The sequence below is a fragment of the Lycorma delicatula genome, chromosome 3 (assembly GCF_047948215.1).
Source record: "Lycorma delicatula isolate Av1 chromosome 3, ASM4794821v1, whole genome shotgun sequence".
Classification (NCBI taxonomy): Eukaryota; Metazoa; Arthropoda; class Insecta; order Hemiptera; family Fulgoridae; genus Lycorma; species Lycorma delicatula.
Genome location: NC_134457.1, coordinates 174854442 through 175142799, shown reverse-complemented (window position 1 = coordinate 175142799; position 288358 = coordinate 174854442). Strand labels below are relative to the sequence as shown.

Sequence of the window (288358 nt, the reverse complement as noted above, 5' to 3'; positions counted from 1 at the left end):
TGTGAATTATTGGTAATATAGAAAGTGTCATCAGTCTTGGTGATACTACTGTAGCTGCACAGTCAGTGCTGTCGTGTACTGTTTTATTTTTGGAGATCTCACAGTTAGACAAATATTACAATACATATCAGTTAAATAAATCTTCACTTATATAATTTAAGACTCTTTTGAAACAAATTCTTATAACTAAACTGGTTGCTGGATAGAAACTCACAATTATCATTAACAAATAAACTGTTGATCTACAGAGTTATTCCTAATCTTATTTTGACATATATGTTAGCTGGTACGGCAGCTAACAACAATATTGAGATAATTCAAAGATTCCAAAATAAATTTTTAAGGACCATAACGAGGCCCCGTGGTTTGTTAGGGGTAGAGAAATCCATAGCTATCTAGGATTACCATCTTGATGAAGGCTTTCTGTTTATGAAGAGATACAAAACATTAGCTCTTGGTTCAAACACAGGTTAGACAAACACATAAATCACCTATTGGTCAACAACGATGACATTAGGTGACAAATGTTTTCTTGTGCTGGACTTGGAAAATGGAACCAGCGGAGGGACCTGGAGAAGGAACCCAGAAGTGGAAACAGGATGACTCTTCACTGTTTAGTGAACGTCAATTTGATAGTATACGAATTACAACAATTACTATTTACCGAAAAATATTCATTTTATCTATAGTGTTGTTTTCTTATATAGGTATTGATGACATTGTTCTATTTCTTATTTAATTTTTTTTTACTGTAATTTATTTCTAGTGTTATGTTAAGTATTGAATTTTACTTGGATCAGCTATACAAGCACTTTTCCTATATTTGAGGTGGTGAACCTTTGCATATTTTAATGAGGAATTTTGTCAGGGACTTCTGTTGGCATGATTAACATGAATCAAACTTACTTATGGTCCGCTATGAGGTACCAATTGTAAATGCTAACAGATAGAAAAAAAATCATACACCGGTAAATTTTCTTTACTGGGGAAATAGGAAAAAACAGGGTAACTTTTATGCATTGATGATCATACAGCCTACAATTTTTTTCTGATTAAATCAAATTCTCTGCAGAAAATAGCAATGTTCAATAGTATGAAATTCAGTTCTTTTCATCAAGTATGCTGTAAAACGTTACTCTTTGTAGAGAATTTTTCCTTTTGTTGGAATCTGTAATAATATAGGGATTCTAGAGATTATATAGTTTTTGGAATATTACTGAAATTTGTTTTTCATCATCACTTCACTATATTCATTACATAATTTGAATTTTGAAAATATCTAAATAAAATTACTTCAGGGTATGGAGTTTCTCCGTTCAAAGATTTAAAAGAGAAAAAAAATTTAACTGAATGTTCTCTCAGAGTAATCGTTATGTTCCGCCAGTTTTCTTTAACCGAATAAAAAACAAGTAGAAAACCTATTTCACACCTGTCAACCACAAATAGAACCATCTGCTTCCGAATCTCTTGCCTACAGGGGAAGATAGCTTGTTATAGTGTATATAAGAATTTACATCACAATGAATATGCTTATGTATTTATTACTCTATTTGCTAACATTTTCTCCTTTCTTTTAATCAGGGAAATTTAAAAAAAAAAATTAATATAATTGTTATTTATGAAATTTAAATAAATATCATCATTGGGCAATGCGGTTAGACATAGTTCTCAGTTTTTCTTTTTCTTATTTTATTTGTTGGGTAAAGTTAACTAAAAAAACACAGCTCGTATTTGCCAAAAGAAATTGGACTTAAATGAGAATGAACAAATGAACTTATTTTAAAAATCATAACCTTAAAACTAAAAAGAAAATTATGAAAATAACATAATTTGATGATACATGAGAATATCAACAGAAATCAGCCTCTGAACAATGATAGTTAAATGAAAAAATACATGAATATACGCTTTAAATACAGATTTTGACAATATACATTTTTGACAAAGCCTGAAAAGCAAGAGAACATGAAACACCCTAATTTTAATTGTAAATTTAGAAAAACATAACATCAATAAACATAGTATGTCTGAAAAACTATAGTAATATTGAAAATTAGGAATGAACAAATGTCATCAACTAAGAAAAATTAATTACAATAAATCTTAATTGGCACTGGCCTTTTCTGAATTAAGAACATCAACAAACTTAACGTTAAATAATTAATTACATGTAATTCTAGTTTAGTGTAGAAAAAAGGCCACAATGATATTCTAGTACAAAAGGAGTTAATAACAATAATCAAATTGTGATAAGTAAACATAAAAATAAAGAGTTAATTACAATATAATCGCATTGAAAATTAATTGTAGAGTTAATTATCATAACTACAGAATTGAAATTAATAAAGCACGTGAAATAGGTTGCAGCTGAACAATGACAACCTTATGTAAGTAACCTGTCGTGACTGTACTTAAGTGAAATTGAAACTTGAAAGGCATAGGTATGATGAACTGAATGTTCCACAAAGTTTTACTGAAAAAATAACTGTTTAAACGTAATAAGTAATGAAAAACTGAACTTACCTGTAGCACACAAATATTTGTAAGACTCGTGAATGAAGGTAAAACGAATATATACAGTAAATTCCTGAGCGTAGTCCGCCGTGGTGTATCAGGAACGCAGGGGTGAGACGTGGTGTAGAGTCAGACTAATACGTAGTAGATATGTAGTAACGAGGTTGGAGATTCTGGATCGAGGAAAATAAAATCTGCGATTCGAGAAGATTCGACGTCGATAGAAATGGCAGTTTGTAGTAATTGAAGCACTTTCAGGCGAAACGTAATATAGTGAATTTGAAGAATAACTTAACGAAGAAACGAGGCTGGACGAACATAGAAAAACTGTGAAATCACGAAAAACTGACGAGTTGAACTAGAGAATATTTTTGACACAGGAATACCGCATCGTGCATGCGAGTATGGAGGTGATGATGAGATTAGCACAAATCTTGAGAGCGAAACGTAAAGACGTGTTTACATTTTGGTCTAAACAACTCTGCAGAAAAAGATGGCGTGAACGAAAGGAGGGGGAAACCACAGCTAGGTAATGAACAGGGAGAGTGTGTGTTGGCAACAAGAGTAGTGTCTTAGTGTTAGTATAAGAACGATTAGAGAGAACGTGTTGGGATTCAAAACAAAAATAATTCTGAATACGCAAGTTGAAGAAATGACATCAGAGCCGACAAAGAGAAATAGACTTCTAGGAACTATGACAGTATTGAAATTGGTTGAGAATAAAAAAACACTAAGCCTAATATATACATTAAGATAAAACAGCAATGAAATAATGGGTGATAAAAATGAGCTAACACCATAACCTTGAATTCATTGGAATGAAAACTACTTAGCTAAACGGCGTAAACACTATTATTTTTTAACAAATATTTTTGAGTGCCTTAAAAGTCCTGTATTTTAAAATAAAAACAATAAATCTGGTTTTAATAAACAAGATGAAATGTTTGAGAAAAAAGTCATACGTTAAACATAGGGAAACCTACCTTTACCTTATTTTTTCCTATCCAGAACCGTACTTTATTTAATTTAAAATACCATCATAACCAGTGTCCTGCTGTTTAGCAGGTCCTTACACACAACATTAGCTCTCGATCCTTTTATATTTTCAGCTAACTTTTCCGTATGAACATATCTTTCTTCTACGTTAATATCATCGAGCAGTTTACATATTCATCTTCCTCTCCCTCTCTTACTAATACAAACTTACAAAATTCCATTAAAATCTATTCTCGAACACAAAATAATTTCATTTTTTATCACAAGTGATAATAAATTTGCCCACTTCACATCAAACTAAATAAAAAATTGGTAGAAAAATGGAAGGAAATTACAATTAGCTTCAATATTTAACTATATTATTGTTTAATACTTTCAATATCATTATTTGCTCTACAGATTACCTTTTAACTATTGTTAATGAGAATTTATTTTAAACAGAAGAAGGTGCTCCGACTTTATTTTCGTATTATTATCAAAAGTTTAGCTGAAAGAATGTGGCTTTGAATTACATTAAAACCTTTTTATACGGCATATAATTTTTAAATGAATAGCAAAAACTTTTTTTCAGAAAAAACTATAAAGCTCAGAGAAAAATCTTATGATCTGCTTCAGCTTATTATTTACATAAGGTAGCTTGAGGTAATCATTCTTAGAAGTTTAATTAGAATTGATTGTTTAGTTTTTGTAAATCATATCGGGACAAAATCAGATTAGGAATATTATAAAAGGGTGAACTCAAATCGTAAAGATCGCCAGAAAGTATCAGTATAAATGATTAAAAAAAATAATAAATAATAAATGAGTAAAATAATTAATGTTTGGCTAGCTGCATTTCAAATATTTTTTTTAACACTGAACATTTAATCATCTTATGTAACTTTTTATTAAAATATTATTATGATAATAATAATAATAATAGCATAATCCATTTGTTGTAAAAAGTAAAGAATCCAAAAACATGTAATTCAATTATGCACATATTTACGAGTTTAAATAACTTTAGCTCGTTTATAAAATCCTACAAAATAAAATATCATAGAATTAAATTTAAATTTTCTCAAAGGAAAAATTCATAAATGCAATAAGGAAGCAGTAGAAACTTTTTTTACTTGAACTTTAAAGTGTTTAGACTATTTTTTTTAATAAAAGTAAAAAAGAACTTTAAAAAGTTTACTGGAATCGTTCCAACTTGAATAATAATTTATATACGATGACTTACAAGTATAATTTAACTTTGTAATTTGTTTATATTGAAGATCAAATTATTTATTTAAAAAATAATGTTTTTCTTTAATATTACTAATATTCGTATTATATACATTCTTTTCTTGAACGTTTAATCGTTTAGTTATTCAAATAAGACAAACAATACGAATAAAGAAAATAATTTAATTAAAATATGTATATATAAAAGTTAATCAAAATTTATAATGATTTCATTTTGTACAATTTATTTAAAAAATCTGATGTGGACTCACATGCCTTTGTTGTACGCCTGTTAAATTACGTATATTTTTTATTACATTTTTTTTGTTGTTATTATTGAATTATTTTTTATTGTAAATATTTTTTTACAATCAGAGATTAATAATTATTAATAAAATCAATATATTTAAATTTAAAAAAAAAGGAAATGAAGTCGCATTCGAACTGATTTCATGAATTAAAAGTTTATTGAGCTACAACTCCGGAACTACTGAAAATGAGTACCACTTATAATAAAACGTTGAAAAACTGTAATTAGTGCCTATTACTGCAGTTGACAAAAAGTCTAAAATCCAAATTGGATTTTGGGTTTTTTTGGAGACTTTTGGTCTAGTCGATTGCTATCAAAAGAAGAGATGCACAACTACAATAGTCCTAAATCCAAAATTTCAACATTCTACGTCTAATCGTTTTTGAGTTATGCGAGATACATACGTACGTACAGACGTCACGCCAAACAAGTAAAACACACTAAAAAAGGAATAACCACATTTGGTTGTTTTGTTTAGTCAAAATGGATTCAGGGAACGGTCAAAATGAATATTTCCGTTGAAATCTGAAAACCGAAATTTTTCGCTATTACAATACTCCTTGTACGAAAAGTAAATAAAACTAATCCCCACTCAAAAAAAAAAAAAAAAAAAAAATACATATATAATGAATAAAAAACAGCAAAAAACAAAAGAAAAAAATATATTTTCATAGAATATTTATTTTATCGTTAAGAAAATTATTTAGCAAAATTTTCCCTATTTGATAGAATAGGTAAATTAAAATTTAAAGATATGTTTTTTTTTTGTTTTTTAATAGGCTAGTGTAGTGTTTCTGGGGTCGCGATGATATGAAAGGGGGATCGCGAAATTAGCCTACAATTTTACACGTAAACAGTAATGAAATAATTTTATGAGAAAAAAATCATTTATTATAAATGTTTTACACACATTTACAAGTACAAGAGGAATGAAAAGAGATTAATAAGATGGTTGCGTTTTCTTTTAATTAAAAAGTTTCTCAATACGTGGATCTATTTTACAAACCCGCTCTCACTTTTTTTTTTGTTTAGCCTCCGGAACCACCATTAGCTATTACATCAGAAGATGAATGAGGTTGACATGTATGAATTTAAACGAAATTTAGTCTTGTACAGTCTCAGTTCGACCATTCCTGACATGTGTGGTTAATTGAAACCCAACCACCAAAGAACACCGGTATCCACAATCTAGTATTTAAATCCGTATGAAAGTAACTGCCTTTACTAGGATTTGAACCTTAGAACTCTCGACTTCGAAATCAGCTGATTTGAGATGATGAGTTTAACCACTAGATCAACCTAATGGGTTATGTAAGAAACCCACGAAAGCAATTTAGACACCCACGAAAGTAATAAAAGATGATTCCTATATTGCGTTCTTAGCGCAATCACAGACGAAAAACCCTTTTCACAGAGGTAAGACTTTACGGAAGGGATTAATTTCAGTTTTTCTGTGACTAAATTTCCATATTCACTTGGACGAGCAAGCCAAAATGTGCCTAAATCTTCAGATGTGTAAATTTTGGTGAACTTTGACTATACAGTAGTTGCTGGAAAGTGAAACCGAAGATTTATTTTACTTAAGTTAGAATAAATATTTTTAATTTTCTCAAAAATATTAAAAATGTATAAATTTGAAAAATTAACGTCTCACTTTAATAATACATATATAATTTATCTTAAAAATGTACACTTAACTTTTATTTAAACATTTTTCCATCATATTAGATCACAGTTATATGACATGTCATTTTGCACGGTACAAAAATTGTCATTCATCTCATCCTCTGAAGTTATACCTAACGGTGGTTCCGCATGTTAAAAAAAGAAAAAAAAAAGGATTTACATATAATGGTCTTAAGTAATGCAAGACATGACGAAGATAGTTCGTAGTTATTTTACTTTTATTAGATCATCCAGAATTTAAAAGCAATTTATATGAATTCAATTATACACATGTTATATAATAATCATAACAAGAATTTTTATAAACATTCGAAGAAAAATTAGGATCTAAATCTGTTTGCAAGAGAATAATAAAATTACACAATTAAAAAAAAAATTACGGAATAACAATATTCCGTTTTATAATAAAAAAATACATTTATAATAAAATATTTATATTAAAAAACATTTATAATAAAATATTTATATTAAAAAACATTTATAATAAAATAAAAAATAATTAATTTTTTATCTTTCCCTAACTTAAAGAAATAAAAGTTATTGGAGAACAATAATTAAATAAATTTCACGGAACTGATATCCAGCACAAGAAAGATGATTGTCTCTTGGGTGCAGTAGAACGGTTTAGTTCTTAATCTATTAGGAAATTTTTTCTCCTCTTTCTTGCTTTCTATGAATCACAGAACTCATATAGCTTTTTCTTTTCTTAAAGATTAAAACTGCATCTGTAAATTTTTATTTAAACATGAAATTCAGGGAAATTAATACTTTATAACTTTTCATAAACAGGTTTGAACAAATTGTTAAAGTTTTACAGATATTTAAGAGTTTGATTATTTCTCATTCATTGTACCCTGATTGATCTAGATGAGAATAGTTAAAGCCATTTAATAGAAAACAGCACAAAAAGACAAAAATTAAATCGTTTAATTTCGATAAATGGTGTTTAAAAGTTATACCGAAATTAAAATAACCTCAAAAGGCGCTATAATATGATCTAAATTTCGATGAAACTGCTATTTGTAATTATTAGCTGTTTGCTCATTCAATTATTATATTTCGTTGTTAAAAGAAATTAAATAATTTATATATAAATTTATTTTCAAAAAATTTAAATTTGCAACGTGCGAATCTTGCACTTGGTACATTAAGAGGTTAATTGCACCATAGAGGTGCTGGATCATCAAATAAATATAGAAACTCTTCATATGAATAGTTATTGTTTTATTTTAATATTTAAACCATTATTTAGGATTAATATATAATTTTACACACATTATATAAATAATTTAGCTAGACCGTTCGTTAAATTTTAATGTTGATTTAAAGGTTACAAATTTTCGACTAACTGGATAAAATATTCCTAAAGTAAAGTAACAGTTAAAAAGAAGCAATTTATAACAGACCAATTACATGAGAAGAAGAAGAAGAGTAGGAGATTTTGTGTTAGTCTTGTCTTTTGTACATCGGAAACTTATTGGACAGCTTTTATAGATATATTTCTTGGATTTGGACATTGATTACTGTGATTTGTGGTTATTGGACGGTTACGAACTGTTGTCCAGAGTTTTGAATAACGGTTTTACTAGTTTTTTATAACATTTAGTGACTGACATTAGTGAAGTGTTTTTTCTTCGCCTTTCGACCCGTGAGTATTTGGCTATTACAGCTAACTAGCGTTTTTTCCACTTGAGTTACCGTATCTGGATATACGGAAGTAGTAAGTCCTGACTTCTAAAAATTTAATATTAAATAGGTATAGAAATTTTTCTAGGTTAACTGGACACGACAACACTGGTTAGTGACGTCATTGGCCATCGTTGGAAATTATATTTTTCTGTAGGTAGGCTGTTAGCGGGACGTATCGATTTTTTGAGATTAACCTACTTGCGTCCGCCAGATGTCGTTAGCCGTCTTTTTCCGACGCTTGTTTGGTTTTGAGGTTAAGCTGACTGCGTCGTCAAGAATTGGCGCGAAGCTGGTTATTCTTGCGCTAGTTTGAATCAGCTGGTAGATCCCAACTAGCTTCTGTTAAACAACTGTCTAGATTAGAATTAGCATTTCCGGTTATTTCTAGACCTTTTATATTGTTGATTATTGAAGCCTAGGACTTTTTTTAAGGTTTTTAACTGAACAAGTGGAAATTAAACCCATTGTAAAGGAAAACTAGAAAATGTCTAGAGAACCCGACAAATTCAGAAGATTCAGAAGTGATTCCCGGGCGAGATTCCATGTTAGCCGAGTCCCAGTTCACTACGATATCTTCTGGTCCTACGGATTCTGAGGTCTCCAAGATCAAGGCGGAGGATGGGGCGGCGAAGGGTCCAGGAAGCGGAAGTGGGAACCCAGTAGTGGTTCGGAAGACTAATGTAGATCTAAAATTGAAATTCTGCTGGGATAGGCCAAAGCATTGGTAGCATTATGCAAGTTCCTCCCTAGTAAAAATAAGGCAATTAAAGAGGCGGCCCAAAGGATCCTGTTTCAAATCAAGGACGTGGCCGAGGTCCTTGCAGAGGCCAGTAAAAAGGCCAGCTTGAGTACAAGATTACGGAAACGACAAGAATGAGCACGGGTCTTGTGCTTACACTGCTAAAATATGGCACTGAGGAAGAACTATTACACGAGGTTGAAAGGAGGTGGCTCAACCAGGCGTTAGAATGCATGACCCGGATTCCCACAGGAGGAAGACGACAGAGCGAAGGTTTTTGTTCTAAATTGCTTGAGTGACAAGGATGCCCTACTCACGGGGCATGTTTGCTCTGTGTTCCAGGAGGCGAGACGTAAATTAAATAAGGGTAAACTCTCCCCGGGTTCAGCCATATGTAAAATTTCTGTGGACGCCATCCTGGGTGACGATGAAGACGTAATATCCAAAGGAAATATTTCCGTCATTGTTGTTGACGGAAAGGGTCAGAATGCGGCCAGGTCTGTAATAAGAGACCTAAACAGGATAATCAAGGCCTATAATCATAGATTGATGGTTTCTACCACCAGAGGTAAACTAGGACAACTGGTGAAGAACTCGTTCGAATTGTGGGCAAGGAGACAGGTTACCCCAAATTAAGCCCGATAGCAGAGAGAATAAGAAGACTGCGACTGTAGTGGTGAGGCAGCATGGTGCCTCCTACGCAGATCTTTTAGAAAAGTCAAAAGGTCTGTAGGTGTCTGTAGGTGACGACTAGCAAGAGACATCTTGTCAGTAAGGAGAGGCAAATGTGATGATTTGGAGGTCAAATTCAAGGAAGGCCAAAACGCCCACCACGCTCGCAAAGAAAAGATTATGACAGTAGTGCCGACTGTTACAGTGGCGGACAAGAGCGCCCTTAGGCTAACGGCAGTCCACGTAAAAGAACTGGACGCGGAAGTCACCGTGGAAGAGTCCTGACTGCGGTCAGGAAGGCCCTAAGTGGATAGACCTCAGCCAAAGCGACATCAATGAGGCCGGCTTACGGCGACACACAGAACGTCACTATCATGCTGGCTCCCAGCGAAGCGAACCAACTGACTTCTGTAAAGACAATTTTAGTTGGATAACAGTAGTAATGTTGGAGTTACGTACGCACGATACTAAGTGTTTCAAGTGTTGGAAGAATGGCCACTTGGCAGCCCAGTGCAAAGTGCCTGATCGAAGCACGTATTGCTTTAATTGTGGAGCCAAAGGTCACATGAGGAGAGAATGCAGAGAGCAACAGAGATGCGTAGTCTGCGGTGAAATCGGGTATTGGGTGGGGCTCGAGACTGCAGTGGCTGTAAGAAATGACTGTATTATAGGTCAATGTTAACAGGAGTGTAGCCATTCATGACCTAGTCTGGAAGGTGGCCATGGATCCATGGCGTTGATTTCCTCCTCATCTCGGAACCCAATGCAAGGACTCTTACAGCGGACGGTTGGCTTGTGAACCGTGATGGGGATGCTGCCTTTAGGGACGCCACAGGCCTACATGTACTCCATAGTACAACCCGTGATGATGGTTCTGTTGCAGTGAAAGCTTACATCTTGCTTGCTACTTTCGACCTATGTCTCCCCAAATAAAAATTTTGGGCCTAACCCTGCCCTGGTTATTTAGAGTCCAAATACTAAGAGCGGCTGTAGAGCTGTTCCCTGCTGAGAGGAACACTAGGAGAGGATTACCTGTGAACAAGAAAATCACTTTACTATTGGGGAGCTTGAGTGGACTGTCAGCAAAATCAACATAATTTTATTTTCCTATGGAAATACAACATTTAATATAGTATGTAAGCGTAGGTAAGCGGTGTTGTGCCACATAATTTTAATTATAAATATAAATCATAAAATAAACCAAAACACATTTTTTTGCTTTATTTGCAGTCTTTAGTGGTTAAATTTTAAAGTGAGCAGCTCATGAGACATCATAATCTTGATATAAAATCTCCGGATTTTTTTGCTGGTGTAAGATGTGAGCAACTGCTTAAAATAAACAGCTGAGATTTAGTTTTTGAAAGCCGATAATCATTAAAACAAAACGGTTTAAAATACGGTAAACATATTTTAAGCGAAGCCTTATTAGATCATAACTGTGAACGTCAAACCATAAAACTGTATATTAGTTGACTAAATTTGCAAGTTTGTTTAATTATACTTGGGTTAATAATCGATAAAAACGATACATCATAGACTTATAACAGCATCTGTATAACAAGAAGAATCTTTGAAACATAAGAAATATTTTACTTTCTACATTTAATTGTGGAGTAAAAATATTATTAACCATTAAAATGAAATGAAACTGTTGACATTCATGTAATGTTTTCATTAATAGTTCTATTAATACATTTAGAATACACTCCTGCCTTGAATAATGTCATTAAAAATTTAACAATAAAAACCGGATTCTTATTCATAATACCTAAATTTCATAATGACCTGACTAAGTATAGGATCTTTCATTTTCAGCACAAATAGTAAAATTGCAATAAACAAAAAGTATTTGAAATATCAACTATTTTTAGTTGTATTTTTAAAAAAACATTTATTATTTCGTATAAGTACGAAATGTAAATAATAAATATATGTAAATATCCATTTTGCCCATCCCTGAATCCATTTTGACTAGTTTCAGCGTAACGTCTGAACATACGTACGTTTGTATTTCGCGTAACTCAAAAACGATTAGCCGTAGGATGTTGAAAGTTTTAATTTAGGACTGTTGTAATATCTAGTTGTGCACTCCCCTTTTGATTGTAATCGACTGAACCAAAAGTATCCAAAAAAGCACAGAGTCCAAAAAAATGTGGATTTCAGACTTTTTCTTAACTGCCGTATTAAGCCCTTATTGAGAGCTTTTCAACGATATATCCATAAGTGGTACTTATTTTCTTTGGTTTTAGATTTATTGCCAAATAGAATTTTAATTAATGAACTGTTTGGATCTTACAAGGGTAAGGCACATCGGTTCGAATCAGATTGCATCTTTTTTTTAGTTTTTTTTTTCATTTAAATATATTGATTTATTAATAGTTATTAACGTCTCATTCTAAAAAAAAAAAAAATTACGATAGATAATAATTCAATAATAGCAAGAAAAAGAAAATGAAAAAATATCAGAAGTTATTAAAAAAATAATTAAATGTAGTAAATAATAATTTAATAATGAAGAAATTATTTATATACTTTTCATTTTAAAAAAATGTTTGTATGCAATTTAATAGGCGTGTGGTTCCACATCAGATTTTTTTTCTTTTTGAAGCTTATAGCGTTACATAACGAACGAAAAAAAATATCATTCACATAGTTTCCACGGCTTTTCTTAACATAACCAAGGTTATCAAAAAACTTTTGTGTGGCTCTTTCGCACCAATCGGCATAAATTCTGTTAATGACGCGTTGAAATATTTGTTTTTAAGTCACCAATCGTTTGTCTTTTGTTGCTACAGGCTTTTGACTTAACATAACCTTAGGAAAATAAGTGTAAGGGAGAAAAATTACATGATCTTGTGGCCAATTGACATTACCATTTCGTAAACTTATCGAATCGTCAAACAAAACCAAACAAAATTTTGTTATTTCAATTGCAATAACTGAATTGTTTCAGCAGCTGTGTGGCAAGTGGGATCATCCCGTTGAAACCACATCACATTCAGATCAAAATTTTCTAAATTTACAAATAAAAAATCACGAATCATATTCAATAGCGTTTAGCAATTACTATAACAGCATTTCCTTGCCCATTTTCGAAAAAGATTAATGACCAATGATGCCACCAGCTCATAATCAACACCAAACAGTGATTTTTCGGATGTAATGGTCATTTTGAATCATTTTTTGTGAATTAGAATCCCAAAAACTGCAATTTTCCCTATTTACAAAGCTAAAAACTTGAGGTGAACCTCATCAGAAAAGATATTTTATGAAAGTTTATATCCACTTTGAGCTATTCTAGAGTTCAATCAGATAACTATCTACTCAAATAATGGTTCTGTGCCTTTAATTCTTCAGTTTGAGTCAGCTGAATCTTATATGGGTGTAGACCATGGTACTGAAGCAAAATTCACTATGTTGTTGATGAAAGGCCCAGTTCTTTATGTGAACGATGTGAAATCGGTATATTTTGATTTTCTCGAACTCCTGCACTTAAACGAATTCTCTTGACTCCTTGCATATTTTATTTGTAATTGTTTTTTCAACATCAAGTGGAGAAAAATTATCTTTGAATTTCTTAAACAAAAGATTAATTGTGTTTTTGTTTGGCCGATTATACATACCATAAATATCGCTACGATACGTTGCAGTAACAGATTCCATATTTCGACAATAAATTTTTATGATTTGTCAACGTTTTTGAGACGTGTAGCATTTCATGATAATTTGTCATAAATTATTGAAAACAAATAAAAAAAAAAAAAAATGTCGCCACAATCTGTCAAATTTTTGTGCTCAATTTAAAAGACCTCCTCCCCCCCATATTACATAATACATAAACGTGATCGGAATACTAAAGAAAATAATTTTGGTTTTAGTTATAAACTTTAAGTAAAAAATATTAATATCAAATATTAAATCGTTTATTCATACACCTATGATAGGCTATAAATCATATAATATTTTTAAATAAATAAATAAGTTATTCGTTACTAATATTTGTTTTAAAAAGGAAAGTATTTTCATATTAATTATTCATTTCCATAATATTGTATATCCATTTTGTTTATTTTCAATTATTATAAAAATGTAAACAGGCTATTTGAAATTACTTTTGGTGCATATGTTTAAAATTATTTTTAATTCAGTTTGTCAATATAATATTTATTTAACGTAAAATATTAGATAAATGCTGACGAATAGAACAAAACAAGAGTTAGTAAAAACTTAATTTATATTTATTTTCACGTTCATGTTCAATTTAAATTTAAATTTTAAATTGATTTTATTAAGCGCTGCGTTAGGTTTAATTAAAAAAAAAGAAACGAAAAAAATTTGATCAATGAAATTTTAATTGTTTTTATAATTTAATTTTATTCCGTTTTTGAAACAATATAAAAAATAATAAAAATAAAAAAGTAAATAACATACTGCGAAAATACTTCCCAAGGTATACTTTATAGTACATATAACAAAGTACAAGTTGCTCCAAACTTTTGTTCTAAGGAATATATATAAAAAGGATAGTGGAAAATCTACCTTAAGGGGAAGTAGGAAAAGGGAACTAGAGCGGGAAAGTGTGTGCGGGAGTATATAAGTTTTGTAAATGTATGTACGTATGCATGCATGAATGTATATATGTGTGTGTGTGTGTGTGTGTGTGTGTGAATGTGCGGGTAAGAAAGATTGAATGCAATGGAGAAGGGAACTAGAGAAATTACAGAGAGAACAAAATAAAGCGGTATTTTACTTGGAGACAATTTACAAAACGTAGGAAAGAATAAAAAAAGCAGCAAAGCTTGCCGAGAAAAAAGACAAAACAGAATCTGTTCAGGCTGGATTGAGGTTGTATTAACACACTAGCAATACAATTCTAACAGAAACCCCCATCTTATCAAAAAGATACCTTACAACTTTCAAAGAGTAAAAAAGAGGCTATCTCTCCTCTTTGCACGCATGCTTTTACAAACCTATACCATTTTTTGTTGTTGATGTCAATGCATCACACCAAGTATAACCGAACTGTGTTGTTAAAGAATTCTTACTACGTATACATGTATATGACTACTGTTTTCAGTTGTAGAATTGTAACTGCACTTTATTGGGTTATACAACATAAAAATGAGATTAAATTTTATATTTTTCGATATATATATTTTTTTTATCACGATTCCTTTATTTACAACAAGTTACATGTAAGAACCATTAGTAAATGAAATTATAATAAGCATTTAATGAGGGGTTTCCAATAAATCCCCTCAATAAAACATAAATAACAAAAGAATAGTTCATTTTCATAGATACACTCCACTTGTGTAGTTTCAGATTCACTCCTTAAAAAGGACTAAGTTAAAATTAACAAAAAAATAAATAAAATGATATAAATATCAGACAACACATAAATAGTAAGATAAAAGAACAAAAGTACGGAAAACCCTAACAAAAAACAAAAAATCAAATAATATTACTACAAATGAAAAGAAAAAAAACAGTAATATAATTAGCTTATGAAAGAAATTTAGTCTCTTCATCAAGGCATAAAAAAGATGTTCATCATTTAACGGATGTCGTCTCAACCCAAGAGTCACTCAGACGTCCTCAGGTCCAGCACGTGAATCTAACGGATTGGTCTAGTAGCAAACTCGACATCGCAAATCAGCTGATTTTGAAGTGGAAAGTTCCACGGTTTAAATCCCAGTAAAGGGAGTTACTTTTATACGGATTTTAATACCTAATGGTGGATAAAGGTTCTTTGGCAGTTGGGTTTCAATTAACCACACATCTCATGAATGGTCGACCTGAGACTATACAAGACCACATTTCATTTACATTCAAACATATCCTCATTCATCCTCTGAATTAATACATTACGGTAGTTCAGGAGGCTAAACAGAAAAAAATTGCAGCACATGAAAGTGTTTATATCGCCGGCCATTCCACTGTTGTGTAGGAGATTCAGCGCTAGATAGTTCACATGATTACCTATCCAATGTTTTTAATGTGAACCGAATCCCTTGGTTTCCTCGCAGACAAAAGGAAATTCCGCATAGTTATGAATTTCTTCGTTCCGTGCAAACCACATCGCCTCTGTAATGATTCTCGCCAGTTTATTCTGGATAAGTTTTATAACCTCAATATTTCTCTTTCTCGTCCTGCCTCATAGGAATATGTTACGTCCAATTGGGTTTCAGAATTCCTTGTTCATTAAAAGTTTGTTGGACAGCGAAAAATGTTAATTCCTGTTTAGTAATCAGTATAGCTCCTTAAATCTGATGCTGTTTTCTTTTCTCATTCACAAGGTTCTTCCGTGTCAAGGAACGATCAAGGAGAAACGCGAGGTACCGTAGTCAGAATGCAGGCTGAAAATGCCGCCGAGGTTGACCCTTTATGTTACGTCCCTTTTTGTTAATATGTAATATTTACGTACCCTTTATGTTAATATGTTACGTCCAATTGGATTTCAGAATTCCTTGTTCATTAAAAGTTTGTTGGACAGCGAAAAATGTTAATTCCTGTTTAGTAATCAATATAGCTCCTTAAATCTGATGCTGTTTTCCCTTCTCATTCACGAGGTTCTTCCGTGTCAAGGAACTATCAAGGAGAAACGCGAGGTACCTTAGTCAGAATGCAGGCTGAAAATGCCGCCGAGGTTGACCCTGGCATAGTCACCCCTTTTTAACGAAAACGTGACATAACTCGATTTATAGTGATTTACTTTTATATCCACTTTGTTAGCCACTCGCCGATCAGGTATTCTGCTGAATGAAACTTCCTCGATGCCAGTCGAGGACCTTCATCAATAGCCACTGGGTCGTCATCACTAGATCACTGGGTCATCAGCAATTCATGTGATGGTTAGATAGTCAGGTTTTAAAGAGTTTTTTTTTTTTAATTAAAAAAATATATAAAATATTAATTTTGGTTTTCTGAATAGAAATTTTACAATCACTATGATGTACTACAAGTAAATATTTATGTTAATCAATCTACGTTCACGCATTTTTCTGTTTAGACTAAAAATATCATACTTTTATCTAATTATTTTATATTGTTTTCCATAAATACTTAGTAGAAGATTAGTGATTTTTAGTTAATAAAAATTATAGTGATTAAAAAAAAATTAATAAAACAAAGGATGCATTTTTGATTCCGTTATGCTACGATAACCTTTATTTCATTGTACGAGTATTTTATTCTTAAATATGGATATTATCATAAGCCAATTATTCATACTGATATTTTGAATGAATCAATCGTTTTATATTTCTAACCGTATAATATAAGCAAATAAAATATACGCATCTGAAATATTACTGTATTCTACAAGGTGTAAAATTATAACGAGAAAATATATTGAAGGAAAAAGATGACTACAATATGTAGTCGTATCAGTAAACAAGATACAATCGAAGAGTTGGGTTATAGCTAGAGCTATTTCCTGTGGTGTCTCCCTCCTCTTGGAAACATATATGTAATATAAAATATGCTTAACGAGAAGACATTTATAAACCACTTACACATGTTCAATATTTTTTATTACTTTTACTTTAAAATGGAAAGAAGTAACATACCATTTATTAATATAGATTCTAGCATCATATCACAACAGTTTTAGTTAATATTTTTTGTTAATCTAATATATACTGTATATTCCATATATCAAGTTTTTTATTTTTAAAATCCAATTTTAAGACGTTTCAACCATATTTTCTGAAGGCAGTCAATGAATATTACATTTCGTATCGTATTTTAATATAAAAGTATGTTTATCATACTTTCTTTTCAACTGAAAACTAATCAATCATATTAGTAATTTACTATTTTACGAATATTTAAATAAATATTTGAAAAATATTAAATAATATTACATAAAATTCTATAAAAATTAATATAAAATAATATTTGGAAATATAAATTTGGGAAATTAAATACGAAACTCTAATTAAATAGTTAACTGTTCCATCGATTATTGTTATTATTACTACATTTTTAAAAATTATTTTGTATGAAAATCCAGATTATATAAGCTTATATATCTGTATTTTTTATTATATAATTTTATTTATATAGCTGAAAGTTTATCTGTTTGTTTTTGCATCACGTGAGAACCAACCGACCTGTTGCTTTCAAATTAGCAGGATACATTGGTGTTATCCCAGGAAAGGTTTAAAGCCTTAGAAAGTGACCCTAACCCCCTGGGATATTCATTATAACAAAAAAAAGAAGATATTAAAAGAAAAAAAAAAGATTAATTCTTTTACTTTATTATATTTCTGTCACCATAGCAAAAGAAACAAGTTATGAATTTTTTGTTGTCAGTGGTGTGGGTACTTTAGTTACCATAGTTATTCTGTCTTTTAGATTTAGTTTCTTTTTCAAGTTTCTACAAAGCCTTAATACTTTGTTATTTATCAGTATTATTCTCACGCCATGAAGGTAACGAACATTGCGGGGGTTCAGGGAGCGGAGCTCTCTGCCTAGACTTGAATGGCGAACGAAACGAACTCTGGATGTATGATATAGTGGATGAATGACTTTTTGGTAGTGTATGATTTTCTGAGAGAATGAAGTAGTAATCCTGTGTGATAGATATAATTCTTAGCATTTATTCAATTTTAATTAGACGTACGCTTTTTTAGAACTGCATATATCCTATAATGTAATTTTGTTCTGATCAAAAAGCAATAACAACAAAATAAATTTTACCTAACAAAAAATTAGAAAATAATATAAGTATATAATTTTTCAATGATATAAAAATAATTATTTATCAACAATCAGCAAATTAAATAGTATAATCATCATCTTATCAAGTAATAGTTAGTAGAAAATAGAATTGTGTTACTTAATTGTATCTATTCTATTTATTCCTTATCTTTCACTTTATTTTTATCTCCACTATATTTATTTACTTTTTATATATAATTGAAAGAAAAATAATATTTTCCTTCTCGATATCTAGTAACTATTCGAGAATTTAAATACTGTTTCCCAATTTTATCATATTTCTAAAACACTTAATAAGTTTTTTCAACCGATATTTTTCTAACGTATTTCAATTTATTTCTCTTCAAATAAAATTATTCGAAAATTGTCGCATAAATTCAATTTAAATTATATATAATATTATTTTAATTAGAAACGTAGAACAGAAAGTGTAAAAGTTTATAATTTATATTTTTCTACTCTAAAAAAGGTTGCAGTATAAAATTATCATGTAAATCAATAGGCACAGTTATAATAAGCGTGAGACAATTAATAAATCTAGTAATGATAATAATACTCAATAAAATTATTTCTATTAATCTCGTCAAATTGTAAAGTTTAAGATGTATTTATAGGATATTACATATATATATTTTTTAAAATTCTAATTACACATTGTAAATGGAAAACATCAAACAATAAACAATGCGGTAATGGTTGCAGCGGTGAAAATCAATTTAGTTTAAATGTTGTTCATATTAAACATATAAAATGAAAGCGGTGATTCTCCTGATAATAATACTGTACAGTAATAATGTCGACAGTGAAACACATGATTGAAACTCATAAATTCAGAGAACTAAAGTCTATTTACATGCCTGATTACGTTTTAATTTATTTGAAGATAATTAAAAACGAATTGTTTAATAATAATCAGTTAAGTATAATAGAAATTTTTGTCAGTGAATTTATTCAACTGTTACTGTATACGTATAACATACAAATAAATTATATGCCAAAGGAATAATTTGTTAGATTTCAATATCGAATTTATTTATTAAATCTATAACAAATAAAGATGTATAAACAAAATTGTGCATAAAATTTATTAATTTGTCATATATTTATTCCTAAATAATACCTTTGTAAATAGTTTAAAATTGTAAAATTCTTTTTTATGTGAACAGCTATTTTGAAATTTATTAGTCCTTACTAAAAGAATTTAGAAACAGAATGAATAATTTCACTAATTAATAACGACTGTCGAAGATTAACAAAAACCTAAATAACAATAAACAGGAAATTAGTATTACTTTTATTTATTATTTTTACTTACCTTTCTTATCTTTTGTTTGTTAATAATTAATTAACAAACATTAATATCATGTACACCAAAAATATGTTTAATATTTGGAAATAAAAAGGTATTGAAAAAAATTGCAAAGATGAAACTCTCAATTTCTAAAATCCAAAATTAATTTAATATATATTAATTATTTATATATGTCCAATTATGGAATAATTTTCACCTTTTTTTCTCCAACCAGTTTTCCAGCTACTACCGTGTCTGGGTTTGTGTATATGTTTGTGTGTGTTTGTATATATAGATTAGCTACTGCACTCACCGTTGTTGGTTTGCTAGACGTGATGTAGCTACAGACGTAGTGTAAATATGCCGGTAAACATGTAGTATTGAACAGACTCAGGTCGACCACTCTCGAGACATGTGATTAATTGAAACCCAACCACAATTAAAAACAAAGGTATCCACAGTCTAGCGTTCAAATTCATTAAAAGCAATTTTCTTTACACGGACTCAAACGTTAGAACTTACTACTTTGAAAATCAGGTGATTTTGCGATGACAAGTTTTTAACAACTATACTAACCCGGCGAATTTGTAGAATAACTTTTACCCAAAACGTAATAATATACTTAAATAATAAAATGTAAGATAACATTTATATGGTGATTATTCTTTTTACAAAACTTTACGAACTGTATTAAAAAAAAGGTGAAACAGGACGAAGAAAAGAGGTTTTAGTTTTTTTTATCAATTATTACCCCAATTATTCAATGAATTGAATTAAAAATTTAAAGAATAATCAAAGCTAATATGCAAAAGTTTTTTAAAGATTTTTACTGATTTTAGAAGTTATTTTTAAGCAATATGAATTACAACTCTGTAATTAGTGTATGAATAATACTTCTTTGTAACTTTAGCAGTTCTTTTAATCCTTTAATTCTCACTGTATAAAATCAATTGATTCAGAAAATAATTCTAAATCAGTACCTGTCTATCATTCAATACTGTTTTTTTTTTAAAAAATAAAACAAAAAAAAATCATATAAGCTTTGGGACTTCTTATAATGTATTTACAATCAGTATTATTTTTTGTAGATGTACAAAATATTGTGGGAAAGCTAATTCATTGAACAGCATGACAAAATGCGATAACATTTTAAAGTGATTAAATATCAAACGATTTATTTTTAAAGTAATAAATTTATTTTTTTAAAGAATTCTTCTGGGTTAATTAGCCGGACTTTTATCTGCGCTGATGTTGATGGTGGCTATAATTAACAGGTTAAGAAATTCCTGAAGTATCAAATGGAACATTATGTTTGTTTGACCTTCTTCTACTTTTTTAACATGTTTATTGTCAAATTTTGTTTTGTAAGTTTTTAAATAGTTCATGAGTTTACATAAGAATCAAGATCTTATGTTGACTCTTATGTAATGTGTGAAATCTATTTATTTTTATTAATTTATTCTTTGTAATACCTCTACAGTTTCAGCTTTACAATAACTTTATAAATTCTCAAATTCTATACAAAAATATACTTCTTTTTTTTTCTTTTTAATTGGTGGAGGAACCTCATTTACGGGCGCCTAAGCAGTGTCAGGCTCGCTAACTGGTTCCACCAGTTATAGCCAAGGGCGTATGTATTCCTACGCACTACCGACTAAACTTCAATCCCTGGCTTCCCCCTTCCTGGGACTGCTTATAAAAACATTTCATCAGAAGAAAGGGGAATCGCCCACACACACAGTCATAACAAACCAAAAAATGTCACACACCACACAAACAACATCACTGGAAGCAACACATACAAAGCGTCAAATACAAACACCGACAACCACACCACCTCACAAGAACCCTGCAGAAAACAGGACAAAGCTTCTAACATCTACAATATCCACGCGTTACACACCCATACAGCAGTCAAGACAGAAATCTCAAATAATCACACCACTTGCTGGCCACCATCAGACACACGAGCAGAGTATTCCCGGCCTCATCGCGCCTAAGCAACACTCTTATACCATGTAAAACAATGCAACTAAAATATATAGACATGCATCACTGTGTTGATGAAATTATACTTTTTTACACAAGAAACCATAAGAAAAAGTCACAAATTCCTCACATTCATCAGTAAATAACGGTTTAAATTATATTTCAGTGCAGTTTACTGACGCATCAGCCAGGTTTTCTACCTTACCTTATCGAAAATAGATGCTAAAGTCACAAATATAGTACAATAAAATATATAAACGGCTACATGTTAAATGCTACTCACTTACACTTATGGTTAATAGGACGTATAAAATATAAAATAAAACCAAAAGCACATATAACAATTATAAAAACCATTAGTCGTAAACATTGTAAAAGAGAAGGTTACTGTGTCACTTTTAATACAACAAAAAATGCCCAAGATTGAGGGAGATATTCAGATTTTTGCAGAACACACATTGAAAAACACAGAATTCTAAAAGTTTAAACATTTAAACATTTCACTGGAGTGAATATATTAAAGACTGCATTGAATAGACTGGATGAACATTTGTCCAAAAACACAAACAACCACAACACACTACAACACTGAATAAATTTTGGGAATGGAATGGTTACTTGAAGAAGCAGAATACAAACATAAAGACATTAATGGCGAGTTGAAATATACAGAATAAAAATACCAACATCTCAAAACACACTTAAACTATACAAAATTAATAAACAAATTAACAAAAATTACATATATCAAATAAATTATTCAGTCAAACATGTTTTCTACGGGAAATGTAGCTGATTATATTTGAGAAGTAATTTAAAAAGAAAGAATTCTATTTTTTGTAAGGAAATGGTTTGAAGAAAAATAACCCATCACTACTTATTTGTAAGTCTCTACAGTTAGTAATTTACTTATTGACAGTTGCTTCATTTATAAACCATAAATTTTCTACGTATCCTAAGTAGCCTAGAACTTCTAAGTTTTTCATATATTTTTCAAATATTTAGTGAATGTTTAGGAACATTTACTTTTTTATAGCCTGTGCAATGATTTTTTTTAAAAAATGTTATTTAATTTAATCAACTATGGTTAAGATTATGTTAAAAAACTGAAAATTTCTTATTTTCCAGGCAGTATATGTATATATTTTAATTTTTTTAATTGGTAATATTTTAGGAAGTTATGAGAACAATATCACTACTTTGACGTTTTCAGTGTTTATTATACAATGAATATTTTACACGACTGCCCAGAAAGGACTGTAATGTACTTGGAGTGTATATATGTAAGTTTGTTTCAGCGTAGCAGCTGAATGACTGAACCGATTTAAATATATGATCCTGCGTTGGGATCCTTACGTTACCAGGAATTTCAAAGGCTATATAAATATCCGGTTGAAGCACAGATTTTAATAAATTGTGAACTGTGAACCTCTATTACTGTGTGAGCTGGGCTTGAACTGAATGACTCGAATCAATCGAATGAATAATATTACAAAAATAATAGAATTAAATATACGTTAAATAGAATAAAATAATATTAGAAAAATTTAAAAAATCTCTTTAATAGTAATAGGCTTTCCGTTGAACTGCGTGTGAGGCTAGAGTGGTTAGGTTATGTAAGCATTTCCTGCGAGGCTAGACAATTTAACTGGTAGCAAACGGAGTGACCCTGAGGCGCTGTTTGAGAGGTTTAATGGGGTGCTCTTATAATGTTTCTGCAAACAATCTTTCGATTTTCAAAATTCAATCGGGGAATTTACTAGTATAACAAAAAATCAGGATGGGAGCAAATTATGCACCTATTTCTATTCATTTATTTTTATCCTACATTAAACAACAATGTTTGTCAGCAATTTTTTTTTTGGCATTCCTGTCGTTTTAATTTTTAATATTTATGTCTTGTTTATTATTTTAACTTCCTTAATTGTATTACTTCTAATTTTTGTTTAAAGTTAATATTTTCTTTCATTATTACAATAAAAAATATAAAGGATTTTTTTCAATAATGAGATGAGTAATAATTTACTAAAACTACACTATTAATATTCTATATGAGTGAAGTTACATTATAATCTTTGAATAATTATGAGGTACTGTAATCACTAACGTTATATAGATATTGTATAAACAATAATTTTAATAATAATTATAATTGATTTTGATATCAATTATTGTTCAAATTGAAAAAAAAAAATTATACTAATTTGATTCATATAGTTGAACATAGTGATTTAGTATGGAAATTTATTCAAATTCCTCTTTTCAAAACATTGCTTTAAATTGCTAATTACTTAATAATAATATCCTTTCAATTTTAGAATCATTTTTAGATTGATGTATTAAAACACCCAATTAAAAAAAGTATTTTAGGTATGACATTACTACGTTGAAGCTAGATGATAATATTTACTAGTATTTTATTACAAACTAAAGATGTTTTGTAACGATTACTTAATCCCTTTATCTGTTAATTCGTTGCTATTGTTTTTCTGGCTTTTCTATTTTAAATATCGATTTATTTAGTTTTCTTAAACAGAAATGTATAGGGACAAGTATAGTATAGGGACAAGGGAAGCAATTTTAGGCCTCAGATTAATAGTAGAAGGAAGATTAAAGAAAAACAAACCAACATACTTGGCGTTTATAGACCTAGAAAAGGCTTTCGATAACGTAGACTGGAATAAAATGTTCAGCATTTTAAAAAAATTAGGGTTCAAATACAGAGATAGAAGAACAATTGCTAACATGTACAGGAACCAAACAGCAACAATAACAATTGAAGAACATAAGAAAGAAGCCCTAATAAGAAAGGGAGTCCGACAAGGATGTTCCCTATCTCCGTTACTTTTTAATCTTTACATGGAACTAGCAGTTAATGATGTTAAAGAACAATTTAGATTCGGAGTAACAGTACAAGGTGAAAAGATAAAGATGCTACGATTTGCTGATGATATAGTAATTCTAGCCGAGAGTAAAAAGGATTTAGAAGAAACAACGAACGGCATAGATGAAGTCCTACGCAAGAACTATCGCATGAAAATAAACAAGAACAAAACAAAAGTAATGAAATGTAGTAGAAATAACAAAGATGGACCACTGAATGTGAAAATAGGAGGAGAAAAGATTATGGAGGTAGAAGAATTTTGTTATTTGGGAAGTAAAATTACTAAAGTTGGACGAAGCAGGAGCGATATAAAATGCCGAATAGCACAAGCTAAACGAGCCTTCAGTAAGAAAAATAATTTGTTTACTGCAAAAATTAATTTAAATGTCAGGAAAAGATTTTTGAAAGTGTATGTTTGGAGTGTCGCTTTATATGGAAGTGAAACTTGGACAATCGGAGTATCCGAGAAGAAAAGATTAGAAGCTTTTGAAATGTGGTGCTATAGGAGAATGTTAAAAATCAGATGGGTGGATAAAGTGACAAATGAAGAGGTATTGCGGCAAATAGATGAAGAAAGAAGCATTTGGAAAAATATAGTTAAAAGAAGAGACAGACTTATAGGCCACATACTAAGGCATCCTGGAATAGTCGCTTTAATATTGGAAGGACAGGTAGAAGGGAAAAATTGTGTAGGCAGGCCACGTTTGGAGTATATAAAACAAATTGTTGGGGATGTAGGATGTAGAGGGTATACTGAAATGAAACGACTAGCACTAGATAGGGAATCTTGGAGAGCTGCATCAAACCAGTCAAATGACTGAAGACAAAAAAAAAAAAAAACAGAAATGTTAAAGGAGATATGAAAATTAATCCTAAAGAGTAATCTTGTATATCATGATATGAAATATTTATTATGTTTTTATTACTTATTTATGTTTAAGAATAAATATAGCTATTTAAATATTAAATATTACTATTTTTTTTATAAGAATGTTATCTATTTTTTAAGTAATTTATATTAAAACCAAATAAATTAATAAACAACTTGTTTTCTTTTAAATAAATGTAAATAATTTTTGTTTTGATCGGCACATAGTAATAAATTATATACAGATCACATTATTATAATATAAATTAAAATATAAAGATATGTTATGCAAAAGCAAATAAATAAGCCAAAAGATACGCAACCCAATAATTAATCTTCAAACATTTTTGATAACGTAATATATTCTACTGTACTTTGTAGATGAACAAAATGTATATTTATATTTATTTTTCTCATAGTAGATGCTGGAAATATCCTCCATCTGCTGCTACACATGCCTCAACACTTTTCTTCATGTTTGTTGCTACATGTTTGTAGGCCGCTGCACTTACGCAGGATATTTCGTTTTCGATGTTGTACTTGAATCGATCGATTATATGAGGGTTGTTCTTATAGACATTATCTTTCAGATGTCCCCAAATAAAAAAGTCTTGCTGCTGCAAGCAGTCTCATTCATCAGCCTTTAGCAATGCCTCGAATTTGATGATGATGTCCTGGTAATCTTCAGCTGTTATCGTTTTCGTGAAAAAGATTGAGCCTACAATTCTTTTTCGCGAAATCGCACATGAAACTCCAACCTTGTAAAGTATCAGGGTCTCATGGAAAATGAGAGGGTTTTCTGAACTCCATGATTTATTCTGGCTATTTACGTCGCTACTTAGGTGAAATCATGCTTCATCAGTGTAGAAAATATAATCCAACACTCGAACACTGCTGCGAATAAAACGCAAAAACCATTGTTAGTAATGTATTGTTTTTCCCCTATCAGGTTCTCAAAGTTCATGCACGACGTGAATGCGATACGGACGGAGTATTAGCTTCTTTGTGGTTCTGTGAACATTCCGTAAGACATTCCATTTATTGACACAGTTTTCTTATCGACTTTCTTCATAAACGTAGCAAGGATACACGGATACCTTCCAAGAACGCATCACTTAAAACCGTAGGTCGGCCAGACCGTTTACATTCATTCACATTACCGGTTTCTCTTAAATGAGCGACTACGCGTAAAATCATTGATTTATATTGCACTGCAATTCAGGAAAAGCTACCCTAAAGTCTTCCTAACATTTTAAGAATCCATCGACGATTTAAAGTAATTTTTAACAATGAACGCACGTTGAGCCTGGGAGACACGCTTGCCTGTCCGCTCACAGCTTATTCACCACTGTCATCAAAAGGAAATTGCTTGGATATCGTGTGCTACTCTTCTACAATAAGGTCACCCGTTGCCAACACATACACTTCCGCCGGCAAAATACTAAATTTCCCTCCGCAATAACTTTTCGAATTTAGGAATGGGCAACTTTGGGCTCGCTCATCTATTATTACAGAAAATAAATACATGAAGTATACGAATAAATAACTACAAAAAAATTCACGATTCAAAAATTGGTGTTATTTTCAATAACACCAATTTTTTTTTGCTTATTTATGAACACTAAAAAAAATCCTGAAATTTCTACATCCCGTTCAGATGAAGAAATTTCAGGATTTTTTTCATATTCAAATATACAAAATATCTTACTTTATACATAAACCTGGGCATTTGTAAAGTACTTTTTTAAAATATACATTTTATTTTAAATTAACAACCTCCATCATATTGACTGACTTACGTAACTGAAATTTCTTCAAATTTGTAAAAGTTAAACTCACAATTTTATATAATTTTAATAAAATATCTTGAATTATTTTATTTTATGCTGTTCAAACGTAAATAAAACTCCAAACATACAAAGTATATAATAATATGAAAATTTTTCAAGCCGTATCACTATCGCATACAAAATATATAGACTAGAAAAAATTTCCGAAGGAAGTTCGCGTTTTTGAACGTTTCACATCATCTCTATAAATAGAAATGCTTTAATTTTAATGATTTACTCGATTTTTGGGAATTTTGTTGCGCCTGTTATGTTATGCCTTTTAAACGTTCTTTAGCCTCATTCCCAATATCCTGTTTCTTATTTTGCATTTACTTTTTATCATATTTGTCGCTTAAAAAATACTTGGTGATTTTAAATATGCTGTATCGTTATATAATTTTTTTGAGAAAACAAAACTACAAAAAAACTTTTTAGTTATAAAACATTATTTGTCAGATTACTATTTACTGGGCCATTGTTGTCTAATTTTGTATAAGTTTATAATTTTATTACCAGATCTGTGTTGATCTACTCTTTATATATATATGTACATAAATCAAACTGTTTGGCTGAAGTTTCTGATATTTTGTAATTAATGTTCGTAACAGCTTATAAAGATTATCAAACATATGCGTAATTCTAATTGATGTAAGTACACGTCTAGAGAAGAATGTCAAATAAATAAGTTAGGTCTTAATCTGTACATGAATTTCTGAATTTTGTTAGGCCCTTCTTGATAGGTTTAGTCCTCAGGAGATGAGATAATCTATGACAGAATTTTAACGACAGTTGGTCTTTACTCTTCATCTCTTTCAAACAGATTTTCTGTACTACGCTATTTGTTATCAACTACGTATATATTATTTTCTCTGTACGTATCTATTATCATACAAAATAATATATACATGGATCCCTTGTTTAACGCGGCTAATTAATCCCTGAAAATAGTTGCGTAAATCAAAACTGTTTTCTCAAAAAAGGTATACAATACAGTACTGTACTACTGTACAGTATAATATCTGTACATGTACGTATTTAGTACGCTAAATTCGTAATTCTTTTTACACAAATAGAAGACAAAGAATTTTTAAACAGTTTTGCTAAACATGCTTTAATTAATAGAATATAAATCGAATCCAGTATAATAAATACGATTACATACAGTTTGGTATTGAAAAAACAAAGTAAAATGAAACATCATAAAACAATACAGTAGTATTATTAAAAAAAATAATTACCTTAAAATAAACGTATATAGGCCTAAATACAATAAGGAGTATTAAAAAAACGTGTGATTTAGTTCACCTCTGGTTTCTTAAAATAACTGTCCAGTTTATACTGCTTTACTGATAGTTGCAACTGATATAATACTATGTTGTTCCATTTCGTATCACTTAACAGTCCATTTACAGCTTTTGTACTTCGTTCTCGATCAGAATCATTTTCAGTTATGTAATCACAAAATTGTTCGATGAATTCTAATGCCTCCTGCGATCATTATATCGTTAATTGTGGCTTAAAAACGGAAGACGAGGTTGAAGGTTCACCACTGTCGATTTTTGATGACCCTGATTTAATTGTGTCACCACTATTTGAATTGTTTGTCATCTAGCTGTTCGTTTGGCAATTCGGATAGTGCTAACATGTCTACGTTTTCTAAAAGTTGTTTTTCTCCTTCCACAAGTTCATTTTGTATTTTCAGCATCGAATTCGAGCCCTACATTGTTGGTAAGTTGCATAACTACATTATTAATAGTATCTGTAATTCCTTGTCATCGAATGCAGTTTGATCTTGATCATCACCTAGATACAACAAAGCGTTCTCTCTTTCATTTCTCTCCAAGTTTTGATGACATTGTTTACAGCATGAAGGATATTTTTTAAGGATAATTTATTCATATTTTTTCCAGATCGTTCGCAAATCACAGACTTCATTGCTTGAACTGTTAGTCACAGAAACTATCTCAGAAAATGTTTTTTTTTTTTTTTTTTTTTAAGAGTAAAAATTGAATGCGGTTATCAATCCTTGATCGCATGATTGAATGATGTCGTATTTGCAGGCATATAAACGACTTTGACGTGTGGATTAATTATTTCCAATTCCTCGGAGCTTGGATGTCCAGGAGCGTTATCGAGCAGTAGAACGGCTTTGTGTGCGATATTGTATCTTGTGCAAAAATCTTTGAGTTTTAGGCTAAAATAATTCTTAAACCGGTCAGAAAAAATGCGCTTCATTACCCTTGCTTTTTGGTTGGATGTCCAATACACGGGAAGAGATTGTTTGTTACTTCCTTTAAAAGCACGGAAATTTTCTGAGTGATACACGAGCACCGGTTTTAGTTTTCAGTCTCCCTTCGCGTTTCCTTCAAGTAAAAGTGTTAATCGATCTTTAGATACTTTAAAACCGGGCATATGGCGTTCTTCTTTTGCGATAAAAGTACCGTTTAGGCATTTTTTCCCAAAAAATCGCAGTTTCATCAACATTAAATAGCTGCTGTGACATGTATCCTCCTTTCATAATAATTTGTAGAGATTTTTTGAATTTTTCGGCTTCTTCTTCATTTGTATCGGTTGCTTCACCTTGCTTCAAAATGTTATGCAGGTTTTGTACGTATTTTAAATTTTCGAACCGTCTTTGTTTGCATTGATATCTTCAGCATGGTATTTAGGTCTTAATAGTTCACGCAAAATTAACGCTCTTCACGAATTATAATAGCTGTCACGGGAATACGACGTTGAGTTCAATCTTCTATGAAAATGTTCAACAGTCTTACTAGTTCAGCCGTTAAAGGACATCTTAAATAAGACATTCGTGACACCTGAAGAGGAATAGCATTTATTCCATCGATCACAATTGTATCCTTATTTTTAATTATTGAACTAACTGTTGATTCGACAAGGCCAAGATGATTTGCGATATCAATGTTATGTAAATCATCATGATTTTTATCACCTCCAACTTTGGTCACAAGAGTAATAGTTTTCCTTTCCATTCCCGTATGTTTAAGGTCAGACATAGTTAAAAACACGAAAAATATGCAATAAAAAGGTAATACGTAAATAATTCATTATAAAATCCTGAAATATCTCACACAATAAATTACAAATATTGTACATAGTGTAATCGTTAAAATGTTTATCAACCAAACACTTCTGTATTACCAACCTAACACCCTTCAGTATGCTATTTTTAAAACGGAAAACCTGTTTCATTGTTTATTGCATTACATGTGTATTGTTTACCGAAAAACCTTTTTAAGAACTCTTTCGTGAATATTATTTTATACCTTATACACAGTAATTATGACCGCGTTAATTCGAAAAGGGACAGTGTTATTAAATCAAGCGTCCAAAATCAAAATCGATTAATCAAATCGCATTAAACCAAGAGATTACTGTATACATAATAATAGATTGTAAAAAGTAATCATATTTTTATTGACACTTTTGACAATACAAAAATAACTGATATAAGTTCAAATTTAAAACTTTGCACTGTTTTATAGTTTTTCATAACATTTTCTTCCTTTATAAATACATAGTCTTGCATCTTCTAAATCTGAATGTGCTTATTTGTAGGTTTTTTATACATCTGCATTTTCCCCGCCACCCGGAGCCAGACCCTCAACCAAGCATAAACTCAGCTCCCTGGGGTGGGTGCCATCATCTCAAGCCACCTCGAGAGAAACAAAGTTCCATCCAGGTAGCCGGGACACGGTCTTTAGTTCCGTGCCACGCCTCTAATAAGGGGACCCCTCATTAGTAGGACTACGGTCCTACATAGACCGTAGTTCCCCGAAAGTGCTTGCTACGAAGGAGTCCCCGGCCAATCATTGACGGTGGGACGCCGGAGCCTCCAACCCCTCCTGGAAGAGGCTGTACCCCACAGACACCAATCAGCGTTAAGCAACCGCCGCATCTTATACGCAGGTGAAGTCTTTTTTACGTTCCAATTTGCCGTCGGGTGCTGCTACCTAGCGAGGACTAGAGTCTCCGCGGCAAGCTTGGTCAGGCCATCTGTCACGTCATGTCCTACGTCGTAATGCCGCAGGGAGTGGTCATTTATCAGGTAGCGACATTCATTCAGCGTTCGAATCTGATCCAAGGCGGTCACATCATACTCTTAGTCCGGATGGACTCCATTCTGTTCATTCAGTTTTGTCCGGATGAACGTTAGCTTTAATGCTGTATTTAATTTTATATTTTTTATTTCTATGTCAAGTTATATGTTACAGTTCATTTCATTAACTTTCAAGACGACAATTCATTAAACCATTATTCAACAAGCAACAAGGCGTTGTCTTCATTCATCACCTATGAACATACAATCCAACCTCGCTCTAAAATCTACCACAACGTGTTAACGATCTTCAAGCAAGATCGTTCATAACAGTCTTATATTCCTTGTAAGATTCAAATATTTCATTAATTAAAGTTTTATTTGGCTATAACTCTGGAACCAATGAAAATAAGCACCACTTATGACATATCGTTGAAACGTGTTTTACGCTCACGTAGTTAATTCCATCTTACTTTACGGTATACAAGTCTGGGAAAGAGCTCTGCGTGCCGACAAGAACAGAAGAGCCCTTGAAGGAATTCAACGGCGCATGGGCTTAAGAGTGATATGCGCATATTCTTCAGTCTCCACCTCCACCGAGGCAGTACTCGTAATTGCAGGAGTTCCTCCGCTTAAACAACTGGCGGAGATGCGAGTGAGTATAGCATGTGGACAACCTTCTAAAGAAGCATATGAAGAGATGCTGCGTAATTGGCAACATCGTTGGGATGCAGCCAACACGGGACGATGGACACATCGTTTGATACCTTTGATCCGACCATGGATAGAAAGGAAGTTCGGGGACATAAATTACTGGATAACGCAATTTTTTACAGGGCATGGGTCGTTCAGGTCCTATTTATGTGCGAGACTAAGGGTAGATAACAACAACTGTCCTTACTGTGGGGCTTATGATTCCCCTGAACATGTAGTATTTGAATGTAACCGTTGGACTGAAAGCAGGCAATCCTGTGTAAGACGTATAGGGCCATTATCTACGGAGAATGTGGTGGATAAAATGCTACTTAACGAGGATAACTTTAACGTGATCTCGTCGTTTATAACCGCAGTTATAAAGAAGAAAGATGAGGAAGCTCGTCAAGAAGAAACCGCTCGCTGATGACGGCTTGTATGTGGAATTTCCACCTACGAAATAAAAGAGCTAACCGGTGAACTGACCTGCCGTGCCGGACATACAGCCGGCGGGCGGGGAGGCGAGCTGGAGTAAAGGACACTCCTCTGGCGCGAGTCAAACTTGATTGTAGAAAAAAAAAAAAAAAAAACTTTCAAGACGACAATTCATTAAACCATTATTCAACAAGCAACAAGACGTTGTCTTCATTCATCACCTATGAACATACAATCCAACCTCGCTCTAAAATCTACCACAACGTGTTAACGATCTTCAAGCGAGATCGTTCATAACAGTTTTATATTCCTTGTAAGATTCAAATATTTCATTAATTAAAGTTTTATTTGGCTATAACTCTGGAACCAATGAAAATAAGCACCACTTATGACATATCGTTGAAAATCTCTCAGTGAAGACATATTACTGCAGTTAAATAAAAAGTCCAAAATCTAATTTTTTTTTTGTGCACAATTAGAAACGTTACAGCAGTTCTAAATTCAAAATTTCTACAGGTAACATCCTACAGGTTCTACAGATTCTACATCCTACAGGTAATCATCTTTAAGTTATGCGAAATACATACGTATGTACAGACGTCACGCCGAAACAAGTCAAAATGGATGCAGGGATGGTCAAAATGGATATTTCCGTAGAAATCTGAAAACCGAAACTTTTCGCGATCACAATACTTCCTTTACTTCGTACAAGGAAGTAAAAATATAATATTTAAATAAAAGTAATAATTATACAATTAAACCAGAGAATGCAAAACGTTTTTGTTTATCTTCAAAAAGATTTTTCAGAAAAATATATTTGTTTAAACAAAAGACACATTTAATATCTTAGTTGTTGTCAAACATTTTTTTTTGATTTAATGTTAAAGCAGTTAGTATAATTTTTTTATGTCATTATGTTTATTGTTTATGAACAAGAAGTTTTAAATACGATTTTTGAACGCTGTATTATTAAACATTTACGTTTTCTACGGGTGTAAGTTCCCGTAGAATACAATACCCTTCTCTTTTCATACAATTACATTGTATGAAAAGAGAAGGGTATTTTTTAGAAATTATTAACGTAATTTTATTTTAAAATGCTACAGTAAATAAGAATTTTATTGTTAAAATAAATTCCTTAAGTCCAGTTTTTAAAGTTAAATAACACTTTTATCGAAAAGAGGTGTTTTATCATTAAGAATAATTCCAAAAATGAATTACTTTAAAGAGAAATTAGTCACTTTTGTCAATAATGAAGCTACATGGTATATAACATGGTTGACATACTTCAAAAAAATAAACCAGAAATTCCCAAAGAAATGATCGATACCTAAGGAAGTCCAGCCAGTATATTTATTTTCCTTTACGAATCTCACAACAAACAACAAATTATTTCTAATTCTCCGAAAAGGAATAAAGTCAAAATAGTTTCCATCAATTCATTACCAAAACTTTAAAACTTACAAAAAAAATTATACAATTGAAACGGTGCTAATTGAAATTGGAAACCTTCCAAAATCTGAAAAAAGGCGAAAAATGGCAGGGAGAAATGAGGGCCCAAACAAGAAAGATATACACATTTTAATCAAAGTGACAAAAAAATTTTTATGTGCTTAAATAAGAAATAAATCATAAGTGCTTAAACCACTTCTATCGTAGACAAAATATCTGAAATACCATTGTGATAATTCATATATTTTATTTTTATTTCTTAGTCCCATTTTTATCGATTTGACAAAAAGTTAACTTTTTTTAGGTAAAAGTTTCTAGTTTAATTTTTGAAGTTTATCCCCAACATTTTTCTGTGTCTAACTTAAAATAAACGTTTGTATAAAACTTATTGTTTTTGTTATAAATTTACTGTTTCCTTTCTTTTAATTAATCGATGAGTGAATTTTCTCCCAGTGTAGTACACAACGGGGCAAAAAAGTGTAATATTTAAGTGTTAATAACATATACTAGACTGGCGATTCGGGGACTAAAACTTTATAGGTACTCATTACACTAACAAAGAGCTCAGCTTGTACGAACCCTGATTTAAGTAAGATGAATTTCAGAGTTTCATTATCGAGATTTCAAGAGTGCCATCGATTCTGTTAGCCATCAAACATTGGGTAAATGGGAATGTGTGTCATTATATGTTTTTTTTTAATTGATAATTAGTAAAATATTTATTAATAAGTTTTTAACTTTGATAAAAAACCCAATAAAAAATTTAAACAGATGTATATTCCATATCCATTTTAAATTGTGTGTTCAGATAATTTACTTCTAAGTAATTAGGATAGTAAATAAATTATAATATAATTGAGGCAAGACATTTTCAGTTTTCATTAGGTAAAAGTCATCTCTGGAAAGGTCGACCTGAGACGTACATGATTACACTTCATTTACATTCATACATATTATTCTCATTCACTCTCTGAAGTAATACCTTACGGTGGTTTCGGAGGCTAAACAGAATAAAAGAGAGAGATAAATAAAAAGGGAATTAGTAAAAGAAAAATGAATTAATTTTTGAAACAAGTATTTAATATAAATTTTTTACTGGAGTACAAAATTAGGTGAACAATTTCACTTAAATAGCCGGAATAAGAGAAAATATATATAAAAAAAATCACCAAAAATTGATTGCTTATATACTTTTTTGCTATCATAAAAAAATATGCATTATTAGAACCATTATTATGTTATTCCAGTAATGTATATTTTCGTTTCAAGAGAAGCCGTTGAATAACGACTTCTCTTTCTTTTCTTTTTCTCTTTCTTTCTTTTCGTTTCAAACGCTAAATTACCTAAGTATTATATTAGTAAATATCAAATACAGAGGATATAATAAAGAGGTTATACTGCTAGACTAAACAACAAAATAGAGAGAAAAGAGAAAATCAATATCTACATTCAAAGTTTGTTCGGGTGTATATGGAGAAAATTTTAACTGTTAAATTACGAAGTGATAAAAATAAATAATAGTTTCAAATAAAGTAATTTTACATTGGTAACTATCTCGTATAAAGATGCTTCTTATAAAATTTTAACTGTTAAATTATGAAGTGATAAAAATAAATAACAGTTTCAAATAAAGTAATTTTACATTGGTAACTATCTCGTATAAAGATGCTTCTTATAAAGCCGTTTCCGCGCATACAAAATTAATGACGATTCCTCACACTTATTTTTAGGTTAACTGAGGGACAAAATACAACTAATCGTCTTAACTAAAACAAAATTAAAATTTTTGTTACGTTTGTAGCAAACCCAGAGGTGATTTTATAAAAAAAAATAACGATCTCTTAAAATAGATTTATTTATCAAACAGCCAGTAGCAATGAATTATAATTTGAAATTATTCTAACCCACATATTCCACAAATATTTTAGTATTACGTAGATTAGGTAACATAATAAATAAAATTTAATTTATATACCTAAAATAACTTCTGACGAATTATTTAAACGAGTAAAAGTTTTGTTTGAACGAAAATGTTTCTCAGAACTCCAGTCAATACAATAAAGTGACCTAAAATTAATTGCATCGAACTCATTTATCTAAACCATTATTAGTGAGAACTATACAATTTATTCATAATAAACAAATTTTCAAAACTAATTTAGTGCTTCATACAGGATTTTACATTTTAACTAACGGTATTCCTTTAAGCGTTATTCTTGTAATTAAAGCTTCTCACCTCATTTCTCTCGTCCCGTTTATTTCTGACCAAACGAGGTGAAGTTAATACATTATTGTTCTGCGTTATTCAGTTCCATTTTATCTTTGATTACTTCTTTTAGTTTTATCTGGTTAGAATAAAAAGTTTAAGTAATTTCATGAACTGAAGTTTTAAAGATAATATTTATCTGAGTATTTTAAGTACCTCATATTCATCTGTCGGTTTATAAAGCCGCATAATTAAAAAAAAATGTTTATCTGGTAGTTTTCTTTATTAAGTTAACAGTAAAAATATACTACTTTTAAAATTTTCTTCTCATGTTCTAATAAATATTTCACTAAATTTGTGTTTTTAAAATTTGAATCTTTTCATTCAAAAAGTGTATTAATTAATAAATAAAATTAGTCATTAATCTTTTTCAGCCTATTAATATTTCTCAGATACTGAAATTATAAAAATATTAGTTTACAAATATTCCTGGGTGAAAAATTCAGTTCTCATAACAATTGATGTTTAAAAATCTAATCTAATCACCGACATTACATAATTTAAAAAAAGTTGAGTTATGAGTTAAATACAGCTATGAGTGATCTACTGTCTCCCTCGTTTTGCAATATCGGATATCATGTTTTTCAAATACTTTGAGACACTGTGTTAATAGAAGTGAAACATGTACTGTAGGGATCACGTCTCATAATTAGAGTTCCCTTTAATTCTTTTCAGAGCTGTGCGCAGAAAAATAATTTTTGGCCAAAAAAAATATTCAAAAATCAATTTGTGCTAAACTTTTTATTGTTATACACATACTTTCTTCTTTTTTTTTTGTCTGTCATTTGACTGGTTTGATGCAGCTCTCCAAGATTCCTTATTACATATGTATATACATACATATGTATCAATTATACAATACATTCATATATGTATACGTAGTTAAATGACAAGAATTAAGTAACTCGTTTTTTTTTTTTAGATTAACATTTCTCTTAATTTTTTAAATTTTGTGCCTTCTGTCTTTCATAAAAATCCATTCTTTGAAAACTTCATTTTTTATTAATTTCTTGACCATTGGCTAAATGTAAGTTAATTCTCATAAATTCTTCCAAGTGTTTAATTTCCAGTCTGTTTCAGTATTTTGTTTTTCTGAAATTCATAACAGATAATCCACGTTCGCAGTCTGCGCTGGATGGTTGAAAAGTCCCCACAATGTTATATAGAAAGGAAAGGTTAGTAAACTCAGGGTTAATGTATTGCTAAGTCTTGAACAATCCTAGGTTAATTTTCTCGAGAATTATAAATTTCAATTCAAAATATTCGTTTCATATTTTATTTACATTAATGTTTTTATTTTCTATAAATTCTGAATATTTTATGGAAAGCTGTATTATATTTTACTTTCCTAAATCAAATTTTTTCCCTGAATTTATAATAATTTCATTTACAAATGCTTGCCAATCTTTTAATTCTTCATCTATAAATCTGCTCTCTAACAGCAAACATGCACGTTTAATAAATCAAATTATAGGTGGTGTATCAGTATCATTTTGACGTTGTGATAATATTTCTCATAGAGAAATCAAGACTCCAAAAGATTTCGTGTCTGAAATATACGTTTTTAGTTGGATAATTTTAATTTTTATATACCAATGAGCATAAATTATTGTTAAATTATTTTTTTTATGGATATATTCACAAGGTTATAAGGTCGTCTGTACATCTTTCAGAGCAAATATTGCTACGCGATATTGTGAATTAATCAGAACTTTTTTCAAAATACTTACAAATAGGAATATTTCTATAATTTGTTATTATATTTTATTTATCGTATGGGCTTATATTATTAATAGGCTAGTAATGATTAATTATTAAATTATATCGATAACTTAGACGGTGGTTTGATGAACTACCAATAACTGAATAGAATGTTTTTATTGTGAATAATAAACTCCCGTAAGAAAGTCACATTTTATACTACGACGTATAAGACTAGCAAGTTAAGAACTAAATGTGTCATTGAGTATAGTTGCATAATTGCAATAGCCGATTGTAAATTCGCGGGAAATAAATTTCTCTGTGTGCAATTTATTGCAATACCTCAAAAACCATAGCGCTGCCGCTCACCTGCGCACCATAGAGGGAACTATGGTCATATGCTCATAACTGATCGTGGAACGGCCCTTAAGGAAACTATCGAGAAGATGCGCCTCAACATTATTTCTGGTTTACAACCAACCTATCAGTCTTTAGATCCTACGAAAGTTCCTGATCCGTAAAAGTTTTGTTAGATTAGGAGTTTCCTCCTTTAATATTGATGAGAGGAATAGTTACGATTCCACATTCGATCATTCACCAGTTATCTTAACGATTAGCATGATTCCCCAATCATATATAATAATAAGACAGACTGGGAATCCAATTAATGATGGGTAGATAAGTGTTGTCTTTAGAAGTACCTTTAAAATGTGAAAGTAGACGTTGCACATGACGTTTGACTTTGACGATGCGGGAAGTGGTGTGGCGCTCTATTCCTGTCCCATGAATGTCAGGAAGGAAGAGATTATTCTAGGGAGGTGGTAAATCTTATTACCACTAAGTAAGAATTAGAAAGAGGTGGCAACTGCTACAGGAGGTCTGAGGACAGAACACTTTGAACAGGAATGTTCGCAGACACAGGCTGCTGAAGGAGATCAAGAATGAGAGTTACAGGGACTATATAGAAAATTTATCCTCTCTTAGGAGAGATGAATTCATTATGGGGGGCTACAAGGATATTTAACAATCTTCCTCCTCATTTCCTCGTTTGAGGGCATCGTATGGTTGGGCTTGTAATGAAGTCAGAAAGCCAAACTATTTGCTGCGCATTTAAGTGAAGTCTTCAAACCTAATTAGATTCTAGGGGCTGATGATGTGGAAATTACTAATTTCTTAGATAACTCGATTCCACTACTGTTGCCGAGCAGTTTATCTCTATAGCCCTTCTCTTCTGTAGAGATAGCACATAAAATTTAGAGAATAGGGATATGATAAACGATCCCGGATTTGATTATTTTACTCACAAGATGCTCCCAACTGAACCTGTACTGTACATACGACACCTCTTCAACGCGATTCTCCGAACAACATATTTCCAACAGAATTTCAAGGTTTCTCAAATTAAAATGGTTCTGAAATTTGGTTTTGTAATCATGCAATCCCATCAGGTCAATGTACCGTCGAAGAGTACCATAGGATTACTACTCATCACCAAGTGACTAGAACTGACGGAATGTTGTTCGGAAGCGTTCCTAGATGTACAACAGGCCTTTCACAAGGTTTGATTATATGAACTTCTACACAAGTTGAAAAGATGACTGCTCCAGCCTTTCTATTTAGTGTTGCGCAGCTACATAGATGGTTGATTCTCGAAAGTTAAATTTCTACAGCAGCTGTCTGGTTTTTTTTTTCACTAATTAAGGTGTTCCACAGGATTCTGTTTTGGGACAGATTTTGTACCTGGTGTTTATTGTAGATCTTCCTACCCCGATCTATGCTACTGTTGCATCTTTTGACGATGATTTACCAGTTCGGCCGTTCACGACAACCGGATCTGGCTTCATAAAAATTTCAAAAGCGATGGATGTTGTCAATTTATGACAGAGTAAATTGAAGATATAGATTAGCCCGGCAAATTTCATGCACATAACGTCTACGATGAGGAGGAAAGATTGTCCACGGTTTTCGCCATCAAAATGTAATTCTTTCGCATTCCAACAGCGTTCGGTATCTAGGATTACACCTGGATCGTCACATGGCATGGAGAAACAACGTACGAGAGAAACGAAAGCAACGTTAACTCAGAATAAAGAGAATGTATTGGCTAGTAGTCAGATGGTCTCAACTCTCTTTGTCGAACAAGGTGCTTCAAGAACACTTAGTATATGAACGTTTTGTATACATAAGGTGTTCTTGAAGCCGACCTTTACATATGGAATTCAAGTAGCTGTACTAGTGACAGCAACGTGAAGGTTATCCACGTTCTTCTTAGAATTTTTCTAAGAAGCATAGTACAACTACCGTAAATAATTCGTTCGTAAATAATTCTGAGATTCACGATATTTGGGTTCCGTTTGATCGCGAAGAGATTGGACGGCTGAGCACGAAATAAATATCTCGACTTAACTCTACGTTAACCACCTCGTTTAAATTTGTCGGACAATAACGGGATCTCAGACGGCTCAAAAGACTTCACGTGAAGGACCTAGGGATCGGATCCTGATGATAAGCCTCAAGTTGAACGACTGTGAGGTTACGGAACAATTCAGGAGGATGGTAAATGTCTCGAACGGGTTATAATAGGTTAATTATGTCGGTTAAATATTTGCGGCTTATTATTATTCTGATTGTGTGTTGTTTACTTTCTGGGCTCTACAATTATTTTTTATTCATTATTATTTTGTTGTTATTTAATCATTCTGTTTATGTATAGGTTATTTTTGGACTTTACAATTATTTTGTATTTAAAATTAAATTATCAGGGTTATTTATGTATTGTTTATTACACGTTTATTTGTTTTATTTTTGAGGAATATCACTGGAGGTTTCGATTAGGGAAACCGATTGTAAATAAAGAATTACAAGGAAAAAAATTAAATTTTTTTAAAGCCAAAAAGAAAAATGTCTGTTGGTTGATTTTCTTCTGTTATTTTTGTAGTACTTAAGAAAACCTGAAATTAAAAATAATTGCGGCTTTGGAGAATATTTATTTTTTCCTATTTGAAGTTATATTTGAGTGAAGTTTACTATCAAAAGGGAAATACCTGTTTTAAATATTGTTTTAATCAAATAAAGTTTTAATCACGACGTATGAAATATCTTTTAACTAGTTTGATTCAAATGTATGAAGAAAAAAATGTTTAACATTACTAATTATTAACAAAAGAAATTGTTAACACCGAAAATAAAACATCGTTTTCTGTTAAAGATAACCGTATTACAAATACGTGTATAAAAAGAAATAATGCAGGTTCGCAATAATAAAATGATTGAAGTAAAGTCTAAAATTAAAATTCTTAAATATAAAAAAGTCATAAAACTCATCTTAAAACTATGCAATCATCCTTTTATTGAATTTCTCATCTCTTTTCTCTGTAATATAAATGTAATTTTGAAATAATGATTACTGAAAAAGAGACTAAATTACTACTAAATGAGAGTCGCCTTTTATGTCTACTACTGCTTTAATGTATTTTTTCAAAGGTTACGCATTTCAGCCTGTGAATAATTTAGTATTTCAATATCGAGAGTATTAAATCAACCATAGGCAATTCTTTATAAAACAGAACAGAAGATAATAGAAATGTCAGAGATAAATGATTGTCCTCCTGAATGATTTATTTTTAAGTAATAAAAATTAATTATATCTTCCATTTGAGATTGTTGTATGCATTAATATTGATAAACAAATATATTATAATTGTATAATTGTTGATTAGTACAGTTAATATAATATGATGGCTTACACTATAAATAAAAGAGAAGGCGTCAATGAACAACTTATCAACAGTAAAAAAAAAACATTGGTAATAATTTTTATCAGAATCAAAGAATTCAGTTACAAAATCTGTTCATTCTGAGTTTATAAAAAAAAAATTAAACGATCGTATCCCTACAGGGAAAACATTATTGTTTTACAATCCTTTCTTTTTGTTATATTTAGAGATTACTTTTCAGCTATAATCGACTATTCTCGTGAAAAAACAACAGTCAATGTCTATTACTATCAATAATAAAAAGTAGCTTGCGACTTGTTAATAAAATGTAACTTGGGGTTGCATTTGATCTGTATAAAAAAAGTTCTACATTTTGATATTTTACACACACACACACACACATAAATAATAAAAATCCTATATATATATCCTATATATATATATATATATATATATAGGATTTTTTTTTTTAGTGCACGTAAGTAGTTTGTTACGTAATATTTGAAATATGCTAAACAGTTTTCTGAAAAAAAAGTCAAATACCCAGTTTAATGCACGATATTTTACATACAGGACAAATTTGAAAATGAATTTAAATTTCGCTTTAAAAAATATCATCATAGGTTATTTTAGAGGGACTGGGTTACTAATGCTAAGACATAAAAAATTTTTATTTATTTTTTGCGAATGCTTTGTATATAAATATTTCTACTGTTAAAAAATTAAAATTCATACAAAATGTAAAATATAATGATGTAGATAGGAAAATGGAACTATTTTTAATTTTCTTTTAATATTTCACTGAAGAGGATTAATTAAATAATATTTTATTATTTTTAATATTAATAAAGTGCCCAGAAAGGAAGATTTTTACCTTTTATTACCATAAAATTTAAAAACATCACTCATTTTTTAACTTGTTAAATTATGAGTATTAGATTACGTTCAATGTACATAAATGTAATATTTAAAAAAAAAAAAATATTTACATCAAGAAAAGAGTTTTATTCTTTCAGTTAACCCTCGATTTAATAAACACACCCTAACCGACGCAAACCTAAAATCAATAATACACATTTATTAAAACAGCGACATGATTTTACTGCCTGTAAGTTGTAACATTAATTTACCACCATAACACGGTAAATTATAAACGAGTAGATGGAGAATTAAAATAATAAAATAATCACAAAATTACATTCTTTTATATAGAATTTGTTTTAAATAAATATTTTTTTTATTTTAAAATACAAATAGTGGTTTAGTCAAAACAAATTATACTTAAAAAAAAAATTGTTACCTGGACTTTTATAAGTTGAAATGGTAAAGGGACTTATAATAAAATTAACAAAAATAAATACGTGAGCACGTAGGTGATGGTGAGGTGATTTGATGGGTTGCAGGGTTGAAGAAACAAAGTTTCTTTACAAAAGTTGTAGATCATGAAAAAATCTATAACTTTTATAAAAGTCACGTTTTAATATAACCTCAAAATTTCCGAGAAAAATTTGAAAAATCTTATTTTATTTCATTTCCGCAAAAATAATTTAATTTTGACGAAACTTGGTGAAAATATACCTTTCTGTGTCTTAAATAACCACAAATTTTTTTGACATTAACTTTTGCTGGAAATCGCAATAATACCATTTTTCACCCCTTTTCAATCCTCCACCACCACCGCTCACGCATTTATTTTTTTTAGTTTATTATAAGCCCATTTACCGTTTCTACACAAAAATCCACGTAACAATTTTTCCCCCTCTAAATGAGTTATTTCGATATTTTATTTATTTATCTTTAACTTCATTGTAATTTAAGCATTTTGTTTAGTAATAATTTAGTTCAATAAAGTACAACTTTTAAAGTTGAATGTAAATTGTCCATCTAGGCAAGTTTAATTAGATTTAACCTGAACTGTTCATCCTTTCATTTAATACTGTTATTGCAGGTTACATTTAACTAGCGTGCAGATATATTCGCTTTCATATATACAATGTACGCGAGCGAAAGGCCATAATATGTCATATGTTCATGTAAATTTTAAATTACCCACAAATTTGCGCATAGGTTAACTAAGCTGGAATAAACATACGCGTATATAGGTAGTTAAATACAGGCCTACGCATATATGTATCATCCTAGTATGTAGAAATATATATATAGATATAGTATGGTTTAACACTCATACCACGTCTGCTTTGTTTCATGTTATTAGATAACGGCTAACATGTTCTTTATGCATAATTCATCAGTTCTGTGTTCAATCAAGTTGGATGAAGGATCAATCAAGGGAAATAACCATAAGCCTAAATATTAATAATAGTGTAGGAACGAAAATTATTTCAAATTAAGAATTACGTTTATTTTCTGTTTTCTACAAAATTATGACTACTTCTGCTAAACTCTATTATGTTATTTTAAGACTATTATCTTAACTATCATAGACTATTACTGTTATCGACTCTCATGATTAAAGATTTTTTTTATAAATTAAAGAAAAAATCATTTATTAATGATTAAAAAATCAAATTTTTATCTTTGCTAACTATTAAAATATAGCTAAAAAAAAAATCAAACAGAATTATTATGTGAAGCACAGTATAAACCACATCTGTAAAATTGTGGTCATACTTTCATGTAAACAGTTAATCACGCTAGAGCTTTGATAAACGTAAAAGAAATTCTTAAATATGTAATGGTTTACATATTTATTAATGAAAAGAAAATTGGTTTAGATCTAAATATTTACCCGGTTAAGTATTTTACAAATGAATTGAACTTAGAGGAAAGTATGTTAAAAAAGATGGATGATGTACTTTAAGTTATGAAACGTAAAGAATGAATGGTAAATAAATTGCACTTCTGATATTTATTCTTATAGCAATATGAAAAAGGAATTCAAGAATGTATTTATTTGTTTTGAGAACTGGTGAAAATTTAATGGAAATTAAACTCCAGGAAAAGTAAAGCAGGAAGACTTAACCGACGGTGTACAGATTTGAAAGGAAGGGCCCGTGTCTTTATAGAGAACTGAACCGTCCATGATGATGGACAAATGAAGTTGACAGGTAAAATTCAGTCCTGAGTTCCTGCATGAAGTTTAAGTCACAAGAAAAAGAAGAAGAAATAAAATTTAATTTATATAATGCGGTTCCCATACACCCAGAATAACCCGATCGCATTTTCGGTTGAACATTTTGGAGAAAGATTAAAAAAAGTATCTTTATTTTTTCTTTGAATTTTTTCTGGGTCCGATGACACTAATATTCATCAAAATTTATATAATTTTTCTTAATTTTTAGTCGTGATTAAAAAATATTATATAATAAATTAATCCATTGTTGCAGCCGTCATTGCTGGTACATCATCAGTAAATAATTGCTGATAACTTGTGCAAAGGCATATTAATATCTGTTGAGTAATTTTTAAAGATTTTATAAATATCTTCACCCCTTGTTCGCTCTTGCATTGATAATAATTTTAATAGTTCTTCTTTTACATTAAAATCATTGAATATCATTCTTAGTATTACTGCCGATTGTGTTGTATCTGATATATCTATTGATTCGTCTAATTGTAATCAGAAATATTCACATTCTTCCAAATCATTTTTCAATTGACTTCGTAAATCTGTTGAAATCGCTTGGATTCTTATTTTTCTTGTAACGTTTGATAACGGTAAATTTTGTATTGCTGAAATAATCTTACGCTAATCAGAAAATCCTTCAAAGAACATACTGACTCCGACGAGAAGTGCTTCCTTAATTAAATTTTCGTTTTGCCAACAATTAAGAAATTTTAAAGGAAGCAATAGTGGCATTTTTATTTTTATTTATATGAATGATGAATAATGCTTATTGGGTAGATAACCCCGATTTTAGTTGATTAAATCTTATTCACCTTACTCGGATTTAGGGGATAATTAACCTCAAAAGAACTTTTATTGGTTTTGTATTACGTTCGACGTTGTTTTTTTCTACTGATACAATACTTTTGCATATTAAGCAAATACATTTCTATAAGAAAGTAGTCTTCTTTCCAATTTTTGTTAAAATGATAGGTTCGTTGTTTTTTTACTTGAATTACTAATTCTGGAATGAAATGTTGATATCAAAAAAATCTGATGTGGACACCACATAACTTCCTTGTATGCCTTTTAAATTACATATACGCATTTTTAGAAGTACAAAAAATGTTATTTCACTAATAATTTCTGTTTTTTTTCATATTTTTGTTATTGGAATTTAAATATTATTATTGGATTATTATTTATTGTAATTTTTTTTTACAATCAGTGGTTAGTAATTACAAATAAATATATATATTTATTAAAAAAAAAGTTGAAAAATAATAAAAATGAAAAAAGGAAGAAATTGTTGCAAAAAATAAAGAATAAAAAGATAAAGAGAAGATGATAAATATAAAGAGGAAGAAAACGTTAAGACCAACGAAAGTATAAAAACATTAAGAGAGGATGATGAATATAAAGAGAGAGAAAATTTGAAGACTAGAGAACGTGTAAACAAATAAAGATAAGAAGAATTATATCAAACCGAAGAGAAATTAAATGATTGGCAACAAAAATCAAATAAACGTAGTCAATAAACAAATAAACGGAAGTCAACTCCGACTTCCGGAGAATATTGCCTGACAATATCAGAGGAGTAATGAACTAAAAGATATGAATTTTTACCTCAGTATACCTCAGTGTATTATATGTTGTTGTTGTGAGGGTCTATTTTTCAGTCACTCTGTAGTTAACTTAAATTTAGATAAAATTAAACAGAAATTAAACTAGAAAATCCAAAAATAATACGATTCTAATTTAAATTTTCAATTAATATTATATAATCAGAAGGTTCACCAAATGAATTGCATATACAAATACGTAATAATGCCTATTAAATTACATATACAAATTTTTAAAATGACAAAAAAATTTATTTGACTAAAAACTTCTGATATATTTACATAATTTTTTTTTAATTTTGTTATTATTGAATTCTTATTCATCGTAAAAATGTGTTTACAATCAGAGGTTAATAATTATTAATAAATCAATATATTTAAAAAAAAAAAAAAAAGTTGAAAAAAGGAGAAGTCTTGATTCGAACCGATGTGTCTTCCCCTAAGATCCAAATATTTCACCAATTAAAATTCTATTTGGCTATAACTCTGGAACCAATGAAAATAAGTACGCCAATCGGCCGTCCGTCTAACAATGACTACACGTCGTGCGCGCGGATACCCGTTTAAATGCGACCGCCACTTCTTCGGAGAGGATGCACTGGCGAAACCGTAACAATGGTCGAAATCGCCGCGGATTGTAATAAGAGGGTATATCGTTGAAAAGCTCTCAATAAAGGCTTATAACTGCAGCTATATAAGGCACATCGGTGCCTTACAAGGGTAAGGCACCGATGTGCCTTACACTTGTAAGATCCAAACAGTTCATTAATTAAAATTCTATTTGGCTATAAATCTGAAACCGAAGAAAATAAGTACCACTTATGGATATATCATTGAAAATCTCTCAATAAGGACTTAATACGGCAGTTAAGAAAAATTCCAAAATCCAAATTTTTTTGGATTTTGTCCTTTTTTAGACACATTTGATTTAGTCGATTGCAATCAAAAGGGAAGGTGCACAACTAGATGTTACAACAGTCCTAAATTCAAAATTTCAGCATTCTACGGCTAATCGTTTTTGAGTTATGTGAGATACATACGTACGTACGTACTTACGGATACATACTTACGTACGTACATACGTCACGCCGAAACTAGTCAAAATGGATATTTTCATTGAAACCTGGAAACCGAAAGTTTTCGCGATCACAATACTTCCTTTACTTTGTACAAAGAATTAAAAAACACAACACATTGATATCATGTGACAACAGTACGAAATTACAACAATAGCACGCGGTGATAACTAATACCATACAACTAAACTAATACAAAAGAGACGTCGCTAAAGGCATGATTATGATAGGCGGTCTGTGTAGCCAGTTTAGCGAATCTCCCACCAGCAAGATTTTAAAAACTAAAGAATCCTTTTATTTATTTTCTTTAATTTTAAAATTTAATTTTTTCATTATTTCAACACTTTGTCGCGACCGCATGTACATAGCTCCGACGGCGTATGTGTGTCCGTGGCCACAAGGTGCGTGGCACAAGGTTAAGAAATCCTGCTTTATATTATTGTATAACGATAACATAAGACTTTTTTGAAGGTAATACGGCTAACAATCCCTGATGGTTGACCGTATTACCTTCAAAAATATGTAAGTTCGTACGTGTGAATTATTAGAATATTTGTTCGTACAAATTCCAATGTAACATTTTCTGCTGTTTTCATTGGTGGAGTCAAAAATAGGTCATTACATTTGAAAAAACCGTGTTAACCTTTGAATGAAGTTCAAGGTCAAGGTCAAATCCAAGATCACAATGAGGTATTACTATCCAATCTGAGTAACCTTTATGATATTTTTTAATATTTTACGTAGTTTACGAAAAATCGCCTGGGGCGATTATTAAAAACTCTATATATGTATGTTATGTTACCATTTAACTTTTATTTCTTAAAAGTTGTTTATCGATTTGTTTTTACTTTGTTATGCTTAGTTATATTTTTATTCATTATACTTTTTATTGTGCTGTACTTTGTTTAAATCTTTATTTGTATTGGAAGGTATCACTATTACTGTACAATTACTTACAGTTCCATTGTTAAGTAAACAATTAATTTACTGATTGTAAATAAAGCAATACACCAAAAAAAGTTTTCAACAGTATCGTATTAGATATTTTTAATCTTTTAAACATGTAAAAATTATCATAAATTCAAATTAAAAGTGTAAAAACATTACTGAATACTTGTACTAATTTATAGCTGTTTTTTTTTTTAATTTATATCATATAATTATATTTATTATATATATATTTATGTAATATATATATAATTTACTAATTTATAGCAGTCATTTTAGCTGTTCTGTTAAACATAAAAAAAGACGAAATTAATGAAATACAAAGTAGCCTTTGTCTTATTATTTTCATCCTGAAGCTTATTATTAAAAGATACAATTTTTTAGCAACGTTTGTGGAAAAGATCTTGCTGGTTGTTCGCCCTTCATGGCCGAAACACAATCAGCAAAAATATAAATACTTTTTAAAAATCTTTGATATTTGTTATGTACATTTATATTCTGTAATGGTTATTTGAATATTTTGAATAATTTATATTAACTGCAATGAAGTAGTGATTAAACTAACGTGTAATTTTATATATTGTCTTAATTTTAATTATAATTTTCATTAAATTTTTGTAAAGAAAAATTTAAGCTTGCAACTCTTTATTAAAACTCTCCATTTTTGAAATCAGTTGTAAAATATTAAAAATCTTTTGAATTATTTTTTAGTTTTGATAAATGACATTTGTCTATTAACATTTAATAATTTAGTATATCTGAAAGTGTCTTTTTTCACTACTCAAAGTTACAACTTTTTTTTAATCGGATTAAAATATTTTTGAAAGCTACATTATTCATTTGTGTGTGGTATGTGACATTTAAAGTGTACTATCATTATCTTATAAAGATAAAGTCCCATATCTTAAATTTCAGACAGGTCAATGATTAAAAAAAGGTAAATAATCAAACAACAGGTTAACCAGAAATAAAAAAATTGGGTTTCAAACATTAAACCCATTAAATTAGGATTAAAAAATGTTGATTTAAAATTTGAATAAATTTCCATTTAAGTGGTGTCGAAGTTTTTATAAATAATATTGTTTCTTTTTTGTTCTGTGTTTTACAATTAGATTATTGAACACCGTAACTGAGGTTAAATCAAGAAGGTTTTCATTGTTCCCACAAAAGACGTAATAACCTCAAAACCAATAAGAATTCCACATAAAGTGCAGTTGGGAACACGCTTTGATTATTCAGAACTTCAGTTTGTTTGTAGATAGTGAATCAGTTAAACAAATATTGAATTTATCTCCCGAATTCAAATCTTCTTACCAATCTGACTTCGTATTCATTGAAATAAACTTCACGAAAATCTCTGATTTAGCATACATGATATTCTTACGAAATTTAATATTATGATAAATGTTTTTATGTACACGATATTTATTAAAAAAATATTTTCTTTGCTGTGGAGTATAATTCAATATTAGTATTAAAAATCTAACAGTTGATAAATAACTATGAATTGTATGCTAAATGTAAAAACGTAATGAAAAATCCCCTATTACAAACCTTTAGTAGTTTGTACAACTCCAGAAAAACAAAGAGGTTTCTCTTCATTACTTAAAATATTTGCTTTAAAACTGGTGTTCTGTCAAATTTCATACTTATCTTTTTCGGTTTAGTTAGTTTAAAAATTTACTTTTTTGATCCTTTAAATAAAATATTGTGAAAAAAACACGGATATAAATATAACCTGAATAATAAATTCGATAAAACAAATTAACATCAATCCACTTAAAGATAATAATTTAATATTAATTTCGCATAGAATTTATAAAGTTTCCTACTCTTTGTTTACACTATCTTGTAATAACAATCTATTAACATCACTAAATTGATAATCTCAGTTACTACGGTAAAATATTTGATACCTATTTCTCTAATTTTCTCTTTTATTATTTTTATATATTAGGTTGTGGAAGATCAACTTGTTACAACAGTAATGAAAATGTAGAATATGTTTATCATTTAACTTTGTTATTATTAATAGACTATGATAATTAAATGAATTCTTAATGCAATAATTAGGTTTCAACATAAACTTATTTTTGGACAACGTAATCATTTAATCTAAAAACAACGAATATCTTATAATTTTTGTATGTATTAGAAATTCTACAGTCTCAATTAATAGATCTTTATTATGAGTCACTTTATTTATCTGAGTAATTTCATTAGTTTCAGTAAAGCTAGTTAGTTACCTTCATTGAAAATCAGGTTATGTTTAATGAAAGAAGTATTTTTCATTGCGTTAATACCCAATTTATACTGAAATATTGGATGTATAAACATAATAAAAAAAAATTATCTTCAATATTTGTTGAATATTTTTAAATGTTACGTAAATTTTGTTTTAATGGTTTGATTAATTTATGACTTTAATTATTTTTATTGTTTCAAGTTTTGTTTACAATTAGATACATTTAAATAAACCTTTAGTAAACTGGATCATAACCTAATATGATACAGGAGTTCTCAGCGAAACTCTTCAAAAATTACACGCTAGTATAATAAACACTTTTATAAGCATATACAATTAGCAATTATGAATGACACTCAACACCACTAGAACAGTAGAAAATAAAATAATATATAATAATAAGAAATCATAAAAACATGATGCACCAAAGTAAAAGAAAGAAAATTATATGTAAAAAATGTTAAATTAAGAGTCGAATAAATAATTCACAAATATTCCCATCCGAGTTTACTTTAGACACCTTAAGACACTATCCCGTAGAATGGGATATCACAATCACTGGCCTAGAATGTCCAGTCAGTTCAACCTGTTAATGTCATCCCCAATGTCTAATAGGTTTACTGCCGACTGATATGTGTTATATTTAAGTTGAAGTTCGTAGTTTGAACAGAAATGATGTATCACCTTCCGCAAGCACAGTATTACTAAATTATCCTGGATCTCATTGTCCAGTGTAAACCAAGGTGTCTCTGTTATTCACCTAGCTAGTTTATACTAAAACCGGCGTAAGATCGCCATTGCTTTTGTTCATGATGCCCCATAGTTCAATTTCGTGCCTTCAAATAGGTTATTAGATAAAGCAACATAAATCAAATCATTAGATAAGCAAAGCTTATTAGATAAGGACAAACGAGAACGTCTGCCTAGAAACCAGAACATTTCCTTGAACTTCAGCTCAACTTTCCTTCTCTTCTCTCTTATATGAACTTTCCACGTTAGTTGACGATTAAAGTGTAGACCTAGGTACCTCATACTCTCAGTTTGCGGAATGGCAATGCAGTCAAGGTGAACCCACGGGCAGAAACCTCTCATTATCGTGAATGACAAATCGTTCGATTTTGCTTGGTTAACGTGTATTCTCCATGTACTCAACCTGATTAAATCCAACCTAAATTGTAGGCTATTTGATGCTATTGTTGGGTGGGATCAACAGCGAAAATAGCTGTGTCATGCGCAAAGGAAGCAACAGTAACTTTGCCTATAGTTGGAATGTCTGCAGTAAACGTAGAGTATAATATTGGTCCCAAGACAGAGCCTTCAGAAACTTTCGACTTAATTTCGAAGAACGTAGACGACTCCTGGTTACATCGCATCTGAGAGAAACGTCCTTCTTGGTAATCACGTGGAATAAGGTAATATGGTTGAGGAAAGCTCATCTTCAAATTGTACAAAAGACCAGGGTGCTAGATCTTGTTAAAGGTCTGTTGGATATATAAGAAGGCTGCCGAACAGTATTTTTTCTCTTCAAGGCTTTGGATGATTATGTTTATAAGCCTGTATATTTGCTCGATAGTGGAATGCTCAGAACAGGTACCAAACTGATGATCAGGAATTATACACCCATGCTCCAGAATAAATCACATCCTCCGAAGGAACAACTTTTCGAACACCTTCAATAGAATAAGTAACAGACTTATTTACCTGTATGGAAACCATATTGTGTACCAGTTTGACTTGTTTCGGGAACATGCCTATTTGCGATGATTTCCACTCCGTTGGGAAGTATGGCCCCATTAAATAAGTGTATTATATACATGCTTTGGAAGCTAGCATAAACAACATTTTATTTGGGATTAAATCAAAGTCAGGGCTTTTCAGTGAGCTTTTCCCACTTCTTGATCACATTAATAACTTCAACTGCACAGAAAGGCTTAATAGAAAAACTCATAGCATGGGGCTATTTAATAAATCAACTGTAAATATGATCATAATTATTGTTGTATGTACAATTTAAATTTACTTATATTATTCTGTAGTAATATATCACGTCATAAAATTATATAAAAAAATAGTTTGCTAAAAATGTGACTTTTTTAATGTTAATTAAAAACACAAACATTGAACCCCTCTAAATAATTTTCTTTTATCAACTTCAGAATTTTGCGCTAGTTGTTGTATACTTATTATTAATGGATCACTAAAATATTTATATTTATAGTAACGAAAATTCTGAAAAACGTTTTGAGTAACGTCAAAAAAATTTCTATTATACTTAGATACGCTATAGAAATTAGTACAAAGAATAAACTTACGGTTAACAATGAAAGGTTTACATACATAGATTATTGAAAAAAAATTGTTAGTGTTCATCAGAAGTAAGTTTTAGTGAATTTCAGTTAATAAAGTGTAGTAGTAAAATATTAGAAATTATTAATCTTATTTCAGTATAAACCAATGCAACTTAGTATACGAGTAAATAAACACCACAATCCCTGTACTAAGTTTAATTGATATTCAATTAATCGCTAAACTGAGTTTCGAGTAATGGGATGAGTAACTATCATGTTAACATATAGATATAGTCTTTTTGTTACTACTATCTGGGTTAACTGAGTAAAATCAGTAACAGTATACTGATTGATTGCTCTTACAATGTCAGTATCTTTAGTTACTGTATTTTCTCCTTCTACTTAATGTATAGTGTAAATGAAGTGAACAAGATTATAATTTTATGTTTATTTCTTTGTTTACGCTTTATTATTATAACAAAACCTTAATCGTAATTAATATTTGTATATTTTGAGTAGAGTTAAAATATTATTTGTGATTACACAATCGACGCCAGCAAACTATAATGTAAATTTAATTAAATTACAGTTTCAAAATGTTATTTGACTGAACGAGTTTAACTAGATTTATGTAGGTTTAGTTATAACCTAGGTATTTTGTTCTGATTTTATACAAATGTTGAATACTCACCTGCATGAACGTACGAATTTTAATGAAACATATTATAATTAATGTTATGAGATGAAAATGCTCGTTAGGATGATAAATATAACATTGAAAACCACTAACTCTAACTGAATAAATCCATTTAATTCTATGAATATATTTAGAAATGTTCCATAAGCCTTCACGAATGTAAATAGTTAACGTATATCTGATAAGGTAATTGTCAGATACCTTATGAGAATAATTACGTAGAAAAATAAATATTTCCTTCTTAGAAATACTGACAACCTACTCGTATACACACACATATATATATATATATATGTCGTAGGCGAATTAAAAAATCAGGCTGATTGTAAAGAGCTTACAACATTTTGTAACTAGCCCGGCAACTGGAATACTATATAGGAATTTTTAATCAGCCTGATATTTTTCAGACTAATTGTAATAAGCCCGTGTAACTTTAGGCTAACTAGAAAGTTGTTTCTGCAGTTGTTTGCTCATTAAAGAGAAATAGAGATCCAATATAAACATTATTGTTTATAATTATAAATATAATATAAAGAAACTTAACCTACGCTCGCTAACCTTGACTAGTGAGCGAAGCGAGCGTAATAATAATCTCTCTTCAAATATCCACTGATTTTAAGAAGAATGTACAATATTTTCTAATATTTCTAATTAGCCTAAAGTTGTATGGGCTCATTACAATAAGCTGAAAAATATCAGACCAATTAGAAATTGCTAGATAATTTTCCAATTTGCCGAGTGCATTGCAAAATGACGGCGCTCTTTACAATAAGACTGATTTTTCAATTCACCTACGATACAGATACGAAAAAATAAGAAGTTAGTTATAATAATTTCCGTGATTTTATTCATGAAGTGCTTGACAAAACAATATGAGTTTTTGAATTTCTTTTTGAATGGAGGAGATATGAATAAATAATTTCAGGATTTTTTAAAGAAACTGTTATAAACTAAAGAAACAAAGTACAAGGTAGACATTTAACATTTTTGAGTGTCATTGATGCATAAAGGTTCATTAAATGAACCTTTTTTTTGCTTATGTTTTTTTATGCCCCCTCCACTGTGCCAGACCCACAGTTAAGTATAACGCAGTCCTTTAACTCTATCGGGCCTTCCCGCCTACCAGCTGAACATCCGGCAAGGCAGGTCGGCCCGCCGGTTGGCTCTTTTACTTTATGCCTGCCTCTAACCCCCAGTGAGGGGACTCCAGATCCAGCAATGCCGTAACCTTCATCCCCACTCCAGGAGCCGGGTCTCGGACTTTTGAGTGCCTTATGCCTCAAATGGGACGTCCCCGAGAGTATCCCCCGCTGGGACTTTGGTCTTGCCTCCCCCCTATAAGAAGTCAGGTCCAGATGATCATTGTCACACCAGAAAGCGTCACATTTCACACATGGAGTCCTCATGTACCAACCAGAATCCATCGCAACCAACTGTCAGAGGTTTTGCAATTTATTTAATTAAACTTAAAACAATTTAGTCTGTACTTTATGGTAATTTTCTTTTAATGATTTCATACAGTCAAGATTTTGTTACTATTCTTATAAAGATAATGCCAAGAGTTTTATTATAAATTTCCCAGATTGAAATAACCATTTATTTCAACTATTAAACTTATGTCGCATTGTCAAAACATTACAACTAATTGTAATAACCATGCACCTTGTTCATCACTTAATGTTTTAAAATTATTATTATTTTTTTTTAATACAGGAAATATTAACTCTAAAAGCGTACACATTAACGGAAAATTTAGGAATAAAAATTACCTTTAGGAATAAAAATTAGGAAAATTGTGTTTACCTCAAAGTGAAGATAAAGACGCAGTTATTTAGGAATGAAACATTTTAACAGAGAATTTGTAGGAGGAATAGTCTGATGCAAATGTGCATACAGCTATTATTTAAACACGCTGAAAATCCAAAGTACAAATTATGCCGCTAGAAAATTGAAAAATTAACTGAACTCAGAATTACTGAAAAATGACCAGAGTTTTTTAAGTAATTAAAAAACATACATATAAACACAGATATCAGGATAATGTAAAGAAGTAACCTTGTAAAACATGAGCTCAATTATTATTAGAAAAAATAAAGTTGTATTTTTAATAAAGAAAAATCTAATAACTTATTAAAATAAATTATAAATATATGAAGCACCTACTACTACTACTAGTAATTAAGAAATAGTATTTACATAGGTACCTTTTTATGTTTGTGAAACAATACATCTATATCTATAGTTAAAAAAAGTTACAGAAACTTAATGAAAGTACGTTTTAAAATCACTCGTATTGATGTATTACAAAATTTCGACTATAGCTGTTATATATTTAACCACGTTAATTCGTTTGTTCCGTTCCACGTCGAGCCGTCCGGTGCTGCGATCTAGTGGGTGCTAGCGCTCACCGGAGAGTTTTACTCGTACTAGCATTCGGCGCTCGAATCTGATCCAAGGCGATCACGTCATACCCTTGGTCCGGATGGACTCCATTCTTTGTTCTGATGAACGTTAGGTTTAATGTTTTATTTAATTTTATATTTTTTATTTTTATATGTCAAGTTATACGTTATGTTGCAATTCATTTCATTAACTGTCAAGACGACAAAACCATTATTCAACAAGCAACAAGGCGTTGTCTTCATTCATCACCTATGAACATACAATCCAGCCTCGCTCTAAAATCTACCACCGTTAATTAACAATATTTTCAAAGTTGCTACCATACTTTAGTTATTAAAATTGCGTGAAACTTTTAACCACCTTTTATAGTGTTTTTGTGCAAAATAATATTTTAGTAATAAATTTGTAGGTAGAAATCATTGTAATTCAATACAAGACAAAATCCATTCTTTACAAAATAATTAAGTTTGTAAATTTTATGTATGAGATTAAATTTAAGTTTACGATAAATTCTCCTAAAATTTATGCAATTTTAAGATTATAAAGAAACTTGTGCTTCACAATATTCCTGAAGAATCGTGAATAATGATGGGTATAGTATAATTGTAACAGAATTAAGTAATATCATTGCAATACTAAAAATTTATATTAAAAAATATATTAGGCGTTAACCAAGATAAAGCAAAAGTTATTTTAAATTATTAATCGCTGCCCTCCGTAGCGCGAGTGCTAGCGTCTAGGCCTTTCATCCAGAGGACCGGGTTTGAACCCCACTCAGGCATAGCATTTTCAGACGTTACAAAAATTATCATTCATATCATCCTCTGAAGTAATACCTAACTGTGATGTCGGAGGTTAAAAAAAAATTATTAGTCATCAAGAACCAGTTAGTTTAACAGGAATGAGTCATAGTGAATGGTAAAATTAATCAACTGTTTAATTTTTCTACGTAAATGGATATCAGCCTAAATTTACGTAACAAAATAAATTTACAAATTATAAAGTTGAGGAGTGTTTTGTTCCAGATGTGAATTTGTGTTTGTGCACTGTGCATGTATAAACCAGACACCAGAGTACGGCATATATAAACAACGTGAAATGAGCAGAGAAGGGTGGTACAGAGAGAGGTACAGCCCTCCAGAGAACAGTAAAAATGAATAATAACTCAGATTAGCGGCCTCGAAACCGGCTCACTAATATCGCATCGCTCTACTGGGCTACAGTTCAACTCTTGTGTACACACAGTGATGGTCTCTACACCAGTAATGCCTCTGTGGTTGGTTGTGGCTTTCGTAAATGTAGCTGAAAACTGGATATGTTATTCATGACAAAGTTGGGTCGGAGTAACAATAATAATATTTGGTCATTTTATTATTCACGATTGCAAAAATTAAGATAATTCCCCATTCTGATATATAATTTTTTCACAATATAATAAAATATTTCTACATTTAAACGAGTAAAAAAAATATTAATACCATAACTAAGGCAAAAATATGTATAAGTTAATTTAAAAGAGTAATTAAAATACAAAACCCATCAAATCAACAGCATATCTTTTTTTTTTCCTCTTTTTTTTATTAAGAAAAATATTGCATAACATCATTATTGCCTTTCATCAAAAGAACGATTTGCTTTGTAATTAATTACTGTAAGTTTCTACCAAATAATTAAGCTAAATTATACAAAGGCTAGTTTTAAAACCACTAAACAATTTGCAATTATTAGAAAGCTTAAAATAATCAGCGTTTAATTTTGTGCTAAATTACTAACTATAAAAAAGCGTAGCTTTTCTTTTGATGCTTTTAAAGATGCTACTTAAAACGTTTATTTTCTTAGGTCTATTAACATATTGATATTTTGTTATTTCCTGTTTTAAAAGTGAGAAGAGTAAATACAGTAAATAAAAGAAGTTTGTAGATTAAGTTAGAAACATTTTAACCAAATATTTGCACATGATTTAGGGTTTTATTACCGTGAAACAAGAGCATTGTTAAAAATTCAGAAAGAAATATATTGGTGTTTCTGATATGTGTTGACGTAAAAAAATACTGAAATTTAAAGTTGAATATCAAAAAGTACTAAAAATATAAACATGTTTAATCTTTTTAGTGAAAAATTACAAGTGAGAAAGTTCTAAAATAAAATGGAAAAAGTGTAAGTACTCTTCTCTCTTTAGATGAAAAAAAAAATTGATTTTTGGGTAGTTTGTAAAGGAATTAAAAATTATTATATTAATGATGCAAAATGTCTAGATTTATACTGCATAAGAAAGACAAAGAGAAAATTGTAAAAAGCAAATAACCACTGCATGCATCACATTGCTGTCAAATGATTAACACAGATTGATAAGGTTTAAGGAAATAGAAAAATGGATCTAACCAGACGTAAAACTAATAAAAATAATATATATTTGTATAAATATATAAACCATGAAATATTCAGTGTTACTTATGTAAGAGCAGATTCATAAAATGTAGCCCAACTGTAATGAAATGCCAAATTTTGTTAGAGTGATCTTTGGAAAAATATTTTTTTCTCACTCTGTAAGAGTGTCAGCTGATGTGTAGCAGTGTGGACGTGTTTCCCTCTGGCTTTTAATATATTTCGTTTTTGGTTTTCTTGTTCTTGTTCTTCTTTTATTTTGTGTTTTTTCGTGTTTTGTGTTCTTTTTAGTTTATTTTTTAGTTTCTTAAGTATTTCATTTAGACTAATTTTATTTATTTCACTAACGCGTTGCTATGGGCCAGATCCAAGCTGTAACTTATTGCAACGGCGGTTCAACAAATGTAAATAATATGTCACCTCACGTGAACGCGAACCCTATCAAGTAACGGAATACAAGAGCTAAAATGTCCAGACATGGTCCCTAGAAAGCCGGCGCGGCATAATTTGATTAGAGATGGAATTGTCGACGGCATGGGTGACGTATCAGGAACGGACAGTGAAGGTAACATTACAGACCTTAGTGAGACGAACCCTCCTGCCACGGTGTACCGTGCATGCAAACCGAAACGATCAGTTAGCAAGCTGATGAAATTCCGGTGGCGAAAAAACGCCAACGAATTCATTATACAGAACCTACTACTCGCGTTCCATCGACCGACCAATCTAGTTTTACAGTTCCTACATCTAACAAATTTAGTCTTCTTGAAAACATTGTCGGAAGTGGAGGTTTTCATGAGAAAACATTGAAACCAGAGCCTATTTTTGTGACAGGTGTTAATTCAATAACGGAATTGAAACGTTTTTTAGCACGCTTATTTCCTATTACTACTGTGACAAAATACACTTTGATGACGATGAAATCGGGCCACATAGTAAACGTTCTGCCTATAAAGTCATCAGGTCGAAAATGCTTGAAAGCAATGACAGCCATTATACATACCAGCTTAAACATAAGAGGGCATACAGAGTGGTCATGTGAGGCATGCATCACTCGGAAGACATAACGGTAATCATTGATAAGTTGGCTAAATTAGGCCATGAGGTTAGAAATGTCACTAACGTTCTCAATCCTCAGACGAAGGAACCGCTGCCGCTTTATTTTATTGATTTAGAGCCGAAATCTAATAACAAGGAAATCTTTAACGTGAAATCTCTGAATTATACAATTGTCCTGAGCCGCACAGCGGCTCCTGAGCCGCTCCACTATCCGCTTCATTGCAGTCAATTCCCGAGTCTACCAACCAGCTACTTTCTCTTGACCCGTAATTCTGGCAATAGAGTGTTCAGCGGCTTCAACTACCGTAGAAGAGAAATTCTCTGCCAGGTCGTCTAATGGGACCTCGTCCAGACTTCGAGTAAAAAATCGTATTCTCGCCGCAAGAATGTTAGAAAACTAAAGCCAATCCATCCGCCTGTGCAGGTGGACGGGTGTGCAGGGGAAGCGCCCCTGCTGAACAGGAACGTCACACCTAAAGACATCGTGCAGCCCACCTACGCAATCAAAAACTATTAGCCAGTGATCGCTTTCGCAATTATCGACTACCGACCAATTCAGAATCCTACCTGGAATATCCTTATCCATGGTAACATCAATGTTGCAAAACATGAAGGCCCTCCGCAAACCAACTGCACCGGCGAAGGTAGTCAACTCGCCGGGTACATTGAAAATATCAAACTGATGCTGCGCGATGAAACCTTTGATTAATTCGCCGCCGTCTTCCATGATCCCACTGTGCCAAAGAAGTGATTTGGCGTTCGCATCAATTTCAATAAGAATAGGACGACCCGCTACCAACCTGACAATTCTAGCCCATCTTTCCAAGTGCTGTTGAGTGGGATTCCTCTACTGAAAGTACGAACTAACAACGACAAGCTCCAAACCATTCACGGCAAGCTTAACAACGACGTGATGTGTGTCAGAAGCCTGCCGAATGAAGACACTATTTATCGACTTCCTGCACAGTACGGTGGATTTGCTATCACCAGTGAAAAACTTATTCCAGCCTGAAAAACCTGGTAGATCACCCTTAACCACATACGGGTGTTGTAGAAGAAGAACGTCGAGGCTCTATTTCTCAACAACCTCACCTAAACTAACACAGTAACAGCTACTTCCACCGTTACTGTATATGTGACTGGTTCCACCTATCTCCGGTTACTTGACTAAAAAACATAAAATAAAAAACTGACCGCTACGAGAAACGTAAGTAACCATATAGCTCAAACGAAGATGCGACGGGGAGCTAGTTTATAAATAAATTTAAAAATATATATATATATATATATATATATATACTAGTTGTGTACATACACAACTGTTACCCGCACACTCTTTAATTATCCCATATTAAAGAGTAATGGTTCTTTTTTTTTTGGCAATCGTTTTTATTAATTTTTTTCTCTTGTTAACTGTCTAATTATTTTTGTTATAAAATCAACAAATATACATGATGCTGAAGAACGTTTTGAATAAAGAGAGATTAATAAAAGTTATGAAATTCAAACAAAGTATCGGCATATTAATTTATTTAAATCAATATTATATCAAGTTGTTAGAATAAAATTATTTTAAAAAAATAAGAATATATGAGTTATTCTTTGACTTTTTTAAGTATTTCTGCCCGCGTACTCATGATGACAAGCATCGTTATGGAGAAGATCCATATAATCCTCAGATTAAAGCTATTGTTATTCTAAGCTAACTCCTTCTGCAGTAGTAAGGTATGAATTACCAGAGTCACTCAACATACCAAACAGAAATAATATTATTGCTTTCCCTTTGAAAACGCAAACAAAAAACATACTAAAGCAGTATTATTTCAGATCAAATACAAAACATTACCTTAGAAATAAATTTAAGATGTGGAACTGCTAACAATAATTTTAAATGAGAGATAATAAAGAAGGGTTATAATAGTCTATCGCCTATTTCCAACCTAATAATAAGTTTTGAAACTTTACGTAGTATAATCTTGAATTCAACAAACTTAAAATACGTCAACACAGACTAAAGATAAATCAAGAGTTTCTCAAAGTAATAAATGTTATATATTTCGAACAAACTCAAAAGTAGTTAAGGAAGCTATCGAAGAAAATGATATTAATATATTCACAGCTTTTAGAATATAATTTAGAGATTTAATGTGTAATAAAAGGATCGCACAATTAATTATTTAATTAAAATTAATTAATTATCATATAACCAAGTATTGCTATGTTCATGGATACGTAGTATTTCGGAAGAAATATTTTCTGAAAAAAAAAGTTAAAATCTATTATTTCCTGACAAAATAATTTTTATAATTTGCTGTACAATGTTCTGTGAAGAATTATTTTTTATTTAAAACTGTAAACAGTTGCAACAAATATTTTCTATTATGCTCGTACATGTACGTGACATATTCAATTTTTAACAATTAGTATTAAGGCTGCTACAAAATCATGGGATAAAAAGTTAAATGTTTATGACTCACTGGAATAATGCGTGAATAATAATTCAGTTGAATGTGCTATTTTAAACTAGTACATAATATTTTTACGTCTACTACTATAGTATGTAAAATGTGTAAATTCTTCTTAAAGCCACTTCGTTAGTGGCCCTTTACATTTGGATAAAAAGGTAATGTTCTGCAGGGTTATTTGAGCTCGTTAACTCATAATTTGTTATGAACGTTTCTCATATTGGTTATAGATAATAATTATATTAAACATTCTTGGCTGGAAAGTCGCCTAAAATCTTAAGAGGCATTGCAGTACTTCAGATAAGAGCAGTCTTATTTTATTTTATTAAAAATAGATTGAGAAAATTTTATTCCTGAAGAACAACCTTAAATCGATATATTACACGAGGAACGATTATCCAATTGATGACATTGAAAAGAAAGAATGAGGTTTTCCTTCTTTTTTTTCTTTTTTAGAATGTGTACTGTAACTCTTCTGAGGTTAGATCATGTTACTTACGCCAGGAATAGATCCAGGAAGGATCTAACAGATATTGAGTTCTCGGTTTTAGTAGTTAAGATAGGGGGGAGGAATCTGTCTAAGGAAATTAAGAGGAACTTTCCTTTCAGTTGTTCGAAAATCCAATCTGACTCTCTGTCTTTAGAGTACAAAAATCTACCTTATTTTAACCCAGCAGACTATGCCGAAACTTCCCTAAAATGTTTATTATGTAATATTATTTTTGTTTATTTATTTTAATTATTGCCTACTTTATCAAAACGCTTAGTTAATATTTTCATCTATATTCAGTTAGCTTATAGAGTGAAGAATAAACGTTGTGTTTGAGCCGATTCACAACGCGGCCATATCTATATACAACATTAGTGACCGGGTGGTTTTTGGATTTTTATATTAATTTTTATATTGTTTTTTGGATTTTTTTATTTATTTTTATATTAATTTGCAAGAGACTATCATAACGAAATGAACGGGCGCATCTTGTAATAATAGTTTCGGAATATGTTATCTCTTCCGGAAGATAATTCGATTACTGTTTTACACAACACCCCTAATCATTTAGTAAAAAGGAAAAAATTCCAGCCGCGTCTTGGAAAAAGATATCAGACTGTGGCTTAGTTCAAAAGTGATTTTGAAGAGGATGAATTTAAGGTCCAATTATTGCAAAGAGTTTCACGTATTAAAAGTAATTTTAATGTGTAAAAAATTGACGTGTTAGAAAGATCCAGTGGTAAAACCGTGCTTCGATTACCTCCTTTTCAATGTAAATTTCAATGTAAACCGGTTGAGTTAATTTGTAACAGACCAAAAGTTATCTAGCGTCAGAAAATACTGCTTTTAAAATATTTGATGTTAAAAATTTATGTTTAAAAGCCATCGATAAAACGGGCCAACCCACGGAGAGGAAGACACCCGCCTTGTGACGATTCCGGTTACCCTCCACCCACACGGTTAATTGCCATGATGTTAATAAAACGGCCCAGCAGGAATGGAAAAAAACTGAATAAAATATGTAACTAATACTGTTGAACCAAATTTCTGGGAACTGGATAATAGAAAACAAAATTGAACTTCTCATTGTATTTCTTAGTACATACAGCACTACCGATTTCTCGCAATCAGATGATGGAACTGAATTGGATTTATTATCTGTTAATTATCATAGAAATTTAATCTAAAATATTAGAGTGAACTTTTATTATTAGTGGACAATTTACAATTTCATAACTCTTAAATACTCGAGGAAACTACGTAATTATAAATAATTTTAATGATTAAAATACTCATAGGTATTTTATTGATAAGATGTGCCGAACAAAGTAAGAAATATTTATTGATCATTTAACATGTATTTATTTATCAAAATTTAAAATATATGCGTAATTTTTGTTAAACATAATACGCGTGGTTATTGAATGTTAACGTCGGGTAGTTTCTTTTAAATGCATCAGATTTTTACAGAAGATACTTGTGAATTGGCCACTTGAACACTCGTACGCGCAGTCTGTTTACCTGAACTCTATAAGCTAACTGAATTAGGTAGAGTGAGTAGAAAATTTTTCTCACATTTAATTTAGACTCCTATTGAAAGTGAATACTGTGTATAAATATATAACATAAAATATAACGAGATATATGTCTACATAACATAAATAGATGTTAAGAATTTTAAATTAAAGAAATAGAAAAGAGGGAAAATGGTAGTTTTATACCTGATTGCTTCCATTTTGTAAAAAATTGGCTTATAATTTTTATTTCTTTTTTTTCATAAGATTGATGTATGAAAAGGATTCCGAACATAATTTTTCAGTCACAATACGTTAAGCGAACATAATATATGAAACTATCACAATTACTTGTATTCCAACTTTAATTACTAATAATACTTAATTTGTTATCATAAATATTAGAAATTTCAAACTGTGTATAAACAATCAATGAATTATTAAATAAATATGATGTTTATAAATTTAATCTGCGAAAACAAACGTACAAGTACTTAGCGAATTTTACAACGAATTACAATATTTAATATCTACATTTTTGGAAATTTATTATAATTGTTCAAAAGTTCAAATCTCATTGTTTCAAAGGATTTAAATATTTTAAGCCCTAAATATTTAATAGTGTTTTATAAAATTATTATTGAACTTTTGTTTTTTTAAAAACAGAACAAATTCTATTTTACTTTTAAACGTCATGAATTGTTGGACAGTCGTTTCTTTTATATATCGATTTACAACTTATCAAATATCTTTGGTCCCCGATCAGGAATACATTTTTCTAAACCGTTTTTCTTTCTAAAATAAAAACTTGTTTAATATTAATGAAATTTTTTGTCAAAAATTTTCTTTAATTGTTATAAATTATCGAATGATCAAGCATTTTGATTTAACATAAAGTGTTGTTATTACATTGAAATCTAGGATGAAAATAATTTTTTGTAAAATGTATTAAAAAATTATTTTTTAATATTTTGTCAAAGATTGTAAAACTTTAAAAAAGCATTACTATATAATTATAATAATTTTGTCATCCACGATTTTTTGTTCTATAACGATTGATGGGAAAATTTTATTAAAATAGGAAATTTTTAAGAGAAATTTTATCTAATATGTTGAAATTTCTTCGTTTAAGTTATTACGTTTTCAGCTAATGTTTGTTTTATCAGACTTTTCATCTTCATTAGCTAATGAAAATAATTAAAGCCATTTCAGTGTTGATGAAAAAATCTATTTAATAAAATCCTTCCATTATATTTTCAGTTTAAATTAATAATAATAATTATTTACATAATTAATATAATTACAGTAAATATATATATATATATTTATAAAATAATTTTCATCCCTAAACATATTCTTCAGAATTATTGATTTTTAATCTATTGATTAAAGGTCACACTATCTAAATAAAAGGTTTATATTGTAAAATTTCAGAATGGTCATTGCAATACGATTAGTTTGGCATTACTGACAGTAATATTCTTCTGGTACAAATCAACAACAAACTTTTATTTATTTTTAAAGACTGATTCTTCCTTTAATTTTCCCAGATCGTTTATTTAATTAATAAATCTTTCTAGTTTGCAAAGATTAACTAAAGCACCCTATGATAGAGATAAATAAGTTATACGAATCAGAATTATACTATAAATGAGAGGATTGGCGTTTTATATAACTGAAATTATCCTGAAACACGTTTCCATTAATATCATTGCTTTGTATCACTAATATCTAAGAAATTTATTTTACCGTAAAAATTCTACATTGTAAAATAAAATATGTAAAGTAGAAGTGGAATTGCTATCGTGACTTGAAAGTGAGTGCTCAATTATATGTGCTACAATCTGGTTTTCCCAAGAATTGTTGTTGTTTTCTTTGTAAATGGAGTTGGAATGTAGAATAAGAAAAAAATATTTTATACACATGACATCACCAACCACAGAAAAGAATAATGTTTCTAATGTATCTTTTTTTTAAATTAAAAAACTGTACGTCCTTCACCATATAAATGATGTTTTTTTGAAAAAAAACACATTGTTAAACCATTGTAAAATCTGGCTTTTGGGCTTGATTCACATAATTAAGAGAAATATTAAAAAAAGTCACTTGTGCAAATAATAAAGAGAGGATCGTTGGAAGGTTTTAAATAAGATATATAATTAAAAACAAAAACGTTGACTTCAATGAATAGGCTGAAAAGCTGCATGAAAATTTTACAAGAAGGTTTGGAGAATCGCTTGTTAGAAAATCACATGTCCGATCGGTGTATGTTCTTTAAACAAATTACATAAATATAAAATATAATTTATATGTGAAAATTTATTTCTTCAATTCAATTGTATTTCTTTAGATTAAATTTAGGATCATTCAACTAATAACCATAGTGAGAAGTTTCGTAATGAATTTTCTAGTATGAAAAGCGAACCTGGATAAGTGGAATCTGAATATCAAAATCTACTACTTTTGAAATCTTAAAAAAGATCTTCCTGAGATAAACTTAAAAAAAAAGTCCTTCTTTTCTGGGTTTTATGTGTAAGACCGTACACGTGTTATGATCATTAGACATGATAGCGTGAATATTTCCATAATATTTAGACTGAAATAGTATGTTAAATAATTAGAGGAATTTTGAATAACTTAAATATATATTTTAAAGTAATTTTTAATCATGCTATAAATAACAGAATATATTTCTATTATTACTACTAACTGTGATAAGATAGGGAAAAATGGGTAATATTTTTTTAACTCTATTAAAAACTATTTATATTATAGTAATATTTTTATATTACATACCTCTGTTCTTACCAATTCATAATTTATCTTCTTTTTCTACTTGTATTTATAATTTTAATTTCTTTCTTTAGATAAAGATGAATATTCTTTAAAAATATAGTCCCAATATTTAGAGATAGGTTTCTGGTTTTAACAATCAATTTCAATGTGTTTTTCTAAAAAAATGTTTTTTAGTCTGAGCAATGGATACCCTATTATATGATAAACATTTTGTTTAGTATACACCATTATTCTGATACTATTTTCTAGTTTTCCAATTTAAATTAGGAAAAGTGTAGTATTTTCAAGCTGTTTTTAAAGATGACTTATTTACCTCTTTCGAAAAACTGATGCTGTTTAATAAATATTAAACTCTTTTTACGTGTCAGTGATCCGTGTGTTGTACGCTTAATTAGGTTTTCATTTGTTATTTTTAATTAATTGGATTTCCATTATATGAATAAATCTATCGTTTACCAATTTTTTTCTTTTTTTATTGTAATTAATTTTCGGTTATAAATAACCATACCTGCTGTTAAGTATTCCTTTTCTACCTATTAAATAAATATGTTTATCGCTTTTATTTTCGTAATATATGATTATTAGATGCAAATAGAATTACTGCGCTGTAATTATTCCATTTTTTGTAGAATTTTATATATATAGAATTATGATTATTAGATAATTTGTATTTAAAAAAATGCATGCTGTTATTCTTTTCTTGTTATGTAAATTGAAATTTCTTATTTAATCCGTTTTTTTGTTCAAAATTTATTTTTATTTTACATTATTATAAATTAATTAGAAATATTCTTTTATCATATTTTACTTTGAACTTCTATTGAATCACTTAATTTCTAAAACAAAACAATACATAAATAAATCAAAACTATATTCAAATATTACAATTATAGATTGAGATAAAATTAACCATACCTTCCATTAAGTATTCACTTCCCTAACTTTTAAATAAATATGTAAGTCGCTTTTATTTGCGTAATATATGATGATTAGATGCAAATAGATTTACTGCGCTGTTTTATTAGATTTTCTGTAGAATTCTATTAATCTAATTTCATAAATTAGTAATGCATTAATATATTCATTAATTAATAATATAGCGTTTAACCTTCTTTTTTCTCGATGGAAGAATGGAATTTGACTGCGCCCTTAAGGTAACACATCCTGCGCCCTTAAGGTAGCATTGCAGGGATTTCACCGGCAAAAACCTCTCCCCCTTCAATAACATGATGCCGGATCCATCAAAATTGGCATAAAATAGCATCATGAGTGTATATCTCCGACGAGATGTAACGTCGTAGCAGGTCACCTAGGAGTCCGGCAGGCATCATTATTAGCAGCTACTTTCGCAAGCTGACTAGTCTGACTAGTCTTACAAGCTGTCCTATTCCTGTATTTCTTCTTTCTTGGAGTTATTGCCACCATTTTCGTCACCGCGGATCAATTATCCTTCCGTTTCTGCATAGAAACGGAAGTTTCCATGCAGTTTCTTCTGTTTTAGAAACAAATTATTAGCAGATATCCCGCCGATCATCTCTAGACAGCCCTCTCTAAACGATCTCCAGCGGTCACAAAAATTGTATCCTTCACCTATCGTACTATCCACAGTAAATGCGTGCATCCGACGAATGCTTTACTCTCCTAAATAAGTAGGAGTTAAAACTTCCATGACCCGTTAAAAATTAGGTTATTTCGGAGTTCAACTTCCTCCATTTCCTTCTAACCTACGAAAAGTTAACCGAAAAGTTCACCTGCTCATCGCTGCATCCTCTTACCCCCTTTTGCCATCCGATTAAAAAAAGATTTTTAATAGATTAATATAACTGATGATAGCGAATTTGTTGAAATGCGTTTTTATCTCAGATTTAAAAAAAAATATTTAAATAAAAAAATAATCGAAACTATTAAATAGATTTTTTTTTAAGAAACTAGAAAAATTAATCTTCACTAATAGTACATTTTTTTATTTTAATAACGTTTAGTTACAATTTCTACGTTATTTAAATAAAAAAAAATGGAATAAATATACTCGTACATAGCTGAATTTTCTCTGTTTATTAAATACAAGCTGTAATAAAAACTAAAATATAATCTGAAAACGACGACTTCTTTCCGTGACCAAAGATAATTTTATGTTTTTTAAGCTTGTGATTCATGCGTTTCACAGTAAATTTAAGATAAAGAAAATACATAAAAAATGGAAATTCATAAATATACTTTCTAGTTTATCTGAAAAAAAAGAAAGTTAGTCATAAAACATTCCTTTAACATTGAACAACATTTTATAATGTAGGATATACTTCATTCAGCTAATCTCTTTGCATAACAAATTACATATGCATCTTTCTTATTGTTATTTATGTCTTATGTCTTTTTGTGTTTACTTTGCAATCACGCAGAGTATTAAAGTACGCTACACAGAATATATTTTTATCAAGAAAATTTTAAACACGTAAAGTAAAGAAGATAAATTACATTTCTACACCTTCATAAATTTCAGTTAAATCAAATGAAATTGATTAAATGTTTAAAAAAATAACATATAATCAGGGTACTAAATTAGAGTTCTTTTTGTATATCCAGGAAGAAAACATTAATATGTTGATGAAACTTTCAGAAAAATATAAAATTAAAATAAATTGAAAATAATTTACGAAATAGGAAATTTGAAATATGTATGAAAATGTTCGCTGTAAACGTTTGTTTGTAATAACCAAAAATGAGAATAAAGAAATGCTAAAAATCATTATTAACAATGAATTTAAATCTTAAATAGCAAGAGTCACATTACACAGACTGAGCAACAAAAAAAACCGAACCCGTAAAGTAAACGCTGCAGAATCGGTAGGTTATGTTGGAATGACATTTTATGAATGATACGGATAAATTAAATAAGAAAAACATAAAACATAATTTAAATGTTGCATTAATTTATTGTTAAAAAAGATGTACAAAATGACCACCCTAGACGTCGATGCTCTTTCGTGCTCGCTGATCATATTGAGAGTCGTTTGATGCAAAATGTTGTTGTCAATCGCGTTGATTTCTTGTCGAATGTTCACCTTTAGTTCTTCAATATTGTGGGGAATAAATTCATAATCTCTTTCCTTTAAGTAGCCCTAAAGGAAATAATCGCAAGTAGACATCTCTGGGGAACGTTGATGCTACCGTCCTCTGCTAACAGCTCGTTCATTTGTGAAGATTGCATGAACGCGACTCAGTTAAACGTTTGATCTGTGACACGTTGCTCCGTCTTGTTGTAAGAAGATATATCCTTTCAAATTATCAGTTAATTTTGTATAGAATTCTTTGAAAATTGCATCTGTAATTTCTGGCAGTAATTCTCGTTTCAATATCGGCAATGGCCTGTGGAGTCATAACAGAAGGTTGCCTATTTCGTTTTGCATTTGAAACCGAGCCTTTTGTACGCCATTTTTTAACTAAATCATGTATGCTACTCTTTTCTGGAATACAGATAATCGGAAATTTTTCTACGAATTCTTGACTTGATTCTTCAAACGATCCAGAACGAATATAGACCTCAACTATAGCTATCCTCTCCTAGATTAAATAAGGCCTTTTACACACAACTGCACTCACAATACTGCGCTGTAACAAAAGGTATTCTGCACTAACACGTATTCTGACACGTAACCACCTGACAAACCGTAGCAATAATCAGTAGTAATATATACAACCACCAGTCGAGCTAGTTTTTTTGTGAATATTTCATAAATAGTGTTGGGTAGCGTTTACATTATGGCTTCGGTTTTATGTTTCTCATTCTGTATAATAGTTTAAAAAGTCTTAAATTGTGAAATAATAAAAGATGGTTTAAGTAAAAAATACAACCAAATAAATTATTTTATCAAACCGCTAACAGATTATTTATATAAAAAATAACTGCTAGTACAGATAAATATAAATACAGAAATGGGAATGTTTTACAGAAATTATAAATATTTGTATAAGTTCGGCACTCTTTTACAGCAAAACATTAAAAACAGAAAATCTTGAAGAAAATGATGGGTTTGAAAAGATTCTTCAAACGTGTAGTGAAATCCTGTATTAATAAGAAAAATAAGAATTATGTTAGTGGTTCTAAATGATAGTGTTACGACAATTACATTAAAACTAATTTAATTTAAAATATTACTGACAGTTAGATTCTATTACTTCAGTATAGGTGACTTTTAAACGGAGAAAATACAAAGATTAGAATTAATAAAGTGGATAATTTAAGATGAAATATGATATAAATGTTTTTAAATTAAAATGTAAATACAGAAGGAAAACGAATGACGAATATTACAAAAACAATCGATTACTGGTGATTAAAATAAAAAGAGATTCCTTTATATGCACAATAGATCTAGAAATATCTATCAAAAGCAGATCATACATTTGCAAATACTGTAACTTAAGAATTTTAGTCTTTAAAGGGAAAATTTCAATATTATAATTTTAAAAATATAGGTAGAAAACATAGCTTAAATAACTTGAAACCAGCAACAGTTATAAACATATTTCTTCATTCACTCCATAATAAAACCAAACTTTTTTTTTTTTTTTTTTTTTTACAAATAAAAACTAAATACTCTAAATTTATTATTATTCCCAATCATGAATTATTTAACTGTACTTTTTATTTTTATTTTATTGAATTTTTTTTTCTTAATTACATCAACAATGTTGTTGTTGCATCAACAATTACAATCATTATCGACTAAAGTAACAGTATCATGTAGTATTAAATTAAACACCAAAATCATAAACAACAAAAATAAACAATAAAGAATAAACATAGACAAGTAACAGTAACAAATACAAACTAAAATACATAAATCAGGCAAAAATCACTAAATCGTATTCTTTCCACTGTAGGAGAGGAACCGCAACAGACGTTTTATACCTTCTTTACGGTTTAGTAGAAATTTCATATCTGAATCCAGGTCTAAGTTTTGTCAATGGCTCCAAAGACTGGACAATCAAAGAGAAGATGGTGGACGGACCATTTGACCTTGCAAGTCTCACAGATCTTCTAAAGAAAGCCAAATAGATGAGCGTGGGTAAGCCTGGTGTATCCAATCCTTAGCCGAGTTTAGATGACTTGATCTCTTCTGTTGTTCGGGGAAAGAGGTTTCTCGAACACATTCTTCCGGATGTTTTGTAATGCCATGGGAGGACTCAGCAGCCAGAACCTATTCCACTGAACCCGCACTTTTACACGGACTAATCTCATGAAGTCTCTCTCACATGTCGATTGTACTCGGATGTCATTTATTGCAGCTGTCTTGGCAGCCTCATCGGACCGTTCGTTCCAGAGGATACCACAATGGCCAGGGACCCATACCAGTAACACAGTCTTATTTATCCTTGAAAGGATATCATGAATAATCTGGACGATGGATTCAGAACGTCTGCAGCTCAAGCTCTCAAGAACACTTACAGTCGGTAATTACTAGGAAGTTGTCATCACTACGGGTTTCGATAACATTCAAGTTGGAATAGATTGCGTAGGCCTCGCAAAAGAACACAGAAGAACTGGAAATTTATTAGCACGTGTAAACAAAAATAATTCCTTGAAAAAGAAACAAGTTATTTTGATTTTTAAATAAAAAATTTTTTTATACCAGAGTATGATCATTTTACTTCCTTTAATTTTTATTAATTTTTAAAAGTTCTATAAGCCAAGTAGTTCAGTTAGGATTTATTAAAATTCCCTCTTTAAATAGCTATTCGGCTTGCCCTTTGAAATTCATTTTTTACTCACATAATTCTTAATTTCAATATGTATGCACTATATTAAGTGTATTGTAACAATTTGTAACTAAAGTTTTTTAGTTTTTATATCGCAAATTGTTTATTTACAATCGGTTCCAAAAAATCAAATAATATAACAAGACAAAGAAAGAAAAACGAAAATAGTAATATAATTATCTTATGAAAGGAATGTAGGTCATCATCAAGACAAAAATAACAGCAGATTTTTTTTTTATCAAATTAAAGTGAATTTATACATTGAAATAGTTATTCAAATTGTTAAATCTTAATAATTTTTATTTTTTTAAATACCAATTATTATTTTTAACTTTATAAAATTTCATGGCAAAAATATCTATAATATTTTATGGCGAAATATTATGTATTAAGTCCTAACAAATAATTCTTCTATTAAGTGGTCACCTTTAATCATGGATTTAGTTTAAGAAAAAAAAATAAGAATATTCAGTTTTGCATTTGTTTATTTATTAACCACAAGATGAAACTTCTTTCTTTTTCTTGTTTAGCCTCCTATAATTATCTTTCAGATAATACTTCAGAGGATGAATGAGGATGATATGTTTGAGTGTAAATGAAGTGTAGTCTTGTACAGTCTCAGGTCGACCATTCATGAGATGTGTGGTTAATTGAAACCCAACCACCAAAGAACACCAACAAGATGAAACTAAAATGAGTTAATGTGACGTGAATTTTTGTCATATGTGAAAAATGCTGTATCTGATCGAAACACCAACTACCAAATTAAATGTAGAGATGTTATAACTCAGCTACGGAGATCGAATTTCATATACAAGTATAAATTCCGTTACATGTTCATTAACAGTAATAAAATAACAAAAAATAATAATAAAATGTTATATAAAAGTCAATTATTAAATTAAAAATTAATATGAAAGATAAATTATAATATTAATAATTGTATTATGTAAACAAAACACAATTCATTTTGAAATGGAATTATATTAAAAATTATTATTATTATTATAAAAAAAAGTTATGGAAATTAAGTGGAATACATTACAGAAGTCTGTAGAAAAAACTTTTCAAAGGTTGTGAGTTTTAAAATAGGATATGAAAAGAATTTTTATTAATTTTATAAAATATGATAATAATATTTAGATCAATTGACATAAAATTCAAAAGCAAGGAGAATCGATTTTAATTTAAAAAATGTTATTAAATAATTCATTTTCGTTTTCTGACGTTTGAGTTTTAATATATACTATATAGGCTTATATACATAGAATTTATTATCATTTACTCATTTATTATGAAATGATTATTTCCTATGAATGGACAATGGTTATGAAATATCGTTTTTAATTAATATTTTCTAAAAATTATTTTACTGAAAAACAAACAAATTTTCTGTATTTATTTTATATAATTTATTTATTACTATTGAAAAATAATGATAAAATATTATAATTTACGTTAAGTAGCTTCTTTAGTAATCTTTATTAGTATTACTTTTAATAATAGCAATTAACTGTCACTAATTTTTTTTATATCGTGACTTTTAAAAATTTTTGTCTTTCAATTTTTTTTTTACTCAAAAAATCTAAACAGGTTTTTGTAAAAACCCGGGATGCCTTTCTATTATAATAAATTAAATATTAAATGCATACAACTACCCTCTCTGGGAAAACTCCCCTCATGGTTAAAGACGAAATTTTTTTATGTATTCTCACATGGGATACATTCAAGGGAAAACTTTTGAATAAGTAACTGAGTAAAGTTGAAGTCCATAAAGTATGCAAGAATATTTAGCCTAAAGCGTTTTTAAAAATTTGAATGGTTTTTTCACCCCTATCTCATTTGAAATATGTTTTCATTATTTTCTCTCTTGGGATATATCTATTTTCAAAAACCTCTGTATGGATATACAATTCCTATTTTTGTAACATAAAGTACACAGTACTGTACTGAGGGGTTTTAGTACTTTTTAAATGATAATAATCAATTAATAATAAATGATCTCTCAATAATAATTACAGTCAATAATAACTGTAATAACTTGTAGTTTCCATGTATTTGTTTGAAAAGTTGTTTTATACGTTTTTCAAATGAAACTTTATAAAATCATGGGCTTAAGTGTTTTATAAGCTGCAGACTTATACTTATTTTTGTTTAAAGTTAATGCTTTTACAGTCAGGCTACACCCTTCCCTTAGTTAAAAATAATATTTGATTTCTTACTCTATTTTTCCAAATTAAGTAAGAATTATTATACTTTTCTGCATAAATTAAACAGGACTGGTATTTGGTGCATAATGCTTTCTCGTTCTCTCTTTCCTTTTTAGAATCTCCTTATACAGTTTACATTCTTTATTGTTCGCAGGATTGTTTAAATAACACAATGTACAAGTAGCTGGAGTATTTCTACTTTTCTTCTGACAGTCCGCGGTTCTGTGCTAACACGCGGTAACGTGTCTTACACTTATTTTTACAATGTCAATATTGCTGGCATCGCATACATTGGACATTCCCAGGAGACCTCCTTGGTTCTTCAAATCTAACACTACAGTTGGCAATGTATCTTAGACAGAATATTTCTTTGTTATTATCTTGTGGTTTTAAGTTAATAAAAAAATAGTTTTCGGTTCCTTTGTAATCCGATGACAGGGTGATAACAATTCTTCGAATCCTTTGTTGTTAATTTTCAATCCTTCTCTTTGATCACAATCTTCGATCGGCATCAGTAGTGTAAATTCTATAGTCTTAACTGAACGCCCTTTCGTTCTTTCTCGTATAAGTATGTTTTATAAGGTTGCGTTCTCTTATCAATTGAATAACCCTTTTACAAGCGTCTAAATCTTTCGAGATTATTTTCAGTTATTTGCTATTAATCACAAGCACTCTGTAGTCGGATTTTGGTCACGACTGTTTCCAAAAATTCATAGATATTTAATGTGTCAGTGATATTATACAAAACTATTGGTTTGGGTTTGACGTTGTTCTTCTGGTTAGTTTACTTGTCAGCCTCTTCCGTAGGAAGGTGTTCATATTGATTGACAGTTTGGGACATCCTTGCTGTGCGCGAAGTCGATACAGTTTGCCATGGTATATTGTCTGTTTGGGAACCCACAATGTAAACTCAAAAGTCCCTGAGAAATCGCTAATACTATCAACAATATTGTCTCCAATCTGTGGCGGGTTGCTTTTCGGGAGATTTTTGCTTGAAGTCATTATTAGTTCTCGTTTCTGTTACTTTGAAAATTATTGTTTACAGTCGTATCGCCGTCATCATTATGAACAGCAAGTAGATTTTCCATGACAGCGCTACAGACAACAGGTTTTCTAGGTTAAGCCCTTCAAACGATCGATTAAAGACCTATAATATTTCTAAAAAATACAATTCAAGCAAAAATTATTTGTAATACTATTATGATTAAAAATCTTAATTCCGCTCTATAACTTGGTACACTATTTTCATTATTCACAAATAAATTTGCATAACATTATTAACAAAAATAAAATAACAATATAAGATCAATCAAGTTTTATAAGTAATATTTTATAGTAATTTTATTTTATATGTATCTCTGTTTTAATTAGTTTTAATAAATTTGTTTTGTCTAATAAAAAGTGGAGATGCTTCTTTCTATTTATATTGGTATTATGAAATTGAAATGTAGTTTATCATGTTCTTATATAATAATATTTTTAATTTTTGTTAAAATTATTGTTGAGTTATTTATTGCCGTATATTGAAAAGACTAGTAATTTATAAATCTAAGAAAAATATAACAAAATTGATAAACATGAAAACTAGAGGATGATGTTTCATAAAGATGAGCTGTTATGTAATAAATTTAACTCGTAAATTTTACAGAGAAAAAAGTGGTAAAATATAAAAATGAAGGATGCTTTTTGCTGTAAAAAAATTTTAGTTTAGAAAAATGTTTCTAACGACACAATATCGAACATTGTTTCTCAAGTCTTATGCATGTTAAAGAAGGATATATACTTTCTTTTCTTTAAAGCTTAAGTTTGTTTTTAAACAAGCTGTATCCTCTGAAGAGAAAAGGTCTGGGATTCTTTCATACATTATGCAACACAAAAGTTTCTGTATTAAAACTTTGTGTTATAAGTATTCTGTGATATACATACGTCCGTTCGTAGAAAAGAATCTATGCGTTTATGTGCACACTATATCTCTGTAATGTAGAGAATATTTACCATCTATATATTTCTTCTTACTTGCAATTTGATACTTATTTATCTTTGTACATAAGTTAATAAAAATTAATCGATAGTGTTACGTAATGTTTCATGTGCAAGTAATCTTGCCAAGATGCAGATTATTTCATGAAAGTTTAGACAAGCTAGACGCGCTCTATAGAACTATAGATGTACTTTTAACTATAGATGTACTCTATAAGAATGATATACCAAGTCACTCCAACGCACCGGGTTTGACATCTCTCTAGACTGGTAAATAAATTGTTTCGTTGAGATAAATAAAATTGTCTTGGGTAAAATCGGATCTAGGTTTAATTTTTATAACTTTTCTCATTTATACAATCTCTACAAAAATAAAACTATAATAAAAATTATCTGAAAGAGAGATCAAAATATTAAATAAAATGTAATCAAGCTTCAGTTAAATTATAGAGATAAATATTGGTTTTAAATCAATTTAGAATTCATTAAGACTATTTAAATATCGTAAGAAATAATATACATTTTTTTTAAATAACAGCTCATTAATTCTATATATGAACTTATTGTTTATGTAGCCGGATGGAAATTAGGACAATTGAAAATAAGTTACTTTCACTAAGATTCTCATTTTATTCAAGATTAAATCACTTTCCTCGAATCGAAGCTTACATGTCGGAAAATAAAAATAATCGAAACAAAATCAAAGCACGTCACGTTCACCCTTCGTAAGGAGCACCATCCTCCTGTTTCTATCTTCAACGTTCCGATACCGAGATCTCAAGACTGTAAATATTTCGGTTTTTATCTTGATCGACGACTTACTTGGGCGAAACATATCACTTCTAAGCGGAAACAGTTGGATCTCAAATTTAAACACGTGTACTAGCTGGTAGAACATAGATCTCGGCTTTCAGCAGAAAGTAAATTATTGATTTACAAATCAGTTTTGAAGCCTATTGGACTTACGGCTTGAATTGTGGAGTACAGCGTGCAACTCCAATATTGATATACTTGAACGGTTCCAAACAAAAACACTGCGGAAAATGCTCAACATATCCTGGTACATAAGCAATAACCTTATATATTTATATATAATGACCTTAAGTTGCGAACCGTTCGGCAGGAAATCTCTCTGGTCAGCCTACGGTATCAAAATCGTTAGGATCGGCACCCGTATTATTTGGCGGTCAATTTGCTAGATAATGTGATGAGTGATTTCTAAAGATTGCTCAGAAACAATATTCTTGGTTTGCCTTATCGCTTCAGTTAGGTGACCTTATGGCCTGGCCGTACTGATTGCTCGTCAATTCAATTATTAAGTCGCTAGCCGCTAGGTGTGTGGCAACTCAGTATTATCAAATACATATTATTTACTTAATATTCTATGAACCGATTATAAAGTCGCTGTATCGTTATAATTAAAAAGAAAAAACTAAGATTCTCTTTGACTGAAGATTTATCTAATTTATTATTAATGTTCTAATTAAATTTTATTATAATTATGTTATTATTTTATTACTTATTTATACATAATTATTTTATTACCGGTTAATTATTTTTTAAACATCTAATACTTCTGCATAAATTTTTGTTTCATCAGAACTCTTTTGGAAATTATATTAAAAATTAATTAAAATATTAAACGTAACAAACGGTATGTATTTATCTCTTCAGATACATATATAAAACTATTCTGTTGCTACTACAATGTGTTTCGGATAATGGAACTACTATTCTTTGTACCATAATTTATGTATATTCCAATCTAAATCTGAATAATTTTAATCAAATTTATTATTTCGTTAATCCTACCGTCATGTTCAAATTTTATTTATTCATAAATTAATTTTCGTTGGTGTATTTTATTAATACGTATTTTATAAAAATTGATTTAAAAATGTTATTATTTTTTATATTTGCATTATAGATGTATTTTATTATCTCTAATATGATCAGCGTAATGAGATTTCTATTTATTATATTTATATACTAATAAATCAAAGGTACTTAGATAAGTGAAATTTATACCAAGAAAGAATATGTGGAAATTAAACAATTCATTAGTAGTCAATCTGATTTAATTCCTGCACTGTTAAAAAGTTGATGCTTCAGTATGATAGGAAATTACTAAAACCTGTGAGTGAAAACGTAAAGTTTTCTCGTTCTGTAAATAAATACATCTTGCTACCAAAGATTAGTTATGATTTTGTACACTCGTTTAAATACGTATGTAAAATTATTGTTAAAACTTATTAAAAAGATTATGCTCTAAGATATTTATTTAGAAATAATAATAAAAAAAATCACCAGATAGTTTGCCATTGTTTTCCCTCTGATATGAAAGGGCAAGTTGATACATAGAAAAATTATATAAGTATCTCTTTTATAAGTGCAAATTTAAACGTTTTAAAAAGTTGTTGAAAGGCATTGTCGTTAAATAGGATTAATAAATAAGTTTAAAAAAAACGATATTTTAAATGAGTTGCAGGTCGATTTCCGGAAGTTGTAATCTACCGCTGAAAAAAAAACTTAGATTTTCTTTTGTAGATCTTTTCCGCCGAATTTGTTTCAATTGGTAAGAAATTTTTTTTTATAAATTATCATAGTGTTTATGATTGCCAACTAAAATGATAATTATTTTACAAAGTTTGAATGATGGGAAATAGTGTTTGGTGTACAAACGGGCTATCAAAGAAATTTAATATTGCAATGAGGCTGCGGCAAGGGTGCTTACTCAGTCCACTATTATTTTTTTTTCTTTTTCTTTTAAAAATATTTACATGAGGTATTAGGGGAGTTTTAGTGGTAAGAGGGGAAAGGTTAAGAGTATTACTATACACGATTCAGATAGTTATGTTAGTGGATACCCCTGTAGGGATTCAGTACGTGATTAATAACTTAATTATTGTGAACAATGAAATTTAAGGATTTAATTATAAAATTAAAGTATAATGATTTTCAGAAAGGGGGAAATGGGAAAGAAAGAATATGGGTTTTTAGGGGTAAAGAAATAGAACGCATTATAAAATATAAATATTTAGGTGTAATTTTAACACTCACATATATTTATTTAAAAATAATAATAATAAACAGATTGTTTTAAGTTTTCATTATTTTTCTGCTTTGTAAGATAGAGGAAGTTGACAGAGTACAAAATTACATAAGTATCTCTTTTATGGATACAACTGTGAATGTTTAACTACATTTAAAAGAAACGCCAACTGAAATATGAATATGTAAATATAGGAAGATAAAGTGCGTTAAAAAATAAAAATTAGTAGCTAAAAAATCTTATTTAAAGCTTGGTGGTGTAGGACCAATTTGCTATTATAATATTTAGGAGCATTATGCTGCGCAGGTTTGGAATTTGATGCGGTACGATTAAAAATCCATTTTGATAATTTGCAATGTTGAAGATGAGTGAGAATAGGCTATCGAAATTTACTGTAATAGAAATAATACAGCAATTGCTTCTAGTTTAATGAACGGTTGGTGTAAGCTCTAAAATTTTATATCAGTTTAAATTTTGAATTATATGTTGTAGCAACTAAAATAGGCGAGACGGAGAGATTGTTGGAAAGCTATTTAGATATAAAGCAGATCTGATTTTGAATTACTCATTATAAACTGAGTATAATGCATAGGGGGAGGGGAAATAATTATTTTACTCGGATAAATAAATACGCTTCTTTAATCGGATTATTAAAGCAAGCTGTTGGCAAATCGATTTTATTTATAAGCCGTAGGTTGTAGATATAAATTTACTCTTTTCGTTATGTAATAAAGTAGAGCAAGAAAATATTTTTCATTTTGTTGTTCGATAGCCAGTTCTCACCGAGTGGAGGCGTCACTGGCTAAGGTCAATCGAGCTGTCACGTGACTTATTTATAGACTTTTTGAACTGAAACGTCTGCGACAAGTTGGAAGCCTATTTCACGGGTGCGTGAAGTTATAGATGGGAACTAGTTCTTGAGTTCAATTATTAACTGTTTAGGGCTTCATTTCATAATTATTTTAATGTTATTTATGATGGTGCAGCAATATTTTACTTTTTGGTTTCAATATTGATATCGATATTTAAATCACTTTCCGTCAGAGTTCCGGTTGTATAATTTGAAACTACATGAACGTTAATTTATTAAAGGCATTAATGTTGAATAATTAGAATGTAAATTTAATATCTTAATACCACATACTCAATTCGATGTTAAATTACATAGTAGCAATGAATTATGTTAAATATGAATAGCTGTTAAGTAAATTTACCTTTACTACATGTCATGTTACTTTCTGAAATTTATTCTAATTTGTTTGTTTAATTTTGTTTTCTATACTTTTGCTTTTTAAATTGCATTCTGTTAATTAAAATAGATTTGACTATTTATTTTTTAAACTTTGACTGTTTATTAAAGTTTGTTCCTACAAAGATTATAATAGCATTATAGTACTAGGTGTAATATGGTATTATTTTGTATTTACTACTATTTAAATATTTAAATGTTAAACTCTCTCTAGTTTTGCTGAGAGTATTATTTTATCTTACCTTACTATTCCAACTTTTCAACAGATGAAATTAAGCTGTAGAATGTGCACTTATCATTCAGTTTGAAAATTACACGTTGCAATTAAATATTGTAAAATTACAATTACAGTAATTATTACTTTTATTACGAAATGTGTTATCTATGTATTATTAATTTTTGTTTTTTACACTATAATATGCTTTCTGTAATATGCAAAAATAGCTTTAATTTAGATTAGGCATGTATTAAAAATTTCCTTTACGTAAATTTTTTTAAATTAATTTAACCTTATAATAACTATATTTTTTTACTGAAATCTATTTAATGTAATTTTATAAATTAATCTCATTTAATTAATATTTATTTACCTTTTGTTTTATTTTCTGACGCCACCTTAATTAAGTATTTGATAAAATTTTAACTATTTACTGAGGATATGTATATTGTATTTTTTTTGTTATACTGTGTAAATAACTAGTATTCAAATTATGTTAATTCGGGAACTTGCTGATAAGTCTTAGCGGGACCCTATACTATACAATTTTATGAACATATATAAATAAATAAAATAATACTAATTATTATTAAAAAATTTTAATCTTTTTTTCATATTAAGATAAAAAAAAGCTGACATCTGTGGGTTGTCAGAAACAACCCACAGTTGATGCTCGGCTTGCACACACGACTTAATTAAAAATATTTATCATTTTATTTAAGTATAATATTTTTTCGTTTATTTAATTCAATGATTCTACCTAAAGTGCGTGCACATACCGTATTGAATTTGCGCGGGTGTGGCTGTACTAGTGGCGAAGTCGGCACTAAATAAACTAATCTAATTTCACAACCTGCATAGAATAAATTTCGCTTTTACGGTCGGCAGACTGGTGTAGCCGCAAGGCTTAACGCACTAGTTACCGAGTCAACCGAGCGAACGTGTTCGAGACCCAGCCAAAAGCAGTTACTTTTTACACTTAAAATATTATTCACTTATTTAATTCTACCGCTAACCTGTGACGTTAGCAGACAACTACAACAGCATTTTTTAGGTTGGGAGTGTGATTTTGCAAAAACGTTTTTTATGCAGATATTGTTAGCTTTAAATTAATAACAAATGTGCATAAGAAAAATATAATTTTTATTAAGGTAAAATCTAAAGATACTGAGGGTGACCTTGCTCTACAGCCTCATCCCGTTGATCTTATAAGTTGGAAATTTAACGACATTAATTTATAAAGCCCCATACATAGAAAAACTCTGACCACATTTGGTCGAAATCGGTCAAATAGTGCAGATATAAGACGATTTAGAGTGCAACACCGAACACACACACGTATATAAGAACATCCGGAAAATTTCCGTCCGGTTTTTTAGATTTTGGGTTCCTTAGTCGTCAAAACGTAACGATCTGGTGAAAAGCGCATATGTCCAAATTAGACCGATACAATACTTTTCCTTTTAGCGCTATAGCTCTGCTACCGCTGCTATTACCTAGATGGAAAAGTAAAACAAAAGACACTTCTTGATAGTACTATACTTTTTTTTTTGTCTTCAGTCATTTGACTGGTTTGATGCAGCTCTCCAAGATTTCCTATCTAGTGCTTTCTTATGTTCTTCAATTGTTACTGTTACTGTTTGGTTCCTGTACATGTTAGCAATTGTTCTTCTATCTCTGTATTTGAACCCTATTTTTTTTTTAAATGCTGAACATTTTATTCCAGTCTACGTTATCGAATGCCTTTTCTAGGTTTATAAACGCCAAGTATGTTGGTTTGGTTTTCTTTAATCTTCCTTCTACTATTAATCTGAGGCCTAAAATTGCTTCCCTTGTGCCTATACTTTTCCTGAAACCAAATTGGTCTTCTCCTAACACTTCTTCCACTCTCCTCTCAATTCTTCTGTATAGAATTCTAGTTAAGATTTTTGATGCATGACTAGTTAAACTAATTGTTCTGTATTCTTCACATTTATCTGCCCCTGCTTTCTTTGGTATCATGACTATAACACTTTTTTTGAAGTACTATACATCAAGTATAAACTATCAAAAAATCTTTGTAAAATATTTAAACCGAATAGAGATTATTAAAAAGTGAATGTTGATTTAAAATATATATATTTGAATTATTTATATATACATTAAATAAATTGATACGTAACAATTTTTTTTTTAATAATTTTTTCTCTAAAATACCTCTGAAAAACATTGAAATTGTTTTTTTCGCGAAATCCCTCGGAGCTCTTAAAGAATCTTGAAGAAAAAGATGATCAACCTCTCATATATAGAAATATTTGTTCAAAATTTGAAAATTTGCAAAAAAACTCATATCCAGGTTCGATTACTGTACTTTCCCGGTAAATATAATTTTTCTAGTTATATTCACCGGGAAAAATTTTCTTCCAATTTTTATGTGATAATCAATATTTTTCCTTAACTGAAATATTATTTATTATACGTTTTACAGCGAACAATATTTAATTTCAGCATAAGACCTAAATAATATAATTGATATGGTAACAATACTAAAGACGTAATTGTCTAAATATCAACTTGTTTTGATACTGAAACGTATATTTATCAGACACCTATCTGATACAGTAATCAGTTCTGCGACTGCGCACTGCCTACTGCGTTCAGCCTGCTTGCGACTGACCGCCTGCTGCTGCTGCTGCTGCGCGGTCATTTGTTACAACAGGCACCAAACCTTGTTTGAGATATCGTTTCATTTATTGTACGTTTTGAACTTCTGTTATCCGTATGTATATAAAATAATAAATTCGTTGTAAGTAAAAATATTTTCCAATTATTTTTATGATTGTTAAATTGTTTTTTATTTGAGTTTCTGTGTCTACATGAAAAAAAAATAATCTTTTGGAGTATTTTATGAAGGCCAGCGTTAAGTATTATTAATAATAATAATTTAAAAGTGCAGTTACTTATATTGTTAAATATTAAGTATCTGTTTGCTTAGTCTTTTCGTTACATTAAATTAATATAATACACCCTGAATTGACATTGTAATTTAATCATTCAAAACGAACTGGTTTTGAATTTGGAGTAAGTATTTCAAACCAGTATTAAGAATTATTAGTATATGTGATATGTTAAATTTATGATTCATTATATGTAACAGTAATTACACACACACACAATATATATATATATATATATATATATATATATATATATATATATATATATAGTTATTTATTTATTTATTTTAAGTTTATATTATAAAATTAAAATAGTTTATGTGGAAAAATTGAGATTACTTGTAAAAATATTTGACTAATAATAAATGAATTTGTATCCCAATATTTGAATAGTAATGATTAGGTTTTTAAAATCTGTTTATAGACATTTTTTAATAAAACGAATACAGTAGTTGATTTTGAAATGAGAATGGTTTTGATAAAAATATAAGCATTCATTTTTATAGCTTATAAGAAAATCGATACCTCATACCAATACGATTGTAATTGTCATTGCAAACCCCAAATGGGGGATTTTAGGGTCCGGCCGATAGTGTAGGTTAGAGCCCCCATTTTGTGAAGAAAAAATGTTTGGGCACAACGAGAAGTCAATAGAAAAAACTGCAACGAAATTCACCCCTTGCATTGCCTTCTATAACTCTTCAAATTTAAACCATTTTTCAGGGTGGGGGAGAAATTTAGAAAAATATTTTTTACAAAACTTTTTTATTAATATTCACTAAATTATCAACAAAAAAAATAATATAACCTTAATTATGCAAAAACTGGAGACGATTTAATTCCCCCCTGTAACCCCCAACCCGTGACCTTTAAAATGAAAATTTAGTAGCGTCAATGGCCCTACTGTAGAAATATTATAGCCAAGTTTGGTAAAAATCGGTCAAGTATTTCTGGAGCTATAAGGCTACTTACACGCCAACATACGTATGTTTGCGTGTAAATAGTCTGTATGTGTGCGTATGTACGTATGCACATTTTGTCGCGGAAATCTCGATGCCATTTTTCGGTTTTCTGGAGCCCTTATGGGGTCAGTTCGTCAAGATTCGGTATAAACCGAATATGCTCAATTTTAACCGATCTATCTATAACTAGATACCCTTCTATCTAGTTATAGCTGCTATATAGATGGGAAATAATATATATAACGCGTTAGTACCTATAATTATAATTTTTTTCTTCTGAGATAGAAAACGTATTTTAAAGATTTTTTAAAAATTTATTCCTATGTTTCTCATTAAATTTTAAATATAAACCCAAAAAATATATTTTTTCTAAAAGAAAAATCACGATAAGTATAACACATTAATTATATAATATTTTATTGAAGCATGTTCTATTTTAAATATAATTAAATAAATGAAAAGACGCGTACACAACGCTATAGTAGAGCGGAAAGTTGATGAAAGACAAGTAGGTAAGGAACAAGTGACGATACGAGTAGGAAGATAAAAGAGACAGGATCGATGGAGAATTACGAACAATGACATTGTATTCTTTAGATGTTTTTCATTCAGTTCCGATATTAAATATTACGTTACACAATTTTTTATCTTTTCTTTTTATTTTTTTTTTAAATGTCAACGATATTTAGGAATAAATTTACAAAATTATAATAATAGATTACAGTTAAGCCATCATAAATCATTTTCTTTAACAGTTGTTATAATTAAAACTTTTCCAAGTAAATTTCGGATAACATTATTCACGCAATATCTTGTAAGTTTGTATTAAGAAATAAATTTCTTAAAAAACGTAACACTTTCCACGAGTTTTCTTTAATTATTATCTAAAAATAGCTTTTTGGTATCGATTTATTTAAGTGTAATTACAAAGATAAATAAAACATTTAAAAATTAAAATCACTTTGATGTTTTAAAAGGTAGTGAGGATAACAAAATATAAATATTAATTTCTTTAAAAGAATTTTGTTATTCAGTATCTATTTGCAGGTATTTAGTTACGTATAGTCAAAAATAATTATACACAATAAAAGCTTAACAACATTCTATATATTTACGTTGTACATCTATTTTTCCCCTATACTTTCAAAAAATTACATTTATAGACATTTTAAAACAATAATCTGGTGAATAAAAGTTTAACGTTTTAATATTTATCTACAACTCTGATATGAAATTTGTTCACTACGTGACGAAGCAAGCCGTACTGTAACATCTTATATTATATATCTTATATCTTGCTCTTTAGCCTTAACCGTAGACATAGTTGTTACCTGCAATTATAAGACACGTAAACTGGTTATATACAATCCACTCGATATAATAAAATGTTATAACTGAGACTTGACTGTAACGAATTTAGTCAAAATCAGCAGAAGTTGATTATGACTATTAATAACTTTATTAGGCCAATTTTTATTTATTGGTCTATTTAATATTAAACTTCACCAAAAACTAAAAAAAAGAATAGTAAACTTTTACCCTAATATATCATTTCAGTAACTACTGCCGAAGTCAAAAATTAAGAACGCGGTAATAGGTAGAGGTATTGCATAGATAGGTTGAAAGCTTATCTACACTGATAGCTTTGGTTTTCTCTCGAAAGTAATGTGACCCCGCACGTACAACTGCAGAAATGAATGAATCTTTGTCAGAAAATAAGTAATCCGCTCTCTGACAACATTTCCAGCATATAAAAAAAATGTTGTATTTAAATTTTAAGTTTATCATTCATCGTCCGTTTGTTTCCATTATTTTATGTGGTAATGCATTTTAAAACAGGCGTTAATTTTAGGTTCCATTGGTTTTTTTTTTTTAATTGTCGTAAAATAAATTTATAATAAAATAATTAGGATTTAGGATACAAATAATAATAATTTTCCTCTTTCGTTGCTATAATATAATGAAGTTAAATAGTTTTTAATCTTTTACAGTTAACAGAAAAATTAACAGGTATGATCCCAAAAATCTAATTATTCTGATATTAACTAACACAACAAAAAAATAATAATTTTGCTAATAGCAATGATAACAACATTTCCGATTAAATTCAAGAAATAAAGTTAAAATAAATGAGTGAATAAAGCAATGGATTTTCCAAATGATTATGTGTGACGAACTTCATTGACAAATGTGAGTCGGAACAAAATTTATAATATGAATTTGTAATTCATCTAACTTTTATATTCTATTTTCATAATTTTTGAAATTATAGATTGGAGTTATTTTTAAAACATGTACCGAAGTACTCTTAAGTTTACGGTTTGTATATGATTTAGTTTTAGTTACATCAAAATAATTTATTGGCTAAATAAATAATTTATACGGCTATTTTATTATATAAATAATTTTATTTCTTTTGCTTTTCCAAAGAACACCCTAAAGAGAACAATTTTCAGTATTATATGTATTTTTGGGGAAATTTCTCATAGTTTTCTTTTTATTTCTACTTCTCTGTCAAGTTTTGCTTTTGAAATTTCTTCATTAGAATGTGAAAATCAGTATTAATTAAAAATGGCCAATCATGAAACGTCGTATTTTTCAGTTAAAATTCCGTCACAAAAAAAAAACGAAAAGGAAAACCGTGTCAACTATTTATTTAAATCGACCAAATATTCTTTAGCTCAAATAAAATTAGCTATTTTAGATTTCTTAAAACAAATTCAATATTATTTCCATACAGTTAGAATAAAATCAATAATAAACGCATTTTGTGGAAATTAAAAGAAGGATTTTTTAAAGGTATAATTTATTTACAACTAAAACATGTTTTCAACTTCAGCTTCAAATTCTTTTAAAAGTCGTCAGTTTTTATTCAATATCAGGAGTATCGATTTTAATAAACTATTTCAGTACGTTATCAATTTTTTTTTTAGCTGAAATGCTATTGTCACTATTAAAAAAAATCGAAAGTAGATTTCCTTACTACTACTCTTCTTTAGATTGGCTTTTATGATGTAGCCAAAAGAAGGATAATAGGATGAATTTTAGAAATATTTTTTTATAATTTTTAATTGAATATATATTTTTTTATTGATTGTATTATAGTATATTCTAATAACAATTAAAAAAAACTCAACATGCGGCTCAATCAGCTTTAGGTATTAATCATTCTTCTTCAGGGTTACCACCGGTTACCCTCGATAAGTTTTCTATTTAGAATAATGGAAAATGTAGCAAGCTAGAACTACGAATGTTAAATATTTGTTAAAAGCAAAAGGGTACAAGAATATTATTGGCAAAATTCAAGATTTTCACAGTTATGATAAGATTTTCACAAACATTTCAGAACAAAGAAAAATAGAAAAACTAATAACAGAAGTTTCATAAACCTCACTTATATTATCTTAAAAAAAATTATATAACAATAAATTTAACATTTAAACAAATAGTTCCATTAATAAAACAACATACAAGTTCTCAGTAAACCTCACGTAAATAATCAAACGCATTTTAATTATTATAGGTCAATAAGCTTTACTATTTTAACTGTAATACGTTATATATAAGACAAACAGAGCGTAGACGACGCAACGATACAAAGAATACATAAAACCACTTTGCTCCATCATTGGATCCACTTTCATAAACTCGATAACCGGTTACTTGTTAAAGTACATTATTACAAAGCGTGCAAACACATTCACATATATCAACAACATGAAAATAGTATTCTATAACAATAAATGACACATTTGTAAATTATGAATATTCACTAGCACATGTAAGCTAGATACATTTTATTGTTGAAATCAGAATAAACACGAATATACATAAAATCATCGTAATGAATAAACACAAGTTTAATCACATACAATTCTGAACAGATCGTTCAAAATCACCTCCTACGTAATTCAAACGCGAATTTTACGTTCTGAAGTGCGATAAAACTCAGCGTTTCCAGAGGTACAACTGCAGTCACTGAATAAATAGACAGAAAATTAGCTCAGACCCATGCAAACTTAAACAATTTTTACTTAAAAATGTTGTACAGAAGTTCACGTTAAGAATATCATTTTTTTTATTTGTTTGTTGTATATCTGTTTATAGATTTTTTTAAAAATTAAGTTTAAATATTTCCATAAATACTGAAGGAATTACTAAAAAGATTACAAAAACAAAAAAAAAAAAAAAGAATGTAATATTATAAAATAAAAATAAAAATTGAGATAATTTAATTTTGACTGAAACATTTCTAACATACTCTTTATACACTTAATAAATAATGCATGATGTTATATTACTTAAATTTTTTCTCTATTAATTAAACATTCATTAAATAATTTTTTTTTATAATTAAACTAAATAATAACTGACCTTTAAAAGCTGCAACAGTTTTATGTTAAGGTTTCTAATTAAGCTTCTGTAAACTTCTATTTTATAAAGTATTTTATAAACTTATTATTCTGTTCCTACATTTTTATTAAAATATACTTATTACATAAAGTTGCCTAAGAATTCAGAGTACTTTTTTTCATTGAAATTCAAGAAAGAAAGTTTAGAAAGACATGTTTTACTTACTCTTCTTTCATTTTTCCATCAGCTTTCTGTTTTTTTCATATTCAGTCTGTTTTTTATTCAGTATAAAAGAAAGTAGAAAAAAAGAGAAGAACCTGGTGAGTTCTCTAAAAAAAGAGATGGCAAATGTATTTTAGGTACCTTTTATATATACTGCAGATAAAATCATGCTTGTCATCTGGCCGCAGCTGTGTCTGTAAAGTGCGAATATTGACTAAACAACTTAATAAAAATCTTATTATGCTAAATCTTTATCTGTCTTTTGAAAACAAATGTTTTTATTATTTAAAAGAATTTTATATCCATACATATATAATAGCTAATGCCTGAATCTTTTTTTATTTAATAAAATTTGAATTGTTGTTTAAAAGTTACGTAAATAAAACTGTGTGTATATATAAAAATATAAATAAATGGTATGTGGTGAGCAGTTACTGAAATAAAATGGAAATCAATATTGGCCGTAAAGTAAAATTTTTACTAAATTAAAAAAGGTATTAAACTAATAATGTGTTTTTTTTTGTTTTTTTTTTATTAAACAGTCATCATCAGTAAAAGATGAGGAAAAATTACAGCAACAAAATATGTTATAAAATTAAAAAAAGTATAATAATAATAAATTACTAACAGAAAAATTAATAATACTTCGAGACACGATAAAATGAGAATAATGGTTTTCTAATTAGATTAAAAAATACTTCTACAAAAATTTAGTATTTTTTTTGGAAATTTCAATAATAATCGTTAATTGAGTTTGAAAACACCTAAACTACTGAAACTACCAGTTCAAATTTTCCATCAAGACTAAGTGCACGGGTCTTAGGGTCATATATAAGCTAGATAAATAAAACTTACCTCATAAAAGATATATGACAACATGAAACTTAAGGAGATCAAACAGACATCTCTGTCCATGAACAAATTTTAAGAAAGAACGTTAACGTTTAATGGTAATTTAATGCAATTTTTTTTATAAAATTACTAAAATGATTTAAAATTTTGAACGGTTTATGATGTTGGTCTCCTATCGTTAATTAGAAATGAAGTTTCTGCATCATCACTGATGAAGTAAGTTTTCTTACTATGTATTTCCTGTTTATTATTACAGACAATTTCTTTTTAAGTTCACGTTTTATTGAACTAATTTTTTGGTAAATTTTCAGATAATATTCAGCAACACCCAATTTCAATCTTAAGTATTAATAACCGCCTAGCTTGTCCGGCGATTACCGGACCGCTCAGCGTGGAGAACATCATCGCCACCATGTTGTGGCGCCTCAAGAGCTTTGACATCATCGCAGGGTTCGTGGCGAGGGTCCTTCAGGAGAAGAATCGGGAAGATCATGGATGAGGGACAGCCCTCTGCCATTCGCACTTGCTTGCACGAGTAGGCGGTGAGGCACGGGGACTCTCGAATACCCGAACGAAAAAGACTGAGTCCCGGAGGGGATGCCCCACTCGGGATGTCCCCGTCAGAGGCATTGGCATAAAGACCGAGTCCCGGCTCCAGGAGCGGGGACCCAAGGACGGCATAGCCGGGCCTGGTAGATCCTACTCTGGGGGTTTGAGGCGGGCGCAAAGTGAGATCCGACCGACGGGCCGAGACGTGGAGGTCCGTTAGAGTAAAGGACACTCCCCTGGGCTGTGTAATACTTAACTGTAGGATCGGGCCCAGGGGAGAAGAAGAAAAAAAATTATTAACAATATTGTTTAAAATTTTATCCACCATCAAACAAAACAAAAAATATATTTGTCAAACCTGTTAATTTACGGTAATAATAGTGTTTCCAACGATTAACTTTATTTTTGTTTTTGTTTTTTTTTTAACCTCCAGGACCAATGCTTCAGAGGATGAGACGAATGATTTATAGCTGTGTGAAAATGCCATGCCTGACCGGGATTTGAACCTCAAACAAAGAACTTGGCTTTATAAAACTAAACTAATTAAATACTAAAATAAAATTAAAGATAATAACTAAACAAAACAATAACATTGTTATCCGCAAAAGGAAAAAATAACAGGGGCAATTATTTCGTACGAAATGGAAGCTGCGCTTTTGAATCTTAATTACTTGTAACAACAATAACGTGTAAAAGTTTCCTTTTTTCTAATCAGCCAATTTCCAATAAATCTTTTCGTTGTTGTCATTATTTTAACGTATGCGCAAACACAACTGAACATTCTTACATAATGAAATTCCAGAATATTTTGTATATCTAATTTTGCTTTGACGTCCTTCTTCTTAATTACTGAAAATAAAAATCTTAAAAAGTCACTAATGACGACATATACATAAATGATGTATACATATGATATATATTCAATGGAATAAATACATTTTTATTCAAATTACTTTTTTCGGAATTAAATATAGGCAAAATGTAGGGCAGTAAAGATAATTGATAGCTAATTTGACCATATCAACAACAGGTAGTTAACGGTTTCGACCAATGTTACTGTGCTTACTGCTGACTTATTATTTAATAAGTCGGTTCGTTCTCTTATCCTACTGGTAGAGACCACAACAATAAAGTTTCTATATAACAAGTTGTACAAGTACTTAGTAGTTAGTTACTGTTTTGTTATACAACACCTATGAAAACAGTGATGGATGACTTCGCTCCAGGAATTTCAACTTATAATTTCCTTCCCAGTGGTACCTTAAAAAGCGTACTATAGACTCAATATCAATCAAAGCCGCTTTAAAAAAATCCTTCAATATAGATAATAGTTTAATTAATGAACTTTCGATATAACGATTATCCAATAAATTAAAGCTGAAAATTAAAAAAAAAAAATACATGTCTATTTAATAGTGTTATTAATCAACACTAGAAAAATACAAACTAAGTTTCCATCATATATGACAGAAACCTAATTTGTATTTTTATGTGAAAACACAACTAAAAATAGAATATTTTTTAGGTCTAATTTTGCTTTGACGTCCCTCTTCTTAATTACTAAAAATAAAAATCTTGAAGTCATTAATGACATGTACATATATGATGTATATATGTGATATATATTCAGAGGAATAGATACATTTTTATTCAAATTACTTTTTTCCGAATTAAGTAATTTTAATAAAAATGTATCTATTTCTTTGTATTCCTTTTATTTATATTTTTATGGTTTAAAGTCAACTTCCTGATGTTATTCCACTTCAATATAGGAAATTGTTTTGTTTACTCGTTTACATCGACGTGTGTTGAATTAATCGCTGTTGATTTTCGATTTTATTTTTGGTTTATTTTAATTTGCTTTTGTTGTTGGAATCGTGAACAACCCAGAACGGTCAGACCTGATTCGACCCGATGAGGAGGGATTTTCTCCGGTAGTGGGACGAAGTCCCCCAGGAAGGGAGCTTCTCGTGTCCAGGTGCGGGAAGTCGTCTCCGACAGTAGTGGCTATGAAAGTCTTAGCGGAGATGGTGATAGAAGAGATTCGACGTGCAGATCGGCTGGTGACTAGCCGGAAAGAGAAGAAGAATGGAGAAGCGTAGGCACGGCGATGACAGAGGACTGTCGACTCACCGGTTCTGGCCTCTGTGGTGCCTCGAGTAGTGGGACCCTTGATTGGGATTTTCCGCCCCTACCAATGAAGTTGGATGACGACAATGAGGACGATGTACCGAGACATTTGAGGACAGTGGGGAAACACAGTCGGCAGCTTTCTCTCCCAGGAGAAGAAACACAGAAGAAAGAACACAGGAGAAGAAAAAATCTAAGGCTGGTAGTAAGATTTCCCTGTCCTCCTGGAAGGACGCCTTCCTCGAACGTGGTTCTATCTCCCGTACCCAGGGGGACAGAGGAAGCGAAACCAGAGGGTTTCGCTTCACTTCCATCTCGATGGAAGTGCGGACTTCCAGAAACGGAAGAAGTGATTGGTGTTTAAAACTGGAGTTTTACTCCGCTATGTCAAAGAACTGAGCTTACTTGTCCGTCGAAACGAGACCACTAAGCTGGAAATAAAGGAGTGCTTCCGCAATATGGAAGATATTGCTCGTTTTTCCCTTGGAAATATTTAAAAACGGGTTTGACGATACGACTGTGGGGCCTGAGGGGAGGCGGTCTACAAAAGTGGACATGGTGGATGAGGCCATACAGACTTCTTTCGTCATGACGGATGTGGTTTCACAGACACAGGTCAGGGAGCTGTGGCAGAGTATGGCTTGGATAGGTGAGGATCTAAGGCGGGCAATCGATGATGACGCAGACCTCCACCGACGCAGACTTCAAACGGCTGGTTTTGAGGGGCTGGCCTGAAGACGTCTTCAATCCAACCTTCAGCCCTGGTAGAAGATTGATACAGAACTGGAAGAAGGTGTTGGATCCGTTTGGATTATTGATATGGCGGTTGGAGTCGACAACCCTCAAAACGCTATGATCTTCAAAAGGGCTCCGTGGATTCGGGTCTTGTTTTGTGCCGGTAGACTAAGGGTGGGTCAGGTCCTTGTTGAGCGATCGATTGCCAGCGATCTATCTGGTTGGGATGATGCGTGTAAGTTAGATGTAGGAAGAACGGATTATGTTTTAGTAATCGACTCGAAGTTGGGAATTGTGGGATGGCCTCTGTCATCTGCAAATCAGTTCCCCAAGTGCTGAATGATGAACAGAGTCAACTGGTCTGTTTCTACGGGCCGCTGACAGATTTTAAGGCGCACCGTTGTGTATAAGTGTAGACGGGTAGGGAAGCGGCATTTTGTTCATTTTTTGCGTCCATCGTCAACATTGTTGCCGCAAAGCAAGAAGCGGCCGAACAGTTCAGCAGAGATATCGCCGAAAATATGGAGGATGCTACTACGACCCTGGCTGACAGGGATGGTAGTAGGGTCCATCTCCTTGTTAAAGACGTGGATGCTCTCACGTCGCAGGATGAGTTTCTCAGGAAAATTCATAAAATAACTGGTGAGTCGGCCACTATAGATATTTTATCAATCCTGCCGGCCTACGGCTTGACGCAAGTAATAAATGGGTGGCTGTGCCACCCATCATTACGGACAAATTTGCTGTCTGATGGGCGTGTTTGCGTTGGGTGGGTGGCTGTCGGGTGACGCGGCTTGCCTCCGACGAAGTCTGCTGTAGATGCTGGAGTCCAGGCTACAAGGCGAAGTTCTGCATTGACGTAGATAGAAGTAGTCATTGTTTCACGTGTGGTAAGGCCGGCTATATACGTAAAGATTGTAAGTAGGAGCTTCGAATAATTAATACCATAGGCCTTTAATAATTTTTTACCATAAAGTAAAAAAGAAGATAAAAGTAAAAATTAATAAAGGAATGTTATATTTTAATAATTTTTTTTAAAGATTTCTTTTTACTTACAGTCAGGTCCAAGGTCATACCACACTATACGAATATATAAATACCACTTATACCATACTATATACTACCACTTATTATACTATAAATACCACTTATACGAATATATAAATTTTCGTATAATTTTCTGGTGCAAGGTCATATGTGTGACCCACATATTTCAATGTATAATTTTCTACTCTTTTCATTGGTGGGGTCAAAAGTAGGTCATTACTTTTGAAAAAAATCGTTTTAACCTTGACATGTCGATCAAGATTAAATCCAAGGTCACCATGAGGTGTTCCCCTCGATCATAGTAACTTCTGTTTAGGTCATTTTTTTTTGCGTACTTTCCACAGAAAATACTTGTTTAAATAGATTTTAAAAAAATCGTTTCAAGAGTGATGAGACGTTTTTAAATAACTTACGTCTCGATAAAACACTTAATTCCAAACGATTCGGAAACCTCGTATCTGATAAGTGTGAAGTTATTGTCTTAATAGCAGCTCAACGGCCGAACCGTTTTAGATGTATCACCCCGCGTTGGAACCCATACGTTACCGGGAGTGTATATATATATATATTGTTAATTTACCACGGACAAATTTTGGGAACGTAAAATTAAAAATATTTTCTTTATCACCAGCCATTGAAAATCCTCTTACACAATTTTTCTTTTACCGTAAATATTTATGTTTAAATCATACCGAATCGTTTGTATAAAGATATTTAATAACTAGAATGGAGTACCTTTAATAATTTAAGATAAAAGTAAAAATTAATAAAAGAATATTATATTTTAATACATTTAATTTTTTTTAAGATTTCTTTTTACATACAATACAGAATAAAAATAAAATGCTAAGAAGCTCATTTTCATTAATTTCTTGGTTAGTTGCTCTCCATTAATAGCTGGAGATAAAATGAAATATTTCAATTAGTTCCTTCAGATTTAATTTTCTTAGAATGAAAAATACAGTAATACAAAATTCAAAATTATCTTTTCTACATACAGATAATCTGTAGTATTTTATGTTGTATTAATAGTAATCAGGCTTATTGCTAAGAATGTAACTTATTTGTGTTGGAAGTACAAAATATTTTTTTTTTGTCATTAATTTTTTCTTGTTTCAAAGTACAATTTAAGCGTGAGAGCAGAAAATGTGTTATGTTTAATCTCACAACGTTTGGCAAAGAATTTTACCAAATGAAGTAAAATATTAATGTAACATTTTATAAAACCCTTTTTAGAGTTATTTAATCAGTCACGATGTTAATGAAATACGTTATAGATCAGATGATTTTATTAATTTAGAGAAGTTTTGTTCAGAAACTATTTTAAGCAATAAAGTCCTTCTTTAGCATTAATTCTAATTTCAAATCATGTTTCGTATTTTTCAACCACTCCTTTTCTATTTAATAGCTTTTCTTATTTTATTTTCTTTCTTTTGTATTTTTCATGTATCTCTAGCACAAAATACTGCATTCCGAACAATATCACCAGAAACGACTTTCTAATTGCCAATTCTCTTATGGAAAAAATAAATTCTTTAAGTAGAAAAGTTCTCTTTTTTGAAGTAATTTTCTTTTTTATATCCGTCTTAGTTCGTGCATCCTTTGTTATTTTACTGCCTCAATTCCAAAATTTTCCTCTGCTTTTTTCTGCTCTGATATCCTTTACTTCCGCTTCTCAATGTTTATTACATCGTAAATTCTACTTTTATTTTATTTCATTACTTTTCCCCTCTCATTTTTATTTTAAGTTAATTTTTTTTTTAGAAACGAATTAAAAAAACTGCATTTTTGTAAATTTCTATAATTGTTTGATTATTCTATTGTCAGATTATTATAAATATTTATTTTTTAATACGTTTAAAGTTAAAATAAAATGAAAATGATACATACGAGATAATTAAGAATTTTTTAGCAAATTAATAAACTATCAGTAGAATAAAAAATTGTTATTTCAAAAAAATGATATTATTTTTAAGAAATCCATCAATATACAACGCTAAAAGATGTGAAAATCTCAAGAAAATTGAAAAAATATCCAATTACTTCACTCATGAGGTATAATATGGTGTTTGTTGTAAAAGAACGGGAGGATTTAGAAGAAGATACAACTAGCTAAAATACGTTAGTAACATATAAATCCTGAAATATGAACTAGGGATAAATTGTCCTAATAACTACAGGAATTTGCAATGTAGAAGAAAAACTTACTAATGATGTAGCTTGATATAATCTATCAATATAATGTTACTTAAAAAATAGACAAACCATCCAGCAATCCTAAGATCAAATCAGTACTTAAAAAGATAATAATTTGTCTTTAGATTCATTCGCATATAAAAATAAAACATTCCCTTGAAAGCGAAATTTTTTTGTAATCTACTAAATATTTTAGTAATTTATCCACGCAGTTTCGTATTATTTTATCTAACAAATTATGTTTCCTTTGAATTATTTTTTGAATATTTAAAATAGTTTCTTTCTATTGTAGGTGAAGCGCATATTGATTCGTCTCACGGCCATAACGGTGATTACTGGGCGGGTTCAAATGGTGGAAATGGTAACGGAAGTCTTTTTCCATATTTTGATCTAAACGTACCTAGAAATGTAACTACAGCCGTGGGACAGAGCGCCTTTCTACACTGTCGCGTTGAACATCTGGGTGACAAAGCTGTAAGTATGAAAACAATAAGTTGACAATTTAAAGTTTAATTAATAATCAATTTTAGTTTATTAGGACCTTACTGATTGATAGTCAATAGATGTTTCCATGTAATTAATTAGTTTTAAATTTATTTTTAGATTTACAATATAGCGTAAAATCTTACAAAATGTAGGGCGGTAAAACATGAAAATGTTGGAGTTTGTTAAAATTCTTTTATATAATAGTTTCCACTTACCAACAATCTCTAATAGTATGTTTAAGCGCTTTCGGATTATTAATACATCCTCAGGAACATTATATGTTATAATTACTGTTATTTACTTTACATATCATTAATTGTACTAACTTGAATTTAAAAAATCTTTTGTTTTTAAAATTCAAGTTAGTATAATTAATGATAACTGAAGTAGGTAATTATAATTATATCAGATCAATGTTCCTGAAGATGGATTATTAATCCGAAAGCGCTTGAACATATTATTAAAGATTTTTGGTAGTGGAAACTATAATATAAATAAATTATATATCAATACCAACGGGCCATGATTAATAAAATTAATTTGTTAAAATTGTAAAAGATAGCTTATAATTAAAGTAATATTTTATTCTTAAGAACTTCTATCTAAAGTCTTCAGTAAATTGTGTTAAACCAAATATTATATAGTGACCATAGCAAACTGCCAAAAATTTTGTGTTCTGCTACAATTCTGGTGACACGTTCAAAACAATAAATATTTATGCGAGTGAATTGATATATCACATTTAACTAATTCTTTTATCTGATGCTATTTTCTTAATATATCACCGGTCAGAGTAATTGCATCTCAAAAGTACGATAAGTACAAGGGATAGAGCTGAAATACTCCTTGTAGCGACAGATAAAAGGAGGATTTAACGGACAATTATTTATTTTTATTTATTTTTTTGAAATCTTATCGTTCTTGGTGAAATATACTGTATGTTTTGGAAAAAAAGACTTGGATGTCATAGAAGTTATTAAAGCACTTTTAAAATGTTTGTAAGGGTGGCAGATATTTAAGTTTTAGTTGGATGAAATAAAAAATATGTAATATTGGTTAGTCTTAATACAATATTTATCTTTTATATTAAAAGTTTTATTTTTATTTTTTTTTGTAAGTACCTAAAAGTAATGAAGTAATCTATTTTACTCGGTGAGAATAAGTCACAAACCTTTCAACACACCGACGACCAGATCAGCCCAGCTTTTAGTTTAACGTGAACTGCTAAATTTCTTGTTTTTGATATTTTATGTAACGGTAAAATATGATGATCATAAATAAGTAATTATCATTTCAATTTTAATTTTTAATATAACCTTATTTTATTACTTATAAATAAATATATTATCAGTCATTTTTTCAGTAAATTACACCGGATTGAATAAATATTATCGAAATTTTCAAAATTAGATTTTGCATGTTACATTATTTACCGACCAACGTAAATTATTGTTTATATATTTTTTTAAAGTTTAAGTTATGTGGTGAAAGTTTTTTAACTCTAAATAAACTATTTGGATTTAGGTAATCAACATTAAGTAGAATTTGTTTTTATTATCATTAATTTGTATTGTATTTATTTGTATTTATTATCTATCATTAATACCGAAATGAATTTGAACGATGAATATTAAATGTTTTCCAGCTAAATGATTAAAGAAGAAAATTCATTTTTAATAGTATTACGGGGAAAAAATAAACCCTATATTTATTAATGAAATATGGCAAAATAATTTTCCTTATTCTTTTTTTGAAAAAAAAAAAAAACAATAGAAAACGATAATAATATGAATATCATAAATTGTATATTATTATTCCATAAAGTTATAGATTTTGTAGTGAAATATTTCTAACTAAGAATTTAGCATCACTTAAGAAGAATCTCAGACATTTTTCTCAAAAATCGTTTTAAAATGGAGTACAAGAAGAATTATTGTGGTATTTTCTACAAAGCAGAGAATTTTTAAAAATTAAGTAATAAATAATAATTTTAGCCTAGTAATTAGGATACCTATTAGTTACATTATAAAAAAAATACTCCCTCTGTGAATCATGAGACCATGGCATTAATGAGGAGGCTTGAGCGATCAATGATACAGAGTAGCTGGACCGAAGGTACAACCATATCGGAACGGTATCTGTTGAGAGTCAGACTAAGGAATGATTCCTGAAAGAGGGCAGCAGCTCTCTCAGTAGTTGTTAAGGGGGTAGGTCAGGAGCACTTAAACGGTCATATCAACATCACTCAATCTTCTGAGTATTGCTCAGCTGAAAGCAATGGAAAACTACAGCGGCTTTCCAAGAAAATATAGCTTTCTGCATTTTTTGTGTTCCTAGGTAAAATATTCCAGAGTTAAACTAGTCCCGCGTTCGGATCTCCGGGTGGGAACTACTAAGGAAGGGATCACCAGAAAATTAAAAAATAACATTCGACGAGTCGGAGCGTGGAATGTTAGAAGTCTAAAAAAAGGGTGGTAGTTTAGAAATTTTAAAGAGGGTAATGGGCTGGTTAAATGTAGATGTAGTAGGAATTAGCAAGGTTCGGTGGGAAGAGGAAAACGACTTTTTGTCAGCTGATTTTAGAATAATTAACTCAACTTCAAGTAAAGGGCTGGCAGGATTAGGTTTCGTAATGAACAAGGAGATAGGGAAGAGAGTAGATTATTTCAAAATGCTTAGCGATGGAATCATTGTAATACGGTAAAAGCAAAACCTAAGCCGACAACGATTGTTAACGTCTATATGCCTACAAGAACCAATGATGATGATGAGGTAGAGTGTGTGTATGAAGAAATTGATGCAGCAATTAAACACATAAAAAATTTGTAATAGTTGGAGATTGGAATGCAAGCATTGGAAAAGGCAAGGAAGAAAATATTGTGGGTGAATACGGGCTGGACAAAAGGAATAAAAGACGGAACCGATTTATTGAGTTTTGCATGAAGTATAATTTAGTAATTGCCAACACCCAGTTTAAAAATCACAATAGAAGAATGTACACATGGAAAATACCAGGCGTTAGTGCAAGGTATCAGATAAATTATACCATGGTTAAAGAAAGATTTAGAAATCAACTCGTCGACTGAAAAGCTTATACTGGAGCAGACATTGATAGCAACCATAATTTAGTGATAATGAAACGTAAATTGCGATTTAAAAACCTGAAGAAAAGGTGTCAGATGAATCGATGGAAATTAGAGAAGCTTGAGGAAGAGGAGTTAAAGAAGATTTTTGAGGAGGACATCGCAAGAGGTCTGAGTAAAAAAAAGTAAGGTAGGAAATATAGAAGAAGAATGGAAAAATGTTAAAAAGGAAATTCTTAAATCAACAGAAGCGAACTTAAGCGAAACAAAGAGAACTGGTAGAAAATCTTGGATATCAGAGGATATATTGGAGCTGAGGATGAACATAGAAAGTATAAGAATGCTTCTGATGAAGAAGGTAAAAGAAACTATCGACAATTAAGAAATACTATAAGCGATAAGTTCAGAAGTGGAAAGAGAAATGAACAGTGGTAAAATAGACGGAGATTACAGGAAAGTTAAGTAGAATTTTCTTGTACATAAATTATACTCTAATGATGTGTTAAACAAAGATGGTACACCGATTTATAATTCAAAGAAAAGGTCGATAGGTGGGTCGAATATATTGAAGAGTTATACGGAGGAAATGAATTAGAAAATGACACAATTCTTCCTACAGAGGAAGAAAAGGAAGTTGAAGAGAATGAAAGGAGAGAAACAATACTGAGATCTGAATTTAAGAGAGCATTAAAAGATTTGAATGGCAGAAAGGATCTTGGGATAGACGGGGTACCTGCAGAATTTCTGCGCAGTGTAGATGAGGAAGCGATAGATTGATTATACAAACTGGTGTGTAATATTTATGAAAAAGAGGAAGTTCCGCCAGACTTCAAAAAGAGTGTTATTATCATGATACCAAAGAAAGTAGGAACAGATAAATATGAAGAATACAGAATAATTAGCTTAACTACTCATGCATCAAAAATCTTAATCAGAATTCTGCACAGAATAATTGTGAGGAGAATGGAAAAAGTGTAAGAAGACCAATTTGATTTCAGAAAAAAGTATAGGGACAAGTGAAGAATTGTATAGTGATTTTAGCACTCAGATTAATAGAAGGAAGATTAAAGAAAACGAACCAACATATTTGGCATTTATAGACTTAGAAAAGGCATTTGATACTTTAGACAGGAATAAAATGTTCAGCATTATTAAAAATTTACGTTTAAGAATAGAGATAGAAGAAAAATTGCCAACATTTACAGGAACAAAACTGCACAGTAATAATCGAAGAACATAAGATAGAAGCCGTAATAAAAAAGAGAATCCAACAAAGATGTTCCCTATCACCATTACTTTTTAATCTTTACATAGAACTAGCAGTTAATGATGTTAAAGAACAATTTAGATCCGGAGTAATAGTGTAAGGTGAAAAGATAAAGATGTTACGATATGCCGACGATATTGAGAAGAAACAGTGAACGTCATTGATGAAGTCCTACGCAAGACTACCGCATGAAAATAAACAAGAATAAAACGAAAGTAATGAAATGTAGTAGAAATAATGTAGATGAACCAGCCAATAGCACAGACGAAACGAGCTTTCAGTCAAAAATATAATTTGCTTATATCAAAAATTAATTTAAACATCAGGAAAATATTTTTGAAAGTATATGTTTGGAGTGTACCTTTATATGGAAGTGAAACACGGACGATTGGAGTACCCTAGAAGAAAAGATTAGAAGGTTTTAAAATGTGGTGCTAAAGAAGAATGTTAAAAATCAGATGGGTAGATAAAGGATAAATGAAGAGGTATTGGGGAAAATTGATGAAGGAGATGCATTTGGAAAAATATAGTTAAAAGAAGAGACTACTTATAAGCCACATATTAAGGTATCCTGGAATATTCGCTTTAATATTGGAGGGACATGTAGATGGGACAAATGTTGCATATAGGCAACCTTTGGAATATGTAAAACAAATTGTTAGAGATGTAGAATGTAAGGGGTATACCGAAATGAAACGACTGGTACTAGATAGGGAATATTGGAGTGCTGCATAAAACCACTCAAATGACTGAAAACAAAAAAAAAAAATTTTTAATTTTTTAACTCAAATCCTTTTTGTTTTGCTTTAAAAATAATGTTGCAATATATGATCTATGATTAATTTCAAACCATACCAATCAATCATAAATATTTATCTGCTTATTCCTTACAGTGAATCTTTCGTTCTAACACCTGTCATAAAAAATTATTTATTAAAATATTTATGATGAAATAATTCGTATTGAATAATACCTAACACACAGATCTAACTGAGTATTAAAAACAAAGTTTTAAAATTTTTTGTTAATGTAATAATACTAAATCAATATTAAAAAAAAAATTCAAAATATTCGGTCATGATGAAGGACATAAATCCTTGTTAATTAATTGCTCATGCAAATTTATAAAATATATTTTTCCAAATGAAAAAGTGAATATAAATAAACTAACCGAAATTACTGAAATAAAATATAATATTTTCTCGATATTTGTATTGGTTTTATTCCATATTTATTTGCGTTTTTCATGTGGAATAACAAACAAGGAATGGTTTTACGTGGAAGTAAATTTCTTGCACAAACTTTTAATAAATTATTCATATTAGTTTGTCCTTGTAACAAGTTTTCATGTAAGAAATAATTATTCCGTACTTTTTAGTAATAAATCTAAGTTAGGATGTCGCCAAGAATAGTAAAAAAGAACGAGTTGTTTTATTTTGTAACTTTTTTTTATTTACTTGATTAATCTCAGCTGTCTCACCACAAAGTGTAAATATATAATAAATCAAATATGAGTTCTTTAAATATAAAAGTGTAAATAAGTGATAAAAATTATTATCATTCTGCAAATAAGAGTTGATATATCTTTCAAAGTTTCATACAGAAAAGAATTTAATTAATCAAAATCCGAGTTACTTTTAGCTTTCTCCAGGTTATATTTTTTACAATATTCCACGTTAATTAGAGTACTACATTATAAGATGTATTATACTATAACTGAACACATACATGTGAAAATGTAAAAATAAGGATATGTGGAATATGCGGATACCACTTGACTTCATTATACGACTATTAAATTACATAATTTTTTAAATAAACATTACACAAAATTTTATTTCTTTAATAACTTGTGATATTTTTTCATATTTATTTTTTATTGTTATTATTGAATTATTATTTAGTGTAGAAATTTTACAATCAGAGATAAATAATTATTAATAAATCAATATATTTAAATTAAAAAAAAAGTCAAATAAAAAGGAGATCAAGTCGGATTCGAACCGATGTGCCTCCGCGTTGTAAGATCATTTCATTAATTAAAATTTTAGTTGGCTATAACTCGGGAATCAATGAAAATAAGTACCATTTATGATATACCGTTGAAAAACTTTCAATGAAGGCTTATAACTGCAGTTAAGAAAAAGTCCAAAATCAAAATGTTTTGGATTTTGAGCTTTTCTGGACACTTTTGATCCAATTAATTGCAGTCAAAATGGGAGGTGCACAACTAAGATTACAACAGTCCTAAATCCAAAATTTCAAACTCCTACGGCTATTCGTTTATGAGTTATGCGAAATACATACGTACACACGTAAGCACATAGTACACGTACAGACGTCACGGTGAAACTAGTAAAAATGGATTCAGGTATGGTCAAAATGGATATTTCAATTGGAATCTGAAAACCGAAATTTTTCGCGATCATAATACTTGGTTACTTTGTACAAGGAAGTAAAAATTGGGAATGGGCGTTACCCTAAGAAGAATAAATCAATATTCGTTCATTAACTGTGACTAATATCATCCTATTTCAGTAGCAGAAAATATTAATAAAAATATTGAAAACAAAATTTGTGTCATACATAATTGAAGAAACTATTCTTCATTATTCTTAAGTTAACTTCATTTTATTATTTAACTTCAAAATTATTATAACATTCTACTTGTAACAAAAATCTACTTCCCCTTTCCTGACCTCAATCTGACTTCTGCATTATGATTTTCTTTTTATTTATAATTTCCAAAAGTTAAACATAACCAGGAATAAATTATAGTAATTTCCATTCCATAATTTATCCTTCAACGTTAACATATGTCATTTGCAATTCAGTAATTACTTGTTGGTTTTATACCAAACTATTCGGAGCGTAAGATGCATATCTTAATACATTTCTTTATTACTGGTTTTTCACACAATCATTCAAGTCGTCAGTTGGCATAGTTTATGTAACAATTTTTTTTTTGGCCTATCAGTTAGCAAGTACCTCATAGAGGACTATAAGTAAATTTAGTTAATGATAATTATCTACAGAGAGGTCGCCGACGAAACCCCTCATCAAAGTATACAAAATTACTACAAAACATATAAAAAAAAGCACTTGTTTAAGTGGTTAACATAAAATTTACTTAATACTTAATACTTAATATAGCACCAGAAATAAAACACACGTAGAAAAAAATATAAATAAACACAATGTCATCAATACCAATTTACGAAAACATCACTATGTAAAACTAATATTCGTCAGTAATACTAATAGCTATTCTTTGTAGACTACAAAGTGACGTTCACTACACAGTGACATTCTGTGTTCCCTCTCCTAGATTTCTTCTCGCGGTCACTTCTCTGGTTACATTTCCTAGGTCCAGCACATGAAGCGTTTTAGTCGCTTGATGTCATCGCTGTTGTCTAATAGATTTACTGCCAGATAATTTACATGTTTGCACCACGAGCTAAATTTTTGATTCTCTTCGTAAACAGAAGGTAATCTTACACAAGAATTTCTATACTCCTAATAAACCATGGTGGCATCTCTGTTATAGTCCTGACAAATGTATTTTTGAATTTTTGAATTATTTGAATTCTTCGTGAGTTATGTAATCCTTTTTTATTTCGCTTATTCACTTAAACCACAGTAGTTTAAGGTGGTTTAAGATGGCTTCATTAATTCCTGAAGAATTTCAAGCAAACAGCATTTTGTTTTATACCAGTACATGGAAAAATATGATAGATTCTGTATCTCGATGTGTTTATTATAAATTTTACATAATCAAACTCGGAAACCAAGTATTTTGTCTTGGTATTAACCAATTTTAAAAAGACAAATTTTTTTTTTTAAAAAGACAATTTTAAAAAGTTCGTACGAGAATTACAAGATTTCCAAATCTTTTTTCTCTAAGTGAGTATATCGATATAATAAAACAAAGCATATTGCTATATTATACGCTAATACAAAATGTTCTGTATTATAAAAGTACTAATTATATTTTTTTTATTATAATATTTAAGATTCCTCAAAAGTTTTATAAGAAATAAATTTAATATTAATTAAATTCGTTAATTGCTTTTTTAAAAAGAAAATTAAAGGTAAATTAGTGTTACGATTAGGTAAATTAATAGTAATTCTTTTTAATCAGTGTACTCATCAATATTTTTTTAACGTTAATGCAATAGTAATAATTTTAAAAGTTACAATGAAAGTATTAGATTATATAATATATTGTCACATTGCTCGATCAGGATATTGAGAGACTAACTATTAAAATTGTTAATGTATGACTATTAGTTTAAGAATATAAAAAATAAGACAAATCAGTAATAATAATAATAATAATAATAATAATAATAGTGAATACCAACTACGACAATAATAATAATAAACGTCAATAATGATATTAATCAATAAATTACATACAAAATAGATTTTCAAATAAAGAAAGGATATTTTTAAATTTAGTTGAATCATAAAAACCAGAATACAGTTCCATTGACTAGACATTATAATGACCGCTAATATTAACACCTTTAACACCTGGTATTGCATTAATAACAAGATAAGGTTAGACATGTATAAGGTCCACACAATTCCATTCACTGCGAATACCTTTCCTGTTACAATAGAACTACCCTAACAATTTATGAATGAATCAACAATTTATGAATAAATTTAATACTTTATCGCTTTCACTTACTGTCTGCTAATAAATCACCGAGCAACTTCCTACATTCACCCACGGTTCACACTGGAATCAATCGCGTTGCAGCACTATCTGCTGGTGCTACAGGTAGCACGGCACTACGCTTATATTCGCTTCTTACTGATTTTCTCCCTGGTCCGAGCAGTCCTATATACCCTGACCTATATAATCGTAACATTCCTCAACTGTTGAAGCTTGATTATTACTGTCGGCGCCATTACTTTTATCATAAATTCCTACTCTGGTCCAGTAAACCTTTTCATTCAACAACAGCTGTTGAAGGCGTACCATTGACGGTATTAAAAATGTACCTGTTAGCCTGAGAAAAGGATCTCTTCTGGATTCGTTTCGTTGTCATTTTCTCATACTTTCGTCTTAATTGGAAGGCATCAGGTACTTAGATCCGTTATACTGGTCTCGTTACTATATAATCAATATTTTATTCACAACCAATAAATTTACGACAACAAAATAAATATAAACTAATCACAAAAATATAAATTCTTTGATAAATTGGATAAATATACATGAAAAGGTAAACAAATAATAAAAAAATAAAGTCATAAATAAATGTTAATATAAACAAATTTAAAAAAAATTACTGCATCAAAATTATTAGTAATGAAAATAATAGTTTTTAGTGAAATTTTCGATGAATACATTGGGGTTAATTTTGTATTATTAAGTAGAAAATTAGTATTTCAAGCGCTGAAATACTTAATTCAGATACAGCAGTAGTGCTATGGAGAGTAATGCTGTTACTCTAGCAGTAACAACTGTAGTATTTAGAGATATGTTACATTTTTTTTTAGAATAAATTGAAATTAATTTTATTTTGTTGTATTTTACAACAAAAGTGGTTTTACTTTTAAAATAATTTTTTAAATACGTTACTTATTTCAGTAGAATAGTTACAGAATTTTCAACTGGGCACTACTTAAATTATGTAGTAGAATTTTAATTCTTTCTTAATGGATTAATAATACATGGAAGTGCAAATTTGTACCCTTTAAGACTATACCTCATTATAATTCACTTAGTGCATTTTTTTTTCACCCAAACCAGAGCATGAATTTAAGGGAAGAAAAAAGAAAAAAAAAGATACTGTAAGTTTTTTCATTAAAAACTACATATATGCACTTCATTTAATTCGCGACGTTATCAAAATGCAAACTTATATATGTATATATATAAGTTTGCATTAGCAAACTTATATCTCACTAAATATCTCAAACTAAATATCTCACTAATTAAGTGAGATATTTTGGGAAAAATTTAAATTACAATTCAAAAAAATTATGATTAGGATTGCTAATTTGATTGAAAGGACAAGTTTCCTAAAATGATTCAAGAATTATTAATTAATATAGGTTTAGTTTTATTGTTATTTTTTAAGAATTTTGTAACGTAAAAAAAAATATTGTCTAGACATTAAGAAACCTGTAAAGTTTGCTGCTCTTAAAAATAATTAAAAAATTAAAGTATGTGTTAAAATACGAATAATTATTACTAGTTATTTTTTTTTTTTTTTAATTAGTATACAGATGTAAATAAATACCTTAGAAAGATACAATAATTGATATAAATCAACTTTTTTAAATCTATTATAAAAATAACAAGAGAACACTTTGAATATTAAAAAAAAAAAAATCATTTCTTACTGATTTGGATATACAAATGGTAGTATTAGTTGTTCATTACGCATTTCTAATAATTTCTGAAAAATAAACTTGACTCAGTGATAATATCTGAATGAATACTGACTGGGATTTAATCATAATGAACATGCGACGTACACTCAGTAAACTAAGTTTGCAGAACTGATTTCATTAGAACATTGTCAGTGCTAAAGATATTTCCTTGAAGTAAAGTATATTAAATTGTACTACATAGTTTGATGAATCTGAAGCTATGGTTTACATAAGAAATAACACAAATTTTGAATAAATTAACAATTTATTTTTCTATTTTCATCAGTATAGATGTTTGTAATATGGCAGAAACCTTTGATTAATCCTAAAATGAAATTAAAAATGATTAAATATAACCAAGTCTTTTTTTTTTTTAGCTAATTCACAGCATTACAACGTTAGAATAAATAAAGATTATTTTTTGTCAATAGTTTTTTCTCTTGCCTCATTATTTAAATTACGAGTAGAGGAATGCATAATAACAAATTTAAGTTACAGAAAAATTTAAGGTTAAAATTATAATTGTGGTGGATTGCCTCACTTTTTTGAGGCATCAGCTTTTATCCCCCCTCCCACCACCATGGAACAGATCCGAAACCAAGCATGAACACAGCTCCAGGGGGGGCTATCGCCTCAAACGATTTAGTCGAGAATTGACGTTCCCTCCACACAGCCGGAACTCCCCCATTAGTCGCCATGCCTGTAACAGGGAACCTCGTAGAGATCACCCCACCGGGACTCCGGTCTTGACACCACGCCTCAAATGAGGAACCCCAAAGGGATCCCCCACCGGGACAACGGTCTTATTTACCCCCCTCATCGAAATTCGATCGGAACACTAAGGGAGTCCCTGTCCAATCACCAACAGCGGGACACCTAAGTGGCCCACTCCTCCTGCACAGGGCTGTCCCAACCCAGGTCTACCCCAAAAAACAGGAAAAGAACTTCGTTATTTGGTCTTCGTCCTGCACCCGCGTTCCCCGAGAATTACAAAGGGGACATTTGGCCTCCGTTGGACAATCCTTTGGTAGATTGTCTCATTTGCTACTCACTAATCGTACATTATTTTATCGCTGCTAAGATATTTTAACTTATATTAACGAACAAAATTTCTTGTAGTATATTGACCTTATTTCAAGGTTAACACGATTTTTTCAGATGGAATGACCTATTTTTGGCCCCACCAATGAAAAGAGTAGAAAATTTTACATTGTCATATATGGTCACACATACGGCCTTGGAACCTTTTTGATGGTCATACGGCCATAAATTTGGTTTAGGAGCTAATTACATACGGTATCCGATTAACACAACTTGCTGATTTAAGACGGTACCAGGTAGGAACTTATCTTATCACAACTTAGAAACCAGTGACTAAAAACTTGCGAAAGTAATCCAGCACCCGTATAACACTATCTCTGATAGTTAGCAGTATGATGACCTTCAAAAACGTTCCCAGGTCATATGGTCATATGGTGACCACATATTCCAATGCAAAAGTTTTGCTCTTTTCATTGGTCATTGGTGGGATCAAAAATAGTTAATTCCATTTGAAAAATTGTGTTAACCTTGGAATAAGGTCAATATCAAGTTCATGGTCAAATCCAAGGTCACTATGAGATGTCTCTCTCCAATCTGAATAAATTTTGTTTAGGTCATTTTTTTGCATTGTGCGTAGTTTACATGAAAATCGCGTGTGGCGATTTAAATGAAACATTCTGTTTACATATATTTTATAAAACAGTTTTTATATATTCCCCTAGCTGATGATTAATTCATATGTACACGTCCAGCAGGGCCGGCCCTAGGCGGTAGGCAACTGCCTACGGCGGCAAAATTTAGAAGCGGCAAAGCCGCCTGAACTAGAGCGCAAAATAATAAACACAACGCACAAAAATATATTTCGATTACATGAATCTAGAAAATAATATTATTTACTATTTATTAATTCAATAATATTATTATTGTACTAGTCTTTTTATTGTTTTAAAAGTTTTTTTATTATTTTTTATTCTTTTAAATTATGTCCCACAGTAATAGGTAGTAGTTTTAATTAGTAAGTTCGTTGTCGTTAGCTCGTTAAAATGTAAATTTTGTTTTTCAATAAAACAATTTTCCGTAAATCTGTATCAGTAATATCTTCTTACTTCAATTATATATCATTTTTCTGATTAAGGTGGTTCTTTTATAATTCTGTTTTTTTTTTATTTTATGTTTTTTGAAGCTTGGGGCGGCATTTTTTGGGTTTACTTAAGGCGGAAAAACGCTAGGGCCTGGCCCTGCATCAAGTAATTCATTTAATAGTAATGATACAGATTATGTGGAGTTTTTGTAGAATAACTAAAAATATTTGACTAATAAACAAGTAGCTTGCTAAATAATATAATTGCTAATAAATATAATTTTGAAGAGTACAAATTCGGTTTCTAAACTTACGTTATACTAACATTTAAAATGCCTGTCGACTAAAATTATGGTCATATTAATGTAACAAAACATTTGTATTTATACATTTCTGAAGTCAGTACTGACCAACTTGTACAACTAAGCTATTTTGATTTACTTATACCATGTTGATGTAATACAGACGAAAATATTGATTGTTACTTCTCCGTTTTTATCTTTATTATGACCGTTAAAGTCATTACTAGTTTATATTGTGATTACTAGATTCTATTAAGAAGTGGTTGTACTTATTAACAATCATTGTTATAAAAGTTTATTTTATTTCCTAGATAATGCTATCTGGCTTTATAGCCTGGAATAATAAAATACTGGGTCAAATCTGTGCTTATAATTCATGAGTCAAGTTAAAGCTACATAAATTTTAATACACTTAAGAAAACAATTGCAGTAATCTTTTGAATATCTATCAGTTTTTACTAAATTTATTCGTTTTCTTAAAATTTTATTCAATGAAATAAAAAAATAACAATAATAAATAGTGTAATGCAATAAAAATTTACTGCTTGACCCAAGTATATACATGATACATGTAAAAGATTCACAGCAAACTAATGTATGCATTTTGTTATTATTACTCGTACATTATAAAATTTCTCTCTATAAAAAATATCGTAAGAAATTGTATATAAAAATATCGAAATAATTAGTATTAAATTAATCATCTCTTTTCTAATATATATTCACATTATTTCGGATAATAAAATCAACTTTTCTCATTCGTTTTTCCTGTAAAGGGCTCCCGCAAATAGGATTGTTTTGTGTATTCTTTTTCTGTATGGATTTATAAACATATAATGTAATGCTGAAATTTGCAACTATTGTAAATTAAAAAGTTTATGCCGTAAAATTTTCTGAAAAAAAAATATTTGAATTTTAGATAATTACAGAATGTTTTTATGCACCATCAAATCTATTACGTAACAAATGTAATAATTAAATTGATCTAACCTCTGGCTTAAAGCAAAATGTTCGTTTAGAACTTATTTAGGTGAGGGGGGGTTGCATAATTGGAGAATCAGTATTGAAAGAAGTTAGGTTTTTTATATGGAAAGATTGAAGTATCTCTTATGTTTTCTAACTTACTATTTATTTTTTGTTGAATCTTATTCAAATTGGCAAGCCTACGTATCGACAACGTTATATGCACATTAGTACAACATGAACAAAACAAGAACTATATATTAAAAATTAAAAAACACGCCTGCTGAAAAATTACACTTCTAATAGTCATTGCTCTCTTCTTTCTGATTTGTTCCATTATTATTTTTTATTATACTAGCAAATACCTCGTTTAAATTTTTAAAATCGGATTATCGGTTCCGAAGATATAACAACATTTCCTAATAACGTAATCTGTTAGATAGAGATGTCTTATGGATGCAAAGATTAGCCTTTAAGCTACTAACAAATACCCTTTTTAATTTTGAAAATCGGACGATTATTTGTAGAGATAACATAAGAGGGCCCCCAAAACAGCGCCCCAGGGGCACCCCGTTTGTTACCAATTGATGGTGATGATTGGTCTTGCCTTGCGACGAGGTGCTCCCATCAACTCATCAGTCTAGCTTCACTAGCAGTGAAGACCATTTTAAATTTATTTAATAATACTTAATTTAATATAATATTAATTCTATTATTTTTGTAATATTATTCATTCGACTGATTCGAATCATTCAGTTCAACCCAGCTCACTCAGTAAGGCTTTTTTTTTTTTTTTTTTTTTTTTTATATTCCCACCTACTCTGGAACGGACCTATAATCAAGTTTGACTCGCGCCAGAGGAGTGTCCTTTACTCTAGCTCGCCTCCCCGCCCGCCGGCTGTATGTCCGGCACGGCAGGTCAGTTCACCGGTTAGTTCTTTTATTTCGTAGGTGGAAATTCCACCTACGACAAGCCGTCATCAGCGAGCGGTTTCTTCTTGACGAGCTTCCTCATCTTTCTTCTTTATAACTGCGGTTATAAACGACGAGATCACATTAAAGTTATCCTCGTTAAGTAGCATTTTATCCACCACATTCTCCGTAGATAATGGCCCTATACGTCTTACACAGGATTGCCTGCTTTCAGTCCAACGGTTACATTCAAATACTACATGTTCAGGGGAGTCATATGCCCCACAGTAAGGACAGTTGTTGTTATCTACCCTTAGTCTCGCACATAAATAGGACCTGAACGACCCATGCCCTGTAAAAAATTGCGTTATCCAGTAATTTATGTCCCCGAACTTCCTTTCTACCCATGGTCGGATCAAAGGTATCAAACGATGCGTCCATCGTCCCGTGTTGGCTACATCCCAACGATGTTGCCAATTACGCAGCATCTCTTCATATGCTTCTTTAGAAGGTTGTCCACATGCTATACTCACTCGCATCTCCGCCAGTTGTTTAAGCGGAGGAACTCCTGCAATTACGAGTACTGCCTCGGTGGAGACTGAAGAATATGCGCATATCACTCTTAAGCCCATGCGCCGTTGAATTCCTTCAAGGGCTCTTCTGTTCTTGTCGGCACGCAGAGCTCTTTCCCAGACTTGTATACCGTAAAGTAAGATGGAATTAACTACGTGAGCGTAAATCTTACGCTTCGCAGTTCTGGATCCTGTCGTATTACCGAGTAATCTGCTAAGATTTTTGACCGTGCATTCAGCTCGTTTACGTATTTCATTCACGTGTGCCGTAAAACTCCTCCTCTTGTCAAGCCAGATCCCTAAATATTTGGCTGAAGTCTGTTGCTGGACAAGATTACCCCCTACTCGAATTAGGATGTCAGATATTCTCCTACGACCTGTCATGACTACGTATTTTGTTTTACCATGCGAAAGTTTTAAGCCTTTAGTAGACATCCAGACTTCTGCCATTCGTATTACTGCGTTTGCCTCCTCCGATACCTCTACTTCAGTTTTTCCAGTAACAACCAAGGCCAGGTCGTCAGCAAAAGCCACTGGGAAAACACCCAGAGGATAACTCAGCCCGAGAATTCCGTCATAGACCAGATTCCAAAGGAGTGGCCCCAAGACAGAGCCTTGAGGCACTCCACACGTCACTTTGAAGCGGAAGCAGGATCTACCCTGGTGACAAACAACAAACCTATCCTGCAGGTAATTCTGGATAATTCTTCTTAGGTATCCAGGAATATCCTTATCTCTCAACGCTTGTAGGATCGCATCCCATTTCAGCGAATTAAAAGCATTGCTCACATCAAGCAATATCACAATTGGTATCTTCCTGGTGCGCCAAGTACCCGATGCCGCTTCGTCCACCAGACGCATAACTGTCTTAACAGCACCCACCGTAGAACCCCCCTTACGGAAACCAAATTGTGCGTTAGAAAGACCACCATGTTCTTCAATCGCATTTTTCAGCCGCAATTCCAACAATCTCTCTAGGAGTTTGCAGATGTTATTAATCATGCATATAGGTCTATATGTTACTTGTAAGTCATCGGTCCCCGGTTTCTTGATAAGGGCCAACCTGGACTCTTTCCATTGCATTGGAATACAACCATCTCTCAGGATCTTATTCATGATATTAAGAAGCTCTGCAGGCATCCTCTCTGCTAATATTCTGATTATCTCTGCTGGAATGCCATCTGGCCCGAGTCCCTTATGTAGCTTCAGTCTTTTCACCGCCATTAATAGCTCACTAGCGTCAAGAAGTTCAAAGCTATTATCCACAATCTCTTCCCGAATAGGATCCGCTTGCTGAGGAAATAATTCCTTAACAACACGATGGATCTTATCGTCTGTTAAGGCAGGTAATCTCTTCCCTAACTTGTTGGTAACAATTTTAAAACCCCTGCCCCATGGATCAGCATCTATATCTTGACACAGTCGCTTCCAGCAACTGGCTTTAGCCCTTTTAATTGATGCATTATATGCATTCCTTGCTTCCACGTATGCCTCACGCGCAGCATCCCTTAATCTAGCATTCTGCCTACCCGATCTTTAGTAGGCTCTTCTTGCTTTCCATGCTGCCTTCCGTAGTTGTTCCAAATCAGGCGACCACCAGTAAGCATGTTGCTGCCTCCGGGGATAAACTAAGACCCCCGATTTTCCGCATTCCTCTTGAACTTGTTCCACAAAGTCTTCGGGGGACATATCGCCAGCAAGTCTTAGGATTATTCTGTCCCTAAACCGTAAGCATCCTTTTTTTGGAGACGATCAGCCTTCCCGACATTACACGAATTTCCCTGGATCGGGACTCAAATGCTATAAATAGATGGTCCGATAAACTCTCTTTATTAATAATCCTCCAATCAAAGAAGTCGTTAATATCAGTACTCGTTGTAAAGGCTAAATCTATTGCCGAACACGACATTCGTCTACGGAACGTCATATCATCACCGTTTATACAAGTCAGCCCTAGTGTATTAACATACTCACTCAGGTGACGCCCTCTTAGACTGTTTACAGTTCCCGCAAATTCGAGACTTTTGGCGTTAAAGTCTCCAGCGATTAAGACTTTACGACCTCTATGCCTCATATCCTCTCCTGCAAGATTTTCTAGGAATATTACAAAATTATCTATTCCCGCATTTGGAGAATTGTAGCAAGAAAATACCACGATTTCACCGAGGTCGGCCCATATAAAACCGCCACTGCTGCCACTGCTAATTATAGGGATCCCAGACACCGGAAAACCAATAGCTGCTGTCGTTGTCGCATCCACTAGCCATCCTGTTCCAGAAGTAAGATCATAAGGAGGTTCCGACACAAAAATGATGTCTGAGCGCTCCGTCAAAGCGGTGTCCCACGATAAAGCCAATGACTGTCGGCTCCTATTGCAATTGATTTGTAGAAATCTTATTTTGCAACAGTACACCGACCGGTCCTGTGGCCCTCCTTACCACATAGCATGCACGTAAGGCTTACAGTTCATTGTTCATTAGTTCAATTTATTAAAGTTTGTGTTTGAACCGGCATATCTCCACATCCCAGGTGGAGATATATATACATATATATATATAATATATATTACTTACATTACGTGTAATATATGTAAGTTCATACATGTACCAACCAACCTGGACAGTGGTACCAAATTTGAAATATTAAATTAAATAAATTAATATCTAAAATGTAATACATAATTAGGTTGGACACCTACCAAGGGAAAAGAAAATTTCCAAGATGTCCGAATCAAGGATGTACATCATCAGAATTTTATGAGTTCTTCTATCAGGTTGAAATCTATATTTCATACAATTAATAAATAAACGGTTAATAGTCTACGAGATCAAGTGCACATTGACTTTCTGAACTCTCCACCGAACAAGTATTTTGCAATTTTTTAATTTTCTTAGAAGAAATCTCCAACAACACTAATAATATAAACATTATATTAATTTTTATTTTGATAACTGTAATAGACATTCCTTAAAGGAATAATGATTGGATAGTAGTAGTACTTTCCTTTGTATAGTATCAAGTAAAAAAGATTGTCAATTAATTCCAATTTCCAAGTTTCTTTATTATCACTTACGTACAATTACCATGAAATGACGTAGCTTTATACTTAAAAATACAATGTTTGATTTATATCATATTTCATCTTTGTAGTTCTGTCTTTTTTCTTTGAAACGTTACAATTATAAAAACTTACAAAAAATTATTTTTATTTTTTGCTTGATACAAAATAAAAAGAAAAATTGAAAGACAAGTTACAGTATAAAGTTTAGATTTATGTGATGTTAGAACATTTCTTGACAATATAGAGGAAGTATTGACAGAAAAGTTAGCTTCAATATATATAAAATGTAACTTAGATCAAACTGATTTTTTTTTTAAAAACTTTTTATATTAAAACAAGAAAAAAATACCTTGAAAGGTGGCTATTCGTAGATGAAAAAATTTACTAAATGTCCATTTAAGAGGAAAGAACTAGGTTTAGAACTTATTTTTTTTCTTTCAGACGTAAATCATACTGATTGGAACTTTAAATCATTAGTGTCATAAAAACCACTCTGACCTACTTTATATATGTAATATAAAGCTGGAAGTGTCAAAATAAAATTTCGTAGTTATTTGAAAATTTATAACTTCCTTTTTTAAATAAACCTTTTTCCCTTTATATTTTTTTTTTTAGATATAATGACGTATCGTTTTTAAAAGACGATTTAAAAAAAATAGAAAGTAAATAAATTAAATATTGAAAGAAATTTCTTTAATAATAACTTAACTAATTAGTTTTATACTTACAAAAATTTTTCTTAATAATAAAATAAGTTTTAAGGAGAATAAGTAAGGTTGAAAAGTTTGCAATTAATGGCTTAATGTTGCTAGGAAGGTATAAATCAATTGTTAAATCTTTAAAAAACTATTTACTACGTCAAATAACTAATTATTTATTTAGCTAACAATGTGTAGAACACATTAAATTACATCAATAATTTTATTTAATATTTTCAAAAACGACTTTAAAAATATCTCATCAAAATGGAGTTCTTTTTATTCAGCATTAGCTGAAAAAATAATTGACAGTTTGATTCATTAATATATTATATAAATTAAAAACAACGATATACCCGGTAAACTATTGTAATATTATTTTTATCTATATGAGCTTAAGTTGACAGAAACTAAAGTTCTATAAAGTTGTATACACAATATAAAAAAACAAACATAGAACAACAGTTGGAATCCCATGAGAAGTATTCATTAAAGAAGAATTCCGAGCATTGTTAATAACGACAATGTTCTTGTTTTTTAATAAGTTGAAGAATCAAAAGTAATCATTTTACCAGAGAGAAGGAACTAAAAATAATTAGTTTTGTATTTTATAAATAGAAATAATGAAAGCTTTCCTTGATTTTGGTGAACGTAGACAAATATTTTCTTGTAATTTAAAACAAACTCCGATGGAGGAGAAAAATTAAAACTTAACCTTTTTTTAGAAATAATATTTTACTAATTTTAAACTATATCGTTTGTTCTAATCAGCCATCTGGTTTTTAACCATGGAATTATGAATAAAAAATCCTGAAATTTTAATAGTGTATTTTTGTCCTAGATAAGTCAATAGCTCATTTTTATATTTCTTAATAGAAATAATTATGATTGACATATTTATACTGATTATTGGATAACAATAGAACGTATGACTGCGCAGCTAAAACCTCGTAATAATTCTCTATATTTTGAATTTTTTCATGATGAAAGAAGAAATATACACTGTGCTGGATTCCTAACTGTGTATATAATGTTGATTTAAAACACATTTCAGAATTTGAGAGAATTACTATAAAACAGTGTAGCTTTGTTATGCCAAAATTCATAAATCACAAACTTTATATTCTAACTATAAGAATTTTTTTTTTTTTTACCTGTAAATATATTGTGTTTTTCTATCGTTTATAATTAACCAAAAACATAATTAAATTAGATTGCAATAAACAAATGACATGCAAAGGGAGATGTTCAGTTGAAACCTCTCAAGAATTATAAACGCATACACATGGATACATACGTTTACATACCTTAAACAGTACACTCAAGCATATAATAAAGATAAACAATTAAATTAACTCATGAGTCCCTTGAACTCATGATCAAATCCAAATCATAAAAAAACAAAGAAAACACCTAGAACTGTATCTCTCAGATACACAGAGAATCACAAAAAAACGAAGCAAACGAAGAAGTATCACAAAACAAAGGAAAAAATAAAATATAAATAGTTAAAAATGAAAAAAATTATGAAAAAAAAATGATGAGAAAAACAAAACGAGGTATTTGACTAATTATGAGGTCTGTAAATAAAGTAATGAGAAGAGTTTTCTCTGGAGCCAAAGTGGCAACACTGTAAAGTTACTAGTAAACATATGGTTACATGAGCAGCTAATCTGATTTTTTATTAATATTTTTAGTCTATTTCTGCCACATGAGACGTAAACAAACTTTTCGTGAAATGGGTTTTTTTCGTGCGTTACAAAAATGATTGATACTAGTTATGAGCAACGTTGTGCAATAAAGTTTTGTGTTAAATTCGGTGAGAATGCTACTGAACCCTTTTCAAAAATGAAAAGAGCGGATGGAGATGACGCTCTGTCATCTCCATCCAAGTTTTTAGGATGTTTTGGGACAGTGAACTGTCCCAAGTTTTTAGGTGGTTTAGAGCATTTTCAGATAACCGAGAATTATTTGCAGACCATCCACGATCTGGAAGACTGTTAACGTAAAAAGGTGACGACAATTTTGAGCGAATCAGCGACTGGATACGGTACGACCGGAGATTCAGAATGATTGTTGAATAATTGAATTTGAACTATACTATAGTTCATCAAATTTTTACAAACAAATTGGACATGAAAAAGTTTTGTGCAAAATTGGCCCCAAAACCCTCACGGTTGAACAGAAAAACAACAGGGTGGAAGTGTCCCGCGATCTTCTCCGGCGAATTTAAACTGATCCTGATCTTCTAAACTTTGTTATTACTGGTAATGAATCGTGGATATTTGAGTACGACCTAGAAAAAAAACGCCAGAGCAAAAAGTGGAACACTTCAAACTCACTACGTCCCAAAAAAGCAAAAGTGAGCAAATCAAAAATCAAAACCACGCTAATTTGTTTCATCGATAGGAATGGCATTGTCCACAAGGAGTTTTTGCCTACAGGACAGACTGTAAATCAATATGTTTACCGTGAAATTCTTGAAAGACTGCGGAAAAGAGTTGCTCGCGTAAGACCAGCCATCAAAGACATCTGGATGCTGCATCATGACAATGCACCTTGGCACACTGTACTCTCAATTAATGAATTTTTGGAAAAGAAAAACTTTCCTGTAGTTCCTCAATTACCTTATTCATCTGACTTGAGTCCCTGCGACGTTTTCCTGTTCCCGACCTTAAAAAAACACCTCAAAGTACACCATTTTGGAACAGTAGAAAACATAAAAAAAGATGTAACCGACCATCTGAAGCATATTCCGGTTTCTCAGTTCCAACACCGCTATGAAGATTGGGAAAACCGTTTAAAGCGTTGCATGGCTCCCCAAGGGAACTATTTCGAAGGTAATAGAGTCCTTGTGTAATTGGATTGTAAATAAAATGTTTTCCTGAATCAGTCTCATTACTTTATTTACAGACCTCCTATGCCGTCCCCAATGCAGTGGATTCATCCAAATTTCAAATAAATTTGACGTACAAATTCTAAGTTCAGCCACTTTAGGCGCCGAGATTTTCCAAAAGATGAACTACGAGACAGCTCATATGACTGTCAAGTCTCATTTTGTATTTGGTATTGAATCGCTTTATCTCCTCTCGAACGCTAATCACACCCAGAAAACCATGCAGCTCAGTGTTTTTGAACCACGGAGCCTCTATTATAATTCTAAATAACTTATTCTGAAATCGCTGACGTAGTCGACGTTACTCTCACTTGTACGTCTCGCTGTAGATCTCAAACTACAGATGGATCCCGTAGAACCAAATAGGTTTTAAGGATTGTTATACAACAACTGTTTGTTCGATAATATAATTATAATTACGACCTAACTGCGTGGTCTAACGACCACGTCAGACGACGATTCAGATGCAAACCCAGGTATGGTACACTATTAGAATACGCGATGAAAACGCCATTTAGTTGAAGTCGAGGGAAGGGATCCTCTCCAAGATGCAAAAATAAAGTCTGTAGACTTTGCCATCATCTTCCATTTAGAAACAATTCAGTAATTAGATCCAATACATTCTGCAGCTTAGTATAAGTTCCGATAAGTTTGGCATCCACAGCCAGGAATGCCGTGTCGTCCGCATACGATGCAACCATGACGACTCCGAAGGTCCACCGTAAAGATTGAAAATAAAACAGTTCCTAGAACCGACTGAGGAACACGCGACTTGATATCAAAGGATATCTACAGGTCCTAATTGTATCCCACTTGGGCGAAACGTCCGTCCTGGTAGTATTTCATGATCAAATAATACAAACAAAGTTAGTATAATTTTTTTGTATGTTGTTGACACATTTTTTCAGTTCCGGTAATCAAATTTCTTGCTTTAAAAATTGCCTATTTAGATGAACTGTCAAAAAATTATAAAAATGTCAGGAAATAAAAAAGTGACCTCTTTTTTTGGAGCAAATCCGAAAGAATATCCAGATGTAGTACTTATCCATTTAAGATTTTGGAATATATCCAACATTTTAACGGCTTTTTTTTATTAGAACAAGATTAAACCTATATCTACGGCCAAATGGTTGTTTTATGTGCAGTACATATGCGAGAAACCTATTTTATATCTAAGTTTAAAAAGTCTCGGGCCGTTTAATTGTAATAAGATACGACTGTTAAGGTGGAAGCCTGTAAAAAATTTAATTTTTCACTCAAATTCTGTAATTTTCTTTAAGTCTTTTGAAATGTGATTACTTCTTACGTTTAAGGAGTTTAGGTAATATCTATATAAATGTATAAATTACATGAAATGTATGAATAATAGACGTAAAAGTGGAAGATATCTGAAAAAAATCTACAATATTTTTGGATATGTGGAAATTATAAAACTATCCACCCATTACAGTACGTAATTTTACAACAGATAACTTCCTTAAATCAATATCAAATATTTTTCAAATTTATTTGTGATTTATACTTGTACATACTCCTATTTTAAAATGTTAATTACTCCTATCATATATATAAATTAGCGTGAAGAGAAGAAGAAAAATTTAGAAAATTACTTTTTTTGTAAATTGATTTTTAATGTTGTAATTACTTTTGTTTTTTCAAATAAAATGTCATGTTTGTAATTTTCTTTTACAACTCCATCAAAACACACAAATTCTTAGATAGAGATAAAATTAACTGCGCTGGCGATCCAGTAGGATAAAAGATAATTATAATAGCCAAGGATAGAAACAAGAGATAAATATTAAAAATTAAAAAACACGACTGTCGAAAAAAGACATTCCTAAGAAATATTGCTCTTTAATATAGGATAGTTGAAGAATGTGCAGGTGAAAATTTTCTATATATATATATACATAGTGTTATATAGCCTATGACACTCCCTGTAACGTTAGGATTCCAACCCGGGGTCATACATTAAATCGGTTCGGCCGTTGAGCTGCTACAGCGGAACAAACATACATTCATACATACACCCTAAAAACATTACACTCTTTTTTGGGCAGTCGTGTAAAAAATAGTAGTAATAATGAAACAGTGAAGTTACATTTATATGAAACTTTTGAACAGTACAAATAAATGAATAGTGAGATTCTATTCAATATTATTTTATACTTCACGATTAGAAAAACTGTAACTAATATGATGTGCCATGTATTGTGTAAAATATGAAATGTTTATATATTTAACATTTTTACTATAAAACTAAAATTATACAAGCTATTAAAGTTATGAGGAACAGAAAAACAACTGAAGTAGATGAACTTCCAATAGAACTCTTTAAATGTTTAGAACATGAAGGAGTAGATAAAATACTCTCAATCTGCAATGCAATTTATGATAGTGTAGTATGGACAAAAATTTTATTAAAGCAATAATGATACCGATACCTAAAAGGTTGAACCAAAAAATGTGAACAACATAGAACTATCAGCCACATGCTGCGAAAATAATGCCGAGCGTTATGAAGGAAGGTTAATTACAAAAATGACGGAGAATGCTGAGGAAGAAAAGTCTGGATTCAGAAAAGGAATAGAGGCTATAGGGCTTATCGGAATGATTGGAGAGATTGGAAAGAGGAAGAGGATTGAGCTTTTATAGATATGCAAAAGGCTTTCGACAGGGTACAGTGGGAGGAACAGTTATTTTAGATTCTGAAAGAGAAGAGAATTGATTAGAAGAATAGGAAACTGATCAGAAAATTGTATATGAAGAAAAAAGCAGCTGTGATAATAAATGATAATCTTAAATATTGGTTAGAATTAGGTAGGGGTTGTGGTGGTGAGGTAAGGCTGCGGTTTATCACAAACACTGTTTACTCTTTATTTCGAGGAAACGCTGCAAGAGGAATTGGATGGCCAGAAAGGAGTAAGTATAGGTGGAAGAAATATAATTGTGTCAGATTTGTGACGACCTGCTGATTGTAGCTAAAGACACTCGGACATTACAAGGAATGATAAAGGCACTAAAAGTAGGGATGAAGGAATATTGGATGAAAATAAACGTGAGAAAAACAAAAGTTCTGAAGGTGAATGATAAGGAAGGTGTGGATGCTGTAACAGAAGAAGTAAAAATTAAACAAGTAAAAAAATACAGATGTAGGACAGTATTAGCTGTGACTGGAGGGGTAAAGAAGAGATTAAGATGAGAATTTCAAAAGCAAAGTATGCCTTTTTTGAAAGAAAAACCTATTCTGCAACAACATGGATCTGAATCTGAGGAAGACACTGGTAAAACTGCTATGTTTAGAATTTACTTTTTTCGATAGTGAAACATGGAAAAAGGAAAAAGATAATATTGAGCCTTTTGAGATGTGCGTCTGTAGGAGGATGAAAAGATAAAATGGGAGGACAGAATAAGTAACGTAGAAGTATTAAGAAGGATAAATGAAGATAGAACAATATTGGCGACAATCAGAAGGAGGAAAAAATAACGGGATCGGGCATATATTTAGGGGAAAAGAAATAATACAGTTTTTGAAGGCTCCGTTGAAGGTGAAAAAAGAAGAGGAAGGAAGAGGCTGAAATTAATAAGTGACATAAAAGGTAGTGAAAGTTACAACAAGACAAAAAGAAAATCAAAGGACAGAAACTGATGGAGAAAACAGTGGTGTTAGGGACCTACCAACAGGTAGAACAGCACATGATGACTATAAAACTCTCACACGTGCACGCGCATATGAACACACACAAATAAATATATATATAATATAATACACCATTCAATACTAAAATCTAAAGCATTAAAGTAATATTTTAAAAGTAAAATTAATACGGCAAGGGTAAAATAGTAGAAAACTGAAATTTTGAAATTGTAAACTTTAAACAGAGGAATTATCTTTTGTATTCAAGTAGCAAATTATAACTAGCACTCAATAGAAATTTTTAATAATTACTTTAACTAGCAGTTAATGATGTTAAAGGACAATTTAGATTCGGAGTAACAGTACAAGGTGAAAAGATAAAGATGCTACGATTTGCTGATGATATAGTAATTCTAGCCGAGAGTAAAAAGGATTTAGAAGAAACAATGAACGGCATAGATGAAGTCCTACGCAAGAACTATCGCATGAAAATAAACAAGAACAAAACAAAAGTAATGAAATGTAGTAGAAATAACAAAGATGGACCACTGAATGTGAAAATAGGAGGAGAAAAGATTATGGAGGTAGAAGAATTTTGTTATTTGGGAAGTAGAATTACTAAAGATGGACGAAGCAGGAGCGATATAAAATGCCGAATAGCACAAGCTAAACGACCCGTCAGTAAGAAATATAATTGGTTTACATCAAAAATTAATTTAAATGTCAGGAAAAGATTTTTGAAAGTGTATGTTTGGAGTGTCGCTTTATATGGAAGTGAAACTTGGACAATCGGAGTATCTGAGAAGAAAAGATTACAAGCTTTTGAAATGTGGTGCTATAGGAGAATGTTAAAAATCAGATGGGTGGATAAAGTGACAAATGAAGAGGTATTGCGGCAAATAGATGAAGAAAGAAGCATTTGGAAAAATATAGTTTAAAGAAGAGACAGACTTATAGGCCACATACTAAGGCATCCTGGAATAGTCGCTTTAATATTTGAAGGACAGGTAGAAGGAAAAAATTGTGTAGGCAGGCCACGTTTGGAATATGTAAAACAAATTGTTAGGGATGTAGGATGTAGAGGGTATACTGAAATGAAACGACTAGCACTAGATAGGGAATCTTGGAGAGCTGCATCAAACCAGTCAAATGACTGAAGACAAAAAAAAAAACTTTAACTGAATTCCTTTTTCCTTAATGAAAAAATTTGGTAACAGAACACACATATTTTATTCTTTTCTCTATTTTTTTAAAATTATTATTAAGGCAATACAGGTTAAATAGTGTAAATCTTTTTAAAGTTTATAGAATAAATGCATTCCGATATTTTAACATATTTTATATCACATAAAATTCTTAAATGTACAATTTATTATTGTTCTTTATATTCTATTAGCTTACTGTGTTACTTATTTATTATTTCTATTTTAAAATTAATTAAAAAAAATAATGATTTTAAATTACAATTGCAGTAAAGATATTTTATGTACGGAAGTTTAAAGGTAAAGATTGTCGGAAGTTAAAATTTATTATTTGTTAAACAATCTTATGTAATTTGTAACTCGAGTTTTACTTAATTTACATTGTTCTTATTTGCTTTATTATAAATTTTAATAAGCTCACTTATTACGTAATCATTACAACGATAATTAAAGCATAAATATATACAATCGACTACACATTTTATAGACGATTGTAAATTTTTTTGCAGGATAGCCTTTTTCATTAAAAGATGTAATCTTTATATTATTTTATTTTATTAAATGATATTAAAACATGCATTTAAATTGTTAATCTGTAATTTAAATTTATTTTTTTTTAAATCGTATGTTTGCAATCGGTTCCTCCGATTAAGGAACCACAAGTAAATTCCATTAAAAAAACACGTGAAAAGGAATTTTAGCGAATACCCGTAATAAAACACACAAACACAAAGAAACTAAATATACATAGTCTCTATAAATAAACACACTTTGTAATTGGGATCACAAAGATCCAAGAAATCACAATAGCCTAGCAAAAAAAAAAAAAATCCACAATATTATACAATTAGTTAATAATATTTTTGTAAATAGTTATAGTTACTGTATTGTTTTATAGTTACTTACAGGATATTTTTATATTTGTAAAAACGGATTTTAAATAAAACCTTGATTAAAAAAAATTATTAAAAAAATACATAGAGATACGAGTGTACAAAGTAGTAGTATAACAATTTCACGGTATCAGACATTTAAAATAAATATTTTATGAGTAATAAGATTTTTATCTTTCTCCCACTAACTTCCATTACGGTGCTGTGACACGCAAAAGATTGTAATGGTAAATTTAAAAATATTGTAGAATTCTAGGGTTAAATGTATAGTATTTCGTTTAAATCTCTGCACTTCTTATATTTTACTTCTAGTTTAAATATGAACTCTACTAGATGAACGTTTACATTTTCACAACATGCTTAGCTTAATTAAATAATCAATTAATTTACATTTTCACAACACACTTAGCTTAATTAATTAATTAAAAACTTAATATCTCAGATATCAGAAAAATACGAAAGAATTAAGTAAGAACTTCATTCTTTAGACTTATGGTGCAGTAAATTTTGTACAAGTATTCACGCCATTATCGTTTATGAAATTTAAACGTTTAATAATTTTTTTTCAGATAATTTTATTTATTGTACCTACTTGAAAGTCACTTCCTAGTTATTATAAATTTAATTTAATGGAACTTCCGTGGATTTAAAATATTATGGCTTATTTATTTTTATTATATTTATATTTATTATTATATATTTTTTTTTATTTCATATATTTATAATAATAAATATATTTTTAAAGAGTGAAGTGTGAAAATTTTGATTCCATAATGATTCTTTGCCATTATTAAAACGGTGTTACCATTAGATTCGGTAACAAAATGTTTCCAAACTGTGAAATCCTATTTTAGATTTCTATAAGAGAAACAAAAAGGCTTGTAAATCAGGCTAGTTGTCTTCAATAAAGGAAAGGAAAGGGGTAAAGTTCACGGGTCACAACTCACAAATCCAGTGCGGCTCTAACTTTGACTTTAACTTTACCGTACAACAGAAGAGCAGCTGAGAGGGAAAGAGGTATATATATATATGGTGCATCATTTTACAGGAAACCTGAAAGTTAGGAAACGTGCGCTTGGGTACTTGCTAGATGTTGTTCAGGATCCCCTCTTTTCGTTGAACTCCTTCATCTCTCTCACCCTTTTACCGTTACACACTGAGTTCTTCCCTTACGGCAACAACGAATTTACGTAACCTTTTTTTAGACAACATATTCTCTTGAAGGAGAAATTCTTGTAATATGAATTTTATGTAGAAAAAACTCAAAAAGCGTGTTACAAAAGGAATTATAACATGATTTAACCTTAGAAAGGTGATGGTAATCTGCGTTAACCTGCATAGAAGAGCACATCTGCGATTTTATTTATTTCCTAAACTTTCTATGTAATTTTTGGTTTGATTTCATTTTTTTTTCATTTATTTCTACAAAAATGAAATGTATGAAACGCTGTTTATCAATTAGTATGAAACTCTATACGATTTTCACTAGTCTATTTATAAATTTGTTATAATAAAACTTCAATATCAATTGAATTGTAAATATTACCTTTCATAGAAATTAATACGTTCTTATTAATTAATATATTGTTCCATTTTCTTTATTGTTTATTTTTGTTGTTTTATGTAACACTATATGATAGTGTTACTTTAGTCGCTAATGACTGTAATTGTTGATGCGACTGTAAATAAAAGCATTAAAAAAAATTACATTTTTTTCAAATTTTCAAATTAAATATTTAAATTTTTTAAATATTTAATTGCAGATTAAATATTTATTTAAATATAATAATACTAATAAATCAATGATTTATTTAAAGATAGAATAAATAAATTTATTAGAGTAATGGTTTCTGTAAAACAGAAATTCTCTCAGACCGAGAGACGGAACACGTTATATCTTCATTATTTTCTTACTGTAGTTAGTTACAATAAATTATTATAATAAATTAATAACAAATGATACATTATAATTGAATGTTAAAAATTATTTTTGAGATTAATGGTTCATATATTAGGTTTATGCTAAACCTATCAAGCAAATATTTACAAATACCTTGTAAATTTCTGATAGATATCTTTTCGACCTTTTATTCACGATAAATTATATTCCAACTTCATTTAGTGAAAATTAAGTTTTAAAGTATTTATTAGTTCTTAAAGAAATAAAAAAGCTGATGTGTATAAAATAGATTTCACTTACTGTAAGAATTAAATTTATTATATTTCTAGGTTTTGCAAAACAAATTTTGCTACAAAAATTCGATTAAGTTAATTTCCTATCAACGAAGTTTGTCTTTAATTGCCTGAATTACTGATGATTTACGAATAAAGAATTAAATAGTATTTTTCTCTTTTTCAGTTTCTCTTTAAAAGTTAAAATATTATTATGTCTTGGTTTTTTCAATTTTTATTATAAAGATAACTTTCTTTTGCCGACTTTTCAAAGAAAAGTACGGTAATAATTTCGGACACATGAAGTTAAAGGAGGAGGTGAAAATGAATTTTCTTTTCTTTTTGAGGTATGAGAAGTACGAAAATACCATTTAATTAAAATCGGGTTACCTTGTGTGTGTATATATATATATATGCCTATGAATAATATTTTGTGGCACGAAAATCTCTAAAACTACTAGATTTCATTGAAATTTAAATATAATGTAGCAGTGTATTTGAAATTGTGCATGTGAAAATACGATGAAGATTGGTTGAGTCGTTCTTTAGTTACGCTCAATTTAAGGTCGAAAAAATATGAGGTTATGTTAACTGTGTAGTGGTGTATTTTTCAACCGTTTTTAACCGGTGAGTCACAGTGGTGAGTGAGTTGAAACTTGTCTATTTTTTATTGAGTAAAGGTTTTTTTTTGTAAAACTTTAGAATGTACTGATACATTTTCAAAAAAAAAATAGAATAACGAAAAGTCAGTCTTCTTATGCAGAACTACACAAGAATTGTTTTAAATTTAATATTTAACTACTATTTGCTTATTTACTATTTATTAAAAATTATATTGTGTGATATAAAAGTATATTTGTGTAATCGTCGAATAAGAAACCTGCTGAATCCATTATTCGAAAATTAAGTCGGTGCTGGTTAAAACAGTGAATAAATATGCACATTGTTCATTTTGTATTGTTATAGGATCCTTTAATATTAGCTATTTAAATATGAAAGATACATAGATTATGTATAAGTTAAATGAAAAACAGTTATATGTATAAACAGCTTATATGTTATATGTATGTAAAATGTTATATGTATAAACAGCTTAATATTCTGCTTGCATTTCTTTTAAATACACTTAAAATTTTAAAAGAGATTCTATTCTAAGCTATTACTAAATAAATAATAGAATTAAGGTAATATTCTTAACTTATACGTTTCCCAGTATTAAATTTCTTTATTTACGTAGTAGTACGACAACAAAAATTTAATTTAAACAACAGGTGTAAAAGTGCGTGAAGTAAATATTATCATTTGTTATTTCAGATACGAAATAAACCTTATTAAAACACTTATTCTTGAAAATCCCATTTTGTTTTTAAAAACAAATGTACTTTAGAAAATTCAATTTATCGTTGGGCACTTACTTGTATCAATACTAGATACTAGATACTAGTTTTCTAAAGAAAAAAAAATACTGCAACAACGAAAAATATTTTTTTCAGTAACACTTAAGAGTACATGACCCATTTAAACATTAGACAAATGTAATTGTCTGTGAGATCGAAAATAAAAAACCTAGTAGCCTAAAAATGCTTATCTTGTTTTTAATAAATATTTTTCAACCATAAATTTTAAGTGTAACAAAACAGCATTCTCTAGCGATTCGTAAAGGAAGTGGGTAAATGTTAGTCTATTGTTAAATAAAAAAACATAAAATAAAACATCTCGCAGTAATTAACACTGTATACGATTATAATTGCGAATTATAACGAAATATTTCTTTTTTTTTAAGAATTGCTATTATTAAATGGTAATAAGATCACAAAAAGGACATCAAATTTTTTAAATAAAATCATTGCTGTTCTTGTAAGAAAAATTAATTGTTTTATTAAAAATAAATAATAAAATAAAATTATTTGCAATTAAATAGAATGTTCTTGTAGGAAAATTAATTAAGTAATGTTTTCATAAGTAATGCGATTCGTAAAAAAGAAATTTTTTAATTAAAAATACCTTTAAAATACTAACATTTTTAAAAATTAGTTTGAATCTGCATATGTTTCTTACCATATTTCTTCAAGTCTGTATTCGACGAACATTTTTCGAAGGGGGTCAAAGGATCGATTGAAGGAGTCATTGCCCTCATTTTTTTAAGTCTCCTGAAGAAAGCACTACTACGTAAAGAATATTATAGATGATACGAAAGAGAACAAATTTTTAAAAAATATGTCATTCACACAACTCTAAATTTTTAAGTTACAAACAATAAAACTGACGTGTCCGTTACATTCACACCATTTAACATATTAAAATACTGTTTGCACATATTTTAATGTTCGCACAAACAAGATACCAACTTCATTTTTATTGTTATACTACCCAATAATATAATTTTACTTTTTACCAAAAATAATTTCTTTTTCGCTTTGAGCTACTTTTTTTAAATGCATAAAAAAAGATAATAGTATGAATTTTTATGTCCGGAATTAATATAAGTTAGGTTAGATTTCTAGGTAAATTTGTATATTTAGCAACTTTAAAATTCTGCTACAAATAATTTATCAAATATTTCTTTAACACGCTGAGTATGAGAATTAGGACTTAGTCACCTACGAGACGTTTTTTTTGTGTTCTTTAAATATCATTATGCTGATACAAGTATTATTTTTTTATGAAATCAAAAAAACAATTTGTCAGCCTGTAATAAGAATGGGAGTTGTATTTAAAGCACAAAGTTCTATTTAAATATAGAAAAACATGAAAATTCATGAAATTCTTGTTTCTAATTCGTCATTGAATTTACGAAAATAAGTCGAGAATCCTTGTTAAACATAACAACTCTGTTAAATCATAAGAGGTAATGAACCAATCGTATATAATTATGTATTATGAAGAGATGATGATCATTCAAACTGTGTTGGCAGCTGTGCATTATTAGGCGAAAGTTTGAATGTTTAATAAGATCATGGTAGCTAAGGTAGGGGGAAAAGAAGATGAGTTTAAAACTTTCCTTTTTTTATTGCAATAATATTAATAATTAATGCTTCTGTATTTTATTTTCGATGATTATTTCCAATTTAAAAAAAATAATCCGATAAAATAAAAGTTTATTGTCATTTTTTATTAAAAGTGACATTACCTTTGATTGCTAAGTGTAATAGGTAAGCATTCAAGAAATATTTTAAATGTTATGATATTAATTTCTTAAAAAGAGATTTATCGTGGTAAATGGGGATGTTTTGGATGTCTTTTTTAATGGTTATTAATAATTTAGACCTATATTTTAAGACCTCTTTGTTACTGAAATCAGAAAGTTTTTTTGTGTCTTCTTTGAAGTGGTTTTGTTTTAATATTTTTATCTTTCAACTACGGATATAACTTGGCTATTTGTTCCATTTTTCTGTGAGGTTTTCTTATAATTTAAGTTATAAAATCAATATTTTAAAATTGAAACAGTAATTAATAACGAATTACAGACAATCTGGAAATATCATGATGAACCGTCAAGTGAAGCCAGTCGTTTAGGAAGGGACGGCCGTCTTTCTAAACAGATGAAGAAATCAGGGAGTAAACGGGACCCACCTAACCAAATTTGCTAGAGACCAATTTAGCAATGAAATAAAAAGGATACACTCGCATCTATACAGACGGCTCTGTTTCGGTCAACGGATGTGGCTGTTCAATTATACCCCCTGACACCGAGATAATATATAAGTTTAGTGCCTATTCCTCTTTCTTCTTTTGCGAGGCCTATGCAATTTACTCCGCCTTGAGAGTTATCGAAACCCGTAGTTACGACAGCTTCCTGGGAATTACCGACTCTATGACTGTACTTCAGAGCTTGAGCTGCAGACTTATCTGAATCCATCGTCCAAATAAAGGTATATTGGTACTCATGCCAAGTATTGGTGTGACTCCCGGGCTATTCCGGCTTCCTCGGGAACGAACAACGCTGCTAAGAAAGCGGTAATAAATGGCCTCCAAATAGATTTAACATGTGAGAACGACTTCATGAAAAAACTGCTTGAAAAACTACGTTCTCAGTAGAATAAGTTCTGGCTCCTCCAACGGCCTCACGTAGCATCCGGGAGAACAAGTTCGAGAAAACTTTTATCCCAAGCAACAGAAGAGAGAAAGTCACTTAACTCGGTTGCGGATTGAACACACTACGCTTATCCGCGCCAATCTATTTGGTTCTCCTCCGCAGAACTGTGAGGCATGCTCATAGACTGCCCAATGTTCGGATCTACTCGACAAAAATTGAACCTTAGTTCAGATATGAAGTGTTCACTAAACCTGAAGGAATGCATAAAATGACTGCTGCGGTTTCTCTCTGATAGTGGGATGAAAAACATAATTTAGTGGTTTTGGTTACGTGATATCCCTTACGGAATACTATATGCGCAGTGTAAAATGACTCTTGATGATGTTTCAATATTTATTACCCACTTATTATTCTTGCACTAGTTTGTGTTTATTTTTTATTATTTATCAGTATGTAGTTAGTTATATTTAAGTCGCTAATGAATATAATTATTGACACGACTATAAATAATATTATTAAAAAAAAAAAAAATCAGTACCTGTGTCCGACGTATTCCAAAAGTATTTCCCCGGCGGCCGAACAAATGTTATAAAAGTATATAATAGAAGAAATTTAGGAAAAAAAAATAAAAAAAACTTGCCGAGAATTATTCATATCGAGCAAAAATCTACTAAACTAAAATTAAAATCAATGCTGACTAATATTTATATACACAAAAATATGTAAATCTTAGTTATATTGTACATCTGAATAATTATATATTTTTGTTTGCTAAATAAAATAAAAAAGAAACATAAAAGTCCTGAATAGTTTGCACAGCCAGAAATCAAGTTACACAAAAAAAAAAAAAACACAGAAAAAGAAGTTACAGTAAAATATCGTTAGCCACAAAAAAAAGCAATATGCTATATTTCGTATCAACACCTAGAACAAGCTATGTTAAACGGTTATTGAAATAAATTGGAAAAAATAAAAACAATAAATTCAGATTAAAAAATTGCATAATCTAAAACGGGATGCCCATTACGTTGTTAAACAATCGTCCTCAGTAGAGATTAAAAGATAATATGAAAATAGAAAGTGAATAACTCAGTAGATAGAATAAATATTTATGTATTAACATAAATAAATAAATAAAATTCTAAAAAAAATATTTCTTTTTAATGTACTTCTATTAATTTGTTAGTTATGATTTATTGTTACTTGTTTACATATATCATTTACTTTGTTTGTTTTCATGTTTATTTGAATCTGTATGTTGTATAAAAACTGTCAAAAGTTTAAACAAAGATTTACCATTTAAAATTTCTAGATACATGGTGTAAACAGTATTAAATAATTGCAGAGAAACAACGATTGTTTAGCTTATTGAGTTTTGTAGGAATCAGCGAAAACTTCGCAACATTAAATTTATATAAAGTAGCGTTAAAAAAAAAATCTTAAATTAGAAACTGAATTTGTACTGATATTTTTAAAAATTTACTAGTAGTTTTTTTTAATTTTAATTTTCATCACAAAGATTAACATAAAATATAAATATTTATTACGTTATTATTTATTCTTAAATATAAATATAAGACGAATATAAAGAATACAGTCAACTGGCCGGATACGGTGGAAAAGGCTACCAAGGTATATTTCATTGCCACTGACATAGGTTCGCAGACTCTAGCCACTGGTCTTGACCGGACTGCGTCCTGGTCAGTTGCGGAGCTCCGTCGAATGATTGATTATGGTATTGTGACGAAGACCTTGGGAGACTGGTCCTTCGGGGCTGGCTTGAGGATGTTTCCCAATCTTCAGCCCTGGTGAAGGCCGCCGCTGGGATAGAAGTGGAATGCTTGAGGTAGAACTGCATTTGCATGAATAATTGATCTGACGGATGGAGTCGATCACCCAAATCACACTCCGGAATTTCGTAAAGCACCATGGATTGGGATACTGACTCGTTCGGGTAAATTGACGGCGGGCCGTGTTCTTGTTGTACAATTATCTATTCGAAACCTGTCCGGGGACGGCGGTGGTTCCAAAATTGACCTTGGTCGTACTGATTACGCCCTAATAATTAACTCGGTGGCTGGGGGTAAAGGGGTGGCCTCCATTGTCTGCTGGTTTATTCCTCAGGTGATGAAGGATACAGGTGGGCACAGTCCACCTGTATCCTTCTGGCACATCATCCTGGACTGGCACAGTCCAGGATAGGTGGGTACAGTCGGGCGGTGTGTGTTTCAGGACCATCGGGGTGAGTTGGGCAGCTTTTGCGCCACATAGTTGAATGTTTTAGTCGAGGGTCGGGAAGAAACAATTAGTGCATTTGTTAGTGTCGATGGAGGGGAAAACTTACGCTGACCTCATCCACTCAGTGAAAGAAGCTGTGTCACAAAGTCACTGAAGTCGGGGTTCTATCCGCGCTTAAGGAAAAAATGCGGACCTCCACATCCGGGTGCTGGCTGAGAGCGGTGCTGCTGAATAGATAAGCAAGAATATTTTTGCGAAGGTAGAAAGCCCATTACGACTCAGACAGGGAGAGGTGGTAGGAGGGTCCACATCCTTATGAAGGATGTGAATGTATTCACCACTCAGAATGAGTTCATTAAGGAGTTTCGGAAAACCACGGGGAGTCATTATCGATCAAAGTTACGACCATGGTACGACGCAGGTGGTCACTGTGGCTGTGCCGCTCATCCTTGTGGATAAAATATTGACTGATGGACGTATCCGTATTGGATGGGTGGCTTGGAGGGTTATGAGACGTTCATTTAACGACCTTTGCTTTTGCTGCTAGAAGGCCAATTCGTGTACCAGGCCAGATTGTAGTGGCCACTGTTTCACCTGTTGGTAAGGCCGGTCATCTGCGGAAGGACTGCCGGCGGGAGGCTCGGTGTCCTTTCTGTCAGTTGCATGAACATGCACCTGCGGGTACGGGATGCAAGACTTCACCAGGGACATGAGGATCCGGCGCCTTCTCAGTACTGATGGGTATCTGTGAGGGACAGCCCCGTCCAGTAGGAGTGGGAGGATCCGGCATCCCAGCATCAATGATTGGACAGGGACTCCTTTGCAGCACCTCTGGGAGAGGGAATGTAAGACCGTATTCCCGGTGGAAGATCTCCTTGGCGGTTCCCCATTAGAGGTGGGGATTATGACAGGAGTCCCGGTGAGGAGACCTTTTTGGAATCCTCTTATTAGAGGCACAGCATGCACTGCAAGATCGAGTCCCGACTACCTGGGCGGATCCTTGTGTTCTGCTGAGATAGTTTGAAGTGAAGGCACTCCCCGAAGCTTAGTTATGCTTAGATGCTATTCCGGCTACAGGCGGCAGGGTAAATAAAGGTGGACAAAAAAAAGAATGTAAAGTATACACATATGTTTATCTGACAAACCAAGGAATAAACATTTGATAAAGATGTAACTTTACTATTTATTTTTCTTTAGAGGAAAGAAATTAAACATTACCAATTATTTTTCCGGAATCTACCTATATAGCCCTGCCTAGGATTTTTATCGTTTTATTCATTTTATTGTTTAAGTCTATATATTTTCAGGTGAGGGATTTCCGTTATAGTAAGCTAGTAAAGTTTAAGTTCTTTTTGGTTAATATAATTGATTCAAATATAAATAATTAAACGAAATATCTACTGATATTAAAAATATATGATTTAGTAATACATAAATTTGGTATTTTGTTTTGTAGAAAGGTGACGTTATGGTAGAGTTACTTTCCAATTGGGGTTGGAATTGAAACTAACACTCGATCAGTTAAAAAATAAACCATCAAAGACTTTTTTCAAGTTTAAATCATTAAAAATACAATTTTTTATTTACAAATGTTTACAATTTTTCATTATGATAATGTTATTATTGCAACTCCAAAAATCACATTGCTAAAGCATGATTTTTTTGATTTTTCTATAATTTGTAAAAAAAATTTTTTCTGCCAAAAATATGTACTTTAGAACATTTAACATACTAGGGATATATTTATTTGTTTAAAAGAGAAAATTATATTTTTATGCTAATACGCTGATAAATATTGTCATCGTAGATATTTATAATTGTTCACTCTACTCCTTATTCCATTAACTGGTAGATTAATCATCTGAAAATTAAATATAATAACCACTACATAACATTGCCCGTCTATAAATATAAAATACACATTTTTTTCTTTTTCTTTTATATGAATTGTGTTTGTCAACTAATTAAAGAAAACACAGACTAATCAGACATTTATTGACGCTGAAAGTATTACATGTAAGGAATGTTCTTGTATGGAGAATATTCAAATTCTAAGGTTATAATGTGAAAGACAGAATACAAGTAACAAAATGTAAAACAAGCGACAATAATACTGAAGCACTTAGTTTTTATAAACTGGTAGAAACCAGTTAATGTTTTGAACACATTATTTTGAAACATAATGAACACATTATGTTTTAACATAATGTGTTCATCAAATTTTGTTGTAGAATTCCTACCAATAAAATCTAATCATTAGACAAATATGCAAAGTGGCGATAATAGATACAATATCTGAATCGTGTTTATAAACTTCCATTATAATGGATTAACTTTTTTTTCTGTATTGAAACTGTAAAGTTTATTAAAAGCGTATTAAGTATTTAAAACAAACTTTGTAATTCATTTCGGACTACAGTGCTACTAGATAGAGGATTCAATATTTTTTTTTTTTGTTTTGTCTTAAAAGAGAACACAAATCTATAAAAAATTCATTCAGAAGTTAAAGAAGTCTACTATCGATTAGCAAGAGTTCTGTGGAAAGATAAGATTAATATTTAAGTGTTCTATAGTTATATACATTTACAATTTTTTCTAGACGAATATTTTATTACTTAAGCTTCTTGTGTGTGATAATATGCTGTGAAAAGTTTTTTTACGAATGAGAGTGAAACTTAATTATACGCTTCATAGTAATTGTAAATCTTTTAACAATGTACTTATATTATTAGGTTTGTTTTTATTTTTTTAAACGATGTTGCTGCATTTATAACTAAAAACTTTTAAAACGTCAAGAAAGATTAAAGATTAAGGAGTTGCTAATTTGGTTTTTAACCTAATACATGGTTTAAAAAACCATTTTTACATAAATTATTATTATTGTATATTTTGTCAGTATGCAGTATCGTTTAAAATAAAATTTGACGGTTTATCTCGTGAATCACAAACCCTATGTTGAAATGTAGTGTTATAATTCTTTCCTGACCAGATCAAGATACAGCTAAAACCATTTTAAAAGTTTTTTTTTTTCAAATATACCAGTAGGTTCGTATTTATTTTGTCCAAATGATAAGATGAATAACTTTTTTTACTACAACCAAAAGGTGGACAAAAAATGTCCAAACTGGATGGGTGATGAGTAATAATTAGTTATTACGTTGTTGAAAGGACAAACGTTTGAAATTTTTGGTAAATCTAAATATAGGTGCTTTTTTAGGTTATTCTTTGTTTACTACAGGCAAAGGTAGTACGAAGAGGAATTATTTAAGGTAACCGAAAAGTGATCTGGGAAGTCTAAAATCACCGTTTTTTATATCGCTAATATGATGTGAGCTTCTAAGCTTCAAATTAATTATTAAACGAAATAACAGTAAGGTTACCATTGGGGAATTGTATAGCAGTAATCCTATTTGAGAAGAAGGAAGCAAGATTAACTAAAATCCATGATCTGACGTGAATAAAACCGGACAGATTTCACTTCTTGTTGTAACTATTTAAATTTAGGTTGGAAATACATAAATTGGTAGTGAGATTGTTTGGGAAGTAAAAGAAGAAGATATATTACAAGATTAATATTGGAAAAAACTGAAAGGTTATAAACAGGATAATTAATGAGTAATTTGAATAAATTAAGTATTATCCAAATTTTCTAATTTCCATCGTGGAATTGACCTTTTCATCAGGAAAATCAGGATAGCATAAATTTGATGAAAAAAGTTTTCATCAAATATATCTTTAAACCTTTGGTGACTTTATGTGATTTGAGATGGAACTTCCTTTTTTCAGTTTAGTCTCCGAGAATTACCGTCATGTATTACTTCAGAAGATGAATGACGATGATATGTATGAGTGTAAGTGAAGTGTGGTCATGTACAACCATTTCTGAGAAGTGTGGTTAATTGAAACCCAACTACCAAAGAACACCGATATCCACGATCTTGAATTAAAATCCGTATAAAAGTAACTGCCTTTAGTAGGACTGGAACGCTGGAACTCTCGATTTCCAAATCAATTGATTTGCGAAGACGCGTTCACCACTAGACCAAACCGGTGGGTTAGCGCAGTATTTCAGTGAAATGAAATACTTATATTTCACTTCATTTAATTTGAATAATTATTCTTTCATTATTAATTATAGTTTTATTTTCAGTTTTCTCTTATTTGAATTCTTATGATTGATTGTATTTATTTTGTGTTGAACTATTCTTCTTTTGTATTGAACCGTTTTCTAACTTAAAGTTACGTGTATACTTATATTAAATATTCTGTGTAGGATTATTAGTATATAATTTTTGTGGAGCTTTGATGTAAGCGTTTCTGTATAGGATTGAACAGCCATCATATGTACTTATGGTTTCTGTAGTAGTGTAACTTATTATAAATTTTATATTGAGACACAAAAAAATATTCCCAAACACAAGCTTTGAGCTTATCTGATGGATTGATCACCGAAAAAAAGAGCAACCTTTATTTAACAATGAAGTCCATTTACCATTTTTTATGAGTTTCTGTAATATTTTTGAAATTGTATAATAAAGAATAATTAAGTGAATTTTACTGAGAGGTCTATTTATATTTACTATAAATTAATATTTTATTACAGAGAATTGGTACGGGGAAAGACTTTCAAAAGGGTTTTGTAATATTATAATCGAAACTTATTAATGTTTGTAATTATATTATAAAGGAAACTGTGTTTAAGTATGTATACGTTGAAATAAAGTACAGAGAATATAGTTTGCGTTCAACTAAAAAAAAAGAAAAATAAACTTATGTCCTTTCTTGAGAGTTTATGCCAACCTTGCAAAGATACTCTACCAGGTTTATAAAGTTAAGAATTTCACAGAAGTGTGCAGTGGATTATTTTGTTCATATTTATAATTCAGTTTTAGAATTAGCTTTGAGTATTAATAAACACTGATGATGATGAATTTTCATATTATAAAATTTAATTTAAGTTTATTTAATTATTTTTAGATATTACAAGGTCCGTAATACTTATTTTATATTTGAATTCATGTTTAGTGTACAATGAAACAAAAATTTCCAGGAATACAACATAATATATAAACATTATCAGAAAATTTAACGTACAAAAGGCACAAAATTTCACCAGTGTTATTTCAACCGTTTTTAAGTAACTATTTTTGCGTAGAACTTTCCCTCAGCAGGATTACAGATTTAATAAAATCATTTGTTATTTGATTACAAGCAAATAAAATCCAAATTTATTAAGTAATATAACCAAATATTAAGCCGATTGTTTTTGCTATAATGATTTCATAAAAATATTATGAAAAGTATCATATTTAAATTATTCTATATAATTTGATTATTACTTATAACTTATCTCAAAATAAATAAGTGACTGCCTTAGAGTATGCTGTTTCTATAAAAATTGACATGAATTGTCATGAATAATTATTATTGAGTGTTGTAAAATTAACCAAAAACCTTTACGATTTCAGATCAGAATAATAATTAATACATTAATGAAAAATTCCGTATGATGGATGCTTTTGTGCCTTGTTCATCCTTTTACAACACGCAATGATTTCTATTCTACATTTTAAGAACTATTGGGATGTAACAAAATTCAATGTTAAAAATAATGAGGTATTATTCTGTTCATTATACATTCTGTACAGATTCAATATTAATTTAGTGATTTAAATTCTGACTCCGGTCAAATTTTCAGGCAGAAAATAAAATGTAGAAGAGGTACATTTTGGAGTAGATTTATCCTCAGAATAAATAAATAAACCATAAAATTTAACTATCATAAAAATTATTTTTGATGATACTTTGTTTTACAAACAAAAAGAAATGAAAAAAGCTTATTAAACTAATATATAACGAGGGTTCAACTTTTAGGAGATATCTTTTTTTTTGGTGTTAAAAAAACAATGTTTATTAAAAATAAGAGACACGTGGTTTCACAACTTAGAGATAAAAGATTTTAGAGGTTGAGGGTTTTGTTTGTTCACTCATTGTTCTAATTCCTGCTACTGTAGACCTTGTTTTTCCCTATTTTCGCTTACTAGCAAGCGGTTCTGATACTACACTCTGCACTTCACTAAATCTTCTCTGACTTAGCTGCCGTCGTTCCTGCCTTCATCTAACCTAATGAGCAACAAAGCAATAAAATATTTCTTTCTCACTTTATCTTATACTCTGCTACCACACCCATTCTTTCATCAGCTTATCTTCCCCTTTACTGTAAAGTGTTTGTTATTATTTCTTTCAAAATCCTACCATATTATTACATTTCTAATAAAATTTATTAAATTCTTAAAATATTTTTAGTAATACATGTTTTATTTAATATATCTATAAATATATAATTTCCTTCGTAGTTAAAATTTAAATAGAAATCGCTGGCATAATTTTCATTATTTATTAAAAAATAGTTTAAAAATAGTTGAACTAATTTTACTACCTTGGACCTGAACAAATTTCCATGTAATTTTTATTAATCAATGTAATAATAATAATAATAATAATAATAATAATAATAATAATAATAATAGTAATACGTAATAAATAAATAATTCAATTTAATCGAAACTCCAGTATTAATTTATTAAATGAATTTATTGAAAATTGGTTTTATTTCAGTTAAGAAATTTCAAATCTATGGAAATTTATTTAATATAAATTCATAAAATTGTCATTAATATATTAAAATATTCCAACTTGGATTTTTGAGAGGGAAATTATTTTCCCGTAAGTAATTCTTTCAGATTCTCTCTTCTTTTGAATATTACATTACGTATATTCCCAACCTTTAAATTACTTCATTGGATACATTCTTATTTATTTTATATATTTTGTGAACATTTTTTCTCATCAAATATAAAATAATAAAATTATTGAAAACGAAAAAATATGCAAATGCCTCATGGATTGCGTCTCATCCTCATATATTGCAAAACTGAAAGTGTCTTTCTGCTTGATCTTTCTATTCAAATGGTAATGAGTCAGTGGTTTTAAAGTCCGTTGAATAATAGGAACGAAAAATTTCACTTTGATCTTTCTACTACACTATTCTTGTAATGTGTAAGTCTTATTTAAATTCCTGTTTGCATCCCAATCCGGCATGGAACTTTTTAGTCTATCCCCTAAAATTTATTTTATTAACTGGAAGATATTAGATTGCACTTTATTGGCTATTCGGATCTAGATTTATAAACATTTTCTGTTCGAAAAAAGATGTGAATTTTGTTGATCATAGGTGATTATCAGTCAAGATATTTTGGTCTAGATCAGAGAGAATGAGCCTGGATGGAAGAAGGTTCTTCTCTTTCTTTCTGTCCTCTCTCCTCATATCAGTGGCATCTTTTTCTTCCTTATTCTTAATTTATTTCTTCCGTAAATCTGACTTTTCTAGTCATGTGTTTTGAAGTACTTGACTTTCGAATTTTGAGTACTGAAAAAGAGCTTCACAGATAAAGTTATCTCTTCTTTTCTCATTTTTTACAACTATTTTCTTTTTTTTTCTTCTTCTAGTTTTTTTTCTAAGGTTTTCTTATTTATTTTATTCCTGGAAAAAAATGTATACGCTAAGATATATAGAGAATAACATGCACCGATTAATAATATTCCAAATATATTACTAAACTTTGTCTCACGAAACTGTGCAGCAAACCAAAACATAACAGTATGATGATTCAAATTTAACTTAGCGCAGTCTCTTCTCAAAAAAACACTTCTCTTTATTTGCAAAAAAGTTTTACTTTAAGTAAAATAATTTGTGATACAAAAATTAGAAAATTATGATAAAATTATATATTTAACTTAAAAATAAACATTTTAAGAAACTATGTTAACACTATATTAAAATTTCATAAAATAAAACAGAAAATGTTCAACTTAAATGGTCTAGGGGGTGCGGTGAAGAACAAGGTCACCCAAGATTTTGCCTAAGTAAAGTCTTATATTTCACATTTGTTAACAAATAAAAATTAATATTAAAAAAAAAATTGCATAATCGTACCCCCACCCTAAAATATGTTCTAAACTAGTGGCTAAGTGGGTATACTGCAACAATAGTACCCCCCTCACCAATAGGAGCGCTAGTGTAGTTGCGTGTGTATGCGTGGGAAAGCCGCGTGACGGGAAGGTTTACAGTTCTATTGTCAGCTTTTTTCTTCGTTAATTTCATGTTGAATACAGTTTTTCAAACCTACTCTGTTAACACCTTCTGTCAATAAATGTTTTACAACATTTAACATAAATGTTGTATTATTACTCCCAGTAGAGCCTTTGCTTGTGCTCATATCAGTTCCATCGGGTTAAAATTGTAATGATATCGAGGAAGACGCAACAAGATACAATTTTTTATTATTTTGCGATTCATCTACTTGATAATGAATATATTTATATTTAGACATCAATTTTTAAAAGTTCTACTTTTAATAAACCTTCCGTATATGCGATTTTCTTCAATTTTAACTATTCAGCAATTTCCAATTTTCAGGACTATGCGTTCAAAATTTTTTCAGTTTTCTTGAAATATTAGGGCGCATTATTCATTACTATGAAGGATCCTTCAGCAACAGTTTTAAAATTTTTTTTTAAACCAAAGCATAAAATTGCCATCATTTATTTCATCGTGATACTCTTGGAAAGATCTGGATTCAAATGCTCATAAATAACCTTCAGAAATCCATTTTCACTTCCTACGAGCGTTACTACTTATTTAATAAATTGATTAATTTTTCACCACAGTTGACAAATCTTTCACAAAAGCATCTTTTTCGCTCTTTATTTTTTATCCATCCATACTTTTCCTGTAAATGTTCCACATTAATTCAAGTTTCATCTAGATAATAGATTGTCTTACCCCCGCTCACGAAATCACTAAATTTTTCTTAAATAATTCTTATGCCATAAAATAAAAGATTTTCATTTCTGAACGTGAAGCGAAAATTCCGAAGTTAAAACACGATGTAATGTTCTTTTAGAAAAATTTGGTAGTTCACGGCATTAAATATTTTGTTCAAGTAAGCAAGATCGTTGGTAAAAAAAACGAATGAATTTTTTCTGATAGCGATTCTAGTAAAATCGTCCAACTTTTTAATCGTTTTCACAGGATTTCGAGTCTTTTTAGGGCTTATATGTAAGTACTAAAATTTTGTGTATATTTATTATATTAAAAATTGTTCTTTCGCTAATGCCTGTTATACTATTTATTTTCCGAGCTATGCATCTGATAGCAGTTTTAGGGTTATCTTGTTTTTGCGTTTCATATACTTACTGATTTTTTTATCGGAGCTATTTAAGGGGTTTCCCGAATTATGTTTCACGACAGAATTATTTTGTTAACATCCGACTGGTATAACCATACAGAGTAAATTAAAATTAATGAAAATACCGCGGAGTAAAACTATTGTATAAGTAGAAACGAACTGTATCGCACCGTATGGCGTAAAACAATAACAAAATTGAAATACTTTCTTTCATTCAACTGAATAATGGTGTGACGCATTACAAATGTTGTTATCACAGTTAAACATAAATAACAAAGTTTCAGCGAAACTTTTAATTGCTTATCATCAGCATTCCACGGCGCCAGACAAGGGATAGCTTACATTACATTAATATTCGCATAAAGCAATAAACTGCACTAGCACGAGGGTGTGACAAAATGATGACTCGGTCTCAACTACTGATATATAATTCTTACATGCTTTATTCATATCTGCTGCACGGTTTCGCGAGAAACGATTAAATTATAACTGTAACTGTAATAAGTAATCCACTGTTTACTATCATAACCCCATCATCTTAAATATCATAATATACAAAAACCAAAATATTTCACCACATTAAATTAATTATGCTTTTCTAATTCTGATAAATGACATTCTAAGAACGATGACGTCTTGTATACTACGGATGTGATCAAGATGAAGGCAAAAATTGAAGAGGATTTTCCTTCTACAGCTGTTCTTTTGTTGTCCAAATAATGATGAGACTGCATTAAATTTTATCACTTTATTTAAAATGTTTCTTTAAGAAAACACTTCGGAAGTGTATAAAGAACCTCTGGAAGATTAAAAGTAAAAAATAATCATTAATAAGCTACAACTGTCATACAATATTGCTAACCAAATTTAATGAAGTATTATGGTTACAGCTAAAAATACTACATATAACACCTAAATATAAATAATTATAATTTATATTTATAGGTGACGAAATACATTTTTTAGGTAAACGTAACGGTTTGTTAATTAAAGTATTTTTTTCAGTTGAATGTTTTTTATACCTATATTTTTAGTCTGGATTATAGTTTCTTCATTAATAACAGTACCATTACAATAATCCTTACGAAGGTTTCTTAATTTTTATATTAAAATAATAAATTTATATATACCTTTATTCACTATTCACTTTTTTACCAGCAAAACTTAATGTATATATAATATATACCGACTGATTCTGAATTTCACGGCAGTAATTTCTCGGGAAATGATTCTATAACCAAAACTAACAAAAAAAATTTGATATAAACATAGGCCAGATAATTGTTCGTTAGGGAGACTCGGCTTGCGAAATATTTAGCCCCGCTTTCTGTTCCCTCTGTGAAATTAAATAGTACAAAAATTCTTGACATACAAATCGAAGGGTAAATTTGTTGAAACCCAATCTTGTTCTCTCTTTTCTTGATCTCTCTCTTTTTCCTGTTTAGCCTCCGGGAATTACCGTTCATATATTACTTTAGAGGATGAATGAGGATGATATGTATGAGGGAAAATGAAGTTTAATCTTGTACAGTATCAGTTCGACATTCCTGAGAAATGTGGTTAATTGAAACCCAACCACAACAGAACACGTATCCATGATCTAGTATTCAAATCCGTATAAAATAACTGCCTTTACTAGGACTTGAACGTTGGAACTCTCGACTTCCAAATCAGGTGATTTGAGAAGACTCGTTCACCACTAGATAAGAAATTGAATAAAAGTGGTCCCAGATCTCTATCTTACTAAGGTTGTAAGAAAAATTGTGTAAAAAAAAAAAACATTGATTAAAAATACACTTTTTTTGGTTTACAATAAAATAACTTTCTTATTTACCAATAAATCAATAAGCATTTCTAGTTAACTTTGTAAAAAAATTAGTTTTGAGAAAATTGATGTAAAAACCTTTATTAAAATTAAACAAACATTTGAGAAGTTTACCTTTAATAAAAAACAAAACACCAACGAGATCAGAAAGTGATACGATTTTAAACATAACAATTTTCATTAATGTTGGAACAGCATATTGTAAATGAAAACAAATAGATAACTTATCAGTAACAGAAAAAAGATTTAAAAAAATACAATTCACGAACATTTTTGTTTTTTTCTAAAAATTGTTAAATATCAAAGTGGTTACTTGCTAAAGCTGCAAATATTTCTACAAAGCAATTGCTCAATGTGGCCGCCGTTCTGTTCAATACATAGTACAGTTCGGTGAATCTATACTAGCCGGACACGTCTAATAGCATTATTATTTTTCTAATTGTAGCTCCAGCTTCTATTATACCATTACCTCAATTCTTCTTGTGTGCCAATACGAGCGGAATAAACTAACGACTTTTTCCAACTCCAAAGGAAAAAATCTACTGGCGTGAGATCGGAAGATAGAGGATGCCATTCTACTGGTCCATCATAGTATTTATTTTAACGCAGTATTTCAGTACCATTTTTAAAGCCGAAAAAAGATTATTTTTAGTAAAATAATAAATATTTTTACAATCTTTTATAATTACCAAAGAAAACCCAAATAAGATAAATTAATGACCAGCGAGACTGAAATGAATTTTCTGCAGTTTGTATTACACATAGTATTTATTTCATTTATTATTGTTCTTGATATACTGTATTCAGTTAGCTAACTGAATAGAAAACAATAAACATACGTTGCGCTTTGTGTGAGTTCGTCTTGATCTGCTGAGCACGTCTTGTGTATCAGTGTCGAATCACAATGCGGCTATATCTAAATACATTACAATCATTACTCGTATATTAGTCACTGTATAACAATCATATAAGCAAACGTTTATATAATGGTATGTCTTCTCAATTTTATTAAAACCCTTGATATTTTCATATGATCACACTTGTTCTCGTGTTCAATTTTTGTGTTTCTGTTACTTGTTTACTGTAGTATTTAAAGTTATACAATGCAATTTTTTTAAGTTTACTGGAACGTCAATGTAGTGTATTCCAAGATTTGTATCTGTACATCTTCAGTTACACCATTATTTTGATACCATGTCTGATACCGATTCAGTTGATAATAGTGCACGATTTTTATATCCTCTGAAAAAAGGCCGCGAAAAAATCCCGTAAGTCGTGCAGAAAAACACATTTTTTAAAATCCTTACAAAAGCGAATTACACAGTAATCCAACGGGGTTGATTTCGAATGTCCTTTATGAAACTGCTAAATAAATGGAAGTTGTGCTGTTTCAGTTTACAATGTAATTCGCGGGTATAAATCTACTAATAAATTACGGTCTCCAAAGAAAACAAAGCCCCGCAGGTTAATTGAAGAAAATGTAGACGGTTTCAATAAAAACGAGATTCGTAAAAAAATACATGAATTTTGTTTTCGAAACGAACTTTCTACAATAGACAAACTGTTATGAGTTGTAAATGACGATAATGATTTACCTGATTTCCGAAGAACAACTTCTAATATATTGTTAAAAAGTATTAATTTTAAATACAAAAAACGGAGCTGGGTAAGTTCTGTAATTGACAGGGATGATACCATTGTATAGCAAAGACATTACCTCGCGGAAATAAAGAAAATGAGGGAAGAAAACCTTAGAATTAAATGGATGAAATTTGGTCAACGAAAAAGGCCACACGAAAAGATTTTTTGGAAAGATAAACTGTAAATTCGTCAAAAGAACCCTTTCTGTATGGCTTATAAGGTTCTATAATTATAAGAAATAAGAATACACGTACGTTTTTAGCGAAATTTTTTTTTTAATTTTGGAAAAAATCGTCTAGTTTTAATTAATATGTTTATATTTCTTTGTTAGTTTTAAATTTCTGTATTGAACAGCTAAAATATCAATTTATTTTAAAATAAAATAAACTTCAGGAATGTAGATAAAAAGTAATAAATTAAGGATGTGTAGTCACAAAAAAAAAATATATATATATATAAATTGAATTATCAAAGATTATTAGAAATTTTAAAATAAAACAAATACTGAATTAAAATTTAATTTCCGGCCTAAGGGATTGATTTATACTTTCAACCAACTATCTACTATAGCTTAGTCCGACTTCCTGAAACAAAAACGGTTGTTTATTTAAGAGTTTTAAACAAAGGTTTAAAAAACTTTTCTCTCATTTAGTTAGACCAGTAAAAGACCTTAAACAAATGAAAATTACTTTTTATTTTAGAAAAGTTTTGAAAATAAATTAGATTGAAGTTAATTTTAAATTAAATATGAAACATTTCAAAAACACAAGTACAATTTCTAAATATCTGTAAACATATTCCATATGTTTTTTTTTTTATTATTAATAACTCGCTTTTTCAGCTAGAAAGATTAACAACAATTTTCAAAATTAATGATATTATATTTGTTTTTTACAAAAAAAAAATATTGAGGAGCAAAGTATGACTTTATCTACAAGGAACTCTATGGACAATTCAATTTTCACTCTATGCAAAAAATAATATCAAAATACATTCTATCAAGCTTAAACTGCCGGTCACCGTGGCGCGAGTGGTAGCGTCTCGGCCTTTCATACGGAGGTCTCGGGTTCGATTCCCAGTCAGGTATGGCATTTCACACACTCTACAAATCATTCATCTCATCCTCTGAAGCAATAGCTAACGGTGGTTCCGAAGTTTGAAAGAAAAAATAAAAAAGCGCAAACTTTCGTTCAATAATTTTTCTTCTACATTGTTTCATTGTTGTTTCAGTATAAATAAAAAATAAATCATAAAAAATACTTGACTGGATGTGATCTGATTTCATTTTTTGCATTGAATTGAAGATGGAATTGCCCAAAGTTTCATGTAGAATTAATAAAAATGTCTTATATTGAAGTGGAAAAGAAACTTTATGTAGTAGGAAATTATCAAATGAATCCACAAAGTAGTACGGACCATAAAGTCATACTTCCTCATAAGTAATCCAGCATGTAAAAAAAAGAAAGATGATCACTTATTTTTAAAATAAATTCGAAGACAAATTTCTATTTTGAAAATCGTGTTGTATGCGTGAACATTGTTCAATACAAATACTAATTAAATCATGAGAAATAAATACTTGACGGGATATTTTATATATGCCTATGTATAAAATTTTGAGGCTTACATATCTTCAAACTACTACAGTAGTTTCATGAAAAAACTGGTTGTAAATTGACTGAGTCGTTCTTGACAGATCAGCTGATCTCGGTCGACCAAAGGCGAGGGAGTATGGCGGCCGGAACGTCATTAGGCGAGTGTCTTCCCCTACGGGGTTGGGATGATCTTTGTCGGACCACTTCTCAAGTCTGAATATTTTTATAATAGTTACGTAGGATGTTAATACGCTTCAATAAAAAAAAAAAAAAAAAAAAAAAAAAACAAGAATGCTAATCGAAAAATTGTTTTCCGCACAAGATTACATTTTTATTCGGGATTGTTAAAAACAGTCATTCATAAAAAAATCATTCCTATTTAAATATTAAAATGAATTTGAAAGTGCGGAAGGTGTCGAAAAATCCTACTTTAAAGATTAAAGAGATAGTGTCGCCGCCTCTCTGTCAAGTTGTCATACTTGCCAGAGGGTGCGCTAGCGACGCCCTTCGACCTCTAAAGTTTAAAATCAAAAAAATATTGCAATGAACTGTAAACCGTACGGTAAGAGTTTCACAGATATTATATCTTCCGCTCAAAAAACAAAAATTTCTGTAAATATAAATAAAACTGTTTTTAATAAAATGAGACTGATATCAAAAAGGTAGGACACTACATTTCTGTAATCAAAATCTGTTATTAATTTAGAATTTTGTTTAAAATAAATATATGTTAGATATAGGTAATAGATAATAGATAATAAACAATGTTTAAGCGTTCCATATAATAAGCAAAAAATAAAAAAAACTCTTACCGGCCCGATTTCATATTTTATTTATTAAACAACGAATAATCATAAGAATTGTATTATTTTTGTAAATGTGATACATATTACATATAAATGAAATCGAATTTAAAGAAAATTCTAAATTAATAACAGACTTTGATAATAGAAATGTAATGTCTTACCTCTTTTTTTATATCAGTATCATTTTGTTAAAAACAATTTTATTTATATTATATAAATTTTTGTTTTTTCGGCGGACGAAATAATATTTTTTTTTTTCCTATTTTTTTTGGTTTGTTTTACCCCCGGGTCCGCACTCAAGCAATTCATTCCGCAGAGGATGAGATGAATGTTTTGTAGCGTGTGTGAAAAATGCCATGCCCGACCAGGATTCGAACCCAGGACCTCCGGGTGAAAGGCCGAGACAGACTGCGAGAATAATATCTGCGAGAATCTTACCGTACGGTTTACAATTTCATTGTAATTTTTTTGGATGTCAGTGCATTTTGTTAGGTTATTCTTTTATTATTTATTTATTTATTTTTTAAGAATTACTGATTGTTACCTTATGAATTTATTATTAAAATTTATTGCTTTTGAAAAACAAACAAATATACATTTTTTGAATCTCACACCCAGTTTGTTTTATTGATAGTCATATGATTCACTTCATACCATATTTTTTCGTTTTTTAATAAAAATAGTATAGTGACCTTTACGAATCGAAGATCCGTGATGCACTTTTTACTTTGTAAGTATAACTCTCGATTTTTATTGTATCCGTGGACACAGTTTTTATATTATTATTAAATTAACTTTTTTTTTTATATCTCCATCAGTTAGTTCAAATAGTTCTAATTGTAGAATAAAAATTTTACCAATCGAATTCATTTCTGTTTTATGTAACAAATCTTTGTTGGCATATTTGCCAACACTTTCCTGCCGTTCGTGTTTTATTAGTAGCTATTATCTCTTGTAAACTAATACTTTTATTCTTTTCTTTCTAATGAAGTGATAGGAAATAAAAAAATAAAAAGTGACATATTCGAGTCCCATGGTTCATCAAATGGAAAAAAACCGCTGTCTATCAAAATTTGAGGTATTTTTTGAAAATATTCTTTATTACAAATCTAATTGAAATCAAATATAATGTTTTCACGCTTATTTTTTTTCTATTTTCATTTAATTTTTAGTTAGGTTATGTTACGAACTTTAAACGTTGTTCGTTGACTTCGCCGTGCCGTCCAGTTCTGCGGACTCTTACCGGCGAAGTTATAACGAACTTTGTAATAAAAATATTTGATATAACTTTTGTGAAAAATGTAAACAATCTAAAACAAAGATACGAAAATTAATTTTAGATTTAAAAGTATGAACTTCAATTGTAAATTTAAAAGTAATAACATTTTTTAATAAAAAAATAATTAAATAAATTTATGCAAGTATAATGTAATAATCTGGATTACATAATGATTCATTATGCGAGGCTTAAGTGAAATATTTGAATTTCGCAAGTGATTAATATTTCAGTTTAATTTAAACGATAAATCCTGCTCAATTAACGTCATTTAAACCCAGGAAAAATGACCAAATATAATGAAATGGTTGTTTATTGAAAAAAATAGAAATTCCTGTTTTTTCAAATTTTTTTTTGTAAATTGCAATATTAAAGTTTTTTTGATATTTGATTAAATATTCTTCAAAAATGTATTATTAAAATAATATAACACAGGTTGTTAAATTCTGTTATGTTCTGCTACAAAATCTACCATCATCATTATATACTATAACAAATTAAACAATTTCTTGTTCTTCCTTACATAGTAGACCTCAGAATTTATTTGAATAATAAATCAATTAGAAATGTAAGTAAACTGAGATGGCTTGCATTAAGAAATTGTGATATTTTCATTGAAAAACTTATGCTCTTTTACCATTGATAAAACAGTTTTTAAAAATGACGATATCAGCCTTTTAGTTTTTCATTTCTTTTATTTTAAGACATTCTTTAGTATTAGACATTCTTTCTCTTTTTTGTCATTAAGACAAAAAAGAATTTTTTTTTAATTCTGCACGTTGGTTTATTTCAGAATATATGTTAAATTAGAAGAAATTCATAACATTTTTATTCATATTTTGCCTTAATGTTGCACAATAATTAATAATTCATAAAAAAAAAAATATACGGTCGGTCTGTGTTTTTATGTATGTTTGTGGTAAAAAAAAGTGTAAAAACTGTGATAAATAAATTGAAAAATAAATATTTAGCGGCGACAGACTCTGGAGAATATCGGGAAAAGATGTACGGGCTATTGGGACGATTGCTTCATAACGCCCGGAGAAAACAAAGAAAAAAGGTTTACGATAAAGTACAAAGATAAGAAGTAAACGAGAAAATATAATATTTAACGTCCCTAAGGAAGAAGAATAAAAATAACGGAGGATCAAAAGTTTAGTCGGGTCAAATATATTGAAGCGGTTAAAAAAATTCAATGGAGAAAGAACTCTTCTTCAGGGAGGATACAAGTATATTTACTGGATTTGCGAAGAAATGATGACAAAAACAATGAAAAATCTAATAAAAGAAAAACTGGTAAAAATATATTTAAATATTTTAAAGAATACCATAATATGGTATTAGAGAATTAATAAAAATATTAAAGGATGAGGTAAAAAATAGGTTTTCGTATTTTAAAATAGTCATTAATTTTTTTCTAATGAAGACGCGACAAAATAAGAAATATATTAATAAAACTTTGCATAAATTTTTGAGTTTGTACTGTCAAATCTGTAAGGAATGAGATTTTAAAGTGTCTTTCAAAAATACGTATAGCTCTTTGAAGTCAGTAGCTGTCTCGTCAAGAAAAATTCCTGTTGAAAAAAATGAATTGAAAATGGAGCTCCTAAACTAAGATAAAAAGAAGTGTTACTTATAACACATTTAAAAATCATACAAAGACCTTAAATTGAAAATGTAAAAACGTAAAACTATTTAAAATGTTAACAAAATTATATTTTACTACAATGAAAATCGAAATGGAAGTAGCCTATTTGAGTGAAATAATATCTAATCTCTATTTCAAACAATACTGAACATAATACAATGCTTTTTACAATTTTTTATATCTATTAATTAATTGTTAACAGACTGATGCCCCATTGCGACCGCTTATTTTTTTAAGGAATGATGTTTCTTTATCCGACTTATTTTCTACGCAGTAAAGTCATTCAAAACATTAACTTAATTTTCTGTGAAGCCTTTATAGTTTACACTATGATATATTGTAAATTCAGCTGCAGTATGTAAAATAAAAATTCATTCAGTTAGATGAAGAAAAAAGTCAGGTCACACTCCTAACACGTTTATTTGTTTCAACAAAACCAGCAGATTACATTAATTTTAGTCCTACTTCAAACATACTGGTATATTAAGAATTTCAAAATAATATAAAAAGATGCCATTCACCTTTTAGCAAAATTGGAATTAAAAATTTTACGCTTAAAAGTAACAAGATAAAAATTTGTAATACTTTAAATATTTTCCACTTAATGATATTCTTTTCATAAATAGGATACAAGAATGTCAAAACTCTTCATATCATAATATTTATGTCGACAGGGAAGACAAAGTAAGAAAAAAAAAATTATGGAATACTAGGAACCGGAACCATAACAATATGATTTTTAAGTATTGAATTCAGTACTATGTTACAGTGACAAATGTTAGTTAAAGGAAAGTTATATTTTATAAGCATTTTAAGATTCCTTCAAATTCAGAAGTATCACACGACACTGGTAAAATGATTTGTTCATGAAAAATCAAATTCATTTTTCAATTTTTAAATAACTGCTTTAAGCCGCTATTGCAGCCTCAAAGGAATGAATCTATAAGCTTTAGTATAATGATAACCTTTCTGTCCACTAAGTGATCGATTAGTGAGTCTCTATTCCTTCTGGGAAGTACTTTACCTATTATGGGTAAAACTAATTGTTAGAAAACTTAATGAAAGAAGTTATAAAATATTTAAAGAAGACTTTTATCCCACTTTGGGGAAATTTTTTAAACAATTTTTTTTCTTAAAAATTTAGCCACAACGATCGAAAGATCAATATGAAACATACTGACTTAAAGAAAAAAATTTACAGGCGTACTAATATATTCAATTCCCTACTAAATTACGAATTACTTAGAAATTGGTAAACCATTGTTCAAAACACGTCCAAATTCAGAATGGATAATAAGAAAAAATTAGTTGTTGGCAGTCAGTGAAGCATTTTTTAACATAAAACTTTTGTTTTTCTTCACTTTTTGAAAAAAACCTTCACGTTTAAGCAGGGGTTCGTTGGTGCCAGAACGCCGTTCCGATACTGCTTTTTGGGAGAAATAAAGAATTTTCCTGACAATAAAATTTGTTTTAACATTAAGTTTGGTCTAACTTTTATTTTAACGTTAAACGTAGATTGTTATATTTCTTAATAAAAGATATTACCACTTTCTTAAATAGTGTGTGACAAAGGAAACTGCTGTTTCCGAAACATATGTAGATCAACGGCAACAAAATAAGCCACTAAATATCTAATTTTGAAAAATTTATTAAAAGTTTAATATGAAAAAGATAAGTTTTTCTTTTTATCAATGTAAAAATAGAAAGTAATGCTAATGTTTCATAACATTGTCATATAACCGCCTGTGAAGTGTAGACGATATTCATGCGATCTGCTATAATACAATAAAAACTGATTTGGGGAAAAATAAAATCATCCTTAGATATTATGTTTAATGCCCGTATGATATTTTAATCATAATTATTGAATTTCATATTTCTCTTTAGTATATAGCTAAAGTAGAATAATTGTTGCATAATTGAGAGAAAATTTTATTGTTAATTGTTACTTTGTTAGACGACATTTTCATATAATATATATTCTTTTATAAAAATAACTTTTTTACTTTCTTGTACGAAGTAAAGAAAGTACTGTGATCGCGAAAAACTTCGGTTTTCAGATTTCAACGGAAATATCCATTTTGAAAATCCTTAAATCCATTTTGATAGTTTTGGCGTGACGAATGTATCTCGCATAACTCAAAAACGATTAGCCATAGTTGTTGAAATTTTGGATTTAGGACTGTTGTAACATCTAGTTTGCCACCTTTCCTTTTAATTGAAATCGACTGGACCAAAAGTGTCCAAAAAAATTCCAAAATCCAAATGTTTTGGATTTTGGAATTTTTCTTAACTGCAGTAATAAGCCCTCATTAAGAGCGTTTCAACGACGTATCATAAGTGGTAATTATTTTCATTGTTTCCAGAGTTATAGTTACATAAAATTTTAATTAATGAAATATTTGGATCTTGCAAGAGGAAGGCACATCGGTTCAAATCCGACTTCATATCCTTTTTTAACTTTTTTTAAATTTAAATATATTGATTTATTAATAATTATTAACCTCTGATTGTAAAAAAAAGGGTTTTCAATAAATAATTATTCAATAATAACAATAAAAAAAAAACATGTGAAAAAATATTCCAAGTTATTAATCAGATAAAATTTTATGTACTTTTAATTTTAAAAAATGTGTATACGTAATTTAATAGGCGTACAAGAAAGTTATGTCCACATCAGATAATTTTTACTTCCACTTTATGGGATGATATACGAAAATTAAACTGACAGATAAAATGCGATGCAATCTTAGCAATAAACATCTGAACCAATTTTTTTTTCTAGAATATCACTGCAAAAGGAAAATTATAATTTTCTTTAAAATAATTATAATTTTTCTTTCATACAATAAATATATTATTTGATTACAATTTCATTGACTACTTTAAATAAGTTTTTTTATTTTTTTATTTATTAAATTAAACTTTTTCGACACGTATTTTAAAAATAAATTAATGATCTTTAATACATTTTCATCTGGACATATTACTTTGATATCATTACACAAACGTAACAAATTAATTTATTTTAAATAAAAAAAAAATTCTTGCGGCGTTTTTCACAAGAAGACCGACTTTTTGTCATTTTATTTTTTTCCTTGTGAAAAAGTGTCGAAAACTCATTCTAATCTAAAATATTAAAAAGAAAACGAATTAAGAAACAAGTAAGAAACAGAAATACATAAATAATCAAAAAGAAAATTAAAATAAAATAAAACTATACAGAATAGTTTCCATATTCTCAGGTAGAAGCTTCAAAGCTTCTTTGGTGAATTAATTCATGAAGTAAAAAAAAAAGAATTTTTATAAATAATAGTAAAAAAATAATTATAATATAGTTTACAAAAAAAAAACAATAATAAGTTAATAATTCCGAAGTCCTCATATTTTTCAGTCAGAAACGCATTGATTTGCAGAATACAACGTGTTCGATTAACCAGTAGACCCTACACAAGCATCAAGTTTCAACTTACCAACTACGATTCACTGCATAAGCGATTACTCACTCAACATAACCCATTGATAAATACACCTACTCAGTCTTTACAACCCATAGAAGTAAGTAACCCTACCTGAATACACCGAAAAATATTGTTAACAATAGAATACCGCAGGTAAAAAACGTCAACAGACCGAGTTAAACTCATGATGAACGTGTCTTCCCAAATCAGCTGATTTGTAAGTCGAGAGTTCCAGCGTTCAAGTCCTACTTTTATGTGGATTTGAATACTAGATCGTAGATACCGGTGTTCTTTGGTGGTTGGGTTTCAATTAACCACACATCTCAGGAATGGTCGAACAGAGACTGTACAAGACTACACTTCATTTACACTCATATATATCATCCTTATTCATTCTATGAAATAATACCTGAACGGTAATTCCCGGAGGCTAATCAGTAAAAAGAAAAGAAAAGAAAGTCAACGTCCCAACTTGCAGAATCATAATGAACCACGCTTCTAACTTGCCCCACTCAAATTTTTTCGACTTAGATTGAGTGTAATTCAAAAACGACTCAACCTAGGTTCTACAGATTTTCATATACACAACTATAGATACACTAACAGCTCATCTAAATTTCAGTGAAATTGATTTAGTTGTTTTGGAGAGTTTTAAGTACAAAATTTTATACATAGGCTTTCAAACAAATTTAAAATATATATATATATATATATATATATAAAACCCTCCGGGTTATTCTAGTGGTTAAACTCGTCATGGAAAAATCATCTGAGTTTCGAAGTCGGGAGTTCTAAGGTTCCAGTCCTTGTACATAAAATGCAGTTGCTTTTATGAGGATTTGAATGGTAGACTGTGGATACCGATGTTCTTTGGTGGCTGGGTTTCAATTAACAACACGTCTCAGGAGTGGTCAGTTTGAGTCTGTTTAAGATTATACATTTACCGATAGATTTAAACTTACATGCCAGACTACGAACAGATGCCTTGGCTTCTCCATTGAGTACTGCTGATTTCATATCACTGTGTTGCTACTCTCTAACCTCGTATTACATAAAATAAATAAATAAAATATATAAGGAAACTACAATTTAAGTGAATAGTGTTTTCGTACATCTCATACCTTAAAACGCAAAGAAAATCGATTTATATATGACCGAAATTAATACCATACTTTTCTTCTAAAAGTCGGTAAAAAATTATTTCAAAATAATCCATTATTTATTCTTTACAAAATATTTTCTCAAGAGTAGTAGCGGATTATATTAGTGATTTTTCAAAGTTTACAAAAATTTATTAAAACAATTTTAACTAGCTTTTGGTAATTTGAATTTACCTAATTCAAAAATCTATTAAGCACAGTATTGGTTTATAACTAAAAATTATAGAGAAAACATTAAATATTGATTGTGTTTTGAAAAAAACCATTGCAACTATTTTGTAAATTTATAACTAATTGTAAAAACTTGTGCTAGTAATATCCTCAATATTAATTCATCTTTCATTTGAATTTTTTCATCAGTAAAACGAATTCAAAACAAGAAACCAACGTATGGGAAATATAATTGACTTATTAGGTGCATAACTCTTGAAACTAATTAATTAATTAAGGTTATTTAATTTCACCTAATACCAGAAATGGACTTAATAATAAATTAAATACCAAAACATAAATAAAATTACAGATCTTGAACAGCTTTGTACAAAACTTAGAACATTATTCACGTCAGGTTGATTAGTTAGAATAATACATTTCTAATCTAATTTGATATCAGGTTGGTGTTAATAAATCAAATTTATGTACCTGGTGTGGTGAGAAAAAAATTCGTTCTCTTCTAAGTCTGGTCAAAGGGATAGCAATAATATTTACAATATGAAAGGCATTTTACTTCTGGCATTCGATGAATGTACAATTCACAAAATTTTCATTAAATAAAAGCGTTTAATTAAAAAATTAAATTGAGGTCAAAAAAATATTTCATGACGTTTTAAAAAATATCTCTGTAATTTTTATTTAAATTTTAACAATTATCTTTTTTCAGGACGATTCATTAATTTTGTTCTTTGAGGATTAATTCACCACTCGAAGCTTGTACATGGAATATACGGGGAAAATTTTGTAGTTTATAAATACTAGATATCATGTCTGATCGGATTCAAATCTAGAACCAACCGCATGAAAAGCTGAAACGTTTACACTCCTTAACAGTGGTTGAAGGTTGGCAAAGCGGTAGCGTTTCCTAATAGTTTTATTTATTTTTTAATATGTGACGCAACTCATATAGCTCACCCTAAAAAACTTCAACAGGCTAGAGGCTACAATAACTTCAAACGTTCATCATAATTATTTTTAATCCAAATAAGTATTGACGTTTTTGATCTACTATAATATTATAAAAACATTTTCAGTAACGTCATTTTCCTCTCAGTTAAAAAAAAACCGTATTTTGATAAATGTCTGAAAAAATCACGACTCAAATAAAAGAGTTTTTTATTGTCTTTGTTGAAGTCAGTCACACTTATCAAACGTCACCGCCGTGTTGATTCTCAGTAAATATTTCAGGAACAGAAGAATTCAATTTGTATAACGTTCGTATCTTTCTTATATTGGAAAATAAAACGTTCTAACATGAGGGAGTTATATGATTATTTAAAAATAGAACTTACTTTAAATTTAAATTTTATAAAATACTATTAATTATTAATGAGTTTTAGTACGTGTGAGTTCAATAAACCCGTAAGATATTCGTTTTTAAGGGTTTGTGGTAAATAGATTTAAAATATTTATTCAAATAAAAATTTTACTTTCTATCTAATTAAAAACAAATACAAAATTATAAATATTGTCCTTTTCGAAATGACGGAGGTGCCCCTTTTCCCTTTGCTGCCATTTTGGAACGAAGGCAGTTTTTGATGTGGTGCCCTGAAGTGGGTGATGTTTTTTTCTCATAACTCTGGCATTTTAAATCAAATTTAGTTAATTTTTTCCGATGGAAACACCCTTATTAATTAATTCTTTCAGTCACTTTTTAATTGGAGTATTAAAATATAAAATCATATTATCTTAGAATTGCAATAATTTTTTCACTCTTTATTGAGTTTGGTTTTCAGCTAGGACTTTATTAATTTTACATTTTATTATAGTAAATTTACTGTAATAATTAATACACATCAGTAAGCTTAACTGAAATTCGGCCTTTGTCTATTATCAAAAAATATACCAGTTGGAAAATGATTTTTCTTGGGCACAAAATCATTTTTTAATTTTCTTCAGTAATTACTGCAAAAAGTTAAAATGTAGAATATATAATTCATTTGGCGAAGTCAGTTGCTAAAATGAGAAACACATTTAGAAATTTTTAGTATTATATTTAAGCAAGACTGGTTTCATGAAATATAAATAATTAAAAATCTATAATTTTTCAAACAATATAGACTATTAAATTTAACTTTTAATTCATATAGAAAACTATTAATTCACGATAAAAAAGGATGTAAAACGAACTTTAATCTTTAGAAATAACTTTAATATTTTTTACTTTAATAAAATTTGTAATACAGATACATTTTTACTTATCATAATAAAACGCACGAAACTTAAGTAAATATATATAATTATTAATTAAATTGTAAATAATACCCCCAAAAAAATAAAATATTAAGACATTTTCTGAAGCGTAAAAAATGTAATATTTCTATAAATTCTAATTATTTCGTTAAAAAAAATGCATGTGTATCGTCCAAGATATTACGTATGAATTTACTTTCATAACTCATAACTAAATAATAATTTGTAACAATACTGTTAAAAATATTGCTTTCCTTTTTCGTGTCACTGGATTTAGTGGCATTCATTTCCTGAGTGGAGCTCAACGATTTTCCTGTTTTACTATGTGGCTCATTATGTAAACAAAAGGATTTTCGACACATTAATCTGCTTTTTGACAATAGATTCGTTATTATATATATGTATAATACAATGAATTGTATGGTAATAACATAATAAATAATCAACGATAATTCTATTTAAACCCAAAATTATTGGTGGAAGGGTGTGTTGGTTTTTAGTAATAAAATTATTTGTTTTATCATCTGTGACTGGCATTAATTGGAATAATACAAAACATTACAGCATTAATAATCTAACAGAGTTACGTTCACAATGTCTATACCAATTTAAACCTTCAGAAACAAAGGGAATATGATTTAGCCCTAAAAATATATTTCGGATAGGATGTACTACTCAGGATAAAACACTTTAAATTTGACATACGTAATTTGAATATCAACTCTTGACAAAAGTAGATTTCTCTGAATCTTTAAGAGAATTATACCCGCGTAAGAAATAATCAGTCAAATGATTTTTTTTTTTTGTTCAACAGAAAAGGAAGAAATATCTAATTTATCATCACTTATATTATATTAAGGAACTTAGTATTTTTTATACGGTTTACCACATGATACGAGAAACTGTTTTACATTAAAGAGAACACTTGTGGTGTGAACAAAAATAAACAAATAGTCAATTAGAATAATTTAGTGTTTTTTCTTTCGTCTTGCAAAAAACATATTTATTTATATACAAAATAGATGTCCAAAATTGCAAAATCTTTGTTTTAAGTGAATCAAAATTTGCTTTAAGTACTTTATGATTTTGTAATAACTAGGTTTTTTAATAAGAAAATTATCACTTGAGTACCATTATTTATTACAAGAGCAGAATGATGAGCTCTTGAAAAAATGTTGAGATTGATCAAAACAGGAAATACACTTATAAAGTTTTTCAAGGAATCATTGGTTTATGAGGTTTAAATCGTCATCCTACATTCGTAGCGGTACTTGAAAATTTTCACGACGTGTTACCATAAATTGTGAAGCCCGATTGTTATCCCGAAAAATCCGGTGTTCTTTTCACAATACATCATGATAATTGAGGAAGTGAGGATATGTACTTTCTAAAGCGACGTCTTCAAAATTTAGAGCATTTGAAACATAGTGAATTGTATTGTAAATCGTTTACCTCATCATCACGTTCATTTATTCTTCTCTTCTCTGTAAGAATTCACAGTTATTAAAATATATGATAATGGTTTTTTTTAAATTTTATTATTGTCGTCACAGAATCAGCTGATTAACAGCTGATTTTCGAAGTCGAAGGTTCTGAGGTTCAAATCCTAGTAAAAAATAGTTACTTTTATACGGATTTAAATACTAAAAAGTGGATACCGATGTACTTTAGGAGTTGGGGTTCAATTAACCACACATCTCAGGAATAGTCGGCAGTCTGTGCAAGAATACACTTCATTTACACGTCATCCTCATCTCATTGGACCTTGGTGGGGAGTTGCTTGTTCACTAGTTGAACAATTGAATATACACATTAGGAAAAAAATTATTTCAAAAAGTTAGTAATTTTTAGAAAATTGTCTGAAGCAATACCTAATTTCTACATGAAGAAATATATATATAGATATATATGGAGTGTGTGTATTTGTGTGTGTGAGTGTGTGTTTTTTTATATCGTCATCATCATTTCAGCCGATTCATTTAACCTATTATAAAATTCAAAAGATACGTAAAAATATTAAGAAAATAAATATTAAATAACTAAAATACATATGTTTTGACAAAAAAAGAAAGCTTTTATCTGGAATGAAGAAAAAAGAAGAGGAAGGAAATAGGAATTAGATATGTGTGGGAAAGACAGTGAATTAAAAAAAAAAAAACAAAAGGAAGAATAAAAAATCTTTTAAATTAATTAGAAATTACGCGGTAGGTTTAATTCAAAATACTTTTAAGGAATTAAACTGTTCAAGACCGATACAATACATTGATTGATTTATTAAGGTTAACGAATTCAGGTTTCCCCAGCGGGTGTGAGTTGGGTTATTGTCGGATTTCCATTCAGTGCGTGCGGTGTTTAAAAGCATGGGAACCCGTTTGTTTCCATTTGTTCACATTCAAAAGGCCTGTTGTTAAAGCATTAATAAGCAGTTAACACCCGATGTTAAAGACTGTTGTTTCAGGGTGTTACTGAAAAGTGAATGCCGCAATTAACAGAGATACAAAGCTTTACAAAGAGAGTAATTAACAATATTGTCAGAAGCTGAGAAACTATGTGAAACTACGTTAACATTTCCGAAGTTTGATGACATTAGGCTATACCTTTCCATAAATAAAAAAAAAAAAAAAAACATTAAGGAGTATGTACTTTTTTATCTAAAAATCTTTTTTCAACTAATTAATTTTACTTAATTTTCGTTTTATTTAGTGTAATATACTTCAAATAAATCGGTATTAAATTATTTATTTAGAATTTTTAATGATATATTTAAGTTAATATTTCTTTTCTTCATTATAATTTTGAACTCAATGAATTAAAAACTTAAAGTGAGTAAGTTAGATTAAAATGCAATCTTTAATTTTAATGAAATTCTGCGTTAGCTACGTACTGGTTCGTAGTATAAAATCAGCTTATTTTACTCTTAAGTAATAAGGTCTTACAATTTTTAGTCTAGAAAAGTAACAGGATAGCGAACCCTTATCGGACTCCCCTTTTTATTACGGCTTCTTTCTTGTTGTTCAATTATTACTGTTGCTGTTCGGTTCCTGTCAATTCTAGCAATTGTTCTATCTCTATACTTCAACCCTAATTAAAAAATAAAATAAATAAATAAATAAAGACTTATTTATTTTACTTACTTATAGGCGATATATTAAGGCATCCTGGAATAGCCGCTGTCATATTGGAGGAACAGGTAGAAGGGAAAAATTGTGCAGGAGGCACCGTTTGGAATATGTAAAACAAATTGTTAGGGATGTAGGATGTAGGGAATATACCGAAATGAAACGATTTGCACTAGTAGGGAATGTTGGATAGTTGCATCAAACCAGTCAAATGACTGAGGAAAAAAAACATAAGCTTTGAGATTTTTTAAAAACTAAATTATGCTTAAATAAATAGTTCAAAAGATAAGAAAAATTACGATACGATTTAATCATACAATTACGTTATAATGAAAATTAAATCGCTATAGACATAAAATAAATCGTTATTTGTGTATTAAAATAGTTAATTACTATTAAATTTATACACAAGATTGTCTTAAATTCAAAAAATAGGAAAAGAGATATATGAAAAATACTAGGAGATATTTTTTATGAAAATTTAACTAATTCTAACGAGTTTATATGTGAGGAAACACTGAGGCAACACATTTGAGAGTAATACCTTGTATTAAAATTTATTATCAGGGCAATCATCTGTTTTAATAAAAATTTACATTACACTAAAATTATTATGTGTTTATTTCTCAACGTAAATTCATAATCATAAGACATATATAACTACGTAAGGTTATGAAAAAAAATAAAACAAAACATTTTTCTCGCATGTACGATTTTGCAGATATAAATCTTTCTCAAAGTTGTATATTTTCTGCTACGTGTACGGGTGGCTTGGTAATTCTATTTCTTTCACTAGTAAATCTATATTTCTTTAACTCGGTAAATGTAGTTGCAGCGTATATTATTAAATTAAATATTTGTATTTTATTTACAATGCAATAAAAAAAGAGTAATCTCTTTTAAAATATCTTAATTCCATAATACAATTTTATATTTTATTCTTATAAATTTCGAATAAAAGTTAACTAAGTAATTTTCTTTTGTGTTTAACCTCCGGGACCACCGTTAGGTATTGCTTCAGAGGATGGGATAAATGATTTTGTAGCGTGTGTGAAAATGCCAGCCTGACCGGGATTCGAACCCGGGACCTCCGGATGAAAGGCCGCGACGGAAGTGTGTGTCAGGTGATGGCACAACTGAACATTGATCGCTCAGTTAACGAAGTAATTTAACACATATCTTACATGTTAAATTACTTAAACGATTTATATGTGAAAGAAAGTAAATGAATAGTTACAATAAATCCCGTGTATTTTAATGTAGTTGTCATAAAAGTATTTAAAATACGTTTCCTCATCTTCACATATCTATTTGTTCCAAAATGACACTGGTCTGTGAAACAAAGAATACACATATTTAGTAATAGCTATAATACTAATAAATGATTGTTACTGTTAATTTAATTATATATTTATTATATCCTAAAGAAGGAAACGTTTACAGTCAACATGTCACCGGCATATTAAGCTAAAGTTCTATGAAACAAGAACTCCTATCAAAACAAGAAATTGTACCACTAAGTAATATCAGTTGTTAGCAAATATTCCATTCATTTAAATACTGCTTGAAAACTTTGTAATTAGCACTAAGATAAATGTGAACATACAAACCGAAGGTTGTAGTTTACTTAAGAAATATTACAATTTATTTAGTGTACAATCACTGCATTACACTACATACAGAACACTATAACTAAATGTTAACTATTAAAATTAATGTAAGATGTACATCTATGATCACCTAGTAACACTAAATTTCACAACATTAAGATCATATATGTGTTTCATATCAAACTATAGTTAATAACAGATAACAGATTCTACTCGGGATAAGTGATTTAGTTTAATAAATTAATCAATTTTAATCGATTCTCATGTTAACAAAAAATTAATTTCTTACCAAACACAATTCATTCATAAGATCACCTTTCCATCAAAATCGGTACTGTGCGATTTTATTTTTTGAATAGTCTTTTAAAATAGAACCGAAGAAATTTTAGTAGCATACAAACTGCTTCCTTCACAAAATGTTTATTTTCGGAGAAACAATCAAAGTATAATATCTTATTTATTTTTATTAGAACAAATCTATTCTTATAAAGACTAATTTACACCAAAATTTGTAAAACTCTACTGTTAGCTATAAAAAAAAAAAAAAAAAAAAAAAAAAAATGTGTATATATTATTTAATAGGCGTACAAGGAAGGTTTTTAAGGAAGTATTTATTAGCACACAGTTTTTCTTTAATGTTTACATTAATTTGTAATCTCACTGGTCGTGTAAAATCGAATAGGAGAGGATTTTGTTTTCATTTTCACTAATAATCATTATTGGGGAGGGTCTCTGATTTTTAAATACTTAACTTTATTTATGATGTTATTACATCTTTATTACATTAAATATAATATTCAGTAAATGTTATTTTTAATTTTTTATATAAAACTGACCTGTGACATTTTTTTATCTTTATAACATTTAAATAATTTAAAACACGTCATATAAATCATACAAAAATGTTTGTAATTTATAAAATTTAATTTCCTAGGGAAATAAGATTCTTAATATTTGTAAGAAAGATATTTGTTTAGAAATGAAACATGTAAAATAGAAAACAAAAGAGGGATTGCTGTTCGTATTACCTTCTCTGTTTAACATTTCCTAATGTTTAACATTTTGTTAAACCCATGTTGATCCTAGAGAGGCATGTGTTTTAATATCCGCTGTTATTCTATGCAGGTGTTTGTGCAGTCCACTAATCAAAACTGTTGATACTGTTCCTACGGTACGATGTAATAAATCAGGCCTATGCGTACAGAGATTGAAATACAGAGGAATATAGTCGGACGGGTTTAGAAAAGTGGTTAGAGGGAAAATAGCATATTTCCTGACCAGGATGTCGGTTACTGGTACGCTTAAATCAAAATTAAGAGGTTTTGTTTTCAATAAATGCAAAACTAACATGATCATAAATTCCTGGTTAATTGGAAATTTAGTTTTCTTTCATACGGATTATATTAAGAGGTATTTGTAATGGTTAAAAAAAAATCCTTTAATGGAGGTCACTGATTTTTTTTTTTGTAAGATGACATTTTTCTTCTTCTGATCATGTATAACTTCTATGATCGTAACAACTGTATTAATAGTAACACCTGGTTATATGTTTTGTGTAAGACGTGAAATTAAGTGATTGAATTTTAATATAAAATTAATCTAATTTTGCTGTATAATATTTATTAATGTATGAAAAGATAAATGAATTTTTGATGTTTGGAAAAGAGGGGAACATTTCCTTTGTCACAACTTTACTCATTCTGAATAGGTTATGTTTCACTTCTCTCTAATTAAATTCCACTGAAACCAAAGATGAATGATTATTAAAAATAATTTAATAAATAAAAAAAACAATAGTATTTTAAATCCGAACAGTAAAAAATTCTCTGAATTTAAATAATTTTTAAATAATATGAACTATATTCAATTTTTACTTTTTTTCTGATATATCAAAGGTTTAACTCGGCCTAATTTTACATGAATTTCTTTAGACTCCCTCAAGCTCCCTTCTTCCTTGGTCAAAAACATCAATTTCATTTTGACATTATTAACGTTACAATTAATCTTAATTTTTTTCTTCTTTCCATTGAGTTAAAGCTCCCCTCGAATCGATTCGCGTACCTCACAATTATGTAATCGGTGAAAATTTTCACGCTACGCGGAATGTATTAATGTAGTAATGGACCGCTATGCGGTCCAACACTTTCAACCTAATCGTTCAAATCGATTAATCACTAATCGTTAACAATACTCATGTTTACTACTGTAACCCGGTAACTTTATTATCTTCAGCAATAATTAATTAATCAATTTGTAAATACTATTATCTGAATCCGTTTTATCACAGACTGAATGAGTTTCTTAAATTTTCATAGTAGTTTTTTAAAAGTTTTCAGTCACTTTTGAAGCCATCTTGAATAGCATATTTTATGAAAATGTATAGTAAAGAGAAAAAATATAACAATAAAACCTAGTGTAAATAATATTAATTATAGAATTTTATATAACAAACTCTATTAGCTATTACTGGACTAGATTATCCAACAAACAGAAATCATAATTCTTTCTTTTCTTTCAAAATAAAAAAATTATTTCTAATATTATTTAAATTTTACATGTAATTTCAGAGTGTCTTATTTAAACTTTTTGTTTACAAATATAGAATTTCTTCTTAATAAATTAAATAAAAAAAGAGTAGCGTAAAAATATTTTTTTTTCATACTTTTAAAAATACTTTCCTTATTCGTATAAAGAAGAATACATTGCAAAAAGAAGTTGAATTATTTCTGCTAAAAATCTTTAAGTAACAATTCCTAGTTTAGAGCTGGCTCTAAGTATCTTTTTGATGATATTTTTTCTATATATTATTATTTATTTCTTATTGCATCATCAACTAACAAATTTCGTAACAAATGTTCCTTTAACCGTAGGTTCCAATTTTTTTTTCATTTGGAGTAAGATTTATGTAAAAGACTGTTAACATTTTATCAAAAGAAAGAAAAACTCGAAATGAAACTATTTCAAAGTTTATTTATTTTAATTTTTAACATTACAATTTTACTAAATTAATTTGAATGAAGAAATCACAATTAAAATATATTCTCCAAAGAAGTCACACTACTCATTCAATGTTGCCTTCGTATTTAATTGAAAATTGAAAGTCTTTCTGGCTATTTTAATTTGCTTTATAAATCGATTTAGAATTTCAATGACTATTTTAGGTCAAGATGATAAAATCCAGCTGCAATTAAGTGAAAATTTCTCTTGCAGATTTTATTATGTCAATTTATTTATTTATTTTTATTTTTTTACCTACAGACAAATACACAAAAGTGAGAAAATCAGGAGAATGTTACATGAAACGAAAAGTGAGAAAAAATATATATAAAAGCGATATTAAAAAGTTAGTTGAATATTTGGTTTTATTCCACTGGTTTATCGTATTATATGAATCACATTTAAAATAACTTTCTTCACTTTTATCTGTAAATGTACAGTTCATTCTCTTGAATAACTATTTTTTTAAAATTTTTTTTTGGTCAATAGTAATATCTAATATTAAGATATTGGATGAATATAAAATTGATTTATTGTTTTTATAATATAAAAAATACAACAAAAATATCTCTTTTCAGAATATTGCTTCCTTTATATTAAGCGTAGTTCTTTTAGTAAGTGTATATAGACCGTCATTCGGCACACCCGTGCACTCAAAGTAATAGTACTACTTTATCGTATTGCAGAATCAAATATTGCAAAACAAAAAGTGTATTACGATTTTGATACACGATTAAAAATAATGTTTTATAAAATTTTCTACAGATTAACAAGTACCTTGTTGATTTTTTTTTACGACTGAAGGATATAAATCTCTTTCACTTTTACGCTTATAGATTTGTAAATTAGTTATTGATTTACAAATCAGTTTTGAAGCCTGTTTGGACTTACGGGCTTGAATTATTGGATACAGTTTGCAACTGCAGCATTAATATACATGAACGCTACCAGACCAAAACATTGTGAAAAATACTAATCATACCCTGGTACATAAGGAATAGCCTTTTATATAATGATAATAAGTTGCAAACCGTTCGGCAGGAAATCTTTCGGGTCAACCTACGGTATCAAAATCGTTTGGATCAGCATCCGAATTATTTGGCGATCAATTTATTGGATAACATGATTAGTGATTTTTTAAGATTGCTAAGGAATAATATTCTTTGGTTTGTCTTACCGTTTAAGTTAGGTGACTTTATGGTCTGGCTGTACGGAGTGCTCTTCTGTTTCATTTCGTAGTTATCATTAAGTCACCAGCCGCTGGGTCTGTGACTACTTAATGTTAGATAAAATGTAGATTTTATTTGCTTATTGTTCTTGCTGAACAGATTGTAAAGTTGTTGTGTCGTTATAAAATATATATATATATATATATATATATATATATATATATATATATATTTAGGCTTATTTAATTTAATTATAAGTTTTGCTTGTATATTTAATGAATATAATTACACAGTAAATCCTATATCTGAACGTTTATTTCATAATCAGTTGCATTTTAATTAATTAATTTTTTTTTAATTAGTATTTTAATTTCCCAAATTTACTGTAAAAAGAAATTCCTGTATAAATACATGTTAAAAGAACTGTCCATAGAAAAGTTATAACAATTTAATAAGTTAGTAGCAAAAACAAAATGAAACTGAGATAATGCTTTTAACAATACCGGATATTTTATCATATCAACATTATTATTATTATTATTATAATAATAAATAATATTGAATTACTATTTATTATATAAAACTCATGATTATTATTGATTATATTCTTTCATATCTAGGAAATATATTAACACATTAATAAATAACCAAAATGCATTAAGAAGTATGTAGGATAACCACTATCGATAAATTAAATGAACGTCGAAATAAAATTGAATTTTTATGTAAGCGTAGCTCAAAATATTTTATTTTCATTGCAGTTTTGAATTTTATATTAAAAATGAACAAAATAACCAATAAACTCTGTTTCATATCTACACATAACAAATGTTATACTTACAACAAACGTTTATATATTTTATATAAATGTTTATATATTTTAACAAATATGTATATTTATTTATTCCTTCATCAACAAGAAACATTATTTGAAAAATGATCTGTGGTTCAAGAACTATGTAATTGCATATGATGAGATTTTATATTGAAGTTCATCTCCGTGGCAGTGCATAAGCGTCACGCCCTTCATCAGGAGGACCTGGGTTCGAATCCCCCAGTCAGGCATGTCAAATTTCATACGCTATAAAACTTCCAATTCCACCTTCTCACGGATAAACCTCGTGGATATAAGTGGAGTTAATTCACCAGGCAAAAACAAGGGATTGGTTATGTAATGTTGTCCCTTAAATAAAGTTATTCTATATTGAGATGTAATACAATAAGCAGCAGTCAGTTAAGGATAAATACAGCTGATAATTTAGCTACACGAATTGATTTTATTTATTTTTATTCCGTGCAAGGTTAGTGTATAAATATTTTTAATATCATATATATATTAATGTTGCTGGTCATGAGAACGTAACGCTACATTACCTAACGCTATCTTATCCATTCTTCCCGACGGACCGCGAAACTCTAACATAAATAAATCGATTAAACCAGATTTTTTTTTCATACCTTTATCTATGATCGAGAGGCTTTTTATTCGAAGGCTCTGGCCTCAGTAATGATGACGCCGCAGCAGAAATCTCAGTTTGGAGTCAGGAATACCTAAATCTACACTGTACAAATTGGTGCGTAAGAGGCTTTAGACTACGTGCCAATAAGATACAAACTTTCCATTAAATCAAACCCATGATAAAATGAAAAGATTGAAGTTGGCAGCTTTTATGTTTAACAACATTAATGAAAATGAGGATTGCCTGAAAAAATCATGCTTTCAGATGGACGACATTCCACATTAGTAAGTTAGTAAATCGTCACAATTGCAGGATTTGGGGATAAGCGCCACCGCATGAAATTATCGAACATCAATGTGGTTGTCCCAAATTCAGTACATTTCTTTCTGCAGAATTTCATTTCTTTCTGATGAATTATCATATTGTGGGCCAGTTAATTTTTGTAGAAAGCACAACTAATAGAGATATTTTCTGCGATATGCTCGAACTTTACATTTTCCCATAGACTGAATATTGAAGAAGAAAAGGATTAATTTTCTCTCAGCTACATGACGATCTGCCGCATAACAATAACCGTATGAACACTAAACGAACTTCACAATTTGCACTTTCAGAATATATACTCATGTAAGTAATAATTAAAATATATAATGCTGTTTAAATAATACTTGAAACCGAGTGATTTTTTTATAAACACTCTAATGTTATTTTCAGCTGTCTCTAGAGAAAGAGGTACTGCACTGTGACGTTTTTAGACCTACAACAGGCCTTCGATAAGGTCTGGTTACCAGACCTCTCTTCAAATAGAAATCTTGTCTTCCTCAACCTTACTACCTAATTCCGCGAAGTTACTTAGATGGTCCCTTCTTGCAGGTTAGATATAATCAAGATCTATTATCTTTGAGAATGCCTCGTGAGTGCTGTAGGGCTCGGTACTAGACTAGTTTTTTTCCTAGTGTATATGCTGACCTTCTTTGTCCAGGATCCGTTGCGTTGCATCATATGCGGAAGATGCCGTGTTCTTAGCAGTTGACGATGTCCGGGTTGTAGCCTCGGAAAAGCCTTAGTCGGCGTTGGATGCAATAAATACCTGGCAGCAAAAATAGAAGATTAAAGTTAATTCGGAGTAGTTTACCCAAGTTACCTTTACGATTAAGAGAGGACATTTCCCTGCATTCTACTTGAATAATGTTGAATTACCTCATGCAACTAGTGTGAGATACCTTGGTTTTCATCTAGATCGACGTATGATGTGGTGAAGTCATGTATTGGAGAAGAAGAAACGAATTAACCAGAAATTCAAGGGTTCGTATTGACTAACGGGTAGGGTTCTCAGTTGTCTTTCCCTAACAATGTCCTTTTACATAAGACCTTCTTGAAACCGATATGGGCTTCAGCTATGGATATGGGAGTGAGAAGTGACAGCAATATTAAAGTGATCTAAAAAGTCACAAAAGATATTGCAGATAGTCACCCAACTCCCTTGGTTGGTCAGGAATTTTGAAACACATGAATACCTGGGAATCCCGTATGTTCAGGATGAGATTAAAAATTTCGGTTCTAAATACATGGTTAGGCTAAATAGATCCCCTTGCTTTGAACCAGCTAGACAACGGTGATGACATTAGACGGTTAAAAGGATTCATACGTGGATCTTAGTAGTCATTGAAGATACTTTGGTTTCCTATTTTTTATCGGTATTATTTTTTGTTACTATTTTTTTACGTTTTTTTTTATTATTGTTTTAACGCTTTCTTTGTTGTGTTAACTCTATTATTGTTAGTTATTCTTGGTTGATGTTGTTGTCATTCGTTTGTTTATCTATCTCAATTTGATAAAAAACAACGCGTGCAAACTGAATGTATTGGACTCATGTGGTCCATAGATTGGACAAGTTGTTGAAAACACAGTGATGATAGTACTTTTCACATAATCAATTTTTATTGATCTTATTTTTTTACTATCCAAGTATGTTTATTAACATGGACATTTCTCTTATTATAATCTTTTACTGTTTGTCTTGGTGGGGGGCGTCATCACTGGATGACCCTCTTTCGTGTCGTATTTTAAAATATTATTTATTAATGGTTTCGACAGGAGAAACCGATTGTAAATTTTTGTTCTACAGAAAAAAAATACCATTCTTATCTAAGTTTAGTTCTTCCTAATGGCTTTCCTCTCTTGTAATTTCTTTCATATACAATTGTTTGTCTTTTCTTAATTTCCTAACTACATGAAATACTCAAGCATTGAATTCTCTTACTGTTGTTATAACCACAAAAATGTGTTCCACTTTTCATCTTATTTATAATACATTTTATGCTCATTTACGCTTAATTATAACTTTTACTTTTGTATTTAATAAAAAAATATTGTACAACAAATTCATTATCACAAATAATCAACGAATTTCTATATTCTTCTAATTAGATAACAATATCCACTATATTTTTCACAATATAGTATGTACCAAACATTCTATTCAGAAATTACAGATAAATATCACAAGTCATATCTTTTTTTCCTGTTTTCGAATCGTACCTCCTCCTCCATGTTGTTTTACGGATTATAGTTTAGGAGTATTAAAAATTCGAAATCTTTCATCTCATATTTCTCACTGTAAAAAATTAACTCGTTCGTTTAAGTTATTTATTATTTTATTTATTTATAAATATGTTACATGGTTTTCATTTAATCTCATTAGAATTGAAAATAATTTTCTGATTATAATGTTGAAACTTAAGATAAAAAAAACATATTTAAGTTTTCCTAATTACTAATCTGTATAACTCCACACAAACTACTAGATAATATTTATATTATACATTTTGTTATTGATATTATGCTTTCTACTCTATGTTATGCTCCTTTCTACTGTAACATAATAAACTGTCATACTACAAAGAGTAAACCAATTTGAAATGCACAAAGTAATATATCTTTACCTTATAAAAGGGTTAGTGCACGTTTTCAGAAACGCTGTATTCGCTTTGTTCGAACAAGACAAAGTGGCTCGATCGATCTGCATAAATCAGATATATTTGGCTGCTTTAAAACTTTCCCGGCTCCCATTATCACCCCTTTAATCGTAAATTTCTTTTGAATATTCACGTAAAACCTGCTATAACTATTCTTTTTTTACCTACTTTACCAGTGTGTAAAAATGTATTGTTAACAATGTCGTTTTTCTATAAAAACAATGAAAGGTACGGTATATAGTATAAGTATATAAAATACTTCAGTATTTATAAGCATAGAGTAATTTACTATTTATAAAGAGTATACACTATTTTAGAACAAAGAATTTATGAATAAAAGCATTAAAATATTTAACTTTAACATCTTAGAAAAAAAATTGGTTACACCTCAAGTGGGATTTTCAGTGAATTTTTATTCAAAATAAACTCTGTTGAATTAAGTATTTCAAAATTACCTAACATTAAGAAAATTATCCTACTAGTTTTCTTGAAATGAAAACAAGGTAGTAAGCAGTATTTAGTTTCTGAGAGGCCTGATTTTAAATTATTAATTCCTCTCAAAGAGAACGAAAATTGGGATTTATATTTGGATTTTTAATTTACAAAAAGATTGGCTGGTATTAATGATTTAATGATAAGCAGGTGGACAACTTTTTCTAACTTATTTATTTATAAATTAATTTGATACTTGAAATGACAAAAAAATTCAAAATACATACATAATTTTCGTTATTAATGTCAAAAACAGCATTTTGTTATGACAGGAATTTTTTTCTTTACACAGATAACATCTGATTAAATCAAACATTATTATCACCTGCCAGAATAAATGATTATATTTATTTTATGATATTTTCTCATTGTTTCAAAATTATTTTATTATAGGTTATGTTGTCTAAATAAAATAAATACCAAAGTTATTTGATCGTACAATGTTAAGACTATTTTTATTTAATATATTTCCTTTCCAGATTTAATAAATATATTTTTTTCAACCCTTTTTTAAACACTCAGGAGACGACCGGTAATCGCCTAAAAAGACGTTACCTAGATCGTGTCCATGTGTCGTAGACTTGAAGCACCTCCCTAGCTTAGAACCCTTGCGGGTCCCGCTGGATCATAAGAATATCCCGACCATCCCTTCTGAAATGCCGAGATTCCCCTGCCCAGGAGGGCTACCCTTCCCAGTCCTATCCTACTCTCAGTGTCTGGATATGTCCCACTCATATCCCCCACCATATGCGCCCGCCTTTCACACCATGAGGGTTTTTAACGCGTCATCGGAAGCTGCTCGACCCAGCCACTCTTGTATGTGGCTCAGCCAAGACGTCCTCAGCAGAAAGGCTACCTCTCTGGCTATACACGGCCTCCACGTTTCGACCCCAGGTGCTATAATTTTTTACACCTCTTTTTTTTAAAGAAGATTAAAGAAACCTAATTACTACTTTATTATCTTTATTTGTAAATGTAAATTATGCTGGAATTTCATTAGGTTGTTTGACCAAACTTGTCGGAGAAATTAAATTTAAGTCTAATTCCAATCTTGTGGGTACTTGATGACAAATCTAATACTGGTTTTCTGAACTTTCAAACTAAGTCTTCCTTTACATAATTGGTTAATCAAGTTTCTGTGATTTAAACTGTTCAGTAAAATTTTAAAACAGTTTAAAATAAAACTGTTCTAAGTTAATATTATGATCTAAGTTACATAATATTTATTTACTTATAAAATTGCAATGTTCTTTCGATTTTGTGTTGAGTGTTTATAAATATATTACGAAATTTTAATGACTAGAAAATAAAAATCACTTGGATTGACTAATATAAGTAACTAACTTCGTTTTTGTTGCAGTAATATTTCTTTGTGATTTTACTTTTATTTTTACAAGATCAAAGTATACATATTGGTAGTATAAGGCTAAATTTTGAGTTCATTATTAATTCAGCCCATCGGACCAGTTTGCTGGTAAATTTATCCCAAATCACTTGTTTAACAGCTGATTTTCTTAAACGAAGATTCTGTGCTTCAAATCTTAATAAAAAATAGTTAATTTTATAGGGATTTAAATACTAGACAATGGATACCGGTGTATCCATTGGTAAACATTGCTGATTGGGGTTCAATTAACGATCTCATTTAAATGTCATACACATCGTCCTCATCTCGCTGGATAATGGAGGTTACTTATTGTTCACTAGTATAACATATTGCAACGTACGTATTAGGAATAATAATTATGAATTACCGTGAAGAAGAAGAAGAAGAAGAGAAAATGCTACACTAGCTAGATTTGATTGTCAATGAATAGCAGTAATGTTATTTATATCGCTGACAATGGAGCATCATTTTCGAAGAATTTTAGTTATTTTAAACGAAGTATCTTTCCAAGAAATAATTCGACTGTCCTGCATAGTATTAATTACTCTCATGATAATAATGTAATTACAAATCAAAAGATTTCGAATTTAGATTACTCGTTTGAGTAATTATCTCTAAACGTATACACTATTCGTAAAGCAACTATTACGGTGCTCAGTCTTGCAATTCTGTTCATAACTTTAGCGCTGATTCACAAATGCGGTTTTAAGACATAGTTGGTCCTAGTAAATCCTATATTTCAAACTCTTCTAACGTAAATAGTCTTTCCAGATTGGAAGCAAAATTATAAAAAAAAACCTCTTGCCTTCAACTTGAAACTGAACTCTTTTTCAACTATTTCTTAATAATTTGAGGTCGTATTACTGAATCTGAGAACAGTGAAGAAATTTTTAAAATCCTAACCAAAAAGAATAGTTCTTTTATTGGTTTTTTTGTACGAATGAAACTTAGCTTGACAGATCGGGACTCTTCTAGTATTATCGGAACCCTGTTACTGAAAATGTAAATTACTTTATAAAAATAGACTATTACGATCTCCGTGGCGGAATGTAGCGTCTCTCAGTTTTTAATCTTGAAGTTCCGGGTTCGAATCCCGGTCAGACAGGGCATTTTTCATATGCTACAAAATTCGATTTTCATATCCCACGCACAAAATTCACACTTTCGTTGTGATATCAGGCAAAACAAAAATTTTATTGATACTGTTGCTGTTAATGCTTATTTTTATAAATTTAAAAAAAAGTTAGATTCGTGTCATGCCACGTACAACCAAATATGCATTCAAAAATTGCTAAATTATTAGAAAATAGTTATAAAAGTTTTCATACTCATCAATTAATTATTCAACTGATTTACAAAACAACTATTTGACGGTTGTTCTTTCACAACAACCGTCAATCTTTCTTAGTTTTATCCCTCTTTTTAGTCCCTTTTTTACTGCTAAATATTAACTAATAATCCCTTTCCTCTGTTAATAAAATTAAATAAATAAAATTAATAAATAATAATCAATAAATAAAATTACAAATATAAAATATGAATAAAAATAATTTACGCTTAGAATAAATAGACGCTAGAAATTAAATAATTTGTAAATTAATTAACAACGGACTGTTTCTAGCGGGAAGGAGTCGGCGTGCGCAGCCACTCTTGGCGCCATCATTGGTCCGCTCTGCGCCATTAGCAGCTAAAATAAAAATGTGAGCACATACGACAAACAAACCCACGCACCATCCTTTTTTATGATAAAGATGAATTCCTTTATTGATAAGAACTGTATTTTATCAAAAAATATTAGTATGTATTACAATTCTTTTTTCTATTCAATTATTTCACTTACTGAATTTCGTTTGTTATTATTTCCGTTGGATATGTTCGTAGATATTCTGCTTCTTCAGGACGATGCTTTTATAAAGAAATAAAAATAAGACCTTATTTTAAACTTTTAAAACTTTTATAAATTAAATTTATACTTCTCAATTTATATTCGGTAGGATGTGTTTCGAAGAAAAACTTTCCCTGCAGTTTTCTTTTTTCTGTATGAGGTGGTGAAGGGTATCTTCACTAAATATATTCTGGATACCTTTTTTGTTTATATTGTTTATCGTTTTGTAGATTAAAAATATTATGAAGCTTGGGTTTAATGATAAAAATTAAAGCGTTTATGATTTTTGAACAGCCATCGGATAGAAAATGAACTTTTAGGTCGGGGTTAGATTACAATTGCCTTACAGGTCCTTGCATCTTTCGTCCACAGAACTCCAAATTTATATCCAGTAAATTGTCATCTATTTATATCAATAAAACTCTAAAGTGATCAAAATTATCAAGAATAATGAAGGAGTAGTGATCAGAAAGGATGAGAAAGAATCATAATATAGACTTAAATATCTAAAAACAAAAGAAAAAAAAATTTTTTAACACCTATTAACTCTTTTAATGGAGCCTATCATTGACAGACTGGAACAGCACATTAAAAATAAATTACTTTTGAAATTACCATCTTGAATTTATGTCGTAACGGAAAAAAATATTCTTCCAAAAATTAACCGCACGGGTATTAGTTTACAAAACATGTAATAAGTATTGGCAAGAGTGAATACTGGTCATTTCTGGAATTTTGTTACGACGTATGAAAACACTCAATTATAGATAGAACAGTCCCACCTTGGAGACTGAAAGTAAGAATTCATAAATATTTAAAAATATTAATTATCAAAAAAGTACATCTGCTTTGATTAGATACGTGCAAAGTACAAAATTTCCTGATTAAAACTGATTTATTACTATAAATATTATTTAAAACTCACAACTAAACTCATTGTACAAAGTTTGTTATATTCCATCTGGAATAAATTTAACATTGCAACATGAATATTTCAAACAGAAATTTACAAACAAAACCATATATTATGTTTAACCTATTTTATAAGTTTTAGAAGTAAACATAATTTACATAAGTAAATAAAGTTCAGTTTGCAGCTATGCAGTTATGCAGTTATTCTGAAAAACATTGTAATATTTAGTAACATCCAGCTGAACAATATTTAAGATATTTCCACTTCTCAACTATGAGATATCTATGCTATATAGAACGACAGCCATAAAATTCTATAAAACTTTCGGTTATTTACTGAAAGTTAAACATAATTATTTTACAAAGCATGTTAGTTTACTGTTATGAGGTAAATATAATGCTGAAAATAGTCTAATATAACTTATTAATATTTTAAACTGAGATTTTATTTTAGGTATTCGAAATAGCACTAGTGATTACTAGGGAAATATATGAAATATAGAATTTTTTAACAGATCTAAATAAGTAGGATAGTAATAATAATAGTAGTAGTAGTGTGGAATTTTTTTCTAAAGAATACACATTTTTAAAAGAATTAAGAAATAACTTTCAGAAAATCAGTCCATTATTGATTTCCCGAGAAATAACAAGCTGTGGTGGTAGTTCTGTCAAGGAAATACGTATGATCTTTACATCGAAACAATGAATGACGGTCAAACTTAGAAAATTGTAGGGTTAAAGAAAATTGGTTATTTTCTCGTGATTGTCCAATCATACAGTACCCTTAATTTTTCGAAACAAGTTGTTGTTGATGTTCTTAGTTGTACAAAAGGAGAAATAGTAGACAAATTGTAAAGTCAAGGTTTGACTGATTGCTGAAGGCTGACCATGAGAAGAAATAGTGAGGTTCTTCTGCTTTTCAATTGATTTCATAGAACTTCCTTGCCCGAGAAGATAAGTGCTAGCATATATCTTCTAGACTTGCGAGCATTCATACCGCAACCTTTGCGTTATTTTAAGTGCCAACGTTTTGGATACACTGAAGTCAGATGTGAAAAATAAAAAAATCTGTGCGTATGATAAGAAAGGTCATGAGAGCAAGCCGTGGAGAGATCCTTCTATTTGCGTCAGTTGAAAAGAACAACGCAACTGCCGTTCTAGAAACTGTCCAATTTACAAAATGGAATTGCAATTTAGATGATGAAGACACTGCAAAATGTCACCTATCATGAAGCTAGGAAGCGGTCTTACACTTCTACTTATTTCGTCATATGCAGTAACAACTGTTGGCCTTTCTGATATGAAGCAGCTGATGTGCATTAATCAAGAATTAATGAAGATCAGCTGCTCTCAACCCTTACTCCAGGCCTAGAAGTTATGATTGAAAGGTTTAAGAAATGTAAAGATTTAACCACCAGAGAAAACCTGGCCCTAAATTTATGTGATACATTTATTTTGAAAAGGATTGATTACTGATGATTTTTTGTGTGTTTTGTGTTTTCTAAGCTACTGACAAATCTATTTTTTTAAGGATGTGTTTTGGCCTTTGCACTCATTTTGATAGTTTTGACATTTCTTTAGAAATGGATTGTATGTTTTTCAGCAGCATTTAAAAACACTTTATACACCCAGTCACAGTTACAGAGAAGAGTAATGTCTTGTGTAATACTTCCCTTCTTGTCTTGTGTAATTTTTGGATTTGAATGTTCTATAACAAGTTTATTTTAGGATAATCTCTGTTTGACACGACTGGACTTTCAACTTGGTCAAAAGGTCAAATTTTGGTAGAGATAGTAGTACCATAGTAATCGTTGCCCACTATCAAAATACAAAAATAATAATGAATCGCGTAAATCATTTTTCGTTATGTTTAGTAATAAAAAAATTTAAAACTTAAAACACACAAAAAAGACTGCTATAAACGATAGCATTTAATTTTTTTTTTTTTTTTTAATTGTTATATTTCTGTTTAACTTGGTTTGAATATTTTGTATTCAATATGATAGCCAACATATGACGATACAGGAAACAATCTAACGAATAAGCTAATAAAGGGGAAATATTTTTGGTTCATTAATAACAAAACGAAACAAAACCTCATCGAGAAATTTCGTAAAAGAACAACGTATTTAAATGATTTGTTAATTCATCTGGTAGAGGGTCAAGCAAGAAAAAAACCGTTATAGATAAATCTATGTAAAATCACCAGCGAAACCTACATCAGATGTTTAAATTAAATTCTGTGTACGGGTTCAAGTGTTCAGATAAAGTTGTAAATAAGTCAATACGAAAAGAATGTTGAAAAATCTTAGGTTATAACAGTTCTCATACAGCTGCCCCGAATGAGGCAATAGTAAATAATGTGCCCGATTACTCACTTTCACCTCTGTAATGACATAACCTAAGTGGTCATTTCACCTGACAGCTTCTTGCTAATAGAATAAATTTTTTGTGTTTGTTTACGTTTCCAAGGAATTCCTTGCTTCATTGTTTATTTGTTTTTCCACGGTTCTGAATTTAATACAGTCTATTCCAACACTTATCAAGCATTTTTCAAAATGTTTTGTATTTTATTTAATTCCAAGTTGATCTCAATTATTGCAGTTAAAAGTTATTTTTATATTAATAGAAGCCTCCAATTACTGCGGACCAGATTGTAAAAAAATTTTATTCCAAAACTAAAACAATTATAAATCGTTTTTTTAAATTTTCAAAAGATGCAGTATATTGTAAAAGTTGGTTCTTAACAATTTCATGGAATATTTTTTATTGAAAACAGAATAATTAATTTATGAAGTATATTTTATAACAATAAGATAGTTAATTATAAAAGATTCATTTAGTCTTACGGCCTTGAGGTAGGATTTTCTCCTAGTAAGAGAAATAGAAGTTAAAAAATAATCATTTTCTCACAATGGTTAAAAATCAGGCATGACATTCATTTTAATTTCCTAGTATAGATGGAAACGACTTGTCATTAGAGAAGTAACGAAATTAGGACAGCGGTTTGTGTTATGGTAAGGATTAAAACAAGACATAAAATAATATTTAAAATTAAAAAAAAAACTACCGCCATAAAAAAAAAAAACTATTGCTGACAAACATTGTTCTTTAATATAGGATAATTAAATAACACTAATTGACAAAAAAAAATTATTGTGATACCATTTTTGAGTTGCTTTTTGGCGTACATTACAGATCTGTAAATGCAACTTTTCTATCACCCTTAGTTTTAAATAAATTGCGCTTCAAAACAAATTAAGGGAAAATATAGTTAAAATCTGTAAAATTTATAATTTTGCATGGCCATACCTGTGTTAGAATGATTTAGCTGATGCTTTTTTATTAATAATAGCCTCAGGCACATCCCGAATTAATGTCCAATAGTAATCGGCTAGAAAAAAAAATGGTAGATGACAGAGAAAATCTGAGTTCATATTCGTTTTCAACATCAAAAAACAGATTAAAATCATGTATTGCATGTTAGGAAACAAAAATATTTGTTTATCAGTGTAATTAAAGAACTTGTGGGTGAACATTTTTTATATATTGTTAGTTTGATTTTCAAATGTTATAAATTTATATAAGCATATATATATATATATATATATATATATATGTGTGTGTGTGTGTGTGTGTGTGTGTGTGTGGATATGTGGGAGTACAATAAAGTTTGCAACATTTTTAAGGGTGGGATTAGTATTTTTTTTTTTTTCTAAACCTGTATATCTTGACGTAATAAAAATTCATCTTATCACATGGTATGAGCTCCCAAGTACCTGCGCTCTTCTTTAAAATATCAGCACCGAATTTAGATGACATCAGTGCCTCATATATAGAGGCATCTCGCCAAATTTCAGACTTTTGGACGTATAAGTACTGAGACGTAGAGCAATTTAGGAGGTAACACGCGCACGTTTACACGCACTCTGAATGTTTTTCCTAATATTTTTACAAACATGAATGTTTTGAACTTTATACAGCCCAAATATGAAACATTTTTGGATATCAATTCTTAGGCAAAATTAAGACTTTCACTCTGTAACACGTAACATTCGGGAAAGTTTCACAGTTAACAGAAAAATTTTCATGCAAATAAGATCTCTCCTACTTTCATATAGTTCTCTTTACTCTTTTATACTGTATCTTTTATATAAAAATGATGACTGATTATCTACTATAAAAACCAAAAACAACCAAGTCATTATTCAACTTTCCTTCAAAATTAGCCAGTCGGAGCACGGCTTCCTGCACCTCCGGTGCCCAGATCCTCCCAGATGAACCCCGGAGCCAATCCAGGGGCTTCCCGCGGGAACATGAGACCTAACCCAGGGCTGCAGAGCACACTTCATTCCCCACTCCCGTCTAGCCAGAACTCTCCTTCCTCTGGTCCCCCGCATTTTTCGTTACCCTCATATTTGATAATACTAATAAATAACAATGAAGTATTCAGGTTTTGTAGAAACCTGAAAAATAAATTAAATTAAAAAAGATAGAATAATATTAAATATGATAACTAAAGTACACACAACTTTGACAAGGAAAAGGTTATAACTTATCTCTGTTGCCATAGTCACAGAAATATAATAATGAAGTAAAAGAGTTTATTTTTTTTTTCTTTAAGTCACAGCTTCATCCTCAGAGATCTAGGGCCTCGATCTATGATTTGAAATCTTCCATGGGATAACAACTCTATATCCTGCAAATTTAAAAGCAGTCGGTCGGTTGGATCTCGCGTGATTCCAGAATAAATAAACAAACCGCCAGTCAGACCAACAAACAAACATTCGGCTTTTTTTACATAAGATGAAAGACGGATGTCTGTTATTTTATAAGGTTATCACTACCGGTATTTTCTAGTAGCCCTATTTGTTTTCCAGTAACACTACAGCTTTCATAAAAACATTTTCTTAATAAAATGATATGAGATTTATATTTTATATATTATACATTTTTAATGTAATACATATTATATATTACAATCGGGAAAGTTATGCAACAAGTTACTGATTTTTAAATCCTTGTCCTTGAAATTTGTTTAGCATCTTTTTCCCCCTGCCTCAGAACCAGACCCCCAAGCATGAAAACGGTTCTGAGAGGTTCTTTGCCTCTAATCGCCAGACGAGGGAAATGCCAGGCCCGGCTATGCCATTCCCGGCCTCCATCACCCAGCAACCGGGACTCGGTCCTTTGTGCTTCGCCTCTAACGGGGACACCCCCGGAGGGACGACCTCAGCGGACTGTTAAAGAAGCTTGAATTTTATAAACCTTACTTACTAAAAATAATACTGTTTGATTTGAGTTCAATCATTAGTAATACTTCTGTATTTTTAAAAAAATAATTTTCTTAGCGAATAGATTGTTCACATGAAGGAAAAATCATATATTAAACAGTAAAATATTTTTTTCACGAGGCGTTGTTATCAATGTTTAAATATGAAAATCCCGTAGAATTTACCCATCAGTTTATTATATATTATGAGCTATATATCTGAATATTAGTAAGCTTATTTGTTTAAGTTTAATGAGAACTGCAAAGATATAACAAGAGAACATTCTAGAACTGAAGTAAATTTTACATAAAATACAGACTGTAATCATCAAAATGACCACAAAATCCATGAGTGTAACTAAAATATTCCATATATTAGCACATAGAAACTAATATGAAACAAAGTTGATTTGTGCAAGTTATAGAGTTTGAAATCTGAATAAACTAAAACGCAGGAAAAACTTTAATTATGGTATAAATTATGTTTTCTATATTATGTAGTAACAAAATTATCACATCAAACGCAGGCATCTTTTTCTCGTTTACCTGATTATTTGAATAGTGTGAATTATGCCAATGCTAATCAATCACTGAATTTAAATAAAACCGACTTTAGAATTAAGTCATAAAGCAAAGTTAAATCGCTAGTAATCTAGTAGTTGTAAATTCGAATTCGCTTCGAATGAACTGAATTTCCAATCGGATGGATTCCTAATTCTCATTTATCTTATTTAGAATTGAGCAATAGTTCTCGTTGTAGGATATCCTGCCAATTCGTATTTGTAGAAGGTAAAACTAAATGCAGAAAATTTGTGGAGATTACAATTTTATTTATTTGACTACTAGTGATTTACGAATGAGATATTTCGATCGTTCTTCCCAACATTAATTAATATGTGTATAAAATTCCTTTTGATATTTTAAAGTTTATTAGAAATAAAACACCGTAGAATGCATATAGCTTTTGCGATTATAAAAATATTAGATATCAAATAATGAATTGTATTCGTCAAAAGAAATATATTTAAAAAATTGTTGAAATGGTAAAAAACCTTTATTATAAAAATGGTTATAATAATTAGACATTGTTTTCAAAAAAAGATATTGGTCTTACCGATACTATTTTGGTCGCTGCTAGACAACTATGTTATAAATTAAAATATTTCTAAAATATGGGATTAGTTTGTAAATCAACCTTATATTTTGTTAAGATTATATTTATCAATACTTTTTCCTTTTTCATTCCGATGTAATATATGTAACTTCTAATTCATTTACAAATGCTTTTATTGATTCATTTAGTGTGTTAAGCTATGGATGTAATAATTTGAAGTTTATAGTTTACAATAAAACTAAAAGAGGTAGTACTGACTTGTAAAGAACACCATAAAAAACATAGATTTAGTGAACACCATTAGAGAAGTTTTTACAATCTTGCAGATAGCCTTTTTCTTTTATCATGATAGTGTTTTGAGTAGCATTATCTTTCACTATACATCTTAAATTAGAAGTAAACTGCTTAAATTTAACATGATTAACACTGAATTTTTTTATTACTTCGACTTATATTTAATAATACGGTATTTATAATAATACAGTGAATATGGACTCACACAATTTTACTTTATGTTTTACTCCTAATAAGGAAACATGATATATTATTAAAATTATGGAAACATGATGTATTATTAAAATTATGCTTTGTTTTGAAGAAGCAGGGCTAAACTGGGTATATAAAGATATATGTAAAGTTTATAATACAAAATATGAATCTCCAGATAATAAGCAAAAAGGTAATTGACCAAACCAAGGAAGGAATTATGAAGTATTTTATGCATATAATAATTAGGCAGAGATTTAAAACCCAAATTATGGACTTAAAACCGTATCCATGAGCAATCAATTATTAATTTTAACCTAGAATTTAGTTGTAATGTTAAAGAAACTGAAGAAAAAATGTGGTAAAGAGAAATGAGAAGTTAAGGTTTGAAAAAATAACAAGCCTGCAAATAAATATGTATTAAATTAAAATTAATAAATAAAGTGAAAAAAATAATAATTCAGGAGAGAAAGTTTTAGATATAAAGCAAAAATTATGTTGCATTTCCTACAAGAGAAATAATTATGAGATAAGATTCTGAAGAAGAAAATATTGAAAATGATGTTACAGAAAAATATTTTGAGAGTAGATTTTATAAGAGCACTAAAAGAGTTAAAAAGAAATCAGTGAGAATAAACATTATATTATTAGAATTATTATTTTCTTTAGAAGAAGCAGAACTAAATGTACTGCAAATGATTTTTATATAGAATTCATTAGACTGAAGAAATATCCACAGATATATCTACCAAAGAAAACAAATAAGAATGTGAACTAAAACACATAGTCTAACATTTTTTTAATCCAAAATATTCACCAGGGTAATTCATAGGATTATAAAATAGGCGTATACAAGATGAAGATCAGTTCTGTTTCAAGAAGATGAATTCAACGATAGCCATTTTTGTTCTCTGCCATCTATTTGGGATTTGTAAATCTGTAATTGGGATTAATAAAATAAATGTTTAATATGTTAGGAAAAATTAGACTGAAATTTAGAAAAAGATTTATGCACAATTATTTTTTTAAATGTGTTCACGATTTATATAGTGGGATAAAAGTAGAATATACAGAAAAGCAAGTCTGTTTCAGAAAATAGTAATCTTTCTGCTTTGTAGTATGGTTTCATTTAGATCGTGGATACCGGTGTTTTTTGGTGGTTGGGTTTCAATTAACCACACATCTCAGGAACGGTCGAACTGAGAATGTACAAGACTACAATTCATTTACACTCATACATATCATCCTCATTCATCCTCTGAAGAATTATCTAAACGGTAGTTACCGGAGGCTAAACAGGAAAAAAGAGAGAGTATGGTTTCATTGCTTTTTATTATTATCATTAAAGAAGCAATTCAGATATTGAAAGAAAACATTTGTTTGGATAAGCTTCTATCCAAGGGAAAAAATTTAATTGTTAAAATTTTCCGGCGATGTTGTTTTTTAAGGCAGAAACCAAAAATAAGGTAGAAGAAATTCTAAACGACTTAAAATTATTCTTAAGAGAAAAATTTAGTTTGAAGGTAAACAACGTTAAAACAAAGGTAATGAAATTTATGTAGAAATATTTTGTTCTTGGATTTGAGTTTTGTGATGGAGATGCACTCTATGGGTGGATAGACGAACGATTTAAGAATAACGACTCATTAATAAAGTAGTTGCTATTGCGCACGCGTCGTAAAGATTAAGTAGGAGTAGTTATTTCCTCCCACATACTAATGAATTGCATAGACTATTTTATTTATTAACCCATTTTTCTTTTTTTTTAACTTTTCTCTCGTAATGAATTATATACACCATATATTTATTAAATCATTTTTTTCCTAACTTTTCACCTATTTTCTTTCTTATCGGTTAAATAAATTTACGAAAATTCATAATCTATTAAGAGATCACTTATTCTCCTATTTACTGCTTCCTGTACTTATTCTTTCTTTTTTTAAACTAACGATTTATTTCCTTCTTTAATTTCTTATCTTTTTAAGATTACAAAATTATTCTTTATCTCAAGTAAAAAAAAGGATATTATTTTTATTTATTTTTTTATTTATTGCTATTTTATCCCATTAACTTTGAAAATACTAAAAAAATAAATTAATAGATATTATACATATTTATTTTTGTAAAAATCTAAATATTTTACTAGACTCATCATCAAATTATTGCCAATTTATTTGAAGGGGAAATTACTTTAAATATACTTCAGTGTTTATTATTGTAAATAATAAAGTTGCAGTAACTATAAGACACTATGTACTTTGCGGTAGTAAGTAGAATGTAAAATCATTCGAAGATTGTAATCTAAGAACAGATGCAAGCAATTCACTTGTACCTACTTATTTAATGGTTGAATTATACGACATTTAAAGTGGTGATCGTTTATAGCTTATTACATAAAATTCAACCTCTTTCCGAAATTCCATAAAATTGTTTTTTAAGGAATAATTTCAAATTTAAATCGTTTCAACTTTGTTTACTTGAATTTTTTGAAATATGTAGAACTAATAAATAAATTATTGGGTGCAAATTATAAATAGTTCCTTCTAAGCTAGGGTTAGAGAGCCCCGTGTACTAGAAAACTAGAGTAAAAAAATTATACAATTCCTTCTTATTCCTTCTTCCTTTTATTATTTCATGCATTCATCAAGAGAGACTGAAAAAAAAAATATTTGTGAAGGTAACTTTATTGTAATCCCAATTAAAATTTAAACAAAAATTTCTATTTATGCATGATTAAAAAGAAAAGCGTAGGGCACGGTTAAATAAAAATACTTTATAATATGAGCGAGTCCCGCGCTTTTTGTTTTTGTTCGATTCTTAGAATTACCCGACAAACTCCACTACGAGGTGACCATACTTTGTTTCTCATTTGTTTGTAGTTTTTTAATTACTTTCTTTTTTTTAATCAATTAAACGAGGGCATGAGCAGCCAGTCACGTCGGACATACAGTAACAGTGGCTGTATTGCCGAAAGGTTTATTTCGGCAATAAAGGTAAATTATACCCTTATATTAAACGTTTATAATATAAGATTTATTTTTTTGTTTTTATTTATACTTGATGCCAAATAAATTTTAGTTTGTCAACAATTGTAATTCAATTATAAAAAGCATCGGAATGCTTTTTAATTTATCTTTCCGGTGAAAAGTGATTATTCCATATAAAAGGAAAGTTTGAAGGTGTCAAAATATTTTCAGAATATTGGCAGAAAATTCATAGTGTTAGGTCAATACGATATATTGCCCTGAATTTTTTTTTAAGTTTTCCTTTTTGTAAGAAACATCTGTAGCGAATTAAATGAAAAAAAGGGAATATTTAAATAAAAATAAGGTCTGTTTTACAGCTTTTCTTCAACTTACAATAGTTTAACCATGTCCTTAAATCTTACAATATTAATTATATTCATTTCCCGACGTCATATAATGGTGATATTTTACACGACATTCGTCTGGTGACAATACATTATTCTATTGTTAATTTCATATTATTCTGTATTGTACACATACGCGAGCGCACACACACAACACACACCTATATATACATATGTAAATATGAAACACAAAGGGAACATCATAAGGAAGGGAGCTGAATCGATACTGTGTAGCTAACTTTCCGATTGATTTTAACTGTCGATTCAGTATGAGTAGATTAGGTGGTTGTTGAAGCGGTGTTTTAATTTAACTAGTGTAAATTTTTTACATTCTACAATTTACGTACACTAATCATCTGATTTACTTGTAAATAACCGGTGTAATTTGTAATAATGAAAACTAATTATCCAGATTATAAAATACAATAAAACTGCATGTAAATATTTTATTTTGCTAAATAATTAAATCAAATATAAGTAAAAACTTACTTATCAGTATAAATACTTATTCAATAAAAAGAAATAATTAAAAAATAGTGCTAAAATCAGCAATTTAAAGGAAAGTTTTGTTCATTATATCTGTACCTATAAAGCAACTTGTCCTGAACTGACGCTTCATCAACGTCCAGAAAAAACTACTGAAGGTAACTTGATGAAAATTTGTACAATTCTTCTTCTTATGGTATAAGCGGACACTAAGAAAGGATTTTTGAAATTCCAACTATAATTGGTTAAAATGGAGTAACAATGAAATTTAGTTTTTTTTTATTTTAATTTTTTGGTAACAAATGAAAATATCAGCTTGATTTTGGTGTGTGTAATTCTCTTGTAGATATCTACAAAACCAGTTTCTAGATTTTTAGAAATTGGACCTTGAAATTGGTGAAGAAAGATAAAAAAATTTGAACAATGATTGTAAATTTTCCCTATTTCCGACTATAAGAAACGAAATATACACTAGATTGAGATTTGCAAAGTAAATGTTTAAAAACCTTTCGGCAACACAGCCACTGTTACTGTTTGTCCGACGCGACTGGCTGCACATACCTTCGGTTAATTGACTAAAAAAAAATGAAAGTAATTAAACAAAACTACAAACAAATGGGAGACGAAGTACGGTCAATTTGTATTGGAGTTTGTCAGGTAATCATAAGAATCGGACTAAAAAAAAAAGCGCGGGACTCGCTCAAATTATAAAGTACTTTTACTTGAGAGTCGTGTTCTATGCTTTTCGTTTTACTCATGCATAAATAGACATTTTTGTTTAAATTTTAACCGGGGTTACAATAAAGTTACCTTCATAAATACTTTTTTTTTCAGTATCTCTTGATGAATGAATGAAATAATAAATATACAGACGCTAATTTAGTTCAATTTTTGTAAAAAGTGTAGCGATATCAGGTCATTGAATACGAATTATCCCAAAAGAAAGACATTCACCACTTTAACTAAGATTAAAATAATTAACATTAAGAATATATTATTTTCATAAAAATCATTATTGAGATATAAAATTCCTAAAGAAGTCATCCATTTGGTAACGCATTCTTTTTTATTGAAAAAATTATTTAGGTTTAAGGATAATTAGTTCAAATTATTACGTATAATATTTATATGATTTCATAATTACATTGAAATAGAGGTTTTTAAGCATATAAAGAACTAGAGGTTTTGAGGTGCATAAATACCAATATCTTAAATTATGGTTTCGTTATATATATTGTAGCGGCTTGATTACGATACTGAGAGATTGATGGTTGAAAATGTTTATATAATAACACTTTATTAGTTTAAAAACATAAGTAAAACAAGACTAATCAATAACAACAACAATAATGACAATAGTAATAATAATAGTAAAAGATAATAATAAAACGAATAATAAAAATAGGATTCACAACCACAACAACAGTAATAACAATAATAAACAGTTATTGCATACAAAACAGAATTTAAAGTAATCGTCAGGATTTATTTACAGATAGTTAAATATAACACAGTGCCATTGACAAAAGACATTAGCATGACCGCTAGTGTTAACATTTTTACCACTAGTCTTGTATTAACAACAATAGTACAATAGATAAGACAAGTATAAAGTTCTTTTACTGCAAATACCTGTTCACATATAAAATTACCCAAACAATTTATGAATGATATATAGTCATTATCTCTTTCACTTATAGTCTAACGGTAACTCACCGAACCATTTCTTGTTTTCATGTACTGTTCATACTAGAATTACTTGTGACGTCACCTTAATCGCGTCGAACTTAATTCACACTAGAAACTTGCTTCTTCACTGAACTTCTGGCAGAATACTCTCACTTCAAACTCGCATAACAACTCCTCAATGTATCACTCTCTCGCACTCTCCTCGCACACTCACATCATAACGTCTCGTTTAGACTGTTTTCAATTGCTCTTCCTTGGATTATTTGTATTCCTATCCTCTTTACTTGCCGGACCGGACCTAACTGGAAGCGTGAGAATGATCGTTCATACTCACATATTCCCATGAAATTCCTACCTAGGTAAACCTACCTACCTGTTTAGATGTGTCAGTGGGCAGTATTACAAAGGGCGATTATTAAACGGACCTTTACAAAAAAGGGTTCTTTTAGCCCCTTCTGGATTCTTCCCATTATTATACTTTTTACTTCTTTCTTCTTAATTGGCAAGAATCCGTTATTCAGGTCTGTTATACCGATCTTGTTACAAAATATATACAATTTATTTCTAGGCCTATGTATAAAATTTTGTGCCTCAAAAATTTCCAAAACTGCTAAATAAATTGTATTTAAATTTAGATGTGCATCTGAAGTTATGCATATGGAAATTTGATGAAGATTGGTCGAGTCCTTCTTGAGTTATGCTCAATATTATGTAGAAACAATTTGAGCAGGGTATGTTAGAAGCACGGTTCGTCTTGATAATACAAGTGGAATGTGAGAACAAAGGTCGGTTCCTTTTATTTTATAAAAAAAGTAATTATTTAACTTTTTTTTTAATTTTCCCCCCTGGTTATAATTTATTGCTATAACTGTAGGTATAATAATTTAGTGTTGGTGGTAATGGTGAAAAATAAATCTAATACAATTTGCAGAAATATAAAAATAATTCAACTTTTTATTTCGTTTCATCGATAGAATAATTACTTCTGGAATACATGCTAAACTTTATTACGCTACAAACGTCAAATTATTTGAAATTACAGTACCTTGACTGATAAAATGAAATTTATCGTTTATATATTTTTTATTTTTAAAATAATTCTCCGAATTTATAATTTTTTTAATTTATAAAATAAATAATTTCTAGATATTAATTTTTATAATATTTTTCTTTAGAGTAAAAATTTACATTAATAAAACATTAATTTACATGAACTTAAATAACATCAAGGAATATTTGCATGACGACATAAAGTTTTACAATATAATAAATAAGTGTACTTAGTACCAAATAGCGGTTATTTATGTAAATTGTTGCATGTTGCATGGGAATTTTTTGTTCCCATTCCATCTAAAAATTTATGGGTCAATTTTACCGTTAAACTAAGGTTAAAAATGGTACTATTTAAAAGAGTACAACATTAATATAAACACAGATTGAAACTAGTAATTTACAGTTGCATTATCTTATTACTCGTTTATTATTACAACTATTATCGTCAGTTACGATATATTAAAAAAAAAAATACCTAGTTTTGCTGGTCATTTTATAAAATACCAGCTACCTTGTATTGTATTACTTTCTCTATCTACTCGTAAATGTACGAACGTCTTTAAATATTTTTTTTTATTAACTAAGCGCGGTAAAGTTACCACAGACGGGGTCCGTCACAGATGTTTGTGAAAATAACATACACAATTGAATAGAGATGTATAGCACACCAAAATTACTTCGTCAAGCACAGCTACGATTTATTAGAATGATCTTTTTATAAAAAAAATTCTTCGTTTCGCTTCTATAATCATCATCATTCTTGCTGCTGAGTAGAAATTGAGAGTGATATAATAAAATCTTTTCAGATAGGGGAATATTAACTTGTGCATAACATCTTACGTCAATATTTTCTTATGACTTTTCATTATAAAAATATTTGAGGTACGAAACTATCGGTTAGATTTGCTATGAAATTAACAGTATTAACTTTTACCTCTTCACTTACGGTTGCAACGACCACGTAATAATAACTACATTATGCACTTTATATAATTATTATATTGTTACATATCAAATTTTTTGGTATCTTTGTAATGAGCAAAGTAGGATTGAAAAGTTATACTTATGATATTTATCATAAGGAAAAATAAATAACTCAGTAGAGTATCTTTTTCCGCGCCTAATATCCTTGCATTTTTTTTCGGCTTTGTGTGCTGGTTCAAAACGTAATGTTTGGATTTTTTCATAATATTTTATATTTCCGCTAGAATTATCATATTTGATTTGATTTTTATTTTCTGCCTTTCCTACGTTGTCACTCTAATATTTCGTACTTGACGCGTTTGGGAGTACCTTCATTATCAATACTACTTTTAGCACTCAGTATTCGTAAGTTGGGACCGTCGAATAAACAGCAATGATAAGCTACTTCCACTTTCCATCCCTAATGTCATGGCCTCTAATGTGTTTGTTCCTCTCGCTCTAACGGTTCTGCAGTTTCTTAAAAGTAATCCTTGTGATTTTTTTTTTTACATTATACAGAAAAAGGAAAAGATTTTAATAAAATATACAAACCACTAAACAAGATTGAAATATTCAAATTAAAAGTAAGACAGGACATCATAATTAATGAAAAAATAATCAATCAATCCGATTTAATGTTTAAAAATCTAAAATTTAAAATAAAAAATCTGAACCATTAATTTCAAGAGTGTAAAACCGTTAGAGCGGAAGGGACAAAGCAGAAGAGGGCATGACAGTAGAAATATATATATATCTTATCCTCCTAGATTAAATTTGTTTTCTGAAAGATAGGAAGTGGGAGGAGCAAACATCGCTATATATTCGACGATTCCACCTCATGAACATGAAGTTTTAAAAGTAGTTTTGTGAATGGAGGTACTGCTAAACGCATCAACTACGAATGTTAGAGTGACAATGCTAGGAAAGGCAGAAAATAACACACAAATCAATAATATTAGGTTCAAATGAAAATACTTTCGTCCTTATCTTTTCTAATAAACTTAGTGTAGATGGTTTTTTTTCTTTAGTAAGCCTATACTATTTTTAAAAGTGAGTTGTATTTTATGTCAGTCAATTTATTAAAGTTTAGTTTGATTATCTGCAAAGATGAATTAGATTTGTTTAATAAAGTAATTGTTAATAAACTCTACTAAGTATACTGTATAATAATATATAATTGACAGTCATAGAAAATTGCAGAAATATTTACTTACCTGTCTTTTATCCTGTCTGTAGTTAGTATAATAATCAATATTGTGACCATTATTATGGAGGCAGATGGTAGCTGGTCTGAAAGTGAAATGATTACTGTTTGAAGGAAAAAATTACATTTTGATTATAGATATACTGATTTAAAACTTAAAATAAATGGACAAGAACAAGGAAAAGCATAATTTATTTTATACATTTGTTTTGCTAAATTCCGTCAACACAAATATTTCTCGTATCATCCTTCCTTCTATTTCTTTTACTTTTAATCATATTTTTCTCAATGTATTTTGATACACAGTGTTATAAATTGAAATTTTACTTCAGTTTAATAAATTTTAAAACGACAAAAACGCTGAATTACGCAAAGCCGGAAATAATGTTTATTAATAGTCAGTTCCTTTCTTATTTATTCTTAATAAGAAATTTTCATTAGATAAATAGTTATAATTTTCGTAATATGGTTAATTCGCATGTGTACCATCGTCGGAGGAAAAACTATATATATATATACTATACTAGTAGACCCGGTAATGCTTAGCTACTGCTAGATTTTACTATTTATATAGATTAAATGAACACAATTGAAAGTTTGATAAAACATTAACAAAATGAAGTTACAAAACTTTACAATTTTTAATATTTCCCCTTTTCCCTTTAAGCTTTCTCCCTTTCCTTTCCCCCATTACCCCATTTTCTTACATCCATTACATTTTTATCATATTACCTTTAATTTCCCCCATTTTCCCCTTTCCATTTCCTTCTCCAATTCCTCCTTCCCTTATTTCCCTTTTCCCCATCCTCTTTCCCCATTTCCCTTTTTCTTTTTTCTCCTTTCCCCTTTCCATTTCCCGTTTTACTTTTCCCCGTTTTCTCTTTTTACCATTTTTCCCTTCTTCCCATTTATCTTTTTGGTTTTTCCCCTCTTTCCTTTTTCCAATTTTTTCCTCTTTCCCTTTTCCTACTTTTCCCTTTTTCTCTTTTTCCCCGTTCGTAAATAGGTCCAGTAGTTTTTTATTCTATAGCGGATACACATATCGAAAATACTGAAATGGAATCGTAAAATATTTAGTATAGCGTGTGTTGCTTTACGTCCAACTGATAGCGCAATTTAAAAAAAAACACGGTTTTACCTGTCACAGGTGTGATGTTTTAGGTATATAAATAGTAGGTATATAAAAACACGCGTGTATTCGAATCCAACGTTGTGTCAAAATTTCAAAGCATCGGTGAAGAACGTTCGGAGATTTAAGATTTTGAACAAACGAACATTTACATTTATATATATATATATATATATATATATATATATATATATATATATATGCTCCATGGTTTTAGGGGCTTGAATAATAGTTTAGTTAATAATAAAAAAAGTAAATAATCATTAGAAATTCATGGTGAAAAACACCAATATATTTAATAAACAATATAACGTGGTATTAATGCTCCTAACAAAAAAGAATGAAAAAAATTGGACGAAAAAACATGATTCAGTAAATATATTGGCTAAACCTAAAAAAACGTCATTCAACGGTTCACAGTATGGAAATACAATGTAATTGTATGGTATGAAAACACAATATATGACAATATTACAGTGTTTTCCTCAATATTAGCCAAGCTAACACATTATTTGACGTGTTCACTAAAGTGTACACCGGGCTGCTTGCATTTCATATTGCTGGTATTGCTACTATTGTTGGCAATTTGCATTCGTTGTACATAATAAACAATAAAAGTACGTGTGTAAATAACGTATATGATCTTTCTTTTTTTAGGCAGGGTTGTTAGCTAATACTATGTTTTATTGTAATAAATAAAGCAAATGAGGTATATGTCGACAGAGAAATGAACCGTATTTAGTACGCTTTATAAGCCCTATTACTTTTTTATGAATGCTGTTGTAAATTTTAGGAAGAAAATGAAATTTCAGACCGTGAAATTTTATCCCTTTGTTTTTTCTTCTATTTTTTTACTTAATATGAAAACGTTTAATATTTGATTTTGGGAAATCATCTTTGAAAATATGTCATTCATTTTACGCTATCACAAAATCTTTATACTTTGTACAACACTACAAAATAATCTGTTTTTTATTTCCACTTTTTTTTTTGTAAACCATACACTCGCGCACAATGAATGTACAAAACAAAATATCGTTGAAGACTGAGTAGGAGGTAAATTATTTGTTTATGAGCTGCTATTTTAGTCCTTTAGTGATTCTGAATAAAGCAAACTCATTTATCTGAATCTACGAGTCAGTATATGCAATAAGCACTTTTAATTGATATAAATTTTTAACCGGTTTACTTCAATCAATCGGTGGATCCCAGTTAACAGCATTGTCAGTTCTGATAAGCCCTGAAACTGTAACATATTAATTAGCAGTAATTATCAACATAAGATGTTCCCGATATGATTTTACATAATGGATAATTAGATATCAATCAGAATAATTAAAAATAAAATTACATTTTTTATTTTGAGAAAATAAAATATAATATTGAAATGAAAAATTTTTGTTCCTGTTATATTCAAAGATATATAAATTACAGTTTTATTATCCAGAAAAATAAATAAATTAAGAAACTAACATTTCAATACATAAGCTGAGAATGTGATAAATATTTCAGCTAATTAAGAAATCTTTTAAAAATGTTTAAAATATATTTTCTAAAAATAATACTGATGAAAAAAAAAATCTTTTGTATCATAAATGCAATATAATTCAATATATTAAAAAAATTATTTAATTTTCAGTTTACTGTAATTACAGATAAATAAGATAAAACTTAGGCTATCATGAAATATGCCAACCATATTTATTCTCTTTGTAGTTTACTGATTAAGGTGACTTAATTAACAGAAGTTCGTTTTTAGTGACGTTAAAAAAGGTTTTAAACTGCGTCTTATTTGAATTTTTTTTTAATACAAAAAAATTATGAATACAAAAACAAATTCTGATTAAATCAGAAAAACATAAATATATGTTTGTATTATTGAGTTACAACAATAGACCGCATATTCATAAGATTTAACTGATGGATTGGTAAAAGGCCGAGCCCGACAGAATTGTGGTTGCCTGATGATGGCAGTAAACCGTGTCACTCGTTAATTTCTTTTTAATTTCTTAATAATCTTTTGATTGTTTTGAGTAACTCTGCGGAATGATTTGGAAATGTAGCATTTGTTACAGTAGGATAGTGGTAATAGCTTGTTGCTGTGACTATATGATTATTCAGCAATCAATGTGGATTAATTCAGTTTCTGCATCAAAATTTATAACGTAGAATAATTTGTCAATGGACCATTTGTAAGAGCGCAATATAAGCTTGTTACTTAATTAAAGCCAATGAATATATTACAGTAACTGATGTAGCCATAATTCATCATTCAAAACATTTACCAGTCAATTTCAGAAAATGAGAATATACGTAACCTTTTAGGTACCATAAAAAGTTGTGTATACTTTTGATTCAATATTTCATTAAGTATTCCCTTTAATAAGACGAAAATTAAAGAAGATTATATTTTTTTAAATTACAATTTTTCTCGGAAAAATCGTAACTGTTTTATGTAATGTTCTTCCAATATTACGTTAAATAACATTAAATAATAACCATTGGAAAAGTCAAGTTGAGTAATATTATATGACTTATTTATGTATTCCATACTTAGCAAAAAATTGTTATTTTCTAATTTAGACCAAATATTGGTTGGAATATTTAGAATAACCAGCAAAACATATTGTTATTAATAATTAGTAATTTAATTAGTAATAATAATTATATGGATATCGTTTCGCGATATAGCAATAGTTTATTTAATTATTGTTGAAAGGAACTCCAAAAAATAAAAAAGAACAAAACAATAACAATAATTGCAAATGCTGTGAAGGAAGTTGTTGCAGTTGATTTTAATGATTAGTGAAACAGAAATCAATTTAAAACCGAAATTAAGAGTTGCATCAAACAACTCTATTTATTTTACTGATAAAATCTTTTCCTTTTTTAACACCTAATGATACCAAGCATTTTTATTTATTTCATTCTTTTCATAGACTTTCTCTTTATTTCAAACAAAAATCACATAATTACGGAGAAACATTTAAAAAATCCAAAATATAAACAAAGAGATCTAGAAAACTTACAAATATACAAAAAGGATAACAAATTTAATAAGGTAAGTTTTGTTGTCATGTGTACAATATTTTGTAAAAAAACTTGACGCTACTTTTCATATAACAGTAATATCAATAATAGAAGTTCTCATATAAACGCTAGTGAAATATTCTAAAAAACAGAAACATTAAAAAATTGCAAATTTATTATTTTCCGACCGCTTATACATGAATAACCTTGAGCATGTCTTGTCTGTATAACAAAGCCATACCTGACAGACTGTAGATATGGGTATGATGATGGTTATTTGTTTAGGAAAAATATGAGCTACTTAAGTCATGTAGGATACATGTTGGGTCGATTATTGTGGGTGGTGGAGTTTTCTTCTTTCCTGCGGCTGAGGTTGCCCAGCGGTTGTTGTAAAGCTGACGATGGGCTCCTGCTGGTAGAGGGAAGCTTGCGGAGGGAGGTTGAGCTCCGAGCCACTCGACCTTGCAGGATGCTTGAGCTGTGAGGTCATCAACACAAGATCAGGTTTAGCCCAGAAAAGACCACGATGATGCTTCTCAAAGGCCGTTTGGCAGTGAGTCGGCGTGTTCGTGTTTCGATGGCAGATCAGCGTATAAGATATGTTCAGGTTCAAAAGTACCTCGGGGTGTTTCTTGATGAGAAACCGCAATTTAAGAAGTACCCTCAATACGTCGCGGAGAGGGCCTGCAATGCTTTCTTCGGTATTCGACGTGTGGTCAATCCTGATTGGGGTCTTAACTTTAAGACCATGAGCACTCTGTATAAAGGCGTGTGCGAGGCTATTGTGCTATACGAGGCCCTGTTTGGGCGGACAGGCTAAAATATAAAAATTATCGGGACATATTATTAAGAACTCTACGCCTAATATTGTTAACGGTAACGGGTGGTTACCGTACTATGGTTTTTTTCGGGAGGCAATCTTGGTGACTGCAGGCGTGAAACCGATAGACTTGGTTGCGTCTGAGAAGCAGCAAAATCTGGAGATTTTTGTAGTATCCTTAGAAAAGGAAGGGATTGCTGAGGGGACCTAGAGTTCTGCTTGGATTTCTCTTTTATTCTATTTTTGTTGTTGATTTGTTTTATAAGTTATGTTTTTGTTGTTCTTGTCCTTGTTTTGTTTTGTTTAGTGTTATTGTACTGTTATTGTTGCATGTGAGATTGTTTTGAGTTCATTAATTAGTAGTACACCGATGGGAATGTCACTCGTGGCATTCTCATCGGTGGCATCCTGGTCGAGGCGGACTGGAATATGTCAAAAGCTGAGGTTTCGAAGATGACCTCAGGTAAAACACATAAGTGGTCGGAACTGGGGGAGTTGGATGGCGGAAGGTGTCTTCCCTACGATTAGGATGTGGAATACATAGATAACTTTACATCTATATTACTAGAATGATAATAGATGTGTTTTTTTACTAAGCAGTGACGGCACATTTTGAACACCATTTTTTTTGGGTTGAATCATGAGTCAGCTGATTGGGTTGATGCTATTATATTATCAATTCTATACCTAAAGAAAATAAAAATAAAATTGCTTACAAGCATTCATCATTGTACCAATTATTAACATACCTATATCATTAGAATATATATCATCATTGCTATTAGAATTTCTATAATTACTAAAATTAGTAGTTTTTTCAATATGGTAAAACAAAATTTTTGAATTATATAATAAATTACCGTAAATAAATAAAATTAAAGCATAAAACATTCTTACATACGAAAAAAATATTTAATTTTATGATTTTTGATAAAATATTTTGAAATTTTAATTGATAAATCAACATTGCATGAAAAATTTGAATTTAGGATAGTTTAACCAGACTTTGGCTAGTTATCATGTTTGTCTAATAATCATGTATACATAAAAAAAAAAACCTGTACATTACACAATATAATATAAAGTTAAGAGTAATTTATGCTCGGTTTCTGTAACTGTTGTTACACATTTTGTGCTCTTAGACTTCATTATAATAGTTCTTATATTTCGGTAAAACTGCTTGCCCGATTTCAATAGTGTTTTCATAAAATTTAGGTTTTTTGGTTATGTTCTATCAGTAGTACGTCGTATAATGAAGTAGGTCAAAATAAGCATATAAGTTTACTAAGTAGTGAAGCATTAATAAAAATAAATAAATAAAATAAATGACTGTTATGTTAATAAAAAAAGAATAAATATATGTATAATTTTAATTTCAAAAGTTTTACAAAAGATGAATATCAAATCTAACCTTCATGAATGGTTCTGGTATAATCCGAAAAACGATTTTAATCAAAAGTATTTTGAAAAGCAGATAAATAAACTTACGAAAAACATATATTGAAACTTATTTGAAAGGAAATTGTTTTTCTTTTGAAGTTACAATTTTGAAGGTACAGAAAAATATTGTGAGTATAAAATTGTTTGAGTTTGTGTGTATGTATATATATATATATATATAATACAGTATATATATATATATACACTGAAGGGAAGAAGGTCGATTGGGAAATCAAGGTAGATGCGGAAGTGCTCACTGGTAGAAGGATAAGGGGGAAAAGGAAAGGGCTAATATGAGGATCATTTGTTGCCTGTGAAATGACAGTGTACGATGAAAGTTGTTGTATTTTCTGGAATAGAAGAAAAAACTGAATAAACTGAAGAAATAACTCACACATATATGTGACCAACCTGCTTGAAAAAAATAGCCAAATATCAGTTCAGAATATAAAGTTTATTACTTTGTTTAAATTTTTAAACGTATTAATTTCTAACATGACAAAACACAAAATACTTCGTTAAAACCACTTATACAAATGAACGACGTTTAAATTAACACACCTGAGTGTTCAACTCTGAAGAATACCTCAAATCATTTAAAAAATCGCGTGAAAGATTAATCGTCCTTAAATGAAGAATTTTTTTAAAAATTAATCTTATTGATTCAATGTTCTTTGAAATTCAGAATTCGTATCAAATATGAGGAAAATAATTCATTGTACGAGTAAATAGTTTTCTTGCTGAGATTGCCATATTTTCTGCTTTTAAATATTATTATCATTTTATTTTTCGTTTCTAGTATAAAGTCATTTATAACTGTGATAGTTGTTATTATCAGTTTTTTTTTTTATAATTATTTCTCATATCCTATGAATAAACAAAAAAGCGAAAGGTATGATGTTCTAGCACAGTTTCTTTCAATTTTACTAGTATGAAACTACTATCTTTTTATTTGTTTTTTAACTATGTGTAATTACATTTATGTGTGGGTTATGTACAATATATAGGGAACAAAAAAATAAGCCGAAATATCGTTGTAAATCAATATTAATTGAAGGTTAACTCAAGGTTATTAAGTTGCGATTATTTTAATTAATTTTATAAAAATAAATGAGTTGCATTATTTTATCAAGTTAACGTTGTAAAAATGTTGTAATGAATTGATTTTTAGCCAGAAAGCTTAAAATTCTCTATATTTTTAATTTGTATGGAAGAAATCATGAGAAAAAATAATTTCATGTTTACTTTTCTCAACACGCAAAATTGTCTGCAGTAATAATTAAAATACTTTGCCGCAAGGAGTCAGTTATTTTCATACTCTAGTATTATTTTTCTTAATATCATGTTAGTGTATTTTTTACAAAAAAAAATGTTTCTTTTTTTTTAGATAGACATAAATTTTTCATAATAATTATAAAATGACAGAAACTTTAATTAAAGTACTTAATTATTTTAAACTTAAAACTAATTACAGTGCCTTTTGTCGTGTATTTTAATCTGAATTAAAAATCAAATCGCTTTAATAGACATTTCTAACACTGAAATTCATTTTATTGCTAAAATCAAATTTATATTTTTTGAAATTCTTTTTGTTTATAATATACTAAAATGTGGAACCATTTGGAAAATCTGTCTATAAACTTATTACTTTCTCTTTCCTCGTTTAGCCTCCGGTAATTACTTTTCAGATAATACTTCGGAGGATGAATGAGGATGATATGTATCTGTGTAAATGAAGTATAGTCTTGTACAATCTCAGTTCGACCGTTCCTGAGATGTGTGGAATTGAAACCTAACCACCAAAGAGCACCGGTATCCATGATCTAGTATTAAAATCCGTGTAAAAATAACTGACTTTAATAAACTTATTACTAAGCTAGCACAAACTCACCTATCTTCCTGAGCATAAAATATGCGGCAGAGAGGTTATTTTACTGTATGCTGTGTTTTTTAATTTTATTTTAAGATTTACAATTTTTTTTTATTGTTACATTATTACAGTTTTTTATTAAAGAATTAATAAAAGTGGAGATAATAGAGATGCTTAAAAGATACGAATATATTGCTGTCGTACTTACTCAATAATTATAGGGTAAATATTTGAATAACGATATAATTAGAAATTAAATTTTTCAAACGGTTTTTAAAGAGTAATATCGAAACAAGCATATTTACAATGAACATTAATTAAAAGTTTAATTTCTAAATTGAAACGAATAATGTATTTGATTTGACGGTTATTTTCTGCATTGACATATTAACATTCGTTGTTAACGTGTTTCGGAATACCTCCATACTCAAGATTATTTTTAGCATTCCAGTGCTAAAAGTAGTTAAAACTAGTTTGTACTAAAAGTCTCAAAACTAAAATAGATACCTAATACTACTATATACTAAAAGTAGTTATAAAGTAAATTACTTTTAGCTTTGGAGTACTAAAAGTATAATCCTAGCGGAAATATAAAATTTTGTAAAAATTTGATTATATATGTTTTCAATATGGTTTTATATCACATTGGCTTTATGAACATAACAATAGAAAGCCAATATAATTTTGAATAAATGAATTAACCTAATACACAAAGATTTTCAACATCTATTCACTCGCATGCACGCGTATGTGTGTGTGTGTGTGTGTGTGTGTGTGTGTGTGTGTGTGTGTGTGTGTGTGTTTTATTTTATGATTGTTATATTTTCATCGTAAAATAAAATAAAAGACTCTACAATATAGTAATAATTAATTTAAAACAATCTATTAAACTCAAAATTCACTGGTAGGATTTGCTCATTAGAGCCATCTCATGTGCTTGCCTCTGTACATCCTTAATGCATAGTTACTATGTTGATTAAGAAACCACCCTAAACCAAATGTTCATAAGGTCTAACATGAACAATTTGGTAACAGCTGCCTAAGCGATAACCAAACAACGATTTAAAAGTAATAACAAATGTTCTATAAATATTAATATAAGAAGAGCATTTAGTAAAATGTTATTTTAGTGCATTTTTGGTTTCTTATGAAGAACACAACGTATGACAAAAATAGAACTCAATATAAAAAAGAGAAACATTTTTAATTTAAAGAGAGTTAATAATAAAAGATGTAAAGTTACGTGGTTTTAGTAACTTAAAAATTATATTTTTATTAACTTTCAAAAGATTTATTAAGATTAAAAATCTGTTGTGAACATCATTTGAATTCTTTGTACGATATTAAATTACATATACACATTTTTTTGTTGCATTTCATTTAAACTTATTTGATTTGAAAGTGAGATATGATCCTCCAATTCATTAATAAAATGGACAGTTACAGAATTGTATTCTGGTAGACACCACATTGCATCACATTTCTTTGTGATGTCCGTATCAGCATTTTATATTAGTTTATATATTAATTTTTTTACACGTCGCTCGAGTAGTTATGTGGTGTAAGTGAGAACATGTCGGATTCGTAACCATGCACACATGATTCAAATCCGACTTCATATTTACTTTTTTTTTTAATTTAAATATATTGATTTATTAATTTATTAACCTTTCTAAAAATTCATAAATTAAAATTAAAAGTACATACAATTTTATTTCACTAATAACTTTTGATTTTTTAATTTTTTTATATTGTTATTTTTAAATTATTTACTGTAATATTTTTTACATTTAGTGGTTAATAATCATGAATAAATAATAACATATTTAAAGTAACAAAAAAAAATTAAAAAAAGATATATGTATATGAAGTCGGCTTCGAACCGATGTGGATTCCCCTTGTAAGATCAAAATATTTCATTAATTAAAATTTTATTTGGCTATACCTCTGGAACCAGGGAAAATGAGTACCACTTATAATATGTCGTTGAAAAGCTCTCAATGAAGGCTTATTTCTACAGTTAAGAGAAAGTAAAAAATTCCAAATTTTTGGGATTTTGGTATTTTTTGAACATTTTTTATCCAGTCGATTGCAGTCAAAACGGGAGGTGCACATTCTACGGCTAATCGTTTTTGAGTTTTGCGAGGTATATTCGTACATATATACGTATGTACGTACGTACATAGAGACGTCACGCGAAACTTGTCAAAATGGATTCAGGGACGGTCAAAATGGTTATTTCCGTTGAAATATGGAAACCGAAATTTTTCGCGATCACAATACTTCCTTTACTTCGTACAAGAAGTAAAAAGATTTCAAATTACAGTATTTAAGAATCCGATGGGAAATGTTGAAAATTAGAAGACATTAGCCGCGTCTTAGGATTTCAGCTGCAAACGCCAGGGAACGTTTCACATTTTACTTCCTCTTTCTCTTTTTGTTTTCTATCATTCGGAACTTCTTATTCTTATTCTACAGCTACAGGAGAATTATTAATTATTTTGTGGGTACTATATAAAATCTACCTTTTCATCTAAACTTATGGCAAATACCTGTAAATTCCATTCTTAAAATTAGTAAATCTCTATGAATTCAGCCTTATTTAATTTAATTTAATTCAAAATAATAAAATATCTATATATAAATGCTTAATATAAATTTAATAAATATGTATTAGTTTGTAATGTTACATGATATTAAACCAATTATAAACTATAAATTTTATATCAGATTATAAAACGATATTAACCTTTTTATTAATTCATGAAAATAGTATTTATGTCATTATTTATTACTTTTTTGCAAATAAATATTTGCAAACTTATCACGAAGTAGGAAATCAATATTGATATTGAGACATGTAAATATTATATTTTACTTCTAAGTTCTTGATAATAAATTTTCGACAGGTAACTGATACTTTTTTTGTAACAGTTAAATTATAAATTAATTACTGCACTGGGTAGAATTAAATATTGATTTTAAAAAAATATTTTACATTATTTATACTTTTATTTATTAATTTACGCTTTTTAAATTACCACTTGCTGCCACTCGCGCCGAGTGGTAGCTTCTCAGCCTTTGATTCGGAGATCCTGGGTTCGAGTCCCGGTCAGGCATGGCATTTTTCATACGCTACATTTCCAGATCCCACGCACAAGCTTCAAGCTTTTGTAGCAATATCAAGCAAAAAAAAAAAAAAAAAAAAAAATTAGGGGTCTAATGAAATAATTTTATTATAATTTCATGCTGTGTGGTTTTATTAATCTTCTTACTCTTTTATTTTCATTTACAACGAATAGATGCGTTTAAAATAGATATTTTCGTAAAAAAAAAACAAAAAACAATCTATTATACCTATTCAAACCACTGTTACTTAAATAAAAACACAGTCTGACGACAACTTTTTTTATATCTTGAAAAGTTATAATAATATTCGCCATTTGTGTAATTAATAATAATAATAATAATAATAATAATAATAATAATAATAATATATATATGATGCAAGTAAGAACATAACTGGAGACTACGAAAAATCACCGTATCTGATACATTTATTACGGATAAAACTGACAATATGGTAAATTACTAGTATAATTTTATGTCATTTATTCTTACAGATAATCCAGCATATACCTCAGAAGCTACCGCTCTAAATTGGTCATTAACAAATTTACCTTTAAACCTGTTATTCAGCTCATCGGGCTGGTCTAGTTTGTAACTCGTCATCGCAAATCAGTTGTGTAACAGGTGATGTGTTGTGTAAAAGTTGGGGTTCAATTAACCAAAAGTCTAATTATTTCATATGAATTTCAATTTGACAAGTTGAAGAAAATGAGTCCCAAAACTGTAACTTCTGTAGTTTTTTTAGAAAACCGGCGAAAAACGCAAAAAACGGAATCGAAAAAAAAACACTTTTTTACGCTTGACTTTTAATAACATTGTTAAATTGCCTATAAACAAATAAAACTTGTAGGAAATTTAATTTTAAATAGAATAGTATAAATAAAGTGTACAGAAAGCTAATAAAATAAATGATAAACAAAATTGACTTTTATATAGCAATACAAAGCTAGATTTAACTGGAAAATGGTTTTCAACATAGAAAATGAATAAAATTTACAATAAATTGTATCATTTACTTCAATGCTCTTTATTAAAAAGTTTTTGTTGAAAAATGTTTTATTTATTTCAATGCAGTTTTCTGAACGTTTGTGGGTTGCTTGAGACAGGTGCGTAACTTCTCCCGGTATTTACTTTCAACTTATAAACATTACACTTCATCCCACCCCATACACAAAAATCCATCGGCGTAAGATCTGATAATCTGGGTGACCAGGTTTTTGAACCGCTTCGACCGATCTGTTTATGTGGGAATTACTGATTTAAGTAGGCGGAAACAATACGAGGGAAATGTGGTGATGCGCCGTCGTGCTGGAAGTACATCCGGCGTCATGTTGCAAGAACATCTTCAAGTAATGGCTGTAATTTTTTTTGAAGAAACTGAAAGTACGCCTTACCTGTTAACTGTCCTTGGAAAATAAACGGTCCAATCAACTGATTATTAATAATCCCACTAAAAATTAATGGCAAATCGGTGTTAAAAGTTACGTTCCACTGTTACATGAGGGTTCACTTGTGCCCTTGAGTGTTGGTTTCTCATGTTGTTTATGCCATCACGACTGAATTGTGTCTCATCGGTAAATAAAATATACTTGAAGAACTGTCGATGAGTATTTAAGTGATTGCAGAACGCCAAGCAAAAGGCAGGGCCTTCTGCATGTAGATGTACTTTTTATTTATGATACGGATAAAGGTTTTTTTTCTTAAGTGTACTCCGTACTTTAGTTTCTGAAACTCTCAACCGGTTAGAACGACGTCTTATACCGATACTGGGAGTACACTGAACAGCAACAGTAATGCTTTCATCGACATTAACATTATGCTAGACAGAACGATTATGATAACGTTGTTGATATTTTATCATTTCCTCCAGTTAGTTTCACCATTACTGTAGGAACTGACAGGCTTTACTGTCAAAATTTATAATACATTTTTACATACATAAAATTCCTTTAGAATAAAACCGTCATGAATGGTAATCATACTTAACTTTTCTTTAAAGTTCAGTTCCAATTACTCAGTTAAACTCGCAATTAAGTAAATTAAATACAGTAACAATTTTTTTTTTACATTTTAATCTCCAATCCTATTTGTAATTCTTTGTAAAAAGTAAAGGAAGTATTGTGATCGCGAAAAATATTGGTTTTCAGCTTCCTTTCCATCCCTGAATCCATTTTGACTAGTTTCGGTGTGACGTCGGTACGTACGTATGTTTGTACATACATATGTATCTCGCATAACTCAAAAACGATTAGCCGTAGGTTGTTGAAATTTTGGATTTAGGACTGTTGTAACATCTAGTTGTGCACCTCCCCCAGTGGTTGCAATCGACTGAACCTAAAGTGTCTTAAAAAGCCCATAATCCTAATAATTTGGATTTTGGACTTTTTCTTAACTACAGTAATAATCACTCAATGAGAGCTTTTCAACTGTATATCATAAGTGGTACTTATTTTCATTGGTTCCAGAGTTATAGACAAATAAATGTTTAATACTGAAAATTTTGGATCTTACAAGGAGAAGGCACGTTGATTTGAATCAGACTTCATCTCTCTTTTTTTTTACTTTTTTTTTAATTTGCATATATTGATTTATTAATAATTATTATCGTCTGATTATAAAAAAATACGATAAATAATAATTCAGTAATAAAAATAAAATGAAAAAAAAATATCAGAAGTTATTAATGAAATAAAATTTTATGTAATTTTCATTTTAAAAGAACATGTATATGTAAGTTAATAGGCGCACAAGGAAGTCATTTGATTATCACATCAGATTTTTCTTTTTAAAGAAATGTATATACAGTATATAATTATTTATAAAATTTTATAGTATATCTTTAACTCATTAAATCATATACATAAAGAAAGCTTATCAATATATATACCATGATATTCTGAACTCTGCCAATTTTTCTTTAGGTGCCCTTGAATCTCCTATAAAAAAATAACTATATGATTTATTATACGCTGCAGTAAACAACAGTTTCTGAAAATCAATTGTTCCTTTCATAAAAACAATTTTAAAAACGTAATTATAATAATAACAGTGAATAAAAAAAAAAAAAAAAACATTTTTGTTAATATATATATAATTTACTTCTATCCCACAGGCTTGTCAAGTAGTTAACTCGACGTCTCAAATCACTTGTTTAACAGCTGATCTTCAAAGACAGAGGTTCTGAGGTTCAAATTCTAGTAAAAGATACTTGCTTTTATTCAGATTTGAATACTAGACAGTGGAAATCGATGTATACTGGTGGTTGGGATTCAATTTACCCCCAAGTCTCAGGAACGGTCGGCCTTGTAACACGACTACACCTCATTTACATATCATTATAATTCAGTGTGCCGTGGGGAAGTTACTTATTGTTTACTATTTGTACAGATTACAACCTACACATTAGTAAAATAAAAATAAAACTACTTCTAATCGTAACAGATAATGACAAATTTCCTTAATTTTTTTATTAATCCCTAAAAATATTTCATCAATATCGACATAATATATATTAAATTTTTATATATATTGCATATAAATATATATATATATATATATATATATATATTAACTCATTAATTATCCTTATATATAACCATTAATTATCTTTATGCCTTTTTAATGATCATATTTACCGATGAAGATAATGATTAAACGTTTTTTCCAGTCTTTTCAAATTGTACATTTTGTAGAAGTTTTTCTCTGAACATATAATTATTGTAATAAATTACAAGTAAAATAGAGTTTAATAAAATTCTATAAATATTTTTTTTTTTAAATTGTAATAACTTTTTCCAAGAAGAAATTATCTCCTTCTTTACCCAGTATCTTGTAAAATGTCCATGTTATTTACATTATTTTCATTTTCTGTTATTATTTATTTATTTTTTTTTTTTACTTTAATTGTATAAGCTAGCCCATATGAAATCGAAAATGAGAAACAAAAAGCTAAATTTTGGGACATTATTAAATTAAGTTTCTGTTAAATTATTTATAGGTTCCAATTTTCAGTATAAAACAGAATTGACTGAAAATTTCCAGTAAATCAAAAATTAAATCTGTTTTCTATTCTTTTACGTAATAAAATAAGTTTTCTTTTTACTCTCTTCTTTAAATCTTTTTTATATATTCAATTTATTAAATAAATATGAGGTCAATCTATACGTATTCTTGTGTAACCACTTTTTACCTAACTGATATAGAAATGTAGAGAAAACATATAACATACATCAATATACAAGATGTAAAAAAAGTTTTTCATTAGTTTAGTATCAGATATTTTTTTCCTTAAGTTGTATACTCATAACTTATATTTCGAAATATTTATTAATGTTGGTTTAGCAGTATAAAAGATTGTAAATGTTATTTTAATTTACGTAAACATAAAAGATATAAAACAAGAGTCTTATGGTTTTATAACAAAAAAAAGTAATAATAATAGAAAGTACCTGACCAAACGAAGTGAGGTCCTTTTTAGGCAGATTTCATGAGAAAGCTATTTTCTATTATTTTTTTTTACATTTTCGAAAAAAAAAATATTGCTATAACTTTCTTATTAAGTAAAATATCGAATTCGTTTAAAGTTCCTACTGTTCTTTGGATAAGAGCAAAGGGATGGAAAAAATATTGCCATGTATTTGCTGAAATGGGTGAGCGCACCCCGTCAAATACTTAAAAAATATATGACATCCATAACAAAATTTTTGCCATGTCTAGGTTGCTGAATGCCAGCAAGTACCTGTCCCCAATTTTTTACCGCTTGGAGCCATAATAATTGGCTGGTGATCAGCCATACTCAGGGTTAGCTTCCCACGGCAATGCGGTAAGAGTCTTTCCCTTAAGCAAACTACGAATGCCGGTTGAACAAAGCAATCACATCTAGGAACTCCCACACGCCCCGACAATGCGGTTCTCGCCACATTGACTCGCCTCTTGTGAGTGGCCAATTTTCCCCTTGACCTACTAGTTCCGGGTGGCTCGGTCTCTGCCCCCCCCCCCCCCCCCAAGAGCAGGGCAGTCAAACATCAGGTGTTCATTTGACTGGACCTCCCCACAGACGCACAGCTCATCAGCTGCCAGGCGGAACCGAAACAGATATTGGTTCAAGTTAGAGTGGTTGGTGAGCACCCGGGCATCGGTTTCCCTTAAAAACGAGCTCGAGGCATACCATCCCCACAAATCCTGTATAAACTTATACAAGGATATTCCCCTTAGTCGTGGTGTCCCATTTCAGCTTCCATGCTTCCATCGCGAGGCTCTGCAGCCTCTTCCGCAGTCGGGAGATGGGCAACTGAACGAAATTTAGATCCAGTGCTTTGTGATTGCCGTTCTGCTCCGGTACTGGTCCGTCTCGAAACCGCATCCCAAATACCTCGGCTTCCCGAGGTTTCAAGAATAAAAAATCATAGGTCTCTTAATAGGCACAGTATTGATGAATCCGAGTTCGCCTAACCCTATTTTACCCCCGTGAAATTTACCTCCGCCTTCCGGCGTCCCGAAAGGAATTTTTTAACTTAACTTTCGGTACTTCATCAGTGCATTTTTAACGAAATCATATTCAAATACGTTTTACGAAATACCAGAGTAATTTGTTTTTAAGGTTACGATGTATGTATGACGATTTTTTATAAAATTCAAAATGACATCCGGTAATTTCTTGGTAATTTCATCCGGTAAACTTGAATGTTTATTTTTTAATCTTGGTTTTTGGTCTATCTATTTTTACAATCTGTCCCAATAATTTTGGCAACCAATTATAAAATCCTTTTGGTGATCCGTGAGTAAATCTTTTGGGTGAGAAATGTGTAAGGAGATTATCTAAACTGATAATCCACCTCAAATACAATATTAATAATACCTATTACCTATCATGACACAAACGAAGCAATTAGTTAAAAAAACAACGATAACAGATAACAAATAACAAAATTAATTAAAGGCAAATATATAATAATTATTTTTTTTTTGGGGGGGGGAGAGAAATTATATAGAATGAATGAGAACATTTTAACGAAACAGATCTTCAAGTACAAAGAAATTAATAACAAGCTGAATCTGAAAAATTAAAAAAGATTTAGAAACATTATAAAAGAGAATGAAATAACAAAAAAGATCTCTTTCGTAAGATAGTGCGAAAAACAGGATTCCAAGGTAGGAAGGATAAAAGAATTATACGAAAGTGGTACGAGGAAAGGAAAACACGCATAGCGAAAAGATGAAAGAGTACTGGAAGATAAGGAGAAATAAAGAAGAAGGAAATACAATTGATACATAGTCCTTAGGCGGCCACAACGAAAGAAGAAGAATGACATAAAACATTAAAGTCATCCAAGTAATTTACAAATACTAAAATTAGTTAAGACAGAAAAAAACAATAGGGTCACCAAAATAATATACACCAAATTCTCGGCAGAGAATCACGCCGCCGACTCAGAGGCAATCACCAGCTTCAATGTATGTCAGTATATAGAATGTATAGATTTTCAAGTTTAAACTATCTTTAACGTCACATCACTGCATCATCCTACGGATCTCGCACTTCTGTGATCATCCATGCCCTCAAACATCAGCGAGATCCAGAACATGTCCTCGATCGTCGTACTGCCTCACCATTGTCAAGTAGAATTATCGATGGATAATTCGCATGCTTGTCCAGCTTTGATATGTATTCCGTACTGATCATTCCTATCTTCTCACAAACACGTGGCACCCCAAGATACTTGTGCACCGCATCGTTCCTAGCGAACCATGTAGCTCCTGCTACCATCCTGGGCACCTTGTTTTGAAACCGTTGGATGATTTCAACGTTACTATTACAAGTAGTCCGCAATATCTCTGTGTTTATTTCAGGAAAACCATATACAGCAACAATTTATTCGTCAAGAACAAATGAGACTGTCTAATAAGGAGACAGTACATTTGTGCAAGTTTTATTCATTTGTTTCTTTCTGACGTGATAAATAAAACAATAGGTTCAAGGCTATTTCTGATATCAGTGTAAGGGTCAACTCCCGAGCTAACAAAGACATCAAAGAGATCAGGAGCTTTGGTTGCATCCGTGGACTAGTCGGTCAGTTCTAAGCCAGATAAACTGTTGATCCGTAACGTTATAACACACTCCTTACCAGGGTAGTTATTAGTCAAGAGCTCCAGGGTAGGTGCTTTGCATTCCACCTCCTGAAATGAAGCTTAATTACGAGAGATTAAGTGTTTAATACTTCTTGTTGAAAAATATCGTTTTCATTATTTTTTAATGAAAACAATAATCACAAAAAGTTTAAAAATCGCCTTTATGCAGTTTGATGCTAAATAGAAAAATCTGATGTAGACAACATATGATTTCCTTGTACGCCTATTAAATTACACTTACACATTTTTTTTAAAAATGAAATTTACATAAAATTCTATTTCATTAAAAACCTTTGGTATTTTTTCATATTTTGTTTTTATTTTATTAAATTATAACTCATCATACATTTTTTTTTACAATGAGAGGTTAATAATTATTAATAAATCAATATATTTAAATTAAAAAAAGAAGTTAAAACAAAAAGAAAAGGAGATGAAGTCTGATTCGAACCGATGTGCCACCTCCTTGTAAGATCAAAATATTTCATTAATTAAAGTTTTATTTGTCCATAACTCTGGAACTAATGAAAGTAAGTACCACCTATGATATACTGTTGAATAGCTCTCAATGAGGGCTTATTACTGCAGCTAATAAAAAATTAAAAATTCCAAATGTTTTGGATTTTGGGCTTTTTTGGATACTTTTGTTTCAGTCGATTGCAATCAAAAGGTGAGGTGCACAACTGGATGTTACAACAGTCCTAAATCCAAACTTTCAACATCCTACGACTAATGGTTTTTGAGTTATGCGAGATACATACTTACGTACAGATGTCACGCCGAAACTAGTCAAAATGGATTCAGGGATGGTCAAAATGGATATTTCCGTTGAAATCTGGAAATCGAAATTTTTTGCTATCGCAATACTTCCTTTACTTCGTAGAAGGAAGAAAAAAATTATAATTTTAAATTGATGACTTTTTAACTACAGCTGTGATTATGATTATTTTATTTACATTCTACATGTTATTGATAAAAGTTGATTTCGCTAGGAAAAAAAATATTATATTAAACCAAATATAATTTTTAAAATAGGCCATGAACTATTGTTAAATAATATTTTAACAATTCCTGAATTAAATACATTTTGTAATATAATATCAACATCATTACACCGTCCATTGAGTATGATGATCTTTTATTACAGAGATAAACAGGATGTAAATTTACTTTTAAAATGAAAAAAAATTCGAGGAAGTTGGGCCATAAAGTCTCATTTAATAAATAATATCGAATTAAATAAGATATTTAAATAACTGACGACAAGTACGTGACAGCATCTTATAATGGCCTTCAGTGGGTTATATTTAATAGCAGAATTTTAAATCGGTTTTTTGTAAGGGGCTATTTTTTCTCAGAAATGATAACGGGAGGAAGAGAACAGCGGTGAGTGCAAAGGAAGCAAAGCACAGCTCACCTCCCTCCGAGCCCGTCTATCCCAGCTAGCCCAGGTGACCCAGGTGCCATATACTACCTCTGTTTACCTCACTTATTCCATCCATACCACCCTCCTCTTTACTTATCTGCTGCTCCTACACAACTCGTTATGTTACACGCTAACTCCTCTTCATTGCCTATCCCCTGTATCTAGATACGACTTATAAAAGAACCGTGCCACTATCCATTTCGAACATATGTTTTACCCTTTATTGTAAGTTTTATGTATATACTATAATATCCTATTTTGTTAAACAAAAAAATAATTAAACTTTAAAACCCTTAAATTTTTACTTATACAGTGGTCGATTACTATTTATCAAAAAACTAAAATTTATTGGTATAAATTCTTATAATCGATATACAATTATTAGATTATGTTCAATTAAGAATAAATTTTCTCAAATAGAGAAATTATTTACCTAATAATCGGATTTTTTTCACGTAAGATCGATCATTTATATTGAATTTGAAATATTTCAGACCTCAACGGGAAAAACATGAACTGATATTTTGATGTTTGAGAGAGTTAATTATAATGTGTTGGAGTAACACTGATATCGTCAGTATTAAGAATTACACATTAAATGAGGTTAATTTGCTATCATAAAGTTTTAATTTTTTACCAGGGATATTGATGCTATCATCCAAAATAATTTTATGTACTTACTTGTTTTCTGAGCATGAAATGTGTAGTAGATAAACTTTTTCCAAATAACAAGAGGAACTCGTTTTTTGTCTTAATTTTAATTTAATCTAAGTGACCACCCGACAGTTATTTTAAAATCAATAAAGGACACTTCTAATTTCATATTAAAAAAATAAACGAATTCTTTTATAAAAAATTGTATACTTATGGTGAAGTCAGTATAGATTATTTTTAGATTTTCATTTACCAAGTATTCGCTAAAAAAGTTCCGTTCTTCTAGATTTAAAATTAGTTTTATTGACTCACGACGGATTAGAATAGAATTTTGTTTAAACATTCTTAATTAATAAAAAGTTGAGGCCTATTTAGATGATAATTTTATTCATTTACCTCACAATCGTAGTATAATCTTTTAACCTAAAACATTGTTATTACACCAATAAGAATTAAGTTTTTAATTTTTAAAAACTTAATAATTTGCTATTATTAAGCTTATGATATATTTTTATTAAATTTTGCTATAAATTTATATACCCACCAAACTGTTCTGTTGAAATTGTAATAAAGTAAATAATCATAATTTTATAAAAACATTGTAATTATAATGTTTCGGAAAACGATTTTATCTTTGATTTTTATCTCAATAAATTTAAATGAGTATTTCTTTAAAAAAAAAAAAAAAAAATAGAAATCCATTTTCTAAAACATTGAAATACTTCAAATATTTTTACACATTCACAAAATGTTTTAGACCATACTACCTATGTTTCGTATAAGTACGATGAATTTAATGAAAATAAAGTAAGAGAAATTTTTTGTTAAGTAATCGAATAAAAAGATATCTAACTACTATATCATTAAGTCTGTATAAAAAAAGATTGAATTTTAAATCTATAACTTTTTTTTTCTTAGCTATCACCTATAATATCAACTATATCTATATCTACTCATTATATATATATATTTTTTTTTTTTTGGCTTTTCAAATTTATAAAAATTATTATTTTTTTTTATTGTCTTTACTCATAATGTAATAAAAAAGAACAGTAACTGGTTAAAACAAAATTAATTAAGAAAAATTAACTTAAATATCAGTATTTTTACGTACCCGTAGATTACCAATTAAAATAAAAATTTACTCAGTCAATAAACAATTCTAGTTAGCATATATAGATTATATACTTATTATATGCTGCCCGTAAACTTATTCATAAGACAAGCATTATGTATTTGAGTAATAAATTTAATGATATAGTATTAAATAGTGCTACATCTAATTATCGATAAATCTATATCCTGGAATTAATACGATAAAAATTATTATGTATTCTGTTCCAAGTTAACTAGGATTATATACGGTATATTAATATAACGTAATTATGAACTTAAGACCGAGTTTACTATTGTACAGTATAATTTCTTAGCCATTATTACGCTATAATTAACAATCTAATATTCTGTGTACTCTCATTCATTAATAATTTATCAAAGCAAATTCTATATTCTCTAGGAAATACATAATATTACTTATATATTAATACTAATAATATTATATTATTAATTACGTAACATTACTATTATAGTTAAATAGTTTAATGATTATTTATGTTAGAAATTCAAATAATTTTGAGTCTTATTATTATTTTGTTTAATAAATCGATTTTATAGAATAAAATTAGAAACCTCATACCTAATTTTGATTAACTTCAAACAAGCAAAAATTATGTGAATCGAAAATACAAATTTATAATTAATTATATTATTTACACATGTGTATATATATATATATATGTATAAATAATATAATTATTATTGTAACTATGTATAGTTAAGTTATTGTTACATAGCCTTAATATTCTTGGATTCAGAATCCTATACTTTATGTTTTCTTTTATTTTGGTCTTTCCTCGGGATGATTCTAGCTTTAGCATGTATAAGATAGTGAACGGAAACTATTTTGGCTCCTTTCTAATTTTTTTTTAAACTCTCTTCTGGTGAGTATATATATATATATATATATATATATATATATATATATATACGTATACTTTATTTTGCTGTAGAAAGAAAATTACAGTCGGTTTGTCCTGATGAAACCATAGGTAAATAATGTGTTAAAATATTACATGAGAGTAGGGCATCCAATGATGACCCTCACGGAAGCAAACAGTAAATGACTGTAATAATACTGAACGTTCATAATAAACGTACTTATATTAAAAACTAAGATCCAGTAAACGCTTATTATTATAAGCACTATCATAACTGGGTTCTAGAAATTTATGTCATAAGCACTATCATAAGTGGGGTCTACAAATTTTACAATCCATGGACCACAAGTGTCCAACACATTCAGTTTGTACACGATGTTTTTTTATCAAATAGAAAACCCGCATGCGCATTTGAACACGTTTATCAACATAAACGAACCAGTGGAAAACTTAACGTTAAACACGTAGAGTAATAGCGTTAAAAACAACAGAATATGGGTGGTAACAATGGAAACAAAAGAATAGTAAAAGAGCAGGTATGTAAAAGGTAAAAAAGTAACGAAAAAACATGAAAATAGAGTATCTTCAACGACCATCACTAAGGTACAGCACATGAACTATTTTCAATCGTCTAATGTCATCACCGTTGTCTAGCAGGTTCAAAGCAAGCAGATCTACACGTGCACTTAATATAACCAAGTATTTAGAACTGAAACCGTCAATGCTACCCAGGTATTCATGTATTGCAGAATTCCTGACCAATCAAGGTGGCTTGGGTTGATTTACTTAATAACATTTTCTGTAATCTTTAGATCACATTAATATTGCCGTCAATACTGGTCCTCCAGAGATGAATTACATACGTCCATTTCGTTTTCAAGAAGGTCTTACACAGAAGAACCTTGTTACAGAAAGACAACTGAGAAATAAAAATAGAAATAAAAAAATTAATTTATACATAAAAGTATATTAATTTTATCACAGAATCCGAAAAAAAAAGATATCCCTAATTTTTTTTTTTAAATTCGGAGGACTTTACCAAGGGGGAATGATTCAGTTATACTTGCGATCATCTACTATGTGAGATAATTTAGTACTTTAATATTAGTACTTTAAAATAAGTACTTTAGTACTTAGTAATTTAGTACCACTCCCTCCCGGGTGGGGCTGTCCCTCAGAGATACCATGACGTTCCTTCTAAGAAGAAGTTCCAGTTGCCGATGGAGCTATCTTACATCCCCGATCTCCGGGCGCATGACCATGTGATTTGCAGGATAAGCACTTAGGATCCTGTTGGCAGTCCTTGCGCAAATGTCCAGTCTTAGGACATTTACTTAACCTTACCGTCGATTCATTTACTTAACTATTATAATCATTACTTTTATATGTTGTGGTTATATATAATCGACTTCGTGTTTTTGTAATTAACATTTCTTGAATTCACTGATAGTGAGCAAAACATATTAGTCTTAACGTGTTACCGAATGTTATAAAACAAAATTCGATTCTAAACTAATTAGACCAATGAAATACCGTTCTTTCATTGTACTGATAATAATTCATTACAATGAATTACTAGTACAATAATAATTTATAAAATAATAATTTACTCCTATTACAGGTATATAAAATATAATCCATATAATAAACATACAGGTTTATTTCAATCCAGTATTATTTATATAAATTTTACTATAACGGAAAACAAATCCAGCTGAAAATTAACATTAAGTTTTCTGAAAAAATTTAATAAAATTGCAGCTTCCAAACAAAATAATATAAAGTATAATAAATGGGCTTACCCACATCCTTTTATCGCTCTTCAATGTTTTCTTTCAAAGATTTTCTATTCTGATGGTATTAAAAAGTGCAAAAATAAGACGTAATACTCTTAGATGTGGGCGAGTCCATATCAGAGTTTAAATTTAATGCTTTTTATATTATTTTTAACAATAAAATCAATAACGGTATTAAATATTCTAAAGTTTTAAAATACCTTTAGTTCATGCTAAAATATAATATTTTATAATTATACTCGCCTACAGAAACAAATATGTCAAAAATCCTTATATATATATTTATGTTTTAAAATAACTCAACTAAGATATTGAAGACCTTTAAATATTTTTCAGGTCATTATAGTAACAACAAATGTAATATTAAATTAAAATTTAATGGGTTGTAAAACTGTAAAAATTTATCTATTTTTAAACAAAATATAATAGATACCTTCATACATCCTTTTTAAAAACCAAATTTCTTTCCAAATCTGGCAAGATTTTATGAAGAAGAATTGTAAATAATTATTTCTTTTAAAAAGAGAGTTGTGGAGGCAGAAGCTTCCTTCTGGAATGTTGGAAAAGAAAAAAAATGTATGTATAAATTCAGTAAATGTTTATAGATTATAAAGAAGCTAAGATTAAGCTAAAGATTATCTAAAATATTTAAACAGAAACAAGCTATGATGAAGAAATTACACATTTTTTTTAGTTACCTTATTTTATAAATATTTATTTAAAAAAAAATAAATTCAGATAAGCCCGATTTTTGCTGCAGGTGATGTCAACTTGATAAACGTATGAAATATTTTAAAAAGGAAAGTAATAATTTGTTGATTAGATGAATTATTATTGTTCCTGTTCGATAACTAGTGCAACTGTAAGATAAATTTGTAAATATTATTTTGAAATTTAAATTATTAATATATTATACGTTAGATGCAGAATATAGTACTCGTATTATGTTAAAATTAATACTTGTAAAATCGTTATCTAATTAAACTGTTAACAAACCGCGAATAAATTAAACGTTTAATCTATGAAGTACGACTATTTTAGTTATGATAATTTGCTTTAAAAATAAATAATTTTTTTAGGTAAAAAATGAAAGAAATAAAATATATTTATTGTTAAAGAGTATAAGAAAAACACCAAATCACGATTTATATACTAAACTTGTTAATATAAACCGCCGGTTTATATTTATATAATTATATATATATAGGCTATATATTATATAGGCCGCACTATAATTACAGTAATCGTACAATATCTTTTCGTGAATAACAAACTGCATTGGAAAGTTTTGTTCCTTGTTGTATTTCGATACTACTCGTATAATTGTTTAATTAAATTTTTTAAAAAATATTTAATGCTATTTTCAGAAATAGCTTATATTAATTATAATACTTATAAACTGTATTTTTTTTTTAAATCAGTTTACTTTCCCATCTAGCACTATAGCAGATGGCTGTAGATGGGATGATAGCTGTAGATGGGAAAGTAATGTAATCGATCCAATTTCAGCATATGCGGTTTTCAACGGATCTTGATGTTTTGACACCTAAGGAACCCAAAAAACCGGATGGAAATTTTCCGAATATTCGAGTAAGTACTGGGACTGCTACCTTTTGTGGTGGTTGAAAGAATTATAGTAGTCTCTCTACGCTACAGAGAAGGAAACCATTTAAAATTTCCTAGAATCATGTCCGATTCTCATGAATATTGGTTTCTTATGGTTCGGAAGAAATAAACTAAAAAAGCATGATATCATTCGTATATTTAATGGAGAGGACTTGACTCTACAAAACTGGAACGCGCTAAAATTTAGAGGGTAGAGAGTAGAATAGTTTAATTTTTAATTATGAAAATTACTGTTTTTTGCGTTACCTGTCTGATTTTTGAATTTTTAATAAACTAATGAGGAAGACTATTAAAGATGAACTGTTATTTTTCTTTGCATTCTTAAAGCCAACTTGGTGACGGCCTACCGGTCATACCAAGGGTGTGAATTTTGTATATTAATTTTGTTTTGATTTCTTTTTATTTTGTTTTTAGACTGAATCCTTTTGCTATAATTCTATTTTACATCAATTAACTCACGTTTATTTATTTTTTACATTTTTTGGGGGTTACGAGCATCAACTACATTGGTCATTAGCTCTTTTCCCAACAAAAAGAAAGAAAAAGACAAAAAATATACTTAAAAACATTTCCAAAAATAAAATATATTCGAAAACTTAAAAAATCAATATTGAAAACTTATCACATTTGTTTAGCTCTTAGATTTTCCGTTAGGCCATCCCTTCTTATCTCTTTACTCCTGCCTCCTGACGGCCTCTATCTCTGATAACAGAGTGTTTGTGGCCTCGGAGACGATAACTTCGTCCTTCGATACCAGCCGGCATGAGGTGATACGGAGCCAGATGGAGCGGTCATCATTGTTGTCTCATGGTCTACGCGACGGACTCCACAATGACATTTTTGGGACGGCATATTTTCTTCGTTATTTGTATGCAGCATACTCAGTTTTCCTTTGTTTATGTTTTGAATTCAGCATTTCTAAATTCCAGAGTTCATACCGATACTGATTTAAGAATCATTTTATTATTTGTAATAGTTTTTTCTATTCTTCCACTATAATCTCAGGTCATCTATATAAAGAAGGTGGTATTACTAGTATAATATTTTCTCTGTTGTTTTATCACTGAAGACATGTTCACTGTTAATTGAAGCGCTAAGCAGAACCATAACGGGCTGAATGTATTTCTTTGAATGGTATCTCGGCGTATTGGCAACTTTTTCTTTTTTTAGTGTTCCATTTACAGTTTTCAGTTGTATTTTTGTGTGCCATTAGGTCATCGGTCCTTACATTCTTCCTGTCATCTATGGATAGATTCGGAATATTTGGAATATTCTCTTCAGCGACGTGTGTAGTGCAGAGTCATACGCTTTTTGATAATCAATGAATGCTGTGATTTTTCATAATCAATGAATGCTCTTTTTTTTTACAAGCCTGCTCCATAATGACCTGGTGAATTATTATTAGTTTTTTTACAGTTTTGTGCCTTTTCTATTGTCTTTTTCTTCTTCAGCAAGTACCTTCTTTTCTTTTGTACATTCTTACTTTTGCTGCTACAACCCTATCAACAGTTTGTACGTGTTGTTGTCAGGCATGTTATAGGTCTGTACTTGCTGGGGGTCTGAGGTGTTCTCAGTCTTAGGCTTCATGTATGTATAGACGTGTAGGATGAACTTTGATGTCTTTTTATGGTTCTGCTAAAAAGCCATTGAATAGTTTTATCTTTATTTTGTAAATCAAATTCAGTTCATTATTCCAGAAGTCTATTTTATCTTGGCCTGCGGCTTTACAGCTGAGTGTTTTTATTATGATTCTTTTTAGTTCTTCCACTGCGATTTTCGCTTTTTTCATTTCTTCGATTGCTGTGGGCTTTTTTTGAATGTGTTAAACCATTCTGCAGTCTCTGTGTGTTCTACTTCGCGCGTTTACAAGTTGCTCCAGCATTCTTCTATTATTTCTTTTGATCGTGGAGCCCGAATTTCAGGTTTTTTTCTCTGATCTGCTTTTCATTATTTTGGAATTTCCGATTATGCTGCTTTCTCTCATTACTAGTTTTACATCATTTAAGTCTTTCCGCTTAGTCTCTCAATTATTATTTTATAGTGTCAATTATTTCTTCATTTTTTATATTACTTTTTTCATAATTCCTGTATATTTAGTATTCCTATTTTATTTTTTGATAGTGATTTTGTATTCTTCTGGATTTATTTTCCTGCAGTAGTTGTACCATTCTATTCCCATCTGAACGTAGTTTTTTAGTTTCCCTCGACATTTTTATCTTTTCATTATTTTTTTTTCTGAATTTTTATGGGCATCGACTGCTAAGGTCATTAGCCCTCGTCACAATCTTTAAAAGAAACTACTATCACCATCTGGATCGTCATATGTAGGGGTGTAAAGGGCCCTTACATTTTATTTAAAAGCGCAAACTACACAATAAACATTAAAACATAAAAGACAAGGACAATCACAAACACTTACGGGGTGTAAAGGGCCCCGATATTAAAATTTGAAATAAGATTCTCAAAAGACCATGAAATTAAAATTAAAATTAAACTTATCAATACCATTTCTTTCTTTATATATTCCATTTTCTTTATATACCATTTCTTTATATATATATATATATATAAACTACCGCTTAGAGTATCTTTTACCACAGCTTTAAACTTTCATTATATAGACTGCAACTATATTTTCTTCATTTCCATTATCCAGATCAGCACTAATATTATTTGTAAGAAGGGACCTCTTTCTGAGGTCCTCATATATGGTACACTCTTCTATTAGATGCTTGATTGTCAGTGTTTTATTACAAACACCGCACATTGGTCTCACTTCGCCGGTTAACATATATAAATTTGTTAATCGCGTGTGACCGATTCTAAGTCTGGTCACCGCTACTTGTTCACGGCGAGTCAACTTAAAGTCGCTTTTCCATTTATAAGAAGTTTTTACTGAGTTTAATTTTTTTTTTCATTTTTATTATTTTATTTTAAAATCGTTCTTTTTATTGCAAGTATTTTGTTATTAGCATGAAATATTAGCGGTTTAAAATTTAAAATTATTTATTAAGAAAAATGATAATAATGATAATAATAATAATAATAATAATAACAGCGTCTATAAATTAAAATTGGAGCAAAAATAAAACATTTATTTAATATAAATAGTTGGGAGTAATTAAGGAAGTTTAAACAGTTATAACGTTCATCAGTCAAATAACAATTAAGCCACAACGGAATCACATACATCCACTCTTAAAAGAGACTGTATCATTCACATTATTAAACTATCTCATCTGTATCACAATGAACACAACACTAAAACAGATCCTTATAAAAATAATCATTCTGTTTTATAAATAGAGTTAGTGAGGCAAAATATAATGATATATAAAATAAATAAAACTGAGATTACTGTTTATAAAATTAAACTATTATTTTTTCATACCATTATTTTTTTTTTCTAATAAGAATTATATTTTATAGGTTTGTGAAAGCAGTTAAAAATAACTTTATTATTATGACGTAACTCTACTTCATCACTCCTTGTATTAGTTGGGTCAAATTACTAATCGGTGGACTAAAGTTTTCTAAATGAATTTTTCTTTTCACTAATTTCAGTTCTTCTTATTTAGATATAAAATAGATATATTATTAATTTTTTCGGTAGTTGTTTACTTGCGTTGTTTTCCGTTAAAAAAATAATAAATTAATTTTACCATGGTTATTGAAAAGGGTGATAAATACATATTATTTTTAGGAATTATTGACGAAACAATAACGAAACGAGCTAAAATAGGATGTAGGACCATATTTTAATATAATATATGAAATCGTTTTGTCTATATTATAGATCTCTAAAATAATAATAATACAACAAAAGCGCATCAACATTCTGTATCATTCAGCAAATGTGAAAACCTTGTATTTCTCTTTCAACAAGATAATTAAATAACGTGAATCAGAACTGGCTTATATTCATTTATTTTTTAAATATTGTTTTTATAAATGATAGTTACAAAGTTATATAAGTTCGAACTCATAGTCTTTTTTTATTAGCAAGACTATAGTTATTTCTATTTAATTATAATTAATAATTAAAAATGATGCGTGAGAATTATTTTATGAATAGCTTTTATTATCTTTCTCGCAAGGATTGATTAAAAAAATAGCAGTAGAAAATTGACCTTAGTAATGTGAGAATTGAGTAAAGTAATGAAGATTACTAAGTTTTATATTTATGAAGGAAATTATGCATTGCTAAAACATGAAAAATAAAATAATAATAATAATAAAAATTATAAAAACGGGATAATAAAAACTTTTTAGTTTTATTGAAATTGTTTTTTCTTGAAAAAAAAAATTAATAAACATCATGATACAAACCAAAAACCAACATGCATTCGCAAAAATGTTTAAACTTTAATTGGGTTAATTTTAAAAATAAGATGCGTGCTAAAAGCAATAACTTTTATAACAAAAGATAGAATTTTTTGCCTTTAGCATAAGCGGCTTGAATCCTAACAATATATCTAAATCACAATATATTTATAATTATTTCTAACTTTTTATTTTTTGTTTAAAAGTCTATGAAGTAAGATTAAGTTATGAAAAACAAATATATCAATTTATGAAATAAATCATTAAGAAAGTAAAAAATTAAGTATTTTTTTAGTTTCGTGTTTTGCTAACATTTTATTAACTTAATAGGTTTTTTTATTAGTTCTCAAGCAATTTATTAACTTTTCATCTTGTAGTTTTTATGGAAGGAAATTTCATAGCTCTTAGATATTCACGTTTTAAGCTTACAAAAAATTCAAGTGGTGAATACATTAATGTAAGCTAACCACGTTATCGTTTTATGCTGAAAATTTTAATTAGCTCTGTAGTCATAATATTTGCATTTTATTGCCGTAACTAACCGTGCAATATACCGTACGTGAAAAATACATTTCTGGTTATATTTATAACTACAGGTACTTAATCTGATTTTAACTTATTAAGTTATTAAAATATAAAGTAAATTAAATAAAAAATTAACGATTTTTTTATTAATTTATTTATTAGAAAAGTAATTTTACAACAAAATGGTTATATATCTGTTAATTCAATGAGGTTAATTTATTTTTACGAATACTTTTTTTAAAATATAAACTACGTAAGATTCATTCTTTTTTATCTAGGTCACAGGTAGGTACGATCCCGCTATAACTGGGCCATCTGGAGATAACTGTTATATTCGCGTTATTGGCTGACCGGATTATTTCTAAGTAATATGTACTTTGTAACCTGTTCAACTAGAGAAATTTTACAATTTTTAAAAAGTGAACATTAAACAACCCTTTCACTGCCTAATGAGATAGGATGAGGTGTAGTTCAGGCTGACCATTCCTAAAAAGTTTAGTTAATTGAACCCCGACCACCAAATTACACTGGTATCCAGCCTATCCGGATAAAAGCAACTAAATCTTACTGGAATTTGAATCTCAGAAACTTTGACTTCGAAAATCAGCTGTTAAACATCTGAATTGCATCGATGAGTTAACGACTAGACCAGCCCAGAGAGCTAATTTGAAGATAAAGAATTAAACGAGAAAACAATGCTAGTTGGATTAATTACAGCCAGTCGAGTCGCAAGTACATTAAAAGTGGCTGTGCTACCAACTCAACCACAGTGTAACAGTGAAAGGGACGTTACCTTTCACCGTCACACCCCCTAATAAAACAAAATTCAAAAAAGGCTTGAAAATGGTTTTTAGATATTTATTTAATCTAATTAAAAAGCAAACCCTAATCTCGTGAATATAGTATATTCGGAAATGGTGAAAATTTACAATTATTGTTCAGATTCTTTTACCTTTCTTCCCCCTTTCAAGGTTGAATTTCAAAAAATCTAGAAATTGGTTTGAGATATTGCATGAAAATTACATAAACAATAAATCACGTCTATATCTTCATTTGTTACCGAAACATCTAAAAAATTGTAAATTTCATTGTTACTCCATTTTAACTATTTAATCTCGGAATTTCAAAAAATCCTTTGTTACTGTGCATTTACACCGTAAGAAGAACTTGTATACAAATTTTCATCAATTATCTTCCGTAATTTTTGCTAGGCGTTGAGATGATTAACGCAGTCAGTCAGGACAGGACACGTTGCTACACGTCGGTACAGAATAATTTTCATGTTTTAATATGAATGTTTTAAAAAGAGATTCTTAGCATATATTCAGCCAAATTAGGAATTAGATTATAATAGAATGTGTTACAATTCTCAGTCGCGTAATTCAAGTGAATTTCTTAATTTAATCACTGAGTTCAGTAACTTTAAATAATAATTAAACATTTTTTCGATTCTTGCCTTTTAAAAAGTGAATAAACAGTACGTATTCAAATTTATGTAGTCATATACACATCATTTCTCAGTTCAATAAACCAAAAATTCTCAAATTCAATACAATTAATCAATTTAAAACTTAATAATAATTAAGACTATTACCACGAAATATTTAAGTAAAAAAAAAAAATTGTATCGTTATCCTTAATTACCTTTGACTAAAAAAAAAAATACAGCAAACTCATACTACATTTAAAATTACTTTTTTTTCAATACTCTTAGATCTGACAAGCTGACACCTATTTACCTTTATAATAAAGACGATAAAAATAAATAAAAAACCAGACTCCGAAATAAGATTATAGCACAATTACATACTGTTTATTACATTTACAAATCTCTCTATTAATATTATACCTATAACCATAAAATCTAAATAATATAACATCATAATTTTTATAATTCCATTGAAATATTATTTTTGATGAGAAAAAATTTCACTTTTGAAAGAATTGTATAACTCCCAAAATTTGATACCAGAAATTTCTGCGTAGTAGGAAAAGAGGCAGATTATTTTGTAATAAATGTTTTTTTCATTATTTAATCGAACATCGTCAAGCTGAACAATGGGCAAAGAGCCAATTTGTATTTCATTTATTAATTTATTTTAGTTTTTAAATTTAATTTAATTTATTAACTCAATTAATTAAAGGAACTAGATGCACCAAAATCACTACACTGTAGAAATTTGCTGAAGAGCGGCTAAAATTAATCCTAGGATTTTTACAAAAGGAGAAGAAACAACGCGATGATAAGTTTATCTTAATCACTCTGCCAGATGACTTTTTGAAGTTTGTGTGCGGAGTAATTATTTTGTTCAATATGTAGACCCTTATCAGTCACTGTAATTCCACAAGTTTAAAAAAAAATTGTTTATTACACAAAAATATGGGTACTGTACCTTATACACATAGACACACACACACACACACATATATATATATATATATATATATATACCTGAATGTTTTACACGTATACGTGTGCGTACATTTCACGTACCCACACAAATGGAATATGCACTATGGTTGGAATCTACTCGGCTATCTGCTTTAGCTTAAAGCAGCTAGAATAATTGGTCTTCATTGCTGTCTACAAGAGAATAATGTAATTCAATATTTACTTCAAATGGATTCTAGTTCACACATTACCAAAATACATTATCTATCGGTGCATCAGTTGTGTTATTTTCTAAGGAAGAATGATCACAGTTTAGAAATATATTTGCCTAATACTAATTTCTAGGGCTGCAAATTTTGTTGAGACAATTTTTTTTTAATTTAACAGACACGCATAATAAAAATGTTCCATTTATTCCTTTTAATTTTTTTTTTCATTTTAATTATCTTTTCTTTGTATTAAACACGGCTATTTATTATGTATTATGCATGTATTAGCCCTAATTTTACGTAATTTTTTCAGGTATCGTGGATAAGAAAGCGTGATCTTCATATTTTAACAGCTGGTGTATTAACATACACAAGTGATCAGAGGTTTCAAGTGATAAGACCAGACAGATCCGGCAACTGGACATTACTTATAAAATTTCCTCAAAAAAGAGATACTGGCATTTACGAATGCCAAGTAAATACTGAACCAAAAATGAGTCTCGCATTCTGGCTTAACGTTATAGGTAAGTCATTACTCGTAAATTCTTTTTAATACATTTTTGAACATTTTTTCCAATATTTAATAACAAAAGTAAGTAAATTTAATTTCTTAATTTACTTACTTTTAAAATTTGTTTCTAAAACTATTCCAACACTGCTTACTAATTAACATAACGATCTACGAATCTATGTTCGGGCTTAGCTATATCAGTACTAATTACTAACTAGTAAATCGATTAAATTTAACGAAAACGAAGAGAAAAGTGGCAAAATTGAAATTTGTCCTACCTAGTAAAAATTTCAGAATAAATCATAAAATTGAAAACAAAATTATTCTCAGTAGTTTCTACAGCTAATTATTTTTATTTTAAAATTCAAATAGTAAAATTTAATTTATTTTTAAATTAAATAATTTAACTACTCTATAATATTAGAGGTATAATATTAAAGTTTTAAAGACGTCACATTTTAGAACTGTTACTTTAAAAAAAAAAAATAAAATATATATATATATATATATATATATTTTATTTAAATTTCTAATGTAGATATGTTTGTTGCTATATATTTACTAAATTCTCAACATTGGAAACAACTAAACATATTAACCGGTGATTATGCATAACCATCGGATTAATCAAATAATCACATTTATCGTAACACATATACTCGCATATATATATTTTTTGAAGATATGTAGATATTTATTGTATAAATGAACATTTACATTTATAAATAAATATATTGGATAGTATCTGAATATTATCCCTCAACATTCTTGCTCAAAAATAAGTATTTGATTGGATGCATAAAATATCTATGACAAGCAATATGAGAGACTATTAAAAAAATGAAACATTATTTCTATATACAAAAATGTGTAAAAGCAAAATGTGTAAAATGTGTTTAAAGCATTTGAAGATTTTGTAATGAGTGATTGTTCATAAAGGTAGCTTCATAAATATAGTAATGGTACTGGAGAGCAGCAGGTAGAATATCTTCTGCTTTGTCTTCTTATCGTAAGAGGTGACAGGATAAGTAAAAGAATGACAATACACTTCAGAAGATGCTTTACACATATGTATTTTTTTCTTTTTAATAAACGTAATTACTTCTTTGATAAATGGCATATTTGGTCATTTGTGATCTTCCAACTACGCACATTTTTGATATGGCTTATGGCACTAACAACTGATACAAACAAAAATACAATCATTTTTTAAATAAAATAATTATATACTATAATTAAATAATTATGATAGATTTACTTTGCTAGTGTAAATGTACTTTAATGAATTTCCATATCAATGATTAATATATTTCTACCGAATGAGTAGTTTTTTTTTTTTTTTGAAGAGGTGGAGGAACCCCATTTACGGGCGCCGAAATAGTGTCGGCCTCGCTAACAGGTTCCGCAAGATGTTATTAATTGCGTATGTATTCCTGCGCACTACCGACTAAACCTCCACCCCTGGCAACCCACTCTCTTGGAAAACGCTAATAGAGCATCACTTAAGGAAGGGGGGAAACGCACACACACACACACACACACACACACACACACACACACACACACAATCGGTCACCACATGTAAACATCAAACTCCAATCACAACGCGCGTATCACACAAAACACAGCAAAACGCATCAAAATATCAACACGATACCATTCCAAGCGCAAACATACTGGACAAGCACATAGATACCTCGCACACACATACAACACGCACTTACACACTCAAGAAAAAACCATGCCAACACAGCCACAGCACATCACATAAGGACTAAAAGAGAGATAACAGAAAAGATAAGAGAAATAACTAAAATAGATATAACCGAATGAGTAGGTTAAGTAATATTAGAAATATAAGTATTTTTATTCGACTTAGAAAATGTATGCTTATTTCTAGTTTCTTCTTACAGTCCCATTTATTATTGTCAAGTTTGTCACGTGGCACATTATGAAGATTATGTAGTATTACGCAGTTTTTCAATTATTATTCTAGATATCATTTATTAATTTTAATTAATATTTGGAAAAGAATGCGAATTATTAAATATTTCAATAAAAGATTTTTCTTTTATTTACTTAAATTAGTAAAATAACAATTCATTATTAACAAAAACATATTAAAAATGGTCTTTTTTGAAAATTTACCCTAATAGTATTTGGACTAAACCTTGTTACATATTCACTTGGAAAATATTAAAAAAGTTGTATGTTTTTTTTATAAATTATTAGCAATTGGAAAATTAATTAATAAATTATTACAGTTATTTTATTATTATTATTATTATTATTATTATTATTATATATATATATATATATATATATATATATATATATTTTTTTTATATATACTTTTGGTACGTTAAATATTCGAAGTAATGCATATAAATTTCACGGTAAGAGAAAAGAAAGTAACGAATGAAATTCTTTTTTTATATTCTGATGAAACCGTGTTTATGGTTTCACCAAGTGTTTACTTGTGAATGAAAAAAAAGAAGCCGAAATAGTATTATCCGATGTGTTATTCCTATGTCAGTTGGCAGAGCTGTTTATGAATAATTCAGGAATAATCTATATTCGAAATGCTACAAAGGCTACTAGTTTATCGAGTTATTATTTCCAATACTGCGATGCATTAAAACAGGAAAAAAATGTAAATATAAAAAAATACCGACAGAATATTATTCCAAAAATGTTTTTGTAGAGATACATTGATGACACTTTTGTATATTGTGAAATTTACTTTGCATAAAACATTATTATTTTTTCAAACACAGCACAAATAAAATGATGATAACTGAATTCACTAATTCCGTTAAAGCAGTGAGGATATAAAAAATATAACCTTGGGCTATGTTTTATTATTCTACTTCAAGTTTAAACAATCCGTAGCTTAAAACTATTGTTATAAAATAAAATTGATTATGAAATAAATTTTCTCCATATCTTATAATTAAGGCTGCTCTGCTAATTTAAATTCAAAAATGTTTTTTTTAAAACCGATCAGTGCAAGCATTTAGGTCAATATGACTAATTTTAACTGAATTACTGCAAAAATCCCGACCTTCACAAACGAGTGGTAAACTCGTTTCGACCTTCGTACCGGAAATTTCCCGTTTCGAATTTAACTTAAGCTTGACATAAGCTTTATACTTATCTGGAAAAATGAAGAAATAATAATAATAATAGTAAGAAGAAGAAGAAGAAGAAACAAAATAACGTATTTTTTATTTAAACCAATAATAATTTAATTTAAAACATATCATTAAGAAAAATGAGTAAAAGTGCCGGCCTCCGTGCCGCGAGTGGTAGCGTCTGAGCCTTCCACCCGGAGGTCTTCGGTTCGAATCCCCGTCAGGAACGGCATTTTTCATACGCTACAAATTTCTTCTTTTTTTTGTTGAAAAAGTCACCGGGGTTTACCAACGTGACCTTGATTTTTTCTATCAGCTGCTGCCTGTCATAAGAGAGCCGCTTGGCAGACTGTTCTGGGGGTGCCTAAGCTGTGGTTGGTTTCCAACTTGTTGGAAGGTGGCTTTGGTGAGGGTTCTCTTAAAATCAGGAAAGGATCCGAGTGAGGTTGCAGTCATCGACCTGTCATAGCCTCTTGCAGGTAATTGGTAAGTTGCTTGAAAAGCTGGTTGTAAAACGGCTCTGGGAAAGCATCCATATGAACTCGCATCTAAATCGTGGCCAGTATGGCTTTATGAAACGGGTTGGCGCCGATGATTGCACCGGGTTGTTGCCGAGGTGGAAAGCGCCGACTGTAAATATGTTTTTGCAATTTTTATTGACATAGAGGCAGCATTTCCTTCCTTGTGCTGGAGTTCTGTCCTCTATGAGTTGGAACCGTAGCCCTGCAGGCTGTGGTGTGTGACTACTTGTCTGATAGCACGGCTCTGTTTAAGGATGTGCACCTAGTTGTAGAAAAGTCCGTCACCAGAAGTCCGCAGGGCTCCTTTCTCGGTCCCTTGCTGTGGAACCTGGTATTCGACGGATTTTTGAGACTGACATTCCCGGAAGGGGTCACGGTCCAGGCTTTCGCCGATGACTGTCTCCTGTTAGTTCGTGGTAACTCACAACCGCAGCTAGAAGATCAGAAGCGCAGGCGGCTTTGTCAACCGCAGAGGGCTGGATGGACATTCAAAATTGTAAGATTTCTGTGCCCAAGACGAAGTTTATGCTTCTCAAGGGTGTAGACAAATTAAATTACAATCGTAGCCCCCGTATTAAGTATAAAGACTGTGTAATTAGCCGAGTTCGAGTTCATAAGTACCTAGGTGTTTTTTTGATGAGAGGTTGCTGTTTAGCAACCACATTAGACAAGTAGCGGCAGACACAGCGTCTGTGATACACAAGCTTAGGAGGATTGCTCGAAAGGATTACGGGCTGTCGGGCCGTCATTTGTACACGGTGCACCGAGATGTCTTTGAAAGTATGATCTCTTATGCGGCGCCCGTTTGGGCGCTTAGGTTAGAAAAAATTGGAGCACTTATTTAAAATTTAAGGAGTGCTCAGCGCAGAGACTTAATTGTATGCACTGTTGTTTTTAAAACAATCTCCTATGAGGCTACCACCGTATTGGGAAAGGCTCTCCCAATCGAATTACTGGTGAAATTTCGGGTGGCCATGTGGAAATGGCGATGAGACAGGGAGGCCGAGGTATTTGGGATACGGTTTCGAGCCGTGCCTGTACCGGAGCGGAACGGTGATCACAACGCACCGGTTCTAAATTTCGAACAGTTGTCCATCTCCCGCCTGCGGAGGAGGCTTTATAGCCTCGCGATGGAAGCATGGCAGCAAGAATGAAACCCCACGAATAAGGGTAGATCCTTGTATAAGTTTATACAGGATTTGGGGGAATGGTATGCCTCTTCATCGTTTTTAAGGGCAACGGGAGCCCAAGTCCTCCCCATCCATGTAAATTTTTACCATAATATGTTTCGGTTTTGCCTGGCAGCTGATGAGCTGTGTGTCTGCGAGGAGGTCCAGTCGATCGAACACATGATGATCGACTGCCCAGCTCTTGGGGAGGCCAGAACTCAGACTGCCCTGGAACTTATAGGCCAACGGGAAAATTGGCTACTCCCAAGCGGCGAGTAAATGTAGCGAGAGGCGCATTGTCGGACCGTGTGATAATTCCTTGATGCGGTTGCTTTGGCAATCAGGGGACGTATTGTTCGAGAAAATGTGATTGAATGTGTACTGATGGACTCCTACAGATTCGCGGCGGTGTCGGGATTCCTGACCTCTGTATTATGACAGAAGAATCGAGAAGCGGTAGAGGGCAGCCTGTTGCGGAGACGCCGTTCATCCGGGCTTGCCTATATGAGTGACGATAATGAGGCGTCAGTGCTCCCTCATGAAGAACAATCGTGGTGGCGATCCGGGAGTGATTCAACAAAAGGACCAGGAAGGGAGAAGACGATAGGAACAAAATTTCTAAGAAACGTCCTGATGAAGGTGAAGAAAAAATCCGGAGAGTGAAGGGATGAAGGACAGCCCTCTGCGGAAACATCGTTTGTCCGCGCGCGGATTCGAGATGGTGATGAAGCATAAGGACTTTGGATCCTCCGATCTGAAAGGCACCTCGTGGGGTTGTACAGTGCTTAATTAGAAATCCGGCCCTGGGAGGGAGGATCGGTGAAATAGGAAGTTTAGTCGGTAGGGCGCAGGCACATATACGCACTCTTAACAACATCTTGCGGAACTTGTTAGCAAGCCCGACACTTCGCCCGTAAATGCATTTCCTCCGACTCATCAAAAAAAAGCCACCCAAAAAAAGTCTGTGAGAGAAAAAGTTATCCCCTAACTAAAAATTTGTCAACTTAACTATTGTCGTTGAGTCTTATTAATTGTAATTTTTAGCATCCCCGTTGCGACTTACCCAGTGCTAAATGGTTACTTGCGTTTCCCGTGGCGGTCAAGATATACTCGTATTTAGCCAATCATGGCTTGCTTTCCTCACCCTTACTGTGTAGTCAAAGGGGTCTGTCCTTGAACACCGCTGTGTTAATTAAATTTGCGCTTGTGTAAATAACAATCATAAAAGAAAATTAACGCTTTTTAAATTTATAAAAATTAGTGTATTGTAATTTCTTCAGAACAGCAGTTATGTCAGTACAGGACCCGAGACATTGACCAATGTGTTAGAATGTGGAGTCGGCCTCCATCTTAAAAATTTTAGTTATAACTGGTTACCTATCCTTCGGAAAGACAATAATGTATTTTTCCCGGTTCTTAGCGTTACCCGACAAACAACATGGGGTAGTCCTTTTTTAAGTTCTACAGAAGGTAACCGTACTTCGACTCTAATTTTATTTTATAATTACTTTTAATTTACTTTTATTCAACTAACTTACAGTAACATGCAGCCAGTTGAGTCGCACATACAGTAACAGTGGCTTTGTTAGTTAAGACGATGCGCCGTATACCATCACACTCCTTAAAATGCCAAAATGCAAACAACCCGAAAACGTTTTTAGATTTTATCTGAAGCGTATTTGCAAGCCCCCAAACTAGTGAATACATCGTTTAGTATAGTCGGAAATTAGGAAAATTTGCAATCTTGTTCAAATGTTTTTTACCTTTCTTCAATCCTTTTAAGGTCAAATTTCGAAAAATGTAGAATTTTGTTTTAGATATTTAAATGAAAATTCCACATACCAAAAATGAAGTTGATATCTTCATTTGTAACACAGAAATTAAAAAAAAAAAAAAAATAGTCGGGTTTTGTTTTTTCTGGGATTTGATGAATCAGTCAGGACAATTTATTGTAGCTGTATACCCCCGAGCTCGAAGGCACCTCGCGGGCCTGCGTAATGCTTAATTGTCGGCCCGTCCCCGGGAGGGGAGGATCGATGAGATATGAGGTTTAGTCGTCAGTAGGGTACAAGCACACACACATTCGCTTTCTTAATAACATCTAGCAGAACCTGTTAGCGAGCCTGCCACGTCTTCCGTAATTGGGGTTCCTTCAGACTCATCGGATAAAATGTATAGATAACATGTCGTGAGTCATTCATAATCAACGCCTAGCAAAAACTACTAAAGATAAACTGATGAAAATTTGTACGGACGTTCTTCTAACGATGGAGAAACACACTTTGAATGAATTTTTTAAATTCCCAGTTTAAAGGATTAAAATGGAGTAACAATAAAATTTGCGGAAATGAATGAAAGGGGATTCAGATAGAATTTAAAAACAATTTTCTGGCTTTTTTAATTTCAATTTTTTAAGGGGTGTGACGGTGGCTCAATCAACACAGCCACTACCAATCTTACTGTATCTCCGACTTGGCTGCACCTGCTTTCGGTTACTTGACTAACAAACATAAAAATAATTTACCAGGACCAAAACGCAAGTAATTGTATAGAGCGGGCGATAGTAAGCCGAGACGGGGATGCTAGTATATTTATGTACATATATATTTATTTATATTTCCTTTCTCTCAAACTTTTTTCTCTCTTAGTGGATGAACAAGATATAAAACCGGTTTGCTTTATTTTCTACTTTATTTTTACTTACAGATTTTATGGCCACATAACAGAATATAAACTAAATTACACAAAATAATTAATTTGGCATTTAATCTTGTCTTTGTATAAAGAATATTTGATAATAGGCTGTTATTTATAGTTCAGCTAGCAAATGCGCTTATGCTACTGACATTAAAATAATTAATAATATATTCTACTTTTAAATCGGTTTTAAGCTAAGTACTTACAATAGCATCACAATTTATTCCGGATTAACAACTGAACTGATAGTGCAGATAGTCTAAATACCAAAAATACACATATTTAATGCAGGCATTAAAAATTCTATTAGTAGTTTTTGTACTTTTAATTTAATTTAAAATCGGCTTGTGAGTACTATAATTTCTCTGAACATTAACAACAATTGATGGGTGATTATACTAACAACCATCATACTAAATCCGGGATTGACTGATTGTATTGCAAGCTCTTAACAGATCATTGCAATTAACATTGATACGGTCAAAAGTTAAAAATACAATTACAAAAATAGAAAATGTGGAAAATTAACTACTAATACCATCCCCAAAAGATAAATTCAGACTAAAAGCATTTATCCAGATGGAACATAAAACGGGGATTTGCAAGCTACAGAATGAAATTAGCTAAATAGGAAAGATTTAAATAAAATATTTAATAAAATTAAAACGAATCTTGCATTCCATCTAGTGTTGTAAGATCACAATTAAGCAGTTTAAAATAAAAATGTCAGATTCTTCATAATTATGAAATGTTATGTATATAAATGCTTTAATGGAATACCAGATCAATAAAACATAAAACAACAAAATCAACTGAAAAATTATAGACTCTCGTTAAATAACGATTACTTGTGCGACACAGCTATTAATTTGCAAAAGCTCAATGTGTGCACGGTAGTTAACTTACAACTATATTGAGTCGAGCAATTCAACATAAAATGCTATGAATTTAAATAAGTAATAATAACGGGAGTAATAAGTATTACTTCTGTTTCTTTTTTAAACCCGTCGATAAAATGTATCCTTGGATTTAAATCTTCGAAATTTGTCGTTTATAACAGAAAAAATGATAATCATAAAACGCAAATGCACACAGGTAAATTTGGGCAATTTTAACACATTTATAAATAATAATCTAAGGGGAAAATTGTTTTAAAAGTTAAATAAATAATAATTAGATAATTATAAAAGACTTATTATTAATAGACTTATTAATTAATAAGACTTATTATTAATTATAAAAGAAGAGTAAAGTAAATAGAAAACATTAAAAAGTCGATAAAAAGTTAATCTAAGATCTGAATTTAAATTTCCATTTCAAATATGAATTTACAATATTATCGAGGAGATAATTTCATATCCTAAAACTCCGAACGAAAAAAGATGAATGAAAACTTTATTATCGGTTAGGTTTTGAATTGCACAAGTGAGAACTTTTAATCTTGGAATAAATGTTAGAAATCAAAATAAATCTATTGAAAAGATTGTCAGCTCTTAATGTCTTAACGATTAATTTATAAAAAATAATTTATTTACAGTTCAAAGATTTAAACCAATTATGCAAAATATTTACTATGTGACTCACATGCCTATGGTGAATTAAAAAACGAATACAATAATTCAGAGCCCTTATTTAATTAAGCTAATAAATTAAGGTATATAGTGGAGACAAAATATTACTAGTATCAGCATTGTAACAAAGTTAGAAAAGGTTTTGGATAATCTGTAGTTTAAAAGACTGCTGTTTTACTTTAGTCAGATTAAAATGGCTAACTTCAATTACTTCAGATGTTAGAAATATTGATGTAGTTAAACTACCTCAAATGCCAACTACATCAAATTTTTTCCTACGGTAAACAGGAAAATCCTCGGTAAGTACTATATGAATTTTTTCCTATTAGACCAGGACATTGGTAAAGCTAATGTCCAGGACGTTGGACCTGCCTAAAGGTTTTCCAATTTATATCTAATGTCTAGTCAGGTTAAATAAGCCAAGAATTTTATGAAAACACTAATATTATCTACGATACATCGACCGACTTTAATAAATGAATTAAGAGGACCTACATCTGAAAATAATTATAATTACATAGTGTACACTTATAGACGGCTATGCATATCTAAGTGGAGAGTACATGATAATCTACTAAAAACAACCACACAAAGTTAAATAGAAAATCAGAAAGAATGTCTAAATGTAGAAGTTTACCGAAGGATAAGTTATAAATTATAATAACCAATAAATAATGTTACAAAAAAATTTTCATTATAACTTTATGTTAATTCTAGCCTGTAAAAAAAAAACCATAGCTGCATCTTAAATAATCTTAAGTAACAACCATTGAAATGGCAATACTGCAAAATTATGTCCACTTGTTTTGTTATGGATTAAATTCCGAAACGTATAATATGGAAAAGAGTATATATTTAAAAAGAAATCCTTCATTGTCGTGTTTAGGCTTTATTAACTCTTTTGATAGTACACAAATAAAGTTACTAATCCCAGGTTCCTTTCTTTGCGAGTGTCTTCATTTACATATTGAGTCTATTTTGCAGTTTATCCCTGAATCGAAAAAAAATGGTCCAATTGTACAGTTTTTTGTATACCTTCGCCGTATCCTACTTTTTTCCTTTTGTAATCGTTTTCCGACATTTCTTACTCCTCCAATTTCTCGTAATCAGGTCCTCAACTATTTAATCTTTCTATCTAAGCTTTATCTTTTCATATTTTTCTTACCACCTAAAACTTTTCCAAACTTATCTCTAACATTATCTACACTACTTCACTCCATATGCCTCAATCACCTCAGTTTATATTCTTGCAGTTTTCTCCTCATAAAAACCTTAATTTTTTATTTATCTTTCAATTTTTTTTGACACTCCGCTTATCCTATCTAACTTTGTGTTCTTAAGTCCTTTTCTTCATCTGCAACTTTTTTACCCGTATGTCAAACAGTAAAACAAATCTGAATTAGTAATTTAATAAAAAATTAGGTATAATTAAATTAAATTAATTAATTGCTACGAGGGTTATTTTTTTTCAAGGTCCGATCGGTCACGAAATTAAAACCACAGTGAACATAAACATTTTTTATTTATAACAAGTACTTACATAGTTACGATATTTCATTATATAGTCGCCACTCCGATTTAGACATTTGTCGTAGCGTGGTACCAACTTCCAGTTACCGATAATGGTAAGAATTACTCTCACCTTATGATTTGTTAAAACAAACGACATCGATTGGTTAAAATTTTGGGCCTGATAATGATAAGAATTACTTTCACCTTATGATTGGTTAAAAAACAACGAATACAATTGGTTGGAATTTTGTGCCCGATAATGATAAGAATTAGGAGGGTTATTTTTTTTCAAGGTCCGATCGCTCACGAAATTAAAACCACAGTGAAAATAAAAAAAATTTTATTTGTAACAAGTACTTACATAGTTACAATGTGGTTTTAATTTCGTGATCGATCGGACCTTGAACAAAAAATAACCCTCGTATAATTATAAATTTATTTTTATTGATTAAAGTATTAAAGAATAAAATAATAGATGTAACCATATTATTCGTACTAGGTTTGTTTTTCCTGTTCTCTTTAATCCTCTTTTGTTTTTTAATCAATTGATTTTTGTATATGTTTGGTTTGTTATTTTTTTCATTTTTGATTTTTTCAAATAGTAGAAACAAATAGTGTCACTATTTGTTTCTCCATATGTATATATTTTTTCTTTCTTTTTAAGTATATATTTTATAAATATTTCCTTAAACGTTTTTATTTTTCTTTCACATCCCGAAGGTTGCTGTACAACTCTTTCCAATTTATTCATCCATACAGTTTCTTAAACTTTATTACAGTCACCAGCTCTCCTTTTTCTCAACAGTTAACTGTATATTCAGACAGCTTCGATAACATTTCCCGGAATATTAAACAAAATATTTTCTTTTGAATACAATATATTTATTTCTTATAATTAAATAAAGAATTCTATGCAATAAATTTATAACTAAATTTTATAAATATAATTCTTTAATACTGTCACAAAAAAGTGGGCGAATGTTTGAAAAAAAGGAAAATTACATAACAGTAATTTTTATTTAAAATTCTATGATAGTTATTTATTTTATGTAAAACCTTCGTTTGTTTTAATAATTAAACAGACATTTTGTTTGTTATTTCAGTTGTGGTGTTGGTCAAAACTCAAAAATGTGTGGCAAATATTTAAATGAACTCGTACATGCATGAAAATGGTTTACAAGCATTTCAATCTATTTGTAATTCATAAAATTAATTCAGCAGGGATAGAATGTAATAATCATAAGCCACACGTTTTACACACAAACGTGTGCGAGCGTTTGTATATTGAAAGATAAGTTTGTATGGATTTTAAAGGGTTGGTTCTTCTTTTTATTTATTTGCGTGATGCAAATACAGTCAATATTCTGTTTATCGATTTGATATACTCTTTGAAAAATGTTACTCTATTAAACCACATACAATTTTTTAGTGTGTCTTTCCTGATAACTGTATTACGAAACCGAGTTTTTAAAATTTATTCGTCGATTTAATTCTTTAATAAAAATTTTGGCCGTTTGAATTTTATAAACTTATCTAAAATATTTCCAGTATTTTTCTTCAATGAAGACCTTATAAGTTGGATTTCGTCGTAAACTCCGTAATAGACATTTTTTCGTATGTTATTCTGTTGTTAGATCTAACCGCGAATTCTCCGTTACATCAGCGGTTTTGTAAACTCCATTCTTGTTCCCTTCCTATGTTTTATAGAGATATCAGTGATATCTCTGAAGTCATCTCCGTCCAGGAATCCATCTACGGTGATGAACTGAAGATTTTTCATTCAATCTCATCACTGTAGTGATATTTTATACTGAGAGGAATATAGATTCCGTTCTGACATGATTTCAGGATAATTTTACATTTCTTAATTTCAACGAGATCCAGCCGATTACTTTTTCTAGCGAGTCCAATATTTCGTTGTTCGTTGATCCTACTCCATGAAGTTGACTTCCAAAATTTTTTGTCGACAGCATAAAATTTTGGATTTTGGAGTTCTTTTCGATGTAAAGTTATACTTCACAGATCTAGTTGAAAATATTGTGAGCAAGGCCAAGTGCAATCTCGGCCTATTAAAATAGCTATCGAGATTGTTGAAATATCCTTTTACAAGTCTAACTTTATGTAAAGCTCTTGTGAGTAATCAGTTTCAGTATTGAATTTACATTTGGAATAGAGTTTTTATTTCCACAACGAATAAAGTTAATTTTGAACCACTTTCCATATTGGCTGCAGTACCTATTTCTCCTCGAAGGCTTAAATGTCTCAGATCTTCAGCAACTATCGATATACTCACCTTAGCAGAGAGAAGAGATTTTTTTCATCTGTTATTCTTTTACAAATGTGTTCATCATCTAGCTTAATCTTTTGTTTGTTATCTTGCGATAACCAAGGATGGATGGTAGAAACGTACATCTCTGTTTTCCTCAGCATCGTTTTGTCTCAGATTTTATAGATGTATTTAAATTGAACTTCTATTAAATTATAGCAATTATTTAAAATTTTACGAAAGTATTAATTATTTATGTACCGAGATATTTATGCAATTTGATTTACCTTGTTTCTTGTATAGTTTTCTCTGAATTTTATGTTTATTGAATTTTTTCAATTTTTAAAAACTGTAATATCCGTGTTTAGTTTTATGTCCACTGTACTATTTTCTGTAAGTTATATCAAAACCTTCAAATCGTTCTGCTTTGTTTCTGAAACATAAATAAATAAAATTATTTTTATTTTTGATAAAAAAATTGTTGTCTCAATTGTTTTTAGAAAATTTTGTAATCTATTTATTGTATTCATGACGTTTTTCAATCTAAAACTAAATCAGTTCAATGTCTGTGATATTATTTGTTCTATTTCTATTAATTTATACTACTGTATAAAAAACAAATATCAAACATTAATTTTATGTTTTTTAATTTTTTTCTTTTTTCAGAATCAAAAGCAACTATCCTTGGTGGTAGCGAAGTTTACGTGAGAAGAGGAAGCAGTGTAACCCTTAATTGTGTAATAAGTCAAGGTCCCCATGATTTAGGGACAGTGTTTTGGTACAGAGGTTCTTCTCCTCTTCATAGTGGTCCTCATTTACAGATCGATACCCACTGGACGGATGGGTTAACATCAAAACTAACAATTCCGTCAGCACTACCTACACATTCTGGAAATTATAGCTGCGTACCAACAACCGCAGACTCTGCCAGTGTTAATGTTCACGTTATTAATGGTAATTTTATCATAAACTATTTTTATTTTTACTACTATATATTATAATCATCAGTCATCATCAAATCATCAGTCACAATTCCAAGATGTATAAAAAACTGTTCGGTCTTCTCAATATCGTCACAAGCCGATCTGTCAGGAGTCCTTAAAGGAAGAAATGAGAGGGATGGCCGCCCGAATTTCTTCGTAACTTTCCTTAATGAGTAATCGTCTCTCTTGAGAGGGAAAAAATCTTCAACTAAATCCCTGAATGACTCGTTCTTCATCTTCCTCAGCATTCTCTTTAAGCACTGAAACGTCCTGTTCAGGGGTGTCCTGTCCTTCAGCCTCCAATAACCCTCCTATCACCGCCTGATCTCTCTCTTGTAGAGATCAGATCTCAACACCTTTCTTAGCCAGATCCCTGCCTTAGATCAGCAAGTCCCTGCTAGTTCCTGCCTGTCAGATAAGAACGCTTCCCATTAGGCGCAAATCGCCAAGCATCATTCCGCTTTGATGTGCTTATGTATCTCAATGCTTCATCGAAAAATATCATCTGAAAAACCTCAATGGAATATTCATAGGCAACTCTGAGTCCATCCAATGATGGGAAGATCCCCAATTTGTTTTCCTTTGTGCAAGATTGTGGATTTCTTCGTTTCGTATAATCATACTTCTGAAGAATTGTGGGAGAGTGGTCAGACGTAGAGTCGCAAACATTCTACACATCGGTATAAAACGACGAAATTTCCGAACTGACAAAAATAATTCAGTAATTTGGGAACCTTTGTGGGATCCGTAGGCAAATTATGGGTTCAAACCCGGTGGTAACATTCAACCGTAATCTCTTATAAGACAGTTTCAATGCTCTTCCACGTGTGGTTAGGCGTGACCACCGTAATACGTTTTTCTCATTCCAATTACTACCTGTGATGAATCTATTACCGAGAGTATTGAAGTACACACAAAACATGATCTCTGAGATATTGTGACGTAGTGGGCAAAATAGATTGCAGACAGTCTGAAAGGTAAAATCCAGTTTCGTATTTCCACAGAGGTCACCTAAACGCCCAAACATTACTCATTCTTTGCATTTTCCTTTTCTGGATAATCTGTTTATACATTCAACAACCTTTATAATTTTCCAGATGATCCTGAGGACAGCACTCAGGTAGTTGACGGGCTCCTGTTGTTTTTTAACAATCTATAGTCCTATGGCCGCCGCGAATTTAACTCACCGGTGTGATCGTATACAGCAGTTTGTCGTAAGCCCATTCTGTTTGTATACCGCGTTTATTGTACGGTACCAGGAGTTCTTTTGGGCGTTTCAAACCTTACACAACAATTAGCTAAATACTCTATTTCAAAAATATCTTTATCATTGCTTTGGTGTTCTAAACTCACAAATAATGTGGGTCCTCTGGTAGTTCTATGACAGGCGCTGAGAAAACTCCTAACTTTGCGACCTTTACTCTCAGTTTCCTGTTTTATTACAATCAAAGGAATAGAATGGTGAGGGTTTCTCAACACCACTTCAAAAACCCTTTCATCTCGCCTTGTGAATGTGTAACCCAAAAGATTATTTTCTCGTATCACCTAAATAAATTTGTATACTTTTCTATGACGTTAGAGAAAAGCCGAAGCTATTCTCTATTTCTAAATCGCGCATTGAACTCAGATTTTGTCATTACGAATTCCAAAAATTCATATAACTTTGTGGTGTCAGCAATTCCGTACAGCACGAAAAGAAGGGGTTTAGCCTGTTTTTCAACGGTTGTGGAAGAATTCTCCATTGGTAGAGGCTTGGTACGATTAACTTAAACGATTAGTAAGGGGCAGGTTGACGCTAGCATCACCTCAACACTTTTGGTGTGCGTAAAACAGGAATCACTCGTTACTCAGGAGTCACTTCTCGAAGGTCCATGATGTGTAACCAGATCCACTTTCACTCCCTGAGATTCCACGGATGTTTTAAGATTTTTCTTATAGATTTTCATACATTTTTCTTAGTTTGAAATTATCTTCGATTTTAAGAAGTTTTTAAAAGTAACAGCAGAAAAAAAATTGTACTACTAATCAATGTTTACGTACGTTTCTTGTTTGATAATATAGATTTAACTGTTTATAACTCTTTGGAAAGGATTAAAAATTTGCACAACAATAAAAATATAAAGCGATTAAAAGGCTGCAAATTTTTAGTAAATATTAATTAAAACTCAAATTTTATAATCGGTTTTATACAGGGGCAATGAATAAATTACATAAAGGATTTTACTACATTTTAATTCGAAAATTATCATATTTTATTTTTCACATTACCTTCATGTGTGTAATTTATGTTAGTTTAAAACTGTAAAAGCAGTAATTAGACTTAATAAATCTGCATTTTTCACTAAATGTTTTTCAGTATCTTCTGATTCAAATTCAATTTTTTTTTTAATTTTAACAATTCTTACGCTTAAATAATGTTATGTTTTAAAAGTTTGTGTTACACACAGACAAAACAAAAGTCTACACATAACAAAAGTATTTGTTTTACCTTAAAACAAAATGCTTTTTATATAATTGATTTTAAATACAGTTTTTATTTATTTATAGTGTACATAGAATTTCATAAATGCAACACACATTTATTATCTAGGATGACTTTCAAATTTTACTTTTTAAACATATTTTGATTTTGAAATTTAAAAGCAGGGAGTTCTCATGTATGTGTTTTTCCAGCATTAGTAAATTCAATTAAGAAATGTTTGTTTATTTTGTTCATTGATACGTAAATTCAGTTGTTGTTTGTTACTGCTAATGGCACCACAATGATGCTCTCTACTTTATTTTAAACTACAATACAAATGTTGATTTCTCTGGGTAAACAAATTATCAATTTAAGTTTTTCAGGTTAATATGACAATTTCCTTGCATTCAGACATTTCAATAATTCAATTACTCTCACTCCTCTCAGTTCAATAATGTTTTAATATAAATATATATATATATATATATATATATATTGTGTGTATATATGTATATGTGGTTGGCATTCAAAGTTAATTGAAAATCTGTAACTGATATACTTAATATCAACGGGAAAATTTTAATCAAAAAACATAATACGTAAAAATTAAATAACTATAGATTTATATACCGTTATGTCCACTTCTGTTTTCAGATTTCTATTAAAATAATAAAATTTAGATTTTATCAAACATAATTTAATCATTTTCTTATGAATAAATTTTATAGTATATGAATTTTAAAATATAAGGCAATCCGACTCGAAATTTTTACTGATTTTTGTTCATTTTTATTTATTTTCCTAAAGTGTACGTTTCAATCTCTACAACTAGTGAACAATAAGCAACCTCTCCTACTACCGATTGAGATGAGGATATAAATGAGGTTTAGTCTTTTACAAACTCAGGCCGACCATTCTTCAAATCCGTATAAGAGAAACTGACTTACTGTTAATGTTATTTATCTTTAGTTTTAACCGATTTAAAAAGGAAGAATTTTCTCAGTTTGACCCATAATATGTATAAATAAATATATATATATATATATATATATATACTTGTTAGTTTGTTTGGTTTTAATTTTTAACCAATTGCAGTAATTTCGATGACTTTTTTTTTAACTGTACAAAATGATGCTAGTCTCATATTATTACCGAATGGTACTGGGTCATTAAATAAAAAAAGTATTTGGCGAAAAAATTCTGATCTATGCAGTTATTATTACTTAATCGATTTTATTCCTTAAGATAAATAAGATACAGAATTCTTTCCTTTTGAATTTGAAAAAAAATTTTACAATGATTTTCAGTGAGAATATTTTAAAATCGGTTTTATATCATTTAAAGTATTTATTATGAACTGGTTATACGAAGTACAGAAAGACATAGAGGAATTAGACATAACCCATGAAAACCTAAAAATGAAAACCGGAAACTATGAGCAATTAAAAAAAAAAATAAAGAAACAAGATTCCTATCAACCCAACATTCCTAACCCAAGAAAACAATAAGCCGGGTGTAGTCTGAACAAGAAAGGGCAAGAAGATCTGAAACCCTTAGAAATTACTGGCAAAAAAGAAAAGCTGAAAAATCAGCAAGAAAAGAAAGAACTTGCCAAAAAATGAACTAAAGTGATCCATTATGGTCTTTAAAGGAAATAAAAAAAAAGAAAGTATTTATTTTATTCACTGAATAAATTCAGACTTTTAAGTTACTGAATAACAGATGATTTTGTTGTTTATTTGAATAAAGATATTCTATAAATATTGAGTTTTATGGACATTATTTATGATGGAAATGGGAAGAGTAACTTTCGTTTAATTATTAGAGAAGAAAGACGTAGTTTTGTTCAACTGATGTATGGCTTGCAACAAAGCAACATGTTTATTTTTTAATTTTTGGTCGGAATATTTTTACATATCCCGTCTTTACACACATCTTACGTAGTGAATTATTGTAACGTAACGAAGCTTAGACTTTATGTTGAAGCGCAGTACTATAAACACAGGCAATAACAAATTGTTAAACACATCATAAAGTATTTTGAACTTTTCTTTTTAATTTATTTTGCGCATTACTTCAAAAACAGCTTCTTTCTTTTTCTGTTTAGTCTCCGGAACCACCGTAAGGTGTTACTTCAGAGGATTAATAAAGATGATATGTATGAATGTAAATTAAATGTAGTCTTGTACAGCCTCAGCCAACCACTCCTGAGATATGTGGTTAATTGAAACCCAACCACCAAAGAACATCGGTATCCAAAATCTAGAAATAAAATCCGTTTAAAAATAACTGCCTTTGATAGGATTTGAACCTTAAAACTCTCGACTTCGAAATCAGTTGATTTGCGATGACGAGTTAACCTCTGGACCAATCCGGTAGTTATTGCAAAAAAGCTAACTAAATATAATAAAATATATTTTATTATAATAATAATAATAATTAAATTTCAGACGTTAACTCCAGAATGGCCATCATACGGCCCGCGTAATGTATTTAGACGGCCCGCGAAAGTTATTCAATATTAGTTTTTTTTTATAACAATTGAATAATGGAAAATACGGAAATTTAAAAAACTTAACACGTCACATTAGTATTTTTTTGTTACTTTGTTTTACTAAATTAGTTACACTTATTCATAAATATAGTTTTTGTATTTATCATTTTTTATAATTTTAATATTTCGTTCGGCCCGTGAAAAAAGTTTTTTTTTCCAATTCGGTACGGAGGCAAAAACTGTTGGCCACGCCTGGGTTAACTGCCACACTGAAAAATGCAACATTTCCAAGACTAATATAATTATTTTACTAAAAATATCCACCAGTGCTGCCATTTTTTTCAATTTCAATAAAGGTTTTGATACCCTATTACTAATTGCTGATACCAATTTCACTTTGCAACTTTACTTTTTGAAATATTAAAAAATAAAGTTTCGACATCAATTTGTGTCTCATAGTAACCGTGAATAACGAGATCTCAATTGATTTCTCAGAATGTTTAACATATTTTTATTGAATTACAATATCTTTTACTTACTAACAACTGATTGTATTTATTTTTAATTCTACAACTCTTTTATTAGTTGCTATACTCTTTTTTAAGATAAATTACTAAAAGTTACTGACCTCTGTAATACAATCAATACAATAATTTTTGTTACAATCGTTCGTTTTATTGGTAATTATACTTTGAATCGTCATTTTTAAAGTAGAATTTGAATTCAATAGTTTTTAAAGTACTTAGATATTAAAATCTAAGTAAACAATTAAAATTAATTCACACTTTATTACTACACTTTTCAATTATGTTTATTTTCCTTTTATTTGGTGATTTTCAAAAAAAATCCTTAAATTTAAAATTTAAAGAAAAACTTTCGTGCTACATACAATACAAAAATAAACAGAACTTTATATTTAATATAATATGTAAATGAAAAGTAAGCAATAATATTGGATCTTAGTGTAACATTACACTGAGACATCAAATGATGTCTTATAGCAATAATGGATAACTGGCTGAGAAAACATTTGATGTCTGATGGCAGTCTGAAGGCAGTCTGCTAAATTTTAGAACTGAGTATAAGTACTCATATAATGTACCATTTAAAATGGAAGAATTCGTGAAAGCGTTGGAAAGCGCAGGCAACACAGCTGCTGGTCCGGATGAAATCCATTATAATATGATCAGGCAGCTGAATACCACTGCAAAACGCAGATTAATAGAATTTTATAATCAAATATGGCGGGATGGAATATACCCACAGCAGTGGAAAAAAGCTAATGTTGTTCCAGTAACAAAAAAAAAAAATTTAACAGATCCCAATAGCTATCGTCCTATCTCCTTGACGTGCGCTATGGGAAAAATATTCGACAAAATTATTAATAATCGACTCGTTTGGGTTCTGGAAAAAGAAAACCTGATATCACCATATCAAGCAGGTTTTCGTCAATACCACTCTACCACTGATCAAATGATAACTTAGAAAACGTTATATATTACAGCTTTATCACAAGGAAACATTGTGTCGGAGTCTTCTTTGATCTTCAGAAGGCTTTCGATATGACCTGGCGTCATGGTATAATGCTCCAGATACATGAATGGAGCATTCGTGGCAAACTGTCAATCTTATTGAGCAACTATATGAATGACCGTACTTTCCAAGTACGTGTCAACAACGAATATTCATCTAAAAATGGCATACCACAAGGTTCGCCGTTGAGCGGTACCTTGTTTATGATCGCCATTAATAAACTGATATTAGCCATTCCAGTAGAAATCAGCAAAAGCGTTTATGTTGATGATTTGGCAATTGTGTATGCCAGCAACAAGAGTGCTATGGTGAAGTACAAATTGCAACGGGCGATCAACGCTCTAAATGAAGTTGCGAGGAATAATGGATTCCAATTTTCACAAGAAAAAAATTGTTGTGTACACTTCTGTAGGAAGATAATTCCTCATCAAAGTCCTACGTTGACAATCGGCAATGATCCAATACAATATAAAGACAACGTGAGATTTTTAGGACTAGTATTGGATAAATCCCTTACATGGGGATTACACATACAGGACTTGAGTGTTAGATGCAAAAAAGCCCTAAACATTATCAAATGTTTATCGAATATCAATTGGGGCTAAGATAAAGAGTTATTGTTGAGACTGTATAAGACATTGGTTTAATTGAAACTAGACTACGGAAGTAACTAGACTATTGTATTGTATGTACGCATTTAAGAAAGTTAGACGTAATTCTTAATAGCGGAATTAGATATGCTACAGGCGCTTTCCGCACAAGTCCGGCGACAAGTATAATGTCCGAAGCCGGAATAATGCCAATACATTATAGAAGAGAGATCCTCTTGTTAAGATATGCAGCAAACGCATAGGCTTTTCCTGCCCATATAAATAATAAACTTTTCATGAATCATCCAGTGACTGCAGTATATGAACGTCGTGCTACCTATTCCAGACCAGCCGGAATTAGGTACCACGAATTAAGAAGAAAATACGAAATTGCTATTCTAGATACAATAGCAATTTCCACAAGAGAAATACCGATATGGCTTTTGCCAGCGGTATATACAAGGTTGGATCTCTCTCAGGGAGAAATAAAAAAGAACCCAGCAGTGATCATCCAACAGGAATTTTTGGCAACCGTCAGTAGTTACGAAGAACATATTAGAATTTATACTGACGGTTCTAAAACTGAACATGGTGTTGGATGCTCCATATATGTAAATGGAGAAACCCATTGTTGGAAACTGCCAGATATGGCCAGTGTTTATACGGCAGAACTTACTGCCATTCAGCAAGTTCTTCGCTTCACAGAACATTATTGCGAAGAGAGAGTGCTAATTTGTTCCGATTCCCTAAGTGCACTTGTTGCAATTCGGAACAAAAACATTAAGGATGTCCTAATTTCAAACATCCTGTCTATTTTATACGTTTTAAATCAACGAGGACAGCGATGCGTATCTGTATGGACTCCAGGGCGTGCTGGTATTAATGAGAGCGCAGACGAAGCTGCCAGAAAGGCAACAGTCTATGATGATTTCGATGCATTTCTTGTAAGAGTGGCAGATGATAAAAACTGTCTAACTAACGTAGTTAAAACAAGTGGAATACTGAATGGAGGAGTTTGAATACAAAATTAAACTCAGTTAAAACTTCTCCATATAAATGGAAAAGCGACGTGAAGTTGACTCGCCGAGAACAAGTAGCGGTGACCAGACTTAGAATCGGTCACTCGCGATTAACAAATTTATATTTGTTAACCGGCGAAGAGAGACCAATATGCGGTGTTTGTAATAAAACAGTGACAGTCAAGCATCTAATAGAAGACTGTACCATATATGAGGACCTCAGAAAGAGGTTCCGTCTTAGAAATGATATTACTGCTGATCTGGATAATGGAAATGAAGAAAATATAGTTGCATTTTTACACGCCAGTGGACTTCTTAGAAGTCTATAAAAGTGAAAAATTTTAAAGATGTGTTAAAGAATATCTAAAAGGTAGTTTCATTTAAATGTGGAATTCTCGAAGCGTGGCACGTGTAGTGACGGGAGGTAGCTCTCTTGCCTAGGCCACCCTGGCTCGTCTGCATTCAAGAGTAGTGAGTCGGGGTGTTCCGATGATGGCATGGGGGACCCTCAAGGGTGGATTGAGGGCGCGAGGCTATGGGTGTGCGGGGTGCATGCCTGTAGCCTATTTATTTATAAGGAGGAGTCAACTGCCACGGCGCCCTGGCGCGACTGATATACTGATCAACGGCGGTTCTGGTCGCCCCGAGGGTGCTTAAACAAATTATAAACGAGACATGTAGAAGAAGGAAATGGCATTGATATCTTGTATTTTTAATTTCATAGTCTTTTGAGAAACTTATCTCAAATTTAATCACGGAGCCCTTTACACCCCATAAGTGTTATTTTGTCTTGTTGTTGTTATTAATGTTTCTGTGTAGATTGTACTTTTAAATAGAATGTAAGGGCCTTTTACACCCTTACATATGACGATCCTGATGGTGATAATAATTTCTTTCTAAGAACGTGACGAGGGCTAACGACCTTAGTAGTCGATGCCCGTAAAAATTCAAGAAAAAAAAAATAAATAAACAATAATAATATTAAATGTCAATTACAAAAAAATAATCATAAATTTCAATAATAATAATCATAATAAAGAGAGATTACATACAAAACAGCATTCAAAGAAATCTTCAGGATTTATTCACAGGTAAATAAATAATGAAAACCAGATTTCAATCTAATCGGTGAAATACATTAGCACGACCATGTACAACAATAGTACAGAGTGAATTTTTAGTCCTGTTACCCAATTGTTAATGTCTGAAAATTTTTTTCTAAGAAAGGGAAATTTTGTTTTGTGGCACGAAGTTGGTAGCGCTACTCAACCGGTATAGATACGGCAGTGTAAGATGATTCTTCTTGAGCTGTGTAAACTTCTGTGCCGTTTCCGGTCATGTTACGAACAGAATGTCTTTTACTATAGAACAACGAGTTTTCATTCTTGAACAATATTTTGTTACAAAATCGTACGCGAGTGTAGAAGAATCATTTGAAATTAAATTTGTTAGCGTTTCTCCGCCCGAAAAAATGTCAATTTCTTGGCTAGAAAACCGATTTCGAGAGACAGGTAGTGTTTGCGACAGAAAACGACTCGCTTGACAGATGACTTTTAGAGAATGTGAAAACAAGATCGCTTAATTCTCCACGGAAAAGTTTACGAAAACTTTCCACGCAAGTCGGTTTGTCATATTCGAGTGTTCAGAATGCCGCTAAAAAAATTGAAATTATATCCGTATCGCGTTCGATTAGTCCAAGAGCTTCAGCCTTCAGATTTAAACAAGCGATTGCAATATTGCCGTCGGTTTAGGTCTCTCATAAATGATAACGGAATTGAATTTTTAAACACGTTGTTCTTTAGTGATGAAGCTTGGATCCATCTCGATGGTTATGTGAACAGTCAAAACTGTCGATTTTGGGCGCTTGAAAATCCTAACGCTTTAGAAGACAAATCTTTGCTTCCTGAAAAAATCGGTGTGTGGTGTGCGATATCTCGTCATCGTATAGTCGGAGCCGTACTCTTCGAACAGACAGCAAACGGTGAAGTATACAGGAATATTTTGCGCCAATTTGTGTCTCTCCTGGCACCTCAAGAACGGTATTGCTGGTTTCAGCAAGACGGCGCTACATGCCACACGTCTCGAGAAACCGTTGATTTTCTGCAAGAGTTCTTTGATGATCGAATAATAAGCAAGGGCTTATGGCCTCCCAGGTCCCCAGACGGTGCGGGGCTATGGGTAAGCGCAATGGCTGCCTGTAGCCTGTTTATAAGAAGTAAACTGCCAGTCACGGCATCCTGGCGCGACTATTATACTGCTTCACGGTGGTTCTTGTCGCCTCGAGGATGCTAAAATTAACAACTAAACGAGATGGGTATAAGAAAATAAATGGAATGGTATAGTATTGTTTTTATATTATACTTTAATCTTCTTTGAGAATTTTATCTCAAATTTTAATTTTGGGGCCCTTTACTCCATATAAGTGTTGTTTTGTATTTGTTTTTGTGGTGTTTTAATGTTTCTGTGTAGTTTGTGTTTTTAAATAAAATGTAAGGGCCCTTTACACCCTTACATATGACGATCCTCATGGTGATACTAATTTCCTTTAAGAATGTGATTAGGGCTAATGACCTTAGTAGTCGATGCCCGTAAAAATACAAAAAAAAATAAATAAATAAATAATTATAATGTATGGCATTAATGTAATCATATGATGACTTTTTTAAAAAAAAGGTAAAAAATTGTTTTCGCTAGTTGAAGAAAGTATTTTTATTTTTCTGAAAGAAAAGTTTTAATTATTAAAATTATTTATTTTTTTTTTTAGTTAATGAAGGTTATTGGTCTTTTTAATAGGACTTCTTAGAAACTCCTTAGAGATAACAGCTTTATAAATTTATTCAGTTTATATTGAAAGACTTATTTTTATCCTCAGATTTGAATTAAAAACTTCTATAAAGTGGTTTTACACTTTAAGCCTGTTAAATTTTAATAATTTTACATGAATTTAGTTCTGTGAGTATTGTAATTACAATACTACCATTACGCTTTAAAATTTATGTTTTTATATTACACAGTAATTGTTAATTGAAAAATCAAAAAGAAATTTATTGAATGTAAAATTGGCAGTTACACAGAAAATTAATTCAGAATTCCAACGATTCTTTTCAAAAAAACAAGACAATTTGGAGAATTCCATAAATAAACATAAACTAGAGCATAAAGAAATAACATTAAATTTGGGAAAAAAAAGAGTAAAAAGCTTAAATTGGATATAATACAAATGTAAAATTAAATTGGCAAAACCATTTATAGTATAGCCGAGCTTAGCTTAGTTCATAAAGAAAAAGAAATGTTGTGAGTAAACGATTCTTTAAGACCTCAAAATGTCGAAGAAAATAGAATTTTTAACTGTTTTCTAATCTTTTTGCAAAATCTCCCTGATTAAACTTTATTTTCCTATTTATTTTTTGAGAATTCTATGTTTTTTTGTTTAACTTTTATTCACTTTATGAGTATGAAAATACTTAAATTACCACAAGTTTAATACTGATCAATTTTTAACAGAATTTAACACAGTCCAATAAAAATAATAATAAACAATGAAACAAGCGGAAGTTACTTTTTAGCCTTCTTTTATGAAATACGTTATTTTGAATTTTTATTAACTAGAAATTTTTATTAGAAAACACTGTCAAACTTAGATGTGATTTCGGATCATTTTTTTTAAAGATTTATTTTAATCATATGTTTTCTGATAAGAGAAGAACATATGAAAATTTCCTACGGAACACTGAACTTTTGACTTGAGGTTGTGTATATATACTTTGAACTTACGTAGTTAAGTACTGTCTGTCTATATTTCGTTAGTTTCTCGGTAAAATAAATTTTACTGAGAAACTTAGTAGATTTACTCAGAAAAATAAATTTACTCACTAAATAATCATAACCTTGTTACGCAAAAAAAGTTTTTTAATGGAATATTATTTCCAGTTATTAGAAATATAAATAACAATTAATTTTTTCAACCGTTTCTTTTATTAAGTTGTAAAATATAAATAATAAATAATGAGAAATAATATAAGCTTGAATGTATAACTGGAACAAAAATGTATGTTTTATATTACTAGAAAATGGAAAAATATTGTTTTTTAAATATTTTCTTTTTAACCCCAAGATTAAATACTAGTAATAATATTTTATTATAATCATTAAACATTCAATAAAAAATACTCCGAACTCACAGGTTAGAACATGTGATAAACTTATCGTCGTAAATCAGCTGATCTCGAAGTCGAGAGTTCTCAGATTCAAATCTTAATAAAGGTAATTACTTTTTTTCACATTTGAATACTAGATCGTTGAAATCGGTGTTCTTTGGTGGTTGGATTTCAATTAACCACACGTTTCAGAAATGGTTAGCCTGAGTTTGTTCAAGAAACACATTTACCGGTACAGTTACATCTGCCACTAATAACTGTATGCGACTACCAAGAAAAATAAAAAAATAAAAAAATAAAGAAATCATTAATGAGAGAGAAGTTTTTATTAAATATTTTTAAATAATTGTAAACAAATAATGTAACAAAATTTTATGTAATTAAATAATAAACTAAGTAATTATTATTTTGATAAAAATACTTAGAAAATGTTTTTACGTTTTAGCGTATTTTTATTAAGGACTAAAATTCTATTGTCACCTTTAACTGGTATAGTATTTTATTTTATAATTTTATTTTATTTTTCTATTATTATTGTCTAACAACATTAAACAATTTTTTAATTTGTATATTTCGAGTAAAATACGCTATTAACTTTTGACTTGAACAGTAATATTTATATTATCATAATAGAAATGATAGAATATATAAAATAGATTATCATTTTTCTGCAATGTATAATTAAACTATACAGCTATGCGTATCGCATCCAGCGAATAAAATAGAGTTAGAGAATATCAGCAGTACCGAAAATTAGCACAGAGTATGCACGTCCCCTGTGACGAAGCAGAGTACTGCGTTATATGGGATATTATTTTTAAATAATTACGAGAATGGTAATTTATTAATTATGAAACAGAATTAAAAAACGAAATATATATATAATTTTTTTCTTTTTTCCTTAAAAGGTCATTAATATAATCAAGCAGAGTTATTTAGTAATCTATACCCTACATTAGTGTTAAATGAAGTGAAGCGCATGCGATTCCATTGTAATAAACCCAACTCGCTAATTCCATATAACCCACAAAACATTCTACTCTAAACCCACACTACCGAAAATGCCCACACATACCCACATTATTACCTCATACTAAAGTTCTCTGTACATCACTGTTCTCTCACGCTATTCTACTGTGCTTGTTTCTCTCTCTCTTTCCTCACACATTCATCTCACTCTTTTTGTCTCTGTTTCACTCACCCTGACCTTCTTTCTCAATCTCATTCTCTCTCTCTCTCAAATGTTTACGTTTACGCTCGCCTAGTCAAAATTGTGGCACAGCTGTATGTACGAGCAGAGAGTATTTATTGTTTTCTATTATCAGTACAGTGCCAAAGGGGGTAGACCTACTCTATTGTTCTTCCGATCTCATTCCACACCATAATATGCACAAATATGATCATTATTATGCCATTTCCCTTTTGAAATAGTAAAATAATTATTATCCCATTACCTTCCTGATGTTATACTGATATATTTTGTTATTCATACTTTTGATTTTAAAATAATAACTTCTTTAAATTAATTTATTTTTATTTTAAAGTATGGCTTTTTAAACGATTTAGTAAATAGAAAAATAAATAAAATCGCGTTTATTAGACCATTAGCGTAATCATGTGTAATTTTTTTTTTAAATCAATTTACAGATACGAGTATATTAGTATTACGCAAAATAAAGATGAGTTCAATTTAAAAAGCGATAAATTTTTATAAGTTTTTTGTTTAAAAAAAGGATTTAAAATTCATAGTTACAAGAAAAACTAGTTCGGATAGTTTACGAAAAAGTAAACGAAATTCTCAGCACATGGTAACATATATTTATTTTTATTTTTTATCAAGTTTTTTAATATAATTTTTCAAATTTACATGTAATTAAACTTTTATGGTAAAAATGTTTACGTATTTCGTTTTCATTCTCCCTATTAATAAATAAAATCTCGGTTTTGTTATTACGATATTATTTTAATAATTGATTTGAAATTGGTGGTATGATATATTAAAAATGTCAAATGTCTTCTGGAAATTACATATGATTCAGCATACTTCTACTACAATCTAGCAACCAATCAGTATATTTAATAGAATGATAGGATTTCGTTATTGTAAATTATTATATACGTCTTTGTTTAGGGGGTATGATGCTGTTATAGATGTATTAAAAGAATATCAGCTCGGATGGCTAGAAGCCCACCTGGGTGTTTACTTCGCCAAGGTAGGCGTTTTGGCATCGAGCCCCGGTTAGCTATGATATTCGTTGTTGAATGAGAATGGATGTATGGAGAACTCTGTGATGAAACTGAAGTGTAGGAGGGTGTAAGCATTGACCTCGCTCCTGTAAGCATACCAGAAGTGAGAGAAATTGGATATGTTTTTATTAGAGACTAATTAAATTTTGTGAATCAGTTTCTTAATTTTTAAGTAAATAAGAGGGCTTTGAGTAAACTGAATTGTAGGACAAAATTATCATCACTTGTTTTATTAGTGTATGAATAATTTTTGTGTTTAAAAACAGTCAAGTAATGATCTGACTGCATAGTTTAATTGAAGGATATAGTAAGAGTTTTTGTGTAAAACCTTCGGTATTAAAGGAAGGCGTGGGGATTTCGCTTCCACGAATCTATTAATTTGATAGTTGAGGGTTGTAAGTTATGGTAGGGGGTCGTGGTCGGAAGAGGCCGTACTAAGGCGGTAGTAGGATGTATAAACAAATATACTGATGAAAATTTCTGTTGAGGCATTTGCATCAGTGACATCCTGACAGAGGTTGACTTTGTTGTGTTTCACAGATTAGAGGACCTAAAAGACGACATCTAATAAAGCCGATCAGGACTAGAAACAGAGGAAGTGGTTTGGCGACCAAAATCGTCACAAGGCGGGTGTCTTCCCTTACGGGAGTCAGGACGTTCATTAAAAACATTTGACAGTTTTTCAAATAAGTGAGAGCAGTCATTATCATAATCATCTATCGTTCTCATTGGCGGCAAGTTTCTAACATCACTGCTGTCTGCCTGAACCTATCCCTGTTCCAAGCCATCTCCTTCGTCATCTTATAGTTTCCAACCTTCACTCCATCTATTTTATCCTTCTTTTTTTCTATTCCTTCTGTTGACCTTACAATACAATTGGCAACATTCAATTTTCTCTAACCATATGTCCTAACCAGTTCCTTTTTCTTCTGTGTACTTCCCGTATAAGTGTTTTTTATCTTTATTTCTGTTCATTATTACCTCATTAATCACTTCATTAATCCATATTACTTTCTCCAGATCTCACAAACGTCAATCCAGTTCTTTTCTTTCTTCCTCATAATCCATATCTTACTTCCATTTAACAAAACATTCCATACGTGTTATTAGTCTTACCTGTTCTTCAACTCTAAGTCCAGACTTTAACTAACAATAATTTCATTATCTTACTGATGGCTTCCTTTCCCATTACTATTCTTCTTTTTATTGAAAGGTAGAACACTATTTTAATTAAATTCATTCTTAACTACAAACTACTAATTATATCCATATCACATTAAGTACCCCAATCAGACTTGCAGTGTTTAATAGATGAAGATATAATACTAATTAAAGTGGCATAAACACTTGAATGTTTTCATTTTTTTTCCTTGTTTGAAGTAAAGGAAGTATTGTGATTGCGAAAAATGTCGGTTTTCAGATTTCAACGAAAATATTCATTTTGACCATTCCTAAACGCATTTTTACTAGTTTCGCCGTGACGTCTGTATGTACATTACGTACTTGTGCGTACGTAAGTATTTTGATTATCTCAAATACGATTAGCCGTAGGATGTTGAAATTTTAGATTTAGGACTGTTGTAACATCTAGTTGTGCACCTACCCTTTTGATTGCAATCAACTTGACCAAAAATATCCAAAAAAGCCCAAATTATAAAAAAAATTTTTTTTGGATTTCCTCTTAACAGTTGTTAGGCAGTAACAAGCCCTGATTGAGAGTTTTCAACGATACATCATCATAAGTGGTACTTATTTTCATTGGTTCCAGAGTTATAGCCAAATAATTTTTAATTAATGAAATATTTTTATCTTCCTAGAGGAAGGCACATAGGTTCGAATTCGACTTCATTTCCTTTTTTTACCTTGTTTATTTAATTTAAATACATTGATTTATTAATAACTATTAACTTGTGATTGTAAAAAATGTTTAATAATGAATAATAATTTAATATAAAATAATATGGAAAAAATTAGAAGTTATTGATGAAATAAAATTTTATGTACTTTTAAGAATGTGTACTAGTAATTTAATAGCCGTACAAGGAAGTGGTGTTATGTCTACATCAGATTCTCTTTAATGCATAACCAGATCTTCCATACTGTTAGTACATTATTAAAAAAAGAAACACGTTTTCTGAACCACATTTTCTTGAATACAGTTTTTTAAAGTTAATAGTTCTTCCTAAAGAGCGACTATCAGGAAAATATAATGTTTAATCTCATTATAAAGTTGTGAAAACCTGATCAAATTTATAAACATTGTTAGAAGGAAACTGCCATTCCTTCAAGAAAATATTACTTGAAACTTATGATAATAGTAGGTTACATATTTTAACAATTTATTTTAATTGTTAACTTCATGTTAAATAAAAACTAGTAATTCTTAAAAAGTATAAGCTATCAGCTACATTCCAAATTTTAACAATTAAAATAAACAAAACCTTTTGAATTACAGAAAGGACTAATTCCAATATAAGTTGAAAAGATAGGACCAGTATTGGGGGTTCAAATATGATTAATATTTTACGCAATTCATTAAATTTAAATAGCTAAAATAATAAACATAACAAAACAATATATAATGTATATTGTTTTGTTATGTTTATTATTTTAGCTATTGAAATCAACAGAAGGTTCACAAACATAAAGAAATAATAATGTAATTTTTATTCGAAATTCTTTGATTACAAATGCCATATATTATATTATCATTTACTTCTATAAAACAAATTAATTATTTAAATTGTGTATTTTATTGAAAGAGTTATGAAGGTATATTTAAAATCTTTTTAATACGGATAAAATACTTTTAACAAGAGTGAAAAGTAAAAGATAGAACTAAACTCGACCTTAAAATTAGGTTGCAAAATACTCGGTAGTATAACAATAAATTTTGGTTGTGAAAATAAAAACACTATTTAAAAACCTATAAAATAATAAATTTTAATTCTAAACGAAAACAGATTGATATGCACTCACAACTTATTATAAAATACCTTGCTGTTTCTTATTATTCGAAATGTCTTTTTCGTTAAATTATGATAAAAAAAAAAAATTAACTGTATATGCCAATATAGAAGAAGCCAAGAAAATAATTCATGGTTTACCTGAATAATAATCAATTTAAAATAATGTTTTGAAAGAAATAATATTAAGATCGACAGCAGAGATTGAAGCGATAAATAAGAAAGCAGACAGTAATAAAGAGAAAATTGGAGACAGAGTAGTTGACATAGTTTGATTTAATGAGAATTTGAATCAACCGTTCGTTACCTGCTAAAGGATGCTAAAATCAATCCTTTTTTAAGAAAAAAAAACAAGGTAATTACTAAACTCAAAAGAAAATGGAGTATGCCATGTTAACATAAACGAAACAATCAAACCTATCAGAGAAAAGATAAATGAAGTACTGCATGTATAAAACAGAATAGTAGTAACTGAGACGTAGTGTAAAGAGAGTTGATGAGTTGTGAAAAAGGTTTGATTGTTATGGGTACCATGATTCGACTTCCGGAAAATTTCGACATTTCTTTACGATTCACATCTTCCAGACCCCAAAACTACCGTCAGATCAAAAGTATATATATATATATATATATATATATATATTCACTTTCTTGTGGACACGATAACTACCGTAATTTTTCGCCAAGCACTTACAAATTTTTCCTTATTAAAATAACTCGTTCAAAATGTTGGTCGAGTCGTTAACGACCAAAATCGGATCATGCGAATGGTTTTTCGAAAAAACAAAATATTGCTATAAGTTTCTTATTAAGTAAAATATCGAATTCATTAAAAGTTCCTACTGTTCTTTGAATAAAGGCCTAAAACGTATCTAATTAAATATTTTTATATCATCAACAAATGATCCAGGTGGTTAAAAAAATGGGGTTTCAAAAACAAAAAATACTCATACCTCCCTTAATAGGCACATTATCGAATCGATTTAAAGTGATCTTTAGTCCTCTAAACATGACCTAAAACCTTTACCTGAAACTGTTTTTGATATGACTAATCCTTACGGCAAGGGATGACCAAAATATTGCTGGAATTGTAAGAAGATGGGACTTGTCGTATGCTAAACATGTTAAACTTTTTTCATATGCAACCATTGTCGTATTGAGTAATTTTGAAGTTTTTCTTAACTTTAAGGTGGAAATATTTTTTATCCCCTACATAGCATCGGTGAAATCTACCTCCGTTTTCCGGCGTGCCGAAACGGATTTTTTTAATTACATAATTACTTTTCTACAATTATAGTAAATTACATTCATCTTTACTTTTCATTTTTGAGGACATTATGTTTTATAAATATGTGATACATATATTTTTAGAATTAATATTAATTTGACATATTATATAACATTTTTCAATCTTCTCACTTCTAGAATAATCTTTCAACCACTTGTACATATTAAATTCTATATCTTTGGTTTATCTTTTTTATGTGTTTTATCCTCTTTTATATCTTTTAGATTCTAATACTTCTTGTTAACACAATAACTAAACGTTGAGAGCCCAACAATCTAGTTCGTTTCTCTACTTACAAAGAAGAATATGGCGATCTCTCCATGAAATGGCAAAAAAAGGTTTCTTCTAACGAAAAAAGTATCTTTCCCATGAGAATGGCAAAGATTCTGCCAGAAATGCTTCGGTACTAAAGTGAATTATTTTTTTAATATCTCCAGTTAACCAAATGGCTAAATAGTCTTCTTTATTACTATTTTTTTATTATCCAAAGTCACTGTGTTCTGGATTATTTTGTTGAAGCTGGAATTTTGTGGCTTATAGATTCTGTTATTATGTTATGAGGTATGAAGTTCTAAAAATACTTGCTCATATTTTATTGCTGACAAATTTCTCACTTATTTAAAAAAAGATTACTTTTATCCGAAAGATTAAGTAACGATATTGCATATAAAGTATAAATTCTCATAAAATCTGGTACTCGGTAAACAAAAATGACTTTCCATTACGATTTGAAGCCAATCCAATTCTGAATTTTCATTAAAATAGTATAAACAATTTTACACAATTGCCTTTTTACATAAATTCACATGTCAATGTAAAATAGAAACACACTGTAAATTCAGAGAGCATTCATGAAATGAGATATTAATGATCAGCTCATTTCTTATCAACAAATAAGTTAGTAAAAAAGTTTCCGTGAGGAATACACGTTGTTTGCTATTGTTAATTTAATTTAATTTTTTAAACCACTCTATAAATCACATTATATCTGGTCTCGTATTCTTTAATGCTTATCGAAAACCGGCTTATAATAACCTGTACACTGTATTTGGTTGTGGTTGATAACTATGTTGTGGTTGATAAATTTTCAATAGCGACTTTATTCATACACACGCGCGCGCGCGCGCGCGCACAGAGAGAGAGAGAGAGAGAGAGTGATAAAGAGGATTATAATATGTATTATTTTTATTATGCCTCTTAAATGATATAAAAATATACGTGTCTACATTTACACCCCCTCTTTTTAATCTTGAATTTTATATTCTAGTGTTATAAATAAAGTAAATATATAGAATCGTGCAGGGAAAAAAGAAGAGCTGTACGTATTAAACAATTCTGTTCTGTAAAATAATTTCATAAAAACATCTACTAAAACAACCTGGAGGGCAATTTCATTACTGCAGTTGTTAGTCATCTAAGCAAAATGATATGATTCTAATAATAAGTGTTCATTTCATTCCAATCGTTTTTTCAAAATAATATAAATGCTATTTTTATTTTTTTTTATTTTTTTTACAAAAAGAGTAATGTTTTCATGACAACAGTAAACATAGTATAATAATAAGATTAATGTTTGTATAAAAAATCATACAATAATTACGTTATCATTACATAATTATGTTATTCTCAGTTAATCAGTCACTACTGATTATTAAATAATTACTAGTCTCTCTACTAATTATTTTATTGTTAACAATATTAGAAGTAAAAGACACTTATTGACTAATTTTTAATACTGCTATTATTATTAAAAATAGATATTAAAATATTATTTACATATTTTATTTTTATTTTCCTTATGTGTACGTTTCAATCTTTTAAACTAGTGAACGATAAGCAACCCTTCTCCCACAGTCCAATGAAGTAAGGACAATATGTACGGCATGGAAATCAGGAAATCGTTTACAAACTCTTTCCGACCACTCCTGAGATGTGTGGTTAATTGAACTCCAACCAACAAAGTACACCAGTATCAAGTGTTTAATATTTAAATCCGTATAAAAGCAACGAATACTAGGATTTGAGTCTCACAACCTTCAACTTTGAAAATCAACTGTGGAACAACTGATTTACGATGACGAGTTAACTAGACCAGCCCGATGAGTTAAATTTTGTGATTAAAATTATTATCATTAGCTTGATTTATTTTTATTTTAGTTTTGTATTTATTTTTTTTATAACTCAATAAATATAATATAGGAAGTTTGATTTTGTGTTTACGGTACATAATTCGGACCCCATAAGTTACCAAGTTTTTGGGTTTAGAAATTATTAGAAAATTAGTGTAATAGTTGTTAGTTTTGTAAGTAGATAATGTATATCAGAATAAAATGAAAGATAATAAAAATAATTTGACATTTTTATTCACTGTAATTATACGTACGTATATATAAGGTCCGTTTTGTAAAATTTTATATGTTTTTGTATTTTTTCTTCATTTCGATAATTAAGCTGAATTTTTTTACAGGAAAGAGAAGTTGATTAATATCGTATAAAATCAACGTCAAAAATGAAAATTTAATATAGGCATGAATACATATACAGAATTTTTAGACTGGCTACTCGTAAACTAATATATTAATCAATATATATAATGATTGTAACTTCCTTTCCAAAATAATGAAAAAATACAAAAATTAATTTATATTTAAGAATTTATATAAAATTATAAAAGTAATTTCTATCAATTCCGCGAAACTAATATTTGTCTTGTTCATTTTTTCTATATATATATATATATATATATATATATATATATATATATGAAATGTGTTACTCTGACTTATATAAAAAAATCTAAAGTAGCACAATTAGTAATTTTCATATAAACAAAGAGAACACAAAGGTTCACTAATGATACTGTTATTTAATAAAAATTATTAATAACTTGGGAGGACATTTAACAGAACAAATTAATTTATGCCTGGAAATAAATTTAATTATAAAATTAATTAGAGAACTAAAAAAACCTTAGAAAACAGCGTAGAAATTTTCCTCATCTTCTCTAACAGAACAGTTTCTAAATAATAAAATGGATTTGATTATCAAAATATAACATTCTTTTTGTAAACTGATAGAAGGCTAATTAATTATCAGGATGTAGAAAAGGAACTACATTATTTCATTATAAATAAACAGAATTTGTTTTGAAAAAAGATGTTAATAATACCATTATATTCTGATTTAAATAATAGAGTTTTTCTAGGGTAAAATACTGGGTGAAAATCCTTTCGTCTCATATCTCAACTAGACCAAACTTTTTTCTGACTCTTGAAAATAGAAGACTAAAAAAATATGTAACTTTTACCTCAGTATATAAATTGTTGGTTTCATTTCAATTTTTAATTTCACAGAAGTGAAAGTTTCAAAGAAATTTTTTTGTTTAATATAATGAAGTATTTTAAATTTATTATGGAAAACTAGAAAGGATTTAGGGACAAGATGTGTCATACTTCTTTTACATTATGCTTTTTTCTTAAATCGGAAAAGGAACGCTTGGATAAAAAAATATTTTTAGTTTTTTTAAATAAGATGTCTAAGATGAAAGGCCTCTAAACCACGGAGTTTTTTAGTGATCTGAAGAAAAGAAATATTATAAAAAAATGAACATTTCTATAATTGAATTATATCTAGTTTGGTTAATTGTGAGACTTGGAAACTTTTTAATTATTGATAATCGTTGACGAACAAATAATTCTACCTCTTTCTATAATAGTACGAATTAGATAGGAAGCTGAGAATTTCGTTATGGGGCATTGAGAAAGACTGTTAAGTAAAATCTAGTTGTAACTCATAATCAGTCGTTTTGTAGGTTGCAATTTTATAACTATTTTTACTTTACTTAAAAACCCATTATTTTAATATATTATTCTTTCGTCCTAAAATATCTTCTGACCAGCTTATTTAAAATTAAATTAATTTTCTTTTTTACTTAAACACTGATATTTCGATGTTGAATATTTAAATAATACTAATTAACTAATAACTGATCATCTGCATTACAGTTGAACATCATTATATATACTCAAATATTTATCAGTTAACAACTTCTGAATTTATTTATTTTTATTCTGTACCGATTTATTTATTATCATATGATTTCGTCGCTATTATAAAAATAGTTATTATTTTTATTAATAGTTATTATTTTGACATGGACTAAAATCGCTTCTCTTTTTACTTCCTTATACTTCAAATAAGGAAGTATTGTAATCGCGAAAAATTTCAGTTCTCAGATTTCAACGGAACAATCAATTTTGACCATCCCTGGATGCTTTTTGACTAGTTTCGGCGTGACGCCTGTACGTACGTGTGTACATATAGCTCAAAAATGATTAGCCGTAGAATGTTGAAATTTTGAATTTAGGATTGTTGTAACATCTAGTTGTGTACCTCCTCTTTTAATTACAATCAACTAGACCAAAAGTGTTCAAAACAGCCAAAAATTCCAAAAAAATTTTGATTTCGGACTTTTTCTTAACTGCAATAATAAGCCCTTATTGAGAGCTTTTCAATGATGTATTATTATATCGTTGAAAAGCTATGGTAGGTAAAGTTACGGTACTTATTTTATAAGTACCACTGAAATCAATGAAAGAGTTATAGCCAAATAAAATTTTAATTAAATAATTATTTGGATCTTACAAGGGGGTATATCATTTCGAATTATCTTCATCTACTTTTAAAAGTTTTTTTTTTAAATTTAAATATATTGATTAGTTATTAATCTCTGATAATAAAAAAATTACGATAAATAATACTTCTTCAATAAGGAAAATAAAAAAAATTTGAAAAAATATCAGAAGTTATTAATGAAGTAAAATTCTATGTACTTTTCATTTTAAAACAATGTGTATTAGTAATTTAATAGGCGTACAAGAAAGTCATGTAGTGTCCAAATCAGGTTCTTTTACTTATGTTCTTTTTAAATATTTTCCTATAGTAGTGTATTTTATTTATCTTTTTAAAAATACGTTTTGCTACAAATTCTGTGCCTTTTGAGAACTTTGCATACTTACCAACAACAGGATCTTCTTGATTTGAAATAGTCATTCTTACTTTTCTCATAAAAAAATAAAACACATTTATATTACGTTTTTACTTATTTTTGTTTTTGATCATTATAGTGATATCAAACAATTATAAACTAACTATTCACGTTTGTATTTGTTTCTACTCATATATTTTTGATTTTGAATTGTATGATGTAGGATATATTATAAATGTCAAAATGAAGAGCTAACAGGCAATGATTTTGAAGAGTTTATGAACCAGAGCGACTATGAATAATTAAAATGACAAAGAAAAAGATTCGAATGATACATTTTTGAAAGAATCTAATTTAATTAGACTAATTTTTATACCTAATTAATTAATTGAAATTGTACGTAAAAAGCAGTTTATCATGAAGCTCCTGAGTTACATCTATCCACATAATGCAGCTAAAGGAAGGTGGTACACCAAGTTTGGTAATTTTTTTTTTTTGTTTTCAGTATTATGTATTTTTCAATTATTTGAAGTATACCTTTTTCAGCAAAACCCGAAATTATAGCTTTATGATCACATTTGGTGATATCTTTCTCCTCCAAAATATTACTTTGCACAAATATTTTGATACTGATGTATTTAGTAAATATTATCTGCGAATAACTAATAAATTTAAAAACTTTGTGATAAAATAAGACTGCTTGCTGAAATGTCAATGAAGAATTCATTGCAGGAGTCTCTAAAAGAAAATGATAACTGCACACATATATTTGCAGCGTTAAACGCTGACGGCAAAAATAAGGATGGACGAGTTTGAATGGGGCCGTTTCAGCTACCAGTGCTGACACAGGTAAGGTTATAGTTGTTGAAGTACATAGAAAATACTGCCAGCTGTGTGAAAATTGAAAAAATAATAAAGAAAAACTGGAAAAATATAAAGGTTTGGATGAACTATAATGGAGTTAGCAGCGGCATGGAAGTTGCTGATGCAGTGGCCAGATTTAATACAGTAGATCTGAGAACAATAATATTAGATATACAAAGCACCTGGAAGATGGTGGTAACCATCCGCTGAGGTACTCAAAAGAAAGCTGCATGGAGATGATGTTCCCATTATAACTGGAATGCATTGGAAACATAGTTTATTATTTTAGATTGAATAAATTTTTAATCTTCGTTTTCCTGAAATACTTATTTTTTAATACGTAGGGTTGAATGATTACACTTTAGGGTAGAATGATAAAATATCTGTCACAACTATATTAGAATGTTTTAAATTTGCTGGTTGTTTGTCAAGCTGCTAACCACACAACTGAAAAATGTTGTTCAATTTTTTTTTTGTGCGAAAATAGATAAATGGAGTAATTTAAACATTTTTACTTACAAGTATCTAGAAATAAAAAAAAATATTAAACAGAGAAAGTTATAATAAATAACACAGTTTATTAATTAATGTATTAATCAAAAACCTATCTTAAATATTTATTGAGAAAAGTGTACCTAAATCTTTTACAAATTAAATCAGCAATATAATCTTTACCACCTTCCCTAACTTAATAATTATCAAATACCCATGATAAAAATATCATTTAATTTAACATTATATATTTAAAATTGGAAATTTCAGGAAATATTAAAAATTTAGATTATTTTTCCAAAAGTAGCTACAGAGATAAATTTGAGTTATCTAATTAAAGTGTTATAGGCCAAAATCAGCGAAAAGTATAATACCGCTAGCAGTTAAATCATCAAATACATCTTATAAAGATACTTAAAGCGTGTTGTAAACAAAAATCATTATATTAATTTTTCTGTTTTTTTTTTTTTAGGCAATATATTTTTTTTTAAATATTCATTGATAAGAGATATTAAAAAAGGACTTTCATAAATTCTATGCGAAATAAGAGTTGGGAGTTTTTAGGCGTATAAAGAAGTTAACCTACATTTAAATAATGTTCATTAATAATAATTTTAAGTACTGTTTAAATATCACAAATCTAAACAATACTAATTTTTCATTACTATCCCGTTACGGAACGCTTTCTTCTACAACGTTATGATGATACTGTCAGAAACAAAAATTATCTCTTTCAAAAAAGAAGATTAGTTTAATGGAAATTGTATAAAATTGTTTAAAAATTATAGCATCAACTCCTATTTTGTAATTTTTTTTTCTTTTTATCTTTAGCCTCCGGAAGCAATGTGTAATATTTTATGAAAATCAATTGACTAATGCATTAAATTATATTTCATTAATTACATTTTAATATAAAGCTTGTATTTAAACTACTGTATCTTTTTGAAAAGTAAGCTCTGGAATAAAATATTATTTAATATAAAAAGGATTGATAGATTATTTTACTTTTTATTTAAGACTAACTTTCTTTCATGGTCAAAATTTGAAACATTTGGAAATTAGTATTTAGATATTCATCTGAAAAGTTGATATCTTCGTTTGTTACAGAGAAATTAAAAATACAGTAAACTTCACTGTTATTCCATTTTAACTCTTTAAATTTTAAATTCCAAAATCCTTTATTAGTGTGTAGGCCTATTTATACGTATGAAGAAGTATATGCAAATTTTGATCAATTTAATTTCAGTAATTTTTGCTAGGCAGTGATTATGAATCACTCATGGCAGGTTCTTTTATATGTATAGGTAGATACATTAAAAATTATCGCAATAATTAAATATCTATGCTATTAAGATACACCTTTGTTCATAGAAAAATTATGTATTTTGAATACGTACTATTTCGTGATTAGGAAAAAGATCTAAAGATCTAAATGGTTGGGATCTTTAAAGATCTAAAAATTGGAAAAAATCTAAAGATTATTTCCTGTTTGAAATAATTTCTAAACTGGGAAATACAAAAATTCTACACACTATAGAAAATTTACATAAAGAAAAAATTCTTACGCAGTTCTGCGCAAGAAAATCGACTTTTCGTTATATAATATTGTTTGAAAACATATCAAGTCATTCTAAACCAAAAGTTTACTAATTAAAAGGGGTAAAAATTTTTTATGTTAATATATATATATATATATATATATATATATATTGTTTATAAAAAATTGAAATTTTTATAACTGTAATTTAATGAAATAATTTAAAAAGATATTTTACTTTATTTTATAAAATGAATACAATATTTAAAATGATATATGTTTAAATTTTTTTTAGTAAATTAATAATTTTATACTACTATCTATTAATAAATATTTAAAACCTTTATAAAAAAACGTCAACGTTCAAACTTTCCGCATTATAATGAAGTACATTCTTAAATTTTCCCCCTGCTCAAATTTGAGTCATAACATAATCATAACAAAAAATTTTCATAAATTTTCAGATGCACAACTTCAGGTACACTATTAAATCACGTATAATTTCAAGGAAATAGTTCTAAAAGTTTAGGAGATTTTCGAGCAGCAAAATTTTATACATAGACCTATATATAAGTACATATATTTTTATAGCCTATGAATAAAATAGGCCTGTTGATAACTAAAAACTCAAGCTTCATCTTTGAGATAGTCTCTCATAAATTTCTACGAAATTTAATAAATATTTGACAAAAAATGTAATAAACTCTATTCAGGTTCTAAAAGTGTATAAACTTATTTTTTATTTTGTTTATTTACATTTAAATAGTATACATTAATTATATCAAATACCGATGATTATTTCCATTAGAAAATGGTTGCAGCCAATGTGATTTTGAAAACTAGTCAGTCCTTCTTATTTAATAGAAAAATTTAACATAAATGCCACACTTTAAAATACAAAAGTACAACGTTAGTCGACTAAGAGAAAGTTAGCAATAGAGCTTACTGCTGTCTTTCTCCAGGAGCTAAATATACTGCAATTTTGCATGCAAAGACAACTAAAATGGTGTTAACATTGAACCCTACAAAGAACACCTCTATGCTGTTCATCCCATCCGGCTGGCTATAGATATGTCTAAGAGACAGATTATTATTTGATTAATACTGGATATATTATATATATATCACAAAGTACCGGAAGAAGTCATCAACACAAATATTATAATAATATTTTGTAATATATAAAAATTAAATAATAAAATAATAAATAATTATGAAATATTTTCTAAAAAAAACCCAAACTCTTGACAAAAACATTAATCAGTAAAGTAATTTTATTTATTACTTAAAATAATGTTTTTTAATATTTACTTATTTTAACTACAATACAGATTTATTAATTTACTTGATTACTTGAACAGATTGATTACTTAATTTTATACTACTTATCATAATTTATATTGCTACTCATGCAAGTGTATAACGTATTTATCTCAACATTAAATATCAGTATCATTCTCCAACCAGTTAGATTTTAACACCTTTACCAACCCACCGGGTTGGTGTAGTGGTGAACGCGTCTTTGCAAATCAGCTGATTTCGAAGTCGAGAGTTCCAACGTTCAATTCCTAGTAAATGCAGTTACTTTTATATGGATTTGAATACTAGATCGTGGATACCGGTGTTCTTTGGTAGTTGGGTTTCATTTAACCACATATCTCAGAAATGTTCGACCTGAAACTGTACAAGACTAAACTTCACTTACACTCATTCATCCTCTGAAGTAATACTTGACGATGATTCCCAGAGGCTAAAAATAAAAAAAAAAACACCCTTTACCACTTATCCCTTAACTAATCAGAGAGCCGTAATACTTCCTAGATGTAGTTAACACTCAATCTTGACCGCCAATATGGTTAACTGGATTTTATAGCCTCTAAGTTACATCGAGGGATGTATGAAAAGCTCAGTTTAAGGTGTAGGAAAGTGGAATATACATTTACAGTTTTAACATTTAAACTGTTTGCTCGGATTTTAAAACTTCTAATAGCTAATCGCTAACCTGTAAAAGTTACATTGTGAGGAGGTGTGCACACTAACGCCACTGCTGAAAAGTACATTGACTTTTTTTTTCGATTACTCATGTCATTTTATTTCAGTTTTTCAGATGAGCAACGAGCCAAATAAATTTCTAAAATCCGTTCAATGGCAGAAAATTTACCGCTAAATGTGTAGTATAAACTTCAATTTTTGATTGATTATTCGAATGTCGCTTGAAATATTTATCTAAATACACTTCATACTGCACTCCTTTATTTAAAAACGGAGAGATATGTTTAGGAAAAACGGTATATATTCTTTTCATGATTATACCTAAATATTTCTTTAGATGTATAAAAAAATTTAAAAAATCTCAGAAATTAATCTTTAAACATATAATAGTTACCATAAATAAGTTAGAACACATGCTAATAATCAAACCGAAAATATATTCACTAAAATTTCATGATTTCTACAAACTTTAACAGTAGTTTAGATGTTACGTTACGGTAGCAGACGACCTGAAATAATATGTAAGTGAATTCTCTAAATAAAGTAGCAAACAAAAAAGGAACAAGTAACCCCTGATAAATTTACTTGGAAGGAAGAAAGGTAGTGGTTTCCATTCACCTTTAACATCCAAAATTTTCTGATGAATATGTATACCAATCTCACTTTGATATTCAGTTCTATCGGTAAAACTATATTATAAAAACTAGATGTATGTAGAAAATCATTACTTTTGCAGGATTCAACTCAGAATAATACCAACTGTACTTCAATAGCCTTACTTGTGCACACCCCCTTTACTTGTACTAAGCATTGGAAAAATGGAATTTATTGTGCTTCTTTTGTCTGAAAACAATATGACTGACTTTACTAGGGAAAAACTTAATTTTTAAATGAAAAATGTTATTCGATATCGTTGGCGATAATAATATTGTATATTTTATGTGATTATATTTTATTATTAGACAAGGTTTCTCTGTTTTCTTTGTTTGTATTTCACTAGTTTAATGTTTCGTTCTCTGTTTATATATGTATATATATATATATATATATATATATATATAGGCTATGTACATGTTAGACCCCACAAAATTTATGGCGTTGTTTACTTTTTCTGGTGTAATCGAACTCGATAGTGTTTTATTTTATTTATTGTTTCACTTTAGGAACATTGATATCTTTCAATCTTTTTTACTATTTATGATACATATTTTCTTTGTCAGCAAACTACTTAAAAAATATAATGCATAAATAAATAGATAGCTTACATCGTATTTTAGTTATTTAAAGTCCCATTCAGAATAAGTTTACGGTATTTTGAACTTTTAATAAATATTATTATAGTTTCTGTAGTTACTATAATAAAAAAATAAATAAATTATTAAATAAATCATTGATTCCCTGTAAAATACATAATTTAATTTTAAATTAACTCATTTTCGAAATCTGTAGATTAAATGATCTGATGAATTTATTAATTGCATGTATTAAAATAAAAACCAATATATATGAATACAATTAAAATGTTTAACCTACTTTTCAAATTTAACCACTTAACAAGTTGGAAAATTAATAAATTTTCCCATAAGTAGTCAATATTAAGTTAGAAAAAATTTTCAGTTTCATAAACAAAGTTTTCATTCTCCATAACTTGCTTTATGTAACTAACTGATTTAAGTTACTTATTTTATTTATTCGTATATGTTTTGTTAGGTATTACGACTACGAATATGCCGAGTTAATAGAAAGCTCGCCTGCTACACAAAAGTTCTCGGATTTGATATCTGACAAGGATCTGATAAACTTGAAACAACTTGATTACAACATTCTAAGTAATAGTTTATTATCAGTTAAATTAATAAATGAGTTCAGTATTTTTACAAATTAAAAAGAAGTCTTAACGATTAATTTTTGATGTATAATTCTGTTGAGTGCAATGAGATTTCATGCTTAAAAGTAAGTTTTTTTAGATTTATGTACTTTCTGATATTCAGAATCTACATTCTTACTAAAATTTTTTTTTTCTTTGCCTATTGTTTTATTTACAATTAGTTTCTTGTACAATGAAACTAGAAGTAAATTGTACAAAGTAATAATGACGTGAAAGGAAGGCATCCGGTAGTACCTTCCAAGACATTACAAAGGTTGAAACAGTGTAGTACAATAAAAAGTATATGGAATAAAAGATATAACTAAGCGTAACAAAGTACAAACAACTAGAAAATTAACTGAAGAACGAAAAAAAGGTTAAATCGTACATCACTTAACACAGGTATTGAGAACAGGTATTAAAGTTAAATGGTTAAAAAACAGAACACGATATTGAGTATAAAAAAGAATTGTCATAAAAAAAGGAATATAACAAATTAACACTGCTCACATATAAGAAACAAGGTCAAAATTACGAAACTTAAACAATTCATAAAAAACCAAAACAAAAGAATTCGTATTACTATATTAAAATAATTTATAAGTGTCAGTAAAATTTAAATTACAAAAGGATGATGTACAACGCACAAACAGCCTCTAGATTCAATACGTGCAGCCTCTTCATTCGTCTCACATCTTCACTAATATCAAAAAGGATTACAAGCAAATGGCTTTCGTGCGCGCTAAACTTAAGTACATGTTGAACTTAGCTGACAGATTTCTTCACGCATAGATGGCTTCCCTAGATAATTATGAATCTCCTTGTTTTTTTTTTCAGATTATGGGGCCTCCAAAACATTCCTCAGCACTTTAGTCTGGAATCTTTGGATGATGTCGATATTGCTATAGCTTGCCGTACCCCAAATTTCTATCCCGTAGGCCCATATTGTCTTTAAAAACGCCTTGTACAACAACAGTTTGTTATTTAACGTTAACACGGAACTTTTTTCCTAATAACCAGTTCAACCGTTTAAGCTTGACATTTAAATCTTTTCTCTTTTCTCTCAACTGATTTTTCCATGTGATTTTTTCCAACGCAGTTCAAATGGATTCCTAGGAATCCATTGTCCGAATGAGGGATGTGAACTCCATTCAGACAAACTCGTGGGTAAACTCTCTTCCTTCATCGCAAACGTCTCATAACTCGACTTAATAGTATTAACATGTATCTTCCATTTGACTAACTATTCACTGAGAAGGTCTAACACCGATTGCAGTTTCTCCGTCGCTACTGTTGGGATAACGTCAACCACCGTAATGGCCAAGTTACTAACAAAAGACGCAAGAATATTTTCCGTGCTAAAAAGATCAGCAGAGGAGATTGAATACAAATCCGCCCCGCGACTGAATCTCTTCGGAAACCCGATTTCGTATCAAAAAATCTTGAAAACTCTTGGCCATACTTATCCTATGAGAACCGTTCATGAAGGTAGTGCATTTTACCAAATATATGGATGTGGCAGGCTCATTTTAAGTTTGTAAAGCCGACCAGGCAACTACACCTTATACCTTATAGAAAGCCTATTGAATATCCAAAAATACCACCGAGCAGTATTCCTTTCCTTCCAAACAAGCGGTGATGACATCAACAATTCTATGAATTTGTTCAATATTTGAATGCCAATTCTGAAAAGAAAATTGATGGTCAGGAATAACAGCCCCTTCTTCTAAAATAAGTCAAATTCGTCCGAGGAAGAGTATCTCAAAGATCTTAGACAGATTAGCTAAAAAGGCTGATAGGTCTATTCGAAGATACATCTTCTACAGGTTTGCCCGGTTTTGGGACCATAGTTATTTGTGGCACCTTCCATTATGACGGGATAGCATCCTCCAAAGGATGCCATTGAAGAGGCAGGCATGTTATGTATTCGATGGTCCTAAATGGTAACATAAACAGCTTAATGTGAGTTATTAAATCAAACTCAGGAGCCTTATTAAAGCCTCCAACTTTCCTAATAGCTTGCGACACTTCTGCATTTGTGAAATCTCGTACAGGTAGACATAGAGGAATCGGCTATCCAACAAGTCATAAATATCTCCATTATCTGTTCCCTTCTCATTCGGCTGAAAGATCTTGGTTAGTTTTCAGCAAATAGCTCTGCCTTCTGACCGTCACTACAAATCTATCCAGTCTTTGTTCTTAAAGATAGAAATCAGAGCGGAGGGTGAAAAAGTCTTCTCGTGACTTTCAACAACGAATGATGTTTTCTACTCGAAAGTGAAAGACTTTCCACGTAATGTTTGAACGCCTCTTTGATAAGTCTTTATCACCTTTGTTAACTTATCAGCATACCTATTCATAACTGTCCTATCCTCAGACCAAAAATTGTATCCTTTTCAAATATTTTTACATTTCATACTGTATAAAAATTATATTTGTCGTAATGTAGAAACCGTTTAGATATTTGGAATAATCAGCTTTAGTGTAAATACAAAAATAATCTATCAAATAAAGTTTAGAGAACACTGATACAGATTAGCGAATTAGGATGCCACATCCTTTAAAATACAAAAGCAGACTGAGCTAGTTAACTATTGTTGTCTGAGTGGGATCGTTCACAAATACCCTTACACTTTAGCCAATAATGGCTTCCCCATTGTTCTAGAATTTAACAAAGACATTAAAATTAATTTAAATCTTAATTTCTACAGTTAAAAAACCATTCAAAAAGGAAAAAGTTTCTGTTACATAGAATATTTTTTATGAATGAGGCGAAGTAGCAAGTATGTTTTAAATAAGCGAACTCTAGAATTGGTTATTAATTCCAAAGTAATCAAACCGTTAACTTGGAAAAACCTAAAACCGATACAAAATTAAGTGTTTTCAAAATTTCACTAGTAATTAAAAAAATATAAAAACAGGTTGGAATTTTAAAGCATTACGGTAAAATAAACAATGGATTTTAAATTTTTTTTTAAAAGTAAAGCAGAATTTATATCATTAAAAGCTAAAAATTGTTAAAGAAATGTTAATAAAATCATAGAAAATTTGTATGTTAGCAATATAACTGAATATTTTGCATGAGTGGAAAATATATGTTATAAAACTTATTCTTTTTATGTATGTTTGCGGGCTTATCTGTTTATCTGTGTAAATACAGGTTTTTGATACAAATTTCTAAGTTGTGTTTTAATAGAAAAATTCTTACATTATCATACAGATTCTATTTCATGTTTGTTTTAGACACAATATTTCTGTTCAACTGTCCATGAAATAAAAAAGAAAATTTTAATACAATTTTCTATTTTTGAAAAGTCCATTGTTGATAAATGAATGGCAACGAAGCTTTCTTGAAGCTGTCCTCTATCCTACTATATAGAACATACGTCAAAACAAACAAGCATTATTTATTTTTCATTTGTTTAGTGTGGACAATATATTTTTATGATACCTTTAGAATTGTAAATGAATATCCTATTATAAGATATCACAAATAATTATATTACTATTTTCTTTAGATTGATTTCTTTAATTTTTTTTTTCTTTTCAGGAGAACATCCAGCAGCGATGCAACACGGTAATAACGCATGGACTAGAGCGGTATCAACAAGTTGTTTAACATTATGCACCAGTATTATAGTATCAGTAATTATCTTCAGGTGAAATTGAGTGTATAAAAACAATTATAATAATAATTAAAAATTAATAATAAAAATAGTGTACCTTGGGTGTCAAGTGAACGATAAGTTTATTGTTAATTGTGCATGATTGGTTGAAAAATGAATTTAAAAATAACAAAAAAAAACTACAAAAGGTGTTATTTTGGAATGAACACATTTTGTTTATGTCAATAATGGTTTTCGAACTTGACACATCATAAATGCTGTGATATTATTGATTAATATTATAATATATAAGTAAAAAAATAGAACGGTTTAATTATAAAACAAAAATGGGAAACAAAAAATTATTATAAAATGTAAAAACATTGTTGTTATTATTAGATTAAGTTTATAGAGATAAAGATTAATAACTTATAAGTAATAGTATAAGTAAATAAGAAAAAATTAAAATAAATTGTCTAATATGTACTTACTACAACGTAGCAAGAAATGGTAAGTAAAATGTACATATATAAATATATATTATACGTATAAATAATTAATATTTAAAACAAAATAAAAAAGAACAACCTGTTTATATCTTTCAATCCTTATTACTTCTACTACTACTACTACTACTAATAATAATAATAATACTAATGCATAATGTATATTACGATATATAAAAATATGAATATATTAATAAAATTTGTTTCATTTTAATAAATCTGTAATATTTTTATAAAATGGTGTTTTATTTTTTAACCTAGCCAAGTCCTAGTGAATATTTTCATAGCTGTCATCAATTTGAAATAGAATAATAATGAAATAGTTATCTTTTCATCATATGTAATATATATTTGGCCTCAATAGATATACTTGCTATAGACATAGATTTATTATTTTTTATTTTTTTGTTTGGCCCAAAAATTTGAAAGAAATGTAGTTTGTAATTAAATTGTGTGGAAAAAATTAAAATAAATCAACACACACGTGCGCACGTGTTGATTTATTAAATCTCAATCTCGCACGAAGATTGTTTGTGCGAGGAATCTCTCAAAAACCCACGCGCACACACACACACACACAAATAAACACATGCTATGTGTTTATTTTGATAGTACAAAAATAGACAGTTAACTGTCTTACACATACTCATCTTCTTGCGTTCAAGAGGTACTTTCTAAGTATTATAAATGTAATCCAATCGAGTAAAATAATAAAACTTCACATTAATGTGAAGTTTTATTCTCGAATCAAAAATACTCGAATCAAAAATACTTTTTTATTCGAGTTTTATTTAACGAAAAGTTTCATCCTGATTTAAACTTCAACAGCAATAATCTGAAGCTTTTTTTGAAATTCTATTGAAAATATTAAGGCAAAAATTTGTGGTTTTAAATACGATTTTTTACATAAAAATTAAAAAAAATATATTTTCAATAGCTAAAGAGAAATTTTTTTTTAAAACACAAATTTTTAGAGTAAATAAAAACATACTAATTTAGGTTTCACTTTAAAATAAATAAATAAAAGTTTACAAGAAAATATGTAGAAAATTCAATTTTGATATAAACCTCATGGAAAAACTATTAGTTAATAATCAAACTAAAAATCTTATTGATACTGGAAAGCATGTTTGAAAAATATTATTTATTACTTAAAATTATCTTTTTTTTTGTTTAATAAAAATTGTAATTACAATTGGCTCTCCTGCGGAGCCATAAGTAAGTTTCCTGACAAAAGCACGTGATAAGGAGGTCCTTAAGCAACCCCCTAATAAGTAATATACAATAGATAGTTGCAAGTAAACTTAACAAGTAAAATCCATTATGAAATTTCAAGCTCAGTCATAAATCATAAAACATTAATTTCAGCACAACATAATCCACTAAAACAAACATTAATAACAAAGAATAACAGAAAAAGAAAAACAACAATAAAAGGAAAGAGTAAAAACAAAGAAATTAAATACGATATTATAAACTTGTCAGAATCCAAACTGTTACGCAGATCCTAAGTCGAGTACATGGACTCATCTCACCCGTAGGACGTCCCTACTGTTATCGAGTAGACTAATTGCAAAGTGGTTTACATGATTTCTCTGAAGGTATTTCACTTTGCACCGTCGTGCAATCTCACGTACCGACGGGAGCTCCAGTTAATCGTGAACCTCATCATTCCGCGTGAACCATGACGCTTTGAAAATCACCCTCGCTACTTTGTTCTGGAATCGTTGTATTACTTCCATATTACTATTACTAGCCGTTTCCCAGAATACTTCACCGTACGTCCAGACTGGGCGCAAAATTGCCTTATAAATTAAGATCTTGTTGGATAACATGAGACCTGAGTTGCTCCGTATCAGCCAATGTAGTTCCTTGTACCAAACTTGCGCTCAACTGTTTTCTATTTAACCTCACGTGACAGTTCCAGGTCAAATACCGAACCAGGTGAAGTCCCAGGTACCGCACAGTTTCCGTTTGCGGGATCAAGACAACATCAAAGTACACACTAGGACAGACCCCTTCGCAAGGTGAATGTAAGTTGCCTCGACCTAATTCTCCACTTTTTCTACCACGTGTAGACACTGTCTAGGGTCATTTGTAGGCCCTGAAAGTCTATGCCAGGGTTTTCGTTAACGGCCACGATAGCAGTGTCATCAGTGAATGTGGCGACGACGCAATCCTCCAGGGCTGGAATGTCCGCAGCGAATAAAGAATACAACACAGGGTACAGCACAGGGCCCTGAGGGACATCGGACCCAAACTCAGAGTGTCCTGAAAACTCGTCATTACATTTCACCTGAGCGAAACACCCCTCAAGATAATTCCGCAAGACTAGAAGTAGAATTGAGGAAATTGTAGCTTTAACTTCTAGAGCAAGCTAGGTAACTTATCAAAGGCCTGTTCGATGTCTAATGACGCCGCCGAGCAGAATTTCGTCTCCTCCAGACATCCACTGATGACTCTATGGGATTGTTCGATTCTGGAATAGGCACACCTGAACCCAAACCGGTGGTTCGGAATTATTCCTTTCGTCTCCAACGAGGCTTAGGCCACTGCACTGGCCTAAGCCTGTGCAGTAGAAGCTTCTCAAACAATTAAGATAAGACCGATAATAGGCAATTGGTCTGTAAGAAGAGACTAAAATAATAATTACCAAAACCTTTCTCAATCACTGTTAATTTTTCAGGGCGGTAAACATTTAAATCACCAAACTTTCTTGCGTTCCAAAACTTTCTGTAGAACATCATTTTACTGTTGGATCATAAATCTGGGTACAATGTTTTTAGCTTTAACTTGAAAATAAATCTTTTCTGCAGATATTTATATGAATTTTTGTATTACATTAAGTGAAAAATGCACCTATTGTGTTTAAAAAACTTCCTGCAGCAGATATTTCTACATTAAGCATCAGGTTTTATAGACCTTATATTTTAATAATTCTATTTTTCTTGCTATTTAATAAAAATAAAAACAACCTTTTTATTAATAAATCTGGTTTATATCTCTATTTTCTTTCACTCATGAGATTTTCTATTTGTAGAAGTAAATATCCAAAAACTTCAAATATCATAAAAAAATATCGAAGAAAATGCATTACTGACATAATTTTTTTTTTCAAGATTGGTTAGATTTGAAACGTTGAATCTCCAGGTTTTTATTACTTTAATTGAATTAAAAATAAAATCATGGAAGCCATGATGATTTCTCCATTCATTCGTTAAGGAACAGGTATTTAGTTTTTTATTTTATTATGGGTATCGTTTTCTGATAGTTAATTTTAACTGAGAGTCATTTACTCGTAAAAACATAAAGAACTACTCTGGCCCTCACAGTAGATTGGAAATATTTTTATGGATATTACTACGAGTATATGTTTTAACAGTACTATTATTCTATATACATACTTTTTTAACGTTTAATTAATAGAACGGAAAAACTATTTTAAGAAACCAAGCATTTCAATTAAAATTAGTGTAAACTTTAACCATCTTTTAGGAAATGTACCATCTCTCTTGTAAGCGAAATATTATTAAAATAATGTTCACAAATGTATCAGAGATCTGACTACCTGTTTTGTGAAAAAACATTTCTTGATTTATTACCTCATATTAATCTTTTCATTTATTTCAGATTCAAAAATAAAGGGCATAAAATTTGATAGAATCCAGTGCTAATGTTTAAAAAATGTTTTAATGAAGGACTCTTACATACAAAATGAAATTAATTAAAATTATACCGTTTGTCCTGTAAATAAGGTGCCAAATTTTTATAAATTTTTCAGTACCTCAAAATAAATAAAAAACAGATTACTTATTTAAACACACGAGTAATAATGAAATTTCATATCTTTCTTTATTTTCCAGATGTACATCACTTTGTATTTTTTCAACTAAATTACGCGTACGCATATAAATAGACATAATTTACAAAGAGAATCAACTGAGATATTTTTTCTTACAAGATAAATCATTCGCAAAATAGTTTTTATCTCAATTGAAATTTTACTTGTAAATTATACATTTAACAGAGTAATATAAAATTTAGAAGTTTGTCCTTTCATTTTAATTATTTATGTCCCTGAGTAAAGACAGTTACAAAGTTAAAGAACAAGCAACAAAAAAGAATAATGTTGAAAAGAAATTTTGGACTCTTACTAATTTACAATAAATATTTAATGTGACCTCAATTAATTTCCAAGTATCGGTTCAAAAGTTTCCTCAAAGATTTCCTCACTCCGTCAAAATACAAGGAATTGACTCTACAGTTTCACAATTCATTTTAATTTACCTAAGTTCTTCAGTGCTTTCAATGAGACTTCCATACACTGAAGACCCAGGGACAATCTAGGTCTACCGGTCCACCACAAGCTTACGTTGATATACTTCATTAAGATATAGTCAGACCATTAAATTGAAATGAGGAGATGCCCAATGTTCGATTAATCATATTTTATGTCTAAAGTTAAATGGTAAGTTTACAAAAGGTTCAGTTAAAAAAGGCCTAAGAAAATATTAAAGTATAATTAAGTAGAATAATTAAGCAGCTCCCTTAAGTTAGTTGGAAGAAATAAAAGTTTTGAGAGGGTGTCTCTCACTTTTCCTACCTAAAAGTTTAGAGAAAAATCTTTTGTATCTACATGAATTGTAGGATGGGACTTCTCATCAGCCTATAATGAGTATTGTGGAGGTTGAAAATATTATCTCCTGTAAATCCCGCTTCTTCAGGAAGGAAAATATCTGAAAATAGAGCATATAAACAATTTCTCTTAAAAACCTCTTAAAAAAGCAAAACAAGTCGAAAAGTTTCTTTTACTGAGACCTATTTGAAGATGATATAGTTTTAACTGTTATTTATGAGGTATGTTGAAAAAAAAATTAGAAATCCTCTAAACAACTGATAAATCTCTCAATCTACTTTCTGGTTTCCTTTCTAATTTTTAAAAAAAGTTCTTTTTTCCACATAAACTGTACTTAGTAACAGTTCTTCCAGCTTTTTCATTACATTTAAAAATTCTACATTCTCTAAAAATTTTTATGAATTGTAGCAAAGATCTTTCTAATGGTAGCATTCCGGAAAGGAAATATTTCTTTGTGTAGGTACTGCGAAAATAAAATGAAATCTTATAATGGAAGGTAGAGAATAAGTAAGAGTAAAATTGAAAATATAGTAAGTTTAAGAAGTTTTAAAGATAAAAAATAATTAGAATAAATAAAATTTTTAAATAGTAAGATAATCATATATAAAAATGCAGTAGCTTAAATTTAAAAACATACATATTTAAATTTTTTATAGTTTGAATCACCTTATAGATTGAATAATTTCTTTTTTTGAGAGGCATTATTATCTGAATGGTGATTTATAACTCTAAACTTTCAAAAAATTACAAATTAGGAATATAATAGTCTAAAATTGTAATCTTTTTATGATTAATATAATAAGCTGAATGTTAAAGATAACGTTATTTTTGTTTTTGCTACCTTTCAAGTACAAAAAAAAAAAATTGAAGTTTAATAATATACTTTTATTCATAAATTGTAAGTACAGTAATAGATCGATGGCAAATCTAGAAATACCGAACGGTATCGATGGATGCGGTGGAAGTCCTGGCCGGGTACGCCGATCCAGTTACGGGCTACCTAAATGAAACGGATCTATGAGGGTGTGGACAGGGGAGATGCCACTAATCTCTTGGAACAAGAATGACAAGTGAAACGCCGCTACAACTGGAGTGTGGACAAATAAGCTTATTCCTGAGATAGGACTGGCTCGGGAAGAAACATGGCGACGTGGGGTACTACCTGTCACAATTCCTCTCCGGAGGATTTGATGTATACTTACACAGGTTTAGAAGAAGGGAGCTCCCAAATTTTGTGTACAGAAGTAAGAGGACACTCTCTGCTATACTTTTTTTAAATGTGCACGTTGGGAGAATCTAAAAACCCGATATAACATACAAGAGATTACCCAGGAAACTAAAACAAAGTATATGCTGATAGGTAAAGAGGTGGCTGACAATAGAGAGATTCATGGCTGAGTTTATACGAGCAAAGGAAGTAGATTACAAGAAGTGGGAGGAGTTACTTTAAGAAAAAGAAAAACTAACGACCGGAGACCCAGCTTCTAGGGTTCCGACCCTAGGGTTCTAGGGTTCAGGACCCGAGAACAGTAAAGCCGGGCCCAGTGTCCCTGGCCTTAGCGGTTAGGTTAGAGGCAGAGGCAAGATGAAAGTAAGGAAACGATCCGGAACCGGTGAACCGACCTGCCATGCCGGACGTTCTGCCGGTAGGCTGGGAGACTCATTAGAGTCGCAAGGACTCTCCCCTGAACTGAGTAATACTTAATATTTGAGATTTGAGCCGGCCCAGAACAGCAGAACAAAGAATAAAAAAATAAATTAAAAATCTAGAAATACATATAAGTAAAAATTAATAAATAAAATGTATAGATGTTATTTGACTGTGATATACGAGTATACTTTTCAACCAGTTTTATATGTCCAACTTCAGTTTTCCAAAAAAAAAACCCTAATAGTTATTTTTGTCGAATAGACAATATTTATTTATAGACTTTATTCCTTCGTACAACAGCGCTTATGAATATGTTATACTAATAATAATTAAAGCATCCCTCATTTGTTATGAAAAAAGATTAACTTGAAAAAATCCGTTTTATTTAAAATTTTTTTTAGTTTTTCTTCAAAAATTAAACAATATTTTAAATAATTTTATTCCTTTCGTATAAAAACGTAAATAATAGAAAGGCTGAATTTATTTTAATTAAAATATTCGATTTAAGTGGGAAGTCAAACAAATATTGCATCTCTTTTTACAGAAGAATATATTCAGAAATACATTTTTTTTTTGCTAGTACTTTAATAGTGTATAGTTTAAACTTTTTAATAACTTTAAAAAAAGAACAGTAATGTATGAAACTACTATCACCTTAATAATGTTAGCTGTAAAAAATATTACGGTAAATACACCAGTCAAAATAAAGTAAATAAATGTCAAAAGTTTATTTTTACGGATATTTTATTGAATGTCATACAGTTAAAAGTTACAATGTCCGTTGGATATTAAACATGAAAACTTTTTTTAAACTTTTCTGAAGTAAAAAGAAAGTGTTCTAGTAGAAAAGTTTACTACGTTTTAATGTACGTTCAGAAAATTTTCAAAGCTATTTTCATTTCATCGTTATTATTGAATTAAGTAATATATTTTTAACTGAAATTGTCTCACACACAAGTTAAAATCTCTTACAGGAGTCTATGACATTCTTAACTACCCCATTAGCAATGAAGAAACAAATGGAAAGAAAATCGATCACGACCTTAATATTTTAAAATTATGAGTTTTATTCTTTTCACATATTAATTTCACATGTTAATATTCGTTAAAGATGGCACTTATAATATTCATAGTATCATATTTTTTTTCAGTACGTCGCACACTGGTTGCAATCCCTTATTGGGTGCAAATTGGTCTGTTTGACTAAAAATAAGTTTTTCTATGATTAAAAGGAAAGCTTGGACAAGAAAGTCAGATGGTAAGGCGATGAAAAAGACCAGTGACGAGATGAACTCATGATACTGATTAGTAAAAAAAGAAAGGGAGGGATCAGGCTGCAGAAGGAGAGCTATGCAAAAGGATTGGTGAGTTATTACTGAAAAACAGAATACTTAATTAAAAACTGATCCTACGGACTGGATTAACTGAATTTATCAAATAAAAGTTTTACGATCACTGCTTCTTAATCTATTTTTTTTTTTTTTAATTTAGTTTCTTTAGTATTACAGTTATTAATCATTTTAATTTGATTTAATTTATTTGTTTACATCCTCATTAAAAAAAAATATATATATTATTATTACACAATTAGAATTTTTAATTTTTAATTGTACTTATAAAGTTACAGTAATTATTTACAAGTGAAACATCCTATTTCACGTAAGATCCAGCCCGGTAATGAATGAGTAACAAAACGAGCATTTTTGCCTTAGTGTACTGAAATTAGGTTAAACATGGTTCATATTTATTTCAGAATTCATGGTTCATACAAATACGCAATATCATACTTACATTTTTATGTTTCAATATACACTTTTATTTATGGAAAATAAATAAAATTTTTACATCAGTCCGTTGTACCATTTTTATGAAAATTAAATAAATTCACGTCAGGAGACAATACATTTTTAATTTGCAGACATCACGATGTAGATGTTGAGATTGTATCTAATTCTAAGAAACAAACAAACTACCCACACTTTGTACAGAAAAAATATGGCCTTATATTCATAAAAGTCCTGAAGGCTCTCTCTTGATTTGTAATGGTTGTACAAGCAGATTGTTGATACACTGGGAATGATAAGAATTTTTTTTTAATATTCTGTACCTGCACTCATGCAGATTGATTCTATTATTTCTTCCAACCACAGAGAAGTATTTGAAATGTTTCTTTAGTGGTAATTCTAAAGACTGATTATAGTGGTAAGATTTAGAATTGTTTTGTTTATTTATTGCAGACAAATATTTCGCCTATACTTTAATTTTATTCAGCGCGTGTAAAGATATTAAATATTAGTGTAATTTTTACAGTGTTGTAATTTTCGTCATTGAAAATGACTAACATTGTAATGAGCATTGTACCATCAGTACAATGTAATGAGCAGTACAATGTAATGAGCAGTACAATGTAATGAGCAGTACAATGTAATGAGCAGTACAATGTAATGAGCACATTGTACTTTCATACAGAATATTCCATTAATGCTTTTTTGTAATAACACTTGCCCATTATCTCCAGCAGTTCCTACCGTAACATAGTTGCTTTTATTCGGATTTGAATAGTAGATCGTGGATACCGGTGTCTTTGGGTTTCAATTAACCACTCGTCTCAGGATGGTCAGCCTGAGTTTCTTCAAGACTACACATTTATAGGTACAGTTACATTGGACTGATAAGTCGTTAATGACTTTAATTTTTGATGTGGCTATAAATAACTGTGTTAAAAAAAGATGACTCTACATATTTCCAGATTATTTGTGTATAGATATGTTAGATAAATCATAAATGAGTATAAAAATGGCTCAAAATAGGCTTAATCCAGATAATGTATAATAATTTTGTGATCGAACATCTGAAATTTTCATCTAAAAATTTTCTTTCAATCAAATATGACTCGGTTTACTTTAGCTAACTCCACATGATAATAAACGTTTATTAAATTTCAGAATGGGACTATATAAGTAGTCATTATAGAAGTCAAAATAAATAGAATAAATAGGACCTTAGTTGTTCGGATAACTGAGGATCTGTATGTTAGGACAAAGCAAGCTCTCATGCGACTTGGGAGAAAAGAAAGAAAAGCAGGACGCTTGCTGTTTTGAAAATATCTAAGGCTGAAAAACTTTATACATCCACTCACAAAAAATCTTTTCTAAAACCATCGAAATAATGGATAAAACTGAAATATTTCTATAATTTCTCATCTCATTCGAAGCTTCTTTTTTGAGTAAAAGATTAACTATAGCCAATTTCGATACTTTTGACGAAGTACCTCTTTTTAATTTTAGGTTTAATAATTAGTGTGATGAAATAAATCTCAAGCGCTTTTATTTAAGTTGGTGATTTTCGGTTTAATCAGCTGCGATGTTTAAATGATTGCTTGCTTTAAATTGAAGTAAATGAAAAATTGTAAAATTTGTGTTGTGTTGTGTGTGTGCGCGCGCGCATGTAATTTTATAGAAATCGAGTTTAAATTTACATTTTTTAATGAATATTTAGTTCTTATTTAAACAATTGCGAAAGAAATTGGGAAAAATTATTGAAGAATAGCTCTTAATGCGTGTTTCATAAGGGGTTAACGCATGTGATTCACATAAACATTTCGTGGGATTTAAACAATTGATTATGACTATAAATGAAATTCCTAACATGAATACTGGTTTAATAATTGTGTAGTCACAAAAGCATTATATTTCTAGATAAAAATAATATAAATACCTAAAAAATATATAAATATTACATAAAATATTAACGAGAGTTCATCAAATTCTCGGTTCCAATATTTGTCTTATTTTTTTTTAAATCTAAATAAATCCAAACCATATGTAGTTCTAAGATGGTCGTTATTCTCAAATAAATACTTTCCTCAGTCTTATTAGTGTTAGTCTTAATGAGATAGTCAACTTTAATACTAGATCAGCCGTCATGTCAAACGTCCGATAAAATAAGTTAATATCAAATTTATTCCATTTTCTGAATATCTTGAAAATATTTGTAATTAATTTTGCTTAGATGATTGCTACTGATCCGATACCTTACTACCTTATTGAAAATATTAGTTAGGATACCATCCTCCTTAATTCTATAAATCCTCCACATATATGATCCATCAAAGAGTCTGATTTGCTGTATCAACACTAGTAGAGCGAAATTTATGATCACATTCTATCTTATAAAAGAGTAGCTTTCATAATTATCATTGCAGTAAATGAGCCCTTCAGACTGAACTGATTAAGTTTCTATAAAACTATAGTTAATTATACAAAACTACAATTTCTTCTGACTAAAAGCGTACAACGTGTCAAAGTTCACCTCGCGCAGTTATACGCAGTATGTGGTGAGGAGATTCCCCACAACACCGTGGAAGGAGCTTTGTATTGAAAAATCCCGGCTAATACTGAGTAACCTTGATTGACGTCATTTGCAGTATATCTGCTGTCCCCAATGAGTGACAACTTTTTTAAAATTAAGTTTATTAGCCGTTTATTTTTTATTTATTTATTTTAAATAGTTTACTTTTTTTTTTTTGTTTGGGTTAAGTCATAAGTTTATATTAATTTTTAACATCTTCAGCAGTGTCGCCGCTCTAATTGCACACCTATACATCCTCGTCGTAGTTGTCACTGTCATCAACCGTTATTATTATTTTCTCCGTCTGCTTGTCCACTACTCTGTCAGCTTCGAAGTAATTGTTATCGAATTACAGCAAGTGATCACAACGTTTCCTCCAATATGCTAGCGACAGCTCGTTAAATTTCTGTTGAACCATTTCTTTGACACCATCGATTTTATTACAGATATTAACGGCAGCTACTTCATTCTTTACTTTTTCCCAAATTAATTCGATGATAGGATGGCAATCTCAACACACTGTGTCCGTATTTTTCAGGCATATTATCCAGAGTAAACTATTCGTATATTGGCTTTTACGATTTTACGATTCGATATAATACAGAATTGAGCATAGTCTCATTACCAGAAATTTTTTATTTTTGTAATCAGTTCAACAAAACTGCCTTTCTACAATCAGAATTTGGAGTCGGACACAACTTTTTATTATTATGAAAAAACGCATTATCGATTACTAAAACTTAACGATCTGAATATTTGGTATCAATTGATTTTCCACCCATTTTTCGTAATTGTCGGTGTTTATTTTGTCTTTATAATCCCCAGATTTAGCAACCGATTTAATAATTAAAAGCGCATTAGGAATACCACCAGTCTCATTGCCTACGTGAACAATTATCTCTTCCCTTTTATAAAAAAAAATATTAATAAACATTTTTTTATAGCCGTTTAGGAGTCATCAGTCCAGGCTTTGCTTGCACGTGTGTGGAATAAATACGATACACCAGAAAAATCAATCGGCCTTCATCCTCTCTGTTCTCGCATATATTATTAAAATAGATGGTACTTTTAAATCGTATTTCATAATTTTGTATTGTATATTGTTATGTGTCGTTTTCGATCTGAAACCCATACTAAACAAAATTTTTCAAAATTGAAAATATTTTAAATAGTTTTGAAAAATATTGTTAAATCGCAGTATTGAAAAATACCTTTTAAAACCGTACTATTAAAAATACTGTAAAAACTAATTCAAAGTAATTACAATGAAATTGAAAACCTTTGGTAAGAGTCTCACAGATAAAATTTCTTCCGCTAAAAAAACAAACATTTCTGTATATAAATAAAACTGTTTTTAACAAAACGTTACTGACATCAAAAAGAAACTACATTTCTATTATCAAAATCTGTTATTAATTTAGAATTTTATTTAAAAAAAAGTACACGTTAAATGTGTGTAATAGACAACAGATATACAATAATAGATAATAAACAATGTTTAAGTTCCATGTAATAAGCAAAAAAAAAAAAAGAATAATTTGTTATAAAACTCTTACGGGCCAGATTTCATTTATTAAACAACGAGTAATCATAAGTATTACACTATTTCTGTAATTGTGATGTATATTACATATAAATGAAATTGGGCCTGTAAGGGTTTTGTAACAAATTTTTATATATTTTGCTTATTATATTTAACGCTTAAACATTGTTTATTATCTATTAATATATATATATCTATTGTCTATATATATTTAACAAGTATTTTTTTCTAAACAAAATTCTAAATTAATAACAGATTAATAGTAGAAGGAAGATTAAAGAATAACAAACCAACATACTTGGCGTTTATAGACCTAGAAAAGGCATTCGATAACATAGACTGGAATAAAATGTTCAGCATTTTAAAAAAATTAGGTTTCAAATAAAGAGATAGAAGAACAATTGCTAACATGTACAGGAACCAAACAACAACAGTAACAATTGAAGAACACAAGAAAGAAGCCGTAATAAGAAAGGGAGTCCGACAAGGATGTTCCCTATCTTCGTTACTTTTTAATCTTTACATGGAACTAGCAGTTAATGATGTTAAAGAACAATTTAGATTCGGAGTAACAGTACAAGGTGAAAAGATAAAGATGCTACGATTTGCTGATGATATAGTAATTCTAGCCGAGAGTAAAAAGGATTTAGAAGAAACAATGAACGGCATAGATGAAGTCCTACGCAAGAACTATCGCATGAAAATAAACAAGAACAAAACAAAATTAATGAAATGTAGTAGAAATAAGAAAGATGGACCCCTGAATGTGAAAATAGGAGGAGAAAAGATTATGGAGGTAGAAGAATTTTGTTATTTGGGAAGTAGAATTACTA

General features: G+C 29.8%; 1 protein-coding gene across 1 annotated transcript; it reads left to right on the top strand.

Moving 5' to 3' along the window:
• The first annotated feature begins 94509 nt into the window (after positions 1–94509).
• On the top strand, positions 94510–275162 carry LOC142321254 (inactive tyrosine-protein kinase 7-like). The gene is made up of 5 exons (XM_075359251.1): positions 94510–94630; positions 97524–97705; positions 226690–226900; positions 240424–240711; positions 274785–275162. The coding sequence occupies exons 1-5, from the start codon at positions 94510–94512 to the stop codon at positions 274895–274897; spliced, it is 915 nt and encodes a 304-aa protein (XP_075215366.1). The 3' UTR covers positions 274898–275162.
• The last annotated feature ends 13196 nt before the right edge of the window (positions 275163–288358 follow it).

What these genes read in the sequence shown, in the direction of transcription:
- LOC142321254 (XM_075359251.1), top strand. Translation starts at nt 94,510, where the DNA reads ATGGAGGATGCTACTACGACCCTGGCTGACAGGGATGGTAGTAGGGTC. An exon ending in GAAAATTCATAAAATAACTG is followed by an intron (nt 94,631 to 97,523) that starts GTGAGTCGGCCA and finishes TTTCTATTGTAG; the next exon opens with GTGAAGCGCATATTGATTCG. An exon ending in ATTCTGGCTTAACGTTATAG is followed by an intron (nt 226,901 to 240,423) that starts GTAAGTCATTAC and finishes TTCTTTTTTCAG; the next exon opens with AATCAAAAGCAACTATCCTT.